Here is a 288358-nt window from a genome sequence, read left to right as displayed (position 1 = left end):
CGTTGAGCTCCGTGCTCCGCACTGAGTGTGGAGCCTGCTTGGGATTCTCTCTCTCTTCTGCTGTCTCTGTGCCCCAACCCAGCACGTGTAGGCATAGTCCTTCGCCTTCTTTCTTTCTCCCTTTCTCAAAATAAATAAACATTTTTAAAAAATGTTCCCAGGGCTCCTGGGTGGCTCAGTCAGTTAAGTGACTGACTTCGGCTCACGTCATGATCCCAGAGTTCGTAGGTTCCAGCCTTGTGTTGGGCTCTGTGCTGACAGTATGGAGCTTGCTTGGGATTCTTTTCTGGTTCTCCCCCACTCAAGCTCTCTCTCTCTCTCAAGACAAATAAATACAGTTAAAAAAAAATTTTTTTAATAAAAATAAAAAAATGTTCTCTGAGAATATTATACTGAACTAGTTGAGGGGGTTCACTCATGAATCCATGACACCTTGATGCATGCCTGGCCAACTTTGGCCAAAAAAAAAAAAGACTTGCATAGGCTGCCGTCCGCATCAGTTGCTGTGGTTCTTGCCAAGTGAATCGAGTGGCACAATCCAGATGACCTCACCGCACATGATGGGTGCATGGGTCAACTGAATATAAGGAAGGCTAAATGCTGTGGGGCGGGTTGGCATGAATCACTTTTCAGTAGAGGCACTTCATCTGGATGGTGGCCATCTGACTCAGTCAAATTTTCTATTTTAGGAAGTATAAATGCCAGGGCAGATCTCTCCAGCTAAGGTTGTAGCCCAAACAACACTGGGCTTTTGTTCTGCTTCCCCATTCTCATTCTGAGCAGCACCGGGATCCAGATGCCCAGGCTGCCAGGGAGATGGCTTCCCTTGTTGCTTCACCAGTCCCCATACCAACGGGAATCTTTGCAATCGCATAAAAACCTGACGGTTACAGAAATTAGTATTGAGAATGGAGTTGCAAGATGCCCTCAGTGCCATGGACCTGATTAAAATGCCACCGGGCAGAGGAAAGTAAGAATACCCACATCTTACGGAGGAAGGCTGGCAGGTCTGTGATTTACAGCAGTGAAGCGGTTGATTACGCTCTCACATTTTGGTCTCAGGGTGCAGGTGAGGTGCCCACTAAAGGTGAGGCTCCGAGGCAATGACAGATGTCATTTCACGGGCTGGGGAGAAGTTTGTAGGCAAGGACAGGTAGGTGGTTTCTAATGGCTCAGAGTAACCTCATTTGGGAAAGGAATTGACTCTGGCTCCGGACTGTACTGCTCTAGGCAGATAAAGAAGCTGACCCCACTCAGGAAGAACTGTTTCCTTGTGATTTGTCTTCTTGCTGTAAAATGAGATCAGAAGCTGATTCGATTCAGGGGCGCCTGGGTGGCTCAGTCGGCTCAGGTCATGATCTCGCCGCTCGTGAGTTCGAGCCCTGTATCCGGGACACTGCTCTCAGTGCAGAGGCTACTTCGGATCCTCTGTCTCCCTCCCTCTCTCCCCCTCCCCCGCTCTCTCTCTCCCTCAAAAATAAGTGAACATTAAAAGAAAAAAAAAAAAAAGAAACTGATTAGATTCAGAACTTGAGAAGCTGGATTCCTAGACACAAGTGTCTGTGTCAGTGTTGTGGCCCTCATTCTCAAAAACAGGAATTGTGAAAAACAGGGGGATATCTGGGAAGTCTTGGGTGACTGAAGAATTAGACTATTCCCAACATAAGTGGGATTACTTCAGATAATTTGCCACCATTACTCCCGTTTCCACTGGATGTAACAGTCCTCCCCAGCAGGAGGCGTACCTTGTGACCATAATGTAAGTTCAGATTCAACCTCAATGCTTTGTAAATTCCACCATGGAAGAGAAAAATTAATTCCGAATTCAGGTCAGGCCAGGGATAGTGCACACTAGATCCCAGGAGAAATACGCAGAGCTGGGCATTAAGATCAAGACAGAGCGACTGCATAGTAGGATTGAACTGATTTTAAAGGTCTAACACTGCCAGCAAATGTTGACCTTGATGCTTGTTTGCCCGGCCAGAGTCTTTGTTTATGTGGGTTATATCTATTAATATTTCCCATATTAGAAACTATTATAAATATGGTTTCAACCTGAGGACCCCAGTAACACGTCTCAGGGACCTCGAGGGATCTGCAGACCGTATTTTGAGAACCACTCAGCTAAGGGCATTTGGGGGGTTTCCTGAGATACCCCTGAAGCTTCAGAAATTTTGTGCATTCATTTTTATGATAAACTATGTATGCAAACCCATAGAGGACCACAGTTGAAACAGAGCCATGGACGTTGGGGCCCACACTGATATTGTGTCCAGTTACGTTGGGATCTCCTTTTGAAGTAGGGTACACAGGTAGCTGTGACTGCAAAGTGCACAGAAGCCCGGGAGCCTGAACTAAAGAGAGAACTTGGGCCATGGCAATCAACGCCATATTCACGGCAGAGGGGATTTACTGTGCGAAACTTAATTTATGAGCAAGCGTATTTGAAGGTAGTCAAAGAAAGAAATTTTCATTTCCAAGTCCAGAAATCTAATGGAATTAGCTGCCCACTTCGGATATCAATAATGCTATAATGCAGCCCCCTTTACCTAGATATAACCAGACAGCTAATGGAGTTAGCAAGGAGCACCTCATTAAAACTGGTGCTCAAGGGCAAGGCTTTGGTTAAATGTGAGTCCCAATTAAAAAAAAAAATGTTGAGTCCCAATTCTCCTAAACTAAGAAGTAAAGTTTGTTCTTAATATGATTTTGCATGGGGCATTCCCTGTATTATTAAATTTAAAGTACAGAAACATAATAAGCAAACAACTGACAGCAAGATAATAACTTTTGACTGTTAAACTCAGCATTGGCAACCTAGCTTCCATAACACATTATCACATTAAATTAATGTTGCGGGGTTTATCTTTATTGACTGTGCAGTTTTGCGAAAGCCTATTTGAGCTTTCTAGTTGAATAAGTACTATAGGCATAAAGAGTTTATGCCCTTTTACTTGTACATTTCTATGTGAGATTATAATAAAAATGATGCTGGGGGTCCATGAGAACTTTTCACCCTCTAGAATGGGTGCACACATTACTCAGGTGAGGAGTGGAGAGAATGAGCAGGTTGCTAGAGAAAGGCATAGTGGCTGGTAGCTATTTTGTGGGTCAGACTTCTCCCGGACAGCACAGCACAGCAAATACTGGGTAGATGGGATTGGGAAGGGCCCCTACAGGATCTGAAATGCATCTCTCAGTTGACTGTGAACTTCTGGGCAGCTGGAGCTAGGCGGGCTGGGGAGTGGGGGTTGGGGTGGGTGGGTAGGAACGTGTTACCAGCAGAGGCCAAGTGGGGTGGTACTCCAGGGGCTTGAGAGCAGTGACCAGTGAAGGGGTGCTGACTCCTCCCTTTGCAGGTGGATGACTTAGGGCGGACAGGCCCAGCCCTGACATTTGTGAGAGCTAGGGGCAAGTGTTCCAATGGTGGCTTCCGTTTTCATAAGCCGACACTTAAAAGTTATAAATCACAAACAGTTAACATACTTTCCACACTCCCTTCTTGACAAATATATCTTCATAATGATTAGACAGAAAATACATGGGGGTTCCTGGGTGGCTCAGTCAGTTAAACATCTGACTCTTGATCTCAGGGTTGTGAGTTCAAGCTCTGCGTTGGGCACCTACTTAAAAAAAAAAATGAGTAAAGCTGAAGGTTTCTATGTTGGCAAAACATCAAAGATGACTGGACATAATTATTATTGCATATTCTGGGAGTTCTGTTCATGGGCCTGTGGTGTTTGGATAAGGAATAGATATTTATAAACTGTAAATTATTATTTTTAAAATAACATTTATTTTTTGCCTTTATTCTAGCAAACTCACTAATTACGTAGTTATACTGAACACTTTCATGTAATTTCTACTCTAGGGATAGTAGGGTTTAAAACTGCATTTTCCAGGAAGAGAGCCACCAGCTAAATGTGGCTATTTAAATTTAAATTGATTAAAATTACATAAAATTAAAAATTAAGTTCCTTGGTTGTACCAGTCACATTTCAGGTACTCAGTAGCCACATGGGACTAGTGGTTAAACAGCATGGATATAGAACATTCCATCATTGCATAAAGTTCTATTAGACTACACTGATCTAAATTATTAAAACATAAAATATAATCATACAGGGGCTCCTGGGTGGCCCAGTCAGTTAAGTGTCCAACTCTTGATTTTGGCTCAGGTCATGATCTCATGGTTCGTGAGTTTGAGCCCCACTTCGGGCTCTTTGCTTACAGCATGGAACCTGCTTGGGATTCTCTCTCTCTTTCTCTCTCTGTCCTCCCCTGCTCACATGTGCTCTCTCTCAAAAATAAATAAACATTTAAAAATAAATAAATAAAATGTAACCATACTGAAATTATTCAAAATGGAGTACGTTTAATAAAATTATAAAGTAAATGTAAAGGATAAAAAGCTAAAATTACTCTCCATAAGTTTTTAATGTTATATTTTCTAAAACATTCAAAATTATTTAAATTAAAAGACAACATACAAATAATAATAAACAGAATATCAGGGTTTTAATAAAATACATTTTCATTATTTAATAAAATTTTTAAATAAAGTTGAACTATAACTTATTGAATTTAAAATTTTTAATTAAGTAGTGTTAAATTTTTATACAAATAAAACTACTTGCAATTCTAATGTTCAATGTCCATTTTGTTGCCAATGTAAAGAATAATTATCAATCTTCATACATATTATGTAAGAGACATATGCACACACAGTGATATGATAATACTGTAAAATGTTCCTCAGGCATCTTGTGCAATTGTTTTGAAGAGACTGCTAACTTGTGGGAAACTTTGAAACTATGAATTGGAACACAAAAAGCAGAAAGAAATAGATACTTCCTTATGCAAGGTGCTCCAGAGGAAAATTGTCACAATGTGTCTTTTCCTCTTATATGAACGCTTGTACCATGCAAATGTTTTGCACATTTCAAATCAGTGTCCATCATAGTGATAGCAGCAACCCACCTACATAGCTTTCCAAGGTTTGAACAAAGTTGCTTTTTGTTTCAAGAACATAGGCAAGAGAAGTAAAGACAAGCTTCCCTGTGTTGGTCCTTGGAACAGATGTTAAGGTTGTGGGTTACACTGGCGGTGCTGGTAACAGAGGCTCTCACATATTTCTTTATGCTTGTGATATATGGGGCCCACTAACCCAGGGGACCAGGGTAGAAGCCGTTTTCCCCAGGGCCAATGGCCAGGGAACTGGGATGTAGGGTTGGGGTTTTTCCTCTCACAATATGCTATTAACCACTTTCAGTGATTTTTCTTCTGGTTCACCACCCTCAGTGCCTGTTGGTCTGGAAAGCTTAGTACCTAAAGAATGGAAATTGGTTGGGATATGTAGAGTTTCAAAGCTTATTGATTTGACTATTTAAAAAAGTACTTACATAAGACTTATAGCCAGGCACTGTACTTTATATGTACTCATTTACCTAATTCTCATAATAATTTATAATAATTCTATTATTATCCTAATTTTATGTATGAGGAAACTGAGGCACCGAAAGATTAAGCACCTTGTCCAGGATCAATCAGCTAGTTTGTGGAGAAGCCAGGATTCAAACCCAAGCAGTCCTGCTTCAGAGTTCATGATCTTAACCGCATTGTCAATTTGCTCCTCTTTCTGCGTGGATTATATCTTTCTCATTTTAAAAGCTATTTAATTTTTGATAGGTAATATATTCCTAGACTTTTAAGAAAGCAAAATGATATTAAAAGATCTGCATTGGGTGCTAGGACAACCATATATGCAAGTGCCCACATGCAAAAGAATGGACTTGGACCCCCTACTTCATACTATGTACAAAAATTAACCCAAAATGGATTAATGAACATAAAACTCCAAAACTCTTAGAAATAAACAGAGGAAAATCTTCATGCCCTTGGAATTGGCAATAGAGTCTTAGATACGACACAAAAGCATGGGCCACAAAAGAAAAAGAGACAAATTGAACTTCATCAAAATTAAAAACTTTTATGCATCGAAAAGTATTCTCAAGAAAGTGAAGAGTTCCAGTTTCTGGTGCAGCATGTAAGAAGCTTGGAGGTCACCACTCTGTCTTACCGAGTAAAAAGCTGAATGAACTGAAAAATCAACAACTCTTCATATAGGCAAAAGAGAAGTGACGTCACAGGGCAAACGTACAAAGAATCACAACTTACCAGGGCAGGAGCCCACAAACAGAAACCTTTATGGAGACCCTTGTGGAAGTAGGAAAACTAGAACTGAGATTGAAAAATTGCTGGAGGCTCAATGAGGACCATTCTGAGGGTCAAAAACTCCAGAGGAACCTTAGTCATGCAGGGGGGTCCCCACAGTTTTGTGAGTTGTACCTCCAGGAGATTGACCAGGTCCTCACAGTGAATATTGGAGGAAAAATTCCCGCATGCTTCTGGCAGGAGGAAGGGAAAGGAACCATTTTACAATACACAGGTGCATTCTGTTCTTAACAAGATTCTGTTTTAAGAAGATGCTCACTAATCTCTTCCTGGCATCAAAGAAGACTACATTTCCCAGTCTCCTTTGCAGGTAGGCGGGACCATGTGACTAATCTGGCTGATCAAATGGGGTGGATGCGATGAACACCAATTTCAGGCCTGGCCCTAAAGCTCCAGTGGGATCCTCCTTGTTCTGGCTCTCCCTGGTCACGTGACTAGAAGTGAAGGCTTCCCAGCTAATAGAGCCACATTATGGAAGCCGCCTGGATCTCTGAGTCACCACCTGGAGGACAATTGCTCTGGAAAGCCTCTTGCTTCACAGTGGACTGTGACATGCGCAAGAACTAAACCTTAATTGTGTAATGTCACTGAGACTTTGGGCCTATTTATTACAGCATAACAATTAACTTCCCTTACAGGGCTGGCCTTATGGTCGTTTATGGTGTATCTATCTTGTGGGTCAGATTCCTGTGTCTAGAAGGGAGTCTAGCTCATAATAGGTGCTCCTATGATAGTGATTACTACTTCTACCGGCTTCCATGAGAGCTACGTCCTTTTCCCCAACCTGCTGCTGCTGCCTTCCTAAGAGCCTGCCATGTCCCAGCATTACAGGTATTCTGACTACTTAAACCTTTTTTTACATCACTTAGGAACATAAATCTCAAAATGAAAAGAATGGAGATACGACCTAAGATATAGATGATTTTTACACAGCCTCAAATGAACAGATAAATGTATGACAGTACAAGTTGGGAAGTGCCTGTAGTCACTTAGAAATTTCTCCTTAATAGCCTGTAACCTCTTTTCCCCTCTACAGCAAGTTTTGCTGTAAGCAGTTCAAAATATTTTTGCTGCGAAGCATCCAGCCTTGACATAAAGGAAAACTATTGCCCTCGGCTGTTATAATTAAGACATCTGATTTCTAAATGGGATGACCATAAATCCCAACTTTCCTGGGACAGTTCCAGTTTATTTATGCCTGTAGTCCCAGGACCCTATCCCGTTAGTACACCCCCTCACTCTCCAGAATGTCCTGCTTTGAATGATAAGTTTTATGGCTACCCTGTTTCTAAATTAAAAATGTGTATTATTGCATGGAATATTATTTTCCTTAAATTATTTACTTTAAGTTGATGAACTGTTCTTGACATACCTTTTGAACCATCTGTCTTACTCTATAGCATGTTTTCCCCTTTGACTAAAGATAGAATCATCAGAGGAAGAGAAGTTTAAAGGAGCAGAGTTTATTATCAAGGATAAATAGGCACTAATGAAAGTAAAGAGTAGATGGGTAGGTATTCTCAGTCCACACCACACATATCTCTAGAAGCTTCCATCTCTGTATTTATTGGTAGCTTATCTAAACCTATAGTGTAAATAGGATGAAGATTCTGTATTTGAATGGTTGGCATATTTTTCTTAATTCTCTTTTCCCCCAGTTTTTATTGAGAAATGTATGTTTCTGACATACACTACTGTGTAAGTTTAAAGTGGTCTTATTTACATATATTGTGGTCATGATTATGATGTGGTCATGATTTACATGATTACAATATATGTGAAATGATTGTGAAATGATTATCACAATAGGTTCAACTAACATCTATCATCTCAAATAGGTCCAAAAAAAAAGAGAGAAAAAAATTTTCTCCTTGTGATGAGAACTCTTAGGATTTATCCTCTAAACTTTCCTGTACATTGTACAGTGCTAGCTGTAGTTATCATGTTGTACATTCCATCCCTAGGACTTATATAAAGTACCGATTAGTATAAGACACAAGTATATTAGTATATATACTTGTAAGTGTATATATATAAGATATATAATATATAAGTCTATATCTTACAAGTTTGTACCTGTTGACCATTTTTCTCCTACTTTCCCTCTCCCCACCCTCTGTCCCTTGTATCACATGTCTGATCTCTTTTTCTATGAATTGTTTGTTTGGTTTTGATTCCACATGTAAGTGAGGTCAGACAGTATTTGTCTTTCTATCTGGCTTATTTCACTTAGCATAATGCCCTCAAGGTCCATTCATGTTGTCACAAATGATAGGCATCCTCATTTTTGAAGACTGAACAATATTATCTCATATATATATATATACATATCTCATATATATATATATCTCATATATATATATATCTCATATATATATCTATATCTATATCTATATCTATATCTATATATATCTCACAACTTCTTTATCCATTTATCTGTTGAAGGGCACTTAGGTTGTCTCCATATCTTGGCTATCATAAATAATGCTGCTAATGACCATGTGGTGGGGAGGACAGATATCTTTTCAAGTTATTGTTTCAAGGATGTGAGGGCGATCTGGCTGCGACATCTGTCACCCCAATGATCGCCAGGGTTGATTCGGCTGATCTGGCTGGCTAGGCGGGTGTCCCCTTCCTCACTGCTCCATGTGCGTCCCTCGCCAAGCTGCGGGCTAGATGGAAGAGAACGACCTTCCGCGATAGAAGAAGATCGTTCTTGGTCAAGGGTATACGAGTAGCTGCGCTCCCCTGCTAGAACCTCCAAAGAAGCTCTCAAGTTAGTGTTTCAATTCCATTGGACATATTTCCCAAAATGGATTGCTGACTCATATAGTAAATCTATTTTTAATTTTTTGAGCCTTTAATTGTTTTCCCTTGTGGCTGTACTGATTTACAGTCTATGCTAGCATTTGTTATCTTGTCTTTTTGATGATGGTCTAACAGGTGTGAGGTGATGTCTCATTGTGGTTTAATTTGCATTTCCCTAATGACTAGTGATGTTGAGCATCTTTTTCACATACCTGTTGGCCTTCTGTAGATCTTCTTTGGAAAAATGTCTGTTCAGGTTCCTTTACCCATTTTTAAATTGAATTATTTGGGTTTGTTTTTGTTTTGCTACTGAGTTATATGAATTCTTTATATATTTTGGATGTTACCGCCTTATCAGATATATGGTTTGCAAGCAGTTTTTCCCATTCCATAGGCTGTGTTTTCTCTTTGCTGGTCATTTCTTTTGCTATACAGAGTTTTTCGTTTGATGGGGTCCCACTTGTTTCTTTTTGATTCTGTTGCTTGTGCTTTAGGTGTCATATCCAAAAAGTCATTACCACGACCCATGTCTAGGACTTTATTCCTACCTTTTCTTTTAGGAGTTTCATGGCTTCAGGTCTTACATTTAAGTTTTTAATCCATTTCTACTTAATTTTGTTAGTGGTGTAAGATAGGTGTTTATTTTCATTCTTTTCTATGTGTATATCCAATTATCCCAGCACCATTTATGCAAGAGCCTATCCTTTCTCCACCTGGTGTTCTTGGCTCCTTTGTCAAATATTAGTTGTCCATATATGCTTTGGTTTATTTCTGCGCTCTCAATTATGTTCTGTTGGTCTATGTGTCTGTTTTTTATGCCAATACCACACTGTTTCGAATACTATAGCTTTATAGTATTGCTTGAAATCAGGAGTGTGATGCCTCCCGCTTCATTCTTCTTTTTTAGAATTTCTTTGGCTATTTAGAGTCTTCTATGGTTCCATATACATTTTAGGAGTGTTTTTTCCTACTTCTGTAAAAAAAATGCCATTGGAATTTTGATAGGGATTGCATTGAATCTATAGATGGCTTTTGGTAGTGTTGGTATTTTAACAATATTAATTCTTCCAATCCATAGACCCAGGATACCTTTCCATTTATTTGTGTCTTTGATTTCTTTCTTCACTGTCTTGTAGTTTTCAGAGTAGAGCTCTTTCAACTCCTTGGTTAAATTTATTCCTAAGTATTTTTATTGTTTTTGATGCTGTTGATTATTTCTTTTTCAGAAAATTCATTGTTAGGATATAGAAACACTACTGGTTTTTGCGTGTTAATTTTGTATCCTGCAACTTTACTGAAGCCGTTGATTAGATCTAATGGTGTTTGGGTTGAGGTTTCAGGGTTTTCTGTGTATAAAATCATGTCATCTGAAAACAGAGACCATTTTACTTCTTCCCTTCCAATTCTGATAACTTTTATTTCTTTTTCTTGCCTGATTGTTCTAGCTAGCTAGTACTGCCTGTACTATGTTGAATAGGAGTGGCAAGAGTGGGCACCTTTTTCTTGTTCCTGTTCTTAGAGGAAAAGCTTTCAACCTTTCATCACTGGGTATGATATTAGCTGTGGGCTTGTCAGGAAACATATGCTCTTGTGTTTTCAACGGAGTGTTTGTTGGGGGGAGCCTAGAATCCCATTTCTGTCTCCATGGAGATTACTGACAAGTTCTCTCCTAAGTGAGAAGTTGGGCTAAGCTAAACCTCCTTTGCCATAGGCTGAGGAACTCTCAGGGCTGGGAATAAGGCTGCATGGAAGGAGGGCCAGTGGTAGCCAGAGGCTTACTCTTAGGAACAAGTCCTTTTGCCTTCACAGGAACGGAGAGAGGTTCAGGCAGGACCACAGTAAAACTCCAAATCTAGGGGTTTGTTGACTTTGTCTGCAAAACCTTTCATTTTAGGTAGCTAGAAACAATATAACAACTGCATTCAACAGACATTTATTGAAGACTCCATAAGGTTTTAGTGAGCTAAGCTTTGTTTAGGGTATGAAGGTGATCCTTGTCCCCAGGTGGCTTTTATTATATCGGAAATTGGAAACTCAGATGCTTACAAGGGTCAGACAAGGTAGCATGAATAAGTGAAGAAGACTTGATGTAAGAAAGATTATGATGGGGGCGCCTGGGTGGCTCAGTCGGTTGAGCGTCCGACTTCGGCTCAGGTCACGATCTCGCAGTCTGTGAGCTTGAGCCCCGCGTCGGGCTCTGGGCTGATGGCTCAGAGCCTGGAGCCTGCTTCCGATTCTGTGTCTCCCTCTCTCTCTGCCCCTCCCCCATTCATGCTCTGTCTCTCTCTGTCTCAAAAATAAATAAAAACGTTAAAAAAAAATTTAAAAAGAAAGATTATGATGGCAACTGCCATTCAGCCCAAGTCCAAGAAGAGATGGTAGGAAATTATGGGGACTGTGAGCACCTGGAAAGATCGTGTCCTTTTCAGAAGGGACAGCCACCACTCAGATCCAGCAGGTTATTGCCAGGAGGACCCAGTGCTGCCAGATTTTATGATTTTCTAAGATAATCCAGAAATACAGGTTTTTATTCCAAATGTGCCTATTTTTAAATATTAGTAAGTGGGTGTTTTGTTTTTTTTTTTTAAATTATTTGCCTTTATAACACTGTGAGCCAAACAAACCATCTCTGCAGGTTGGATACAGTCCTTGGGCCTCGAGTGTGTGCTTGGGTCCTAGATTTGTAGTTGATACGAACGAGGTCAAAGATTGCAAAGGACGAATGGGGTCTGGGCACATCCAAACACTCGAGAAGCAATTGTTTACCTGCAAGCCAAGAGCCAGAAGGAGGCTTAGAGTTCATCAAGTCTATTCTTCATTTTATAGGAAAAGGAGCTGAAGTCTAAGCATGGCAAGTAGGCACTAAGGCCCAGCCCAAGGTGAGATTTTGTCAGCCTGATCAGAGTCACCATGTACAGTCAGAAGACACATCAGACAACGAAGGCATTCCAATGGCCGTCCACCTGGTGAGGCCTCAGCAGTCCCATGCCCCCGTGCCCTGGGATTCAGTGTCTGTGTCTGGGCTGCTGGTAGGGGGATGCCTGGCTGTGGGGCCCTTCTTCAACCCTGAGCCCACTAGGGATGTTTTGCAGGCCAGTATGGAGGGATTTAGTTTAAATGTGAGGAAGTACATTTTGATCAATGACAGGGCCAGATCATAGAAAAGGTTGTGAATAGCTCCCTCTGGAAAGTTTTTGGCAAGTCGCCATTCAGTAGTGATTTGAATTTAGGAGGTAGGAAGTTCATCGAGTTCATCCCTCTGCCTCCAAGGTGTTGCCTTTGCTCTACATTCTCTGGGAGTTTCCTAAGGCAAGGGAAGGCCACTTCTGCCACCAGGCCACTATTCTGTCTTCTTATGGCTGTATCTAAGGGAAGAGCACACTACTTTTTCACCTTGGTAACAGGGAACTTTTAAAAATCACATCAGGGGGCGCCTGGGTGGCGCAGTCGGTTAGGCGTCCGACTTCAGCCAGGTCACGATCTCGCCGTCTGTGAGTTCGAGCCCCGCGTCAGGCTCTGGGCTGATGGCTCGGAGCCTGGAGCCTGTTTCCGATTCTGTGTCTCCCTCTCTCTCTGCCCCTCCCCGGTTCATGCTCTGTCTCTCTCTGTCCCAAAAATAAAAAAATTAAAAAAAAACATTAAAAATCACATCAGGATTTATTTTTGAGAGAGAGAGAGAGAGAGAGAGAGCACAAGTGAGCAAGGGACACAGAAAGAGAGAGAATCCCAGGAGGGGCAGAGGGAGAGAGAGAGAGAGAGAAAGAGAGAGGGAGGGAGGGAGAGAGAGAGAAAGCAGCCAGGCTCACCTGAAGCGGGGCTCATGCTCACAAACCATGAGATCGTGACCTGAGTTGAAGTCAGATGCTTAATGATTGAGTCACCCGGGCTCCCACATTAGGATTTTTTTAATGCTCCTTGTAGAAAATATAAAATAAGAAAAGCATAAAGAACAAAAAAATTAATATAATTGAACTACCCAGAAAAAATCTGATATCATATTTGTATTTTTATATACATATATAATCATATATGTACATATGGTTATATTATATGCGTAATACATGAAGATATAATACTTGTATACATATATCTCATAATTAAAAAAATTGAGATTTACATGCTCTTTGGTAACCTGTGTGTTACTTTATTGTGAACGTTTTTACATGTTTTTAATTATTCTTTTATGATTTTTTATAGCTTTACAATATTCCATGAGATGGAGTACCATAACTCATTTTGATGGCATTTCAGAGGGGACAAAAACTGCGTAACAAGGAAGTTTCTCACGTAGTTCAATGCAAGGGTCTTGAATCTTTTCCTGAAAAAATAACTGCTTTTGATTTAATCCCAAAGCCTGGTAATGATGACATACAGCCTCTTACATGGAGAAGGGAGAACCGGAGAAAGATCTAAGCCACAGCAGCTTTCTGGGACACCCACCGAGTAATTTTCAAAATCAGCCGGCCAGTTTATTGGGACCCTCGGCCTCAAACCCTCACACAGAACGGGAAAAGGTTCGTAAAGTTAGTGTGGCATCCGCCTGGGGGTCAGGCTGGTATTACCACACGCGGGGCACCGGCCCGCTTCTGTTGACACAAAAATAGGAATATTCCTGGCGTGAAGAGGTGGTGAGGAGGTCACTGGCCTCGAGCTCAGCAGAGTCCCATGTTCCTCCCCCTGCACAAGGGCCCCTTCCTGATGGAACTACTGCAGCCACAAAGCCTGGTCTGCCAAAGCTTCCCTCCTTGTGTAGGCAGAACGGTTGTCTGAACTTGAACCTGGAGGGTTTCTTCTGCAGACTCCCAGGGTCCTCCTGGCCGCTGGCCCAAGGAGTAAACAGGGCCTTCTCCAGATGCAGCTGGGTCCTTCCCAGAAAGAGCTCACAGGAAACCATGTGCAGAAAGTTTGTCCTCCAGGCACGAAGCACAGTAAACTCAAGAGACCCTCTCAGTCCAGATCAAGTAAGTATAGTCAGGATTCCCGGCCTGCAGTTTTCCTGCAAAAGGCCACTTATCTTCATTCTTTCCCTGCCCCACCCCCTTCTTTGGCAGCAGAAGCTATTTTTAAATCGCCCTGGCAACGAGAGGACACAGGCAGGGCCTCGCGTGATGCTGTAGTCACCACAGACTGATGGGGAAGGTGGTACAAGAGCCTGTTTCTTTCTCCTCCTGCCAGAAGTGATGCCCTGAGAGTCTACCAAGTTCCCTGCCCCACCTCTGCCTCTGTTCCTAGCTTAGCCCTCGTCAATTTCTTCTGCGAAAACTTCTCAGACTTTAGCTCTCGGGATGATTGTGATCGGTGTTCAGAAACTTGACCTAGAACTGTACCCTCTGGTGCTGGCGTGAGCTGGAACGAGTGCTGGCGGTGGCCAGCTACGGGCGTGGCCCGACCCGTGCAGTAAATAAAGGCCCAGGTCTGCAGAGAACGCAGAATCGATAATGAAGCCAATTTAAAGCTGCTCTGCTTTTTACTATCGTCATGGGCCAGCAATTGTTTCGTCAGTGATAAATGCTCCTCGATGGTCCCCCTCCCTTTCAAACCCTGCTGCTGTGCTGCCTTTCCTGCCCCGGTGCTCCCCCTCTACTCATGTCCCGTGATGACCCAGATCATGGTGCCACTGCCTGGGAAACCAAGGCATTGCTCGGCTCACATTCCAAGTCCTGCTCTGGATTGAACGTTTGTGTGCCCCCAAACTTCATACGTTGAAGGCCTAATCCTCAAAGTGATGGCATTTGGAGGTGTGGCTTTGGGGAAATAATATGTTCAGATGAGGTAATGTATCATGATGAGATTAGTGCCCTGATAAGAAACCAGAGCTTGCTCACCCTTATGCGCACACACACACACACACTCTCTCTCTCCCCCAAAATCCATGTGAGGACTCAGCCGAAAGACACCTAAACCAGTAAGATGATTCTCAAAAGAACCCAATCAAGCTGCAGCCTGATCTCAGACTGCCAGCCTCCAGCACTGTGAGAAGTAAATGTTTGTCACGGAAGCCACCTGCCTATGTTATTTTTGTTATAACACCCCAACTTGATTAAGACAAATCCCTCACGCTTGGCTATGAGAAACACAGACTTCCTGGCTGCATGAACAGCCACAAGTACGTCCCCGAAATGTGAAGTGCCCACTGGCTCAGCGACCTTTCCTGCCAAGCTCAGGGAAAATGAATTACAGCGAGCTGAACACACAAAAGGCCCTCTCCCACCCCCCATGACGGTGACCCAAAGCCTGCTGGTAGAGGTTCGCTCCCCTGGACCTTGAATGGGATGTGAACTTCCTAATTCCTCTGTGAAAGGGATTACCATTTAAGCAAAGAGCACTTGTCCCCCAGAGGGCTTCGAGGGATCACAGGAGAGAAAACAGTGATAAAGGTGGAGATGGAAGAAAAGATCACAAAAAATAAGCCATTTGCTTGAAAGTTTGGGGAGGAGGGCGGGGCTCACTCCTGCGTTTTTCAGTTCTGAGACCCAATTTGTAACCACAATAAATATATACAGAGTGAAATCTTTTTACGTGGCCAAATTTCATACCCGACTCCAAAGGGACATTTTTTAAGTGCAGGGAGCTCTGAGAGCACTCATGTGTGTGCTGAATTGGGGCCTTTGGTAGCATTTACTCTTTAAAGGAATTCTATGTTCTTTCTGCATTTTTTTACTACCCCATCTGGCACTGTTCCCTTAACCTCCCTTATATGTCCCTCAGTTGAGCTAAATTCCCTCTTGCTTTGCTAAGCACACCATTCACATCGAGGTGCGTAAGAAACAGGCGTTCAGGACCTTGGCAGTCTGAAGATACACTTGTGGTTTGGATTAATTTTCTCTTTCTATTTTTAATCCTCTTGCATATTTACATAGGACTTCCCTTCTCTGGGGCTCCTATTGCTTCTCAACAATGATTTGTTCTTCTTCCCAGCATCTCCTAGAGGCAGCAAATGGGTACTGCTGTAGCATTCTGGACCAAGGAGAATCCTCCTTCGGACAGTCTGCCCAAGAGCCCTCAGGACCAAAGAGGCCCTCGCTCCTCCTCCCCAGGCAACCCTGGGGGTAGTAGCCTCTTCTTCTGTATCTACCCATCTCCCTTGTCATCCTGCACTAGGTTACTTTTTAATAACTTCCTGGTTGGGTAATCGGTGTCACTAATGACCATCATCTGAGGACAGACAGGACAAGTGAAATCGGTAACACCCGGTAGGGAATGGGTGTTGTAGTGCTAGAGCAAAGCCCTTTGGAGCCAAGTGCTCACCCTTTAGATGATGCAGGGGGCAGAAGTCTGGGTCCCAGTGGAGGAGCCAGGACGAATGGGGTAGCTGGTAGCACCCAAGACAGTTCAGGCAGTAGTTCTATGCCTAAGGAGTGCAGAAATATTTTCAACACTTCCAACAACTGGGACTTTGCTTGTGTATGTTGGCTGAATATCAGCCGTACCAAAGAATAAAGCCTGGAATTCTTAGTAGATATCCCTTGAGGGAGAACAAAGGTAATTTAATCAGTTGGTTTGCTGTTTCATGCGGGTCGTGAGCAAATTAGAAGGAATCTGACGGAAATTTCCCCTTCAAAGAGGATCACGGCAGCCTTTCTCGCTCTCTGCAGTTGGCCCCAAAGTCACGTCGATCCTCCCGTGTGTCCTTTAGTTGAGCTCAGATTGGATCTGCTTCCCCTGTCTTTCTCTTTCCTGGGAACACAAGTAACCAACTGAGGGTTAGAAGTAGACGTGGAACGGATAGTGCAGGAAGACTACATACATGCCCTGAGCACATGTCAAGGACGGAGAGGCACTGGAGAAACGTACTTTGCTTTCGGAAACTTCATTTTTGGAGAAGGAGACAGCTCTCAGGACAGCTGTGTGTCCAGGTGTCACTTTACAGAAAACCAGCTGAGTGGAGCCACAGAGACATGGCCGCCACTGACTGTGTTCTGCCCCCTCCTTGGCAACCACTCCCACGACATACCAAGCGCGGCCCACCCACCCATCCCGCCAGCCCTTCTGGGACCCTTTCTTCAACTTTTTTTTTTTTTTTTTTTTTGGGACAGAGAGAGACAGAGCATGAACGGGGGAGGGGCAGAGAGAGAGGGAGACACAGAATCGGAAACAGGCTCCAGGCTCTGAGCCATCAGCCCAGAGCCTGACGCGGGGCTCGAACTCCCGGACCGCGAGATCGTGACCTGGCTGAAGTCGGACACTTAACCGACTGCGCCACCCAGGCGCCCCTCTGGGACCCTTTCTTAAAGGGATTCCAAAGAAGGATCCTTTTGAAGACTTAACTCATTCAGTGAATCTAATCACACTAATCACAACAACCTTGCAATAGCTTAAATACGCCGTGGGTGCCTTCGTTGTTTCAAGTGGTTACACCACCAGAGTGTCTGCATCTGGCGTCTTCTCTTTATGTAGCTTCATCATTCTCTCACAGGGTTTTTAAAAAGTGAAATTTCAGGGCGCCTGGGTGGCTCAGTCAGCTAAGCGTCTGGCTCTTGATTTTGTCTCAGATCGTGATCTCACGGTTTGAAGGACTGAGCCCTGCCTTGGGCTTTGCGCCAACAGTGAGGAGCATACATGGGATTCTCTCACCCTCTCTCTGCCCTTCCCTCATGCACATGTGCGTGCGTGCTCTTCCTCAAAAATAAACATCTTTTTTTTTTTAAAAGATGAAATCCCAGATTTTACTTTTTTGTTAGTTGCCCGAAGTATGATATTCTTTCAGAACCTGAGTGAGACCACAATAATTCACTTGGGTGCTCATTATAACTATATAAATATTTCAGTGGGGTCAAGGGAATGATTAACACAGGAGTGTCCAGCTAATGAGCAGGACAGTTAAGATTTCCTTTCTCTGGATAGACAACCAAAACCACCACTGCGAGGGTAGGGTATCATCTTGGGAGCTGACTGCTCACTGTTAGGAGATTGGCATGGGAAAAGTAAATCTGCAAGAAGTTGTTTCCTCCAAATGTAAATTTTAGACTTGACAGACTGTAGCTGCTTTGATAGTATGAGCTTCCTCAGAACTCCACATAAAAGTCAGTACTTTTTATGATCTGGTAGAATGTGAAAGAAAATATGTTTGGCTCTTGGCTTCCGAGACCAAGATGACAAACAGCACCTTCCAGGATTTCATCTCAGAAGTTTTTGAGTCCTTTAAATCAGTGGATGATTGAGCCCAAAACTTATTGGCTAATACCTCAAATTGTTGAAATTTTCATTCTTAATCTCTTCTTGGGGTAATGAGAGTCATAGCATTAGGATCTATTGTGTATGTACTTTGAAGCTTCCTTGGTCTTCCTCTACATTCTGGCATTTTGCAAAAAGTACCAGCGCATTCTCTCTAGAATGTTAATGCTTCTTCTTCTTCTTCTTCTTCGGAGAGACAGAGAAAGAGAGAGAGAGAGAGAGAGAGAGAGAGAGTGTTTAAGGGAGAGGGACTGAGAGGAAGAGAGAGAGAGAATCCCAAGCAGGCTCCATGCTGTCAGTCCTGAGCTCGAGGCAGGGCGTGAACTCACCAACAGTGAAATCATGACCTGAGTTGAAATCAAGACACGGACGCTTAACCAAGTGAGCCACCCAGGTGCCCCAGAATGTTAATACGTCTCTATCATATACTGTGTGACACCTTTTTATGTCTAGATTGAGTCTCCTTTTTTCTTTTTTTAACTTTTATTCATTTTTTGAGAGATAGAGACAGAGTGTGAGCGGGGGAGGGGGAGAGAGAGAGGGAGACACAGAATCCAAAGCAGGATCCAGGCTCTGAACTGAGAGCACAGAGCCCGACACGGGGCTCGAACTCACCGACCACGAGGCCATGACCTGAGCCAAAGTCGGACACTCAACCAACTGAGCCACCCAGGCATCCCTGGTTTTTTTGTTTTGTTTTTTTCAATTAGGCCTCCTGTGGCAGCATTTCTATCCTCTACATAATCCTTCAGCTCATTTATATCTTCTTTAATATCCAGCAGCTAGGATTTGCAGTTTTCTAGCCTGGAGACCCCCATGGTTTTGTAATGGCAGGATAATGTTTCTTAACCACACTCCTTTCAGAGCTAATCCACACCCCATCAGGGTTAAGGGATGTTACCGGCCTGTCACATCCTTTTTGACTGTACAAACTCTTAGAGTCTAAACATCACTAATTTGTGGGACTACAAAAGTCACTGTCCTTGGTGTTAACTTGTCCTTTGGTTGCCCATCACTTTATAAATATAATTTTACTTACCTAAAACATCCAGCTTTGTAAGTTTACCCGATTTGTTCCATTTGGATCAGCCCTCACAAATCAGAGATGTTTCATATCATTTTCATTCTTTTCCACGTGACACATAAAAATGTTAACTAAGGCTAATCCCTGACTTGGATACCTGTTCTTTCTAATTCATCATCCAGAGAAGTGTCCTTTTTACATATCTTTTACGTCCTATGTCTTAGGCATGTCCTTGGACATAATCAGGGGAACCTGAGTTATCACTGATATGGGAAAAATCCTTTTCATAATAAACTTTTCACAGAATCTTATTACAAGGTTATTGAAAATCTCAATAATGTCTACTAATTCATTTTCTCACTATTGCTCTTTACGCCTCTAAAAAAATACGGTGTAGAAGTCTGTCTTAATTTTTTGAGAAATATCCATGTATTCCTTTACTACCCTATATTGTATTTGCCTCTGGGTTCAGTATTTATCTATTTATTTATGTATAAAGTTTATTTATTTATGTTGAGAGAGAGCATGCATGCAGGAGGAGCAGAGAGTGGGGGAGAGGGAGAATCCCAAGCAGACTCTGCACTGTCAGCGTAAAGCCTGATACAGGGCTTGATCTCAGGAACTGTGAGATCATGACCAAAGCTGAAATCAAGTCAGACACCTAGCCGACCGAGCCACTCAGGCAGGTAATTAATCTTTTAGCCTAGCACCAGCCAACTTACCTGACGTGACAATAACCTTCAACGTTTCAGTGCTGCAAAACCAAATTTGCAAATTCTTGCATTTTTTTTTTCCTAAAAGGAACACACAGAGAACCTGGTCCAAGTAGCTCATTCTAAGGATGTGGAAACTGAGGCCCAGAAAGCTGAAGTGGCTCGATTAAAGTTGCAGAATGAGCTGTCACTAAGATCAGGTTTCTCACTAGCTCTCCAGCACTTCGATCTGCCCATTTGGATTTCAGGGGCCTGTCGTTTACAAGGAAGCATTGTAGCATTCCGACTTGGCATTTCTGCCATGTCCCCCATAGGCCAGTTGTCCAGAGAGATGGGTCAGGTATTCGGTCATGTCCAAACTTAGCCTGTCATATAGCTTCTTCCTGATATTCTAGTAGGCCCTAGAATGGTGACATGACTTGGATTCTATGTTTGGACAGATGATACATAGCTGTTTCTTTATGCATCGAATCATAGTTCTTTATTGACATGTGTTTCTCCTACATTAGATAATAAACACCTTAAGGGCAGTGGTTATTCATGGTGAGTATCTTGGATTACAGGTATTTGGCAAACACTTGAATGACTGAATAATTAAGGGACTTACTGGGGACACAGAGGTAAACAAATTGTAATTATGTGTGTCCTTAACTGTCCAGTAGCCTATTAGGTATAGGCCACTCAGAAGTGGTATTGGCAATCAGACAGCCAAATGTGAGAAACTTGATCCATGCCTGGCATCATATAGGGGGGGGAACCCTCCAAATAGATGATAGACCTAAATATAAAGCCTAAAACTATAGCTACCAGAAAAAAAAACTTTTGTGGCCTTAGGTTACATGAAGATTTCTTAAGTATGACAGCAAAAGTAGCATAAGAGAAAATGATGATTAAATTGGACCTTATCAAAATTAAAATATCTGCTCTTCAAAGATTGAGAGAAAAAGGCAAGCCACAGGATGGGAGAACAATATCTGCAAAGCACATTTCTGATAAAGTCCTTGACTCTAGGATATATAAAGAACTCTCCAAACAATAATTAGAAAGCAAACAACCCAATTTTTTAACTGTCAGAAGATTTAGCAGACTGTTCAGCAAAGAAGAATGTGGATAGGAGATAAAGACACGAAACCATGCCCAGCATCATTAGGTATGAGGGAAATACAAATGACATGCCACAAGCCTGGTATATATAGAATGGTCTGTTAGAATGAATAAAAACAAAACAAAACAAAACAAAACGAAAAACCACCACCAACAAATTCTTCTACATCCCGGGTTAGATTGCAAAATGGTACAGCCACTTTGGAAAACATTTGGGTCTTTTATTTACTTATTTAAAAAAAAATTTTTTTTTAACGTTTATTCGTTTTTGAGAGACAGAGAGTGAGTGGGGGAGGGGCAGAGAGAGAGCGAGACATAGAATCCGAAGCATGCACCAGGCTCTGAGCTATCAGCACAGAGCCCGACGCAGGGCTCGAACTCACAAACCATGAGATCAGGACCTGAGCTGAAGTCGGACGCTCAACCGACTGAGCCACCCAGGCGCCCCCATTTGAGGTTTTTAAATAAAGCTGAATGTATACCAACCATATGCTCCAGCAATCCCAATCCTGAGTGTAAAAAAAGAGGGAGACAGAAAGCCTATGTTCACACAATAACCTGTACTGGAACGTTTATAGTAGCTTTATTCATAATTGCCCCAAACCGGAAACAATCTTCTGCCAAGTGTTCTTCAACCAGTGATTCGATACACACACTGGTTCATGCACTCAAGGCAGTACTGATCAGCAACACCAAAGGGCTGATACATGCAACCAAGTGGCTGGATCTCAAATGGATTCTGTAAGTGAAAGCATCCAGACTCAAACGGCTACATACTAAGTGATATAGGACGTTAAGGAAAAGGTGAAACAATAGAAAACTGATCAGTGGTGGTTGACAAGGGCTGAGAATGGAGGGAGAGGCAGATTACAAAAAGGCACAAAAGCATGTTGGGGGTGACAGAACTGGTTTGTAGGCTGAACCGTGAAGGTAGTTACATGCTGGATGCATGTGTTAAAATTCACGAGGAACTTTCCCCCCAAAAGATGAATTTTACTCTACATTGTATCATCATAAACCTGACTTCAAAAACGGTATTTGGAGGTCTTCCTTTGTTCCCAGCTTCCTAGATTTTGGGAAGTTCACTTATGTGCTATTAAAATAGGAACACAAGAACCGGATGGATGTGGATGTCCCTCCATATACCGCTGACTACCTATTTCAGACTTTGGCAAGAGTCTTCGCCAGGCTCGTAGTTATTCAAATATCTGTTAAATAATCACTACAGAAACTGTTTATGGTTTGAATAAGGCCAGGTAGTCCACACTTTACCAGAAATATAAATTCTTGTAACACGTGTCTATTTTTGGTGGCACAAGACCCTAAAATGATTTATACCACCCATTATCCTTAGCTTACAAAGACAAACCTTTAAAGCTACTGATACAGGCTGTAAACAAAAAATGTAGCAAAGATACAGATATCCCTTATATGTCTGATAAGCTTTTTGAATATAGAATGAATGTATGTTGATAAAGGGGTAGGAACAATAATGTAAGAACATTAAAAATGTTAGTGTTTATGTCAAAGTGATGAAATTATAGATGATATTTTAAATTTATAAAAACGATAAACATACATGAAAGAAAACTGTATAGTGCAACAGTTTGTCTTTTGGTTTCTTTCGTTACTTTTAATTTCTAAAAGTATAAATGTTTTGAATCTATTTCCAAAAATAATACACATTGTCCGTGGAGAATATTTTAAAATACTGTAAAACTTGTGCGGGCACCCACATACACGAGTCAATCAGTATCGCCACCTTACACATTTATTGCACCAAGTTCCACTTTAAAAAAAATATGCAGAGTGGGGTGCCCAGGTGGCTCAGTTGCTTAAGCGTCAGACTCTTGGTTTTGGCTCAGGTCATGATTTCACGGTTCGTCAGATAGAGAGCCCGGATCTGGCTCTGCGCTGACAATGGAGAGCATGCTTGGGATCTTCTCTCTCTCTCCCTCGCTCTCTGCCCCTCCCCTACTTGCACTGTCTCTCTCTCTCAAAATAAATAAATGAACTTCAAAAATGCATGGTATATAAGTATTTTTCACATTCTTCTACAAACATGGACTCATCCAACTTTACAACAGGCTCTTTTCCAGTTAATGATATTTATTATCCCAGATTCCTCCTGGTCTGCAACCGCTGATATGGACCCGGCAGCAGGAGACGAATGGTCACTGCTGCAGCCTGATTTGATAAGGGGCCTACAACTAAGCAGACTGGCTTTTTCCAGTGAAAGTTTTCTAGGCTAATGCAGGAAAAATGTGTAATTGAGATAAATGCTGCCTAATGTTTTCCCAGAGTGTCATCAAGCTTCTCAAAGGCGTTGTGTGTGTGTGTGTGTGTGTGTGTGTGTGTGTGTGTGCACGCACGCTGGGGGGGAGGGAAGAGGCTCTTTGCAGTCCCATACTTACTACCACTGCTTTGCTTCTTATGGAAACCCAGCAGCTGAAAGGTGTCAAGGCATTTGTGAACCTCCTGGGGAAGCTCCCTTCATTAAGTGCCCTGAGGCTGTTCTATCCATACCCATCACTCACTGCGGGGGCTCTGAGGCCACCCCCCCCCCCCCCCCCCCGACCAAAGGGAGCTATTCACAAAGCTGCCACCCAGCAAGGACATCCCAGGCCACCTTGCTCCTTGGTTCTCAGAGCCAGCAAGGTATCGGGCGGTGAGTATGGAAACCACCCAGCATCACACATCTGACTTTCAGGGTTCCTAACCTCTCCCACCTGAGTAGTCTGAGCACTCTGCCCAGCAAGGCGGCCCTGGAGAGGACCTGCCTGGGAAGGAGCTAGCCTGAGCAGTGACATGCTCAGATGGTCCTTTAAGCAGGTGCATGGTCTGAGCTACGCTTTAACCTAACAGCTGCGTGCAGGACACATTGGAGCCAAAAGGGCTTTGAGGAAGGGGACCCTGGGTGGGCCCTGGAACAATCCAGTCATAGGTTTAGGGCAGATTACTTCAGAAGAGAATAATGACATGATGAACAGAGGTGGGACCCTGGCTCTCTCTAGGACTTGGACGTCTGGCAGAGGCAGGAGGGGCCACAGAGGACACTGCGAAGCCACAGCCAGAAACGTGAGGAGGAAGTCAGGGGAGTGTGGGGATTCAAGGAATCACCTCTACTTTAAGAAGGAGGCCATGGCCATCCAATGCTACTGCGTGATTCATTTAAAAGGTTTTTCTGGAGGGTTCACCTCGAGGAGTCCCATAACCGTTGAGCTTTCCAGGACATTTAGGACATGATTCAACCTACAAAAATATAAAAATTCAATTTACCCACAACTTCTTGGTAACAAATCAACTCAACACATATTGAGTTGCTACCATGACTCACTTGTTTAGAAATCACTGGAACAAAGGCAGTTTGTAACGTGTCTCAAAGTCAGCGGCCTATGTTTAGGAGAGGGGGAAAGCCAGCCAACGGTTTTCCCTTACTTCCAGAACTGCAGAGGTGGGGGTGGGGAGGAAGCCAGTTTTTGATGATCTGTGCCAATCAGAAACACACAGGGGAGGGATAATAGAACCCCTCAGTAATTGCAAAATCCACAGATGATTTCTTTTCTGGGCAATGGTTTTCATCTCTTCCACCATTTAGATTTGAAATCAGAGATTATAAGAAAACTGCCTTAAATTCCGCTGATTCTCCTTTTTTTCCTTACTGCTCTTAGGAAGGGGAGATAATAGGAAATAAAATGACCTCAGGCACAGGGAAAGGAAGGAGAGCAGCGGCCTTCTAGAGGGTCAGCAGCTGGGTTCTCCTGAACTACAGGATGGGAGGTCTCCTACTGAGTCCTGCAGGGCTGGGAAGGCACCCACAGGGCTGCTTGCACCTGGCCCTGCTAAGGCAACTATTCACATTTCCTGATCTGCATTCAAAAGACCGCTCTTTTTGACCTAGTTTGGCCCTTGGCAGAGGCTTCACTGCCTCCAGCCACATCTCAGCTTCCCTTTCTTGTTTTAATCTCCTGCCTTCCCAGACAGAGTCTCTCCTTCTAGCCCTGTGAAAAGAAGTTAGGCCTCCAGAGGCCCGTAGGTGCAATGGTGCAGGGGGTACCTGCTCCAGGGGAAGAATGCTAAAGCTGTCCCCAGCTTTTGCCTCCAACAGTGAGCCCGGTAAGGCCCCCCAGGGATCAATGAGCTAAAAATAGCCTGAGGCTTGTAAATGAACTGGAATTGTTTCTGCTGCCTTCTTAGTCCTTCACAGTCCTGGGGACACAGGGGAGGCACGCAACTCAAGTGCTGTTTATTTTCCCTGCCGCGCCTGGTGGAGGCCAGCACCCTCCCCCCGCACTGTTTGTGGATTAATGATGGCATTTCCACGCTCCAGCTTATCCCCATCTCCCGTGAAGGTACAACTTGTGCTGTTCTGGGAACCACTTTGGCATCCCTTCTGGAGGAAGTGGATTTTGAGTTGCATTTCACAAGAAATGTAATGCCACATGGATGTGCTGTAAATTAGCCGTCCTACCCGGCTGTCAGGCTAAGTCCCATTACCCGCAGCCCTGGCTCTTCTCCCTGAGGGCTCCTCTTGTCTGGCCTCGCGCGCACCCAGGAGACAGGGTTCCATCTATCCTCTGATATTTTTTGAATACCTGCTAGGTGCTATGTACTATGCAAAATAATGCTGGGTACTAAGCCAGATGCTCGAAATGCACAGGTGAATAAATCCACTTTATTGCTAACTCCTCATTTGCCCTGGGAAATACGGAGCGGGAAGCGTGTACCCAGGGTCTTTCAGTCTAGCTTAAGAGCAGGCAAGGTCAAAGCTACCTCCAGGGGCTAGGGAAAGGGAGAATATTTTCCTGGGGCGTCGGAAGGACTAGGCATGGCCTTGGCTGCTGTATTTATAGGATGGTCTAATGGTCTGTTTTGGCATCTAGTAGGCACTTAGCAAACAGTGAGAGAGTATAGTGGTCAAGAGTATGGGTTCCACGGATCAGACAGACCTGTACTCACACTCTGCCTTACGACACTTAACAGGGGATGTTTCCCTCTCCAGGCCTCAGTTTTCTCACCTGCAAAACAGGGTTAACAATGAAATCTTCCTCTTAGGGTGGTTATGAGGCTTGAATGAGACAATGTGTCTAAGTTAGTTATCTGCCTTGGCGGGCATAGAGGAAATAAACAATAGTATTGTTTTAGAATATAGTGTATTTATAGAAAAGTTGAGGTACAGTAAGGCCAACAAGCCAGGAGATGATTGCCATAGAAAAGATAGTTTGTTCCTTGATGTGGGGAAAAAAGGCAGAAGAAAAATTTTAATTTCCTTACTACTTACAGCCCACTGAGAAGTCCTTGAAACAGGCAGATTGACCTTCCTCTAGGAACTCAGCTGCCTCCTTGTTGATACTTTGCTGAGGGCAAAAGGCAACCTTAGCTTAACATTATCCCGACTTCCTGGATCCTGGAAGTCTCCTTTAACATCTAAAAATTCCTTTGGAAGTTTCTTTTATCTCTACCCCGCAAGATATATGGCCTCCAAGCATATGGCCACTGATACACAGTTGAAGGGTCTCATGACTAAGGTTTTGTTAGACAGTAACAAATGACCTTTTCCTAACAACAGCTTGCCCCTCAAGGTCCTGGAAACCTTGTTTCCAAAATTCCTTAGAGACTTAGGCTGTTCCTAACCCCCTCCCAACTTGAAAGTATATGCTCAGCCACTTCTTACAACCCCAGTGCAGCTCTTTCTGATCATGGGTCCTATCCTCATGCTTTAATAAAGCCACCTATTTGCACAAAAGACATCTCAAGAATTCTTTCTTGGTCGTGCATTCTGAACCCCAACATTTCCACACCATTTTGGCATCTGAACATGGGGTTCAAGTCTTCTCATCTGGACTCCAAGCCTCGGTGCAAACTTGGTAAGTAATTCCTCTTCTCTTCCTTTATTTTGATTTCAGGGGCTTTTTCAATGAGTATGGTCTTATTGGAACACTTTCATGTGGATTGCTCAGGCTGCAATCCTCTAGCCCGGGGCTATTCTACCGGGAGGAGAAAGCCTGTCTTTTGTCTGGAAGTTAGTACTATGCATGGCCAGAATGGTAATAAGACCCAGAAACTTGATACCCTCCCTTTATTCTTGTCCTTATATAAAGTTGTCTGTCTTGGGCACAGGACAGCCACCTAAGTGACGAGCATGGCTGCCAATCTTAAGACTCCCATGTGAGGTTTCCTCCTCATTGGTCTCATGTGATCCCCTCCACATCTCTGGTCTAGCTGCTTCTGGCCTCGGGACCTCCACTTGGAGCCAGCCGAAACCAGTGCCCAATTGAATTAAAACCCAACCCAATTGAATAAAAACCAACCCAACCCAATTAGGGGTTTCCTAGGGAAGTTGGCTGATAAAGACTATATATGTTAGAATGTTGCTTAGAACGATGATGGATTTCTATCTTTACTGTTTTCCATCAGTGTCCTCTACTAACCACTTAAACTACAGAATTGGGTAATTTCTCCTTGCAAAATTTTTCTAGTGTTTTCCCTGGGTTAAAAACTGGCAAGTTCTTCCCAGCACAGCACAGCCTTCATGGCAAGACCAGGCACAGCAAAGTATCTCGGTCCATACACGGCACCTATTAATAGTCTAGAATGTGATGGGGAAGGGGTTGGGGGGATGCTAGCATCTCTCCTACAGGGCCTTTATGGCAAGATGGTGATCATAGCAATTTCATCCAAGGGACCCCTTGGATCACTTTGACACCAGGAACCTGTAACATATCCTATGTGGGACACCGCCCAGGAGTCGATAGTGGGGAGTGGATTTTGTTGGTAATGGACCTTCTTTCTTCTTCAGTTTCCAAGGACTCTCCCTTGGAATGTCTTTTAATCCACTGGAAGCCATTGAGAGTGTAAAACTTAAGAAAGGACCGATCTTCTGTAACACTGTATGCCTTAATGTGATCTGTCATTTGGATCACTTCTGCAAGAAACAGGGCAAATGGATAGAGGTACCCTAGGTCCAGGCCTTCAGGGCTCTAAATCAGGACCTGGGCGTAAGGGGCTCTTGCAGAACATGTCTGGCCACTTAACCAGTCCAGTAGATTTTCTCATGATAGATTGGATGGTAATTACCAAAGTAGGCCACTTCCTGATAGAACCCATGGTGCTGGAGTAAACACAGGCTATCCCTAATGAAGGGGATGCTGACTCTCTCACTGTTCCTCCTCCTGATAGACCCAGGTTACTCTTGCTGTATGTGGAGAGCTTCTCCTCATTATTTTCTCGAGTTCATGGCTACAATTGGAGCCAACTGTAGTTAGTTTACCTCAGAACAGGCACTTTAAGGAATATTGCCAAGCAGCTGCAACTGCTTTTGTTTCAGGGAAGTTCCCTTTCTTCTCCAGCCCAACATGGACTGCACTTTTCCACATTGGTGGAAGAAATGGAGTCTGCTCATTTGTCGGAGGTGACAAGTTCAGAACTGGGAACACTCTTTCTCTGCCTTCTGGTGTCACTTCACCTCTTCTGCTTCTCCCTCCCCCTTCTCCTGTTTCTACACCACCTTGGCTACTGCCTGCATAACTGGTTCCTATAACCATCCTCTGTCCTTCTGGACCATTGGCTCCCCCTCCTCCCCCGCTGTCAAGGTGTGAAGAACACCCCCTTGGAGCACCCAATTCACCCACCAGTAAAAACAGTCAACGGAGAACAAAATTTATTGACTTTTAAGTGAACCCAAGTGGAACACAATTTAGTAGTTAAACTTAAGTTTAAGTTACATTTAAGTTTGTTGAATTAAGATATACACATCGTTAGAGTTCTCAATATTAAATATGAAACTTTTATTCTACCAAGGTTTACTAATGGTGACATAAGCTTGTGTTATCTCTGTTGCAATTTGTCAGCAAAAAGTTGACTTAAAAAGATGGTTAATTTTGTCTGTCTCAGTTTTCATGAGTAATTGTTATGGTAGTCTTTGGAAACCTGAAACTTGAAAGTTTTGCTTAGATGATAAATTGGGTTGAATTCATGGGACAACTGGGGCTTTTCCAAATAAGATAAAATACTAAAGTATTGGTTTTAATACTAAAGTATAAGGTTTATCTGCTTTTGACTTCTTTTTTTTTTTTTTTTTTTTTTTTTTTTAACGTTTATTTATTTTTGGGACAGAGAGAGACAGAGCATGAACGGGGGAGGGGCAGAGAGAGAGGGAGACACAGAATCGGAAGCAGGCTCCAGGCTCTGAGCCATCAGCCCAGAGCCCGACGTGGGGCTCGAACTCACAGACCGCGAGATCGTGACCTAGCTGAAGTCGGACGCTCAACCGACTGCGCCACCCAGGCGCCCCTGCTTTTGACTTCTTATTGCAAAGAAACTAAGGATATTTGAATCTGTTAGACAACATGCTTTGTGCTTAACTGATTCATAAATTTGCCACCTAGGAAATTCTGGTGTGACAGTTCACAATTGGTTACTACTTAGTTGTCACAGAAGACTAAGGTTTCTAAGAGTTAAAATTCTGCTAAATGTAATTAAGACTGGAAATAAAGGGAAGCAGCTCTGTATGTGTAAGAAAGATATAAGGAATGGGAATACGTTTTTGTTGAAGGTAAAAGAAGGTAATTTTGTCTTTTTTTTTTTAATTTTTTTTTTTTATTTAAAAAAAAATTTTTTTTTCAACGTTTATTTATTTTTGGGACAGAGAGAGACAGAGCATGAACGGGGGAGGGGCAGAGAGAGAGGGAGACACAGAATCGGAAACAGGCTCCAGGCTCTGAGCCATCAGCCCAGAGCCCGACGCGGGGCTCGAACTCACGGACCGCGAGATCGTGACCTGGCTGAAGTCGGACGCTTAACCAACTGCGCCACCCAGGCGCCCCAAAAGAAGGTAATTTTGTCTTAAATAAGACTGGCTGTTTAGAGAGAAATGGCTTGGGACAAAATCTGAATGCAAAAGAAAGTTGTAGAAGGTTTGTGAAGGGTAATTTTTGGAAGGGAATTTTATGTGTGGTCAGGATGGACTAAGGTTGAAATGAATGGATTTTTAAAATACACTGGTATAATATTGAAATTCTGCTTTCTCTCTGTTACAAAGACAAGTTTTTTTGGATTGTTGGTCTGCTCATGATAAGAAAATATAAACAATTTTTTTTCTCTTTTCTTTGCTCATAAAAACCAGTTCCTATGTTTTGTCTTTATCAGGTCTTTGATGAGTTGAAATCCTATATAGGCAAACTTCCCTGAGTTTTAAAATTGTAGACGAAATCTTTTTGACTAATTAGGCTTGTTTATTTGGTATGTTACATTCTGGTATAAGGTTATCACTCAATATGCTGACTACTGAAGTGGTATTAGCTAATCATACAATAGCCCTCTTGGTAGAAAAACCTCAATACTTACTATGGGATAGTCCTAAATTCCAGTCTTAACTCCAATAAAGTCCCATAACTCCAGCCTATTCAGACCAGGAAATTCACATAGCCCAGGAACACGGATATTCAAAAAATGCATAGGACTGGTTTGTCCTTGTAACACATTGGAAACATTGGTTATTTTATCAAGGTCTTTGTAGACTTGGTCATATTTGAGAGGGACATGCAGACTCAGATATTACCAGACAGCTCAAGGAATTGAAGTTGACTTTATGAAACATGGAGTCATAAAGGGAATGCATCAGGTATAAAATCTTTATACCAGAAACAAAAAAGCAAACAATAAAAAAACAAACAAACAAACAATGGAAGGTAATACAGGGTTTACACCAGGCTGCTCATTTGGGTAAAAAGGCCACTGAGATGACAAAAACTTTGCTGAGAGAAATTGTCCCTAGATTTGGACTCCCTTCATCCCTACAAAGTGACAATGGACCATCTTTTATTGCACAAGTAACTCAATAAATAGTTCAGGCCTTAAAAATTAGTTACTATTTGTGTTCAACATGGCATCCACAATCTTCTGGAAAGGTGGCCCTCCAAAACAAATAGCCCTTGATATCCTGACTGCAGTTCAAGGAGGCCCAGAATTAGATGGTTGGCTCCCAACAGTACCCAATGGCTACGTGGCTCTAACTTGTGGCCATGGCTTCCCTCAGGATGGATAGGCCACTGTATTCTGTGTGTCCCGGATGCATGGACTCGTTGTTAAAACCAGTATCAACCCAGCCAACCTTCCAAATTTAAAACAACGGTGGACACTTCCTGTGTTTCGTTGGTATGACCACCTACCATTCATCTTTATTCCCTCTTTGGGACTAGAGGATATTCTCTGGCACATGGAAACTCTTAATAAGTGTACGGTCAAAGCCCTAAATGACAGTCACAATAGCACTACCTTATTAAATACTGAAGTAACACAAATGCCTAAAGCAGTTTTACAAAATAGAACGGCATTAGGTGTTTTAACTGCTGCACAAGGTGGAACTTGTGCTATCATAGACACAGAAGGCCATGTATAACATTCCAGATTACCACAGAAATATTTCTGGGTTTCTAACTGACATGAATCCTCAAACTGGCACTTGAAACAATCCCTCTCTTTCCTTTAATGATTAGTGAAAGTCTGGACTTCCTGGACTGGAAGAGGATTTTTGTCAACTACCAAAGGACTCTTATTTGGGCTTCCTTTTCGTTTTGTTATTCTAATTGTGATTTGGTGTTTTCTCCCACCTCTCCCCACCTGGTGCCAAAACTGTTGTGCTGCCATAACTTTAAGCCAACAGATGATCCTTTCCACTCGGGAAGATCCATGCATGCAGTCTCCCTTGGAGACAAAAGGCTGGCTCTGCCTTTTGTAACTCATATATATGAGGCCCCAACTGACCAATATTGACCAATAGGTATGGACATCTCTACACCCCTATTCAGCAGGAAGAAGCTACAGAAGATAACACCTTCCACCTGCAACAACCTTAACAATTTGAGGGTCAAAATTGTTCAGGGGGGATTGATGTGGGGAACAAAGGCAAAATAAAAATTCATATTTCCTTACTACTTACAGCCCAGTGACAAGTCCTGGAAACAGGCAGAGTGACCTTCCTCTAGGAACTCATTTGCCTTGATGTTAATACTTTGCTGAGGGCAAAAGATCATCTTAGCTTAACATTATCCCAACCTACAGGATTCTGTAAGTTCCCTTATCACATAAAAATTCCTTTGGAAACTTCTTTAATCTCTACCCCCCCCCCCCCAGATATATGTTAGCAATCATCCTCCAAGCATATGACCCACTGATATACATTTGAAGGGTCTCAAGACTAAGGTTTTATTAGATGGTAACAAATGACCTTTTCCTAACAACAGCTAGTCCCTCAAGGTCCTGGAAACCTTGCTTCCAAAATTCCTTAGAGACTTAGGCTATTCCTAACCCCCTCCCAACTTGAAAGTATATAATCAGTCACTTCTCACAACCCCAGTGCAGCTCTTTCTGCCCCCAGGTCCTGTCCCCATGATTTAATAAAGCCACCTATTTGCACAAAAGACATCTCAAGAATTCTTCCTTGGTTGTGCGCTCTGAACCCCAACATTTTCACATCATTACAGTTCCTAAGAGCAGAGGGTATGCTATGCCGTGAGGGCCACACAGGGAAGCACCAGGGAGGGTCGGGAGACAGAGGGAGTGAGGGGAAATGTAGACAAGAGCCCTTACTGTGGTTTCCACAGTTAGAAACAGGCAAGGCAGAGTTTAGGATTGGCAAGTTTGAGTAATTCAGTGCTTCTGGGGTATAGGCGATGTTCCTAATTGTCTGGCACCTGTCCCTGAGGTGGTTAGGGCAGGTGGGTGGTGGCCTAGAGTATGAGGACCAGGTGAAGGAGGTGGTTGGGGTTGTGGGCTCTGACTGGTTGGTTTGCATTTGAAAGGTGCACTCTTGGGCAAGTCGTGGACTCTCTAGGAAATGACTAACCCTGGGACAGGCAGGTGCTCTGGTTCAACAAGGCCCTAGATTCATGTCAAACGTGCGAATATAGAAAATAAAAGACATGGTTGATACAGGTATCTAGCATTTTCCTATACATATGTAGAGGGTGTGAAGCTTAGTCCACAGAATTGGGAAAGTCATGTTACTTTTCTTCTAATTATGTTAAGTCTTAGGATGCCTGACTGGCTTAGCCAGTAGAGCATGTGATTCCATCTCAGGATTATAAATTCAAGCCCCACATTGCGCATGGAGCCTACTCGAAAGAAAGAAAGAAAGAAAGAAAGAAAGAAAGAAAGAAAGAAAGAAAGTCGGACTTAGGGACTTGATTCTGACGGGTTACAGTAATCCATTCTGTTTTTATTAGGGCTCTCCTCTCACAGCCCAACCCTCCCTCCTGGAGATACAGCAGAAGAACCCTTTGGATTCTTCAGCAGAGCAAAAAGTTTTTAGGAGGTCTCCCTGGCCATCAACAAGCCACTGTGGTTCCTGCTAAAGTCCAGGAAGTCCAACGGGACAGCTACTTTCATGCCACTTGGGCATGAGTGCCATTGCAGAGGCCAGGAGCTTCCCAAACATACCATATGGTCATGATTCCAAGGCCAGGGAAATACGGGCAACTGACTGATAGAAGCTCCCTAGAAGCAGAACTTGGATGTGGGTTTGGGTCAGATGCACACGTGGCCTGGCCCTGCCTCCGCCGGCTGTGTCTTAACAGCTCACGGAGCGGCTCCTCGTCCTTGCCACCCTCAACCCCTTTTACCTCTCTGCGTGGGCAACAATGATTTAGCCCTCTTTGCTGTTCTCTTTGCCTAGAATTCATTTTTCTCTTCGTTGTCCCTTTATTTGTGTTCACGTGTAGCTAGCATTTTTTTTAATGTCTATTTACTTTTGAGAGTGAGAACATGAGTGGGGGAGGTGCAGAGAGAGAGGGGGACAGAGGATCTGAAGTGGGCTCCACGCTGACAGCAGAGAGCCTGTTGTGGGGCTTGAACTCACACACCATGAGACCATGACTGGAGCTGAAATTGGAGGCTTAATCGAGGGCCACCCAGGTGCCCCTTAGCTAATATTTATTCAGACCCTGCTATGACTCATTTTATCTGTATTGTATAAACTCTCACAATGATCCTATAAGATAGATAGGTACTCTTACTGATACCCATTTTACAGATGAAGAAACAAGGCTCAGAAAGGTTAAGTGATTTGATTTATAGTCATACAGCAAAACCCAGCTCTATCTGACCGGAAAACTGTTGTTCTCAAAAAACATGCCACCCTGCCTCTTGCCAGTGTTACCTCCTCCAGGAGCCCTTCCCAGATCTCTCCCTCGGCTTTGAATTAAGAGCCAAAGGCCCTTTGGGAAAGGCCAGATACCTGTTCGCCAATCTGCCTCCTCTCTTATTTGTGCACGAAGCTAAACAACATTTCCCGGCCTCCTTTGCAGTTAGGTATGGTCACACGACTGGGTTCTGGTTGATGGAATATGAGAATGTTAGTGGAAATGGTAAGGGTCACTCCCAGGCCTGCTCATAAAAAGCTCCCATGTGTATTCCATGTGGGCTGGCTGGTTGCTCCCTGCCCAGAGCAACCTTAAAGTCCACACGTTAAAGATAGCAGAGCTTCTGGCCACTAGGGTGGCAAGCTGGTTGGATCAGATTGCCCTTTCTCCAACACCCACCCCCAACAGTGAACTATATTGTGTGTGAGAGAAAGCAACTCCTGTTGTGTTCAGCCCCAGAGTTTATGTTCCTTTCTTACCGGAGCTGGTGTTACCTTAACCAATAACTTCCTTTGAAGCTCTCTTTTACCCAAATGCTTCATAATGATCAATTTACGTAGGATTTCATAGGAGTGAACGGGATTAAGTTCCATTGAATACCAAAGGCAGTTTTGAAAGGGAAAACACTACAAAAGGCAGCTTTCAGGATACAGTATGGGCAAAAAGGAGATAAAGAGGAGCGTTTATAGATGGATCAGATTTGTCCATTTCAGACCTTTGGCTTGTTGATGGCCTGGTGGCTCTGCCAGCCGTAGCCCAGCCCCCCTCCCTTACCCACACCCTGGCTGCTCTCTCTGGGGGCCACCAAGCCACTACAGCAAATGGGCTTCAAATTCTAGAATGCATACAAATTACCCGGTGACCTTGTTGTAACACAGATTCCTGAGACCCCCTATCTCCAGATTCTAAATTATCAGGTTGCACAGGGAGGCTAGACATCTACATTTCCTTTTTTTTTTTTTTTAATGTTTATTTATTTTTGAGACAGAGAGAGACAGAGCATGAACGGGGGAGGGTCAGAGAGAGAGGGAGACACAGAACCGGAAGCAGGCTCCAGGCTCTGAGCTGTCAGCACAGAGCCCGACACGGGGCTCGAACTCACGGACCATGAGATCGTGACCTGAGCCGAAGTCAGACGCTTAACCGACTGAGCCACCCAGGCGCCCCTAGACATCTACATTTCTAACGCTCTTGCCCATGACACAGTGGCTCACACACAGACCAGACATTTGAATAAATGCTCCTCTAAGGCTGCCTCAGAGCCCCAGCTCTCTGCCTCCTGCCAGCAAGCCTGGGGTGGCAGTCAGGGCTCACAGGCAGGACTCATGAGGCCAAGGGCTTAGACTACAATTTTGGTTCTGGGCAGCTACTTTGTGGGTGATGTAGCATTCTGCATACTAGTCTGGAATTTAATTATCTTATATCTAAACGTTTCTATAGGAAAATGAGCTCCAGTGTATCTACAAACTAACCGTGGAAATAAAATCCACCTCTACAGAGAAACTGTTCGCACTGATGGACAATGTGTAGTTGTTGGGACCTGGGCTTTCCTCAAGAAGCTGAAATAAGAGAGTCCTCAGAGGGGTCACTCTAGAATCAGCACATGACAGATAATCTGATGGGCAACAGGAAAATCCACCCTGAAGAGACAGTGGAGCACTGGAGCCTGGGAGATTTAACTGGTACCCAACTCGGTGTATCCATTCACTGTTCCCCAACCTTCTACCCTTGTCTCATCTTCTCAGTTCTTGACGTATCTGCCCACCCTCTGTACTGTCATTATGAAATATTTCCCTTTACATGGACAACCACCCCGTGGCATCCTTTTTTTAAAATTAAGAATATTGAACCTCCTGTTTCAGTGGGAAAATAAGTATATGAAAATTAGGCATGGGTGGGGAGCTAAGATTTCACAGGCTCAGGGTTTGTAGGGAGAAGATAAGGTGCAGTACGGGGGCAAGCCGAGGCCCAAGATGGGATGCTGGGGAGGTGTTAAGGAAAGGGAGGCTGAGGTGGGGGGGGGGGATGCAGGGGTGAGAGAGCCAAGGAGGCCACAGCGGGGTCATGTGCACAGAAGTATTGGGGAGCTGGTAGCAGGGTGCATCCCCAAAACACTGGGCTACGGGTGTTCTATTCCTGGGACTGGACAGGGGCAAGGTGATGCTGCCCTCAGCCAGGGGCCTGGATTTGACTTTTCTGTCGAGAATTTGCTGACTATGTAGTCTTGAGAAAATCCCTCTTCTATGAGGCTCATTGATTCAAGTGTAAAATGCTTGTAGCAACAGTTGCTTGATGCATGACTAGATCTTCCACCTCAGCCCCGTTGCAGAAGTTAAAGAAATGGAACACACAGTGTAGACGGCAACACTTTACAAAATATAGGACACTGCGGTATTCATAGGATTATAGTTGTGTCATAGTTATATGGCCTCACATGGCTGTTGAGATTGTTGTTGAGACTGTTTGGGCTGTAAGGGCCTCCTCCTTCTGGTGCTCTGAGCCCTGACTCAGGGCTTGTCTTTCAAACAAGTCCCCAAGGGCAGTGGCCCTGTCTCAGTGAGGACTCCACCAGGGATCCAAGCCAGGCCTCACAGACAGGGAGGGACAGGCCAGGGCCAGGGCGTCAAGGAAGGAGGAGTCATCCATTCCCCAGCTAAGGCAAGAGTGGAGAAATTGAAAACCTTCCAGGGAAGGGAATCCTCCAAGTACTTCGGGGGGGTGGGAGGCCTGTCTCTCACCTGACCTTAGCTTCAGGTAAACCCACTTCCCTGCGTGAGGGCCCTTTCTGCTAATGGCATGGGCCATCCTGACTCTTTTTGGCTACAGCTACCAGCTGAATAAGAGACCCAGGCTGCTGCTTCCCCGACGTGTCAGAACTGTCTTCGTTCCATGATATGCTAGGCTCAGGGCTGGATCTCAGTTGCTGACAACTTTTCCCAGGCTGGAAGCCTGCTCCGCTGGAAGCCTCTGCTCAGCCCCTCAGGGCCACAGGAGTCTGTGCTGCTCCTTGAAAATCCCCAGGTCCCGACCCTTCTCTTTAGGGAGGCAGCCTCCACACAGGAGTGGACAAGGTCACCACCACAGAGTGACATCTCGTGGGTTTGGGCAAAAACGTCAGGCTTCTTAGAAGCTTTACTTTAGCCAGTGACCTCTCTGTTTTTGTTTTTCCACTTAAAGGGCAAAAAAAATCTATTGCCAGGCTATTTTAGGTGAACTTACTGAAAAAAAAAAAAAGGAAAGAAGAAAATCAGCGTTGGGACGTCACAGCTATTTTTAGCTGGATCTTCTCTCCCTCCAGGACTCAGGCTCTATTTGGGAACCTTGTGTCTTGGTGGCCAGCCAACCTTATGCTTTTTCACAGAGTAATCCCCTGGCATATGGCAAAGGCTCCTGGTCCTTGTCACTGTTTTTATGGAGAGGAGTTCATGGGGGACAACTTCCCCTCTTTCTGGCTCCTTGCTCACAGGCCCCACCCCCAGCACTTCAGCATCTTTTACACCATGCACAGCACTTTGCAGTCAGGACCATTGTTCTGCCTTGGCCGGCTTCAGACATATCAGAACAGGGCAACTTTTAGTAAATTAATGAGTCTGCATCATTATCTGCTAGCCTAAGAATCCTTATTAACCTAAGAACTAAAGTCATGTGGAAACGTTGTCTGATCTGGGATCCTTGCTCCTAAATAAGAATGCAAAGAGCCACATGTACCTTTAATTCAAGTAGAAGAAGCTACTTTGGTTTTGAGACGGGTCACCATGACCCGTCTCCGTGCATACTGGTCCTACCTTGGGGGAGCAAATGTAAACAAATGGGACTGAAACCCCAGGCCAGGGGCCAGACCTAGGACTGCTGACACCTAGGTCCAGGGAGGTCTAGCAGTGGCTGGGATGAGGTTCAGTACTGGGGAGCCATCAGGCATGACACAGAGTCCCAAAAATGGATCACAGAGGGACCTGATACCTGGTTTCTTATCACCTAATATCACTCCCAGAAAGAACCATCAAGGATGAGGAAACCTTGGTTCCCAGTTTCTAGTTAGGAAGTTGCTGCTGGAGTTAGAAACGCAGGAGAATCGGATCTCCTCCCGTAGCAGATGTGGGGGGCACAGGGCCAGTACTCACAAGTGCTGGGTATCTGGCCAGAGGGGACAATATTTTTCGGGATACATGGACAGTTTATTTTTCTTTTCCAAAACAGGAGCGGCTTTAGGCTGTACGTATAAAAATAATTTACTTGCATTGTGAAAGTGAAAAGCATCCCAAACTCCACCACCCAGAAATAATCACAGTTAGTATTTCAGGGAATAACACCCAGGCATGCATTTAGATACACATGGATTCAATAGCATCTAAACAGTTTCCTGCAATCGTTGAGGAATGGCCTTGTTTGGGCTGTAGGAGACCCAGTTATCTGCTTTTAACTAAAATAGATAGAGGGACCTATTTTACCAGCAAGGGGCAGGGGGACCAGTTGCCTTTTCCATATGCCATATACCATAGTGCAGTCCATGGCAAACAAGACTGTTGATCTGCAGGGGGTCACTTTCCTTTGGAAACACACGATTTATTCCCAACTTGAGCCCTCCCTTGGCCCCACACTCTTCAGCAGGGTAGGAGGTGGAACTTTTGTCTAACATTTTCCAGTGGTGGCTAAGAATCCTTCCCTCACTCAGATGCTACAACATAAGGCGGGTGCCGCCCCAGAACTGGCCTGAGGGGGCAAAGACTTTAAAGCTAAGGAACAGGGGCAGGGGGAAGGCGAGGGGGGCAGCCATGATTTAAGGGGCCTATTTACCTTTTACCCTACTGGCCTTCGTGGTGGAGTAGAGTCCCTGCGCTTCATCACTGTTACGCTGACTGCCTCAACAGGGATAGAAATTGTTGTATACACAAGCAAATGCTTTGGGTTGACAGGAGTTGTATGCCTAATGATGCCACCGTGCTTCCTCTGTGATCACGTCACCTTGCCTGAGCTGTGGGCTCCTGGGACAGGAGTCCTCTGATTTTAACTCGAGCTGCTCTCACACACAGGCTCCTTTCTCCCATGTATTTACCGCCATTGGGTAAATAAATGAATTCCCTCTTTGCCTTAAAATGAGGCTCTTAAATGAGTATAACTTTACATTTTGTTTTGTTTGAACTAGGATCCAAATAAAGTTCATACATGACAATGAATCCCTATTGTCTCTTACGTTCCTTTTAATTTATAGATTTTTCCCCCTCACCCTCTTCTTACCTTGTTTGTTTGTTTTCTGTCAGTTTATTTGTTGAAGAATCTGGTAGTGTTTCTACAGTTTGGGATTTTCTCACTGTCTGCCTGTGGTGCTATATTTCAATCTTTTGCAGTTAGTATCTTGTTGATGCTCAAATTGGTTTTATCTTTTGTCCATGAGAGTTTCTTCAGTTTGGCTCCTGAACCCTTTGGTACAAGCTCAGGAGTCTTTATTACCTTCCTTGTTCTCTGTATGGTAAGATATCCTAGGCTTATTGTATAAACTCCCTTCCATAGACCCATAATCCGTTATTTCTCCAAGGATCCCTGGTCCTTGTCATTGGAAGTAGAATTTAGGGACCACAGTTGGGTATTAGGGATGCTCATTGTTACTGATTAGTCATTGTCTCTAGTCCTTTTGGGTAGACTAGGAAATATGCACTTATACTATGATAAAAAACCATAATGAATTCATACAGGTACTTCAATTCAAATTCAAGGTTTTTACTTAGTATCATTGTTTTTAAATATGTGCTTCTACTCCCGTGTCAAAATTCCCAGTTCTGAATGATATCTACATAAATACTCGTTTTATCTTACTTACAATAATCTCAAAATACTACCATCAGTACCACTAGCAATATGATTACTGAGAACAATTTGAGGTGTGTGTGTGTGTGTGTGTGTGTGTGTGTGTGTGTGTAGAGTCTATGTAAATTCTATCTCTGTTCCTTCCTTCACACTATAGGTAACCTTTATTACTTTAATGGATTATCTGTGCATATTTTTAATATAACCAAGTATGTATAAGTTGAGTTGAGCTATATGCTTGTAACATTTTCGTTAATGAAAAATAATCCACTATGGGTAGTTTCATTTGGTTCTACCTAATACTATCACCTTCCTCTTCTTTTAAAAAATTTTTTAATATGTTTATTTATTCATTTTGAGAGAGAGAGAGAGAGAGAGAGGGAGTGGGGAAGGGCAGAGAGAACCCCAGGCAGGCCTCCCACCATCAGCATGGAACTTGACATGGGGCTCAAGCCCACAAACCATGAGATCATGCCCTGAGCCGAAACCAAGAGTTGGCCGATTAGCTGGCTGAGCCACCCTGGTGACCCATTTAAAAAATTTTTTTTCTTTATTTTAGAGAGAGAGTGAGCAAGCATGAGCAGGGGAGGGGCAGAGGGAGAGACAGAGACAGACACAGAGAGAGACAGAGAATCTTAAGCAGGCTCTAGGTTCAGCATAGAGCCTGATGTGGGGCTCAACCCCAAGACCCTGGGATCATGAGCTGAGCCACAATCAAGAGTCTGACACTCAAACAACTGAGCCACCCAGGCACCCCCACATTCATCTTCTTAGATAAGTAATGGTATATAATATATACTTTTTTCCACCTTGCTTTTTCCATTTAATGTATCCTAGAGATTCTTCTATAATGTCAATACCATTTCTTGATTTAAAACACTCAAGGGGCACCTGGCTGACTCCGTCAGTGGAGCACGCGACCCTTAATCTTGGGGTTGTGAGTTCGAGCCCCATGTTGGGTGTAGAGATTCCTTTAAAAGAAAATCTTTAAAAAGAGAAACAAATAATAAAACACTCAGTAAAGTTTAGTTACTGGATACTTCCCTGATGTGATAAAATACATCTATGTGAGCCCAAGACCCTACTGCATGCTTAGATGGCATTAGCCATTTCCTGTAAAGTTGCGAAGAAGACAAGTCCGTGTTCACTACTAGTTTTCTTTAAATATTGTACTAGCCTAGTAGTGAAAAAATACAAAGAAGTTAAAGCTATGGAAATTGGAAAGGATGAAAAAAAAAAACGTAAAATTTTCATTCTTTGTTCTGAGATGGAAAAGTATTCAAAATGTATGAGGTGGAAACAACAAGGTCAGAACTGTAAGTGTACTCTAAAACCTTGTGTGTAAAAATGGGGTGGGCAATAGAATATATATTTGAGGGTGTGCAGGTATGCTGAGGAAACTGTAAAGTCATCCAAGAAATTGGCAGTGGTTACCTGGAGCGTGGATGGGAACTGTGTGGATGAGGGATGGGGTAGGTGAGTGACTTTGTGCTGCGTATACTGATATATTTTAAAATTTTTAAACTGTGTGAGTGTGTTACATATTCAAAAATAATTTTGTTGGGGCGCCTGGGTGGCGCAGTCGGTTAAGCGTCCGACTTCAGCCAGGTCACGATCTCGCGGTCCGGGAGTTCGAGCCCCGCGTCAGGCTCTGGGCTGATGGCTCGGAGCCTGGAGCCTGTTTCCGATTCTGTGTCTCCCTCTCTCTCTGCCCCTCCCCCGTTCATGCTCTGTCTCTCTCTGTCCCAAAAATAAATAAAAAACGTTGAAAAAAAAATTAAAAAAAAAATAATTATGTTAAAAAGGGTAAATTAAGAAATTAAAAAAAATAGAAGCCCCATCCCCACTCCATTCCTGCGGCCCCATCATCATTGCCAGTCTCCAGTGGCAGTCTCGTGAACGAAGCACTGAGCTCCGCAAACACCGGGCAATGAGCCACGTCATACCTAACAGAAATAAATTTAGCTTGTGGAAAATAATAATGTAATTAGGAATTTGGAGAACCTGAGGCAGGTTTTTCCAAGGGAAAATTATAAGCTCATTAGGTTTTGCAAGTTATTAGAGTGTCAATTAAATATCCTGTTTACGGAAATAAAGTTTATTTTTCGAAAGAAAATGGACAGGGGCAAGAGGAGAATGAGAATCGTGTTAGGTCACCATTTTTCTCACTGTGAGAATCCTTTTTCTCTTTTGACATTCTACCTTTTGATGAGCTCCAGGTAAGTGTCCAGACCTTTCTGCATGGCATCAGACTCAGCAAACAGCATGCTGGACCCCTCCCCCACCCCCAGCATCCGATGGGCACCTCAGATCAACCTGTCCAGAGCTGCACTCAACACCCGTCTCCAAAGCCTGTTCCGCTTTGCCGTATGTGGGTGGGACTGCCATCCACCCAGTGCCCTAGTCAGGAACCTGAGTGGGAGTCATTCATTCTTCCCTCTTCCCTTTCTTCACCAGTCATAAAATCCTGACACTCTTACCTCCTCAGATTGCTTTCATTCCTTGAAAAATAGCCTTCTTCTTTTTACTTTTCACCCCTGCCATCACCTCTAACCCATTCCCACTCTGGCTTATGCCAGTCCAACAACTTCCTAAGTGGTCCTCTGCCAGCCTGGTCCCCTCCAATCCATCCTTCCTTATCTATGCCCGAATGGCCCTTAAAGAAAGTAAGTCTGATTTTGCCACCTCCCTATTAAAACCCTCAGTGTTTCCTCCTTGTGCATAGGCTGAGATCCAAATTCCTCAGTGTGGGCTCCGGGTGAGAATGACTATACACCCCAGGGGCCCCAGGACAGTTATAGCTTATTCCTCTTGTCTTGAGGTCCCAGCGGGCTAGCGCCCTCCCTCATGCTGAGAGTATCCTGGTTTGGACAGCACATCACTGGGTCTTCCTCGCTGCAGGGTCTCCCACAGTCCAACTCTTCCCAAACTCCCTGGAACGCGTCACGACCTCTCCTCTCCTACGTACTCCCTCTTGTTCACTCCTGCTTACTCTTTGCTTAGCATCAGCTTTCCATAAAGTCTTTCCTGGCTGTCCTCGTCCATCACACACGTACACAGTTGGTTTCACTTCCCTGTATTTCTGTACGTAAAGACATACGTTAAGGAGCCCTATTAATGTATTTAGTCAGGCCGTGTTATAATCATCTGTCTGTGATTGTGCTGCCCATCACTAGATTGCAGATTTCTTCTGAAAAATTTTTAAATATTTATTTTTGAGAGGGGGGAAGAGGCAGAGAGAGAGGGAGACACAAAATCCAAAGAAGGTTCCAGGCTCTGAGCTGTCAGACAAAGCCTGATGTGGGACTCGAACTCACGAGCCATGAGATCGTGACCTGAACCGAAGTCCAACGTTTAACTGACTGAGCCACCCAGGCACCCTAGGATTGCAGATTCTTAAGGGCAGGGACTGTGCCTTAAATATCCGCACCCCCAGAACTAGCAAAGTTCTTACATTCCAGATACAGCAGACCACAAGAGCAAAAGCACATTGGCAGGAACAATCTGGGTGCATTTGAGGAACAGAAAGGAGGTCTGTGTGGTTGGCGCATAGTGAGGGGGAGAGTTAAAGTACAGAATAAGGTCATGTGGGAGGTAGCAGCCGGAACATAGCAGTGCCTCAGAGCACTGTTAGGTGCCTTGACCACCAACCCTGTCAAGCAGGGAAGATGGGATTTGAAGCCCAACAGACTTGAGTTTCCCAATTGGCTTTCTTACTAGCTGGATTGGCGTGGATAATTTTTTTAAATATCCAAGCCTCAGTTTCCTTGTTTGTAAAATGGTCAAAATAAATTTGTGGTGAAGAGTGAATGAGATAAGGGAGGTTAACCACTTACCACAGTGTGAGGCATGTCAGAGTGATTCATTGCATGGGAGATATTAGGTTTATTTCCCAGCAGAAATGGAAGGAAGGAAGCCAGTTTCCAGAAGTCCTGAGTGCAGAGTCAATATCTTCAGGGACTAGAGAACTCTCTATGTTCTGAGAAGGGCTGAGAGGTGGCAGCAGCTGGGTAACTCCCAAGGTCGGTAAAGTGTTGCAAGTTCACAAAGTCCTACAAAAGCAATCTCATATTCCAACAGCCAGCATGTTCAGACATGGCCGGTCCATCTCAAGCTCTGCCTGAGCAGAACTGTGTCCTTCTATCTGTCAATAATGAGCTAACTATTTGAGTGTAATTTTGATTTTTCTCATGAGAATCAATAAGACAATAGGACTCATTTGAAGACTCTTATCGCTTGTCTACTTTTGCAGGCGCACATCTTCTCTGGATCGTGAGGGGTCCTCGAGCAAACCTTCACTGGTGCTCAGGACCTGTCACTCTGGTCCCGAGTTACCAAGCTCTGAACACAGGATGCTCTCTTAGGCCAGAATCCAACTAAGCATTTCAGATATGCTGGGCATCCAAGAGCCTCCCTACATGGCTCTCATTAGGTCAGGCAGGAGTGATACTAAAATTGAGAACAACTGGTACAACGTGGGCACAGATGGCCAGAGTGGACAGTGACCACAGCACTGGGGTGACCATGGTGCTAAGGCCCTGGGGCTCGAGCAATAACCCTCTAGCTGCTGGATTGTGAGGAAGTCTTGAGGGACCAGCAAGGGTGACTGGGGTGCTGCAACATCATCCGGGTGGCAATCTCCTAACTGGTCAACATTTCAGTGGTCAGCTCAGCCTTTCTGGTGTTTCTCTGCACTAGGCACAGGTGAGTTTGTTTGCTTACAGGAACTGTATTCAGTGGTTATCGTTGCTTCGTTTCCCATACATCTATGACCTCTCCATCCAGAGTGGGCAAAATGAGCTCCCAAAGCAATATAGTGTGGTCGAAAGGTGTCTGGAATGGGTGGCAGGACCTGGGGTCCCGATCTGGGCTTTGCTTATCACCACCTGTCTGATACTGGGCAAGTTAACCTCCTTACCCATAAAATGGGATGATCGTGCTCCCTTAGAGACAGTGTGAGAATTAAGTAAAATAATGCATATAAAGCACCAAACACAAGGCCTGGCACACGGTAGGTGCTCAATAATGGCATCAGTCCTCCAAAGGGAAGTGGAGACATAGAAGCGGCCCTCGGTGACTTTTATTCCGGAAGGTCCAATGCCATCTGTTCTGAAGTTGATTGCTGGGGAGGTGATTCTGGGAAGGGGCGATGGGTCAGGGCAGCTACTAGGATCTGGCTACCGCCATCTCCTGCACCCGGCCCTCCCAGCCCCCTGAGGGAGGTGCCTGTAAAATCCAGCCTTTGTGTCCATCTTAAAAGACAGATTGCAGAGCAGGGGTGTCGAAGGAAGGAGAGCACTGTGTGATGACTCATGAGGGGACCACAGGCGCCAGGGAGACAGGGGAGGGAGTTGGCACCCGCCTTTCTCCATCCTGGTTTTCTTTCCTTCCTGCTCAGCACTGTTTGGGCAGTTTAATAGGGTTACCATGGGAACAACCTGCGTGGTGGAAAGAACAGAAACCCTCAGTCTGAAGACGTGGGTTTGAATCCCGGCTCTGGCGTTTTCTGGCCATATGACCTTGCCCGTGTTATTTCATGCCCACTACCCACCCTCCACACCCTTTGTTTCCTAAAAAATACGGATCCTGTGCCCTCCCACCCACCCCACAGAGTTGTTTTGAGCTTTGCGAAATATGTAGGTGAAAGCAATTTGTGTAATGTACTCTCCAAACACTGTGTTCTGTAATGTGATTGTGTTTGCTTAATGTAACCTGAATTTCCCCAGGCCTACCAGCCGGGGAGGTGCTGTTAGCAATGACTACCCCTGCTCTACCGGCTGATACCCACGCAGTGTAAGCTACGCCCTGGTGCCTGTAAAAAGCCCTGTAAGGACTTGTCACACTCGCCAGGGACATCCATCAGGCATTCCATACAATGCGATTCCACGGGCACAGTTTCTGTACCACAGTTTCAGCTGGCCATGCCTTGTCCCTCTCCTGCCCTGGGGCTGCCCCTGTGGGCATGCTGCCAGTGTCCAAGGGCCCCCTCCTCACTCCCACCCCATGTCACATACAGTTCCTTCGCAAAAATGAGTTTCACCAAAAGTTACTTCACAAAAATGAAGTCTTCCGGGGACAGTCTACCGTCTAAACAGACAGGCTCAGAGAAATCTGGATCTCATTTTGGGCTGAAGGTGGTAATGCTTGCTACAATATTTATGACGGATCACTATTTTTATGACAGCAAGGAGCAACACCCCCACCTGTGGTTCTCGAATTTGGTTGCAACGGTCCTGGGGTTGCGCTCACCACGTATTCCCACGGTCGTGACTCAAGAGAATCCAGGCAGATGAACTCTGGCCAAAACAATAATGGAGAAGGACATTCGCGTCTGAAAGGTCACCGCAAGGGGTTTAAACTGAAATTTAAAGGGAGTGAGATAAAAGCTCTAGAGAAGTTCGGGTACCGGAAGGGTCTTTTCTTGTGTCAGTCATGGTTTTTCAGACCACAGGTCACATCTCCTTAGTGTATCATGAAATCAGCATAGTGGGTTGTGACTTGCATTTTATTTTATTATTTTTTTTATATTAAAAAATTTTTTTTTAACGTTTATTTATTTTTGAGACAGGGAGAGACAGCATGAATGGGGGAGGGTCAGAGAGAGGGAGACACAGAATCTGAAACAGGCTCCAGGCTCTGAGCTGTCAGCACAGAGCCTGGCGCGGGGCTTGAACTCACGGACCGCGAGATCATGACCTGAGCCGAAGTCGGCCGCTTAACCGACTGAGCCACCCAGGCACCCCGTGACTTGCATTTTAGAAGATGGGGGAGGACAGAATGGGATTAGTGCATTGTACGTACATAAAGGACGAGCATTATTTTCTGATACCTTTGTTTCTGTTACATCATACACAGAGATTGAACTATAGGAAACTGCCGTTGTTAGGTCACAGAAGTCAAACCTCTGCAGTGTCATATCGTTCACCCTAACAGGATACATACGTCTTTGGCCATATGTAAAAATTTCCTCGTGTGAATCACAATTTTAAAAATTTGAGAAAGGGGATTGGATTTGGAGTTAGAAAATTTGCACTTAGATTCCAGCAGAAGCCTTCACCAACTGTGCGTTCTCGCAGCTTCGTTTCCTTTCTGTGATCCGCCTCGTCGGTGGGACTGATGTCAAGAACTGTGGGAGAGAATGCATGTACTGGCACATAGTAGGTACTCGCTTAGTGTCAGGTAAATTTGGGGAGAACGGGAGATACCAGCTGTGTGTTGTTCAGGACTCTTGCTGCACACGTGAAAGCCAACACAGAGCGCCTAAGGCAAAAAACAAAATGGAAGTCCAGAAGTGGGGTGGCCATAGGCATAACTGGATAGAGGGACTCAAACGATGTCACTGGATTTTTTAATCTCTCCCTGCCTCCCTCAGTTCTACTCCCCTTTAAGAACGGGGCTCTCGGGGCGCCTGGGTGGCTCAGTGGGTTAAGCGTCCGACTTTGGCTCAGGGCATGATCTCGCAGTTTGTGGCTTTGAGCCCCACGTTGGGCTCTGTGCTGACAGCTCAGAGCCTGGAGCCTGCTTCAGATGCTGTGTCTCTCTCCCTCTCTCTCCCCTTCTCCCACTCACTCTCTGTCTCTGTCTCTCTCTCTGTCTCTCTCAAAAATAAACAAACATTAAAAAAAAGAATGGGGCTCTCTTAGCAGGAGGAGAGAAAGCACTGTTGCCCACAGTTCAGACCTATATCACCCCACTAAGGATGTCATAGACGCTCCCAGGGGAAGACTGACCCAGACTGGTACATGTGCTGTGTCTGTGTCCGTGATGGGGAGATGGGATGAAAGCACAAGCTCTCCCTGCGGCCAGAGGTGGGATGTTGCAATTGATAATTGATGGTCCCTGCAGTCAGGAGGGGACCTGAGGACTGGGGACGGGAGTGGGTCTGCAGTTAACGAAAGCAAGAGGAAGTTGTTCTCTCTAGGAGAAGGAAAGGAAGCCTGAGCAGACTCCCATGATGACAAAATGAGAAAGACAATCCGAGGTGCCTGCATCAGGCACCTGAAATCATATTTCTCCTTGCAGGGGTCCAAAGTGTCTCTCCACACAACATAGAGGGGGGTGCTGAACAAAGTGAAGCACGTCATCCACAGGGCAGCCCACGTGCTCTTGCCTGACTCTCTGGGTCACAGCAATACGGGCCTCAAGGCTGAAACGGAACAACTGAAGGATGGGAGTCATTCATAAAGAACATACCCATTACCAGGAGGCTAGAGAAGTAATGGGAGCCAAGCAGATTTAGTGCTGCCTGGAAATACACAATGCTCCAGGGAGTAGCACCAGGCAAAGGAGCAAGTGGGAAAACTCAAGAGAGGAACCCACACAGTAGCACCTGGTTAGAGGAAAGGGAGGTTGCCTTTCTGATACAGATCCGAAAACTGGCCCCAGGGAAAACACGCTCAGCTGGGAACTCCGCTTATTCACATCTGTGGAAACATCATTTGGCTAAAAGCGGGGCATCTGACACCCTCAAAATTTGCCTTGCTGACTATTTTATCTCCCAGAAAGTAGAGGAAGTAGCAGAGGAACGTTCCTAAACCCAATTCCAACCAATTAGGAAGCTGTGATGGTGACAGCTCGGGGGGGGGGGGGGGGGGGGGGGGTGTCCTGGGGAGGAACTTCAGGAGAAAACTTCCAAGGGGGTGTCACAGTTCATGATGACGTGGGAGGAGGCGGCTGGACACAGTTGAAGATCCACCGTGGACCCGGGTCAGGCAGCTGCCAGGGCCTTCACAGAATAGGTGTGATTTCACGGCGAGAGCGAGGCTGGAGAGATTTGGTGAGTTCGCCTAAAACTCACCCGCTGCCGTGAGTGATTTGCACAAGTGCCGGAAAATTTACATAAATGACTAGTTTTCTGTTTGCAGTGGAACCAAGTGTTTTAAAAAGTCATTTTTATCTTCCTGTGAGCTCCCCAAGTATTTGTCTTCAACCAGTGACCTTGCCAACAGTTTCACATCTTTCCCTCCCTCCCTTCCTCTCCCTCAGGGCAGGCGTGCGCGCATGCGCACACGCCCATGCTCAACAACTCAACATCTGGAGTTGCCTAGGTCCCTAACTTCTTCTTTTTCTACTATTGACGGAAAACTTGGGCACTTACTCGTTTTGTCATCTTAGGCTTGCCATGCAATATTCGGAACATAGCTACAGCAAAAAAAAAAAAAAAATGTATTTATCTGAAATTCAAATTTAACTGGGCGTCCTGGCTTTTGGCGTTGTTGTTTTTCGGGGAAGTGCTAAATCTGCAACCCTATCACCCTTTCACCCCATCCTCTCCCTCTGGGAGCCTCGGGTATGGGGAGGACACTTAGTGGGCGGGGCAAGGGGCAGGGGCCTGCCTCCAGTTCGTGGGTTCCCCAGACCCCAAGGAGGGAGTGCCCCAGCTTCTGCCCTCTCCTGCCCTCCTGACAGTTCTTCCCACACTAAGTACAGACACCTGGGGAGGGGCTGCTCCTCAGTGTGGCCTTTTAGCTGTCCCCACCCCCAACAGAGTGGCTTATTTTTGGGTTCACAAACAAATGAAAGCAGTGCTTTTGCTCAGCTCACTGAGCAGAGCGCCCCTCCCCTCCCACTCGGAGCTGTCTTCTCTGGGACCTCCTGCCTCTGTCATTGCCTAGGGTCTCTTGGATTGCCTCTGTCTTTGCCTGGCTGTGAGTGGGTATCACCCCACTCCTACTGCCTCCAGCGGCTTACCTTGGAGCCACTCTCCCCTTCTTTCAGGCTTTTCTTATAGCCCTTCAAATGGTTGTTGTAGCTTCCCTTTGAACGCACCCCAATTTTCCATGGTTTTCTGGAAATGAGCTGTGTTCTTCTGCACCAGCGTTCTGGGCAACACTCTTGCAGAGGGGGCCTCCAGGCTTCCAGGGGCAAAGACTACAGTTAAAGGTGAAGGGCCCTTCCTAGAGGATGAAATACACTTCCTGGCCTTGCTTTTAGGCTGCTGCTCCCATGCAACCCTTTCTTTCACCGAGTGTATCTACAGACTGAAATTATTTTATTTAAATTATATCGCCTCCTTCCTTCCCCCAATCAAATACTCCTTGATTAGAGTTGGTGGGTATGATCGTTTTCTGGGTATATATGGAATTCTCATACACAAGTTCCATATTTGCATCGTCAGTTTTCCATTTCTTTCTTTTTAAAAAAAATGTTTATGTATTTATTTTGAGAGAGACAGAAAGAGATCAGGGGAGGGGCAGAGAGAGAGGTGAGACAGAATCCCAAGCAGGCTCTGCATTATCAGCGTGGAGCCCAACATGGGGCTCGAACTCATAAACCTTGAGATCATGACCTGAGCCCAAATCAAAAGTCGGATGCTTAACCAACTGAGCCACCCAGGACCCCTCTATTTCCTTCTTAAAACAAGTTTTTCTTGGGGTGCTTGGGTGGCTCAGTCAGCTAAGCATCCGACTTTGGCTCAGGTCATGATCTCGCGGTCCGTGAGTTCGAGCCCCGCGTCGGGCTCTGTGCTGACAGCTCAGAGCCTGGAGCCTGCTTCAGATTCTGTGTCTCCCTCTCTCTGCCCTTCCCCTGCTCATAGGTCTCTCTCTAAAAAATAAATAAACATTAAAAAAAAATTGTAAACAAGTTTTTCTTATCCAGACCTAAATAAGAGAGAATTGATCCCATGGGGGAAAAAAAAATCAAGCAGATTTTATTATATGCCAGTTAGTGACATTGAGAAAGTCATTGATTCTTAAGGAAAGAATTTTATATGTCTGGGAGAAATACATTGATGATGATAGGTGAGGGTGGTGGGAGTAGGGGGGATGAACTGGTTTAAGGCCTAGTCAAGTATCAAATGATGTCACTAAGTTGGCTTCTATAGAAGGTAGGTGGGTCCAGGTGTTCAGAGACCCTTTGCTTCCCCAAGTCCCAGAATGAATGTGACAGTGCCAACAGTTTAACATTGGTTGTTAAGAAATATGAGGGGGGTGGGGCGCCTGGGTGGCTCAGTCGGTTAAGCGTCTGGCTTCGGCTCAGGTCATGATCTCACAGTTCATGAGTTCGAGTCCCGCATCGGGCTCTGTGCTGACAGCTCAGAGCCTGGAGCCTGCTTCACATTCTGTGTCTCCCTCTCTCTCTGCCCCTTCCCTGCTCATGCTGTGTCTCTCTCTGTCTCAAAAATAAATAAACATTAAAAAAAAAAGAAGAAATATGAGGGGGTTGGGGGAGTGGTATCTAGGAAGAGGGAAAGAAGAACCAGGAAAAAACAAAAACAAGAAAACTCCTGCTGGTGCTCTAGCCATATAGGGGCTTAATATAAACCAGAAGTGTTTCAGGGATGTGTTTATTAAAGTCGTTTGCTATAGGATATACAATATAAAATCTTCTATCTTCCCTGTGAAATCTTCAGTGAAAGTCTACATTGCTCGCTGTGGCTGTGGAATGAACTAATCCTTCTTAGAGAGCTCAAAGAGATGCTTCTGAGTTCTGCACATGGATTGTCCAAAGAACAAAGGAAATGGGACGGAGTTAAAGCACCAAGGGAAAGCCAACTCTGGATGACGCCTGGAAGTCATTAATATTGGACTGAAGAATGTTTTGCAGCCATGAAAAATGATATTTATGGAGCATTTTTGGTGATTTGAAAAATGGTTTATGCTAAATATTACATTTAGAAAGCAAGATTTAGTATATGAAGCGAGCACAGAAAGCAAGGTTTAAATTGCATATATTCTATGATCGAAATCACATAAGAATTATAGAAGAATGACTAGATAGAAATGTACCAGAATGTTAATTATGATTGACCCTACATAGTGGAATTATGATGACTTTTTTCTAATGCTTTGTGCTTTCATGTACTTTCCAAGTTCTATACAATGGGCATGGACCCCCTATAATAACCAATATAAAAGAAAAACATCAGCCTTGTCAGATTCCGTTTGAGCGGTAGAAGTCTTTGGCCGTCCTTCTTCTTCCAAGTATATTTGCATTGGAATCTGGGGGAACCATGATGGGACCTTAGCAACCCAGGTGAAAGAGGTAAGACCTGGAGGGAGAGGAGTTGGGAGACTCTAATGCTGTGCTGCTGCTGGTCCAAGGTGCAGATGGGTAGTCTAACAGGATATAGGACAGAGAGGTAGGACCAGGCCTGGCTGCTGCTATACCTGTAGGGCCCCATGCAGTGGTTGGAAACCCATCACAGGTAAGCAGTAGATTCAAGGGAGCACCATAGACAGTGCTTGTTTATATTGGATGAGACTCTGTGTTGGACACTTGCGAGAATTTGTCTTAGCCAAGCTCGGAACAGAGATCCAGAGTGACGATGTGAGACAGTGGAACTGGTGTTAAAACCCAATCATATAGACAGGGATAGTATTAAAGGACATGAGAAGTTTGTGACTTAGAGGTTTTGTGGACATTTCCTTTCATTCATGCATGCATATATTCATGAATATATCAGTCCATTCCTTCATTCACCCAACAAACATTCACTGGGTCTTCCATGCTAGGCACTGGAAACACAAAGCAAATAAGACATTGTCCACAAGTTATCAGACTCATGCCGGGTCCTTCCACCTTGGTGGTACAGAGGTCATGAACACACCTAGGATTTTTAAGGTCTTGACCGATCTGTGGATAAAGCGCATCAGTGTCTCTAGATTAGGTGAGCTGGGGAAGAGTTTACATCCATAAACCTTCCTTAGGATCGTTCACACCTTCTCCTGCTCCTCCCCATCACACAGAATCAGAGAGAACAAGCCTTGGGAAATGTCTGAGCTAGCAAGGGCCATAGAAGATTCTACCAACCTCTTACTTGAATTTCCCTTTTTTTTTCTTTTTTGTACATTTTTATTGAAATTCCAGTTAGTTAACATACAGTGTATGTTAGTTTCAGGTGTACAATATACAGCGATTCAACACTTCCATACAGCCCTCTGCGCCCATGACAAGTGGCCTCTTTAATCCCCATCATGTGTTCAACCCATAACCCCACCCACCTCCCCTCTGGTAACCATCAGTTTGGTCTCTGTAATTGACAGTCTGCTTCTAGGTTTGCCTCTATTTTTTTTTTTTAAATCTTTGCTTCTTTGTTTCTTTGTTTCTTTTTTGGTCACAAGTTTTTATTTAAGTTCAAGTCAGTCAGAGAAAGACAAATACCGTATGATTTCACTCATATATGGACTTTAAGACACAAAACAGATGAACATAGGGGAAGGGCAGGGAGAGAGGGAAGCAAACCATAAGAGACTCTTAACTATAGAGAATAAACTGAGGGTTGATGGGGGGAGGTAGGTGGGGGATGGGCTGGGTGGGCATTAAGGAAGGCACTTGGTATGCGTTATATGTAAGTGGTGAATCACTAAATTCTACTCCTGAAACCAACATTACACTATATGTTACTTGCATTTCCTAAGGATTGTGAGTTGATAGTGCTAGGGATCTTCCCAGGATTTTGCCCAGGAAACAAGATTTAATGAAAAATAGTAAGGATACATGGAGCTTTAAAGATGACAAACTGCCTTTCAATCCATTCTGTCATGTGGTCCTAACATGATGGAAGTGACTAGTCAGGGCTTACGATTTGAATTTTACAGATAAGAAACCAGGCTCAGAGAGGTGAAGTCCTCTCCTATCACAAACAAGTAACCAACTAGGTCTCCATTTCAGGTTCTCTCTGTATCTCCAAGTCTATGGCTTTTTCGTTACAGCTCACCCAGAGTACAGATGGCTCTATCACTCTGAGGGGACAGCAGGCCTGTGGCACACCCAAACCACAGGATATACATGCAGAACATGTAGCTGTTGGGGATGAGGCTGGGTGCATTTGCTTTCTATGGTTGATATAATAAATCACCCAAACTTAGTGCTTTAAAACACAACAGAAATTTATTCTCCCACAGTTTTGGAGGCTGGAAGTCCACAGTCAGTGTTACTGGGCAGAAATCAAGGTACTGAAGGGCTGCACTCCTCTGGAGGCTCTAGGGGAGAATCTGTTCCTTGCCCCATTCAGCTTCTGGCGGCTGCTGGCACCCCTTAGCTGGTGGCTGTATCACTCACTTCAGTCTTCAAGGCCAGCATCTTCAAATGGACTTCTCTGGGTCAAATCTCCCCCACCTCTCACTTATAAGGATACATCTGACTGCATTTAGAGCCCATCTGGATAATCCAGGATAATTGCCTCAATGCAAAAGCCTTAATTTAATCATACCTGCAAAGCCCCTGTTTCTAAATATAACTTTTCAGGTTCCAGTGTTCTGGGCCTGATATCTTTGAAGGATAATATTCAGCCTACAATCCTTGGTTAGGGCTTTACATGTTAGTAACCTCTTCTGCCTGTGAGTTATTGCTCAGTAAAAGCTGAATCTACTTGGGGAAAAGGAAACACAGTATGGTGACGGAATAATTTTGAGCAAACTATCTGGCTGAGGGTAGGACTAAGATTGCCTTCCTGATGTAGCAGTTTGTTTATTGACTCTGTCTTAAATCTGCTGCCTCTTCCCATGCTCCTGCAGAGTTGGCTCAAGTCCCGAGGCTCTTAGCTTCCTCTCTCTCCAACCAAGTTCAGAGAAGATGGGCTGGCCCTGAAATCCTGGAATGTCAGAGCTGAAAAGATCACCTCGCTGATCCCTGCTCCCTCCTTTACTGAGGGAGAGCCCGAGGTCTGAGTGGAATCAGGTCTGCTGAGTTTCTTCCCCCAGAAACCAGTACTTTTTAAGTGAGTCTATATTTTTAAGGAGCCAGCACAGTATCCCCCAAATAGGCTGGTACACAAGGATCAAGGCAGGGGAAACTAGGATTGACTGTCTATTTGGACATCATGCTTTTGTGCCCTTTTGAACCTGGGTATCGTTCTTATTGTCCATCCTTTCTGGATCTCTCAACCATCTCCTTTTCCCTCTCTGTATCTTCTTGTCCCCATTTGATACTCTCTGCCTCCACTCACCCTCTCTGCTTATTTGTTCGGCCTGGGTCCTCACAGCCCCAGCAGGACTTCCCAGATACTCCTTCTTCCTCAGCCCACCCTATTCCCTTCTCCTTGGTAGGAGGCTCTTTGCCACTTTCAAGTCCGACATGATGAAATAGAGAAGCACGGTGGTTTCTGGAGGCATAGTCAAGTTTAAGACTTCTAAAACTGAGATAATGAAGAAGGAAGTGGGAATATGAAGGAGGAGGGTTTACCTTAGCTTCTCTATTTGTGGGTTTTACTTGCATGAATTTTCCTGTCCCCCAGAATGATGAGTAGATATCTGGGCATCTACTTATATAATTGCTGAGTGGAAGTTTATATGCATGAATAAAATAGATCCTCAAAGATAGGACATCCAATACCTGGGTGATCAGACTGTTGGAACTGTACCAAAGTTCCAAAGTCATTTATTAGCATGTGGCCTTTGGACTTATGTTTCCTCATCTTTGAAAATGACAGGGACGATACTATCTACTTCACAGGGGTTTTGTAATGCATAAATGAGATAATGCCTCTAGCACAGAAATTAGTGCCAGTTGATAGTCATAAATATTTGAAGAACTGATACCCGGGTCACTTCCTCTGTAAAGACTTTTCTGACCTCCTACTCCAAGGAGGACTGACCCTTCCTTTTAGAGTATGCCTTTTACACCCTATTTATACCCATGTCTTAGAACCTATAATACTTTATTATCCTACTCAGCCCCCACTGGGCCCCCTTTCACCTCTCTTTCCAGCTCTAAGCCTCTTCAAGATAATAAGAGATACCCCTTACTCATCTTTGTAATCCCAGTGCCTAGTGCAGTGGCCGGCTCATGGGAGATACCCTGGAAATATTGATTGAATCGATTTGAAATGGTGAGGGTTTCTGAACATAAGCCTTTCAGGCCGGGATTGTTTTGGATTTATCATGCCAGTTGCTGCCTCCTTGTATTTATTAAGATTGATGGCAAAACCCATTGAAAGACATCTGGCTTTAGTAGCCCCAGGAGATTCTGTCGGCTCTGGTCCACCCCAGGCAGATGGGCCTTATTAAGAGAGATCAGACTGTTTACTATGCTGGCAGTGCCCAGACTTGCTTCCCTCCCAAGCTGGTATGTTTTGCCATTCAACGCCATCATATCATCGAAATGGCGAAGGCTCAGTGAGAGTCTTGCACCTCTCCAACATTTCCAAGAGAACTGCGTCATGTGTTCATCTTCCTGGGGACAGTCTTCTCTGGCTATATCTAGAGTCTTTCAAAAGCTTCGGTGTTGGACCTGTTTAGATGTGATGGATGGGAGTACAACCCAGGGAGACACGTGGAGACAAGAAGGGTCCTGGGCCTGGTGGTGCCAGAGTCCATTCTTCAAGAATGACTGTGGGACAGGGGAGCCTGGGTGGCTCAGTGGGTTAAGCGTCCGACTTCGGCTCAGGTCATGATCTCACTGTTCATGAGTTTGAGCTCCGCGTCAGGCTCTGTGCTGACAGCTCAGAGCCTGGAGCCTGCTTCAGATTCTGTGTCTCCCTCTCTCTCTGACCCTCCCCCGTTCATGCTCTGTCTCTCTCTGTCTCAAAAATAAATAAAAACATTTAAAAAAAAATTAAAGAATGACTGTGGGACATTGTCAGGATGGAGTAACTCAGGAAAGAAAAAGCTGTGTGCCAAATCTGAGGGTGACTTGGAAGCCAGCAGAAGAAAGAGCTGTAAAGACATAGGTAGGAGTCGAAAATAGACAGGTCACAGAAGGAAGTGGGAAACTGGCTGAATGGTTACTCATAACTAAAACTACCATGCATTGGGAAACTACTAATATGCCAGGCACATTATATACTTTAGCCTTTGAATCACCATGACAACCTATGTAGTAGGCTCGTACAAAAGGAAACTGAGGCTCAAAGGACTAAGTGACTTACTTTAGGTCACACAGTCAGCAAGTGACAGAAATGGGGCCAAACCCAGACAGTGGGTCCCAGTCTTCTGCTCCTACTGTGCTCCACTGCCAACATGGGAATGGAGGGTATGTGCTGAGATGTCTCTTCTATGTTGTACTCAGCATGGACTGAAGAGGCATGGGGCCAGCTGACCTGGGGATCCATGCTAGGTGAGGAGGCATGATCCAATGCATATCTTATAAAGAAGTAATCCCTGTGTCCCCCTTCTGGCTGATTTCTGGCTCTTGTATCAATGCTTTTATCAATGCATCCTGCTGGGGTGGAATTTCCTTCTCATTCATTATTCAGGAACATTATTCATTGTCACTATTGTGGCCTCAAGTAGGTCTCTTCTTAGAGTTGAGAAATGTGGCCTTTTCTGAGTCAATCACTCTAACAAGAGGCAGGATCTGATACAGAAAACTAAAAGGGTAGGAGAGAGGATTCCCTTTTCTTGTTGGGGTCTTTCCTTTGCCCCAAGATTAGACATCAGAAAGCATGGATTTCTAAGGCGTGATTTTGGGATGCTAGATGGTGCCCAGCAAGTGAACACTGACTGAGTGAACCCAGCAAGTGAACACACCTAAAGCCACAGTCTGAAGAAGACTAAACCATATCTGGGAACCAGACTATCTAACTACAAATTACTCTCTTTGCTTATTTTCCTGCTACGATCTCTAAAGATTGCGTGAAAGATTGTTTAAATACCCTACCCTGACCTCTGCTCTACAGAGGAATTTTTAAGAGAAAGGTTGTGGTTAAGGCATTAAAAGGTGCCCTCTGAGGTTACCATGGAAGGTGAATCTTCGGAAACAAAAATTGGCCTGCATTGTTTTTCTGCCTCTCTCCACATGGAGGGTCTTCTTCCCTGGCCAGTCTTGCAGTGACTATCACTTAGGATCCTTTGGGTTGCAAGGAACAGAGCATGTCGAATCAAGCTGATATAAACAATAAAGCAATGTCTTTTTGTTAATATATATATATATATATATATGTTTTTAATGTCTACCTATTTATTTTTGAGAGAGAGAGAGAGAGAGAGAGAGAGAGACAGCATGTGCATACAAGCAGAGGAGGGGCAGAGAGAGTGTGAGACAGAGAATTCCAAGCAGTCTCTGTGCAGAGCCTGATGCGGGGCTTGATCTCACAACCTGTGAGATCATGACCTGAGCTAAAATCAAGAGTCAGATGCTTAACCAACTGAGCCACACAGATGCCCCAATAAGACAATGTCTTATTGGCCAAGATAGAGCGGCCGTAGGCATGATGTAATCTGTGTATCATTGATGGCACCAAATACACAGGCTCTTTCTGATGTTCCACCTGGCTGCCCTCAGTGTCAGAATCTACCGGGAGATGGCTTCCGTTGTGGTTTTAAGATAACCGCTAATGGCTGTCAGGGCTACGTGTGTTTTGTGCATATCAAGAAGTAGGATGTTTTCTCAAGCATGGGCTATAATTCCTTAGCCTGGATGAAACATTTTCCTCATGCAACACCTGGACCAGTAATAGATTCCAGTGGAATACCACAAGCTGCTAATAGGTGGATGCCTGAATAAAATCAGGTCGCAGCTGGGAAGTTCTATCGGCAACCAATACAATCTGTTGCAGAGAGGCTCGGTACTATTTTGTCAAGGAAAGTGACCATTTTCTTAAAACTGGCCTTTGCTTCCTTAGTTGGCTAGAATTTGGGGGCCAATCCTTGCATCTGGGCTAGGAGCCAGCTGGGGTGGCAGGGACATTGCTGCCAGGTACACACAGTGCCTAAGCCTATGCCCACGGATGAATTGTTGTTTATGGCTAATCTCTGAGTCACTGTCCGGAGTTTCAAGGGGCTGTAGCTGCTGAGGGCTGACCCTGTCCTCAAGGAGGTAACCAGGAAACAGAAGAAACCCTTAAAATTGGGTCTCTGGAGAATGACCAGGTATCGATGCGTGCCATTGTCTTGTGCAAACCTGTCCAGGCAGAGATTTTGCCTGCTGGCTGTCTTTACAGCCTGTGGTCCTAGGAAGTCCTAGGAAGCTGGATTTGTGGTCTGGTGATGCCGAGTTGGGCCCTCTGCTTCCTAAAGGCTGTTGAAGCTTTGAGCTGGCTCCCTGCACTACAGTTACCATGGCCTTGAAAAAAACTGAAGAGCTTCCACATCTGTGCCCCCCAGCCCTGCTTCTCATCAGTGAATGCTCATTTTCTAAGCACCTCCCACGAACGAGGCACCAAGAAGGAATGGTATTTGCACATTCTCCCACCTCCTTTGCCCTCGCAATTATTACTCACCCATGTGAGGAAATAAGGGATCATATTAAAGGAGGCATTTTAGGGAGTCTGATCTGAGTGGTACTGTGGGGGAGAACAGGGGTGATGGACGAGGAGTGCATGGAGTATGAACCGCACATGCTTTTGTGGGGAAGGGGTGCTGTGGCGCACAGGAACGGCAGGAGTCATCGTGGGTCGAGGCCATGCTGAACCAACCTTGAAAATATTTACTCGCCAAGGGAAGCCAATAAATCACACCAGTTAAGATAAACGATACAGAGTGGGGGCTTTCTCTGTCAAGTACCCCATGTGTCACTCCTGACAGGTGAGAGAGAGGCTAAAACTCAACAAGAGGCAATTTGGGGACCACAGATAGCTGTTGTCAGGGCCACCCTTTGTGACTCTTCATCTGGTGTGCCCTCACTTCACAGAGGCAAACGACATATTGATTTTCTTCGCTAGTAGTGTCTCAGTGACTAAGCCAGTAGCATAGCTTCCAGCGCTGTGTCACCAGCCCCGAGCAGGACGGCGGAGGTGGGCATGGGGCATGCCAAGCACACGCTCCATTCTGCATCTCCCAGCTTTAAAGACAACTAGCACGAGCTTCGCAGAGACTGTGTATCAGTGTGAGGGTGTGTGAGTATGTGTGTTGGGTACAGATGTGTGTGTTCTTACCAGAGGGCCCAACGATGTCTCCATCATAAGCATTTCCACAGAAGCCTTGAAGAGTCTGCCAGTCCTCAGGGCTCTGTCGTGTGGCTACCTGGGAATGGAGGACATTGGCTGCACCTGGGCAGCCAGCAGAGCCGTATGGCATCCTGAACCGGATGGGCCCGATGAGACCTATGGACTTCTCATTGTCCTCACAGCAGCGAGCTACTTTGCAACAATCGGGGCAGTCGTTTGGTGTCCTAGAAAGGAGCTGGCCCTCCGCCAATACTGGGCCTGGGGCTCCCCCTGTGCGCGCTGGCTCCTTACGCTTCCCAGAACTCAACTCATCCTAAGTCGTAGAGGGTAGAACCCTGTTCCCTCCAAGACCACTACCACAAGCACTTCCACCTGTATCCTTACCTCCTCCTCTAGCGACACCTCACCTCCGTGTCTAACCGCCATCACTGCCTCTACCACCATCCTATCGCCTCCACCCCTTCTCCACCATCACCTTCGGCTCCAACACATTCCACCACTTCCACCATCACTGGCTGCCATCACCTCTCTGCCACCAGCACCACTGCCCCCTCCGCCTCTGTCACCAGTGCCACCACCACCTCCATCACGACCTCCATAACTGCCACCACTGTTACCGATACCACACCACCTCATTACCATCACATAATCACGGGGTAAGCCTGTGCATTGTTGGGGCTACCCGTCTCTTGTTACGATGTCTTACCACAATTTCTCCTTTTGTAAAAACGCTTAGTCCATAAACCTCCGAGCACAGAGTAGAAAACTGCTCAGTTGTACTCCTGAAACTTTAATCTATGAATCAGGGATTTGCATGAAATGACCTACAACTTCTCTCCCAGCTCCAAGATCCTTTGGTAGGTGTGTGTGTGTCTATGTCTGATTATGACCACCCCTGTCCATGCCCATGTGCATGGAGGCTGCCAATTCGGTCTGGCATTCATCTGACTTTCCATGAGAATTTCTCATAGAGTCTAGATTCAGAATGCCTAGAAGGAGACAAGGCACAATGACCCACTGTGCATGTGTAAGCCCCTCCAAGCTCACACCATTCATTATTGCCTTATGGTGGTGGTGACCAGTGATGCTACCCAGAAATCCTGGCTTGTGGCAAAGATTGGAAGGTGTGTGACATAAGGAAGAGTTATCACAGTGTTAGAAGACTGGTATTAAGGATCTTTTAGGGCTCTTGCTCACTGAGTGACGTTAGGTGAGTCACTTTGATATCCCTTACTTTCAATTTCCTCTCCCCATAAGTGGAACAATTTTACCTACTTGCTAGTATTCCTGAGGGGACGAAAAGAAAAGACTATTGTCACATATTTGTGACAATACCTGATGCCAGCCTGGAACACAAGGGGCATTGGTTCCTTCCTCTCCCCCACTGCTCTGAGATCCTGCAGCCTTCAGTTAGTTGCTTGGGGAGCATCATTCTTGAACCAGTCCTCTGAGACAGTGGGCTTCCTGTTCCCAGTTCTATGTCAAATGGCTCTGAAGAAAGAACACAGTGATCCTATAAAATGTCACTGAATCAGAAGCTCAGCAGCTCTGCCAACAATCTGGGGGAGAGGACTCCAGAGCAGCTACAGGGAGAGTGAGAGGACACCGTCTCTTACGGTGTCCTCTAGGCTTGAGCTCCCCGATGAGGATGGACCTTAGGGCTTTCATCTCTTCTGCCTCTTTAATATGGAAATGCAACACACACACACACACACACACACACACACACCCCAATCCCATTACTGGGGCAGAAGACAAGGACAAGCAGGGAGTGGGATGTCAGAGCCCCCAGAAGCCCAGACTTTGAGCTTTGGTTGATTCGCGGCCCACATATAAATGACTACGCAGATAGTGTCTTCCACTACAGCCCCCAGAGCATACAGATGAGCGGGCTGGTGGCTGCCCTGCCAGCCCCTCTTAGCAGATTTCCTTGCTCCACTCCTCTCCCTTGTGATTGTGTGAGTCCCTTGCCAGCTGTTAGCCCGAGTCTCTTTCTCCATACCACTGGCCTCAGCAAGGCTGACAGGGTCTCTGGAGGGGTCTGGCAAGGGGGCCATGGAACTGTAGGCTGGGGAATCACAGAGAGAGAGAGACTTGGTGACAATAACTCATCTCTGTCCCAGCTGTTTGCACTGTTCTTGAAAGCCCAGGGTCAGCTCTGGAATCAGAGCCAGAAGGCCATGGGGGTCTGCCTCTTTAGCAGTCATAGTGCCTCCTGGAAGATGCCTTCTTATTTCCACTTTGGCTCACAACATTCTGCATGGGAATAAATTCCAACAGAACTTGGGCTTCAGATGTTGGCATCCACTGGGGGTGGAGACTTCACTAAGCCCTGAGCCCTGGATTTGATCCCTATTATTCCACATACTAGTTAGATGACTTTGGACAAGTGATTTACTCTCTTTCTGTATGCCTTGCTATCTTAATCTGTAAAAAAAACGGAAGTAAATAATGGTATCTATTTAAGAGGCTTGTTGTGAATTTAAATGAGATTATTTAAATGAGGGTTATTTCTGGCATTTGAAGACTTCCCAGTTCTATGTTAGCTAATGCTGCTCTTACTACCACTACCTCCACTGCTACAACAATCACTGTCACTATCAACAAAGCCCATTGGAAGAGGTAATCTCAAACCTCAAATTTACAATCAGCCTTAGCTGCCATTTAATTAGCACCTACTATGTGAACACTCTGCTGAGTACCTTTGCTGACGTTGACTAGTCTAGCTCTCACAATTAGCTTATGGAGTAAGTCAAGTAATTTCCCAACTATTTATAGTTTAAAAACGGGGGGGGGGGGGCTTTCTGCACGTCCCAAGGAAAATGGGGGTAAGCAAGGGAACTTTGCATATTCTTGATTTGGCATCTAACTAGTTATTTATGCTTTGCTTGACTCAAAAAGAGTTGAGGGCACCTGCACGCCATTCATGTGCCCGGTAGCAAAATGCCCCAGAAAATATGAACAACAAAGTTGATGAGCCCTGGGCTGGAACCCCAACCCCATCTCTTATTAGCCAAGTGACTTGGGAATGTTACATAAAATTTCTGTGAGCTCCAGTTTCCAACCACCCGTGGATTAACTATGCAAACTGAAAAATACTCATCATTGTCCCCATTTTTCTGCTGAGTAGATGAAGAGTCTGAGATATTGCAACTTTGCAAGTTTACAAAGCTATTGGGTTAAGTAAGTAACAGAGCCAGATACTGGTCCCAGGTCGATCTGCTTTCAAATTCCAGAGCTCTTCCCACTATTCTGAGCTATCTCAGTGGTGCCTTTCCCAAGTGCAAAGCTGGGAAACAGTACGGTGCTTCCTGTTCATGTAGTGGTGCTGTCATTTTTCTAGGGGCACTGAACCTAAGGGGGAGAAACAGATGTACTGATTCCCCCATTTGCACTTGTCCCCTCCCAAGTGACTAAGTATCTCAACCGCTTCTTTCAAGAGTAATTAAAAAGAATAGTGCCTTCAAGGTGAGGAGGAAGAGGTTGGGCTGGTGGAAAGTGAGACAGCGCAGACTGCAGCTTGAGTTACTGGTTTGTTTTAACTTCATTCCCTATTCTGTGTGCCCCTGCAGTCTGACGTCTGCCCCAACACACCATGGGAAGATGCTCTCCTAAGGTCCTCGGGGATCTCCTTGTGGTCAAACCATGGGCCTTTAGAGTTTTTTTCAGGGGCACCAGAGTGGCTCAGTCAGTTAAGGATCTGACTCTAGGTCTTGGCTCAGGTCATGATCCCTCGGTTTGTGGGTTCTGGTCCCACATCAGGCTCCATGCTGTCAGTGCAGAGTCTGCTTGGGGTTCTCTGTCTCCCTCTCTTTGCCCCTCCCCTGCTCCCACTCTCTTTCTCTCAAAAGAAATAAACCTAAAAAATTCTTCCATCATTTAGTATCAAACATATCCTGACAATTCTGCTACACAAAGGCACTGTGGTAGGTGATTCAACATTTACAAAGGTGCCAGGCCTCCAACGGACTACAGTCTGCAGTGGAGAAGCAAGACGAAATACCACAATACAAGGCAGAGTATGAGACACAGAAGCATGGGCATCTCTGAGTGCCATCCTCACCGACCATCTCTCCTTCCTTCTCCTCACCTTACCCCTCTTCTCTGTGTGGTCTCTCCATTCCCATGAGTGAAGCTACCTTCCCTGCAGCGTCCCCAGCCCAGCCCTCTCTCCCTAATCAAGTCCTAATCATTCAGCTGCCATTTTGATGGCCTTGGAGACCAACACGTTCAAAGCTACCCTTGCCATCTTCCTGCCACCGGCATATCCTTCCAAGTGAAAGGCTCACCCTTAACATCTTTCTCTCCCTCATCCCCCCAGTGTAACCAATCTCCAGATCCTTTCAGAGCTGCCTCCTGCACGGTCTTTGAAGACACCTGCTTTTCCATCCTCTACAGTCACCTGGTTTAATGCAGGGCAGGCCTCTCTTGTCCCGGCTGTTCAATCAGCCTCCCAGCCGATCTCCCTGCCTCCACTTCAGCCCACCTCTCGTCCACTGGCCACACTTTATCAGAGCTATCTTGTAAAAAAAAACACCTTTGCTTTCAGCATAAAATCAAACTCTCCAGCCCAACGCATGGGCTCTTCAAGGCCGGACCCCAGTCTTCTCTCTCCTCCCTTCCCTTTCCCTACTCCACATCCCATTATGATCCGTAATTAAAGTGACTGAATATTTTTGTTCATCCAAACCAGAATACTTATGCAAGTGAAAGAAGGCCCTAGTCATAATTATACTGGGACAAACTGGGGCTCCCCAGGGCAAACTCAAATGTATGGTCGTCCAATTCATAATGGCCATCCCAGAGCCAAATGTACATGAGTTTTTCTCTCTCTCTTGTCCAGAGCTAGCCGGCAACTTCTCTATCTCTTGGTTCAGGTTTTCAGAGATTGAGAATTGGAGAATTTGTTTGTCCCAGGTCATCCTGGCCCCTGGCCAGCCTCCAGATTGGTTGGCTGTCCTATGTCAGGTGACCAGGCTGGGCTAGTCAGGAGTGCCAATATGACTGCCCCATGGTCCAGTACATGGCCACTCACTGAAGCAAGGCCTGTGGGTGGGGACTCCCTTGGTGGGGGAGGGGGACTTTGGCCTCTAAGTCAGCTGGAGCTGTCTTCATCAAAACTTTAAAAATTTCCTCCCTTCCTTGGGATCATCTGCTAGGAGGTGATAGGTTGGGCCTGGACCCCACCAACATCTCTGCCAGTTCGTCCTCCATACCCCAGCTACCCTGCCGTATCTCCCCCAGTACAGCCGACTCTTCAGCTGGCTAACTTGGAGGATGTCCTTTTCCCCCAACTGAATCTTCTTCTCTCTCCCTTTCAAATCCTGCTGTGCTGTTACCCAGTAATGGAAACAGCAGAAATCACTTTAGAAAGGAAGCCAGCTGGTTCATTAGTCTGATTAAACTCAAGCAGGGGAATCTGAACACAGTTCACATGATGAATGGTGTGCCTTCTCCTTGGCACAGTGAATTTTGCAGTGATTTTTAATTGTGGGGCTCAGTCACCCCCTCACATCTGCAAAATCATGTGAGGCAGAGAGAAAGGACAGGGTCATGGTGAGAAAATGCCAGGGCTTTCTGGGTAGAAGTGGTCCAGTCTCCCCTCTCTCCCTCACTGCAGGCCTGGTGGACTCCACAAAGTATGCCAGACTTCCTGAGTCTGTCAGGAAAACCCAGGGCTCCAGAGATGGCAAGATTCATCTTCGAAGTCATATTTTGCCACTTATCAGCTGTATGCTTCGAGGCTCACACTTTTCACCTAAAGGAGTGTCTACAAATACATACTTTAGAGTATCGTAAGGACTAATAAGTACTTAAAGCTCCAAATGCAGTGGGTCGAAATGTCTGGAGTATAGGCAGGAGTGGGCAGAGGTGAGAAATGAGTCAGAACAAGTAAACAGGGCCAAATCACAAAAGATTTTATAGGCTGGGCAAACTTTTAATTTTTGATTGGATATTGAAGGTATGGGGCAGCCTGTAAAAAGACAAACTTGCAGAAGGGTGCTAAGATCTGCGTTTGGGGAAGCTCACTCTGGCCACAGGGCAGAAGGCGTGGACTGGACGACACTGGACTGGGGAGGGAGAATGACCTGGGCGGTTACCCCAGGAGACACGATAGGAGTCTAAATGAGGCAGGAAGGGGAGTAATGAGACATTTGCCTCAGATTTGGAAATCAGCAAGAAAGCAAAGCAAGCTGTTGCTGCCGAGGGACTGAAAAGCAACACAAGGAGTCAGGTTGAGTGTGGGACCTGTTGAATTCAAGGTAATGTTACAAATGTTTCTTTCCATGGCTTAGAATCCAGCCACGAGGGTATACAATTAGACCCTGTCTGAAGAGGTCGCCTCCCCAGGCCCTATTTTCAGGAAGATGAACCAAGGGACGACCTAACACCAATCTGAAAGTTTCCCTGGGAAGTCCTTTTGGAAGCTGTAAGCAGCCATGGCTGGGTCTGGAAATGCAGAACACCTAAACCTACCGTTCCTATTTTGCCCTTACCCTCATTGTGAATATTCCCTTTCTCTGCTCACCCTGGGTGTGGGAGAGGAGGACAGCAGCTTCAGCTGGAGGACATTAGCAACAGAGAAACTGGTCAAAGACACTCAGAGTCAGGTGGTTGCTGCTACCTCCAGAAAGTCACAATGGTGGGGTGACTGTCAGGGCAAAACAGAAGGGTGGGTGATAAGCAGGAACAATGACACAGGACAAAAGGTGGCAAACAACCTATAGACAAAGGAAGCCCCAGGGTGATCTGCAATGAGAGAGGAAAAGAAACTAGAGCTCAGAGTTGGCTGCAGAGGATGCCTTGGCATTAATAAAAAGAGCATGGGTTTTAGAGCTCTAAGGGCTCAAATTTTAGCCTGGCTGTGTGACAGTGGCCAACTCATGGAAGCTTTCCTAGATTCAGTTTCTTTTCTTTTTAACTTTTTAAATATATTTTTAATGTGTATTTACTTTTGCGAGAGAGAGGGAGAATGCGAGCGGGGAAGGGACAGAGAGGGCAGAAGACCGTGGATCAATGTGGGCTCTGTGCTGACAGCAGACAGCCCGATGTAGGGCTCTAAATCATGAACCATAGGATCACGACCTGATCCACAGTCGGATGCTTAACCATCTGAGCCACCCAGGCACCCCCTAGGCTTGGCTTCTTAATCTGCAGAATATTCAGGACGATACCTTCCTTGCAGGGTCAGGGTGAGAATTGGCCCAACAAAGAGACCAGGGCCGGGGAGGTGCTCTGCTTTAACTTCGCTAGTTGTTACGCATCGCTGTCACTGATCCATGTGACCTTAGGCAACACACCTCATTCCCCTGAATTTCAGGATCCTTGTCCCTCCTTGTCGCTCCCTCGACGGTTATTATAAGAACGAAATGACGTAATCTCAAAGAGAGTGAGGGCCTACTGTTCTACTTCTTTCCATTCTCTTCTTCTCAAGATCTTTGAGATCCCGGAGATTAGAAATTAAGTATAAAACTGCACTGGGCTAAATGATACAAATCAATCTCTTAAATGACTATTAAATGTAATTGTCAGCAGAAGAGAACAGAAAAACAAGCATCCAGAATCCAACAAAATAAGCTGACTCTGATTTTGTAGATTGATGGCAAACTGGCCCAGTTCCTGGTCCTCCCTTTTTCTGATGCTGCAGAGATGAGGTAACACCAATGCCCAAGCTGCAGGAGGAAATGTCTCCGTGTATTTATGTTTTCAGTGTAATCTTTTCAAATACGAGAAACAGACAAGTCATCTAGAACTCAGTAGCCCAGTGATGCTTTGCACTTATACAACAGCTCAGCTTCTGGAGCTCAGCTTGGGGACTCTTCCCTATTCCCCCTAACCACTCAAAAGTAAGGGGATAAGCACATTTCTGCTGCTTATTTCTGTATAAACAATCACGAAAAGATCGTGGAGTTGAAGTCCAAATTCATATCCATTTTAATGACCAAACATGGGGCAGTAATCTAAAGCTTGCAGTGATGCATTTCAAGCTTTGTCTCAAGACCTGAGGAGGAAGACACAAGTTTACGTTCCAAAAGCGGTGATATTTCTAGGGGAAATGTTTGACAATAGTTGCGTGGCCAACAGTCTCTACCTTCTTACCTTCATCTTTAGACTCACCTTTAGACCCACCATCAGAAACCAGCTCGTGAATTCATGTTACAGTGGCACACACTCCATGACTCCCAGAGACTTGCTAGGGCTTCCGTTGAAGGAACCAGTGAAGGGCAGGGGTCACTGTGAGGGTCCCCAGGAAGTGTTTGTCCAGGAGCCAGGGAGAGGTTGCAGTAGGCAGGTAGGCAGACCACTCACATTAGAACCAGAAGCTAAATTATATCTTTTCATTGTTCTTGTGATAGTTTCTACCACGGCATGAGGTATGGGGTGGTGTGGTAGGACCAGTGTTGTGCTAGTAAATATTTGACAACCAGCTCTGGTGGGAGTGGCGCTGGGAGACCTGATTTACAGCATTTGCAGAGTGCAGTGGTGTAAACGTTCCCCCCATGGCTGATTTCAAACTACCAACATGATGTCATATAAGGCAAAATTGGGAAGAGCACATTGTGTCCAGGGTAGGGCTCTGGGACCACCACTGCCTACACTCATCAATAGGTCTTATGTGGACGGCCCTGACTAGCCTTCAAGACACAGATGAGGGATTGTCACCTGCCTCTGAGATGTCTCCCAGTAGCCCCCCTCCACCCACCCACCCCAGCTGGATCCCCTGTGCCTCTTTCTCTCCCAGATCACTTGTAAAGCCCTGGTGTTATCTTTTGTCCACACACCAGGCCTCCCATTAAACACAGGGCCCCATATTCATCTCCATATCCCCAGCGCCCAGCAGAGTGCCCGAGACAAGTAGGTTCCTAAAGAACATTTGGTAAGTCATTGTTTATTGGATGGCCACCAGAATGAATGGGTGAATGTTCTGGGGAGGAGAGGAGGAAGAATATAGGAGCTGCCATTAGGCAGCTGCAGAGATGTGTAATTAAAAAAAGAGAGAGAGATGTACTCTAATCTTATGGATACTAGTGGGCAAAGCCAGAACCAACAAGAGCAAGTGGCAGAAAAACAGGTTTAGGGTCTCTTTGAAAAAATAAATAGAGCTCCTAGTCCCGACAAAGTGATAGCATGCGGGGCTCATCCCGTCTTCCACCTCTCAGTTGGCATCTCCTGGCCCTCACCCCCTTGAAAAATAGCTCCAGTCTATTCCCCCGGTTTCTAGACCTGCCCCACACCCCAGCACAGGGAAAGGAGTTTCAGGTACTGCCACAAGTATTGAGGGAACATGGCCAGCTGGGTGTGTGTGCCTAGCCCAGCAGAGGCTGGAGATTACTCAAAGTAACAAAGTCACAGTCCTGAGTATCTCCTCCCAGTATACAAATGAGTAAAAAGAACTCCTGGTGGGTGTTCTGGATTTGTCTCTCCCCTTCCTCCACTGACTGCCTTGACTCTCTCTCCCTTTAGAGTTTAACTCCACAGCACCCTTCTTACCACCAACTCCTTTCCCTGCATGGTCTGTAATGTTTGCTCCACCTACTAGACTCTGAGTCTCTCGGGAATGAGACTACTGTGTCTGCATCCCCAGCACAGCATCTGGTACATTGGAGGTGCCCAAGAAGCATTTGTTAAATGAACAAATTCACAAATGAGAAAAAAAATATCTACTTCCTACACCTTCAGTGTACATGTCCCAAATTGGCAAAACTCCCAGAAACACACAGAAACAATTTACAGATCAAATAAACTCCCAAGCTACAGTCAGAGCTCTGTGAGAAGTCGATTTGGAAAAACTCAGAGTCCCCCAACCCACATCCTTCTAGGGCCAATTGTAAAAAACCTTTTTTCTCAGAGACAAATAACTACAAAAACTTTAAAATACAGACAGTTCCCTACTTAGGAACATGTTGTGTTCCAAAAGTCTATTTATGAAATTGTTGTCTGAAATTCAGAATACATACTCTCTCTCATAGAACCGTGTTAAGAAGAGTAACTGACAATGTGGCTCTAACTTGAGACATTTGCACAGGAAAATAATAGGAAACAATAAAGCCATACCGGGAAGGCAGCTTTTCTTTTAAACATCATAAAATACACATATGGAATATATGGAATGTACCAAACTACACAGTAGCTTTTGGACAGGAGGTAACACTGGGAAGCAATCAAGTGAAATTTTAAATGGTTTCTTTTTACTCGTTATGGATGCTGATACTTGAGAAAAAGTCAATTTTGTGAGGGACAGTTCTGGAGGTTACAAGGGATCCTTCAGGGGAGCAGCACGGGCTGTGGTGCTCAGCCTTTAGGGTCCCCGTGAGTCACCTGCAGGGCTTTTTGGAAATGCAAGCTTCTGGCCTCTGCCCCCAGGGAGGCAGGTTCAGTGAGTCCTAGGGAGGGATAACCCAGGGGTGTGCGTTTTTTTAAAATATGTTTTTAATGTTTATTTATTTTTGAGTAGGGGGCGGGGAAGAACAGAGAAGGGGGCGGGAACAGAGGATCCGAAGCGGGCTCCATGCTGAGAGCAGGGAGCGCTATGCGGGGCTTGAACTCATGAACCGTGAGACCACCACCTGAGCCAGTCAGGAGCTCAAGCTCAACCGACTGAGCCCCCCAGGTGCCCCCCAGGGATGTCTTTTTAAACAAGCACTCAGTAGAGTCTGACCCAGGGGATATAAAAGGACCACAGCTTTGCCTTCCTGGAGGGGACATCACATCACCTCCACGGGACTGAGGTGTCACCAGCTGAGCCTTTCTCTGCTTGGTGCAGCACCATGGCCCTCCTTCCTTCACCCATTTTCTTTCAGTGGTGGGAGAAGGCAGCAGTGACTATCTGTCACTCCACAGGATATGTCTGCATGGGGGATTTAGGGTTAAGAGTGTAGGTTGGAGACATGAAAGAAGCCCCATCACTCATTCATCAGACATTCAGGGCTGAGATTCAGCTGGTATGCTGGTGATTAAAATAGCAACAAACAGGGGCGCCTGGGTGGCGCAGTCGGTTAAGCGTCCGACCTCAGCCAGGTCACGATCTCGCGGTCCGGGAGTTCGAGCCCCGCGTCAGGCTCTGGGCTGATGGCTCGGAGCCTGGAGCCTGTTTCCGATTCTGTGTCTCCCTCTCTCTCTGCCCCTCCCCCGTTCATGCTCTGTCTCTCTCTGTCCCAAAAATAAATAAACGTTGAAAAAAAATTTTAAAAAAATAGCAACAAACAACATAAAACCACTTTATACCTCTTGGAAAATAGCCTCTACCCTGAGTATTCCATACCCCTAGCCCTCCCCTGCCAGCAGCTGCCTCGATTAAACTCTCTGTAGAATGAGATTAATAACATCTTCTTTGCAGAAATAATGTGTGTGTGTGTGTATAAAGTGCTAAACTCATATGCGCTTAATAAATGGTTATTTATTTATGATTATATTGCTGTACAACCACTTGGAGAATCAAAACAAAAATATCCAAAAATACAGCCAGGCAGTATTTAGGGTTATATAAACCAGTTTTATATAATACAGTCCAATTTGTTCACAATGCGATAGAACGAGAATTAAGGCAGGTTCAGAGTGGGAGAAGCTCTCTTAGAGAAAGTAGAGACAGCACGCTGAGGCTTCTGGTTTCTAATACGGGCTCCCCCGCTTACTGGCCGGGAGACCTTGAGCGATCGTCCGTGTAAAGTGAGGCTGATCTGGTGGCTGGCACATGGGAGGTTCTCAGTGAGTGGTAGCTCTTTAGAAGATTTCGAAGCCAGAACAAACCTTCCCTCGGTGGTAGAATCTCAGGGCCAACAGGGACATTTAATTGCCTTCTTTAAATCCAATCCAATATTATTGATCCCTTATTATGTACAATACCCTGTGGGTGATAGGAAGATGATGAAGATGTAGTCTAAGGATGATCTGAGCCCAGGAATAGGGAGGGATAGCCTGTTGTAAGGGCCAGAACAGATTATAAACAAATTTCAATGGATAGGAAACAGGACAATCAACTTCTGTGGGGTGGGTGTAAGACGGTGCACTATAGAAAGAGCCAGAAAGAAAAAAGGCAGTTCTCTTGGCCATGGGAGCAGCCTGTGTAGAATGCACAGAGGGGTGAGTGCAAGGTAGGTTTGGATGATGAAGCCAGTCAGTTGGTATACTGGGTCCTTGTAGGGCTTGTCGGATGTGTGAGTAGGTGGAAAAGCTGGGACCACATCACGGAAGGCCTTGAATGCCATTGTAGGTAATATCAATTTTATTCTAAAGCAATAATAACAGTAATTCCATTTATTGAGAGCTTACTAGGTGACTGACACTCTACTCAGTTTCTTATACATGTTTCTTCTAAACCCCACAAAAACATACGCATGACAAGTATCATTAGTACATTTTAGGGATGAAGAATCTGAAGCCTTAAAGGCTTTTCAGTGAAGGGAGGGCTGTGGGGTTTATATTCTCAGAAAGTAATTCTGGCAGCAGCAAATGGGAAGAATGGATGAGATAGATGCCAGCACTTAGGGGCCTCCCTTCATTTCTAACATCTTGTGACATTTTGTCCCCCCAAACTGGTTAACAGAGATAAAGAAGTGACCAATACTTCTATAAATGGACTGATGCTCTCAAAAGTTTTGTGAGTGGGGCATGCTTTGCAGCATATGGTCATTTATGGAATGAGAACCTTCTCCTCCCTGAGGTTTTTCCCAGGGGCCCCCAGAAAGCTTCCCCTCCAGGGAACACAGTGAAGAATTCTCCAGCAGTGTCTCCTGACTGGGAATAGAGGAAAACAGACCCAGAGTAATGTGTGTGAACCAAAATTAGCCTCTTTACAAGCTCATTAAGGCATAAAGTTTAGCATCCAGTGCCCAAAATATAACAGGAAGGAGAAAGGCTCTTCTCTTTCTTTTTCTCTCTGCTTATTCACACTTCCTTTCCCTTCTTCCCACCATCTCTCTCCTGACAGGCAATAATGAAAGCGGGATTTTGGATGGGTGAGTATCTTTTTTATATTCAGGTAAATCCAGTCAAAAGTCCTGAGAAATCCACCTGAGCGCCTCAAGTGACAGTGTGGAATTCTTAGGTAGGGGGCAGACTCACCACCGCCTTGTTAACTCAGCCCTGAAGTCCTCCAGCAGCTTTTTTTTTTTTTAAGTTTATTTATTTTGAGAGAGAGAAAGACACCATGAGTGGGATAGGGCAGAGTGAGAGGGAGAGAGAATTCCAGGCAGGCTCCGCTCTGTTAACGCAGAGCCTGACACAGAACTTGAACTCACAGACTGTGAGATCGTGACCTGAACCAGATCAGAAGTCCGAGGCTAAACTGACTGAGCCACCTAGGCGCCCCTCCCAGCAGCTTTCTTACGTTTTAATGTTAAAATAATACTATCCTTAGGAGCATAGAGACAGCTGCTGACCCAAATTATTGCTTCCTAGGAGTCAGACAAGTGCGTAAGTGATAGAACTAGGCTTTTTTTTTTTTTAAACGACTGTCTTAGGGGAACAGACTATATTAACTATACATTTTCTGCAGAGCACTTCTAAATATATAATGCATTTTCACACGTGCTTCTTCATTTCATCAATACCCCACTCAGTGGTGCAAGTCTTAATAACCCCACTTTATAGAAGAGGGGCCTGAGGCTTAGAGACACAGACCCAGGTTTTCCAGCTCCATCTAAATGGTCTATTCATTACTCTTCACCTAGTGGGTTATTGCCTCTGCTTTTCCCCAAACTTGTCAGTTCGCATCATGGGAATTTTCCCAGCTTGCCTTGTGAAGGGGTTCCCAGCCTGGGGATGGGGCAGGATTTCAAGGTTGTTCAGGTGACAGTACTTAGGATATCAGAGTCAGAGGGGGTTGTAGAGACCGTTTCCAACCTCCGTATTTTACCAGTAAGGAAGCTGAGGCCCACAGAGGGGCCTGACCCGCCTACATTCCCAGGGCTGGATCCACGAATCCCATACATAATAAACTGTGACCAGGAACAGAGCCTCCTGGCTCCTCCATCCCCATCCTTCCCACAGTCTCTCTCCAGCACAGCCCTTACAGTCAAAGAGGAAAGCTAAGGTCAGGACTTGGCTAATACCTGTTCCCACCCATGTCTCCGAGGCCCCAGTTACGGACCCCACCTCCACAGCCTCAGCTGTGTGTAGTGTCATGTGCTGTTCACTCAGCTTGTCAGAGACAGTCCAGCTTAAACATTTCCAGACACAGGTACCCGACTCGGCCCTGGCTTTGCCTTGGCAATGGAGATCAGGCGTCAGCTGACGGCTTGAATGATGTGTTCCCCGAGCAACACGGCAAGTGTGAACTGCCAACATTGAAGTCTCAGGGAACGTTAAGTGTTGAGCCAGTTAAACATCCAAAAATGCCCTGTCTCTCAGAAATGAGGGTGACTCATCTGAGTGCTTGGGCTATGACTGGGAATGGCATTACAGTGGCCACAGGAGCTAAAAACCCACGCTCATAAGCCTCCGGCTTTCCTGCCCCTGGCCCCTCGCTCACAGCTCCACCAGGAAGCCTAGACCCCCTCCTCCCTGAAGACTTGACTGTTCCAGCCTAGAGAAGGTCTCCTTTCTCAAGCCCTGAGAATCTGCTCTGTGTAACTTAGCACTTGATTTTATACTGTCTTTTGTTCCTTCTTAATCATTTTCAGTGTTTGTTTTATAGCTGCACGGATTGCAGATGCTCTAAGGGGAAGAAGCAACCTTCCTCCTCTATCCTGTGGCACATCTTGGAGTGTCACTGCAGAGCAGAGACATGATCTGGCTCGTGGCTACTCCTGCCTTCAAGACTCTTTCCACTTTACCTTGCATTTGCACACACAGCAAATACTCAAAAAATCCTCCCTTGTTTCCCTGTGGCTTCAGCCTTTGCAAAGACAGTTCAGCAACCAGGGCCTCTGTCAGCCCACGCCAAGCCTCTGTGCAAATGAGGGAGAAGGCATCCCTTTCTCCAGGCAGACACAGCCCTGCCAGGGTGTAAGGCTGGGCCAGTGGAGCATGGCTGGACTTTAGCCCCTCGTCTGGGTGTCCTGTGCTGTGAGCCCCGGGTACCACCCGGGCTCTGGTTCCTCATGAGGGCAACAATGGGATCTCCCTTGCCCAGGCCCTCCCCTACTCTCTATTTTGACGGGGAAGGCCCTTCTTGGGAAAGCTGGCATCAGAGGCTTCCCAGCTTACTTCCCAGCCCCTTCCCTATCAAAACCAAACAAGGACAACAAAAAATGTCGCCCTTTGAGAGCTCCTCATTACTCATGGCCTGAAGTCTACCTCACGGGCAGGGCACTTGGGGGCCCTCTACAATAGGGTCCCAACTTTCCTTTCCTGTACTGAAGGCCCAGAACTCCCCATGGATTGTCCTTCTCCTATGCTTTTGCTTGCCCTCGGCCTAGGATGCCCTTGTCCTGCTGATCTTTGTGTCAGATTCCCACTACCCCTTCAAACACAAATCTTACCTTCTTCCTGATGTCTCAATGAAGATAACCATTCTTCTTGGTGCTTCTTCCTACCCCCAGCCCTCCCTGCCTTCCACATTGCTTTGACCTGTGTTACAACCCTTCCCCCACATTGTATTAGTGTGCAGCCTAGTGGCCAGCTGCCTTCAAGCCTTCTGTCCAACACAGGCTTCTCTGTGCTCACCCTGCATCAACCCAGATGCTGAACTCAGCTCCACCCTGAGTTCCCCAAAGGGGCCCACTCACAAACAAATTGTGGAACAATATTGCCTTTACAAATGATTTGTGTTATGAGAAGGGTGCACAGCAGAGACTTCATAGCGCCCCCCCCCCCACCCGACTATCCCCCTCTCTCAGCAAACTATTTACCAATCTCTGTAAGCATAAGCACTTCTGTTCTCCAAATCTTTGTTCAGGGAGTTCTTCCCCTGAGTCTTCCTCAGTGAGCTCCCAGATCAAGTCAGGCCTCCATACTATCTCTTCATGTCTTCTCCATTCCCTTCCTGCTCTAATAGGCAAACCCTCTACCTGAAAGAATGCATCCCCAAATTCATCATGATGCTCGGCCAAATATAAGCTCTCCCTCAGTTGTGCCTTCTTTAGAAGGAGTCAGGAATAGACAGAGCAAGAATATTTTTATTTGTGACATGCATGTGTTTTCCTCCACAAATCATGCAGTTCAGAAGGCAAGGATCGTGTCTTTCACATCCCTCCAACCTAGCACTGTGAAAATATACACAGCAAGCCTGTGACCAGCCTTCTCCTCTACCAGGGACAGGGACAGTTCTAAGCCGTTTCTGTCTTTAGGTTCTTCTTTCTTCCAAAGGAAAGCCCAGGATTAGAGTCAAGGGAAAGTGCCCGAAGTCACAGCAGGAGCTTAATACATAGTTGTGAAATGAATGAGTCAGTGAGTGAAAGGGAAACAAGAAAAGATAAAAGAAAAACTCCAAGAGCACCCTCACTAGGATTAGATCAGTCTAGCTAAAAGGGAGCATTGAGAACCAAACACGGTGATAGAATGAAGTCTGACTGGTGAATGATAGGATGAACATGGGGTTCTGGTATTGGCTCTGCCGTCACTGCCCCGTGGAACCTTGTGGGGAAATCTCTGAACCTCACTTCCTCATCTGTCCCATCAGCCTGCCTGCAGATGGTCTAATATGGACACTGATCATCAGGGTCCTCAGAGCTGTTTGACGTTCATGTCTGAGGCTTCTACCCCAAATGCCCAGACACCCAAGGCCCCTTGGCGCCTCTGCATCTGCAGAAAGCTTTTCTTGGCTGCAGTCCTGACCCCAGGACCTTCACTGCCTGCTGGCGGAAAAGAATTCTCAGCTGTGGAAAATGGTAAACTCTACATATTTTACAAATGAGAGTCCAACCTCCCGATGACTCTAAATGTGGTGTGAAATGGACAGAAGTCATCCTGCTGGCGTGACATGCCTAAGATAGTGTCACTACCACCACCACCACCCCATGCGGACATGCACGTCATGGAAAAAGAAGCAAGAACTCGGGGTGCCGTGGCCAGTGCTGGCCGTTATCCCTTACCCCTCACCCCCTGCCCCTTTTCTGTACTTTCCTACATTTGTAAAAGGAGAAGTAGTCTGGTGTGCGGGAGTCGCACAGTCCGCAGTCGACCAAAAGCAAAGGAGAAAGGGAATTAACAACTCTGAGTCCTGAAACCTGATCTGGCCATCGGAGATCAGCGCTGGCGGGCTGCGGTGGTCCCCACAATAGTCGCAGAGGGGGAAATCTTTTCAGATTGAACAGACACCGATCAATCTCCTGCCACCAACGGCCAGAGCTGTCGGAAAACGTGCTCCGGCCCGGGGCAGGGATTTGCAGGTTAGAGACACGGAGTTCCCAGGAAACGGACAGAACTTGTTGACTTTTAATTTGCATTTCCCCCCTCTCTGATTTGGTCGGATATTAAGGCAGCCTAGACTTTGGTTGGGATGTGGAAATGCCCAGTGGGTATTCGATTTGTCGAACGGTTGTCCTCGGTGCCCGGAGTCAGCTGGCCTCTGGCGCCCCGCGCAGCCCACCTCTGCTGCATCCTCCCGGAACCCCTAAGCTTCTAACTGGTCTTCCCGATCTAAGCCCTCTCGGAAAGAAGTGCCCCAACGGCGCGCGCGCCCAGGTCGCGCCAAAGGGACTCGGGGTCGCAGCGAGCAGATCCGCATTCACGTGTGTGCGTGGCGCGCGCGTGCGCGCGTGTTTGTGTGTGGCGCGTGTGTGCGCGCGCGCGCGCGGGGGTGCGGGGCGGGCTCTGCGCCCGGGGGCAGGGCTCCGCGGGAGAGTGGCAGCCGGACTCGCGGAGCGGCTAGGGGCGGGGCGCCGCAGTGCCGTAGTAGCGGGCAGCTGGGACGCACTGCTTTGGAGTCGCGGATACGCGAGCAGGCGCAGGACCCGGCGCTGCCTAGCCCCCGTCCCGCCGCCCCAGCCCCGCGGCGCCCGCTCGGGCCGTCCCCCTCCCCGAGAGGGCTGCGCTGGCGGGAAGGCGCCCAGACCACAGCCCCGGCCCCCCTTCCTGCCTCTCGGTTCCTCTTTCCTCCCAAGTAAGGGAATAAGCCCCGAGGAAGGAGCGCCCCGGGGAACCGCGCAACCAAGTGTTGCATGGTGAGGTAAGACGGCGGCCGGCGCGGCAGAGGGGGCTCGGGCTCGCGGGCGCGGGCGGCCACAACTTGGAAAAGGAGCGCGGAGCGGGCGCCGGTCGCGCGGCCCGGGAAGGGAGCGGCGGGGGAGGCCACTGCGCCCACCCTGGCGGTGCCACCTGCAGCAAAGCCCCTGCAGGAGGAGATGCACCCCTGGGAGGCTGAGGGCGCGGGAGCGGCACGGGGGCATCGGCTCTCGCTTCGACTGGGAAGAGCTTGCACGCCCCAAAGGTGTGCGGGCGGGAGGCAGCGTTGCTCCGGGCACTTGGCTCCAGCAGCTGGCCAGATTCCCCCCTTCTAGGTGTACTTTGCTTCGTTGGTAGCCACTTCGCGCGCCAGGGTGCCCAAGGGCGGCGAGGAGCGGGGATACTTTTACTGACGTCTGGTCGCCAAAGCCTCTGGCCGTCCCGCGGGGTTCCAGGACTTTGGGACAGTCCGCAGAGCCTCTGGGCTAGGGGAGCTTGAAGGGAGGCTGGAGAGCGCGCGGACACCTTGACAAATACAAGCTAGGGAGGGAGAGGAGGGATGGGAGAGAATATAAAGCCGACCTGTTTAGTCACCACATGTGTGTCCGTGTGTGTGTTTGCGTCCTGAAGGGCGCGCATCTCGTAGCACCTGTGGGGCTTTGCAGAACTCCACTGGTGCATCTCACCTTGCATATTCTGACATTTTCTTTCTCTGGACGGTTGAACTAGAATTTGCGGAGGGGGCGGCGGAGTTCCGAAAAGCCCTACAGGTGACTCTGAGGCGCCGCCCCCACCCCCGCCATCACTGCAGTGGAAAGCCTGCGAAGGGAGCGAGGAGGCGTCCCCAGATGTGAGTGATCCAGCTGCGGCACTCACAGTGGCGGGCACGACGCCCCCTCCCCGCGGCCGAGGGTCTGCGGCAGCGGCAGCGCGCGGTGATTTGTGGCTGCGCCGCAGTGGCGCGCGGGAGAGCTGAGAACCCGCCGACGCGACGCGCTCCCGGGCAGGCGCGGCCCGCTCCTCTGGCTTCATTAGCATACGATGACCTCGCTGTCCCGGGAGGGCCGGGGAGTGCTGTTGGTCATTCTTTGATTTCGGGGTCTGGGGGCCGCGCGCCTTGGGTCTGGAGATGTGGACCGGGGTAGTCACTGATGAGGGACAGCGGTCAGGACCTAGGGCTGGGAACTGCCCCTCAGGTTCCAATGGGGAATACGAATTCGCGATTTCGGTGCCTGAGATGCTTTGTGTAGAATACGGCCCATTTGCTGGAGCACAGGGCACCCTCGTTGTCAGTGAAGGACGTTAGATCGAAGGGGCAGATGTCATCGCAGTTTGGTCACGTACACACACACACACACACACACACACACACACACACACATACCCTCTCACACCCCTACTTTGTGCTTCATAACCTACCCCCTCGTTCCAGGGATATGTCCGAACGTGGGAGGGATTTTGCCGTTTGTCTTGTTGAAAGGGCTGTATTTGGCAGAGATTCCGTTCTGAATATAAATTATACTCATTAAATAAAGCAGCAGGAACTAAGCTAACTTCCCTGTTGTATCTCTGATCTAAGTCTTTCCTTTGCCACCCTTAGTTTATGTGTAGCACGGTAGGCATTATTTCAGGTATTTTTCTAGGACGGGTCTGGGGATGGGATGCAAGTAGATGAGTCTTTCCCACCTTACACTTTCAGTTCAGTGTTTGGTTCAGATCAATCAAGACATGGGACGAAAATGATAAATATCAGAGCATCTTGGAATCTAGACTCTCAGAAATAGGAGGAACTACTAAGGACACCAGTTCCAACTCTCCCCCCTTCCCCCCCACTACATGGAGCACTTTCAACAGGTGCCACTCAGAGGTCCCAGCTGTGCACGCCTGAGGCTCTGTGGGAGGAAGAACCCACACACCAGCAGGCCTTCCCTCTCCTGCTAATCCCTGGGAGAGGAGGCTGCCCCCAGCTCCTGCCTTGGAAGGGGTGGGTAGGAAGAGAGAAGTACAATTTTGTTGTGATAAATTCTTTTGAAAAAATCTTACTGTATTACATCTTTTATGATATACCCTTTCAGTGTAAAAGTAATTCATGTTGGATGCAGAAAGTTTGGGAAGTTGGAAAGTGTGCAAAGGGTCAAACCACTCATGATTCCACCACCCATTTCCACACTGTTACTATATTGGCATATTTCTTTACTAGCCATTTTTATGCCTTGAAATCATATAATCTATAGTGAGGCAACATTGAGTATCTAGTAACTGTATATTTTAGGTGCTGAGTGTTTTAAATTTTTTTTTTCAACGTTTATTTATTTTTGGGACAGAGAGAGACAGAGCATGAACGGGGGAGGGGCAGAGAGAGAGGGAGACACAGAATCTGAAACAGGCTCCAGGCTCTGAGCCATCAGCCCAGAGCCTGACGCGGGGCTCGAACTCACGGACCGCGAGATTGTGACCTGGCTGAAGTCGGACGCTTTAACCGACTGCGCCACCCAGGCGCCCCAGTGCTGAGTGTTTTATATTCATTGTGTCATTTAATCCTCAGAAGACTTTCTGAGGCAAGTATTATAATCAGCCCCATAGAGTTCAGGAGACTTGCCCACACCACATCACTAGTAAGAGGCTGACCCAAGATTTAAATCCAGGCTGTCTGGGTCCTGGGTGGTTGCTTAACCTCTGTAACTATTGCTTCTCTACACACACACACCCCCATTAGTGTTATAGCAAAAGTCCTTCATGAACATCATTTTCATGGCTGTATATTATTACACTGTTAGTCATTTAGCAACTACAAATAACTCTGCACAACATCCCTGCTGCACACATTTCCAAATACTTTCTTTGGATAGATTCCCAGAAGCAGAATCACTGGGCCAAAGGGCATGAATGTTTCGAGACTCCTGATATACAGGACAAGCTGCTTTTTGGAAAGGCTACACTAATGTACACTTTCATCCATCAGAGGCAACTCAGCCACAGTCAAAGCAGGTGACCTCTAGAGACTCAAACAGACCAAGGGCCTCACATGACCAAACCACCCCACACGAGCATCCCCCTGGCCTCCTGGGAGAAGGAATCACGGGTATCATCCAGCCTTATACACACACGTGATTATGGAAACCATACAGTATAAAGCTCTACCTGCTTTTTTTTAAAATTTTTTTAACGTGTATTCATTTTTGAGACAGAGAGACAGACCATGAATGGGGGAAGGTCAGAGAGAGAGGGAGACACAGAATCTGAAACAGGCTCCAGGCTCTGAGCTGTCAACACAGAGCCCGACGCAGGGCTCGAACTCACGGACTGCGAGATCATGACCTGAGCCGAAGTTGGACGCTTAACCGACCAAGCCACCCAGGCGCCCCAATGCTCTACCTGCTTTTATGTGAGCAGCTGTCAGTTGCAGAATTCTCTGGCTAGAGGTCATATATTAGACTTGGGCAAATCAAATATTGTATAAAATGTGGAAATGTGCAAAAGATTCTACTTCTCTGTAGAAGTAATTAGAATAACTCTTACTTCTGTTAATGTGTGTCACTGTCACAGCCAGATTCAGCCAGTCCAACCAATCTGTAACAGTTTCTTCACATACTGGCCATGTTCACAGAGCCATTTGTTTGTACCAAGTATCAGAATTCCAGAACAAAACCACAGTAGGAGTTGATGTTATCTTATATGTAACAGAGTGCATCTGCCCCCCTGCCCCCACCAAATCAGTTATGGTTAGCGACTACAAATAAAGCAATAAAAAATAAGGTTATATTCATCATCTGAAAAAAATGTCCTCAGGTGAAGAAGCTATGGCTGCAGAAGAGAAACAGAATTAGACAATACAAAAAGACACAAAGGGGACATTTTTGAAGACAACAAGTTGGCCCTAGGTATGAGTTTCCCATAAGACAATGTTTGCCTCATAGCCACCACCTCCAGCACTGGGTTTCATAGCCCTGGAATATAGTCTGTTGTTGTAAATTGCATAAATATTAATTGAGTCCCCACTATGAAATCTACATAAGACTGCTCAGATCTTAAACCATCCTTCTGGGAAGGCTCCCCTGACTGCTCATCTGAGGTAGAGACCTGTCCCCACTTCACCCATAGCACCTGTGCACACACTTGCCTCGCTATGGCAAAATCACTTACCTGCATACCCCCCTTTAAATTGTGAGCTCTTTGAAGGTACAGCTCTCACCGTACCGCCAGCACCTGAGGTAGAACTTATGCACTATAGACAATTAAATGTGGTAAATGAAGAAATAAGAGAGATTTCCAGGGACTGTACTGGGTGCTTTATGTGCATTTCTTGTTCCATGCATCTTTATTTGCTCTGGCCAGGCAGTCTCAGAAACATACCAGCAAGGTGTCTTGAGCTGTGCTATTTCCACATGGGAGTATTTCCATTTGCGGTTAATTCATTAAAATTAAACAAAACTTAAAATTCCATTTTTCAATCACATGAGTCATATTCGTAGTGCGTACATATATCTTCTGGCTGCCATACTAGAAAATGCATGTATGGGGCACCTGGGTGGTCAGTCATTTAAGCAACTGACTAGGTATCAGCTCAGGTCATGATCTTATAGTTCATGGGATCGAGCCCCGCATTAGGCTCTGTGCTGACAGAGTGGAACCTGCTTGGGATTCTCTTTCCGCCTCTCCGCCCCTCCCTCGCTCGTGTAGCATGCTCTGTCTCAAAATAAAGAAACATTTTTTTTAAATTTTTTTTTCAACGTTTTTATTTATTTTTGGGACAGAGAGAGACAGAGCATGAACGGGGGAGGGGCAGAGAGAGAGGGAGACACAGAATCGGAAACAGGCTCCAGGCTCCGAGCCATCAGCCCAGAGCCTGATGCGGGGCTCGAACTCACCGCGAGATCGTGACCTGGCTGAAGTCGGACACCCAACCGACTGCGCCACCCAGGCGCCCCAAGAAACATTTTTAAAAAAGGAAAGAAAATGCTCATATGGAACATTTCCTATAGAATGTTCATCTGGAAATTCCTGGCTTCCAAAGGAGAATGGGAGTAGGGAGAAAGAAAGAGGAGGGATAGTGGTAGTAAATGTAGTAGTAATATTGGAATACTATTTATTGGGCACCTACTCTGTGCTCTACATTGTGCTATATTTTGTGCATGTGTTGTCTCACTTAATCTTCATATCATTATGAGCCTGGTATTAACCCTGTTCTACAGACAGGAAAACTAAGTCTCAGGAAGTCTAGGTAAGCACTCACGAAGCTAATAGGAGAGGCTGAGTTTTAACTCAACTCAAGGTCCTGTGATTTCAGAGCCTTTTGCCTTACTACCTCAGTAAATGTTGTGTGGGGTAACGTAGATGTGAACTGCCATCAGCTTGACTTCCCTGGAAGCCAAAGGGAGGGTATTTTTTAAAATACTTTTTAATGTTTATTTATTTTAGGGGGGAGGAGGGGCAGAGAGAGAGGGAGACACAGAATCTGAAGCAGGCTCCAGGGTCTGAGCTGTCAGCACAGAGCCCCACGCAGGGCTCAAACTCATAAACCGTGAGATCATGACCGGAGCCGAAGTCAGACGCTTAACCAACTGAGCCACCCAGGTGCCCCCAAAGAGGGGTATTTTTGAAAGCTTCCCAAGGGAAGAAATTGGTATAATTTACAAATGTTAATAGAATACTAAGTGTAAAATTTTGGGGTTGGGGGCTCAAGGGTCTTGTCCCTGGATGAGTGAGAAAGGAACCCACCGATAGCACAATCTGACCAGAGGGCAAAACCGAGGAGAGCAGATGAGCCCACCACCAGCATCCATGCTTCTCCCTAAGGAGTTCTCTCACCAGCTCTGAGGGAAATATTGGCTTGGCTAGGATCTCACAGCCAATTCATGGCACGATCCGGCCCCAGCCTCCCTGTGCCCTTTGCACAGCCCCACCTGCCTCATAGGCCATTGGCTTCAGTGTCTTAACTATAGTTACCATCTTTGCTCCAGTTTTTCTGTCTTTGTTCTTAAGGAATAAAATACAAAATTTCAAGGGAGGCTTAATTAATACCAAATAGAGATGATTACCTCCTTCATTTTACATTTCATATTTCTGTTAAAACTTTGTAAGGTTGAATTATGGATCTATATCCATAATAACCTGTTGGGCTTAGTACCAACTGAAAAAAAACAACTCTCTTTTAAACTTCCTCTTGAAGTGTATCACCTGCCCCACACCCCCATGCTTGTGCAGAGGCTCCCTGGGACCTGAAGCTGGAGCCCTTGCATTTATTACTCATTTTATCTTGTTCAATTTTGTCTTCCGTGCCAACTAGCCCAAATATTTCCGGCTTTGAATCTGTTACCCAGTGTATTTGCTGTTCCTTCCAGCTGGCTTCCTGTCATCCCCAAATCTGATGAGCATGACCTCTTCAACTAAGTCATCGATAAAAATGATGAATATTATAGGATCTGAGGCATTCTACTATATGCTCCCTAAAGATAGATGTTAATTCAATAAGTAACCAGCACTCTTTCAGAAAGTTTATGCAACTTTTTATACTATTACTCAGCCCATATTTCTTCATCTTTTTCAAGAAATTATCAAAGGAATCTTACAAGGTTTTGATAAAGTCCAGATACTCCTTATCACTGGTATTTCCCTGATCTGCCTGCCAATAACTTTGTCAAAGAAGTTATTTTATTATTCTGACATAACCTAAATTTCAGTTAACCCTTGTTAGTTCTTAGAGATCACACTTCAGTCCTAAAATATAATTACACATCCTATTCTAGAATATTCCCTGGGGTTTAACATCAGCCCCTCAAATTAAGAAATACATTGTATTTCGTATTTAAAAAATAGAACTTTCTTTGCTCTGGAGGTAATGGTGGTGGTGGTGATAGTGGCTAACTTTATGATTCTGAATAGGTTAAGGAGAGTGGTCCAGTGGTCTCAATTGCATGTTGTCTTAGAACCCTAGGATATTATTCAATTAGGCCAAAAGACTTGTATTCGTTTGTGGCAGATCTAAGAGTCTCTAGTATCATAGAAGATGAACCCAGGGAAGGAGACTAGAGAGAACCTGATCCCAGGCTTTCATCTTAAAGTGAGGAATCCTGCATCGAGACAGGAAGTATCCTGCTTGGGGTCACACATCCAAGACAGGACATGAGCTGAGATCTCCCACTCTTCCCCAGTGCTTTCCCCAGGGCACAGCTTCTCCTCATCTTCATTTCTGAAGAAGCACACAGCCTTTGTTTTTGATAGGAAGTGTCCACTTTGCTCTTGGAATTAACCTTGGAAGTCATTGATACCTCAGTGAAAATCTCTTTCCTGGCATTGTGATTTAAAAGGAGAAAGTAAGGGAGAGCTTAAGGGCTCTTGTTTTCCAAGTTGTACAAGGTCTTCAAGGCAGAACAGGGGCACAGAGAGAAAAGTTCATGTAAGAAAAGACTTTTTAAAAGAAATAATAAAAATCATAATAATAGTAACCGTTCTTTGCATGTGTACCATGGAGAAAACACTGTGCTCTCCCGATTCCAATCCAAATCCACGAGCTCTCCTGATTCCAATCACAAGTGTGAGACAATCAGCACAGACATCACCCGCCATATTTCAGTAGTATGATTTTGTCAAAGCAGAGGCCATGGGATGGATCTCGAAGAGTGTACTATGGCAAGAAAAGGGAGGACAGGTAAAACTCAATGGCACACAGCTGACAAACCCCAGACCCATCTGTGCAGCTGGCCATTTGGGCCCACCTTGCTTTTCTGGGTGGTCTGCATGGACAGTTCTCTCCTCACTTAAGGCATAAACAGTGTCATCTACACAGAAACTGAGTTGTTGCTTCCCTCATGGCTGATCTGGTATGAAAGTTCCAAGTAGCCAGAGGTCAGCAAGGCCACTTTGACCCTTAGATGCTGACATGCTTGAAATGTTTGGCCCAGATGTTTTCATTCCTTGCTGTATTTCTCCACTTCTCTGCTCTTGTATGGTGGCCCACAGCATTTTACTAGCTGCCTCAGTGTCCCTGTATTTCAGTTAAAGTAGAGCTACAGAAAGCTGTTTTAGTCTCTGCAAGGACTAGAAGATTCCTTCCAGAATCCTTGAGGTCTATGCAAAGTGGGGTGGGTGTTCTCATCCAGTTTGCCACTTTTGTCAACCCAAAGTTTCATCAACAAATATGTCCATGATCTTCAGAATCTGACCCCAGGACACCCACTGTGGAAGTTGGTCCCCTCCTTTTTCTCATGCCAGGATGTCCAGCAGCCTTTGGCTGATCACAGAGTGATTTTGATCAATCATTAGGAAGCTAATAGTTACATGTTCCTGTAGCTGGGGAAGTTCCCTCTCTACCCCAAAGCTTCCATTGTTCCTGATTCTTAAATCATGCAAATTATTGGCAAATGCATTCCTGAGGAAATTCGCCCAATCACTTGACTAACATTAGATCAGCAAATATATACTGAACATCCCCTCTGTGCTAGGCATAGGACTAGTTTCTGGGGATAAGACCAACCAGTTTTCTGGGAACTGGATGGAACAGAGCCAGAAATTGTGTACCATTATCTTTAGATGAGATTCTAGAGGAGGGGTCACCTCCCAAGCCTAGGAAAGTATTAGACCAAGGAGGTCAGGCGTTACTCTCTGGAGTAGATGAGCTTCACTTGAAATTCAAAGGATGGGTAGAAGTGAAGAAGTGAATGTGGATAATAGAGGAAACTGTAAGCAATGGCTCAGAGGCAGTTCTTGTCTGCAGCTCCGTGTTGCTGGAGCACACTGTGATTCAAGAAGTGATGGGAGGTGAGACTGGAAATGTGGGCATGTGGGTCTTGTCTGTCAACCAAGAGAATGTAGATCTTTTCTCATAGAAAGTGGAGGGCCACTGGGAAAATTTAAGTGGGAACTGACGTGCTCAGATTTTAACATTAGAGCAATCCTTCTAGCTGCAGTGTTGGGAGGGGAGAAGACAGGAAGCAGGGCTGCCCATTGGGAGGCTTCCATGGGAATTTAGGTAATATGAGGACTGAACAAGGTGGGACAGATGGAAGGAAGGAATCAAGAAAGAACTTGTAATTAAGTGGATGTGGAGGGAGTGAGGGAGGCACATGAGTCAAGCATAGCTCTCAGGCTTCTACCTTGTGTGCCTGGAAGGGTAGTGGTTCCAGTGACCATGAGAACCAAGGAACAGGGGAAAAGACAGGGTTAATAATGATTCAGTTTGGGGCATGTTCCATTTTAAGAGTCAGTGAGAGATCCAGGTGGAGATGTAGTTGACAGATGAGCTATGTGGCTAGAGACCCAGATTAGGGAATCATCAGTATAAGTGGCAAGTGAAACCACAAGAGCTGATGAGATCATGGGAGTCGGTTTTCATTTATCTTGATATACGTATTGCCAATATCTGAAAGATTCCTGTCAAAGAGATCCATGCCTCTTCAATAAGGGAAGGAAGTTTCTCACAGCACTAAGAGTCTGGGCTTGGTAGGTGAGCTATGCCAGTAGCCATTTGCTGACTCATCTAGACTCTCAGTGTCACTTCTGCCAGGTGAATTATCAAGCATGGATTTTTTTTTTTTTTGTCTTCCTCTTCCACATTGGAGCTTCACAAATTTGTAATCAAGGTCCTTTTCTCTAGATCAGTGGTTCTCAACTTCGGTTGAACATTAAAATCAACTGGAGAGAATTGCAGACCTGTCAGTTCTGGGTTCTACTCCTGGAGATGTTAATTTAATTGGTCTGGGGTTAGGACCTGGGCCTGAGTATTTTTAAGGACCCTCAAGTGACACGAGTGTTCAATGGGGTTAGGAATCATTGCTAAACCATAAGTTCTCTCAGTGATTCTTCTATAGGGTTTTTAACTCCTTAACTTCTCTGGCAAACCTCCTGTGGTACATTACACTTTCTCTAAAAACCTACTTTGGCATGTCAGAACCCAAGGTGGACACTGCACTCCAGTCATGATCTCGCATGCACATTACCCCTGTCTTTGCATTCAACAGTTTCTCCTTCATGCCTGCAAGGCTCATGGGAAGCTTTGTCAAATCTCCTGTGTTTGAGTTGCATAACTAATATACCTGTCAAAAAGACGTAAGAATCACCTGCTATGACTTCTGAGTGAACTTTGGTTTGTTCCAGGGAATCATTGCTTTCTCTTCCAAGTGCTCACATGGCAGCCGTCAACCTAGCAGTTCTTGAATTTTTATTTTTGCCTGGAGACTATCCATCAGAGATTCTGATTCAGAGATGTGGAGTAGGGGCCCAGAACCAGCAATTTTTTTTTTTTTTTTTACCAATGCTCAGAGTGATTCTGGTGCAGGTATACTACCTTTGAGAAATACTGCCTTGAAAATAAGAAATGAAGAATACCCATTTAACTCACACCTACTCCCATAATTGTTTATTGAAATGACCAAATTAATATATAAGTACTTGAGGATATTTATTATAGTACCGACAGCCAAAAAAGGATACCATGTAACCCACATGTCAAAAATTTTGACAACAGAAAATTTTGGCACCTGGGTAGCTCAGTCAGTTGAGAGTCCGACTCTTGATTTCTGCTCAGGTCGTGATCTCACATTTCATGAGACTGAGCCCCACGTCGGGCTCTGTGACAATAGTGCAGAGACTTCTTGGGATTCTCTCTTTCCCTCGCTTTCTGCCCCTCCCTTGTGCTTGCTCTCTCCTTCTCAAAATAAATAAGTATACTTAAAAAAAATGTGACAATAGTCCATTATAAAGAGTATATGTGAGAGTGAATCAAGGGAAAGCTCAACCAACCCATAAGTCACCAGGGTGGAAGGAAAAGTTGGCCTGGAGATGAAAAAGAGGAAACTAGTAGAAGAATTTCAATAGCAACTCTTGAGGGTAAAGTGACGGGGACTATAAACAATGGGAGAAAATTATTTGCAAATCACATATCTGAAAGTGGGTTGATATTCAGAATATATAGAGAACTCCCCAAACTCAACACAAACTCAAATAATCCAATTAAAAAATGCGCTTCAAAAAGGATTTGAAAAGCATTTCTCCAAGGGAGACACACAGATGGCCAGTAAGTACATGAAAAGATGCTCGACATCACCAATCATTAAGAAAATGCAAATCAAACCATAATGAGATATTACTTCATATCCATTGGGATAGCTATTGTCAAAAAAAGAAGAAAAGAAAAGAATATAGCAAATGTTGATGAAGATGTGAGAATTGGAACCCTTGTGCACTATTGGTGAGATTGTAAAATGGTGAAACCACTATGGAAAACAGTACGATGATTCTTCAAAAAATTAAAAATAGGAATACCATTTAGCTATCATTTCCACTTCTGGATATATACCTAAAAGAATTGAAAGCAAGGGCATGAAGAGTTATTTGCACACCTAAATTTATAGCAGCATTGTTCACACGAGCCAAAAGGTGGAAGCAACCAAGTGTTTATCAGTGAACAAATGGATAAGCAAAGTGTTGTATGTGTCTACAATGGAATGTTGTTCATCCTTAAAGAGGAATGGAATATTCATGTATGCTACAACATGGATGAACCTTGAAGACATTATGCTAAGTGAAATAAACCAGTCACAAAAGGACAAATACTGTACTTTTCCACTCATAGGAGGTACTTAGTATAGTCAAAAGTACAGAGAATGGTAGTTTCCATGGGCTGCGGAGGGGAGAATGAGGCGTTATCATGTAGCGGTACAGAGTTTCAGTTTTGTAAGATGAAAAAAGTTCTGTGAATGGATGGTGGAGGTAGTTGCACAAAAGTGTGAATGTACTTAATGCCCCTGAACTGTATACCTGAAAATAGTTAAATGGTAAATTTTATGTCACGTGTATTTTACTACCAGAAATAAACATAAATTGTATGTTATGTATATTTTACCACCATTTAAAAAGATATGTATATGGGGGTGCCTGGGTGGCTCAGTCGGTTAAGCATCTGACTTTTGATTTCGGCTCAGGTCATGATCTCACGGTTTGTGGGTTCAAGCCCCATGTTGGGCTCTGTGCTGACAGCTTGGAGCCTGCTTGGGATTGTCTCTCCATCTCTCTCTGTCTCTCTCTGCCTCTCACTCTCTCAAAATAAATAAACTTAAAAAAATAAAAAGATATATAATAATATGTTATATACATAATACATATACAATGTATATAATATATATTAATATATACTATATCTCAATATAGTTAAACATATATATTTAAGTGGCGGGGGACTATACTAATACTAGGCAGGTTGGTGATGGGAAACACCACCTCAGCATCTCAATCATGTCTGTGCCTCCTCAGACACACTTTGGCCAGCACACATGGCTATGGGCTGTGGGACTCACTCGGCAGCCAACAGATGGTCAAAGCTCATGAAAACAGTATTTAGCAGTTCAGAATAAGGAAAACCTCTGAGAATGTAAAACTAATTTCTCTATGTAAAATAGACACTATTGAAAAAATAGGAGAAAACGTTTTTAAAATAGTTCCAAGTTCTATTTAGAGATTGAAAAGAATGTAACAGGAGCTATCAAAAGAGAGCAATCTGAGATTAGGAAACTTTTCCTCCTTTAAAATGAAAAATGTGAGGCACCTGGGTGGCTCAGTTGGGTGGGCAGCCGACTTCGGCTCAGGTCATGGTCTCACGGTCCCTGAGTTTGTGAGTTCCAGCCTCATGTCGGGCTCTGTGCTGACAGCTAGGAGCCTGGAGCCTGCTTCGAGTTCTGTGTCTCCCTCTCTCTCTGCACCTCCCCCACTCGTACTCTGTCTGTCTCTCTCTCTCAAAAATAAAATAAATATTAAAAAAATAAAAATAAAATGAAAAATGTTTTGCAGAATTAAACTGGAAGCAGACCACTAAAGATGACTGTAAATTCTTCTCCTTCTGATAGAAAACATATAAACGAACTAATGAGTGAAAAAAATGGAAGCTATAATTCAACAGATTACACATTAAAATATAGAATTTTTCAGGAGAAGAGAAAATGGAAGATGAGTTATAAAAAGTATAGAAGACTATTTTTATGATTTCAATCAAAATATTCATTGTGTACTGGGGAAAATTAAACATATATTCTGGTAGAAGTTGCTAACTTATAAGATAAAAAAATCTATTGGTATGCAATCAGAAAAAAAAACAGTATTTAAAAAAATAAGCGTGTGTCAAACATTTTGTAACACTAAATGTCAGAAGGAAGTTGATGTGTAGGTACAGAGTTTTGAGGTAATAAGATTGTGACCCAGAACTGTGTCAGTATTATGTGAGGGGAAAAAAGATATTGTCAGACAAAAGAAGTTCACAGAAAGTAGACCACTGAAATCCTTTAGGGAAAACATTTATTCAAAATATTCTGATCAACAGGGAAATTAATGAATATTAATATTTGGGGATGGATTTGATGTGATATAAAAGATAGGAGGTGAATAATGAAACCAGTTGAGCAAATTTAATGTTTAAATGTTATGAATATGGTTATGAAACATGCAAAATACAAAATAATTCTTAATTAAAAAATAGATGAAAAATTTAATGGTAATAATCTGGGTCTAAAAACTGAGATTACTCCAGGGGGAAAAAAACACTTGAAATACTAAAGTTCTCATTTTGTGCTGTGAGAGGTATCAATTACTAAATACATTTTTAAGTAAGAGAGTAGATGAATATAGGACTACAAATGGGGTGTTTAACTTTAAAATTAGGAGAAAGATTTGGAATGGTATGGCCAAGATGACAACTAATAAAGAAAATAGCAAGGGTATATAAAAAAAGAAAGTACAAAATAAGATGATGGAAGTGAGGTCAAATATGTTATCACATTAAGTGTGAATGGCTTAATCATTTCTATTAAAAGACAAAGAGACATGGATCGGGCAAAAACTGATTCTAAATATATGCTGTTTAAGACAAAGTGGGACAGAAAGGATTAAAAAAAAAAAGGAAAGAGTATAAATATACCAGGAAAATGCAAACCAAAGAAAGAAAGGAGAGCAATATTAAGATTAGACAAAATAGAATTTAATGCAGGAAACATTAAATGATGCATTAACTGTCGCTAAGAGATATAATTTGTTAGAAGGCATATCACCCATGAATATTTTTATTCTAAAACATAAATATTAAAATAAATAAAAATTGTCAAAACAACTGCAGTGGCAAATGTATCTCTATCAATCTTCAACAACAAGTGAGTATGTCACTTGTTGAGTGACACGTAAAGAATTTTAAGGATATAAGGAATTGATGCAATGGATATATATTGGATTTCACATTCATGAATAAAGAATATAGATCTATTAAGATGCTTATGAAATGTTGAGAAGTTTTGATCATTTTGTGAAGTATTGTGATAATTCCAAAAAGTAGAAATTGTCTTAGCACTAAGAGGAAAATAAAATTCAAGTAGAGTTACCCTAGGATAATGTATTCTGGAAACCTGATGTCACCTGAGACATGTGCATATCTACCTGCCACTGTTAATTTAGCATTCGGTGAGAATAAGATCCAGGACCTGTTATTTGACAAGCATCAAATCTGTAGAATGCTTCCTTCTCTAAGAATGAGTAAAGAGTAAAACAGAAAGGAACTAAGGAAAATGCAAGAGAAGGGTGCAAAGAATAGCATACAGAATGAAAATAAATGAACTCTTCCAGCTGGATCTAAAAGAATATTTTAGGAGACTGGAATGCTCTTAAGAGGGCAGGGTACCATGGCTTTTACAAATCAGAAGAGAATGAGAACAGGCAGAGATGAAAATGAAATATGGTATGCAAAAATGCAAATGAAATATGGAGGGATTGCAAGGAAACTAAAACCCAATAAGGTTAAAACCTACTAGGTGCAACCAATGAGCACAGTTTGTTTTACTGAAAATCAAGTCAAGTATTTGGAGAAAGTAATGTTATAAAAGATAGGCAATTAGCACTGAAGCCAATTTAAAAAGAGATGTCTAAATTATTGTTGTGAATCCAGTTTTAAAATTGTACGCAGGGGCGCCTGCGTGACTCAGTGAGTTAAGCCTCCAACTCTAGATTTTGGTGTAGGTCATGATCTCATGGTCATGAGATCGAGCCCAAGTTGTGGAGCCTGCTTAATATTCTCTTTCTCCTCCCTCTGCTTCTCACCCGCTCAAATGCGTGCATGTGCTGTCTCTCAAAAAAGAAAAAATAAAACTTTATGCAAAAGTAAAATATATTCAAAGAGAAGGTATGCATTGTCACAAAAATTTATGAGACAACAAGTTGGGATTTAAAGCCCCAGATGATAACTTTAAAAGCCTGAAAAGACTGGTGTTTGTCTGGAGTCTATGGAAAAGGATGGGACAATGACAATAAAATGTTCTGAAATCCTTGGTTCAACTATGAGAGTCATTCTGTTCTAGACATTTAATTTTATTTTTTTTCAACTTTTTTTTTTTTTTCGGGACAGAGGGAGACAGAGCATGAACGGGGGAGGGGCAGAGAGAGAGGGAGACACAGAATCGGAAACAGGCTCCAGGCTCTGAGCCATCAGCCCAGAGCCTGATGCGGGGCTCGAACTCACGGACCGTGAGATCGTGACCTGGCTGAAGTCGGACGCTTAACTGACTGCGCCACCCAGGCGCCCCTAGACATTTAATTTTAAAAAGTAATAGTTCTAGAATTTCTTTTTCCACTAATCTGTCTTCCAAACCCAGGGGTCTAAGAAAACATAGTGCATATGAAACAAGACAGAAAATAAAGGAGATGGCAAGGAAGCATTGAAAATTAAAAGGGCCATGAAAATGATGAACTTCAATACCTATTTACAACAGCTTACAAGTGGTTGCTTTAAAATATATTTTTAAAAATTTCTTAGAGAAAGAGAGTGTGAACTGGGGAGAGGGAGATAGAGAATCTTAAGCAGGCTCAGTGTGGAGTCCAATGGGGATGGGGGAGCTTGATCCTATGACCCTGGGAAAATGACCTGAGCTGAAATCAAGAGTCAGACGCCCAACTGACTGAGCCACCCAGGTGCCCCTAAATAACCCATTTTTAATAAATGTCTTCATCTTGTATCAGAAAATAAAGTTCAACCATATTTTATTTACCATGTTCATCCCCGAAATACAATGATGTGCAAAGATTAAAAATAAAATGCTGAGACAGGGTAGCAGGCAGATGCAACAAACATGAAAGCAGAAGCCATGACATTGATAGAAGACAAAATGCAGCTAAGACAAGGATCATTAAATAAGGCAATGAGGGTTGTTTTATCTAAACAAAGAGTCCAATTCGCAGTGCAGATATACTGTCATGGAAATATATGCATTAATAAATGTTGATTGCATTAACTGATGTTGCACCCAAACTATGCTAGTGGTGAAAGATTTTAAAATGCCACGCTCAGGCTTTCATATACCAACCAACCAAACAAGAAATAATATAAATACAGGAATTGTGTAATATAATGAATACCGAATGAAGATTGAATAATTACAGGGTGCCTGGGTGGCTCAGTGGGTTAAGCGTCCGACTTCGGCTCAGGTCATAATCTTGCAGTTTGTAGGTTCAAGAACCATGTTGGGCTCTGTGCTGACAGCTTAGAGTCTGGAGCCTGCTTCAGATTATGTGTCTCCCTTTCTCTCTACCCTTCCCCTGCTTGTGTTCTGTCTCTCTCTCTCAAAAAAAAAATAATAATAATAAGAAAACATGTAAAAAAAAAAAGAGATTGAGGGGTGCCTGGGTGGCTCAGTCGGTTAAGCGTCTGACTTTGGCTTAGGTTATGATCTTGCAGTCCTTCAGTTCAAGGCTGGCATTGGGCTCTGTGCTGACAGCTCAGAGCCTGGAGCCTGCTTCAGATTCTGTGTCTCCCTCTCTCTGACCCTCCCCTGCTTATGCTCTGTTTTTCTCTGTCTCTCAAAGATACACATTAAAAAAATTAAGGAGAAAAAAATGTTGAATATATGCTGCATAATATCCAAAATACAGAGAATGAAAATTTTTTTCAGGGTTCAAAGAACATTTACAAAAGTCAGTTGTATATTAGGTTACAGATAAAACCTCAGGAAATTCCTCAAAGCAGAAATAATAACGGTCATAGTATCTAAATATTAGAAATGAGTAATAAAAATAAAATGGGGGACAATTCATAAATTATGGTTCATTTATATAATGAAATATGTATGTGTAGAATGTACTATGTAGCCATGGAAAATGATATTATATGTAAGAGAATGTTTAGTAACACCAAATAATAGTCACCATATTCTGTTAAGTGAAAGGAGTAAAAAAGAGATAAAAAGGTCAAAACCTAAAAACAAAAGAAGGGCATGCATCTATTCACGGGGAAATTCTAGAAAGAATTTACAGCAAAATGTTAATTCTGGTTGTAGTTGGTAGTGGAATTATTTGTGATTTTTATTTTAAAATCATTTTAAAATATGATTTGGATTCTTGGCTAAGATTAATATTATGGTCACACTATTTGTAGTTTGTAGAATCTGTATTCTTCCACTTTTTTGCTAATGAAAATAAGATTAAATAAGCTTGTTTTTAGACCTTTGGCTTCTTATTATTGCTGTTGTTGTTCTCCAAAATTCTTCAGAGATCAATAAAAGTGGTTCAGTAACCACTGAAAGTTCTCCTGGTCATCCTTGTTCCTAAGCAATAGACCAAACTGTTCTTTGCTCTTATCGTTCAGAAATTAACCAGTCCACTCAGTCCACTTCCCAAACTTCATCCAAAAATTTTTTTTTTTTGCCAATATAGTGGTTTTTGTTGTTGCTGTTTGTATTAGTAATTTCAGATCATTCTGAGCTATTTTTTCATGATGTAATTTGTATAAATTTGTGCCATCTTTCTATATATTGCATGATTTTTAATATATTTTATTGTTTATTATTTTTAATTTAATTTATTGTCAAGTTAACTAACATACAGTGTATACAGTGTGCTCTTGGCTTCAGGAGTAGTTTCCCATGATTCATCGCTTACATGCAACACCCAGTGCTCATACCAACAAGTGCCTTCCTCAATGCCCATCACCCATTTTCCCCTCTTCCCCACCCTCCCTGCCGCCCCATCAACCCTCAGTTTGTTCTCTATATTTAAGAGTCTTATGGTTTGCCTTCCACTCTGTTTGAAACTATTTTTTCCCCTTCCCTTCCCCCATGATCTTCTGTTTGTGGGGGAAATAGGTTCTACTTACATAAATGAGTTGGAAAAAAGCTTAGGGTGGAAAGCTGCCACCATGGGGCAAAAACGCCCGAGGTTAGCTAGCGAGATATTGTAATGGGATCACAAGTACTTTCCATCTGATGCCAGTATACTATTGTACTTTGATCACAAACTCCACTTGTCCCCCCCGACCTTTTGCTTTTTATACAAGTTAATGATTACTCTGATTGTTGTCTCCACGTTCACGTATGTAAGGTCTTGTTTTCTTTACATTCACCATGTGGGCAATATCTTTTGAGCTCAATAAAGAGACGAAACCCCTGTTCAGGGCTCTTGTCTCCTCCTGGACATTAGCTCTCTCATATTCAATTCTGTGTCCGCTCTCTTGCTGGACAAGAGAGAACTCCAGACTCATAGTCTGCGACACTGTTAAGTTTCTCAAATTCCACATTTGAGTGAAAACATATGATATCTGTCTTTCTCTGACTTACTTCACTTAGCATAATACCTTCCAGCTCCATCCACATTGTTGCAAATGGCAAGATTTCATTCTGTCTCATTGCCAAGTAGTATTCCATTGTATATATAAACCACATCTTCTTTATTCGTTAGTTGATGGACATTTGGGCTATTTCCATAATTTGGCTATCATTGAAAGCACTGCTATAAACATTGGGGTACATGTGCCCCTATAAATCAGTATTCCTGTATCCTTTGGATAAATTTCTAATAGTGCTATTGCTGGGTCATAGGGTAATTCTATTTTTAATTTTTTGAGGAACCTCCACACTGTTCTCCAGAGTGGCTGCACCAGTTTGCATTCCCACCAACGGTGCAAGAGGGTTGCTGTTTCTCCACATCCTCGCCAACATCTCGTTTCCTGAGTTGTCAATTTTAGCCATTCTGAAAGGTGTGAGGTGGTATTTCATTGTGGTTTTGATTTGTATTTCCCTGATGATGAGTGATGTTGAGCATCTTCTCATGTGTCTGTTGGCCATCTGGGTATCTTCTTCTGAAAAGTGTCTATGCATGTCTTCTGCCCATTTCTTCACTGGATTATTTGTTTTTTGGGTGTTGAGTTTGGTAAGTTCTTTATAGATTTTGGATACTAACCCTTTATCCAATATGTCATTTGCAAATATCTTCTCCCATTCCATTGGTTGTTTTTATTTTTGTTGATTGTTTCCTTTGCTTTTTATCTTGACAAGGTTCCAATAGTTCACTTTTGCTTTTATTTCCCTTGCCTTTGGAGACATGTCAAATAAGAAGTTGCTGTGGCTGAGGTCAAAGAGGTTGTTGCCTGTTTTCTCCTCTAGGGTTTGGTTTACTGTCTCATATTTAGGTCTTTTATCCATTTTGAGTTTACTTTTGTGTATGGTGTAAGAAAGTGGTCCAGTTTCATTCTTCTTCATGTTGCTGTCCAGTTTTCCCAGCACCATTTGCTAAAGAGATTGTCTTTTTTCCATTGGATACTCTTTCCTGCTTTGTCAAAGATTAGTTGGCTATACATTTGTGAGTCCAGTTGTGAGTTCTGTACTCATTCCATTGGTTTATGTGTCTGTTTTTGTGCCAATACCATACTGCCTTGATGATTACAGCTTTGTCGTAGAGGCTAAAGGCTGGGATTGTGATGCCTCCCATTTTGGTTTTCTTTTTCAACATTACATTGCCTATTCGGGGTCTTTTGTGATTCCATACAAATTTTAGGCTTGTTTGTTCTAGGTCTCAGAAAAATGCCAGTGCAATTTTGATTGGGATTGTGTTGAATGTGTAGATTGCTTTGGGTAGCATTGACATTTTAACAATATTTGTTCTTCCAATCCATGAGCATGGAATGTTTTTCTATTTCTTTGTGTCTTCTTCAATTCCTTTCATAAGTTTTCTACAGTTTTCGGTATACAGATATTTTACATCTTTGGTTAGGTTTATTCCTAGGTAGTTTATGGTTCTCGGTGCAATTGTAAATGGGATCAATTTCATGATTTCTCTTTCTGTTGCTTCATTTTTGATGTATAGAAATGCAACTGATTTCTGTGCATTGATTTTGTATCCTGTGACTTTGCTGAATTCATCTATCAGTTCTAGCAGCTTTTTGATGGAGTCTTTCGGGTTTTCCATGTAAAGTATCATGTCATCTGCAAAAAGTGGAAGGTTGATTTCTTCTTTGCCAATTTGGATGCCTTTTATTTCATTTTGTTGTCTGATTGCCAAGATTAGGAGTTCCAACACTATGTTAAACAACAGTGGTGATAGTAGACATCCCTGTCATGTTCCTGATCTCAGGGCGAAAGCTCTCAGTTTTTCCTCATTGAAGATCGTATTACCTATGGGGTTTTCATATATGGTTTTTATGATGTTAAGGTATGTTCCTTCTATCCCAACTTTCTTGAGGGTTTTTATTAAGAAAGGATGTTGTATTTTGTCAAATGCTTTTTCTGCATCTATTGACAGGATCATATGGTTCTTACCCTTTCTTCTATTAATGTGATGTATCACATTGATTGATTTGCAAATGTTGAACCAGCCCTGCACCTCAGGAATGAATCCCACTTGATCATGGTGAGTAATTCTTTTAATATACTGTTGAATTCGATTTGCTAGTATCTTGTTGAGAATTTTTGCATCCATGTTCATCAGGGATATTGGCCTATAATTCTCCTTTTTTTATGGGGTCTCTGTCTGGTTTGGGAATCAAGGTAATATTGGCTTCATAGAATGAGTCTGGAAGCTTTCCTTCTGTTTCTATTTTTTGGAATAGCTTGAGAAGGGGGGGGGGTATGAACTCTGCTTTAAATGTCTGGTAGAATTCCCCTGGGAAGCCATCTGGCCCAGAACTCATTTGTTGGGAGATTTTTGATAACTGATTCAATTTCTTCACTAGTTATGGGTCTGTTAAAATTTCCTATTTCTTCTCATTTGAGTTTTGGTAGTGTGTAGGTGTCTAAGAATTTTTCCAGTTTGTTGTCATTTAATTTTTCATAGTATTCTCTGATTATTGTATTTCTGAGGGAATGGTTGTGATAAGTCCATTTTCATTTGTGATTTTATCTGTTTGCATCCTCTCTCTTTTCTTTTTGAGAGGTCTGGCTAGGAGTTTATCAATTTTGTTTATTTTTTCAAAAAACCAGCTCTTGGTTTCATTGATCTGTTCTACTGTGGGGGTTTTTATAGATTCTATATTGTTTGTTTCTGCTCTTATCTTTATTATTTCTCTTCTTCTGCTGGCCTTGGGGTTTCTTTGCTGTTCTTCATCTAGTTCCTTTAGGTGTGCTGTTAAGTTTTGGGGTTTTTCTTGTTTCTTGAGATAGGCCTAGATTGCAATGTATTTTCCTCTTAGGATTGCCTTTGCTGCATTCCAAAGGGGTTGGATTGTCATGTTTTCATTTTCATTTGCTTCCATATATTTATTAATTTCTTCTTTAATTGCCTGGTGGCCCATTCATTCTTTAGTAGGATGTTCTTTAACCTCCATGCATTTGGAGGCTTTCCAAATTTTTACTTGTGGTTGATTTAAAGTTCATTGCATTGTGATCTGAAAATATGCACGGCATGATCTCAATTCTTTTATATTTATTGAGGGCTGTTTTGTGACCCAGTATGTGATCTGTGTTGGACAGTGTTCCATGTCACTCAAGAAGGATGTGTATTCTGCTGCTTTTGGATGAAAAGTTCTGAATATATCTGTCAAGTCCATCTGGTCCAGTGTATCATTCAAGGCCATTGTTTCTTTATTGATTTTCTGCCTAGGTGATCTGTACATTGCTGTAAATGGAGTCCCCTGCAGTTACCATATTCTTATTAATAAGATTGCTGATGTTTGTGATTAATTGATTTATACATTTGGATGCTTCCTTCCACATTGGGGTCCTCAACATTTACAATTGTTAGCTCTTCTTGGGGGATAGACCCCTTAATTATGATATAATGCCCTTCTTCATCTCTGGTTACAGTATTTATTTTAAAATCTAGTTTGTCTGATATAAAAATGGCTACTCCAACTTTCTCTTGACTTCCAGTAACATGATAAATGGTTCTCTATCCCCTCGCTTTCAATCTGAAGTTGTCGTCAGGTCTAAAGTAAGTCTATTGTAGACAGCATATAGTTGGATCTTGTTTTTTAATCCATTCTAATACCTTATGTCTTTTGGTTGGGGCATTTAGTCCATTTATATTCAGAGTTATTATTGAAAGATAAGGATTTAGTATCATTGTGTTATCTGTACGTTTCATGTTTGTGGTGATGTCTCTGGACCTTTGTAGTCTTTGCAGCATTTCACTCACAGAGTCTCCCTTAGGGTCCCTTGCATGGCTGGTTTAGTGGTCATGAACTGCTTCAGTTTTTGTTTGTCTGGGAAAGCTTTTATCTCTCCTTCTATTCTGAATGACGGGCTTGCTGGCTAAAGGATTCTTGGCTGCATATTTTTCCTATTCAACACGTTGGAGATTTCCTGCCACTCCTTTCTGGCCTGCCAAGTTTCAGTGGACAGTTCTGCTACTACCCTTATGTGTCTGCCCTTGTAGGTTAAGGCCCATTTGTCCCTAGCTGCTTTCAGAATTTTCTCTTTATCTTTGTCTTTTGCCAGTTTCACCATGATATGCCATGGAGAAGACCTATTTTTGTTGAATCTGAAGGGAGTTCTCTGTGCCTCCCAGATTTGGATGTCTGCTTCCTTCCTCAGATTAGGGAAGTTCTCAGCTATAATTTGTTCAAGTAAACCTTCTGCCTCTTTCTCTCTCTTCTTCTTCTTCTGAAACTCCTATGATACAGATATTATTACATTTTATTGAATCACTTAGTTCTATAATTTTCTTCTTGTGGTCTAGTATTTTCTTATCTTTTTCTCAACTTCATCATTTTCCATAATTTTATCTTCTATTTCACTTATTCCCCCCCTGCTTCCTCCATCTTTGCTGTCACTGCATCTAGTTTATTTTACACCTCATTTACAGCATTCTTAATTTGTTGTGACTATTTCTTAGTTCCTTGATCTCTGCAGCAATAGATTCTATGTTGTCTTCTATGCTTTTTTCAATCCCAGTTATTAATCATATGACCATTATTCTAAATTCTTGATCAGATATATTGTTTATATCTGTTTTGGTCAACTCTCTAGCTGTCGTTTCTTCCTGGAATTTCTTTTGAGGAGAATTCTTCCCTTTTGTTATTTTGGCTAATTTTCTGTCCTTTATGTGTTTTAATAGCTTGTTATGTGTCTTGCACCTGTGAGCACTACTATATTAAAAAGGGGTCATACACTGTCCAGGGCCTGGCCCTTCAGGAGGTGTTTTGGAATGTGTTGTGTGCTCTCTGTTGTGACTCTGGTTGCTTTATCTCCCTAGTCTTAATGGTGGTTTGGACCTTCCACCAGATGTGCTTTGATTTGCTCATTGAAGTAACCCTGGAAAAAATATAAGAAGGAGGGGGTGGTGGAAGAAGCCTTATCCCATACAAAGGGAAAAATGACAGGAGTGGAAAAAAAGAAAAGAAGAAAAAAAATTGACCAGGCAGAGAATCAGAGAAACTATACTGCTTAATCCAGAGAGAGGGAGAGAGGAAAATAAAGAAGAAAGAGATACAGAAAAAGGGTAAAAAGAATAGATTAAAAAATGTCTGCTTAAACAAACCAAACAACCAGAATAGAGAAGGGAAGAAATGAGAGGAAAAAAGGGAAGGAATACACACACACACACACACACACACAGACACACACACACACACACCAAATAAGAATGGACCAAGAACCAAATCAGAAAAATGCAAAACTGCTTTACTGATATTTGATGGTGCCTAGGAACCAGTGGCTGCTCTGGTCTGGAGGAGGGACTGTCTGGTTCGGGCAGTGTCAGTCTCATTCTGGTAGATAGCAGTTACCAGGCATGGAGGGGTGTGGTTTGGTGTAGACAGGTTCTGCCTCCACTGTGGACCATTGTCCTGTCCCCTGAAGCCCCACCTGGTTGGTGATGGGAAGAAAACTGGCAACACCCCAGTCTCTCCTACCCGGATCGAGTGTCCCATACCACTGTCTTCAGACCATCCTCACAGTGCTGCGCAGGCGCGAGTGGGCCAGTTTTACCTGGTCCACAGTCTCCCGCACCTCCCAGGCGCTCTGATGGATTCAAAACCGGATGTCTTAAAGGATCCCACTCTGAGCACCCCAATTCTGGAGTAGTGTCACTTCACCCAGCCAGCTGACAAAGGGCCTCTGGCTGGCGGGCACCTGCAGGGTCTTTTGTCCTTGGAGCGGCTATATGCCTTCTTCCCACCACACTCAAAGGAGGGGACTGCTCTCTGACTGCACCTCTGAGCTCGCTGCTTGAGCCCTGGGCTGGCTCACCTCCTCCCCAGGCACGCAAACAGGGTGGCTGGCCCCAGTCCTGAGAAAGCCTCGTAAGCCTAAAATGAGGTAGAAATTGGTTCTTTCTCCGTTTTTTCCATTCCCCAGTCCATGATTTTTCTCTTGTCCAAATATAATCCTACCCTTCCACAGCCTCTCTTTCTCTTCCTTTTGTCTCTCCACAGAAGAGGATCCCTCCCTGCCATGCCTAGGCTTCCCGTTTTATCTCTCCCAGTTTGCAGTCATGTACCTGTGGCCCCCCAAGTTGTCCCCGTGGGCTCCTAGAGATGTTTCTGTCACTCTGTAGCCCAGATTCCTAGAATTCCAAGTCTTCTGGCCTCAATACTGCTGTGTTCGAGGGATGAGGGAACTTTGGGTCCCCCTGTTTCTCCCCCATGTTGACTCCTACCCCCTATATATTCCATGATTGTATGCATTTTCTTTATTTCTAAGTGTCCTTTTCAGATATGAACCCATGCATTAGTCTTACAGGCACTTTTATTTATTTAAGAATCATTCCTTTTTCCTCTTGTGTAAATTTAGCATTCTTGGCTTTTTTTTTTTTAATTTTTTTGCAACCAGATTTCTCTTTGACAATCATGACCTCTGAGTTAGGAGTATTTCTTTCTCTCAAGAAGTCTCTTATGCCTACTTCACCTAGCAAGTTCGTTTCTGATTTGGTATTGAAATTTTGGGAGGAGAAAGGAGGTCAAAGGTAAATAATACCAATTATCAAGCCCCCTGAATGTGGTGAATGACATTTCTGTTGAAAACGCAAGGAAAATCTGTTGGTCAGAATGAGGTCCAGAGGACATTATTCAATTAAATTTCTTTACTCCATGTCAACAAGGGAAATAAAAAAACACCAGTCTGATTCTCTGCTTTTAGCCAAATGAGCCTTTCCGCAGACATTCAGCTAGTACAGGTTCCCTTTCTGTGCTCCAGCTTCCCTTGTGCCAGAACAGTGGTGGCTAGGAATGCACCCTCCATTTCCTTCTTGTGGCCAAGTGGCCTGTCGAAAATCCTCACAATGATATAACATATGTTCCTCATCCTTTTCTGCTCAGTCATGAGATATCCTAGGTGCTCTGTCTTCAGAGACATGAATCCCCATTATAAACCAATTTTGGATCCAAAGCCATGTGACCATGGATACATGTCAGTGCATAAATACAGCTTCTAGTACTCTTTGTAACCACATGTGCCTGTGTTGTATACAACACAGGTGTACAAGTACACCAAGTACAACACTTGGTGTATTTGTCACCAAGCATGTCCCCTCTCCTGCTTGTTTTTGTTTTACCAGTAGTTCCACACTTTGGACATATTCATGGTATTATCCTGGTTCTTCAATCCCCTTCCCCATCAGCCTGTAGGGAGATCCATGCCCCCCGCACTGAGGAGGTAGAAGATTGAGCATATGGTGAATCGTAGCCCAGAAAGTGATAGCCAGTATTGACACTGTTTGCTTCCTTTTTGTCCCAGAATCCCGACTGTTAGCAGAAAGAGTGGATGACATCATCATCTCTATTCCCAGGTTTTTCACTGTCTGCCTAAAACTAGTGGGAGATCAGTTCAGATTAGATGAGAAAGGACTTTGGATGCTTGGAAAAAGCAGTTGAACACAAACTGGTAGTCAGTAAGAGGCAAGTATTGGTTCTTGATAAAGTAGATAATTGAAACTGGTGGGTTTTGTAGGGTAAAGGACTCAAGCACAGAGAGGGCTGAAATAGAGGGAGGCAATTATAAAGATCAAAGATGGAGACAATTAGTCAGAAATTGGGGGTACCATCACAAGAAAGGAACAGAGCTGAGAAATAATATAAAAGAATTGCTAAGTTGGTTTCTGATTTGGTATTGAAATTTTGGGAGGAGGAAGGAGGTCGAAGGTAAATAATACCCATTATCAAGCCCACTGAATGTGGAGAATGACATTTCCATTGAAAAAGTGAAGAAAGTCTGTGTTATTTCATTTTGGAGGTGGAGGTAGGAGGAAGATAAGTTTGAGAGTAGATCTATTTATATATTTAAAAGTCACACCTAGGAAATGGTTGGAGGACTGAATAAATGCATGTGATTTCATCAGCAACAGGATGTCTTTCTGACCAAACTAAGCTCAGCGTGTTATTTCACGCTCTGTTCAAAACAATGTCAATCAAATCAAATGATTTTTTTCTTTCTTCTTCTTCTTCTTTAGTGGGGGCTGATTTCTGTCGGGTATTTTTGTCTAGTTGAGTGATTCACCCAGGGAGGCCAGCCTCTCCAATTGGGCGATGATTTATTAAATACATTCAGCCAAAAGACTAATTCTGTGCTCTCTCCAAACCCCCCCAGTGTCCCAATCCAGCTCATGTATCCAGTCACTCCTAATCATTGCAAGCAAAAGTTGCCACAAAATGCCTATGTCATAGTCTTCTGCTTTATTGACTAATTGCTTTTAGTGGTGAAGGTAAAATTTATAATGTTTTATCTTTTTGTTAAGTTTATTTATTTTGAGAGAGGGAGAGAGAGAGAGAGAGAGAGAGAGAGAGAGAGAGAGAGCAAGTGAGCATACACAAGTCGGGGAGAGGCAGAGAGAGAGGGAGAGAGAATCCCAAGCAACACTCACTAACTGCATTAACAGTGCAGAGCCTGATGTGGGGCTCAGTCTCACAAACTGTGAGATCATGACCTGAGCCAGAATCAAGAGTTGGACACTTAACCAACTGAGCCACCCAGACGCCCCATAATGTTTCATCTTTTAAAACAGCTAGCTCTGAAAGCATCATCTTTCCCTTCCATCCCTAAATTCATACCTTCTCTCATCTTAAACCCCTTTCTCCACTATATGAGGGCACTTATTTTAAGATATCAGGGAATGTTGGCACAATTGCCTGCATTTGATAAAGAAGGGAAGGCAGTTGGCATCCATCAAGCATTATGTGCCAGGCAGTGTGCTAGGAAGTCTCTATTCATGATGTCTAATCGTACTCTATAAGGTGATACCACTATTTCCATTTTCCAGCTGGGAAAACTTGGGCTCAGAGAGATTAAGGAGGAGTAACTAATGTGCTCAAGACCACAGATCCAGGAAATGTCATGGGTGAGGTATGGACTTGGGTTTGTTGGACTCCAGGGTGATAGTCTTTTCTGTTTTCTGACGGATGTAGATTTCCAGGTGTAGGATACTGTTGGCACGTTGTTTTCCTCATCAGAAACCAGTATTGTGAAAAAACAGGAGGAGAAGCCCTTTACAGCCCACAGGCCTTGCCCCTTGACATCTCACCCACTGCCAACCCATACACACACACAAATGAAGAGAACTCATGAGTTTGGAAGATATGGGGGAAATGAAATGGTACACTCCTAATTAGTTTGAGCTAAGGCATCCATTAACTGTAATTTTTATTGAAATTGAAAATGTAAGAAATAATCTCATAGCATGAAGAAACTCTTAAATTAGACCTAGTTTAGGAGTCTTGACATTTTGCGGTGCCTGGGTGGCTCAGTTGGCTAAGCATCCAGCTTCAGCACAGGTCATGATCTTGCAGTTTGTGATTATGAGCCCCACATTGGGCTCTGGGCTGTCAGTGAAGAGCCTGCTTCAGATCCTCTGTTCCCCTCTCCCTCTACCTCTCTCTCTCTCTCTCTCTTCCTCTCAAAAATAAGCAAATGAGCAAAAAGGAGTCTTGACGTTTTGATTTCAGCCATTCCTGTCCCCAATCTAAGCATGACAGATGTGTTTAGTAAATGAGAGTCTTTTCCTCCATTCATTCTTCCTAATCAACCATATGAGCATCATTGTACCCTGAGCTCTTCTGTCTCTGAACTCCACAGCCCTTAGCTCATACAGCCTGGTACTATACCTTTTATGGCAGCTTTGTGGCATCCCCCTTGGACCGTCAGTTCACTGAAGACTGAGATCACTCCTTATTCATCTCTGAAGCCCCCACAGCTCCTAGCAGAGTATTTTACACATACTAAAAGATGGGTGAATGTACAAGTATAATTGCCTTTTGAACATCATTATTTTAACCAAACTTTATAAGAAAGATAAATACAAGATAGAACAGGACTTCAAATTGAAAAACAATACACTATGATGTACAGAATAACAGTTCTGGTGTAGGAAAATTTCAGGGGTATTTAACTGTGGTATATACATCTATGAATAGTTCACAAACACTGAAATTCACATATATACATACAGTACTCATAAAGTACAAAAAGACATACAATGCACATTGTTCATACTATAAGCCCACACACAATACACGTCCATATGTAGTATGAATGAATACCTTCAAGTACATCTATCTTCAAGTCAATGTTCTTCAATCTCTAACCAATGTAAGAAAACTTTGAGAAGATTGATTTGGGTTATGCCAGAGAAAAGAGAAAGAAGACGACCAAAATAGTGGGGAAAAGAGGAATCTCCTTTATATTTTAAAAATTATACAAATAATATATCCCCCTTTTTAAAATAATTACAACATTACAGATACTGGAAACTCAACTTCTAATTTTTATATATTCCTTGGAGGTATTAATTATGATATTTTGTGTGCATCCTTTCATATGGCTTTTTTGAGATTGCATACATATATTTGACTATTAAAAATGTTGCAGAAGATTCTGAGTTTTTTAAAATTCTATTTACTCCTATTGTTACTTCTGATAGTCACAATAACTATAAGGGAGATTCCATTATTCTCATTTTACACATGCGGACTCTAGGGCTCAGATAGATTAAGATTTAAAAATTTTTCCAAGGTCACATACATAGTAAGTACCAGATCTAACTTGAACCTTCCTTTCTACGAATAATAGATTTCTCCATTTATTCAGATTTTCCTTTATGTCCTTCAGTAAATTTTTATAGATTTTTTCATAAAGGTCTTGCACATTTCTTATTAATTTCTGAGAACATTCCACTTTTCATTAAAATTTTGAAAGAGATCTTTTTCTATTATGCTATATTTTCTAAATGGCTATTGCTTGTGTGACGGAAAGCAATTCATTTTTTAAATATTGATTTTATATACAATTACTTTGTTGAAATTCCTTAATAGTTTGTTTCATTCTCTTGGTTTTTATACTATCCTGTCATTTAAAAATTATGAATTAAAAATTTATACTATCCTGTCATTTAAAAATTTATACTATCCTGTCATTTAAAAATTATGTCATTAAAAAAATTTATAAAAAAAATTAGCTTCCTCTTTTCTGTTCTAATATGTACACCTCTTATTTCTTATTTAATTGCATTGACTAGGACCTCTAGTAGTTTGTTGAATAGTAGACATCATAATGTGCATCCTTATCTTGTCCTTGATTTTAATGGCAGTGCTTCTAATACTTTGCCATTTAAGTATGATGTTTGCTGTGGGGTTTTGGTAGTAGCTATTGTGAAGTAAAGGATGTTCCATTTACCTTCTCATGCACTTAGAGATGTCTTTTTTTCTTTTCCTTTCCTTTCCTTTCCTTTCCTTTCCTTTCCTTTCCTTTCCTTTCCTTCCTTTCCTTTCTTTCCTTTCCTTTCCTTTCCTTTCCTTTCCTTTCCTTTCCTTTTCTTTGTTTTTTTTAGAGGCAGGGGCAGAGGGAGGGGTTGAGAGAGAGAGAGAGAGAGAGAGAATCTCAAACAGGGCTCAGTCTCATGACCCTGAGATCATAACCTGAGCTGAAATTAAGAGTCAGACGCTTAACTGAGTGAGCAACCCAGGTGCCTCCTGTGTGTGTGTGTGTGTGTGTGTGTGTGTGTGTGTGTGTGTGTGTGTGTTTGCTTTTCCATCATACTTAGGTAATGAATTTTATCAAATATTTTTTCTGAATTTATTAAGATGTTCATATGAATTTCTCTTTCATTGTGTTAATATAGTGAATTATATAGGCTTTATAATTTGGATCTATCTCGTTGCTTTCCTGAAATAAACTCCATGTATTGTCCTTTTAATAGTATACCAAATCTGGGGGGTTTATGGTGGGAGTTGCTTAATTTAGTAAGGAGGTTGGTCTATAATTTATTTTTTATTTGTGCTCTCCTTATTCCATTTTTGTAACTGGGTTATACTGGCCTCATAAAATAAACTGTAACTTAACATCTGGAACAACTTATGTAAGATAATTAATTATCTGTTCCTTGATGATTCTTAGAACTTGCCTGTAATATTGTCTAGACCAGGAGAGTGGGGCAAGTAGACTTTTGAATATTGATTCAGTTTCATCTGTTATTGACTAGTCGGGATTTTGTACCTCTTTTTTTAAAAAAATTTTTAAATGTTTATTTATTTTTGAGGGGGGGAAGGGAGAGAGTGAGGGAGACACAGAATCTGAAGCAGGCTCCAGGCTCTGAGCTGTCAGCACAGAGCCCGACACAGGCTCGAACTCACAAACCGCGAGATCATGACCTGAGCCAAAGTCAGAGGCTTAACCGACTAGAGCCACCCAGGCGCCCCAGGCTTTTCTACTTTTTGAGTCACTTTTGATAATTTATGTTTTCTCAGAATTTTCTCATCTTGTTTTTCACATGTAGTGCTATAAAGTTGCTGTCTTATTTTTTCATAATTTAATAAAATCTCTTTAACTTACAGTTATGCCCCCTTTTGCATTCCTAATATTGCCAGTTTTTCTCCTTCTTCTCCACCCTTTCTTCCTTCCCCTCTCCTTCCCCATCCTCTACCTCAGTCTTTCTCTCTCTACCTCTCTCTTTCTCTCCCCCTAAAGAATTATTTATTTTATTGGGTTTTTTTCAAAACAATAAAAGAGCTTTTTTAAAAATTTTTTTAACGTTTATTTATTTTTGAGATAGAGAGAGACAGAGCATGAACAGGGGAGGGTCAGAGAGAGGGAGACACAAAATCTGAAACAGGCTCCAGGCTCTGAGCTGTCAGCACAGAGCCTGATGCGGGGCTTGAACTCACTGACCGCAAGATCATGACCTGAGCCAAAGTCAGGTGCTTAACCGACTGAGCCGCCCAGGGGCCCCCAAAGAACTCTTGATCTTATTTACGAACTGTCCAGTTGTCTTGTTTTGGGTACAAGCCCATTACTTTCAGCCTTTAGTACTTCCCTCCTCAGCTTTATTTAGATTTCTTTTCTTCCTTTTCTGGCTTCTTGGGCTGAGGTTTAGTTCACCTTTTTCCATCTTTCTGGTTTTATAAGAAATCCATTTAAGGCCACACATGTCCTTTAGGCATTGTTATAACCAAATGGCATATTTCCTAAATTGACATGTAATACTTCCATGTTTTCATTTTCTTTTTAAGCAAGAAGTTACTTAATATGTAGGCTTTTTCCCCTTAATTTCCATGTTGTTGTGGATCCAATTTCCTGGGGAACAGATTCTGAGATGCAGCTTGCAGTGCAGGAGGGTTATTAGTTTCAAAGGGAGTGCTCTTGGGATCACCACTTGAGGAAGGGAAGGGACAGAGCAGTATTTGGCAAAGGAAGAAATTGGACTGGGAAGGCCCTGATGGGTTGTTTTCTTTGGCTGAGAAGACTGGGCCTTTATACCCCTCCCCTTCATATCATTCAGGAATTGGATGTGGGTTGTCCAGAGAGGGGGCATGACCTCAGGCAAGGCAACTCTTTCCAGCTAAGGCAATTCCTAAAAAGGTTTGACAGCTAAGAGCTGTGTGCCAGCAGCACTCTCAAATAGCTGGGGCAATAAATCCTTCTTCCCGAAAGAAGATCTGGTTGGCACAGCTCAGCATCTATTACAAATAGTTATAGTTTTAATAGTTTAACTAAATTTTGGCTGTTGATATTTAATCTGTATGAGACATTTCTCCATGGATTTGATTTTTTTAAATTTTTTACTGCATTTCAGTGATTTCAGAGTATTTAATTAGATGCATGTACCAAAATGTATATAGCAGTCCCATACTGTGAGACATTTAAATTGTTTGGAATTTCTGTTATTATGAACAGTTCGGCCACAAATAAAATTACAGGGAAATGTATATTTTGAGGCTATTGATACATAGGGCTATATTGGCTAATTTACTTCCATACCAACCCTGCTGGAGAGTTTCCATTTTCTTGCTTTCTCACCAACAAGGATATTACCTGGTTTTGATACTGTGGCAGTAGTATCTTACTATTGTGTCTATCCAATGAAGTATAATTTAAATGGATATAAAAACAAGTGACATCTCCCAGCCTAAAATGATGGCAACAGATGCTGTCATGGCAAAGAGTTGGTGTCTAACATTTCTGGAAGGAAAATGGAGTTACTCTTGGAAGGAACCCTAAGTATTACGACTCCACTATCTGCAATTGCTAGATGAGGAACTTGAGGTCTAGAGAGTAGAAGTCAGTTGACCAAAGTCACCTGGCTACTAAATGTCAGAACCAGCGGTAGACCCAAGGGCTCCAGGCTATACCACTCCACCTTCTCTGATTTTCTTGGGAAATTAATGTGTCTTTCTTCCTAGTTTCCAAAACTCCATCAAACTGTGGTATTTCTGAAACTGGAATTCATGAGTCCCCTATGAAATGTTTTAGATTGTGTGCTTTATTCAAATAAGACTATTTATATTTTAAAATATATTTGTTATAGATGTATTTGTATTTTCTTGATGACTCTCTGACAGCAAGTACTGCTGTGTGATTTTAGTGCCCCTGTTATCTTGTGTCACGTGGCATACTGGTGAAGAACAACCTCCAGCATCAAATTACCTGGATTTGAGTCGTGCATCCATCAGTTAATAACCACATGACCTAGGATAAGCTACTTAAAACTCTGTGCTTCAGTTTCCTCATCTTTAAAATAGGCAAGATATTTGTATCTTCCTCATAGGGTTGTTATGAGTAGTCAACCAGATAATTCACATAAATTAATTGCAACAGTCTGGCATGTTGTAAAGGTTAGCTATTATATATGAGGTATTTCTTAAACTGGGGCCTAGATACCTCTGGGATGAAGAGGGCCACGCAGGGACATGTAGTCTGGAGTCAGAATGAGGTGTAAGCACCCCGGGTGCCGTTGTCCATGGTGCTTAATTATTATTGCATGATTATCCATGCATTTATTGTTATTCTATGAAGTTGGTAGAGGAAGACCCTTCCACAAACAAAATCCTGGCCTTCTCAGATGAGCCAGAAATTGATCCTCAGGCAGTTTACAATCTAGAAATGGTTTTAATTATCTTCCTACATCTGAAAACCAGAAGTATGTGCTTTGCATTCAGGCCGACTTGGGTTTGAATGGTGGCTCAGCTGCCTGCAAGGAGTCTGATCCTACATATGGTGGCAATACTAATTCTTCCTCTGAAAGATTATTTTGATGATTATGTTCATGTAGAACAGGCAGTAGATTCTCAATAAATAGTAGCTGTTGTTCAGCTGTTGTTTAGCTGTTGTTTCTTGCTTCTTGGGGAGCAAGAAGTGGGAGGAAAGAAACAGAAAGGAGAATTAGAGAATGGGAGGCGGTAAGCAGCAGAGGAGGGAGAGGAGAATGAAATAGAGGATGCTCATGGCCCAGCTCACCACAAGTTCCTCCTGGTCTGCTGGGCCTTTCCAAGCTAAATGTGGTTTCACACACTGTTCCAAATACAAATGTTGTCTCTTTGGTGTGGTTTTGTCCGTGGTTATTGTTAACACACACCAACACAAGCATGCAGCACACCATAGTGTGTTTTTACAGGCTGTCTTTTTCTAGACTTGCCAAGTTGCATACTCATGTCTTGTGGTGTCCCAGCTCTTGACAGTTTCCTTTCTGACACAGCAGTGAACTGCACCATGAAATAGAGTTGTCATATTCTCACCCTCTCAGGATTTTCTGTTTGTTGGGTTTTGCCCTTCACTTTATGGTAGGGAACGCCTGTTATCTGTTCTGTGCCCTCTCCAGATGATACATTTGGCACAAAATGGAGGAATATGAAACATAGATCCAGATTGCAAAGAAGGGAAAATTCTGCAGGGAATATAAATCATAACATGAGAATTTTAGTAACTAAGGCAGGATAACAGGCATCTGGCAATCATGGGGCTCTGGCTTCCCTATGATGTTTTCCTATCTCAGGAAAGTAGAACCGAGAGATCTGACTGCTTTACTTTAGGGCCCTCTTAAGAAGGAATAGCTCCTGGTATCCCAAGCTTCTCCTCTCAGTCCTGTCCATTACATTAAAGTAAAGCAGTGGTTACAAAACACTGGCATGTGTCGGAATCTCCAGGGTTCTGTAAAACACAGATTACGGGGCCACCCTAAATTTCTGTAGGTCTATGGTATGTGCGAATAATTTTCTTTTCTTACATGTTCCCAGCAGTGCCAGTAACTGCTTGTGTGAGGATCATGCCTGAAGAACCACTATTAGGAAATTGTACTTGCTATGACTCTCGTAAACATTATACAAATAATTCTCATACCAACCCCCTGTGAAACATGTGTTACTATTACTATTATTTTCTTTCTTTAAAATGTTTGTTTATTTTTGAGAGAGAGAGAGGGAGAGAGAGAGGCAGAGTGTGAGTGGGGGAGGGGCAGAGAGAGAGGGAGACAGAATCCAAAGCAGACTCCAGGCTCTGAGCTGTCAGCACAGAGCCCAACGTGGTACTCAAACTCACAAGCCATGAAATTGTGACCTGAGCTGAAGTTGGATGCTTAACCAATTGAGCCACCCAGGCGCCCCTATTATTTTCATTTAGAAATGAAGAACAACTTGTTTAATGTCACATAATTGCAAGTGGTAGAGCCAGGATTTAAATTCTGGTCTAATTTCAATGCCATACTTGTGTTTAATGCTTTGGGAAGAAGGCCCCCTGAGACCGGATAGGAGTCATTTTCCCTAAGTAGTAATTTCCCCTCATGATCCTTTCCCTGCGTCACCCCAGCATCCCTCACATCCCTTAGCTCTGGAGCTACATCAGGTCTTGGTGTTGCTATTTGCGAGGCCATTTCTTCAGCATTTCCCCAGCAGCAAAGCCAAGACTACATTCTCCTATGTGGAAAGAACAGAGATGACCCAAGTGCCAGAGCAAGTTTTTTTGAAGTCTCATGTTTTACTTCAAGCTTCCTGCATAGTTTACATTCTGTTCTATTCTGTGTTCATGTTTAATATAATGTAGTTATTTTCCTCAAATACTATTTATTGGCTTCCCAGGAGCAGGCCAAGGTTTTTCCTCTGGCTTCCAGTTTACCTTCCAATTTGAGGATGAGGGTTTATGTCCTCCATAGTCGGCTTATTGATGGTATCAGCACCTAACACAGGGCCCGGCACTTACTTGTTTTATTGTCTCATAATGAAAGGAAAGACCATGGGCTTCGGGACCAAACAGACTTGGGTACAAATAATAGTTCTGGCACTTACTGATGGATGAACTTGGGAGAATCACTCTGGGACTGTTGTTAGGGCTGTAAAATGGGCATAAAAAATAGCTCCCTCACGGGGTTTGGTGGCTATTGCGGATGAAGCATGCAAAGCACCAGACGTGTGGTAGTCTATAAATGGAGGTTGCTGCTATGGCATACTATTGGAGTGAGGTGTGGAATGGGTGGACAATTAAATGAACGAGTGTCCCACACACAAGCTATGATACCCCTGGGCTGTAAATGCCTCCCAGCCTGACACTGCCTGCTTGTGCTAAAGGCAGCCCCCCTTGAGTATCAGGTCTCAGCTTCTCCCAGGACCCTGCACGGCAGCCCCCCCCCCCCGGCCCCCACCACCTGGACAGCTTTGTCCAGCTTGACATTTTCACACTGCCCCCAGAGCAGGGATTCTTATGTGTAGTCTGAGGGTGCAGATGAGATGCAAAGTCCTTAAATGCAAGTCCTCTCTAAGTTGTTACAGGTAGCACACAATCCCAAGACTTCTATTTTTATGTTTGTACAAGGAATATACACTGGTAATTTATTAAATGAGTTATTGGGGATTACTCATATTTGCTGTTCATAAACTCAAATTAGCCCCTTACTATGTTCCCCAGGGAGCTCTAATTCAGTTATCTGTGGAGTCTGGCTGCTTCTAAATACTCAGCGACTTACTGCCTCCTCACTCAGCTTGATGGTTAGAACCCTGTGACCTACGGGAAAGTGACATTGCTTTCCTGCAGTGTCAGACTTGCGTTGAGTTGGTTGTGGTGTTCGGCTACTGCTATTCTTGCCTTTTAATTAGAAATTAGGGTTCATTTAACTTCATCATTATCATATTAGCTTTTGGAGGATATTTGGTTAACCTCACAGCATGTAGTGACATACACTTGCCTCAAAAATATTTTAGGCCTATAATTTCCCAATTACTAGATTTTAAGACATGAACAGGTTGCAGTTCAAGCTTGAATCATGCGTATTCTCTTGCTAAACAGGTACATATGTACTCTGCACCCAAAAGTGCTTCTGTAGTTGCCCTGGTTATCTGTGACCACATAACTAACTGCCTCCAAATCTAATGGCTCAAGAGTCATTTTACTGTTCTGAATGATTCTGTGCATCAGGAATTCAGACAGAGCTCATCAGGGACAGCTTATCTCTGCTCCACATCATGTCTATTAAGGCAGTAAAATCCAAAACAGCTTCTTGTCTTCCATGTCCGGCAGCACAGCAAGGACAGCGTAAGTGACTGCATGCTGGCTGGAATGGCTTCAATGGGATCGCCCAGAGGGGGCTTTAGTTTTTACCATCAGCTAGGTGGCTCACTTCTCCTCCAGGTAATGTGAAGCCTTCCACTGTGCTCCCAAGCACAGTGTTCAATGCTCCCAAGCACACAAAAGCGGAAGCTTCTTGGGCCTTCTTCAGGCTTGGACCTGACTCTGGCACAATGTCGCTTCTGCATTCCTTCGGTTAGAGCAAATCGTAGGCACAGCCCAGACTCAAGGAGAAGGGACCAAAATGGGCATGAGTTTTGGAGGGACCCCCATGTGATAAACTATACTGTGAAAGTGGCAATTCATTAATGAATTCAAACAACTTTAAAAGCTTCCTAACATGGGTGACTCAGTCCATCAAGCATCTGACTGCGACTCAGGTCATGATCTCATAGTTTGTGATTTCGAACCCTATGTCGGGCTCTGTGCTGACAGCTCAGAGCCCGGAACCTGCTTCGGATTCTGTGCCTCCTTCTCTTTCTGCCCCTCCTCTGCTCTCTCTCTCTCTCTCTCTCTCTCTCCACCATCCTCTCTCTCTCTCAAAAATAAATAAATGTTAAAAAAAAAACCTCCTAAATTGGCTAGGCTGAATAAAGTGACTATTGTAAGTTTATAGATTATAGTTACAAATTTACAGGTCATTATTTTAAGATTAAAATTGCATGCATTATTTAGTATTAAAATTAGAATTTTAATATTGAATTTTGAATTTTAATATTAAAATTAGAATTTCAATATTGAATTTAGAATTTTAATATTGAAATTAGAATTTTAATATTGAATTTAGAGTTTAATATTGAAATTGCGATTTCAATATTAAAATTAGAATTTCAATATTAAAATTATTTTCCCATTGGGAATGCAAACAGGTATGGTAGGATCTTTTGCTCTGTGCAAATGGTCTCAGTCAAAAAAGGTTGAGAATATCTTTTCTACTGGTCAAGAAATGAGCCCCAAGAAATCTTATAGTAGCTAGAGCCACAAAGCTGGCAGGCAGACACTGTTTATGCCCTGATGGAACTCAGAGTCTCACAGGGAAGGGTTGGCAAGTCTACTGCAGTGTGACAAGTGCCATCATGGAGAAAAGCCCGAGGAGCTACTGAAGGGCAGAGAAGACATGCCAAGCCCAGGCCAGGCAGTTAAAGGGAGCTTCTTAGAGCAGGTGACACTAGAACTGAACTCCAGAGGCAGCATAGGAGTCACAGAGTTTAAGAAGGATCCGTAGGGGCGCCTGGGTGGCACAGTTGGTTAAGCGTCCGACTTCAGCCAGGTCACGATCTCGCGGTCCGTGAGTTCGAGCCCCGCGTCGGGCTCTGGGCTGATGGCTCAGAGCCTGGAGCCTGTTTCCAATTCTGTGTCTCCCTCTCTCTCTCCCCCTCCCCCGTTCATGCTCTGTCTCTCTCTGTCCCCAAAATAAATAAACGTTGGAAAAAACAAAACAAAAAAACAAAACAAAAAAAAACAAAACAAAAAAAGAAAAAAAAAAACAAAAAAAGAAAAAAAAAGAAGGATCCGCAGGCGCACAAGCCCAGACATAGGACAGTTATCAAAATGTGACTCGTCACAAGTCTGGGAAGAGAGAGGAGTTCTTATCTTTCTAGCTTTTAGTCATTCTTCCCTTAGAAAAAAGTACTCATTATGGTTTTGTTATAACTCATCGTGTGCACATAAATAAGCTCCCCCAATCTGATGCCATATTCATGAATTAATGCTTTTATGAGAGCAGGGAGGAGATGAAGAGGTGTTTGTTCTGGGTAATTGGCTATGGCTGATTCATTCTGATGAATAGAGAGACCTGGGGTGCAAGTCAACACCCATTGAATGTGCGGTCTTCCTTCTGACTTGTGATTTCCATGCTGACATCTGTACAGAACAAATAGAATTTGATCCGGGATCTGACATTGCAGAGCTAGAAGGTGTGTTATCCCCACCCCCTCATTTTACAGACAAGGTAACTGAGGCCCGGGGAGCCGAAGCAAGCGCTCAGAGTGGCATAGCCACCGGGACATAAAACACACTCCTCTCCCATCCAAGGCTGACAACATCCAATCTGAGCATTATTTAGAAAACCCTAGTACCTTTTCTTTTCCTGTCAGGAAGGATATTCAGGGTGGTAATAAGAAGACTGTGCATACTGTAAAGAGCCTCTGAGAGGGGCGTGTTGAGTGGGCTGCTGAAAGGGAAATGCTGAGCGATGTGAGCTGGAGCAAACCTCACGTGAGGGAGCGGCCATCTCTGCCAAAGGCAGAAAGCCAGAGGGGGGCCGTCCTGAGCGAATGTGGTGGTCAGCAGTGACCGTCTGGGGAGTCAGGCCACGTGCCAGGCCCCTGACTTCTCCTGGTGGAGGTAAATGGTACAGCTTCTTCCACCACGAAGCCAAGCGCTGAGCTACGGTGGAACAGCAGTGATAATGAGTATTTGTGGAATTGTTGCAAAATACACCTTTGTCTCGTTGCTCCTCCTCAGCTCCTTCAGGAGTCTCTTCCACCCCCACCTGGCATGCCTACTACCAGATGGCCCCCCGGTTCCTTGTACATGTCCGTACCACTACACTTCCCATCATGTGTGTTAATTATCTGTTTGAGTGTCTGTCTCCTGCACGGGCCCACCAGCCACCACAACAGAGAAGTTAGAGGACCTGCGTCTTCTAAGGGAACACAGCTGGAAGAACAGCGGAGTTTGCTCAAAGAGTCAGAAAAAGCTATAGAAGAGAAGGGAACTTTTAATCTAGAACCGGGTATGGGTAGTAGTTTGTTATGGGAAGGAAAGAGGGTCATTCCAGGTAGATTAAAGGCATGGTGTGTTTGTCAGTCCATTAACTAATATTTATGAGATGCTGCCACGTGCCGGGTACTTTGCTAGGTGCTAGGAGGACACAGGCTGATTTTGCTGGAAGGAACATGGAGCATGTGGGACAGGAGAGAATTCGAGTGAAGATGAGGAGGTGAGCTGTACCACAGATAAAGGTTTTTCTGGAGCTGGCTGAAAAGCCTACCCAAAAGGGCCCAAGAGAAGCCACCAAAGGTTTTCAGGCAAGTGAAGTGTTGGGATCAAATTTGGTTCTAAATGAGGAAACTCTCTATGACCAGATATGGGATGATTCATGGGATATATTGTTAAGTGAAAAAAAAAAAAAGTGTGCAAAAGGCAATTGTTAATATGCTACCTTTTGTGTAATAAAGAAGGGGCAATAAAAAATATCCACGTATCTGCTCACCGGTGCAAAAATAAACAGGAAGGATGAACTAGAAACTGTAAGGGGTTGAGTGGGAATAAGAGGGAAAGGAGAGGGATGGATACAGTAAAAGAAATGGGGGAAGCAAGGCTTCTCTGAAGATACCTTTTATGTAATTCTGACTTTGGAAACAAAGAATCAATTGGGAATGGAGGAAAAAAACCTTAGAGTGAAATACAAACAAAAACGAATAGGAGTGTGTAAGAACTAATCTAAGTAACTTTTGAAAATAGTATTTTGAGGACGTGCTCTGTTGGCTGAAAAGAACTGTCAAGAAATCTTGAATTCTTTTTTGTTTTTCACAGTGTTGTAGCCAACATTCTGAAACCACTTTCTGTGTATTTTTAGAGTGAGCAAATAAATATATTGTAGATAACGGAAACAAAGTTTGTTGGAGAAGGGAGCTCAAAAATACAGAATGAGAGGGAGGCTACAGTTGATAATGTAAAATTGGACTATAGTTGGAGGTCTGAGGATCAACTTGGATTTTTTAATATGGATGGCCAGCCAGCCAGCCGGCCGGCCTGAGATGAGATATGTATATATACCTGCATATATTTCTTGGCCCTGGCCCTGATAAAGCCTAAAAGCAAAGACACCCCAGTAGCAATGAGCACACTTAGTGCCCAAAATTTGGCTTCAAATTCCATTCTCCTTTGAAAGGAATCCGTACTTTGGAGAAGTACGTACTTTGGAGACTGATTTCAGGACGAGAACTCAGTTAGTACAGGGTGAGACTGAAACATTTTGTAGTAACAGAAAATAAAGATGTGCTCAAAGAATGATGGGACTATGTCTAAAGAAGAGGGAATCAACTTGAATGAGTCTCTACTGGCCAAATCTGGGACAATTTGAATCAAAACAAATAAGGATTGTAATGGATTATAACCCTCTGAATAAAATAAGAATCCATTAATATAAACAAGTTTGTATTATATGTAAATATAACATACATTTAAAGTTATTTATATAAATATTTACATATTTATATTATATATATTTATATTGTTTGTATTATAAATAAATATCTATAAGTAAACTGGTATGAAGAAATAGAGAAGAGAAAGCTCTTCTTTATAGTAGAATCCAAACTAATAAATATAGAAGGAATGATAGAATTAGAAGTTTTCTATCATAATAATAATTAATTCAGGCAGGAATCATCAGTGGATGCTCAAACTAGTGGGTAAAAGTTTGATGAGTTATTACAAAATTACAACAGCTTCAAGCAGGAGAAGATCAGAAGCCAAGCTCAGAAATCTATGGCACAACACAAAGACTTTGTACCCAACTACTATCAGCTGATTGTTTAAATCATATTACTAAGTGTTGTATTTGCAACAGGATAATGCTAACCAAATATTGAGAGTTCACTGTGTGTTAGGCATTGTGTTAGGTGAGGTTTTGGGATGTTCTGTTTGTTTGGTTTTTGCATATATCAACTCAGTCCTAACACTAGCTCAGTGAGATTTTTATTAGTACCCCCATTTTTGAGGTGAAGGAACGAGGGGTCAAGAAACACAAAATTTGTCTAATGTCAAATAGCTGATAGGAGGAGGAGCAAGATTCAAAGCCCTGCCTTCTGACTTGGAGTTCCACGGTGTTCTATCGGGCAGCGTGTCTCTTGATCCTCTTAGAGCTAACTCTGTGCTTCTAGAAGTGTGCAGAATGGTACGGCCAGAGAGGCATTCTTAAAAGCCTTGGGGGTTCCTTCTTTCTTCTCACCATATTTATTACTGAACACCTGGTCTCATTTTTCCCCCTCTAAAAATAGGGAAGGCAATGCTTAATTTACATGGTTGTTAGGAGGGCTAAATGGGCAAATACATGTAAAGCATATAGCGTGGAGTAAGCGTCCACTAAATGACAACCGCAGCAGTAGTAACACCAGTTGTAACACTGAACTCCCTGGTGTTATGGAAAATGTTTCTAAAGGTCACCCTTCACGTTTGGACTGAACTGATAATCAGAGGGCAGATCATAAAAAGCTTTGTGTATCATAAAAAGAAGATCATGTTTTATTCTATAGGCAATAGAAAGCCACTGAAGAATTCTATTACTGGGAGAGATGTGATCTGGTTGACAATTTAGCACGTACCAAGGGCAGGAGAGTAAAACCCAAACCACGGCGTCCATCAGGAGGCTGTTGGTAGAGACTGGGCCAGAGAAAATGAGGGTCTGAGTTAATGAAGCTGGCCTGACAGAGGGGAGGGGACACACAATGGACAGTCACACTTGAGCGTGGCACCTGGATTTGGCAGGAGAGGATGGGGAAGAAGCTTAGGCTGAGCCCCAGGCTTCTGGCCTGTGTTCTGGCTCCTCTCAGGGCATGACCAGAATATAGAGGAAGGGCAAGTTGGGGGCATGGGAAAGTGCTGATTTGGGGTGGTTTGGGACACATGAGGGAGTCACAGTGGACAGCTGGATATTCAGATCTGGATTGCGGGGAGAGTGTAGGGCTGGAGCAGCATGCCTGTGGTCACTGAAGCCACAGCAATGGGTACCTCCTGGAAGGGGTACAGAACAAGGAGACGGCTGAGGTTGGGATTTTGGAAATGCCAGTATTTAACAACGGCAAGAGAAGTGGAAGGAGACTGAGGAGGAAGACTCAGAAAGATAAGATTGTTTCCAGGGGGCTGTTTCCTGCCATGGCGAAGGCTGCAAAGAGAAGCGGATGAAGCAAGGAAGGCCTGAAAAATGACTGGTGGATTTAACAATTGTGTTACTAGGGACCCTAGCAAGAGCAGGTGCCAAGGAGCAGAATCTAGTTGAGCAGTGGATTAATTAAGGAGAGAATTGGATGTTTTAAGGAGTGAAGCTAGAACTTGGATGCTCCTGGGGATGCAGGCATCTTACTTCCTTGCCATGCCTGCCGACCTACTGGCGGAGAGCTCTGATTGGTGGAAGGTCATCCTTCCAGAGCCACAATCTCCTTCCGGTGTCTTCCCTTAGTTCCTGGCTAGCCCTCCAGTCCACACCAACCCAGTCTATAAGTTTCTCCAGAGAGGTGCACAAACCCACCTCCTCACTGGGTCATCTCATCCAGACCCTCCACCATCCCTCATAGGCTCCAGGCTTCCAGACTTGCCTCAATGTCCAGTCCTTCACCATGGATCCAGTTTTATTAAAACTGAGCTTCTGGGGCGCCTGGGTGGCGCAGTCGGTTAAGCGTCCGACTTCAGCCAGGTCACGATCTCGCGGTCCGTGAGTTCGAGCCCCGCGTCAGGCTCTGGGCTGATGGCTCGGAGCCTGGAGCCTGTTTCTGATTCTGTGTCTCCCTCTCTCTCTGCCCCTCCCCCGTTCATGCTCTGTCTCTCTCTGTCCCCAAAATAAATAAAAAACGTTGAAAAAAAAAAAAAAACTGAGCTTCTTCTTTGGTAGCATCAATCTGTATTTCTCCTCCTATTAGGTTGGTGGCTTTCCAACATTTTTTAAACCTCAATATACGTGTACATATAACTGAAAGGAGACACTCCTGTTTTCAGCTCCATCTCCTGCCATTCTACTCTATCCTATTCTATTTTGTGTTTTTAAATGCTGGCCTTCGCCCATCGTAATAATTTCACAACCTGCTGAACTGACTTAGAGGCTGGTGTTATGACTGCCAGAGCAACCGTGCTAGGAGGGGCCCAAAGGAAAACATGTTAAGTGTCTGCCTGAACCCATCCCTTTTCCCTCCTTCAGGCTCCCCTGCACAGGGGCCAGTGGCAGGTCTTCTCTCTAATCACTTTTGTATGGTTCTGAGAGGAAAGAAAACCACTTTAGTTACTAGGATGTTAGCCAGCCGTGGGGATATTTGAATGTCCACAGTAATGGTGGAGAGGCTAGTTACCTTTCAAATCATGCACGTATGTACTGTCCCTACTTGCTCATGAGGCATCTGACAGCCTGAGGCGTTTTCATGCCTTGAGGATGCCCTCAGGGGGTCCTACTATTGCCTCTCTTGGGAGACATTTAAAATTTCCTGAGTTGAGGGTATGGCCATCTGTCCACACGGACCACCCAACTGGAGTTATGCTGGTCTGGTCTGTAAGCCCTCTTCAGACTTCCCTGAGGAGACATCCACCCCCACCCCACCGTGGGAACCACTGCCTCTCATAGGTCTTTCCCCAGAGAACAACTGGGGATTTCTTTTATAAGAAAGGGCAACTTACGTATTCCCTCCCATTCACGATGTCTTTTCTACTTCTGCCCAGGAGGAGCAAGGATTTCTGAAGATCTTGACTACGGATAGAAGCATGCTGTTGGAAGAGTAGCACAGGCCTTCTCTCATCTGCTCCAACGTGCCCACTACTGCCATAGACACGTGCATCCTCCGTGGCTCCTGAAGGGCCTGTCCACCGTGTACCTGCAGTGAACCAGGCCCTGGGCTGGGCCTCAGCTTCACCCTGGTGAACAAAACTCCATCCCTGGCCTCAAGCACTCAGGTTAAAGATGGGTGAAGAACGGTGGGTCTCCCTTACTCCAGAAGAATTCGACCAACTCCAGAAATACTCAGAATGTGAGTAAATGGATGGACCCACTCGGGGCAGGATTTCCTCTTGGTTGGGGAGACCATTTCTGGAGGGCAGAGTGGTGTAATCATTGCAAAGCCACAGAGAATGAGAGTGGGCCTGACAGATTATATTTCCTTATAAACACAGGATCGGTGTCTTTAAACATAAAAACAATTATCTTTACACTCTATAAATGATACACACTCGCCATAGAAATTTGGAATATACAGGGGAAAAAATAAAGAGTAGGTTAAAAATCACAGCCAAACTCTATGAACATTTTGGAACAATCCCCTCCTGTGCATATTGCTTTACGTGGTTGAGTTCCTGAGTGTACAGTAACTTTTTTTTTTTTTACCCTACATTTTCTGCGTAACATAATACTGTATTTTCTCAAGTGATTAAAACCTGGTTGTAGCATAATTTTTGAAAGGCCGCAGGCTGTATGGTTACAGTGTTACTTGATCACTGGCCCTAACGTGCTCTTGTGTTTGGACCCAGTGCCTTTTTCCAGTAAGATGCAGAACTCCAACGTGTGTCTCTTTCCTGACTTTGTTCTGCATAAGCCTAGCCTTGCAACTAACTGGGGTTCTTGGTTTCTCATTAGTTACACCCAGGAACAATTGGAATGCATCAAGATACATTGGTAGTGAGACTCATGCTCACGTGTGGGCTGTGCCCTCCAGAGGCCACTCCTAATCCTGACATGACAGGGATTTGCCGAGGCTGGAGCATCAACTGACCACTATGCTCTGTACACACATGACCACCATGGTGATTATGCAGTGGCACCAGCTTTGTACAGGACCCTTTGCTTTGCAGAACTCTCGGCTGTGCTACCTGCCCTGCCCCTTTGTTCCAGTCACCTCTCCCTTCACATTTATTAATTGGCTGCTTTTGTAAATCACTAGGCCAATGGCAGGTTGACCTGCCCTACAGGATTTTCCCGGGTAGCCCTTGTATGTCCTTTGGCAGCCTGCCCTCCCCCCCCCCGCCCAACAGGGCAAGCAGCCCTGGCCCACAGCACTGGTCTGGGAGTCTACAAGTTGGGCTCAAGTGCCAGCTCTGTCTCTTGCTCTCTCTGATGTGACAGCCCTTAACCCCCAGAGCCTGTATCTTCTTCGTTAAAATCAGAGGGTTGGACTAGACGATCTCTTCCTGTTGTTCCTCCTACGCCTAACACCCATGACTCTATGTGTTCCCCACGGCCAACAGGGGCCCCGTAGGACTGCTGGTCAGTCTCCCACCTGGCTCCCTGGAGGCCCTGCTGGCCTCTTGTCTGACCTTGGTGGATTTAGAGAAACTCTGTAATGTATTGACAAGGAGCAAGGAATCACCTTCCAGAGTACATTCCATTTAATTCAGCATGTTCTGTAGGTCAGCAAAGTACCAGCCCTGTCAGGAATGAAAAAGAAGCGCAAAGAAAAGGCTTGCTTTTGAGGAATCAGAATCTTGTTAGAGAATCAGAAATGTGCTCATAACACAAACAGAGAGCAGGTTTAGGGCAGCAGGCAAATACCTCTGGTGCAGAGCTGGCTGAACTGAGTGTATAAATGAAAAGGGAATTTAAAGCTAGGGGAAATTGGTATGGGGAGCGTATTAGTTTGCTAGGCTACTGTGACAGAGTACCACAATCTGGGTGGCTTAGGACAATGGAAAGTGCCTAATGGTTCTGGAGGCTGCAAGTGCAAAATCAAGATATCAGCAGGGTTGATTCCTCCTGAGGGCTGTGAGGGAAGAATGTGTTCTAGGCTTCTTTCCTTGGCTTGCAGAAAGCTGTCTTCTCTCTGTCTTTCCATGATGTTCTCCCTGTGTGTGTGTCTCCATATCCAAATTTCCTTTTTTTATGGACATAGTCATCTTGGATTGGACCTGCCCCATTCCAGTATGACTTCATTTTAACTAACTACATCTGTAGTTATTTTCAGATAAGGTCACATTTTGAGGTGCTGGGGGTCAAGACTTCAACATATAAATCTGGGGGGGGGGATACAATTTAACCCACACAGAGGATTTAGCTGGGTGGACTCTGTGGAGGACAGAAGTTTTAAAATGTGAGTAGTAGGGGCGCCTGGGTGGCTCAGTCGGTTGTGCACCTGACTTTGGCTCAGGTCATGATCTCACCATCCGTGAGTTCAAGCCCCACATCAGGCTCTGTGCTGACAGCTCAGAGCCTGGAGCCTGCCTCGGATTCTGTGTCTCCCTCTCTCTCTGGCCCTCCCCTGTTCATGCTCCGTCTCTCTCTGTCTCAAAAATAAATAAACATTAAAAAAATAAAATAAAATGTGAGTAGTAGATGGTGAGGGAGGATGTAGAAACAATGGAAACAGAAGGGGAGAGGCACAAAGAGAGAAAGTGTGTGTGGGTGGTAAGGAGAACTTTTGGACCACATGGAAAGAAGGAGAGGAAGGTGGGGAGGAGGCCATAGGAAGGATGGGGATAGCAGGAGGCCTTGGGTCAGAGTGTGGGTTTTGATCCAAGGTGGCAACATTTAGAGCATGAATCTGGTGGCTGTGTGAGGGGTAGCCTGAATATAGAATCTGCCAGATCAGGGAGATAGGGGAGGGTCCTCTGGAGGAAATCTTGTCTGAGCTAAGGAGTGGGGCTCAGATAGTGAATGTGGCAACGAACAAATGCTGATCTGTAGAAAACTGTGGTAGAAGGTATCACCAAAATTTACAGAATGAAAGGAAGCCAGAAAAGATACCCCTGAAGACTGTGAATCTGTGGAAAATACCAGAATTCATATTCAAGGCTAGTGGGGACAGTTGGGGAGTGTGATTTGGGGATGGTGATGACGCATCCACTTTTGTATTCATACATGCTAGGCTGCAGGGAACCAGCAAATGAGTGAGACACAATCCTGGCCCTCAAAGAGCTCCCAGCCTAGGAGGGAAAGATAGGTAGGCCTGAAACAATGATATTCAGTATGACAGGTGCTAAGCAGGGGGGAGCACAGAGGAGTAGACCTAGCCTAGCCTGGTGGGAGGCTTCCCGATGCAGGTGCTGTTTCCCAACACCAGAAACACTAGCAGGAGAGAGGAAGGGGAGGGCATTGCAGGCAGGGGAAGTGGCTTGGGAGAAGGCAGGGAGGAGAGAGAGTCATCATGGGAGCTTCACAGAACGGCAAGCAAGTTCCCACAGTGGGAACCTAGAGCACATGGTGGTGGTGGTGGTGGTGAGAGAGGATTCGGGGCAAGAACTGGAATGGTAAATAAGACCCCATCATGGAGGACAGTGCTTTCCAAGTGCAGTGTCCCGTGGGCCTGGGAGGGGAGGTAGTGGGAAGCGAGTGGGAAGGAGGGCTGGGCTACAGCTCTGACTTGGAGTCATCGTGTGGAGGCAGCAACAGGAGTGAAGGCACTTCAGAGAGCAAGAACATGAGGAGAGAGGTGAGAAGGTGGGAAACAGGGCCTTGGGTCTGCCTACAACCAGGGGTCAGAGAAGGGAAAGGAGTCAGAAGAAGGCAGAAGAACTGGAAAGATGACTAGATGAAAAGAGTAGTGGGTGGAGGGAGTTGAGGGACAGAGGAGTCCACATGTGGCAAAGCAGTAGGGGAGGCAGGGGGTAAAAAGACACCAGAGTGTTTAGTAGGAAGGGGTTCCTTTGTGGTTTGGGTCTTTTTTTCCCAACCATCGCTTTGTCCTTCTTTGACCCTTCCTCCTTTTGTTCCTGTGCCAGGACCGGACAAGGTGCTCTGGCACTGTTGTTCTAACAGGAGAGGGGAAAAAAGCCACAGTTCTTGGAAAATGATTAATCCTCAGAGGAAACCCTGAAAAAGGCACTTCTACCAATTTTAGATACATGCTGGTGTTCAGTCAGATCACATCGCCATAGCAACTGCTCTTCCATAACTACATAAACAGGAGCTTTGCAGTGGTGGAATATCTGAAGTGCATAGCCTGAGAATTCAGAACTTTCCCCAGTGGGGTTACCAGGTACGAGAGGCCAAGGATTTCAGGAGGAGAGGCTCCTGTATATTCTGTTTATACAACGTAAACCCTGTACCTTCCCTGGTGGCCTTCTTCTGGGGTGAAGCCAGGTTACAACTGCCCTTGAATATGTATATATTTATTTTATATGTGCACAGGCACACACATACATAGTTGAAACATATCTATAGTAAGATTAATGTGAGTCAATAGTGTAAAGTGCTTGTAAAAAAACAATGTGATAAGACTATTTTTGTTATGAAATAAGAACAAGCATAAAAATGAAAAACAAAACGATGAAATTTAAAGCTACCCATGATTCTGTCTCCCAATGATAACCACTACTCGTGTGTGTGTGTGTGTGTGTGTGTGTGTGTGTGTGTAAAACAGACATGGTAGCCTATTTCATATGCTGTTCTCTTCACCCTAACAATGATCTATCCAGTGCTGTTATCTACTGCTATATCAAAACAACCTCAAAACTTGGTGGGTTGAAGCAGCCAATTTATTTTTCCCATTCTGTGACTCAGGAATCTGGACAGGGCACAGCTGGGATAACTGGTCCCTGCTCCCTGATGTTTGGGGCTTCAGGTGGGATGCCTCACATGATCCAGCATGGCGTATTCACTCCCATACTGTGACCTCAGTGTTCCCCCATGCGATTTCTTCCTCCAAGTGCTTTGTCCTCTCCCAGGGCCTCTCCATGTGGCCTCTTTTTCCAGCAGGCTGGCCTGAACTTCTTACATGTGGCCCAGGACTCCAAGAGCATAAAAGCACTCCAAGGTCTTCTTAACACCTGGACTCCGAGGTCCTAGAACAGAGCTGTCTCCACATTCCATTGGTCAGAGCAGTCCCAGGCCTGTCCCAGATGCAATAGGGCCGGGAAATGGACTGCATGCCTCATGGGAGAGTGGTTCACACGGGAGCAGGGAGATTGTTGGACACTAGCCAGCACACAGTATGCCATGGGGTGTTCCCGTATTGTTCAGTACTTTTCAGAAGCAAGGTTTTCAGGGGTTGCAGAGATTTCTTTTGACACATTATTTTATTTAACCAAACCACTGATAGTGAATTTAAAATGTACTAATAGACTCACAGTTTCTAGTAAGGCAAACTGATACCCACATTCTATCCTACCCTGATCAGACCTCTTTGAGAGCTGAATTTATGCCTGGGCATCACAGTTTACAATGGATATATGGACGAACCGGAACTTATTTGAGAAGTGGCGCCAGCATGGTGAGGGGCCTCCCAGCAGGGTTATGAAGAAATGTCTGAAGGTACTATGCCTATTTGCAGGAGAAGGGAAGAAATAAAATAAATAAAAAGTGCTGTTGTGGGGAGGAGGTGTTTAGTCTTGAATGGCTTCCAAAAGTAGCCCTAGGACTAATGGAAAGAAATTTATCAAAGAAAGACTTAAAGCAAGGAATTTATTGATGGCTAATGGTCAAACCTGCCCAAAATGGAATAAAGCAATTGGGTTTCCTTTCCCTGGATGTCCACTTGATTAAATGACCATCATTAGCCCTTCTAATACTTAGTCTCTGTTGAAACAGGTTTCTTCTCAACCTCAGAGGGCATGAGCATGTGGGGAGGCCTCCTACTGACCCCTAACAACTTCAGCTAGAGATAATAATGGGCTTATTGTCCTCTTAATCTGATATTTGGGGAGAGGCAATTATTTTTCCATGATTTGTCAAGGACAGAAGCTGTCAGCTTTTTCAGAAAGGGAAAAAAGGAAAAAAAATTAAACTATCAATTTTAACTTTTAATTCTTCAAGAAATCATACCAAAAACTTTAGACATCAGCCCGTGGTTGTTAGATGTTGTAGACTTTTTATACCTGGGAGAAATTTTAAGCCATTCTCAAATGCAACTCCTACCCATTTTATGAATGAGCACACTGAGTCCAGAAGAGCTCAGTGACTTGCCCAAGGTATATAATTTTAAAGTACATTTAAAGAAAAAATAAGTACATTTAAAGAGAATGAATCAGTAAATTGTGCTCTTCAGAAATATATTTTATTAGAATCAGATCAACTCAAAGTTTCTGACTTTAAGATGTAGGTAAATTATAGCTCAAAATTCAAATCTGTCAGTGTTAATGTGGGAGTCAGAGAAAATGTTTAGGGCTGGTTTATAGAACAATGTAAGGCTCTAAGTAAGCTTCATTGAAACCTTACTATTTACATGGGCTGCAGGAGTGAAAGTTAATCAAATGTTCATGGAGTCCTGGGCCCGTAGAGGGTCATGTCTCATTGCTTCCATCTTGGAAGGAAAACCACAGCTATTTCTTACCCACATCTCTTGCAGCATAACTGGCCTTCTTTTCCTCATGATGACTGAGATTCTACCCACAAGCAGTCACAGAATTATGGATAGGGAGAGACTTCTGTGGAACAATGGCTCTCAGATTCAAATATGCACCTGAATCTCCTGGGGATCTTCTTAAAATGCCAATTCTGACTCAGCCGGTCTAGGGTAGTTCAGACATGCTGGGTTTCTGACAAGTTTTCAGGTGATGCTGATGCTGCTGGTCCAGGGACCACACTTCTAGTACCTTTAGTTAAGAAGGTACAGGCTGTCTGATCCATTCCTCCACCTTCATTTGGGCTATGACTTATGAGGCCAAATTACTTAGAGAAAAAATGGTAAGTTTTGCTAGCAATACCAACTTTACTTATACAACTAAGCCATACCAGTCATTCAGATCATTTATGATGTCAGAAAATCTCCGTATCCTAAAGCTGGTTTTCTGATATCACCCAAATTCCCTCTGCTTCAATGTAAAGTCTGTTTCTCTTATTCTGTATGTAGCACTGTAGCAGAGTTATCACTTCCACTGGTTCCCCTCAGTAGTTGGCTTGGTGGGCCTCAGGGGTCCTCAGCCTGGGTTGCACAATGGAAATACTTGGGAGACTTTGAACTCTTCCAGTTCCCTGTCCACCTATACCCCATCCCAGGATCTGGGCATCAGTAGTGTTTAAAGCTCCCCAGGTGATTCCACCATGCAGCCAGGGCTGACAACCACTGGTCTAGCTTTTCTCCATATTCCCCTAGAAATATGGGATGTATGGGACAAGCACAATAACCCTAATCCCTTTCCTAGTCTTCCTTTATTCAATGAATCTGTATTGAACATTGATTTTATGCCAGGCAGTGGGCTATATGCTGGGCAGAAACAGTGCACAGGAGAAGAAGTATAGCCGGGAGATTGTCAATGTTTAGGAAGCTGGGCTTCTTACGCATGCTTCTCACATTCTATTTTGGGGCCTGGTTCCTCTTGTCTAAAAATGGGGGCCTTTTGATACAATGCTCCTGGATCTGACATATCTGTTCTGATATCATCCTCCGTCTTTCCAGAACGCTTGGGAAACTCCGCTCTTGCTTTTGTTCATCTCACTGTATTCTTGACTCCTTGAAATACTTAGAAAACTTACTCATACATCTCTGCCTTCTTCGAAAGAAGGAAAATTCAGGTTGTTGGGGTTTTTTTTTCCTTTTCATTTGCCAACTTTCCCTTTTCCCCTCTCTGTGTCTTTCCTTCCCTGGGTTGAGTCATGTAGGTCTTCTGAATCTATGGAATATATTCCTCTAGGTTCAGCATCATGTTTTTGTCTATGTTGTGACAGGCAAGCCTGACCAGTTAGCCACAAATATACAAGAATGTTGCTTAAGGCCTGCTCTTCAAAAGTGAGGTCCGTGCATCTGCATAATTGGTGTCACTTAGAGTATTATTTGAAATGTATAATTTTGGGCCCTGACTCAGACCTACTGAATCAGATCCCCAGGCAGTTCCTATGCATTTTCAGTCTGAGATGCTCTTAGGGAACTTTGAGGAATGGAAAGTTATTATGCACCTCAGAATTTCACTCTCATCTATGGGTTTTCAGATTCACAGTTGAAAATGTTGATTCATAGTTATTTCAAAGTTTAATAGCCTGACTAGTTTTCAAATACTCAGTGTTCTTAAAGAGAAGATGGTCCATAAACTTTGGGTTCTGGTTCAGGCAGCACAGCTGACGTCCTGCTGTAAACACTAAAGCTCCTAATTTGTCTGCTTGTTCTGTTGGAGGGCATCCCTCTCCCACACAAATGTGGCAGTGAAGGTGCCTGTGAGTTGGGCCAAATTTTCTCCTTAAAAAGACTTCGAATGTGCTCAAACACTAGGAACAAGTGTTTGGTTATGGTCCCAGAACTTCTGGCACATAAAGCATGAAGAGACAATTTTGGATTGAAACTTTTTAGGGTAGTTGTTACTACTAACGACCTTGATCACAGAAAAGAGCCTTCTTAACCCCTGACTTGGGGTAAAACTGCATGCTGATGGTTCTGCCAGTGTGGGTTAATGCAAAAGGCATCCCTACCTTGCCATGAAGCTGAAGAACTTGACCTGTTGGGTAAAGTTCTTTAGCATTGTCCACTTGAACAATGGAGAATGTCTGCCAAGTGTGGTGATTTCAGATTTAGCAGAGTTACAAACTTTTTTCCTTTTGCAATAATTATCCAATGAGTTTAGCTGCGTCTTAAGGTAATCTTCATTTCTAACAATAGAATTACGTTCATGGAACAGTAGTTCTTAACCTTGACTGTACATTTGAACCCCCAGGAAGCTTTAAAATGTATTGATTTCTCAGTTTCCAAAGAGATACTGATTTAATTGGTTTGAGGTGAGGCCTGTGTTTCAATGTATATAGGGCTCCTCAGGTGATTCTGACATGTAGCCAGGTTTGATAATCATTGTCATGGAGGGCCTTATCTTCTGATTTACCAGTGTTCATGTAGCCAGTGAATCTAATAGCTGTGTCACATTATCAGATATGCTAAATATCAGAGTCACTCACTCACTAGCTGTGTGCCCTTCAAAGAATCTTTAAAATTTTTTAAGACTCAGTTTTTTCTTCTCTAAAATAAGGACCATTACTACGTTTGAGGATAGTTGTGGAGATTTAAATAAAACACATAAGATGACTACAGCAGTGCCTAACATGCAGTCAGCACTCAACAAAATAGGAGTTCTTGCAAAGAATTGTGGACATGGCCCTATTAAAGACACTAGGAACAGAACTGGATCTCCTCTGAGTCAGGTGGTAGTGTTACCATACAGGCTTTGACAGGGAGCTCTCTCCTGAGGCTGTGCAGTTGGACCCACAGATGGTGCCTAAAGTAAGATCAAGGAATGCCCTGAAGAGGTCTGTCATTGTTCTTAGCTGTCTTAAGATGAAACAGAATGGAGCAGTAGCCTTTTGGTCCTCAGGCAAATAGAAACCCAGCCCAGAAGCCTGTAGAGAATAAGACTAATAAAATATCAAAGGACATCCCAGGAGAAAGTAATGGGTCTCAACTTTGAGAATTAGATTGTGTCCCTTTTTAAAACAGGACAGGTGTTGACACTATGAGCTCATTAAAGCCCATGGAAAAATTGAAGTAAATGTGTGGTAAAGAACACTTGCCATGGAAATCTAAGAACCAGTAATCTCTTGGATTGTTTTTTTCTATTTAATTTTAGGCTATTAATCAGAGATTTTAAAATAAATGCTTTCTCTGTTTTTCTTTTTAAAACCTGTCTATTTGAATGTGAACATATGATGAAAATACATGTATATATACGTGTGTGTGTGTGTGTATAGCATTCATTTAAATATAAATCAGGGTTTGCTAAATAGATCCATAACACTTTAGAACCAAAGGATTTCTGTTAGGGTGAACTGTGGAATCTCCAAAATGTGACAATAATACCAAGAGTATACATTCAAGTGAAATCATCCCCCTGATTCTCAATCAAAATGCTGGCTCTACTACTCTTGCATAAGCCACACCAGGGATACCCACGCTTCCCAATTTGCACTTTGAAGTGCAACCCAGATTTGGCCACTCTAGCTGACCTGAAAATCTACCATTAAAATAGATTCTAAAATGTAGTATTTTCTAAATAATTGAGCTGCCCATAGGATGTTTGAATATAATTTATGGATAATGTTAACTGAGCTCTGGCTTAACTCTAAGCTCTCTTCCATTCTGTTGCCAGAGTGGCCTTTAGGAAAACAGAGACTTGGTTATGTTACTCCACTATTCAGAAAATCTTCAACAATTTCAAATCAATGTCTTTAGCTTGGCACTCAAGATTCCCACAAATCTGGCCCCAAACTACTCTCTGGTTCTGACTTTTCCTGCATGTCTTGTGATGCCCATCTCTGCATCTTTGTTCACCCTGTCCCTTCTTAAAATATCCTTTTCATTTCATGTCTGCCTTTCAAAACCTCACTCATTCTTTACACCACAGATTAGATGCTGCCTTCTGTATGGGACATCCCTGGTCCCCACCCAAACTTACTGTTATCCTAATTTTGCTTTTTTCCTGCTCATTCTACTTCTCTTCTCTCTGCCTTCTAGAGCTTCGTATTACTGCTACAGCATTAATTACACGTTTCCTTGTGTTAGCAAGTGTTTGGGGAGTAATAGTAAATAGTGCTTAAGGGAAAGTAATATAGACTTTGGACCAAACTAGACCTGAATTAAAACCCTCTTAGGCAAGTCACTTAATTTTTCTGAATTTCAGCTTCTTTATGTGTAAACTGAAGAAAATTTAACCAAATGTGCATGGATTGGCAGGGGAGAATATGAGAATGTGCAGTAAAGGCTTCTAATAAGAAGTAGCTATCATTACCACAATTATTCAGATCATCTCCCCAGCTAGTTCATCTGCAGTACCTTGCAACATCTCACCCTCCACAGCATTTTCTGAATTGAATGGAAACAGCCCAAATTGATGACATCTGCTGCCTGGATCTCACTGAGCTATTAGTTTTTCAACATCTGTTTTGAATTTCAGGAAGAAATGTCCATTTTTAGGCAGCATCAACATTTTCCTGTGGAATTTCAGTGTTTCTCAGTCCTGAAATGATTATGACTTGTGCTTGATTGAATCCAAGTCAGCAGAGCCACGGAGAACAGCCCAGCGCATGAGCATATCTACTTTACATAGGCCTATGAGAGTGTAGCCCTCTGTACCTAGAGTCTGAACACCGCGGAACATTATGTCAGTTTTTAATGACATTGCCCTTTGCTCATATGTTCAAATTGTGGCAGTAATGGAGCTTGGGAAGCTCTTCATTATCCACAATACTGCAAGACGAGGAGAGCACAGAGACCCTAGTTTCTCTGATGTCTTGACTTCTGGTAACTACACAGGATACACTCAGAATGTGTTTATAATGACAGTTATTGACTACATTCTCTAGACTCCCAATTTCCTAATAAAGCCCAAAAGAATAAGAAGAAGCCAAAATTTTCTTTGGGAGTTTATTGTTTCCTATGGAAAGCAGAATTTTCTAAATCACCGTGCTTCATGAATCCCGAGTCTCTGTTTCAGCACCAAGGACAGAGCATCACTGGGCTTCATGCCCATCTCACCCTCTATAATCAACAAAATTTTAAATGTTTTAAAATTTCTGCTCAGATTTTATGCAATCATCTAGTATATTGGTTTTCTGGACACTAGTTATGTGTAATACATTGTGTGATTTAGAAAGACTCACTAGCCAAATACAGCTCTCAAGGCAGAACTGAGGCAGGAGATGTATAAGAAAGGCAAGTTAATAAATAATAGAACAGTATATGACAAGTACTATTACAGAATTATGTATAAGTCATGTGGGAGCCTGGAGAGGGAATAATCAATTCTAACTGATAAAGGAGGACTTTACAGAGGATCTGACATTTCAGCTGGGTACCAAGAAGTTTACAGTATAGAGAAAAGACTCCAAGAATGAATGAGTGAGTACATAGTGTATTCAAGGATTTCTGGAAATGTGGTTTTGTGTTTGAAAATTGGGGTGAGTGGAAGGTTAAAGTAAGAGATAAAGAATAGACTAAGACAGATCCCTACATACTTGTATACCAAGCTAAGGGAGTTAAGCTTAATCCTGGGAAAATTGAGAGTCACTGAAGTATGTTGAACAGGAACATGATCTGATCACATTTGTGTTTTAGAAAGATAATTCATACAGCAGGAGAGAGACTATACTGAAAAAAAGAAGTAAGAGGGCAGAAAGACAGATAAGGGTGACATTTTTCCGTATAGTCCTGGGAATGAGGGATTACTCCATCATAACCAAGGTTAGACAGAGAGAATTTACTTGGCCCAGCTCCCAATATTTCACATGTGGATTATGTCTCTCCAGATTCTTCCAAGAAGATAAAGGATGTCTTGGCTGAGTTTAATGAGGGTGGGAGCCTCAAACAATATGATCCACATGAGGTAAGAATGTTTGCATTTCAAGCCTTTAGCTCTATTTTCCAGCCTTTCCATAATTTGTTCCCCTCTTAGAAGTTTAGCTCATCTTGAAGAACTTGCTTCTCAACATATTTTATCTTAAATCTTAAAAGTGAGGTATTGGTGCTCCCTGGAATTATATGTTTGCCAAGTTTAATCACCCTCTCATTGTCCTAGAAGACTACCTCATACTTTCTCCTCTCTCTTCAAATCTTTCCACTTTCCTGTCTTCATTGTCAGTTATCAACCATGCTTTCTCCTTCACTGAGAAAATAGAAACAATCAGAAGAGATCTTCCATGAGACCCTCACCTACCTCTGTATCTTTTTTCCTGAAACTACGGATGAATTCTCCATGCTCTTAGTTAAGTTCAGCTCCTCCATGTGTACACTAATTCCCATCCTTTTCTGGTCTATTGACAGGCATTGCTTTCTCTGTTTATATATCTTGTTCACATCAACTTTCCACTATTCGTTAGGTTTTTCTCATCAACATATAAACATACTGTTATTTGTGCAATATAAAAAATACTCTTCCGACTCCAGTTCTCTCTCTAACTGGAGACATTTGTCTATAGTCACTGCCTCCAATTTCTCTTCTTCCCACTTTTTGAGAGCCCTTCAATCAGAGTGTAACCCCCACTTCTCCACTAAAACCACTACTGAAGATAGCGAAGGATCTCCATGTGGCTAAAACTCAATAGTCATTTTACCTAACAGCATTTGGACACAGTTGGTCATATCCTCCTCCACTTTCTTCACTTGGATTTCAGGACACTGGTTCTCCCTTTACTCCTCTGACTTGACATTTCCACTTAACAATCAAATCGGTATCTCAGAATAACATGAGCTAAACTGAGCCTGTTGATCTTACCCTGTAAAGCTGATTTTGCCAGCAGTCTTCCCCATTTCAGCAAATAACTCCATTCTTCAAGTTCTTCAGTCTAAAACTATGGAGTCATCATTGACATTTCCTCTCACATCCCACATCCAGTTTATCAGCAAACCCTAACTTCTACCTTCAAAATATATCCAAAATCTAGTCACATCTCACCACTTACCTGAGAGACCACCATATTTTGCCCAGATTATTGTAATAGTCACCTAACTAGGCTCCCTGCTTCTGCTCTTGACCTTTAAAGTCTATTCTTTGCACACATCCTGAGCAATCTGTTAGCACTTAAGTCAGATCATCTCACTGCTCTGCTCTACAATCCCTCATGGTCCCTCTACCCCCTACTCAGAGTTAAAATCAAGGTCATTACCATCTAACCTCATCTCTTGCTATTCTCCTCCTCATTGGTTTCCAGCCATATTAGCCTCTTTGATGCTGTCAAACAAGCCAAGGTTGCTGTAACCTCAGTACTTTTGCATTTGCCTTTGCCTTTTCCTGGAATGTTTCTCCCTCAGTATCCGCGTTATTTCCTCACCTCCTTCAAGTGTTTGCTCAAGTCACCTTCTTAATGAATGTCACCTACTGTATTTAAAATTTAAGCCCTCTTTCCTTTCTTATCTTTCCATTCTATGTTATTGTCTTTCTTAGTATTTCTCGCCATCTGTCATGCTATATAACTTTTTAATTGTCTGTTTCTCCCATTAGAGCACTTTTGTTCATTTCAGTATCCCCAGTGCCCAGAAGAATATCTGGCTCATAGCAGGCACTGAAGAAATATTTGTTGAATGAGCAAATGAATGGAAGACATCCCCAACTTTCAAATTCAACTCATCTAATGTTTCTTGAGCATCCAGGCACTGTGTTGGGCACTATAGAAGATACAAAGATGAGAAAGCATGATTACTGCCCTCCAGAACTTACTTCCTATTGGCAGGCTCAAGTTTAAGAGCCATGACCCTGGAGTTACATGGTCTTAGGTTAGATGTCTACCTTTGCTGCCAACCAGTAATGTGGCCTGAAATAATATTTCACGTTTCTGAACCTTAGTTTCCTTTTCTGTGACCTGAAGATAACAACAACCAAACAAAAATGTTGAAGTTTACAGAAGAGTGGATTGAATGAGATAATTTTTGTGAAATATCTAATACTTTATGGGACACTTAAAAAAGGGTACTTACTATTATTTCCTTTCTGGCTCCTTTCCCCAGAATGTTTTAAACTCAACTTCCTTTTCCCTGCTCCTGGGTCCTTTTATGAAGGCTAATTGCATAAAAATGACTGATCAGCAGGACAAACTTGGGATGATGCTGGCCACTTACTTATTTGTATTGTCATCCTTTCAACAAACCTTGAGTCAACCCCTTCTCTGCTGGGCACTGGCAGTGAATCAACAAAGTACATGTCCTCAAAGTATACCAGAGCAGGGGCTTTGGATAAAATGCACCAATCATTAGGAGAATGAAGCAGGAAGAAGGTTGCCAGCACAGGGGCTAGACTGAGAATGAGCCCTTTCAAAGAACATTCCTGAGGAGAAGATGGTGGAGCCAGCAAAAAACTCCTTACCCCTCCCACCCGCCTCCCCAGCCCCCAGCTCCAAAACACAGGAACAAAGAAGGGTGGGGGCTGCTAATCAGCCCGTCAGCCACGTGGCTGAAGAGTGGGAGGGGAACAATTTGGTCAGGGCCACAGAGGGTGTGAAGGCCACAGGGAGCTTTCAGAAGCAGAGAGCTGTTTGGCTGTTAGGAGTCTGCTGCCACCCCCGCCTCCATCATGCTGGCCCCCACTCTTTGTATGCCGGGCACTGCTGTGTCCCAGGGAAGTTCTGTCATTCTGATTTTATTCTCCCTCACAGTACGGCTGGCTTCTAGTAGGTGTAATGTCCCGGCACGGGGTTGGGGAAACAAAAAGAATTTAATTTCTCTTGAGCTTGATGGCCTGCTGCTGCCAAAATGTCTCAAGGAGGAATGAGTTAGTTGTGGGAAGGGGCAGGTGGCTAGGAAAGCAAGGCGAGGTATAAAAGTTTGCAGAGTTGGGGGGTGGGGGCACCTGGCTGGCTCAGTCGGTTAAGCATCGTACTCTTGATTTCGGCTCAGGTCATGATCTCACGGTTTGTGGGATTGAGCCCCAAGTCAGCACAGAGGCTGCTTGGGATTCTTTCCCTCCCTCTTTCTCTGCCCCTCCTCTGCTCTCTCTCTCTCAAATAAACATTTTTTTAAAAAAAGTTTGCAGAGTGGAGCACTGCATCTGGCCATGCCCTTGCCCATCAGCACTGAGTGATTCTCTGGAGAACTGAGTATAGCAGAAGACAGCCAGAAAGTGGACAAGAACAGTGTAACAGAAGGGGCAAGGTGGCTTGGTGGCCCTATGATCTTAGACTCAAGACACATCTAAGCACAAAACCCAGCTCTATCACTTGCTTTATGACTTTGAACAAGTTATTTATCTTTTCAGAATTTTTTTCATCCACAAAATGGCAGTAATAGTCCCACCTCACACTGTTATTTTAAGACTTGAGATCATGTACGTAAACTGCCCAATGCAGAGTAAGCTGTCCATCTAGTTCCCCTCCCTTCTTAACCTGTATAGGAATTAACACTTTAAACGGATTACAGAAACAGCAATTGTCCAGCTATCTCCTACATGAAAGTTGCAGTTTCTGGGGGGAAAAAACCCAGGCCTGTGCCATGACAGTGCCTAGCATGTTATTCCAGAGCTCAGAGAATTGCTAACCTCCCTCATAGTGTTTGTTTATCTGGTTTTGACATAGAACACCACTTTCTACCTATCACACATTCACTAGCAACTACGAGCCTGGCTTATGCTCATAAAGAACTTAATCATAACCCAGATATAACTTTAAGAGTGGCACACAGTCACATTTCTTTGCCTACTGTACTTGAGGTTCCCGGAGAGGGTGGCAGGGAGCCGTATGTTAACACTGGGACCCAGAACAGATATGGTAACAGGAGCTCTAGACTGGGAGTCAGAAGATTGGGTTTCTGGTTTTCCTTTACTGCTAGGTGGCTGGGGCAAGTCCCTGAACTTTCAGAGCCTCAGTGACATGAGGACATCTAGGCTGTTCTGGTATGAATGACCTTTGTTTCTGGGCTTATTCTGTGCCATCCTGTTGCCCAGAATATGATCATGAATGGTTGGACATGTGTTCAATCATTATTTTCTAAGCTCTCATAACAGTTTTTTCTTTTCCTATGGCACTCACCACTATTGATTCTGTACTAGAATTATTTTAATACCTGAGTCTCTTTGAAGGTATGGACCCATGTGTGTTTCTTTGGTGTGTTCCCCAAGGTGTTTCTTGTATCTAAAAGGCATATATATATATATATAATTACTGAATAGAACCCACAATAATTGGTGACAGCCAAGTGTACCAATGAGAAACCCAACATCCACTAAAATACCTCTCAGGCAACACTATTGTAGATGGTGTGGCGGATACTTAGATGAAATAAGATATTTTACTACCTTTCTAGAGCTCCAGATCTAGTTGAGGGACTAAGGATATGTATGTTACAAACAACTATATATTAATAGAGGGCAGCAGATATAAGTGTGATAGGATAGGAACCAAAGTGGAAAAGTACAGAAATTCAGGTATAGGAGATCATACTAGGCTTCCTAGAGGAGGTGACATGTGGGCAGGACCTTAAAGGGTAGCTAGAATGTTAACCTCTTAAAGGGTAGAGAAGGAAGCAGTTTATGTGTTATGCATGGATGCTTGATCAGGAAAGAACATGGAGATCAGTGTGGACAGAATGTGGAGGTACACGTAGGGAATTATAGGAGAACATACCAGAATGGTCTCAGTATTTAAGTAGCTACATATCTAGGTTGGAGTGGAATTATGGGAGGGCTGTGAATCCCAGAGGACTCAAGGAGTATACAGGATGATCCACTGGAATGTGGGAACACTACAAATTATATTTTCTATTTGCATTGATTTTTATCTCATCTAGCTTCTATTTTCTAATTTCTTCTTTTGTGTATGTTTTATAATGTATTAGAGGAACACAATAGTACATGTATATAATTTATAAGTAAAGATAAATGGGAATGCATGTTTAAATGTTATAGAAGGGCACATGATTTTAAAACTGATCTAACCTCTCCTGTGGTGATAAGAAGCCATGGAAAGTTTTTGAATAGAGAAGCAATCTGATCAGAACTGTGCTTTGGTAAGATCAGTTTGGCAAGGATGGATAAGATGAGAGGACTGACAGATGGGGTGGAAGCAAGGAAGCCTTCGAGAAGTATTACAGTGGTCCAGGCAGGATGCAGAAAACAGAAGTCTGAAACCAGGAACATTGGGCCTTCAATGGCCTTCTTGTCAGAGTGGTGGCAGATGGGCAGTGGACACACAGAAAAGACTGAATGTGACCAATATTACAGAAGAACTGTGAACAGAAGTAAGGTACAAGACCTAATCTCAGATGACTGGGGGTTCAAAGCTGAGCCTGGAATATCAGGAGAATGATGGTATTGTTGACATTAACAAACAGCAGGGTTAGGAAGAGGAGCTGGTTCAGAGAGGAATATAATAAAAGTTTAGAACTTGAGACCTTTTAGTTCATCCCTCACAATTTGCTGTCAAAGAAACTGAGGTTCACAAAGCAGAGGAAATGTGGTAGAGCTGAGACCAGTCACGAAGTCTCCTAAATCCCACTCTGATCTTGTTTGATGACCTTTCAGCTTTGGTTTTTTAATAGCATTATGTTAGACTTTGTTTAGTTAAACTTTCTCTTCTTAAAAATCATTTAGGATAGTCTGTTTTCCAGAAATATTTTATGTTGATAATTCTCAGTTTGATGCTAACCAAAAAAGATTAACAGGATACTTTGGAGCTCAAAACTACAGTTAACCCTTGAGTAATGTGGGGGTTAGGGTCACTGACCCCCCCCACACACACAGTTGAAAATCCATGTATAACTTTTGACTCCCTGAAAGCTTAACTATAAATAGCCTCCTGTTGACTGGAAGCCCTACTTTTAACATAAACATTGATTAACACACATTTTCTATGTTATTTGTATTGTATATAGTGTATTATATTGTACAATAAAGGAAGCTAAAGAATGGAAGATGTCATTAAGGAAATCATAAGGAAGAGAAAATACATTTACAGTATTGTTCTGTATTTATTGAAAAAATTCTGCATGTAAGTGGGCTTGCACAGTTCAAACCTGTGTTGCTCAAGGGTCAACTGGATGTTGGAAACAGTACTTGTCAATTAAAATAGTATGAAGGAAAAGACAGTGCAAAAAGAGCCTTTTAAAATAAGGACAGTAACATCAGCAAATACTCAAATCAAAGCAGAGAATGAGGAGAACCAAAATAGCACAACACTACAGAAAACAGAAAGTTTTAAGAAGAGGATGGAATGCTACAGAGAAGCCAAAGATGAGCAAGTCTGAAAAGAGACAATTGAACCTATGACCTTCAAGAGAGTGGGTTCAGAGGTGATGGGCTAGAGCCCAGAGCAAATGGGACTAAGGAGGTGATGAGGCTAGTGTGGTCTGGCTGGAGAACGGTGAAGGGGAAAGGAAGAAGGACAGGATAGTAACTCGAGTAACCAACCATTTCTTTGGAGCAGTGCCCTTGAACGTGCTTGCAGGTAGAGAAGCAGATGCTGGGAGATGCCTTCAGATGCAGGGAGGCTGGAATCAAGGGTCATAGTGGGTGGGCTCCACTTGGAAAGTAGGAGGAAAAGATTTTGCTGTCACAGACTGGTAAAAAAGAGGAGGATGTGTGAGGAAGAGACATTCTGAGGTGATGCTGTGGAGACAGAGAGGGACCAAAAAAGTATAAAAGAGAGGCCCAGAGACTCAGGGGCAGAAAAGACAGAGAGATAGAGACTGATTGGTAGTTGTCACAAGAAATGTGAGTTCACCATTTGATTTGAGATCCCTTAACTTGCTAAGAGCCTGCGTTTTCCTCTGTCCGGCCAAATCAGGCTTCCTCCACTCTGTAAAGAAGATGTGTAGAACAGCCCCACCTGGGACAAGTAGAAACTGCTGTGTGAGCTCCCTCCCATTGGGACCAGGAGAGCATCCCCTGTTTTTAGGGCCAAAACTTTGTATCCCAAACCTAATTGTGTATATTCAAGGTGGCTCGTAGTTCTGGGAAGGCTCTCAGATTTTCTAGAAGAGACAAAGGGTTAAATGCTATCAACATTTTGAAAGGAGAACCAAATAGGCTCCCAGAAAGGGATTTTATTCTCATGGCTGTTGTTATTTACAAAAGCCTGCACAGCAGATCTTAGAGTAGAGCTTCCTCAGTGATTTCCAGGAGCATCTGCCGATTTGATGAAGAATCTGATGCCATCAGGGCACAAGCCAGTGATGATTCACTGCAAACTGTCTTTGTTGAGTGTTTGCTGAGCACAGCAGCCCTTTCTGGCATGGTTGCTTCCAGCCTGGGACCATAAGCCAGGCAGTAGTGGGAGAGATACAGCAGGGAGAGCTTCTAGTTTTTGGCACATTTCTTGATTCTACCTTCTGTCCTTGGCTTCCTGCTCTTTTCCTAGTGCCTAAAACCTTCGCAAGGACATGTTTAGAGAGCAGTTGAGCCAGACACATACCCTCTCCTGTTAATCTTGAGGTTCATCCAGGGAAGGTCAGTTATGAAACTAATGAAGGATGGAGCCTGTCTTTTCCTGTTTTCTGAGACTCAAATACTCAGGAATCCCATCCCTCACAACACAAACAGAAATGGAAATACCACAGAAGACCCATCTTTCTACCGTGTTTTCAGCTACATCCTTCATCTTAACTAGGATTCCAGGGCACTGACCAAGTCCGGCTTGGGGGAAGAACCCTCCACACCCAGTGCTTGCTCCCCATCACCCCCTTTCTACTTAGTTTTAGACACGTCTTGTTATAGAAGCCTCCTGTGAGCACCAACATGCAACCATCAGTGTTTTCTCTTTCTTGTATCCTGTTCCCTGCTCCCTGTGCCTGTCATCCTCCATCACCTACTGACCTTTTCATTCCAGCATTTACCCATCACTGCACTTCTTTCTGCTTTCCTTTCATTTCTTTCACCTGCCAGCACCCCCCCCCCCACACACGCCCCAAGTTTCTCTTCTCTCCTTCTTCTCTGTCCCTTTGCTTCTCTGCACTGACTTTTTCCCTCTTTGTTCTTCCTCAGCCAATTAGCTATGATGTCTTCAAGCTGTTCATGAGGGCATACCTGGAGGTGGACCTTCCTCAGCCACTGAGTACGCACCTCTTCCTGGCCTTCAGCCAGAAGCCCAGACAGGAGACCCCTGACCACCCAACGGAGGGGGCCAGCAATGAGGCCAGTGGCCCAGGTACACAGACCAACATTCCCTAAGATGGAAGGGAGATGCTGCAGCTGTAATGCACTTGCCACAGCCACAGGCTGAACTCCTAGGGGGTACCCTGTGCAGAGTAACTTCCTTACGGGGTGGAAATGAGAACCAGGGGACCAGGACTCCTTTCCCCATGGGGTCTCACAGGAAGTGCTGTCTGATGGCTCTCTCAGAGGAATAAAGAAGAGCAGAATTCCTGCACCCAGGCTCAAAACAGAGGGTGGAGGCGGGGAGAGGAGGCATAAAATAATGTGTGGCAGGGGGTAGAGAGTCTTCTGCAAAGGCTGCAAGAAGCCTTTGGATGGAGCATATTCAGCTCATGTACCCAGGCTGGAAGAACCCAGGAGTGTCAGAGACCAGAGGAAGGTAAATTGTGGTCACTGTCTTCTTGGAGTTTGGGCTATAGTGAGGGAGACACAGTCAGCCCCAACAAATCAGCATGAACCCAGCTGATACTCAAAGAGACACACAAGTCTAGTGATCCAGGCCCCATGGGAAGGTCCCCTGCCTGCCTCTGTAAGAAGCTGGAGAACGTAGGCTGGTCCTTAAATCTTGTTTTTACTCCCCAGATGCCAACATACAGAATGTGGATAATGGTGCCAAAGCAGATGAGGCGTGTGCCCCTGATACAGGTAAGTCTCTGTAATACATGATTTGCAGCGTTGAGGGGGAGTGGGGAATACCTCATCCTTGGGAGGAGGGAGAGATATACCCAGCAGCATGTCTCCATGTCATTGTATGTCCTTTGAGCAGATCTTGTCTGCCTCCATCTCGGGGGCCCCCACCACTCAACTGTGCTGGGATTCTGAGTCTTGATGCGGGTTCATGCTTCACTAGCCCTGAAACAGGAAAGCTCATTCAATATTTACTTCTGATGGGTCTGCCTGGCCAGAAGGGGGAGAAGGGGAGCCTTCTCAGGAGAAAGTATATGATGAGGGTTTGAGAGAGAGAGAGAGAGAGAGAGAGAGAGAGAGAGAGAGTGTGTGTATGTATATATAAAGAGGCAGCTGTAGGGCTGAGGTACAGATGACTCTACCAGTGGATGGTAAGGGTGTGCCCAGATGCACTATAAGAAATGGCAAAGAACATCTTTTTAGTAGAATTATTCCAGATGGAAACCTGGGTTTACACATGAGAATGAAGAGAAACTGGTAACCACATGGGTAAATGTAAAGAATATGTGTCTTCTTAGTTAAATCTCCTTAAAAGGTAATTAACTATTGAAGCAAAAAAAACTAAATGACATTGTGTTGTGCAGTTTATAATATAACTTATGTAGAAATCAAATGTATAACTGTAGCACAAAGGCCTGGATGGGAGAATTGGAGGTATTTGTGCACACCGGCTTAAGGAAGTCAGGAGGAGGAGCAAGGGGAAGCCGGCTAAAATTAGTTTGATTTATTTCCCAGGGACTTCGTTCGATGAGAGAATTTCAAAAGTAGTTTGAGAGAATTAGATGTAGTTCTAATCTTTTTTCCAGTCATGGCAAGAAGGGCAACTAGAAGGATTAAGGATTTTTCAGTGTGTAACTGAAGGACTGGTGAGATCAAAAATTTACTGTGGATAAAAAGCAGAACGTGGTTGGGAAAGGAGAGTTGCCGTTGGACCATAAGTTCAGCAAATTCCAGTCTTCCCAGAACTGCACAAAGCAAGGATGACAAGCGTCGGTGCCTTCCTGAGGCCTTCAGGGGCAGCATCAGGGCAAGACTCTGCAAAGTATGGCTCACCCACCCTCCCTCCCCAGCATCTCACCCAGCCATGCTAGGTTCATGGCCCCTTGGTAAAATGGGTTTAAGTTATAAATAAGTCTTAAATCTTATGTGGAATAGCAGGGGCATGTTATGACATAGCTTATTCTCATGACGGGAAAAGAAGGGGGAAACCTTGGGATTCTAAACTCTGAGCAGCAAAAACAACCATGAAAAGCGTTTGGACCCAAACTGTTTACCCAGAGGCTTTCTTAGTCTGAGTATCTGGAACTTCAAGATGAACCTGAGAGAAGCTATATATACTTCATTTTCTGAGGTTCCAAATTGTCTGGACGGGATTTGTTTTAGTGGCTGAGGTTTCTGAGGCCCCAAGGAAGGATGTATTAAGAGCTACTGTCATTATATGATATTTGAGAAAAGGTGGTAATAATGGAACTTGGCTGTCTTATTTGACCACCATGTTTATTTGCAACATTCGTATCATTCTGGGTCTGAGAGCAACTTCCAGAGATTTATGCCTGGAGAAGTGATTTATGATGTACCACTTTCCTTGTTTATGGAGAGTATCAGTTTCCTATGGTCAAATAATGAAAGGGTAATGATCTGACTGCTGGCCCAAGGAGGTATATAGCATCTTTTCATCTTTTTTAGTGACTTGATATTTAAAGTAGAAAATCCGTTTCCTATGGGACTACTTTGTGTGGATGTCTTAATTAGATGCCCCTGTTCATGAGAAACAGGAATGTAGGGACAGACAGATACCACAGAGAGAAGCCTCTGCCAGTAAGGAAGAGCCAAGTTCTGGCATCACCTTAGATCAGGCCATCTGTTGAAAATCCCAGCCTTTTCCTGTTGCCCAGGCAGAAGCCAGAGGAAACTAAATTCTGATTTGATATGGCCTATTTAGGCTTATCAGAGCAATATCCAAGCTTGGATCTCGAACAGCCCACTTCAAGTTATTCATTTCCATATCCAGGTGGATTAATGGTTGGGTCTATAAACACAGCAGAGAGGGGCTTTCACTGAGTCCAGATATGGACTCAGAACCTTGAGCAATCTGTCTGTCATTGTCAGGACGTCAGCTAGGAAGGCCTGAATGCACCTTTCCATGAATGGCCAGGACTAAATGGGATAAACAACGTGAACTTTAGTCTCCTGGTTTTAATTTAGTTCCTCAGGCTCCTAAGATGTTTCAGCAACTCAGAATATTGTCCTTCAATTTTTTTCTTAGTTTTTCCCGTTTATAAAAGTAACACATTCATATTGTAAAAAAAAAAAAAAATTGAAGAATACAAAAAAAAGAAGGAAACAACAAAACCATCCATAACTTACCAGTGCAATTACACACATGCATACACACACATGTATTTTTTTCTATAATTTTTTACAGAATTGGAATGAGACTATATATATAATTTTGGAACCAGCTTTGTTTTTTACTTACCATTATACTCACAAACATTTTTCATGTCATTCAAGACTTTTGGTAAACACCCATTTTAATACAAGTCCCTCTTTCAACAGATGAAAATCTGAGGTTGGATGTGGGGAGTAAGCCCACTTGTGCAAGGTTACACACCCATTAACACAAACCCAGAGCGAGAAACCTAGTCCTCTAGGTTGGTGTTCTTTCCACTATGCCCAACTGGAAGGCAAGAAGTAATACAGAGACTAAGGCAAAAGGTGGAATAAGTCAGGTCTGCCTAAGAACACTCAAGCAAAAGGGTTTATGCCATGGCACCTAGACAGAACCTATGTAATCCGGAAGAGGGTGTTAGTCTTTGACTACTGATGGCCCTTGAGGGATGTACTTAGATGACTGTGGGTTAGGGGTATTTCATATAAGGTAGCTTGAGGAGGAAAACATTAGTAGGACTATGTGCCTCTCGGTCGTTCTGCTCCCCAGCATTTCCATGACTGGAATGAACAGTACAGCTCATAGACTAGAACAGTGGCTCAAGATCCAGTCACAGTCCTAGTAACCCAAAGATCTTTGTAAAAGGCTGTAATAATGTTTTAAAACAGCTTTGGTGAGGTATAATGGGCATAAAATTAATTGCACATGTTTCAAGTGTATAATTAGTAAGTTTTTGCATATGTATACATCTATAAAACCAGTACCACGTCAATATAATGAAGACACCCATCATCCCCAGAAGTTTCTTTATAGTCTCTTTCTCCCACCCTCCCTAGCCACCCACCCCTAGATCCATACAATATGATCTGCTTGCTGTCACCATAGATCAGACTGCATTTTCCATATTTTATATACATAGAATCATACAGTGTGTACACTTTTTGGTGTGGCTTCTTTCACTCAGCGTAATAATTTTTAAATGTATCCATGTTGTCATGTGCATCAACAATTAACACATTTTTAATGCTGATTAGTATTTTAGTATATAAGTAGATATTCCACAATTTGTTTATCCATTCATCTATTGATGGACATTTGGGTTGATTCCAGTTTGAGACTATTTCATATACAACATGAATATTCTTGTACAAGTCTTTGTGTGGGCAGCTTTCATTCCTTTTAGGTAAAGATCTAGGAGTGGAATGTTTAGGATTGTTATGTTCTCATCATAATTTGACTTCTGCATTATGAAATGATTCTCTTTATTCCTGGTAATACTCTTTACTTTGAAATCTACTTTATTCGAATTATGTTCATAATTGACGTAGCAACTCTAGTTAACTAGAGTTAAAATGGTATCTTTCTCCATTCTTTTCATGTATTTGTGTCTTTATACTTAAAATTTTTTTAATGTTTATTTATTTTTGAGAGAGAGACAGAGCATGAGTGGGGAAGGGTCAGAGAGAGAAAGGGAGACACAGAATCCAAAACAGGCTCCAGGCTCTAAGCTGTCAGCACAGAGCCTGACACCAGGCTTAAACTCACAAGCCATAAGATCATGACCTGAGCTGAAGTCGGATGCTTTACCCACTGAGCCACCCAGGTGCCCCTGGCTTTATATTGAAACTGCCTTTCTTATTGGAAGCATGTAGTTGGGTCTTGTTGTTGTTCTTCTTGTTGTTGTTGTTTATCTAATCTGACAATCTCTGCCTTTTAGTTAGAGTTTTAGAATGTTTACATTTACTGTGATAATTGATATGGTTAGGTTTAAAGGGACCATCTTGCTATCTGTTTTCTTTTTTTCCTGTCCTTTCTTCCCCTTTTGTTCTTTTTCTGTTTTCTTTTAATTAATTGAATTATTTATGATTTCATTTTGCCTCCTTTTCGATCTTATTAGCTATAACTTTGTTATATTATTTTAGTGACTGTTTTAACTATCATAGTCTACATTCAAATAATATTATTCCACTTTGTGTATACTATAAGAAATGTACTGCAGTATATGTCCTTTTCTTATCTAGGCCTTTGTGCTATTGTTGTCATGCATTTTACTTCTACATATGTTAAATTATAAACTGCACAACACATTGTTATTATTTTTGCTTTAGTAGTTAATTATCTTTAAGGAGATTTAACTAATAAGAAAAATATTTTTTTATATTTTCCCATGCGGTTACCAGTTTCAGTGCTCTTTATTCTTGTGTGTTTCTGTATGATATAATTCTACAAAAAAGATGTTCTTTACCACTTCTTGTAGTGCAGCTCTATACAGTTTTGTACATATGAAAAAATTTTATTTTGCCTTTTTTTTCTAAAGATATTTCACTGAGTAAGGAATTTTAGGTTGACAATTTTTTTTCCTTTAGTATTTTAAAGATGTTGTTCCACTGACTTTCAGCTTACTTTCTTTTCAATGAGAAAATTACTGTCATTCTTATCTTTGTTTCTCTCTACATAATGTGCCTTTTTTCCTCTGGCTTCCTTTATGATTTTTTTTTATCATTGATCTTAATCAGTTTGATTATGATGTTTTTGGTGTAGCTTTGGGGGTTTTTGTTGTTGTTGTTTTTAAAGTAGGCTTTATGCTCAGTGCAGAGCTCAACACAGGGCTTGAACTCACGACCATGAGATCAAGACCTAAGCTAAGTTCAAGAGTCAGACATTTAACCAACTGGGCCACCTAGGCACCCCACCTTCATGTAGTTTTATTTATATTTATTGTGTTTGGGGTTCATTGAGAATCTTGGATCTGAGGTTCTATTGCTTTTATCAAATATCGACACATTTGGAAAAATTTCAGCTATTATTTCTTCAATTTTTTCCTACTTCTTTCTTTCCTCTTTAGGTATTCCAACTACATGTTTATTTGACTACTTGAAGTTGTCCCACAGCTCACAATATGATGCTCTTTTTCTTTCTTTTTTTAGTCTTTTTGGATGGTTTCTTTTGCTGTGCTTCAAATTGACTAATCTTTTCTTCTGCAATGTCTAATCCACTCTAAGTCCTATTCAGTGCATTTTTTTTTTTCATTTCACGCATCATATCTAGACACTTGATATAGACAGGCATTTTTAAATATCTTTTATATTCCTACTTAAAGTGTACTATCTTTCCTCTAGCCTCTTGGACATATGGAATACAGTTGTAATAATTATTTTAAAGCTTTTGTCTGTTATATCATCTGTGTCATTTCTGGGTCATTTCAATTGCTTTTTCTCATTATTATTGTTTATATTTCCTTTCTTCTCTGCATACCTGTCAGTTTTTTATTAAATGCCAGCCATTGAAAATGTTACATCATTGGGTATTGGATATTTTGATATTCCTATAAAAATTCTTGAGCTTTGTTTTGGGGCACAGTTAGGCTACTTGGAAATAGTTTGACCTTTTTCAGGTCAAGCTTTTAAAGGTTTGTTAGCCAGGACCAGAAAGGCATTTGCTAATTTTACCCAACAATCAAAACAAAACTCTTCTGAGTACTGTACTCAATGATTCATGAATTATGGGGGTTTCTACCTTAGTTGGTGAGAATAGACACTATTCCTGGCTCTCTGTGCATTCCAGGGACTGTTCCCTCTAATACTGATTCTTTCCCCAGCCTCCAGTAGTCTCCTCACCCACCTGTACTCATTGTTACTCAGCTGAATAATGGAACGGAACTCTCCACTGATTATTCACAGAGTACCCTTTGTAGACCTCTGGAGTTCTCTCTGTGCAGCTTCCTCCTCTTTGGTGCTCTGCTCTGTGAACTCTAGCCACCTTGGGCTCCCCAGGCTTCAAGCTCTATCTCTTCAGCTCAGAGAGACTTCCAGAATCTTCCTGGGGTCCACCTACCAGTGCTACAGCCTAGAAACTCTTTCTGAACAGTATGATGTGGCAATTATGGGCATCATCTCATTTGTATTCTGTCTCTTGGGATCACCATTTGGTGCTACCACATTCAGTGTCCATTGTTTCATATCTTTTGTCCAGTTTTTTGTTTCAGTAGAAGGATAAATCTGGTCGTGTTACTCCAATTTAGTCAAAACAGAAGTCATTATAATAGTGTTTTCATGGATGGATAATCTGAGGATGTAACAGTAACTTGAGGTATAATGGGCTACCTAGTGCAAAGGATTTCTCACAGTTGTCTTATAGATTATGTTTTTTCATAACTTTTCCTCCAGTGCTGATTTTAATACTTGTGTTGCATATGTAATTTTATTGCAGTTTCCCCCATCTTACTATCCTTATTTTTATTTCACCCTATTGTATTTTTATCCCAACTTGCTCACCCCTGAGGCTCTCTGCTCCAATTTAACATATCTTCTCTCAACCTCCTGAGGGTCTTGTCCAGTAGGAAATTATTTCCAAAGATCTGGTTTTCTGAGGCTTCAGGATGGAGCTTCCTGTCCTTGTTTTATAGCTCTGTTTCATAAGGTAGGCTTTCATGTTGCACAGCTCTACTGGACAGATAGGATAGGAACTGTTTGCCTTTGCTTGGCACTTTGGCTTTCTGAATAAAAAGTATACCAGTTGCACTGCCTTCCATTACTGGAAGCAGCCATTACGTCAGGGCTGTCTCTCCCTCTGTCTATATCTTCAGACCTCCACCACTTAGTGGTAGAACACCTAAGTGGATTTTTCACTACCAGTCTTCCTCTTACTTTTACCTGTGTTTTCTGCAAATTTACCCTCGTTCTGGAAATTATTAAGAGATCATTTCTTATGGGCATGGATCTAGAGAGGCTGGGGGGAAGAGAGATATCCCTTAAAGTGCCTCAAGAAAAGTATAATTCACACAGTAAAATATAGGTGCCCAGTTTTCTCATTAGCAATAACCTCATATTTCTGGATTAGAAGACAAGAAAGACGGAGTTTTCCAACCTAAAAGAAGGAAAACTCCAGAGGGATAACTTACCGTATTCCTGTGGTACGATAAACCACTTTCTGCATTTTCTTAATCCAATAGATTAGGTTTGTGGCTAGTCAGAATTCTTACGAGTGCCTGGAAATTTGTTGATTGTTGATCCCAGTTTTCTCTTTTGAATGTTCATCTTTTTCTTTATCTTTGAATGTATTTGAGAAGAAAATTGAAAAAAGGTATACTGGTACATGACCAATTGTCTGGATTTTGGAATCCCAGCCAAAAGTAACTTTATAAATTGAGTAAGTGTTTCCAAAAAATTAGGCAAAATGACATTTACCTGTTGGGTATTGATATTACTAAAAACCATTCTCATCTTTTCTGAAAATTCACAGGGTATAGGTGAATTTCTTACAATGATAGAGATTCTTAAAAGTGTCAGAATGGGCTCCATTCAGAGAATATGAATGCTACAAACTGGATTTCTAGGACCACTGATTTGATCATATTTAAGTAACCAACACTCTCTACCAAGAAAATGATGGAGCAACAAACAAGGTTTAATATTTACTAAACGTTAAGTGCCGTTGGATGGTTTCCTTTTGCCTTTTGCAGAATCAAAGATCACCGAGAAGCAGGTGCCAGCAAAAGACCAAGTGGCTGCAACCCTCCTGGGAAATCCTGTTGTTCCATCTCCAGGCTCAGAATCCCCTATAGTGTACCTGAAGGATGTCGTGTGTTACCTGTCCCTTCTAGAGATGGGGAGACCTCAGGATAAGCTGGAATGTAAGTGTCCACCCTGTCAAGGGGCTTCAAGTTTTTCCTAGAGGAAGATGTAGTGTCTTGTTCTTCCTTCTAAACATGTCAGACGGAGATTGATCTGGGATCATGGGTACTGGTGATGCCTGCTTGGGGAAGGTGTTTCTGTCCTGTCACCAACAGTGATCTGAACATTTCCTGGAATCCACGTTGGGACCAGAACCAGTTGTATGGAGAGTGGGAAGCGCATCTGAGACCTTGGTATTGAGAACCAGGGTTTGGAAAGGGGAGAAGTCTCTACAAGGGGTCAAGACTCCCCTTCTTTGCTGAAGGAACTTCCTGAAAGCCTCCAACCAAAAAGCTGCCACCTTCTCTTATTTTTCAAGGGAGGATATTCAGTATTTGTCTTCCTTCTCCTGTTCTGTGCCCAAACAACTCTTTATGAGGGAATCTTTTTTTTTTTTTCTTGAGAATTAATCAGTCTCTATCTCATTAAAACTTATTTTCATTTCTTCACCCACCCCTACGCCACATTTTTTGGCCTCTAGAGAGAAACAGCTAGTTAGGTAAGGGAGTTGATCTTGGTTTCACAATGCTCCTTAAAGTTGGTTTCAGGGAGGGAATAATATCTGGTGGCAGAAAGGAAAGCCCACAGCAGCTGAAACAGCCTGCGGGCTCCTAGTAAGACTCACTGCAGGGTTGGGCTCACTGGCCTCCATCAGCCTACAGGCAGACTTTTAAAAACAGAAGACAATAGGACCTCGTTAAAAAAGATGTATTGTTTTGGCTCTTTTTGGGACTTTAGTAGACATTAAAGGGAAAAACATAACACATCGTAGCAAAAGTCAAAATTCCAGTTAATAATAAGATGAGTCAACAAAACTCAAACATTAGCAAGGAAGTATCTGGCAAAGGTTAACCCTCGCTCAAACCAAAGTGAAACAGTTCACTAACCACCCACAGTTTTGAGGTGTTAACAATTGCAAGCCTTAAGTGCCAATTTGGTATCAAATATAGCAGATTTATGTCTCTTTTGGCTAGTGTTTAAAGTGAAATGTCAAATTATTTCTGAGATTCAGCTGGACTTTGAGTTTGAGGCCTTATATTTGTTCATAATTACCAGAGAGGATGTGAAAGATGTTTTCATATTAGTGGCTCTCAGACTGGATCTTTGTAATGGCAATAGAAAGAAACTGCATTTTATTTTATTTTTTTATTTTATTTTATTTTATTTTATTTTATTTTATTTTATTTTATTTAATATTTACTTATTTTTGAGTGCGATAGAGACAGAGCATGAGTGTAGGAGGGGCAGAGAGAGAGGGAGACACAGGATCCAAAGCAGGCTCCAGGCTCTGAGCTGTCAGCACAGAGCCCATTGCAAGGCTGGAACTATGAAACAGTGAGATCATGACCTGAGCCGAAGTCAGACGCTTAACCAACTGAGCCACCCAGGCACCCCAAGAAACTGCATTTTAAAAAACTTTTTATTATAGAAAATTTCCAACGTAGATAAAAGTATAAAGTACAGTGAACTTCCATATACCCATCAGCCACCTTCAGTAATTACTGACTTATAATCAATCATGCTTTATTTATACCTCCCATGCATTCCCTCTGCCCCAGGATATGTTGAAGCAGATTTCAGACATCATGTAATTTCACCTATAAATATTTCAGTATTCAAAAAATACGACTTTTTCTTAAATATAACCACAGCACCATTATCACATTGAAAGACGATGACTCCTTACTATTGTCTGTTCAGAGAGAAAAGAGGCAGAGCCAATATAAGAGCAAAAGCACTTATTTAGGGCCTCAGAATAGCAGTTCAGGGAACACAGATTTGGGCAGCAATCCAAATAGTGCCCTTCCGAGGGAACAGAAGTTAAGGGTTTTTAAAGACAAAAGGGAATGCTTGTATATGTTGTTTACAGAGAATTTTTTTATTGGTGTTGATGGCAGAAGACGAATCTTGACTGAATATAATTGGTTACTAAGGCTGTCGCTAAGCAGACACTTACTGTAGCAAGTTACAGGTATTAGAATTGAGTCCTTGGAATATTTGAAGTTTGGCCCAAGTCAGAGTTCACAGCTCCACCCAGTTAGGATGTGGGTAAGGCCCATCTACTTGATAAGCTCCCAACTCCATTTTAAAACCCCTTGACATAAGTGACTTGATTTCATTTCACCGTTTATATATCAAATATTGCCAGTGTTCACATTTTCCCAGTTATCTTATATATTTTTAGTTGTTTGACTCAGGATCCAAACTTGGTCTATACATTGCCATTGCTTCTTATGTTTCTTCTATTTTAATCTTCTGCTTATTTTTTTCCTTGTAATTTTTTGTTGCAGATCATTTGGCCTGTTGAGTTTTTAATCTTACTTGTGTTTTTTAATGAAACCAAATAAATTCAAATCTTCCCCTGATTTTAATGACTGAAAACAACTTACACTTTCCTTTTTAATAACCAAACATGTATCTTTTTGGAAATTATAGCCTGAACTCATACCTTTTATCAATACATTAACAATAATAATTCTCATTGTTGAACACCTTATATCTGTTAATCACTTTATTTTTTTTTAATTTTTTTAACATTTATTTATTTTTGAGACACAGAGAGAGAGAGAGAGACAACATGAGTGGGAGAGGGGCAGAGAGGGAGACACAGAATTGGAAGCAGGCTCCAGGCTCTGAGCTGTCAGCACTGAGCCTGAGACACGGGGCTCAAACCCACCAACCATGATATCATGACCTGAGTTGAAGTCAGACGCTTAACTGACTGAGCCGCTCAGGCACCCCTCTGCTAATCACTTTAAATACATGATCTCATTTTAACCTCACAATAACCCTAGAAGGTCAGTGTGATTGTTTTCATTTGACGTGTCAGAAAGCGCAGAAAGTGTAAATGACTTGCCCAAGGCCATGCTGCTGAAAAACTGAGTGCTTACACTTTCTAGTTCTATCAGTGCATATTTAGGACCAAGAGAGCTCTGTGTTAAGAGTTGCCCTGGCCCAGGGTCTGGGAGCAACAGTCGCGGGAAGATCTGTCTGTCCTTCTTTATCTGCTTGGTGAGTCAGCCTCATATGCCGAGTTCCTCTGACCAGGACATTCTGAAGTTTCACGGAGAATCCCACGGCCACAATCCTACTTTTAAAGAACCTCAGCTCCTACCAGGATCACACAGCTGAACAAGCACAAGGTGCAGGGATATTAAAACATACAGAAAGATGTAGCAACACACGGGCAACTTAGCAGGAGTGTTGTCACCTTTGGGTACATGCTAAGAGGTCCAGAGTGGGTATGTGGGGGAAGGGGCAGTTAGGGGAGGCTCCACAGAGAAAGCAGGCCTGATGAAGTTAGAACTGGAGGAAAATGAAGACGTGTTCAGCTGTGCTCCCCACTCTGCTTACTTCTGAGATCACAGACAGGATCCCTACCTTTTAGATGACCAAAATGCAAGTTCCCAGGTCCCAGAAATGAAAATGTAGTACTTTGCCCAAATTTCTCTCTCAGATTTTCCTTATCCTGCATCACCTCCCTACAGCTAGAACATGATAGAGGATGTTTCTGAATAACATGTTGATGTTTCAGAAAAATAAATACAGTAGCTTCTGTAGTGGTGGTAATGAGGATTAAATGAGTAGTAATGATAAATTGCATAGGAGAGTACATCGTACTTATTAAATGCCATATATAAATGTTCATTATTGAAAGAAAAATGAATAATATCTGTTGAGTGCTTTCTACATTCCAAGCACTGTGAGACTTAGGAATAGGGCACAGGAATAGAAGTCTGTATTATATAAGCTCAATCTTTCTAAAATCTTTAATGAGGTCAAAAACATTTAGATGTCATAATATCGATTTTTGGAGTAATCATAGCTGGCCTGAAATCATGAGGTTAATGAAATAATGTTGAACTTCTCTGCTTGCTATGGGGGTGTTAAGAGAAAGAACACATCAATTTAAACTTCTCTGGGTATCTTTTTAAGGAGAGCTAGGTTGTCAAAAATCTTATCCTAAAGCCTTTCTAAGTATTGAAAAGGCCAGCAAAAATATTTACTTTATGTATGTAGTCCTACTTGGCATGTTTCTTTTATGAACATTTTAAAGGTTTTAAGATATTTATTGTTTTATACATATCTTTACACTTTATGTTTATATCTTATTTAGAAAAACTAAAAATTATTATGGAGACAAAAAATTGGCCTATCATTTACATGTTAATCCTCATTTAAAAAAAAAAAAAAAACCACCTAGGAGAAAGAAAACATCACAGTCTCCATCTTACAGATAAAGAAACATGGCCAAACAAAGTTAAATGACTTGTTTGATGCCCGGGATGGTAGGACAAGGCCAAGATGTGAGTCTGCCCAAACCCACACCCTTTCCGTGTGCAACGGAAGCAGTATCCCATTTATAATTTGGGTGCCTCTACCCACCATCAGCTGGGCATTTGCTTTGAGTCATGTTCCAGTGATACTGCGAGATACGCATGCTCGACCAGGAATCATACCGTGACCTGGATCTCATCAGCCACAGTTATTGGTGAGACAGGTCCGGAAGCCAGATGGCTTGGTTCTCCACCCTCTTCCCACCCTGTCTGTAAGAAGTCAAACTATGCGCCTGGGAGGGTGGGTAACGTGGCTGCAATAGCCTTCGCCTCAGTGACGGAACTCATCTAAAGACTGACAGCATCAGAGTCTCAGCTCGTCCCTGGTGCCCAGAGGACACCTCGAGCCTCACCTCTGTGTCTCTTGCAGTCATGTTTCGTCTCTATGATTCAGATGAGAACGGTCTCCTGGACCAGGCGGTAAGTTCTCCCTCCAAATGTCCCTCCTGAAACCAAGAAAATCTCGGGGAGAGGGGAGCGAGTAGAGGAAGAGTAAAAATTCCCAGTTCCATATTTATGGAAATAGCAGTGTGTCAATATGGGCTACAGAAGTCATGGTAGAACTCCTCCCCCCCACACACTACCACTTCGAATAGCACCAGCCTGAGGGGGAGTGAACTCTACCTAGCCTTTTCACCTTAGAAGCCCAGGATCACAAAATCTCAAAATGGGGAGATGCTTTAGTGTCTTATCTAGTTTAACTTCCTAGTCTTCCTCTTGTGCTCGGGGTATTAGCTCAACGAGTCTGGTTCTTCCTGCTCGGAGCACATGGTCCCATCCCATTGAACTTGGGAAAGCCTGAGGCCCGCCCCCACTCTCCCTCGGGAATAGGCAGGGATAGGACAGGATCATGGGGTGAAAGGAAGGATGGGGAAGGAAGAAAGCAGAGAGGGGAGAAGGCAAAAAGAATCAGACAGGCCTCGTGCTTACGGCCAGCAGTGTCAGAGACAGGACTCCTTAACAGAAAGGCTGTGAGGGCGAGGGGCATGGGGCTGAGTCAGACCAGTCCCGCGGGGAAGGAAGGAAACAAGTCCGTTAGACCACCTAAATCATCCTAACGTCCTCTAAACCCCAGGGTGCCTTTAAGACATTCCTGCAGCCACATCGCAATGCTGTGGGTTGTGTCCTGCCAGGGAACAGCCAGAGAATCACAGACACTCAGGCATTGGATCGACACATGTTTGTTGAGTGTCTGCCACACGTCGAGCACCGGGGATACATCAGTGAAGGCAATGGACGGAAATCCATGCCCTCGTGAACCTTTCATCATCGTGCAAGCACATGCACTACAAAGCATAGCAAGATACGTGTTAGAGAGATATGTGTACTGGAAGACAGATAAAGGAGGGAAGGAAGTGCTGGGGGGGAAGGGGCTGCAGGTTTAGCTTGAGGAGCCAAGGAAGGTCTCCACCAGGGGGCATTTGAACAGGGACTGGTAGGAGGTGAGGAAGTAAGTCCTGGGGATATCCAGATGAAGCACCTTCCAGGCAGAGGGAGCCTCAGTGCAGGGGTCCTCGGGCGGGGGGGGGGGGGGGGGCTTGGAATGTGGGTGGGTTAATGAGGAGGCCAGAGTGATGGAGCAGAAGAGTGAGGAGGTCAAAGTGAGAAGTAGTAGGGGGTGAGATCAGACAAGTGATGGCCAGGGGTGCTTGCGGGGAGAGTCTGTAAAACATACCAAGCCATATAGGTGACTGGGAAAGTTTGTCTTTTACTCTGGAGAAGTGGAGAACCACTGGAGATTTTGAGCAGAGGGGTGACATGACTTCAGTTTTACCAGGTCACTCCAGCTGCTCTGTTGAGACCAGACTGTATGGACTCAAGCAGAGATATCAGTGAGGAGGCTGTTGGAATAGACAAGACAAGAAATGATGGTAGCTTGCACCAGGGTAGAAGCATTGCAGCTGGTAAGAAGTGGTGAAGTTCCAGATCTATTTAGAAGGCAGCATCGGTAGATGGAAGTGAGTCCCAATAGAAATATCTGATTCAACTTCCCACGGAGGATCCTTGGAAGATGGATCCTCAGGCTGTGTGTGAAAGCTCAGAGGAATGGCGAGTTCACCTTCTCCCTTGGGACAGCCATTGCACTGCTGGGGGCACTGTTAGAGAGGGCGTCCTTTCTGCACAAAAGGCACCTCTAGTCTGCCAGAGAAATTTTCTACACAAAACGGGATTCTTTGCTCCGTTCCCCTTCCCCCAACCCAGCAGGGAGGTCAAAACAGGCCAGCCTTCAACTCCTTCCCTACAGCCCTCTGCTTACTTCTGCCCTGGGTAGCTGACCAAGACAGCTGACCAGTGGAATACCAGTCCTATACAATAGGCCTTTCAGTTTCTGAAGATACTGTCACATCTACCCGAAGATCTTCTCTAAGCTCAAATTCCACAATTTCCACACTGTTTCTCATAAGGCAGGCTTAAATAACCACTCTGACCAAGCTCTGGTTTGTCAGTGCTATTCATTTTTTTTTTTTTAATTTTTTTTTCAACGTTTATTTATTTTTGGGACAGAGAGAGACAGAGCATGAACGGGTGAGGGGCAGAGAGAGAGGGAGACACAGAATCGGAAACAGGCTCCAGGCTCCGAGCCATCAGCCCAGAGCCTGATGCGGGGCTCGAACTCACAGACCACGAGATCGTGACCTGGCTGAAGTCGGACGCTTAACCGACTGCGCCACCCAGGCGCCCCTTTAATGTTTATTTATCTTTGAGAGAGAAAGAGAGAGAGCGGACAGGTGGGGGAGGGGGAAAGAGAGAGGGGAACAACGAATCCAAAGCAGGCTCCAGGCTCTGAGCTGTAAGCACGGAGCCTGACACGGGGCTCAAACTTGTGAATTGCAAGATCATGACCTAAGCCAAAGTCAGATGCCCAACTGACTGAGCCACCCAGGTGCCTCTGTCAGTGCCTTTCTTAAAATGTGGCACAGAACTTAACCCACTCCTCCATGACTCTTTAAGTATCCACATGTGGCCTGACCAGGGTAGACATCAGGGGAACAAGGTCTTCCTAAAATCTACCTACTATGCTTCCTGAAAATGCCCACCCATTCACACAGGCCGAGACTGAATCTAATTCTCTGTTCCTGAATCACATTGTTTTATTAATCAATGAATCTTGGAGCCAGCTAGATCTGCAAGCTCTTTTTCTTTGGAAATTTTGCTGAGCCCTGTCTCCACTGTTCTGCCCACTTTCTTATCCCAATTTACTGCCTCATCTGCAGTTTTGTGATGGATTTTTTTTTTAATTTAAATAAAATACAATTTTTAAAAACCCTGCTGGGCTTTAGATGGCTTATTTTGACCCAGCATTCTACCTGGTGGAGGTAGCACTTTTATTTTTTTTTTTTTTATGTTTATTTGTGTGAGAGAGAGAGAGAGAGAGAGAACGAGTAGGGGAGGGGCAAAGAGAGAGGGAGACACAGAATCTGAAGCAGGCTCCAGGCTCTGAGCTGTCAGCCCAGAGCCTGAAGTGGGGCTCAAACTCAAGAACCATGAGATCATGACCTGAGCTGAAGTCAGACACTTAAATGACTGAGCCACCCAGGCGCCCCTAGAGGTAACACTTGTGAACTTTGCTTCGGTTCACCAATGTGTCTCCCCAGATCAATCTTACTTTGAACATCTTCGATGGTGCCCAAGAGATGCAAACCCCTCCTCAGTCCACTGTGTTTCTGTGCAACACTGGGTGTACTGATTCATTAGCGTCCAACAATTCTGTGAGGTTTTAAATAAAGCCTGGTCTTGGTACTAAACAAAAGGCTCACTCACCAGGCAAATGTAGCCCTTATAAATTTCCTATTCACAGAGCCCTGGGCTTAGGACTGGATGTGATGCAAAGGAAACAGAGATGCCCCAAGTGACCTAAATCATAGCGCCTGAGCTACAACCAACATAGTGGCCCTGTATCCAACTGAAACCGACCCTTGAGGGGTATAGATGGATCCCAAGTTGCTAAAGCTATGGGATGGGCGCCTGGGTGGCTTGGTCAGTTAAGCGTCTGACTTCGGCTCAGGTCATGATCTCATGGTCCGTGAGTTCGAGCCCCGCGTCGGGCTCTGTGCTGACAGCTCAGAGCCTGGAGCCTGCTTCAGATTCTGTGTCTCCCTTTCTCTCTGTCCCTCCCCTGTTCATGCTCTGTCTCTCTCTGTCTCAAAAATAAATAAACGTTAAAAAAATTTTTTTTAAAGCTATGGGAATGAGGAGGGATAAAATAGACAGGAGAGAATGGTGTTGGCTTATAAATATTTAGGGAGCTACAGTCACAAAGAAGGGGAAAACATGGGTACCCTCTATGCTGGGTCAAAGCGCAGGATTGGGGAAAAAGGTGAGTCCAGGTGGGTCCAGGAGGAGGTTGGTGTTCAGTGAGCTGTCTCCATACCTCTGACTTATCCATGTTCTGTGCTTCTTTGAGCATCTACTCTCCATAGACCTTTGTAGTCAAGGCATAAAGAGCAGAACAGTTTCACTGTTGCTTCTTGTGCTCCGCCCCTGCCCAGGAGCTTCACTGGGGGTTGGATTTTGAGAATTGCTCTTGAAAACACATCTTCAGTGGTTCTCTCCTCTTGATGTTTTCCAGGAGATGGATCGTATTGTCAACCAGATGCTTCACGTTGCCCAGTATCTGGAGTGGGATCCCACGGAGCTGAGGCCTGTGAGTTTCCAGAAGTAAGGGGTGACATCCACGTGAGCCTCCAAAATGAAAAGCAGGATTCAGGACTTGGATACAAGTGTTTACTGTGCATGCTCTCCCAGACTTAGTTTCTTATAGGCAACTTCTCTAGGGTCCTATACCTTGACCTTCCACTTCTCTGACAGGAAAAATTGAAGACATAATTCAAATAGTAATACCTAATAATACTCCGTAACCTTTCCACCGGAGTTAAATTTTTATAACAGGAGTTCAAGGAATTTAGAGCTAGAAAGAATTTTAAAGATTTTCTCAATCACTAGGTAATATTAATAATAATAATTACACTGGGGGGGGTTCCTATGAGTCAGTTATTAGATTAGACATTTTATATTCATTTTCTCTTGCCCTCACTACAGTGCTCCAAGCATAGCAATGCTATTTTCATTTTACAGATGAGCAAAGCAGAACCCAGAGAGGAGTGGCTTGCCCAAGGCCACACAGTCAGGGCAGGGCAGGGCCAGGCACTGAACACTGGCCTCCTCACCCCTCTTTGCCCCCTCACTGCTCTGCTCACTGTGAATTAGAGGGCAAAGATAAGGCAGAGCAAAAGAGGAAGAAGGAGACAGAGGGAGGCAGGGAAGTGTAGGATGAAAGTGGACAATTGTTGCTCTCTGGGTTCTGCAGATACTGAAGGAGATGTTGCAAGGAATGGACTACGACCGGGACGGCTTTGTGTCTCTAGAGGAATGGGTCCACGGAGGGATGACCACCATCCCACTGCTGGTCCTGCTGGGCATGGATGACTCTGTAAGTCAGCAAGCCTGAGCTCAAAGAGCTCTTGCCTTTCAGAAGCATCAGGCTCCACGTGGAAGTTAACATCTGTATACGGCCTTGGCTTCTGCCCCAGACTTCCCAATGGACGCACCAGATACTCTAGGCCAGCCCAAAAGTCCTCTCTTTTTACTGATTAGTGTCTGGCATATAATTCATTCATTTCACAGAGGGCATTTTCTAAATTATAACTAAGTAAAGATACTGTTCTGAGTGCTGGGAGGGGACACACAGTATTCATCCACCAGAAGCTTATACCCAACCGGGAAGAGGGGGGAAAAAAAATCAAGGGATAATACCGTCTTTTCCACAAGTTAGGTTAAAACATGCTAAGAGAGTTGAGGAAGGAAGAAAGGGAGAAGGAAGGGAAGGAAAACTACCGATCTGTCAGAAGGTGGAGGACATTCAGTGATGGTATCTTATTCAACCACCAAATCAACCAGATAAGATAGATATTTTCCCCCAATTTATGTAGATGGAAAAGTGAGATTTGGGGCCTAAAGAGCAAAGGAGGAGGCAGAATTTATTTGCACTTGACTCCAAAGATCCCACGCTTGCTAAACCTCCCACACTTAGAAGTGAGAAAGAGGGAGAAGCCTTGGAGGTTGTTTGCCCTGGCCGGAAGTACATGTGGGATTCTGGTATCTCATCCTTGAGTGTAAAGATCAGGTAGAAAGACTTTAGAGGATGTTGGATCTGGTTCTCAAGGATGGATATGATTTGACAGACGAAAGATGATAGAAGAGAGAGTTTATGGCTGGGAGAAAAGCTTGGTCAAAGACCTAAATGACAAAGTTCAGAGTGTATTCGAGAAACCTCCCAGTTTGATCTGAGTAGGGGATACATACAGAGGCATAATGTATGCCTGCATCTGACCTAGTCTGCTTATTTTGCAAGGGAAATGCAAAAGGTAGGAAGGATACCCATACACAAGGTAGGAAGGATAAAAACCAGAAGTACACATCGTGACATTGAGCATTTACCAGGACCATCGCATCAGTTGTGGACAACACTTCTTGGAGGTTATTGAAATGTCAGAGATAAGAATGGCCCATTCAGCTGGGTCAGCCTATAGCTGGCTGCCACTACCTATAATGTCTCCAGGTGACAGTTCTGCAATTCAGGACTGCAGTTCAGAACCCGAGCCTCTGTTCCCAACACTCAAGGACAAAGAATCCTGCAGTCATCTTGGCACGTCCAGGTCTTTCCAAGTGCTAACTAGAAATCAAGGACCCAGGAGCTACGCAACTCCCTTCTTATTCCTTAGGACCCAAAAAGTCAGAGCTGGAGAAGATCCTGGTGATCCGTGGTCTAATCCCTTCAATTTACAAACTGAGGGCCAGAGAGGTAAAGGGATTTTGCCAAGGACACACACCTAGTTAATATCAGAGGCTAACCTCCGTATTTCGGAGGAGCACACGTCATTCAGTGACTCTTTACCAAGAACATTCCATGGGCAAGAACTCACGTGAGCTAGGACATGAGGTGCTCAGATAAGGAAGACATACTTTCTAATATCAATACTTGGATCAAAGTAGAAGTCCCGCTTGGGTGTCGTTCCAGCATACCTGGGTTTTTCTCTGAAATGTGGGAGTGAAAATGAAACACTTTAATCACAAGGAAGCAATTTCTGTTCTCTATTCTGTTTTGGACTTGGTAAGTCCAAGGCACCACACGACTCTTTGCATGGAGCCGCTGTCTTATGGCTGGAAGAGGGAGAGACAGACTATTTCTTCAACACTCTCCCCAGTATCTCCCCCAAATGCCAAAAACAGCCAGGTAGAAGACCATAATTTACATCAATAAAGTGACAGACAAAAGCAAATGCCAATGTGGTTTTTATTGATCAAAAGTTTTATGCATTTCATTCTAAACATGCACTAAATTGTAAGTTTTTGCATCTAATACTCAGGACTCTGAAGAAAGCATCCCTCAGTGTCTTAAAAATCACATTGCTCCTTTGGCTCTTTCCAAACCCACTTGTGGACACTGAAAATGTCCAAATGGCACACATGCATATGAGAAAGAGGCTGTGTCCGGGGGAAGTTGCAGCCGCACCCTCGCCCCTGGTTCACCGCGGGGAGGTTACTCCCACAGCCTGTAGAAATGAAGAGGCCACATGATGGTGCTATAACCCAAGCAAAAATGTTGCTTTAGCCTTCCTCTGCGTCCTTTCGCTTCTAACCCTGTATCTAGGAAAATAGTATCTAAGAAAAGGAAAGTCAGCTGGCTTAGTTAATGAAGGTATTTTCAGGTAAAATGACCATCATTCAGGCTACAGGAAGGCACAGTGGGGTCTGCTGAAGAGTGCTGTAATCTCCTTTCTGTCCAGGAAAGAAAACCCTGGATTGTAGAGGCAGGGGAGAGGGATTAAAGGGCTCAGGCCAGCAAGACCTCCAGTTATTAAATCAGTTGCTTGTTATTTTATGGTCTTGGATTATTTATATAACTTCTCCAAGGCCCTCTTTCTTTCTTTTCTTTCTTTTCTTTTTCTTTCTTTTCTTTCTTGTATAGGTAGAAGTCTACCTCCTGACAGGTAAACGGATACTTCACTTGTTTTGTGTTCCCTAGTGTCTAACACTGAGAGAAACTTAATAAAAGGGTTTTTTAAATTTTTTTAACGTTTATTTATTATTGAGAGACAGAGAGAGACAGAGCATGAGCATGGGAGGGGCAGAGAGAGGAGGAGACATAGAATCCGAAGCAGGCTCTGGGCTCTGAGCTGTTAGCACAGAGCCCGACACAGGGTTTGAACCCACAGACTGCGAGATCATGACCTGAGCCGAAGTCGGACACTTAACCAGCTGAGCCACCCAGGCACCCCTTAATAAAAGTTTTAATTCACACTGTGGTAAGCACTGGATTAGTAGCTTTACTTACATTATTTCATTTAATTCTTACAAAAATTCTCTGAATTAGATGTTTATCAAATGAGCGGATGAATCAATCTTTTTATGAAACATTTAATCAATTAGTAAAACTGTTTACTAAAAGTGGAAATCATTAGATAAAAAGACTGTAATTCTGTAAAACTCAGATCTTGAAACAAGCAGGATTTTGAGGTGGTGAGATGAAAAATGCTTAGCCTTCCCCCAGGAGGAGACCAGCATTTGGAAAGGCAGATGGGCTTTTCTAGGGACCATAAGGAGCACAATCTGGGCACAGGAATGAATCTGGCTGCTGTGACCAGCCCAAACCAGAGGTGCCCGGAAGTAGGAACTGGGGTATGAGTCTGGCACCCTGACTGCCAGTCCTCCCGACCTTATAACAGTAGTTCTGACTGCCCCTTAAGACCAGCCCAGGGGTGTTAGTCTTTTGATGGAGCCCATGAAAAAAGTTTAGGGACAGCATACATGGAGGCATACTCCTGAAGCCACGGCCTCCAATGAGACTGTGCTCCTAGAGCTAGAAGCTGGAAGAACTGGTGTCTCAGGGAAGGTGTGTGATTGTGTGAGGCTCGGCTTATCTAGTGGATAAGGATGGATTTGTCCGTTCAGGAAGAAGTGGTTTAACCCTCTCTATTTCTGTCTCTTTACTATTTTATCTGTGTACAGAAAGTTGAGAGAAGTATGTTGTTTTCACTAAGCTACTTTTGCCTGATTATAAAACTGGTGCATGCTCATGGTAGAAAATGTGAAAAATGCAGAAGAGAGGAGAAATTAGAGATTAAAATAAACCTGTAGTACTAACAGTGGCTAACCTCTGTTGACAGCCCAGTGACATTTCTTCCCATCAAAGATCTTGTTGTATAGGGGTGCCTGGGTGGCGCAGTCGGTTAAGCGTCCGACTTCAGCCAGGTCACGATCTCCTGGTCCGGGAGTTCAAGCCCCGCGTCAGGCTCTGGGCTGATGGCTCAGAGCCTGGAGCCTGTTTCCGATTCTGTGTGTCCCTCTCTCTCTGCCCCTCCCCCATTCATGCTCTGTCTCTCTCTGTCCCAAAAATAAATAAACGTTGAAAAAAAAAAAAAATTTAAAAAAAAATAAAAAAAGATCTTGTTGTATAAAACTGAGATTATATTGTCCAATTTGCATTCTAGTTTCTTCATTTAGCATTGTATCATGAGCGCATTCCCATGCCATTAGATACTCTTACTAGTATCTTTTTGATGGCTGATAAATGGTATGGATGTACAACTAACCTCCAGATAATTTTGAGACCTTCAGGATATTTCCGATTTTTCATTAAAGATTTTTTTTAATGCTTATTTATTTATTTTGAGAGAGAGAGAGAAGGAGAGAGGGAATCCCAAGCAGGCTCCAACACTGTCAGCACAGAGCCCGACATGGGGCCCAATCTCATGAACCGTGAGATCACGACATGAGTTGAAATCAGGAGTTGGACGCTTAACGGACTGAGCTCCCCAGCCGCCCCCAATTTCCAATAATGCTGGATTAAACATCTGGCAGAGCACAAAAATGTTCATCTGACTTTCAAAAATTATTTCTTTAGGATAAAACTCAAGAAGGGGAATTTTTAAGTCAAAAGTTACAAACATTTAAAGGATGATGATGGATGGATGGATGGATGGATGGATGGATAGAGAGGGAGAGATAGAAGACAGATAAAAAGTCTCTTCTGACTTACACTTCTGCCAACCATGTAGGAGAGGTCTTATTTTATCCCCCATACATGCACTCCTAGTCACACATTCCTAATGTGTAATATTTGCTCATTTTAAAAACAAAGGACTTTGTTTTGATTTGTGCTTCTTTTGAAAGAGTCCCTAAAACAGTTAAACAAGTGAATAGCTTGTTTCCCATACAGGAGAAGAGTCTTAGAAAAAAGAAAAACCTACAGGAGCCACTCCCTGGCTTCCATTCGCACGGAGCTGCCTGCTCAGCATCTCATTCCTCGTATCCCTGCAGGGCTCCAAGGGGGACGGGAGACATGCCTGGACCATGAAACACTTCAAGAAACCCACCTACTGCAACTTCTGCCACATCATGCTGATGGGCGTTCGGAAGCAAGGCCTGTGCTGTGTTTGTGAGTAAACTTCCTTCAAGCCCCTTTCCCCAGGAAGCGTCTTGAGCCATTCCAGGCAGAGTCTAGGTGCTTCTGCCTCCCGGCTTGAGGGACCACCACAGAGCAAGAGCTCTGTGTCCTATTTCCATCTTACCCAAGTCAAATGAACAAATAATGTACTGTTAGTGGAGTCCTGTCATGGGCCACTGAGCCCTAGAAAAAAATCATTAATGTTCACGCACAATTTTAAAACATCTCATAGTGATTTTAATTGGGTTTTGCTAGTGAATGTTTATTTTGCTGAAGCTAGGGGGTGGTCATTAGTAAACAGCATAAGACTGTTGTTGTGTAAACGCATGGAACTTACGACTCTCCTTCGGTTTGTCTTTATAATCCATTTAGTAAAGTCAGGAGAGGAGAAAAAAACAAAGGCGAAAAAAGAGGGGAGGGGACTGGAGAGAAGAAGTGGAGAAAGATGGAGGGGAAGGAGGGAGAAGGGGTGATGGAGGAAGGAGAAGGGAGACAGGGAGTAGGGGAGCAGAGGGAGAGGGGAAGAGGCTACAGTACAAAGGCTTTTTGGGGCCAGGGCCTGTGGGTGCAGCCACCTTACCATACAGGTAGCGAACACTCCTCCTGGACCCACAAGAGCCTGGTGAGCTGCCGCTTGGGTGCTGTTCAGGCCACCAAACTGTTTCATCTAAACATGCACACATGAGCTAGGCAGCAAGTGACCCAGCCACAAAAGTCACCTTAGCAAAGCAGGGCCCTGTGCCAACTGAGAGCCAGCATCAGTGGGCTAGTGGAGGGGCTCCCAGGCCTTCCAGCTCTGACACTCTTCTTACAGAAGAACCCCATCTTATTCCTGGTGGGTTCGGGGCCTCTGGGCCTCTACGGTTTGCATAGTAGTAAAGAGTAGTAACAACCACAATAATAATGTGTGGAATAGCTATTCTGACCAAGACACGTAGTGCTTTACACACCTTATCTCAGTTAATGCTGTAAAAGCCTTGCAAAGAGAAAGGCAGTTTTGTCCCCCAAACCCTGAATTTCAGACACGTGTTGAAAGTTACCCAAGATTATGTGTGTGGTTGTCAATGGCAGAGCCAGAGTTCAGGCCCAGGCCTGCCTAACTCCAAATCTCCAAAATTAGAACACCCCAGCCTTTCTCTTTCCTCTCCAGCACCCCCAACATACATGGCATTGGCATACTGAGAAGGTGGACTCCTCATGTTCTCCTTAGCAGAAAATGCCTTTCTGAGAATGTTTTCTTGCTGCGTTCACTCTCTGCAGTGGAAAGCAGTGTGTTGGAATAGAGGGTATAGAAACACGTCTGGGAGAGAAATGTGGACTCTCTTCTCAATAAGCAACTGGAACTATTCCAGATTTCCATGAGGAAGGCCAACTCCATATGTCCCCTGCCTCTGACTGGCCACTCAGAGGGAGGCATGGGCCTGGGCTGGAGTGGAGGTGGGCAGACGGCTAGACCTCCCTAAAGTGGACACTCACAAGCACTTTCCTTTTTGTTTTTTTTGTTTTCAGATTGTAAATACACTGTCCACGAACGCTGTGTATCCAAAAACATTCCTGGATGTGTCAAAACATACTCAAAAACCAAAAAGGGCGGTGAGGTTAGTGATACCCGTTGTTCTACTGCATGCTGCATCCTGGCCAACACGTCCATCACCACAGATTCCTGAGCAGGAAGCTTTATCAAGTCCCTTCTCTGACTCAAGGACCACCCTTACATCATCCCATTCATCCATCAATCCATCAGCATCTCCGCAGTGCCCACCATGTTCCAAGCACTGTGCTAGGGGGTTCGCAGGTTACAAGATGGTCCCCAGCCTGTTCCAGAACTGTGGAGGCTAGTGGGAGAGGGACAGACATGTAAGCAAAGTACAAAGAAGTGAGCTATATGATAACGGTAGGTCCATATGGGACATACAGTGGAGGCACCAAGGAGGAGGCCAGGGGAGTTTCCACAAAGGAAGTGGCATTTGAGTTGTGTCTTGAGCCCACATCAGGAGGACTTCACAAGGCATCAAGGAGTTCAAGGCACCCTAGGCAGAAGAAGCCTCGAGTGCAAGGCATGGAGACATGGGATATTCCAGACCCTGTAGTCGGTTTGGTGGGACTGGGACAGAGGATGCTTGTAGGGACGTGGTAGGAGATGGGCTCTGAAAGTGGTAGGTCCAGCCTGGGCAAGTTCTTATGAGGCCAACCGAGGAGTTGGAAAGGGGTCTCTTACACAATGAAGGGGCCACTGAAGTGCTTTAAGCACATGAAGAAATGATTGGGTTTGCGAATTAGGTTAACTGCTCTGACCATGGTGCAAGAGAGACATCAGAGGAGGGAAAAGAGCTCCTCCAACAGTTCAGGCAAGAGGCAGTGCCTCGCTGAGGGCCTGACAGGGTGTGGGGGGCACTCCGTACTCACTACACTCAGTACATTCGCAGTCGCACCGTGGTGGCTCTCTCTACTGAGTATCCCCTGGTTATGCCGATTATTGGATATTTTGACTGTCTCCCTGGCTAAGGTAGAGGAGATGAAGGGAGAGTTTGAGACATAATTTTGGGGTACCACCACCAGGACTTGGTGATGGGGATGTAGGGGATGAGAGGGAGAGAAGAAGAGGTCAGAAGTGGCTTCCCAGTTTTGAGCTTGGCCATTGGGTGATGCCATTCACAGAGTGTAGAAATACACTCCCCTTAGTATTAGTAGGGGAAGGACACTCTAAGTTCCTGTAGAGGAAAGAGACCATTGAACCTGAGTCAGGAGATGATTAGCAGCAGGGAGTGGCATCCAGCCCTCCACAAAAGGACTCAGGAGAGAGAAGGGCACCTCTAGGATACACATGCATGCCCCATGAGACACCGCATGGTCTCTTGTCTACTCCATACACCACTCCCTTTTCATGTTCATACCTTTCACCAGGATGCACTGTGTACCTCCTGGGCTCATGCCCTACGCCTACACTCTGGCCACTTGCCACATACGAAACAGAGGGAGGGCCCTGACGGGCCAGTAGGGCATAGTCACAAACTCCTGAGTCTCCAGGGCAACCCAAATTGCTAACTCTTATGATCCCAGCAGAGGATGGAGAAGGCAGCGTAGTGATGGGACACAGCCGTGGGCTTGGAGTCAGAAGACCTGGCCGTGAGTCCCTACTTGGCCACTTACCAGCCTTGGAACCTAAGGCCGGTCCCTTAACCTCTCTGAAGCCTCATATGTTTCTCTCCAAAATGGAGATCATAGGACTCTTAGAGCAAATTCAGTGTGACCAGATAGATGACAAATTGATTAGCAAACTGGGTTCTTTATACCTTTCAGGGCTACACAGTGGCAGGTGAGAGGCTATAGAATAAACATGACATAGCTTCTAGAGCAACAATTTTACCAAAAACCTTTTTTGGGGGGGAGGATATAGTAACTTAATTGATAAGGAATTTAAAACTTTTATTTAGTGCAGATATGGATGGTATCATGCAGATACGCCATGTGTTTTTAATATTGTTTGTAGTTGGCACTTCAGGCTGTGCCCTCACATTCCTCCAGAGGCCACATCTGCTGTTTGGAGTGCCCTCGAGGACAATTTTGAGAAGCTCTGTAGAAATGCTGGACAGAGATAACTGAGGGCTTAGGCTCCCAGAATCTGGTGTCATAGGCCACTGTGGCTCCACTTACATCCACACACAAACGTGTATTTTCCCCACCTGCTTCCCACGTTCCTGGGTTGCCCTAGTGGCATTTCCTGGTCAGCGTGCAGGTACAGCCAGCTGTCCAGGAAACAGATGTGCAAGCCGCTGGCTGCTGAACCACACTAATTTCTTTGGACTTTTCTCTAACTTCCTTCTAGAGTGCTTCTCAACCTTAGCTGCACATTATTCATAATCATTCAGGGTGCTTTAAAATAAACTGATGAATCCGGTCTTCAGAGACTCTGATTGATCTGGTCTGGAGTGAGGGCGGGTAAGTAGGACTTCTAGAAACTCCCAGGTGGTTCTAATGAGCTGAGAGCCACTGGCTTATAGAAGACTGGAGGGGGGAGGGAGTCTTATCCTTCACTGAACACCTCCAAAGGGCCAGAATTGTGCCAGAGAGGCTCTTCCAAGTGTGCTATCTTTTTAAATGCTCCCAGCAAACCCAGAGGTGGGCTTATCATGCCAAATTCTACAGATGAGGGTCCTGAGACTCAGAGAGGTGCAGGAACTGGCCCAAGGTCACCTGGCTACAAAGTGGAAGATCGGTGACTCCAACCAGTTCTGTCTGCAGCCCAAGCCCTTTCACGAGTCCCTGCATCACACTGCCTTCCAGAAGAGGGCGCGCACAAGCACATCACACTTGCAGACCATTCTGCAAGACAGACAGATGGACTGCCAGACAGGATGCTGCTCAGAGGCTAGCCTACCAGGGTGAATGAGCTATTCAAAGTGCAGGCCAAGTGCTTTTTGTCTACTTTGATTAAGATGATGGTGGTTAGGCAGGGAGGGACCACGTCAGTGCACTTCAGCAGAGCAGCCCCATATCCACTAAGTGCATCCACTGAAGGGAAAGCAACCCCTCCGCCCTGTCCCCACTCCTCCCAGACCCTTCTCCTCAGGCTCAGGGCCCAGGGATGTGGCTCTGCAGCCTTCCCTGGTATCCTTCCCTTCCCTCCTGCAGGTGATGCAGCACGCGTGGGTGGAAGGGAACTCTTCTGTCAAGTGTGACCGGTGCCACAAAAGTATCAAGTGCTACCAGAGCGTCACCGCGCGGCACTGCGTGTGGTGCCGGATGACGGTGGGTTGGTGAGCAGGGTGGCCCTGTTTCTTTCCAGTGTGTTTTTGCTCAAGCCGCGGCCAGGGAGCAGTGGGCATCCCGCCAGAGGGCATGAGCAGAGCTAGGGGAGCAAGACTGGGGGGCCCAGAGCCCCCGTTCAATGCTCTAGCAGTGCCTCCAGTGAATCACCAAGCTTCCCAGAGAGAGGCCAACCCCAGAACCAGGGAAGCGAAAGCTGCTTAGGAAGAAGCAGGCAGCTGTGAGCAGCAAGCCAGACCATTAACATTTTCCTCTGGGTGTCATCTGGGGCTGGGAGCACAGAGTAGGGGTGGAATGAGACAGCAGAGCCCCTGCTCCTCAAGACATCAGAGAATGGCACACTCCTTACAGCAGCCCCACTGCTGGGGCCACGGTCCTGCACCTGCTTCTGCCGGTCACAGTTGTCCGCAAACTTCTGGACACCTGGAGCTGCCCAAGCTGCCTGACCTGCCCGCCAAAGCAAACTCTGTGCCATGTCTTGTCCCCTTGACCAGGTATCAGCCCCAAAAAGGATGTGCCTCCAAACCAGACTGCAGATCTCTTACAATACACAGGTTGAATCTTGGGTTTTACTTCCAGGCTCCTGGGAGTTTGTTCAGTAAGATCTCCTTCCTTACAGAGTCTCAGAGCCTGGGGAGCAAATGTCCAAGGGGGGTTCTGAAATCCACACAGTGGTGCCCTGCTGAAGGGTCACAGGCCTGCCCATGACCATTTCACTCCAGCAGTCGTGGATAACACTTGGTCTTCTTTCTCTGCCTGTAGCCAGCTTGGCACCCCTGGCCACACACCACACACACACACACACACACACACACACACACACACACACACACACACACCTATACTGCCAAAGCCAGCAGTGCATAAGGATTTGGGGGAGTGTTGCATAACTGCCTCCCCAGCAAACCTCTGAACCCTCACCCTTGACATTTCCTTGATCACTTTCATTCACTCTCATCTTCATTGTCCCCTCTAGTTTCACCGCAAATGTGAATTATCAACGTTGTGTGATGGTGGGGAACTGAGAGACCATATTTTGCTGCCCACTTCAATATGCCCTGTCACCCGGGTAAGTGTTGCTGCCCCGGCAGGTTTCTCTGGGTTCACATTTCAGATGTAGGTGGCATTCAGGCGGGTCGCATCCCTCCGAGGGCTTCCTTGCAACTCCTAGGGTTTGTGTTTTCACTACAAGTTTGAAAGGTCATTGCCACACTCATCAGATTGTGAGAGAAAACTCCTCTGACTGGTTCCAAGCAACTTGGCCACCTAGAATGCTCTGAAATGGCCCATCAAGGGAAGCCCATGCATTCTAAGCACCTTTCCAGCAGAGCACAGTTACAGGACTTTCTGCCACCACCTGCACATGGCGAGGCCTCCTGGGTCCCCCTGTCAGCCTGTCTCTTATGTCTAAACATGGAAATTCCTCTGCCTTGAGGATTCCTACTTGGGGGGCCCAACCCTGTTTGGAGATGAAAGCAGGAAAATTCAAGTCCATTTATCTCCATCTGAAACTTTGTCTCTTATGTTGAAGACTCCTCTTTCCAAACCAAATCCCAAAAACCGTAACTGTCCCCTTCTGTCTTGAAGATGTTGCCGAGGCTCACCGATCCCTCATATTTCATCCTTGACTTGACTTGCTACTCCTTTTTCATTAAAAGGCTGAAGGAAAAACACCACTTTGGAAAACCAGTTGGCAGTATCTTGTAGGTTGGAAATACACAAACTCTGTGACCCAACACGTCCTCCTGTGTATCTGCCTGAGAAATGTGCGCATTTAGGGGCACCTAGGTGGCTCAGTCGGTTAAGCGTCCAACTCTTGATTTTGGCTCAGGTCATGATCTCATGGTCATGAGATCAAGCCCCTGGTCAGGCTCAGTGCTGGTTGTAGAGCCTGCCCGGGATTCTCTCTCCCTCTTCTGCCCTTCCTCCACCCAATTGCACCACTTGCTCGAAGAAAGGGAGGGAGGAAGAACGGAAGATGAGCATTTATTCCACCAAAAGACCTGCACAAGAATGTTCATATTGGTTTTGTTCGTAACAGTCAAAAACTAGAAACCATCTAAATGACTGCTGACAGAGGGGTTTGAGGCATATCGGTGTAATGGAATACTGCATTGCAGTGGGGAAGAGCTCTGCTGAGGTGCAAAAACATGGATAATCTCAAAGATACAATGCTGAACAAAAGAGGCTAGACTCAAAAAAAGACACTCCCTAGGATTTCATTTATGAAATTTAAAAGGCAGGAGTGATGCCTGAAGAGGCAGTAGTTATCAAGGCATGTAAGGATGCAGAAATTCATCAAGCCGGAGATTTAGGTTGGAACATTTTACTATATCATACGAAATAAACCTCCATAAAATAAATAATAAACACTGAAGAAAACAAAAAAAACCAGGATATACAAAACTAAGCAAAACAACTTACTTCAGTATCACATCAGTTAGATAGTGCTGAGCAGAGAAGCCAGATCTAAGACCTTGCTTCCCAGAGCTCAAGCATCTAAATCAACAAAGCAGATTTCTGCCAATTTCAGCGTTTCTTCTCCCTAGGTCTGTTCCAGTGTTTTGAAGTTAAAGTCAGAACAAACGATGATAGAGGCCTGGGGAGTCTTAGAGAATCCCGTAGGGAAGCATTTCTTTTTTTTCGATCCAAAGCCCTGTTTTGAAAAACTCCTCCCTACTCTATACTGGTTTTGTATTCTCTCTTTATATTAACTATTTGTTTTTCTTCTGATCACTTTTTTTTTATATTTGACTTTTTTTTTTCAAAATGTGTTTGTCTTTCCTCTCATCACAGGACAGGCAAGGTGGGAAGTCTGATGGCAGCGTGTCAGCCAAGGGTGAACTTGTGATGCAGGTACCTCCACAAGCCTCAAGTCCCATCTCTCATTCTGAGTGGGTTCAAGGCTGTTGGGGAGATGGGGGAGGACAGGGTTTGCATTCTAGAGAAATATATCTCAACATTTTCTTTCTCATCTGATCTATTACATCACACAGGAGGACACTTTATTTCCAGCTTCTGTAAATATCTTTGAGTACCATACTGTTGGCAAGTGGTGAAAAGGGGAGGTTGGTTGATCCTACTGCTGGTCAAATAAATTTTATCACCCTTTTAGGAAAAAGTTATATAAAACTTCAATATGCACACCTCAATACTAACAGCAGTGTGGACCAAGAAATATACAGTGGGTTTTCCAAGACTTTCAAGCTGTGTCTAGAATGTGATCTGCCAAGACAAAGTTAACCAGATTCAGAAGATCTTCTTTATCCTTGAAAAGGGAGGGGCGTAGCAATCCCTGCACTGCCCACCTCCTAGAGATTCTCTAAGATTAAATGAGAACATGCAGATTCATGTGTCTTGAAAATTAAAAGATAAACAATAATGATGGAGAAACTTTAATAAATGGGAGAGCTGTAGATGCCTAGAAAGGCAGCTGGAGTGCACGCACACGCGCGCGCACACACACACACAATGCAGGTGAGCCAGTTGTTTACAGCTGGCGTCCATCTCGTTACACTGCATCTGCTTTGATTGGGAATGCCCATGCTGTACAAGTTGTTAAGTATTTTGAATATCATCCCCGGAGGTAAAGAATTACTCCTCAGGCTCCAAGATGCTTCTGGGTATCATACAGTCACCTGGGCAGATGATAAGATTCTTAAAAATCCTAAGAATGCTACTGTCCATTTGAAACAACATGGTGCTGTGTTTGCTGAAATTTTAGCTTGAGATCTGGAAAAGTAGATATCACACATTGAATATGGAATATGGCTACATCTCCATATCAGTCTGTCCTTCAGCTGAATCCACAAACGTTTATTAAGTACCCATTCCCATATCTGATGTCATGGGGAGCTTGGTGGGAGGGTTATACACACACACACCCTGCTCCTGAGACATTTCAAATCCAGTTGATATTTTGAGACATTTATCTAAGAAAACATGAAACAAAACCCATGTGAATGGGCAACAAGAGAAGCCCAGATGATACTACATACTTCAAGTGCAATGGTTTCAGTTGCAATGATCGAGGAAAGCTTCATAGAGGAAGTAGCTCTTGAATTGGGCCCCGAGAATGAAAAGTTCTTTTTAAGAAGGAAGTGGGCTCTTCGGGACACCAAGGAGGAGGAGAAACCAGAGTGAGCAGCCCCACAGAGTGGGAAGTCAGGAGATACACTCACTCGAGGATAAAAGCCAGGCTTGGCTGGGACACAGCTGAGGGTTATAGGGGGCAACGGTAGATTGGGGCTATGCTGAAATGTCTTGGATGCCGGGTTGGGAAATTTGGATTATATCCTCTGGGAAACAAGGTGTCATTAAAGGTTTCTGAGCAGGAGTGGCATGACTGATGCCCCAGGAAGGAAACCACGTATGGGACTTACCTGAGATGGGAAAGGTCTGGGCTGGGTGGGTACCATGGCAGCTGCCAGAGATAAAAGGACAGCCAGGGAAATAATTGGCAGGGCAGGGTCTTCCCTAGATGACTAGATTAATGATAATAGTATGTTTAAGAGAAACAGTGAGCCAGGAGAGAGGACTAGTTCTGTGGGGAAGGAAGATAGGTCAGGTTCCGGCATGTGAGTTTGCAGTGATGGTGAGACATTTGGTTGAAGGTACCCATTGGACAGTAGGAAATGTAGAACTAGGGCTCAAGAGGAAAACTGGGGCTGGAAATGTGGATTTGGAAGGTGCTGGTGGAAATGATGGTTAACTTCATGAGTGTTATTTGATTGATGTATAGGACCAGAGGACCACAACTTCTAAAATTATATTCAGTTGTATCCATCACAAAATATAATCTTGTGCTTGTAGGGCGCCTGGCTGGCTCAGTCAGTGAAGTGTGAGACTCTTGATCTCAGGGTTGTGATTTCAAGCCCCACATTAGGCATAGAGCCTATTTAAAAAATAAATTAAAAACTATATATCATCTTGTGTTTATAGCCACAATACCATATCATCGTTCAGTGATCTGAAGTTACAGTGCCATTGCCACATCTCTGATCCGAGCCTCAAACTCTTGTCGCCATTAACACTACTCAAGGCCACTCGAGTCAAAGACACTTAACTGCTTCACCCCTCAGAAAACTCAGCCAGTGGACAAAGACCTACCTCCCAACTACCTCTCCTCCATGCTGGAAGAGCTTCCCATCCACCTTTCCTGGAAGCCATCTTAGCGTCAACTCTCCTCTCATTCATCCTGCTGGCTGAAAAAGAGCTAATTTCTTTTTCTTTTACCTTTTAAGTATAAGATCATCCCCACCCCGGGTACCCACCCCCTGCTGGTCTTGGTGAACCCCAAGAGTGGAGGGAGACAAGGAGAAAGGTATGTTCTCTTCTTTTTCAAAATGGAGAGGCTGAGACCACCTCACTCAGGGTTTTTCTTCCCCTCAACAGGGTGGACTGCAGAGACCGCCAGATCTCGGTTTCAGTCCCAGCCCTACCACTTACCACTTTATGACCTGGTTCAACTGACTGCTTAACATCCCTGTGCCTTGGTTCCCTCCTCTGTAACTGGAGATAATAATTTCTCCTGTCACAGCTGCGTTGTGAGGATTAAAGTAGACATATGCTTGGCCGAGGGCCCATCACAGCCATTCCCATGGGTCCCAGGGTCGGACCAAGTTCTGAGACGCCTGTTTCCTTCTCAGCCTCCCAGGTCCTTTCTTGATTTAAGAGGTGTGGCGGGACTCCCTTGACTGGGACCTCCTGGCCTGTCCATCTCCTGAGAAAACAGGGCACCACCTCATCAGTGAAGAAAATGCCCAGTCTCCCGGAAGCACTAAGGGAGTGAGAGGAGAGAGGGAAAAGGGGCGAGGCAGCTCTGCCGCCCTGTCCTGTTCAGCTCAAGATGATGGACAGACCATGCAGTGATCTGGAATCCAGGTTTACAAAAACAATAAGTAGGGTTGAAGCAAGAACTGCGAGAACCTCTACCTAGTCCAAGGAGCAAGGCATCTGCTGAGCTGACCTGATTCGCTGCAGCCTTGACACCCAGCCCAGAGGTGGTCACTGCCCCTGCCCCCAGCCTTTCCCTGCCCAGCCCCACCTCCTGCATGTCCTCCTGATCCGAAGATTTGGGGGAGCTTTCCATAGAGAGCTCCTTGATACCCCTGTGTAGTCCACAAAGAGCAGAATCACACTACCTAGAACATCCAGAATGTTTGGGAGAAGGATAAAGCTTTAAGAAGAATAGAGGTTTTATTCTCGGCAAGAGGTCTGGGGTTGAATGCTACGATCTTGCGTGGTGGGGAGGCCTTGAGCCAAGGCGTGAGAGTGTGGATGATGCTGGCTGGACCTGGGACTTCAGGGTCTGCAGGGCCTGTATGCAGTCTTCTCCCCTCTTGGGTTTAAGTGGACCCAGATTCCCACCACGGGTGGGCTCCAGAGGTGTTTGCCCTACTGTGACTTCTCACAATGACATTCTTCTTCTCTGTTTCTCTTTCTCTCCCTCTTTCTTTTTTTTTCCCATAGAATCCTTCGGAAATTCCACTATCTGCTCAACCCCAAACAAGTTTTCAACCTGGACAATGGGGGGCCCACTCCAGGGTATGGAGAAGCAATCTTCTTATCTCTCCTCCTCCACCCTTCATTTCTGAAGAAGATACCTATCTTTGGTCACCCTTCGTGTCTCTCTCATCTGTGGACTTATCCTTCCTGCCATTTTACCCTTTTCCTCTTTTCCTCCCATCTACTCTTACTTGCTCCTGGAGATACTCAGGAACACCCCTTATGGCTAAGTCTGGGAAGTCGCCTCCTTTTACTCCACCCCGGGAGAAGTTGTTTCTGTAAACGAGAAAAAGGCACATATGCCATTCATTTGATTGACAGAAAGAGCGGGCTGGTGAATTATGTTAACTTATCTGCAAGGCTGTGTTAGCTGGTGTCTTCATACTGAGTCATCAGGGAGGGGGAAAGAGTTTTCCTGTCACTGTCAGCAGCTCAGAAATCCATACTGCTGACTCAGAGTTCTGCTGCAAGTTCTGTTGGGGGAGCATTTTAGGATCAGGGCAATTAGTTATTCAGTGAAATCACTTTTTTCCAGGATTATCCAGTTTAGAGGTTGTTAAGCTGCCCCTGGCCCTTCTCCCGCAATGTGTCTCTTGGCTGTTTCACTGCCCAGCAGAGCGGGAGAGTGATAAGAGGAGGCAGGCAGCCTGAGTGCAGCTCTGGTGGGAGGAGCTGGGCCTAGTGTCAGCACGGATGTGATGGCTGCGGTCCCTGTAATCAGAGGCCCCTCCGGCCTGGGGCTGGAAAGCACCCAGACAGGGCTTCTTCCCAGACAGAGCTGGTGCGCTAGAGACATCTGCTGGCCAGCCCGAGCCTGTCTCCATGCCAGGTGCTCAGATCTGTACAGGCCGGGCTGGGCTTCCCAGAAGACAGCTGCTTTGCCCAGCCTCCTAACCTGCGTTTCCACTCACAGTTCGGCAAGACCCTCAGTGGGTGGGGGCGGGGAGGGACTATAAAAAGGGACTGTGTCCCTGTCTTCAGTTGTTTGCCACAAAGCTGTTATTTATATGGCTGTGATGGGGCAATACCCAGTTAAAAGAGGGAAAGTAACATGAATGCGAGTGCAGCACGTCAGCCATGACTTACCTGCAAAACTAATTGCAAAACAGGGCCCACCTATGCTGCCCTGGGTGCCATCATAGTCACTGCGATTGCAGTTACTGACCTGGGACTGAAGGGCAGCCTGCAAGTACCTTTACCAGCCCCCTCTCTTTTAGGGCATTGTGATGCTTGAATGCAGTACTCTAGCTTCACCTCATCCACCCTAAATTGCTTTTGCCCCTCATGACAAACCTGGTGGCTACTTCCAGGGCTGCTGTGCCCTGAGTGTCTTTGCTGGGTCAGTCGGTCACCAGGCAGGCTGTTTAACTGCAAGGAGCCTCCGTCCAGAATTCGCTTCCTAAAGGAGAGCAGAGTTCTGCAAGGGATGGGGAGGGGAGGAAATGTTGATTCGCCCACAGACGCATCAGTGACTCAGAAAGCCAGGGGTCTTTTCAGACCGCCAGGCCGGGCAAAAGGGGAACCTCTGAGCTTCAGTTCCCGAGTCCCACCCCGGTGTGTTCACAGGTGGCACTTGTTCTAAAGCAAAGGTTTTGTGCCTTTTTGTGCCAGAAACCCATCTGGCAGTTTGATGAAGCCAATGGACCTCTTCTCCGAATCCTTGTTAGGGTATAAAATGAAACGTAGAGGATTGCCAGGGACACTAATGCTACTGAAAAGACAGTCATCAAAATTATTAAAAACACAAGTATGTGACATGGGAACATATGTGATCTACTAACACATTTTTGGCAAGATCCAGAGACCGGTCTAATAACTATTATTAATTAAAAGCAGAGATGAGCATAAGTGATAGGAGGGGGCAGCTGCCACAACTGTGATAAAACATTAAAATACCTGTGGTTTTGACTTTCTAACAAAGTCGCAGGTAGTGTTAATACCTCTGTGATTTGTGGCCCACTTTCATAATTGAAGGAGAGGCTAAATCTCAGGGCTTAGGAAAGGTAAGAGTGTAACATCTTCTCCTCCATGTGCGTGGCACTCTGGTTTCTATCTACAGACCTCTGGGCCCCAGGTAAAGAGCCCTGCTCTAGGGGCGCCCGGGTGGCTCAGTCGGTTAAGCGTCCAACTTTGGCTCAGGTCATGATCTCATGGTTTGTGAGTGCAAGCCCCATATCGGGCTCTGCTGACAGCACAGGGCCCTCTTTGGATCCTCTGGTTCCTTCTCTCTCTGCCCCTCCCTTGCACTTTCCCTCTCTCTCAAAAATAAACTAACATAAAAAAAAAAGAGCCCTACTCTAAAAGGCGAAGGCCTCGGAGGGATGGTGCTCACTCCCCTTGGGTCTGGGCCCTCAGGACAGTGGGCTGAATATCCACTAGTTCAGGGCACCTGAATTAGAGGACAGTTTGTGAGGACAGAACAGGCAGGAAAGCCAGAGAGGAGTCCAGACGTTGCGGGTCGGTTGTATTGGTGCCCAAATAAGCAAACTATGGCTGCCTCTGCACAAATAGTAAAGAATTTGTTTGTGTTGAATGTTGAGTCACATTCTCCTTATACAAGGACGGCTCCCCAGGATTCTTCTCTCTACTCTAGTGGTACTGCTTCCCTTGTTAAGTTCTGGTTTTAGAATGCTAAGTGACCCTTTCAACCCCAAAAGGAATCAGGGCCGTAACGTACTCCCAGGGAACAGGGGAGACCCTGACTCAAGCAGTGTCAAATGTCCACCACAACCTAGTAAATAAGACCACTTTGGCCTTTTACTTCCCAGGTTGAACTTTTTCCGTGATACTCCAGACTTCCGTGTTTTAGCCTGCGGAGGAGATGGGACAGTTGGCTGGATTCTGGATTGCATTGGTAAGAAGGGGCTGGGAGGAGCTTTAGAGTTTATTTATTGTAGGCATGTTTAAAGTCAGAGGAAGGTAATACACAGGAAAGAGAAATGGAGCCATGTCCGGTTCATCCTTGTTTCCACTCTTGGGCCATTGCTTGACTACAGTGCTTGGCCATTGTATCTACCTTGGGTGAAAAAAAGAAATGGAAGGACAGGTACAGATTAACTGTTTAGTTTCAGGTCTTGCCTCATAAACATGGCTGGGGTTTGGACGGTGGTAGGACAGGCCAAATTGGGGAGCTGGTAGGGGGAGTGGGAGGGCAGGACTAGGTCTCCAAGCAGACCCGGGTTAGTGGATAAAGGCCAGAGAATTAAGCATAGGTGGGTAGCCTGGCCAAATCACCTTGAGCTGAGCACGTGCAGCCTGAGTCCAGAAAGCACGTCTAGAAAGTGCAGATCAGTACAAGCAAAGAAAGGTCATGCTGGGCTGTGCCCAATATGCTTAGATTAGAAGGGCAGTGGGGAGGGCCCTCCCAGTGGGCTGGGAATCAGGAGGCCTGGGTTTCAGTCCAGCTCTGCCTGGATCTGTGGGTCTGTGGACATCTCATCCTCTGCAGATGATGGGGGCTAACTCTGGAATTGTCTGTCACTCCTTCCACAAATACTGCCTATGCACCTCCATGTACCATGCTCTGTCCAGGCCCTGGAGATGCAACAGTGAACAAACAGATGAAAATCCCACCCTTGCGGAGCTTCCTTTCTAGACGGAGGAGACAGGCAATAAACAAACAAACAAACAAAAACCAAAACACAAGAGAAACATACAGCATGCGGAAGGTGATAAAAACACAGCAGGGATGGGGCAAGGAGCCCAGCAGGGGTAAGGTTGGGGGTGGTCTACGATCTAAGACTGAGTGTTTGGGGAAGACATCACATAGCAGATGATGTTTGCATGGAAACCTGGAGGAGAGGTGAGCCATGCGGATACTTGAGGAAATAGCAGTCTGTGCAGGAGGAACAGCAAATACAAAGGCCCTGAGGTAGGAGCAAAGCCAGGCTGCTGAAGGCAGCAGGACTGCAGAGCGTGCTTGGAACGGAGCGTGTGAGGGAAGAATGGCAGAGGATGAAGCTGGGATAGCACAGGGCCAGATCACTAGGACGTGTAGGGCAGTAAACAGAATATGGCTTTCATACCAGAAATGTCCCAAGATGCTGGACGGTTTCGAGCAAAAGTACACAGTGGGTCGTGAGAAAAGGGCAGAAGCAGGGAGACCTGCAGGAGGCACCTGCAGTGAGAAGTGACCAAGGCTTGGACAACAGGAGACACAGAGGAAGTTGTGAGGAGTGGTCGGCTGGCTTCTGGATAGCTTTGGAAGATGGAGCCATCAGGATGAGAGGAAGAGAGGAGTCAGGGATGGGCATGGGTAGACCCTGACTGGGGCAGGGAAGGCTGTGCCTCTGGGGGTCGTAAGCAGACCACCAGGAAGGGTGGGACCACACCCGGCTCCCCACAGGCACTTCAGTTACCATGGACACAACCCTGCCAAACAGGCACCCACGCTCTCCTGTCACCTCCGGCTCTGGAGTTGTTTGTGGGAGTGGGGAGGCATCCTCCCTTCCTCTGGGAGCCGAGGAAGGAAAAGCTGATCAGCAAAGGGTGGATGGCCACAGTCCTGGGAGCCGCTCACACGGTTCCCTCTCCATCACGAAGGAGAACGTAGGCTTTGGTGACTTTATAAAATTCATCTCACTTCACCGTCTCTTCACCATCTCATCACCGTCTCTTGTAGCTATTCCTATGAGATAGCTATTCCAGAGAACACGGGGGAAAGTCTATGCCCAAAACTGGAAGAAGAAAGGTCATGTAACAGGCTGGCAACCTGAAGAGAAGAAACAGTCATGGAAGGAATAACTGCATGATGCACATTCATTCATTCATTCATTCAGGAATGTTAAATTACTTATTTAGTGCCTTCTGCCACCCTGTGTTGGTCCTCCCATTGATCTGTTTATACTCACTCTATAGCCAGAGTGGTCTTTCCTGAATGTCCGTGGGTTCATGATGTGTGTAAAGCACATCAGTGTCTTCCCAGTACTCTTAGGATAAGGACAAAAACCTTTCAAATGGTCTATAAGGTCCTCGTGCTGCAGCAGCTGCTTACTTCCAGCCTTACTTCCTACCACCATTCTTCTCTCTCTGGACTCCAGCCACCCAGTCCCTCTCTCGGACCCTTGAATATACCAGTCTCCCTTCTACCACAGGGCCTTTGCACAAGTGGTTCCTCCTGTCTGGTATGCTCCCTGGCCATTCCTTGGTCAACTTCTACTTCAGATCTCAGCCAAAGTGTAGCTTCCTCAGAGGATCCAACCTCAGTCACCTTATTATATGATCATACTTTTTCCCTTTCCAGTATGAATGTGAAATTATGCCTCATTTATATGAAGACCTCATTAATATCTGTCTCTCAACTGTAAGCATCATGAGAGCCTGTGTCTTGGCACTTTGACCCACTATTAGAGTCATAGCACCCAACACAGCACCAGTACATAGTAGGCCTTCTGTAATGTATGCAGAGATACTGTGGTGGATGAGATATAGTTCCCCCAGGGAGGATACAGCACATTGAGGCAACAAGTGAGTAGTCAATTACAAGAGTCAATTGGGAGATTGTTCCTGGTGCTGAAGAAACACTCTGGAGAGGCACCTAGCCCAGACTAGGGCAAGCAGGGAGGGTCCCCCAGAGGCAGCACCTAAGCAACAGAGAGCTTATGACTTAAGGCACTGAAGATACTTAAGCATGGTTGACAGGTCAAGCAGGAGGAGGCTAGAGTGGAAGGCAGACCCCAGTACCATGTTGGAGATGATGGGAGTAGCCACGACAGAGGGAAAGCAGAGAGCAGGGGACTGCAGTGCTCAGGCTCCAGCTCAGGGACAGCCTGCCTTGAAGGTGTGGAGAGCCACTGGGGGAACTGAGGCTGAGAAGGCAGAGAGGAGGCAGTTGCTTCAAGACCAGGAGGAAGGAATCACGTCGGGGAGCTCAGGCATCGCCATAGGAATAGCTAGAAGAGACGGTGGACAGATCTATTAAGGAAAGAGCATGTGGAAACTGAGCAGGGTGAGGAAGAGGGAAAAACCTAGGATGACATCTGGGTTTCTAGCCTCAAAGCATGAAGATGGGGACCACAGAAGGAGCAGACATAAGGAAACAAGGGCCTTCCAAGTAAAAGGCACAGCTTGTACAAAGGCAAGGAGGCATAAATGCAGACCCTGTGTTCTGAGAACCATGGCAGAGTCCATCACTTTGCTCTGTCCCCCAACTTACACCTCCTGGTGATGATCTCAGCCCCAGGTCTTGCCTGAGCTCTGCCATTTCCGGCATAAGTCAGAGAACCCCGGGGGACCTATGAACTCCCCTTTTGCTGGGACAGCCCTAGCATTAGCCTCACTTGCTGATTCCTGTATCACCCCTCCCCCCACCCACACTCCTCAATCAGCGTTACTCACATCCCCAGGCCCCAAAGCGTGCTGCAGTTTATGTCAGTGGCGCCCCCTGGAGCCCAGTGGGTGCCCGTGCCTGCTCCAGCTTTCTCAGGGTGGCCAACGTGTTGCTGTAGACCCGCAGCCAGATTAGACCACACGTGTTCTGCTGTGTTTTCTCTGATGTTTCAGTCTGATGCTCCCTCACAACCAGCATGGGAGATAAGGTTAGGAATTGTGTATTTGCAAGTCTGGGGTAGGGGTGGGCGGAAGTGACAAACTGGTACCTGGGTGCCAAATGACACCTTGAGGTTTTGTTTGTCAGACGCAATATTATTTTTAAACTTTGAACCTGCGTGACTTTACCTGAGGCAGCTTCAGTTTTCCAAAAGGCCCCACTATTCCCTGATTTCTCAGACTCAGCTGTTCTACTGCCCACGCACCTGCCTAGCCCCTGAAGCTAGGAGGGGACTGGGCTTGGGAGCACAGAGATCTGGATTTGGATCCTGACTCTGGACTTACTTTCCCCCTCTGAACCTCAGCTTCTTCATCTATGAGGAGAATAATAATACCTTGCAGAGTTGGTCTGAGGGATAAATGGAGAAAGTGTTCGTTATGATTACGGAACTACTGTTTTCAAGGTGTATGCTGTCACCCCAAAGGACAGAATTTGGATGAAATGAGGATAAGCAGGTGCAAGTTACACGGAGACCGTCAGCTCAATATGAAAGAATCCTTAGTAGTGGTTCACATGCTGCAGGTGGAAGAGACAGCTTTAGGAGGTAGTGTGTTCTCTCTCCATCATGGAGCTATTCAAGCAAAGAATGCTATGGAAGGGTTGAGGCATAAGATCAAGGACAGATAACCCAAAGTTTCTGTAATCCAGTGGCATATAATTTTCTCTTCCTCTGCATGGGCTGCAGATAAGGCCAACTTTGCAAAGCATCCACCGGTGGCTGTCCTGCCTCTTGGAACAGGAAATGACCTGGCCCGCTGTCTCCGCTGGGGAGGAGGTGAGTGTGCATGCAGGTGGCACTACCCTGGGGACAAGCACTCCAATTTCAAGGGATGCTCTGCAGAGCTAGGCTCAACTTCCCTTTTAATAATTACATTCCACAGTGTCATATCTACTCCATGACCATTCCCTTGCCTTCCGCATCCTGCCGAGGTCTGCATTTACCCCTCAATATGTCTACTATCTCCCTGAAACTATCAGCGAAGAGCCTGCCTACCCTGGCAGGACATACTTGGCTTTAGGGTAGTGTCATCTATCTCCCCCCACAGTACTTGCTTGAGTAGGGGCACACTTAGGCATTTTCTGAATGAAATTCCCTCCTCTGCAAATTATTGCTATTCTTCTGAACTAGGATTCAGAATGCAAACTGAAAAGCTACATTGCCAGCTACCAGGGGCATCCAGATCATCGTAGGCTCCACGTCCATTGGCGCTCCTTTTGAAATCCCGCTGTGGGGGATCTCAAACTAGTGACCAGCTTATGGGACAAGAGGCAAGAGCTACAGAGAACTCTGTAAACTGCAACAGAACCCATGGATCTGGGAATGCTCCAGAGAACAGAGGAGGCCAGGGCAGCACATGGAAGGGACCGAGCAGTCTGGCAGGCAGAACTGGGGTGGGATTCCAGATGGCTGATGCGTTCAGAGAGAATTCAAGGCCAGGCCAGGCAGTGGTCAGTGTTCGGAGCTGGGTATATGCCTGGTGGCAGGGGTAGATCAAGCAGGAGCCAGCCCAAAAGGAAGTCGGCAGGAACTGATGTCTTCAGCCACACATTGAGGCTAGGGAAGAGCCCTCTGTTCCAGGGGAGGAAGCAGAATATAGCCCCATGCTCTGTGCATCTAGGCAGCATAGCTCAGCACAAATTTCATGCAGTAAGCACAGCCCTGTGCTCCCAGAGAGCCCCCAGGCCCTTAACTACATGGTGACTACCATTGCTATCTTGTGAGGCATCCCTAGGGAGCTGACCAAACTAGCAACGTGGAAATACTCTTCAAGGTTGCCCTGAAGGTAAGCAGGAACACGGAAGTGTTATCTGAAAGGAAAGACTGACTCTCCCACTAACCTCTCATGACTTACAATTCTCTTTCTATACGACTTTTCTGTTGCATAAAAATTATCATAAATATAGAGGCTTAAAACAGCCATTTGTCAGCTCATGGTCCTGTCAGTCAGAAGGCCTGTGACAGCGTGACTGGGTTCTCTGCTCAGGGCCTCCCAGCCTGAAATGAGGGTGTTGGACAGGCTGTGCTCTTCTCTGGAATTTCTGGACAGAGAGTTTGCTAAGCTCATTCAGGTTGTTGGCAGAATTGAGTCTTTTGGCTGTAGGACTGAAGTCCCTATTTCCTTGCTGGTTGTTAGCTGGGACCACTATCACATCCCTGAGGCTTCCTTTTTCCTTGACAGATGAATTGCTCCATTTTCAAAGCCATCATCGGAGAATTCTCCCTTGAGAATCCCTCTCAAGCTTTGAATCTATTTCTTAAGGAACAGCCCAGTCCTTTCTAAGGACTCAGCTGATTAGGTCAGGTCCACTCAGGTAATCTCCCTTGCTTAAAGTCAACTGTGCCATATAAGATCCCTAGTCATGGCAGTGACTGTCCTATCTTATTTATAAGTCCTGGGAGTTTTGCAGGGTATATACCTAGGGGCTGGGGTAGGCAGGGATAATGGGGTCCATCTTAAAACTCTATCATACTGTCCATCTGCAACATGACAAAGTCCTGGAATGAACCCTTTGTTGTCCTGTGTTCTCCCACCCAGCCCAATAATTCTCTAGGGTTTCTTTTAACTACATAAGCCTGTCCAACTTTGGCCAGCTCCCACCACTACCCTGACTACTTTGGCTTCCAAATCTCCCATTTTCTTTCTATGCCCTATTGTTCTGTCCTTTTCCATGGCTCAGGGAACATAACTCTCTCTGGCCCCCAGACACACTGGTTGGTGGGGGAGGGTCTCCTGATCACAGATGCCCACAGGGTTCCCTGCCCTGACAGCTGCCTGTACATCAACAACAACTTAGCCTTTTTGCTCTGGAGACAAATGTAATGCCATGCTCCACAGGTTATGAAGGGGGCAGCTTGACAAAAATCCTGAAGGACATCGAGCAGAGCCCCTTGGTGATGCTAGACCGCTGGCATCTGGAAGTCAGCCCCAGAGAAGAGGTGGAGAATGGGGACCAGGTCCCGTACAACATCATGAACAACTATTTCTCCATTGGTGTGGTGAGTTGGTCAAGGATTGCCTTTCTGCATGGAAGAGAAATGTTTGGGTGGGCAGAAAGGTTCTGGTCTTCTGTTGTCCCCCTCTGAGTCTCTGCTCTTTACCTCTGTCAGCTGCCCCCAGTCTTAACTTGGGTCCAAGCATCCTTGCATCTGGCCTAGGCATGGACACCTTGAAGGTCCCAAACCCTAGGTTATGGAGAAAATTCTTTCCCCTATAATTTTAACTAACAAAATAAGAAATTTTTTGAAAAACAAACTTACCCTTAGGATGATTTGAAACAGTTTTAAAAAAGCAACACCAGGAAATAACCAAGGGGCAAGGTCAGGAGAAGACTCTCATGCAAGCTTCCAGAATTGAGAATTCTGATCCTCCAAGGAGAACCATGTGGTCCCAAGCTGGCTTGGCTGGCTTAGCTGTCAGAATTCCTTCTCTTCTGTTCTCTCGCCTGGGCTCAACTGAATTCCTACACTCCAGGTGCTCATGAACCTCTGGGGGTGTCTCCTCCCAGCTGACCTCTCAGCTGAGCTCCATGCTCCTCCTTGGTGCTTCCACAGCCTTTTGCATTCACCCCATCAGTGCAGTCTCTGCACTAAGTTGAAGGGATTGGTTTACTGTGCCCTAACACACACCCCCCAACACATACACACACAACCAACACACAGACACCCCCCCCACACACCCAATACACACACATACACACACTGCCCTAACACCCCCAACACACAGACACCCCCCACAAACACACACCCACACACACACCCAATACACACACACACTGCCCTAACACACACTCCCAACACAAACACACCCCAACATAATACACCCAACACACCCCCCTAACACACACCCCAACCCCCCCCACACACCCAACACACATATACGCAATATACCCCACTAACACACACGCCCAACACATACACCTAGTATACTCCCAACACACATCCCCAACACACACACACACACACACACACACACACACAACACACACACACAACACACACACAACACACATACACCCAACATACTCCCTAAGACACACCTGCAAGGTACATACACACACACACCATACATACACACACATAGCACACATACACCTAACACACACCCCTAACACACCCCCAACACACATACACACCCCCCAACACACCCAACACACATACTCCCAGCATACACCCCTAACACACACTCCCGATACACTTACACCAAACACACTCCTCTAACACATACCCCCAAAACACACACACACAACACACATATACCTAACACCCCCCCCACACACACATCCAACACACATTACATGCAAAACATGCCCCTAACACACACACCCAATACACATATACACAACACACACACAACACACATACACCCAACACACACCCCTAACACCCCGACACACATACACCCAACACACCCCTCTAACACAACCCCCAGCACACACACACACACAACACACACACACAGAGCACAAGAACAGTGCCACACTCCTCTTTCTTCCTCCAGCCCCCAGCACATCTAGCACAACTCAGTTAGTTTGTTTTACTGAACTCAGCTTCTGGGCATAAGAGGACTGGTGTGGACAGTTTCCCAAACTGTTGAGAATGGGATCGGGGAGAAAAGAGAACCATCTATGCCATAGATAGAGCTAGGGTTTCGGAGGGGGATGCAACAAAGACACTAGCATTTATTGAGCACCTATTATGTGCTCTCCTCTACGCTAGACCTTATATATTGCAATCCTCATCACAGTCTTGTGGGTATCATTGTCCCCACAGTCCCCATTTTACAGGTGGGGCCTCAGGACACTTGACTAGTGAGGGCTGGGAATGACACAGGCACCCCGTGCCTTACAGTCTTTCCTCTGTTTCCCCACCTTTGCAGTTACGCTGCCCACTTTCATATGCAAATGAGTCCCTCCAAACCAACCACCTAGGCCCAGATTGTGTGATACCTTCGCTTGTCAGCCATCCTCACCTGTGCCTCCTTTGAAATTGTTGGTGGCTTTAAAAGAAAAAGGAAGTAGAAGGGGAAAATAATAGGTAGCTTGGGGGAAGAGCAGGTTTAAGGAAAGGATTTTTTTTTACTTTATTTTTTATTTTTTTTTAATGCTTTTTTTTTTTAAATGTTTATTTATTTTTGAGACAGAGAGAGACAGAGCATGAACGGGGGAGGAGCAGAGAGAGAGAGAGGGAGACACAGAATCCGAAGCAGGCTCCAGGCTCTGAGCTGTCAGCACAAAGCCCGACGCGGGGCTCGGACCCACGGACCATGAGATCGTGACCTGAGCCGAAGTCGGACGCTTAACCGACTGAGCCACCCAGGAGTCCCAGGATTTTGTTTTTTAATAAGAAGACTAAGAGAAGGGCACCTGGGTGGCTCAGTAGGTTGAGTGTCTGACTTCGGCTCAGGTCACGATCTCATGGTTTATGGGTTCAAGCCCCACGTCTGTGCTGACAGCTCAGAGCCTGGAGCCTCCTTCGGATTCTGTCTCCCTCACTCTCTGCCCCTCCCCTGCTATCACTTTGTCTCACTCTATCTCTCAAAAATAAATAAATGTAAAAAAATTAAAAAAAAAAAGACTAAGAGAGGAGCCACAGAAGAGGGAAGGATGTTTTAAAATATGTTGTATTTACTGGATTTCAAATTTACCATATTTATAGATTTTTTTTTATTCTTACAACTACACTGAAGGGCAGTATTCTCTCCATTTTGTGGGTGAGGAAACAGAGAGTCAAATGGAGGAGTTTGCTTTCATCTTCTGACTCCTAAGTCAGCACTGGTTTTCTGTGACTACAACCGAAGACAGAGGTATCGCTGTACCCATGGTCAGGGTCTGAGAGGATGGATGATTGGACTGGCAGCATATTAAGGGGGCTCTGTGCTCCAATCGGGTTTATCTCCGCAGTTCTCCTGGCATCAGGTGGGGGAGACACCTTTCCCTAGGCCTCTTCCAGCTGTCCCCTCAGTGACCTAGGCGGACCCCTCGCTCCTTTTCTTGGCTTAAAGTCTTCTCTCCTTTGTGGACCACCAGCTCAGGTGCCACTTCCCCCAGTGGGAACACGCAGCCTTCAGCTGTTGCCAGTGGGACCTGCCTGACAGATCTGGTGTTCGGGAGCCTTCTGGAGCGTGGGCTTCCCATCATTACAGTTTCACCAACACTTGTGTCTTTTTCCTGTAGTAACCAGGGTATAGCTTGCTAACAGGTATTGAGTGCCTACTGCATGGCAGGTACAGCTCCCTGTTGGTAGGTATAGGCATTATTTGGCATTTTGTCAGGAGGAACTGTAGCTTAGAACAATAAGGAGACAGGTAGCAGCTGGTGAGTGGAGCTGGAACCATGAGTGAGTGTCGAGCACCAGAGCTCACTGAGCTGTGGACCACGAGCCATGGGGCCTCTGCACAGCCCCCTCTGTCCTCAAATGCTTCCCCTCACAGCAACACCGTGGGGGGAGTCTCAACATCCAATGTGTGAGGGCTCACCAGTGCCCTTTGTCAGAAATGTAAATTCCGCCCCCATGACAGATCCTAGTTTGTATTCTGATTTGGTTGGTTTGAGCCAGGTCTTCGAGTTGGCCTTTTTAACAGGCCTCTGAGAGAATTCTGATGTGGATGGTCCCGACAAAGTCTTCAGTGGGTGGAGACACCCCATCAGAACAGAGAAGAATGGCCAAAGGAAGTGGACCTACACAGGAGCAGAAACCGGAACTGAGCTAGATGAAGGGGAAAAATGATAGAAAGGAGGGGACCCAGCCTCTATAAGCAGCCAGACAAACGGGAGAGCTGAGTAGCAGGGCTGGGTGCCCTGCCTAGAAACTTCTAGATGGCAGCTTACAGCCATGGCTGCCTTCCGAGTCTTTAGCCCCACATCTTCTCTTTCTTAACACACTCAACTCTGGCTGCCAAAACATGATTCCTGATACCTCTTGGTCTGTCTCTACACGGTGCCATATGCAAGAAATTTCACTCACTTAGTATTTCCTGACCAGATGGATAAACACACCAAAAAGGAATAAACAGCCTCACATTAACTAGATAACCTAGCCATAATCCCAAGAGCCATGATGATGATGGTTTTAATTCATTCTTACAAATAAGTAGGAAGGAAGGAAGTGGAGGGACAGGAGGAAGGAAAAGAAGACCATCTCATTGTCCCCCAAGGAAATGCATACAAACAGATTCCCCATCACACTCAGTGGGCAGGGTATTTATTTGCCTGGGGCTGACTTATAATAATCCAATCCGTTCATCTTTCAAGTTATAAAGAACTTCACAGTATCTTTCTCATGATTGTTTTCATACACCTTTAGCCTGTGCGTATTTAACATTCTATTGCGAAGCAGTGAGGAACCAGGACTGTTTTTTATCTCCTTGGTATACCCTTAGGCTTCTCTCAATAAAATGTTTGCTGGGTTTGTATGCTCGCTCTTTAAAAGTTGGAAAGGGAAATTCTTGAGAAAACAAGTAGCCAACACGCAACCCTAACAGAATCTGGAGCTGACATTTGCAGAAGCTCTTCCTCCCTGTTTGACTTCCCAAACTTTGTAAGAGGAGAAGTAGGTATGTAAACCAACCCACAATTTACTTCCTTGTGATAATTAGAGTCAGATTCCTTTGGCAAAGAGAGCCTTGCAAAGTCTTTGCCTCTTTTGAAGGACCTGGAATATCTTAACTGATAACAGATGTCTGTTGCCTTCTGTGTAGGAAGGCAATGACAATGACTGCTGCTGTGGTGGCCCCAGGTGGTAAAGATTTTGCCCTGACAAGTTCACCTGGTCCCCTTGGTGCCAACAGAATCCATGTAATACATGGAGGGATAAACAAGACACACACTCTCCTGGCCCATCTAGAGAGTGACTGTGACCTCAGTGCCACCACATTTCTATTACCTACTTACATGCCGGCCCACTCCCAGTGAAGAACTGGGATAGTTGGCCCTCTCAGTCCCCCTAACTGATAACATCCATTGGCAGGAGATTTTAAACATAGTCATTCAGGCTGCTACTTCCTCTGGCTTCTCTGGCTTCCTCGTCCCTGGTCTTTATTTTTGGATTTGCAGAAATGTCAGGATGGCCAGGTATCAGTGACAGGAAGTTGGGGACTGTGAAATAATGCCTGGGGTATGTGTAACTCCAAATACCTCAAAGGCTCTGCTTTCACTGGGCCTTAACAGGAGGAGTGAACAGCTAATCCCTTGATTCAATGAAATCTATTTCTGATGCTAGGGGAACCCAGGGGCCAAGGAGAGGCCACAGGCATCACGCTAACCCACACACCATCTTCCCCCTTCCAGATTGTATTTCTCAGGCTTCACCAGCTAAGTCTCCACCATGATGAGCCTCCTCCCCATTGGGGAATTTACCAAGAAGTTATCATTTTCCCTGCAACTTTTTGGGTTTCCTCAGTGTCATGTTCTTGTCTGTCACCTGTGAGAGCCATGCAGGTACTAAGACAACGGGACTCACTGAGAGATGTCTTGGACAAGGGGTCTGCACTCTTTTTCATCCTCCAACCTGCCGTAAGTTTTCAGAACAAGCCAGGTTCCAAATGATGTGGTTTATTACCTTCTTTGTCTTTTCATCAACGTAAGCTGCCAAAGTGACTTAGACCTGCATTTGTCCAGTATGGTAGCCGTCAGCCACATGAGGCAATGGTGTGCTTGCAATGGTCCTAGTCTAAATTGAGAGATGCTATAAGTACAAAACATACACCAAATTTCAAAAATGTAGTAGGAAAGAATTTTAAATATCTCCATTTTTTAAGGTTTTATTTATTTATTTTGAGAGACAGAGTACAGGCAGGGGAAGGGCAGAGAGACAGGAAGAATCCCAAGCAGGATCTGCGCTGTCGGCACAGAGCCTGATGTGGGGCTCGAACTCACGCACTGTGAGATCCTGATCTGAGCTGAAATCAAGAGTCAGACACTTAACCGACTGAGCCACCCGAGTGTCCCAATATCTCAATAATTTTTATATTAACTACATGTTGCAGTGATAATATTTGTTAATGAAATATATCATTAAAATTAATTTCACCCTTTTCTTTTCACTTTTTTAAGGTGGCTACTGGGAAATTTTCTATTTATTTCTTGTGGACAGCACTGGCCCAGACATCCAAATGTCTCAGAGTCCAAATGACTGCTGCTTATATTTGGAAGGGGCACAAAAATCTTTTGGATTTTTAGTTTTAGCTCAGGAAAGCACCACCCATCTTCTTTTCTGTACCCAAAACCTCATAGAAAGGCCCCCAGAGCGTGTGGCCTTCAGAAATGCCATCATTGCAGTGCTGGTCCCCTTGTCCCTTCAGAACAGAAGTCTCATTTTGCTGTCATTATTACCAAGAAAGGGTTTGACTCATTGTAGCACTGGCTTCCAAAATTTAAAAGAAATCACGATTGAATGTAAATACACCCAGCTCAGTGCCCGGCACAGAACTCAACAGAAGGCGCAGGTAAATCTCCAGGTAGAGACACATGGTCAGAGTCAGAGTCTTTATTAGCATGGCCTTTTCAAGACTGAACAGGAAAGGAACTGCTCAGCTCTCCCCTGCTACTCTGTGTATTTGTCAAGCGATTATATTGGAACCACATGCTTAACTAATAATATGGTAAAGGCCGGTCTCTGTGAAAAGCAGCTTTGCAAAACATAGTTTAAAAAAAAAACAACAAAAAAAAACAACTCCGAATAATCAGAACTATGCAGAGAGTAGGAAGCCTGTGCACAGATTCTGGAGAATAAGAAAATCAGGAGCCAGTCACAACAGTCCTGGCGGAGGGTGGGGGGGGGCGGGGTGTGCGGGGGTCGTGAAGTACAAATCATGCCAGGCAACATGTGATGGCTTTTTTCTTTCGTTTTCCTTCTTTCTTTTCTTTTTTCCTGACAGAAGAAAATTAGTGCTTCAAAGGAACACAAGTAGATGAAATGTTTTCTTGAATCCCAGAGAAGCATTTGACAGATGTCACATGAATCTTATTCAGGGTGTTCACAAACTTGCTCAGAGCGCGGGAGGGAGAGCCAAGGCCTTGCTGCCTGGGGGAGCAGCACAGGCCGCCCCCACCCCCCACCCCGGGGATAGACGCTTCAGGGCCTTTGTGCATCACCCACCTCGTGTCCACAGTAGGTGCCTAACCAGGACCTGCAACCCTCCATGGGACTTAAAGGAAAAACGAAACCATAACTAGAGCTTGAATGTTAAATTCCCAGAACATTATTTCAGCAGGCAGTGTTTGCCAAACACAAACCAAGCCCGTATCTTCAACTTGCCTCTGTAGTGGGCTCCTAGCTGGCTGGGCTCCTCTGCTAAGTATTACAGAAGCCCCTCTTTGCCCCCTAACTTGCTTCTGGACTTTCTGTCTTCACCATTAGCCTGTAGTTTCTTCACCACACACAGCGCATGCTCCAAAAAAGCTTCTTCACTGAACTCTACCTCCTGATGTGAAAAGAATAATGACAACAGTCAGAAATTATCTTTTGTGAGTCTGCATCAAGAAACGGAATTAATACGCATCCACTGAAATGGAATTTCAGTTCTGTTTTAGCCATGCGGTCCAGTAAATGAGTTTCCGTAGCGTTTTTCCTGCACGTGTCTGAGTCAGCTCCCTTGTTTCTGTGTCACTCCCCACCCCAACCCAATTCGCCTGTTTATTTCTAAAGCCCACCGCCCGCACCCAGCGTGTTCACACGAGGACTGAGTGGCGAAGGGGCGGAACACATTCTCCTGCGGGAAGATGAGACTCTTAATGAGGGCGAAAGACCACGTGTGAAGTGGAAAGATGAGCTCAATTTTAGGTCTGAAGCTCAGGGTTGGTTCTAGGGATCAGAGATGCTAGAAACAAGCATGAGAACTCGAGATGGCCCATGAATGTAGGCTGCAGATGGACTCAGGGTTGAGAAGTTCTGGTCAGGGGATGGAGAGCCTGGAGGCATGGCATCATGGGAGTCTTCCTAACTGAGCTCTGAGGTGCAGGTGGCCAGTAGCACAGCAAAGGCGTGTGCAAATAGGAAGACAGCAAAGTGTCCATCGAGTGTGGTAGTGAGACTCCTCTTGACCTTGGGGAAAGTCCTTTCTGTGGAGATCAAGAAACAGAAGCCAGAAGTTTAAACATATTTTTATTATCCACGAAGCCTGTTATTCAATGCCACTAATTATTTCTACTGATATGGATGATTAGAGTTAATATATAACAGCACCTACCAACGTCAGTTTTCTGGTTTTGACAATGTACTGTAGTTACATAAGATGTTATTGGGGGAAGCTGGGTGAAAGGGATACAGGAACTCTCTGTACTATTTTTGCAACTTCTTGTGAGTCTTAAAATATTCCAAAATAAAAAGTATTTTTTTAAGAGTTAATATGGCAAGGCATTTCCAGAAATTCACACTCAGCTCCACACGCGGGCTTCTGCACTGCAGCTGCCCCCACACCCAGACACCCTCTCTCTCCTCAAAGGGCAGCGGCTGTCCCCTTCATTCACCCTGAACTGTGGCAGAGAGGGGAAGCTGCAAGGAGTCGGCTGACATAGGCTCTATAAGCATTGGTGGCCTTAGCCCCTAACCTTGGACCTGGCGTTCACCCTTTGTGGGAGCCACGTGTTCTGCTCTCTGACATGGACTCTCAGGTTTGGGGGATTTCAGTGAGAGCCTGTGTGCTTCCTTTCCTTTCCGCATTGCAGGGTCATGACCACTAACCAGGTGTCTGCTTTCCTCTCTTTCCCTTTCAGGATGCTTCCATTGCACACAGATTCCACGTGATGAGAGAGAAGCACCCTGAAAAATTCAACAGCAGGTAAGAGTGCCCTAAGGCTGCATCCCCGGCTGCACTGCCCGCTGGCCCCTCCCGCCCCTGGAGGCGCTGGCCAGACAGAGGCCTCCACCTGCTCTCACCCAAACGTTCTTGGCCCGGCCGCCCAAGGACTTTGCTTTCCTGCCACGTTGCCGTCGCCGGAAGGAGGGTTTCCATTTCCAAGCAGAAAACACTGTCAGAAACCTGCCCTCCCCTCCCAGAGGATGCTGTGCAGAGGGAGGGATTGCAGGGCTGGCAAGGAGGGCGTGGCGTGCCCGCCTTGAGGGGTGGGGATCTGCTCTTGGCTAACTGGAACCCTCTTCGGGGGCTTGGCCGCTTTCTCTAGACGGAAAGCTCCTGCAGCCCCAGCCCCCTGGAATTTCTCTGGGGAGGGACAAGCAGAAGGGCAGGGGCCTCAGCTTCTCTCGGTCTCAAAGGGAGGGAGACCGGAGGGCCGGGAGGGCGGCGCCTCTGCGTCCCCTGACAGCAGGGGGCAGCAGAGGGAGGCCCCTGCTGGCGCTGTGAGACCTGGAGCCCAGCACATTCCAGCCTCAGCCTGTGCACCCTGTGTGTAGCCTGGATGTTAGGTCCAAAAGTACAAGAAGAGAGAAAACCAGATCTTTTGTAAACAAAACTAAGCCCTTCTTGCTGGCAGGAGCGAATTTGCAAGAAGTGAGTTTGACTGGCATATAGCTACCCCTGGGATTGTTGCAATACCTTTCTCCATTCTTCCTTCTTTATTTCTTCTCTTTGGTTCTCCATCTTTTTTCCTCTTTGTTGTGCCATTTCAAGATGACCATTGGATTCCATCCCACCCTCAAGCAGGTGGGTAGGAAGAATGCAGACTGAGCCTGAAGGGAGTGACTTAGTTAGCAGATAGGATCCTCTTCACAGCAGAGGCCCAGCCTTGTCTGAAGACATCTATTTAAAGCCTCACACTCCCAAAGAGCGCCACCATTTTCATCCCTACTCCTTTCCCCTGACCTCAATGCCTGGGAGGTTAACTGGGAAAAAGAAAGTCTTTAATGTAACATACTTCAGCTTCAGGAAAAGTGATCTGTGGGATCTAAGAGCTGAACTCATCGTCTCCTTAGGGTGGGCATTCTGTCCCAGGAATATTCCATCTGGCTGTCTCACACAGCTTGTGCCCAACTCACAAATCACTATTAACAGGTGATTGTTAAGAGTGGGTCCAGCCCCACTCTTATTGCAAACACAGACTCACAGATCAACTGACCTTCTGTGTCACTCTCACATCCACACTAAATCTTCTTTCTCTTCTGTCCACTGTAGACTTTTTGGGTCCTCTTTTCACAGGGGTATCCTTATGCATAGCCATACACATGTACTTGTTAAGATGCCATATGCTTGTGAAATCCATAAGGGCTCTGTTCGTGCATCCATTCAACACTAGCTTTTGAAAATATACTCTATGCCAGGCACTGTTCTGTAGGTGTGTTGGAGAGCCATGTGTAGGGACTGACCATCCAGTGCTGCAGACATGCATAGTGATTTGTGTTAAGTGATATGAATCGAGGTAACCTATGGGAAGGAACACAAAGCAAGGGCACGGAATTTGGTGCGGTGGGGCTTCCAACCATACAGATGCCAAGACCAGAAAACAAGGATGTATTTTCCAGGTGGACAAAAAAGAGAAGGGCTGCCCAGGCCAAAAGAACCAAATGTACAAAAAGATAACAAGGAGTGAGAGAAGGCAGAATGCTTGGGGTAGAGCAAGTTGTGCTGGTCTCTTGGCAGGGAAGAAGCAAAGCCCCTATAGTTTGTAGAGAGTGAGGAAGCAGAGGGAGGGAGAAGTTTCTCCATATTCCAGAAATCAATAGGTCAACGTATGACATAAATAGAGTCATCTTCAATTATTCACATGATTAACACAATTAGGAAGATACTTCTATCAGGGGAGAAAAAACAGTTGTAATTGCACGTTTCCTGGTGATCTGGTGACTATTTTTCCTTCCCACTCCCCCAATTCCATTAATAAGACTACTCTGTAGTGAGGTGCACACCCTTGCCCTGGTCGAGGTCAAGGTGGTGTGGTGGCCTGGGATGCCAGGCACCCAGATTTGTGTGTAAATCTATGTATCTGCAAGTAAGCGGAAACATAGTGGCATAGAGGTGGGCCCTGTTTCACAGGTCCTAGAACCCTTCCCGGTAAGAACTTTGAGTCCGTGCTGCTTCTCCTGTGCCTGCTTGCTCATGTTGAAAATACTCAGGAGTGCCTAGTTTGTCCACTGAGAGGCAGGCGAGCAGCCATTTTCCCCAGGCTTCCTTATTTAGCTTTGGAGATGGTTTTAAATAGGCAGGTGGTTGTTGCCATGGTTACCCCATTACACCAGCGGCTAAACTTAGGAAGGGCCACAAGGGATAGGAAGAAAGCTTGATACCCGGGATTTGGAAATGTAAACGATATTATCAAACAAGGCTTCATTTTACTCGGCTGAACTTAGGTTTTCCAGAGAGTAGTCACTGCTTGGCTGGATGCCCTTACCATTAAGGTGCAGGCTTGGGCCCTCAGGGATAACCCTGAGGTTCAATCTAGGGTGTTGTAACTTGTTTTGTTTTGCTTTGTTTTGTTTTGAACTTGGCAGTGTGTTTTGAACAGGGCTAGCATTTATCAGGAAGGTCGAATTTTTCACATTGCTCATTCAGTTTTCTTCTCACAAGAATTTTTAACCTGAGGTACAAAGGCTGCAGGAGCTCTGAAAACACTTTGAAATTATATGTAAGACATTGAGTACAATTTTCAGGAGAGAAAGTCCATAACAATGAGAAGGCTCTCACAGGGACCTATAGCCTTCAAATGGCTAAAAGTCACCATTCTGAGGCTTCTTTGAATCTTAAAGGGGGGTTGAGTTTTGGTTGGGGTTTTAGGAAATTCTTCCTCCAGTGGCTTCTCCCCACAGGTTGTTGCCAGAGAAGGTAGCTGGTTGTACAAAACGGAGTTATGTCCCTCTTGGAAATAGCTTTGTTAACGGAGCAAGAACCAGACCCAAGGATGCAGGAACGTGAGCCATGTGTGATGGGCAAGGAAAAGAAAAGCCTTTAACGGCAGAGATGGGGCTATATTTGGTACCCTGTACATCCTAATCATCGACAGGCTAATAATTCATTGTTAACTTAGGAATATTATGAAAATTATCATCTTGTAGTTGGCATACACATACAGAAGACAGATTTGATTTAAATGAGGACTCTAACATGTGTTAGAAGGTGTTCTAGGCTACAAGGGTATATAAGACCCGGTTCTTGCCTTCAGGGAATTCACAGTCTAGCAAAGAAGGAAGAATAATCTTCAAATATTTTTTACAAAGTGATTTTCACATACAAGGAGGTCCCATTTTGTAGGTCACATAGCATAAAAGAATTTGGATAGTATAAGACACTAATTAATGGTTGTATCCCTACATCTCCTGTAAATGAATTTAGAGTACAGAAATGGTGTTATAAGGGAACCAAACCAACTATTTTTTGAGCTCTTACCAGGTGCCAGGTGATAAACTAGGCTCTTTAAATACATTAGATTACTGAAATCCCATGATCACCCTACAAGGCAAATATTAGATTAAGGCATTTTACAGATAAAGACACTGAGGCTGGGAGAAGCCAAGTCACCCACCTGAAGTCACATCTTTTTTTTTTTTTTATAAATGTTTATTATTTAAAAAAAATTTTTTTTTACATTTACTTACTTTTGAGAGATGGAGAGAGGCAGAACACAAGTGGGGGAGGGGCAGAGAGAGAATGAGACACAGAATCTGAAGCAGGCTCCAGGCTCTGAGCCGTCAGCACAGAGCCTGACGCGATGTGGGGCTCGAACTCACAAACCGTAAGATCGTGACCTGAGCCGAAGTTGGACACTTAACCGACTGAGCCACCCAGGTGCCCCAATGTTTATTTATTTTTGAGAAGGGGAGGGGCAGAGAGAGGGAGACAGAGGATCCAAAGCCAGCTGTGTGCTGACAGCAGAGAGCCCACTGTGGGGCTTGAACTCACAAACCATGAAATCATGACCTGAGCCAAAGTCAGACACTTAACTAACTGAGCCACCCAGGCGCTCCAAGTCATGCATCTTTTTAAGCGCCAGAGCTGATGCAATTCTAAGTTAGCTCCTCCAGAGTTCAAACTCTGTTTTCTGTACCTGATATCTTCCATGGATTTCATTTATTAAATATCAAACACTCTGATGGGTACTATATGCATGATCCCACTCAACAGAATAACATGCAAATTAAGTGCTGCTATCCCCATTTTAGAGATGAAAATATCAGGGTAAGGAGGGTAGAGCTTTTATCAACTCTATCCACCTGAGGATTGCCTCTCATGGGAAAATGCCTGCTGAGTCCCAAAGGGGACAACAGGTACACCATCCAGTCTTAACTTATGTGGTATGACTCTTCTCCCTATCTCAATGTCCACAGCACAGAGCAGGACCAATTATGTGATTTGTGTGACCCAGTGCAATGTTAAATACAGGATCCCTTGTTCAAAATTATTAAGAATTCCAAGTCAGTGACAGCAGAGCATTAATTAAAACAAGTACAGAGCCCTTCTAAGTGTGGGGCTCCTTGCAGCTATGCAGATTTCACTCCCATGAGCTGGCCCTGGCAAGGAGAGAAGAATTTATTTTTTCAGTAAACCTCACATTTGCTAGGACTCACAGGGATGGGGAAGTTTGCAATAAAGGTAAAAGAATGGGGGAAAGAGGGCTTCAACTAGGGAGTAGGAAAGGGATTATCAGTACCTCAATCAGGCAGTAGTCAGTATTAGCAGATGAGCTGATGATACCACTAAAGTCTTCCTGATATCCAAGAACCAGTCCTCCATGAAGTTTCTGGATTAGCTCTCTGTGAGGCATTTTATATGTGTGTACATATGATATATACATGAAAGCTACCAAATTGCGATGTCACTGTGGTTGAGTATCCAGAAAGAGAAGTCTAACTGTGGAATTTTTTCGTTGTTGGTCAGAAACTCAGAGCACTTGAGGAATGTGTTATTCCAAACCTGTTGAGTGCCATCCACTTGAATATGTCCCTCAGCAGTTTAGGCTGAAGCAAGATATTTCCTGTTAGGCCCTTCAAAGGGACCGAAACAGTGCTTCATTCCTACCAAAAGCTGACCACCTTTCCCAAAAGCCCTCGGGTAATTAATAGATTCTGGAGTGTTAGCTTTCTTGGAACCAGGCCCATGGAGTAGTTGATGAGGGGTTCCCTCAGAAGCCCTAATGTAGCCTGAGACCTTAAGAGGTTGGAAATACATCTTGCAAATAACTAAGCACTTAACAGATATTTATAGAATGAGGCAGCAGGGTATAGTCTACATTGGCATCAAAACTTGGCCCTGGCACTTACTAGCTGTGTGACCTTGGGCAAGTTACTTAATCTCTTTAATCCTTTGCTTCCTCTCCTGAAAATCTTGCAAGTTTGCTGTAAGCATAATGAGATCATGTGTAAGTTCATGGCACACAGTAGGTAATCAATAAACATGTTATTGAAAATTGTTCAATGACAAGCATGAGGAAAGCATCGCCATAAATTGCCAATAAAAGGCTTTTCTGATACAGTGGCTAGTGGGATTCGATCAGTGGTCTTTGCTTTATTGGAATGGCCCTTGAACTCAAAAGTTGGAGGCCAACTAAAAGTTGGAGGAGACCCCATCTGTGATACATTGAATCTGTCCAAATCCCTCTCCCAGGGGATGGGAGGATGGCATCAATTGGCCAGGATTGATTTGGGTTCTATAGGATTGGATCTGTAGAGAAAATTCCCTTTATAGGCTCCATGAGTGTTCAAGAGGCAGAGGTGTGGGGTCTGAATACCAGAGATTCCAAGTTCAAGCTAGAGACAGGATCAAGACCGGGGTCACAGACCCCAGCTGACATGGTAACAGGAGAAACAGGGTGGGAGTGAGTAAGGGGAAGTTGCAGGTGCCATGGACTCCATGGATACCTAGGGCTTACCAGCTGGAACCATGGAGTGCACCATTGGTGGGTAGGGGGTTGGCCAAGGGCAGTCAGACACTGGAGACGTGATGATCCTCCATTCATGCTGACTCTTGCCTCACCCACTGAGCACCTCTTCTCCTACTTTGGATTTAACAGAGATATTCTGTGGGAGGGAAACTAGAGGCCGGCAAAGCTCAAATCATACAATTCTGGAAATGAAAGGGCCTCCTCTCTTGAATACCTGTAGTATGCTCTGTAGTCACAAGCATAGACTGTATCACCATTTACATAAGATTTTCTTTTTTAGCTGAAAAATGAAACCATTCTAAGTTATTCTTTCCAGGAGCCCTGTGAGGTAGCCCAGTGTTACAGCCCAGATGTTTGACTTTCCCAAAGCATAAAGGTACAACAGCAGTGACACAGCAGCGTGGAAAATCCTCACCATTGGCAGCTTCATTCTGTGCCCTGAATTTGGTTTTGTTCCTCCTTGTCTACTACTTGGCACCCCAAGAGACACCTGCCCTAAGTACCTGGAGGTTCAAACTGTCTGCACCTGTTTCCCTCAATATATCACACGATTTTTTCAAACATTTGGAATTCAGAAAAGCCCCAAATGAAGTTGATTGTGGCATTTCTATTTTTATTCTTACTCCCGTAAGTATTTATAAAGGAAATGCAAACCTTGTGTCTTGTGTTCAAGTGCCTTTGACTCTTCAAGTCAGTTCTGACAGAGCAGCGTACTTAATTACTGGAATGTTTATATACTAGCCCACAAAAATGTTTTATTCCCCACCCTCCCCACACCCTTCCTTGGAAGAGACGCAGGGAGTGAAATGAGTGAAATATGGGTTCATGTTTTTTTCACCAAGCATTCGTCATTATGCAGTTGCGTAAGTTCAGGGTTTTGATTTGGTTTGGTTTTGGGGTTTTTGTTTGTTTGTTTGTTTGTTTTTTGGCTGTCTTATTTGTTTACAGTCAGCCCTTGATTCTTTGCAGAAACAAGGGAATAGCAACATGGGTCATTTAGAGCTGTGAATGGTCAAAGATTTGAGGAGGCTATTATGAATATTTGTGAGCAGGTCTCTCTGCCCTAAAAAAATTCACAGTATTTTAAATAATCTGATGAAATCACATTGAATCTTCACATTTCCTTCATTTTCCTCCTGTCTCCCCCGTGCATTGGAACAGATAGCACAACTTCTCAGACTGATACACAGGAGCAGCCTATGATATCTCGAGGCTCCTTACAAAGTTGCTGGTTTGCCAGAACAGTTCCTTATTATAGCTTAACAGGCATTTTCTTCTAGCCCTTGCGAGGCTAAAACAAGAAAGGTATGATTCATGTCAACAAAGAGTGGAATCAGTTTGTGATAATATCAAAAGGAACTTGAAAGCAGGCTATGTTTTCAAGTCTTTAGGCCAGATAATCCGAAAATTATCAGTATTGATTGATTGATTGATTTTTAGAAATATTTCCATCAAAGAGCTCAAGATGTAATATATACTCAAGTTCAGAAGGGTTAAGGTCAGAGTGATAACCTCATGGAAGAAAATCAAAGCACACAAATTCAAAGCAAGGTAAGAACTGGCTAGGTCCTCAAATGGGTGTTGAAAGTCTGGATGCTTTCCAGAGGGAAGAGGTCAGGAAAGTGCTGGAATTTAATGTCTTATAAGGAAAGGCTGAATCTGGGATTATTTCATCCAAAGAAGAGATGACTTGGGGAGAAGTGATTATTGACCTCAAATATTTAAAAAGTATTTCTCATGAAGGAGGAATTAGGTTATTTTGCATGATAGATCAGTGGGGGAAATAACTAGAAAGACCACTTTAAGCACCAAACATAGGACATCAGTTCTACCAGTTAGAACCATCCTCAAGTGCAGAGGACCACCAGGGAGTGCCTTTCCAGGTATTAAATGTTCAGGCAGGTGCTGGACAAACATCTGGGGCTCCAGTGGGGCCAAGTGCCGAAGCGTGCAGGTGCTATTGTCAAACAATCTGGATATAAATGCTGGAATTACATGTGACTTCAATCAAGTTGCTCGTCTAAGCCTCAGTCTACTCACCTGTAAAATTGGAATGTAATACTATATTTGTTTCCTATGGATGCTGTAGCAAATTGCCACAATTTTTGTGGCTTAAAACAACATATTATATTAAGTGCTGGAGGTCAGAAATCTGAAGTAGGTCTCACTGGGCTAAACTCAAGGCATCATCAGGGCTACATTCCTTCCTGGAGGCTCTAAGGGGAGAATCCATTTCCTTACCTTTTCTTGTATCTAGAAGTTGCCTGCATTCCTTAGCTGTGGTCCCCTTGCATCTTTTTTTTTTTAATTTTTTAATGCTTATTGATTTTTAAGAGACAGAGTGTGAGTGGGGGAGGGGCAGAGAGAGGGCGACGCAGAATCCAAAGTAGGGTCCAGGCTCTGAGCTGTCAGCACAAAGCCCGATGCGGGGCTTGAACCCACAAACTGTGAGATCATGACCTGAGCTGAAGGTGGACGCTTAACCGACTAAGCCACTCAGGCACCGCCTCCCTTTCCATCTTTAAAGCCAGCAGTGGCCAGTCCAATTGTTCTCGACATGGCATCCTTCTCATAGTCTCCTTCTGCCTCCCTCTTCCACTTAAAATGATCCTTGTGATGATACTGAACGTACTCAGATAAATCCATCTCAACGTCAGCTGACCACCAATTTCAATTCCGCCTGTAACTTTGATTGCCTTTTGCCATACAAACTAACATACTCATATTCACAGCTTCCAGGCATTAGAACATAGGCATTTTCAGGACATCATTTTGCCTACTACAAGTACCTTACCTAAGTACCATAGTATTATTTTGAAGTTTCAATGAAGCAGTTCATTTAAAGTGCTTATTACAGAGGCTTGGCACATTGATGCTAGATTATTATTAATATTCTCATTATTACAAAGACAGAGCCTACATCAAACAATAGTCATTTTAGATGACTCAGAAACCCTTAAAATTCTGCGATTTAATGACTCCCTGAGAGGGACAGATAAATATCTGTTGGTCATAGGATATGAATCATCACTGTAGCAATATATGACATGCTTTTTTTCTCTTCACTTATCTCGATAAAATTTTTTGCATGCATTTAGCATTATGGAGTTTAATACTATATCATAAAGTATCATTACATAATACATTGAAATCGCATTGTAAGTAATTTGTAAAATTTAGAAAAGTTGAAGAAAAACCAATCACTCGTAGCACCATCACTGAGAAACAGTATTATCATTTTGGCGCATTTCAGCAGTTGACTTGATAAACATATTTTTAAATATTTGTGATAACAGGTTTTTATAAAGTTGCACGTACCATTCCTTAAGCAGTTTTTCTTTATACAAGTAATTAAGGCTTAGTGTGGAAAAACAAATAATATTGTCCCCCAGGAAATAAACACTGTTAGCATTGTAACATATTTCTTTCTGCTCCCACTGCACAATTTTGCTTACTTGAGAACACACCGTATACACTGGTTGAAAACACTGTTAACACAGTAGCATGTACAGGTTATGGAGGGAGGCGGATAGAAAGGAGCTGATTAGAGGGAGTTTATCTGCAGGGAGAGTCTTCTCTGATTAGAAAAAAAAATCCCGATGATTTTGTTCAGTCAGTATGAGAGTTTTAAAGCTATCACTACTCAAGTCCCTTTGCAGGTGAAGGAACCACTTGATCTGTTCTGCAGCTCTACTTTTGTGGAAGGGAAATATGAAAATGCAAATCTCTTAGCACAGTTCCTCCTCCTGTGCTCCGTTTTCCTGTGCTAGAGTAAGACCAGTTTGTGTTTTCCGTGACCAGCAGAGGTAGTAGGCGTGGCCGTCCGAACTATGTAATGGTGGAGTTGTTGTTTAAGCGCACATACTATCAGTGTGTTTATTAACATCCTTGAAGGGTGGTTTTTCCCGATGTTATCAGGATGGCTCCAGCCTACACCGACGGTGGGAGCCATCGTTTATTGAATGTTTTCAGGCATTTCATGTACACTTTACTTTTAACTGGCACGGCTCTCCAAGTATAAGGTGAATATTATGGATCCCTTGTACAGATGAGAAAATGGAGGCTCAGGGAGGTGATGCAGCTTGCTCAAGAACATACAACTAGGTAACAGGGGAGCTGCTGTTAAAACCTCCGTCTGACTCTGAAGGCCTCCATTTATACTGCTGCTCTTCCCTGCATCTCTGCATGCCCAGGTTGGTGCCCGTGACCAAGGAAGCACCCAAGCAAGAGACTAGAGAAGGACCACGGAGACAATGAGCGGCCCCATGAGAAAACCTTCAATAAGCCAAAATATATTTTGTTTTGTTTTGTTTTGTTTTTTGGAGAGGAGGAGCAGAGAATGTGTTGGGACTTGGCCTCAAGTGTGTGAAGGACTCACAACAGGAAATACTGACCACACCTTCTTACTTTTCATCTCAGCTCAGAAAAGAATGAGAGGGGGGGAAATGTGCTTCTCAAGTGAGGAATTGCTATTTTGGATGAAAGGAAGAATCTCCTGGCCTGGAGACCCATTAAAGGCTAAAATGAGTTATTGAGAGAAGTTATGGAGTATCTTGCAAAGGGTTTCTAAAAACAGAAGCCAGACTCATTCATCTGGGATGACAAACGCACCATCTTCTCTGAGCCCCAGGGGTGAGCGTATTGTACCCACCAAACGAGAGTCCTCTGCTTCCTGCCCAACAAGCAACTGGGGTGTCCCCTAGGAGACCTTTGCCTCCTATTGTTCCTCAGCTCCCAGCTGGTTCCCATGATGCCCCCGCTAAGGATTGCCTCAGCAGCCCCCTGGCCATCTCGATGCTCTTTCTTCTCAGGCCCCCAGTTTGGTAGCTGCCCATGTGTCTATCCTGTTTCTGTTGCACAAGCACCTGCTGTCACAATCCATGCCCCATTTTATAGAATTTAAAGTCGCCTGCTTTGCCTTTGGGACCCTTTATAAACATCTCCCAAACACCAGTCCAGCCTTATCGTTCGCTTGCTCCACTGCTCTCCCCTAGCCCACTCTGCCCTTAACTCCTCAGTCTAGTATGGCATCTCCTTCTGGGGCCTAATCATCACCTATTGCTTGTTTCCAAATACAGTCCAAAATATTCGAAACACTCCCTCCCTGACCAACCCCAGTCCTGGCCTCCACTTTCTCTTACAATCCACCTACAAGGTTTTTGATACATTTTTTACCACTTTGATTTTTTCCTCCTTGTCTTCTATCCGTCATTGTTCTGAGGCTACACTGTTCTTTCTCCACCTCATTCCTAAGCTTGCTCACTCAGAGAAGGGAACCGTTTTTTGGGGATCCACTGACCTAAAAAGCAGAAGAATGCTGCTGCGCATGTTCCCTCATTTGGCCCAAACGTGTTGAGCATCTATTTGGTGTCAGTATTGTGCAGGGACTGAGGAAATATGGATTACCACAGCCCCTATTTCCAGCAGCCCATGGGCTAGTTGGGAAGATGAGCTTGTACAGAAGCTATCACCAACTGTATTCGTTTCCTAAGGCTGCCATGACATATGACCACAAACTGGGTGGCTTCCAACAACAGAAATTGATTCTTCCACAATTCTGGAGGCTAAAAGTCTGAAATCAAGGCGTCAGCAGGATTGGTTCCTTCCCAGGCTTTGAGGGAGAATCTGTTCCATACCTCTCTTCTTGCTTCTGGTGGTTGCCAGGAATTCTTGGCATTCCTTGGCTTGTAGCTGCAAAACTCCAGTCTCTGCCTTCGTCTTCACATGCATCCTCCTTCTGTATCTCTGTGTCTCTGTCAGATTCCTCTCTTCTTATAAGGACACCAGTCATTGGATTGGGCCCACCCTAATCTAGTATGACATCATCTTAACTTGATTACATCTGCAAAGACCCTATTTTCAAATACAGTCACATTCACCAGTGCTGGGGTTAGGACTTCAACAAAGCTTCTTGGAGAAGACAGTTTAACCAACCATACTAACCCTCCCCCAAGCCCTCACAAAAGAAGGAAATCTAATATGGCGGGCTTTGTTTTAACATGGAGACAAGAATAATGAGTGTTGTGAAAGCACCTAAGTGAGGAAGTGGGATTAGACTTCAGAAGGAAGGTTCTATTTGAGTGTGAGATTGAGAGAGAAATGGGAATGCCCTGAGTAAAGAAGGAGCTGGGTGCATGCTAGGAGGAGAGATGCAGGCTGGGCAAAGGGGTGAGAGGACCCTGGATGTGAGGAGAGGGGCTGATGGTTCTGAGGTGAGGTGAAAAGGCAGGTGGGAGAGCGCTGTGTCAGGATCTCAACATTCTGCACAGGAGTTTGCACTTTATCCTACAGGTGAGTGAGTGGATGGGAAGGGAGTCAGTCAGCAAATACTTTTTGAATAGGTCAGTGAGGGAGTGAATTATCTTTTGAAGTATTTCCAGAGCCAAAATTTCAGGGCTCCTAAAAACAGGGGGAACTTTATACTGAAATGTATGGGTGTACAGGGTGTTAGGTCAGAGAGAGACCCAGAGACAGAGAAGGTAACCCTCAGGGAGACAGAAGGAAGAGGGCTGTCAGGAGAGAGGGAACAAGAATCAGTCCTGCTAATCTGAGGGAGTTCGTACGTCAAAGGGCCCGAAAAACTGTGGAAACCAACCACGGAGCTTTGTGTCACAAGCCCTGAATGGTGAAGCACGCTGTTAGGTTGTGGAAGTAGAAATCCATATTGACAAAAATTCCAGATGTCATTCTCTGTTCCTCAGATTCTCTCATGCAGACGTTGGCTCGGGTGGCCTTTAAATTTAGCATAGGTGGCTCAGTCGGTTAAGTGTCAGACTTAGGCTCAGGTCATGATCTCATGGTTTGTGGGTTCGAGCCCTGCGTCAGCTCTGTGCTAACAGCTTGGAGCCTGGAGCCTGCTACAGATTCTTTGTCTCCCTCTCTCTCTGCCCTTCCCCTGCTTGTGCGCTCGCTTGCTCGCTCTCTCTCTCTCTCTCTCTCAAAAATAAATAAACATTAAAAATTTTTTTTAATTTAGCTTGGAATGCTTTTTGTTTTTATCTCCAAAGAAAAAAATATCAGAGTTTATTATCCCTCTGTTATACTGACTAATTAGAACTTTGGAGAATTATCGTCCTTTTGCATTAGGGGCATCTCTGTGATAAACCAGCATCCATCTTTATATGTAGAGCTGGTGTGATTAGCATATTCAGTCTGATATATTTTCCTTAAACTTTTCATATTTGCACCTGTTTTATTAAAAAGCCATTGGAAAAACAATAGGTATTCTCAAGAAATATTTGAGTGATTAATTTTAATCCTTCATTTAAATCAACATTTACTAAAGACAATTCTAATGCATCTGTTACTTGGCCAGATGAAATTGTGAAAGCAGCCTTTTTCTGTACTCCTCAGGAAACTCAGTAACTCTCTGATGAAATAAGTATATTATCTCTTCAGAAACCCTGGGCAAATGGCTTTACAACTCCATATGTTAGGCTGCGTTCCCCTTCCATGAAATGTAGATACTAATAACTAGGCTTCTTTCGGAAGGACTGAGTTTTAGCTCCCACCCTTTCTCTTACTTATTCTCTGTCCTTGGGAAGGTCACTCACTTCTCTGATTCTTTAACTTCCCGTTGTGTAAAATGGAAATAACAATTATCTCCGGTGATGCTTTTGAGAATTAGAGTAGATAAATGAATGGATTTGAAATCTTCAAGGTATTGGTGTCATGCTGTTGATTATGATGGGAATTTTTAAGAACATGCAGCAGTACATAAGCAAGTACACTGTAGACTCTCTCATTCCAGTGTAAAGTGATAAAGACTCTTATCTGTAATAATAACTTACAGACTCCAAGCTTTGGACAGGACTTGAGGTTTTACCCTCTTCCCAGCGTAAGCATCCTTCTGTAAACACCCCTGCGAGAGGGATCATCACATCTCTGCTTTGAAGATTATAGATCTCTACTTTGAAGATTGTAGGAGTGTTTAATTTCCTTTTTCTTTTGGCTTTACCACTTCACCTTTCACTAAGAAAGTATTTTCCCTAGCTTCTAATGCTCTTCAATGAAAGAGAGGCTCTCCTCATTCCAAGAAGGCACTTATACCCTCAGATTGCTAAAGCATCAGGGACTTAAATAATTGCTAAATAGTCATGTTTATTGAACCTACACTTAGATTGAAATTCCTCATTGTCTAGTAACGAGATGTCTTCTATTCTGTCGAATGAAGAGTCCCTTTAATCTCGAAAGTGGACCTTTTTGGAGAGCATTCCAAAGTGCCAATCAAGCCAAGTGCCTTACCTTGCCTTTGAACTCAATGGGCTGAAAGTGTGTCTGTAATCTCTAGCTTGGGATTACCACTGGGCAAAAGGTGGTAAGAACACTGTGGGTGAATTAAAACCCCAAACTGTTAAGCCTTAGTGAAACCTTTATTGGAGCTATCAAAACAGTCCTATTAATTAGCATTCTAAGTAATCAGGTTGTCCCTTTCCTCTTCTATATCACCTTGTCCCTGGACATGAGCAGGGAGGAGAATAGAGGTTGCTCATCATCAGACTTTCTGCAGACATGTGCAGGGTTGAGGTAAAGATAATACAACAGGACACCCTCTGATTTGAGCTAATGGCCTGGTTCATGATTTGTACTTACAATCTTGCTCTCCACCAAACTAGCGATAACTACACTAAAGAAAAATGAAGCAGTTAACAATAAGCCAATGAGTTAGAAAAAAAGAGATTTGAGGACTAGGTAATTTGTCCCTTAATAATCAAGACTTGATAGAATGGTAGCATTCATAATAACCATCATTTGTGCAAAGTGTAAAATTAAGGGGAAAGGTAAACATGAGCTTAAGCTCCTTCTTCAGTAGTTAAAGGACAAGTTCATTACCTGGTGTTCTGTGATTTTCAAATAGTTGATAAATCTACCATGTTGTGCCTGACCTATAAACACAAAACAACTGAAAATAGTTTTTCTCCAGAAGAGGTGGACTTGGGGTGATATTTTATTTCTGCGTACATGATCAGTGCAAATACCAAGCCTCAGTCCTTGGCATTAGATACATATTAGGACTCATAACCAAAGGCACGAGCAGCTCAGATGTGAAGAATCAGGTGGGGAAGGAAGTGGGGAAGACAGATTTGAGGCAGCTCTTAGGAAAATGTCCAGGAGGAAACTACAAAGGTCTCTGTGAGGGGTCACAAATCCAAATGGCAGCAGAGGCCAGACAGTTAATGTAGGTGAGGGAATTGAGAGAGCGTGAGGCTGTCAGGAGTGGTGGGGACTCTGGCAAACTGGAGAGTATGTGCCCTGTATAATGGAAGCAGCCAGCACTCAGCTCCAGCCAATTGCTGCTAGGTTGGAAAGCTACCCAAGTATTAATAAATCTGATTTCTCAAGAGAAGCTGCTCCAGGTGTGTGTATAATCTTTAAAGCTTCCAATTTTAAAAACCACAGTGCAAGTCAAATGAACACCTTTCCTGGCCTCATAAGATCCATGGGCCTCCAAGTTGTCACACTGATGCTCAAGAAATATACCTAGCGATGTGGTGGAGGACAATTATTATTTATTTTTCTTGCTTGACCTTGGTCACAAATTACTGGTACTGCACATATAAATTGGTCTCCTACCACAGGAGCAAATGAATGGGCTTCAGGAAGCTTAAGAGATCAGTGTCTTTGCATTGATGAAGGGTTTCTATATGCCCTAAAAGAAATGATCCAGAAAGAAAAGGGACTCAGAAGGTCAAAGAGAACATAAAGCAAAGTCAGAGTCTGACCAATAGATAGATATGACATGGAAATAAAGAGGAAATGCCCCATCCCTATTTGGGAGAAAAAATTAAAGTATGAGACTGTACCCAAGGAGAATAGACTTGGACCTTACGGAGAAGGGAAAGCAGGACAGCCAACAGACTCATCATGAGGTTTCACAAGAGCCGATAAAGTAGCTTCTCAGGTTGTCTGCTTCAAGCGTGTATCAAAGTAGCATTGGTTAACGTGCATTCCATGGGATGTGAAAAGGAAACTCACGGGAGGACGATCGTCAAATACACTTGGGAAATTCCAGGTTTATTGTATTTCTTTTCTGTATGATATCACAGAGCCTTTAATATAGATTCTAACCTACTGAGACCCTGCAAAAGCAAGATATTTAGTTTCCCAAATTTACGTGACCGTAGAACTCCCCTACCCCAGAGCATCATCTGAAATCAGTATTTTGCTGAATTCACTTCGGTGAAACCCCTGCATTAGAGACCAAAAGGAGTGCACATACTCACATAACCCATAGACTATTTCTCCCTCATGCCTCTGGGTGTGGGAAGCAAATAACACATCCAGAAGAATCCTGGTCAGTATTGCTAGTGACTTTGGTGTCTCAGGTAGGAAACTAAGGGACATGGGTCAGAGGTGATGCTGAAGTCTCTTCCTCAGCCATGAGTCATAATTTTAGAAGAAACAGGCATGTATGGGGAACACAGAGCTGCTCTGTAGCCGATCTGAGAATGACTGTTCTCCTGGACCATGGATCTCGATGCTGGAATGACAGGCCCCTGGCCAGGAATCAGGAGCTCGTCACATAAACCAAGAGGAATATTTTTGGCCAGAGACTTGAGGACCAAACAGGAGCGCTTTCAAATGCGATTTAAAGGGGATAAAGTAGAATGTTCAAATGAAACTCTAAAATCACAGCCCACGGAGGGGCAGCAGGTGTGAGCTAGAAATAAGAAGCCTGGCAGAGGAGGTGCCAAGCAGTTCTCCCGAGGAACTGGCAGGGAGGAGCAGCGGGGTCACATCCACAGTGGGGACACATTTGCCAATTGCACAGTGAGGGGGCAGAGCAAGCAGGTTGGGTTTCTCAGGGGAGCGGTCATGATCTCCGAGACCATGGAGATTCGTTAGGATCGAACATGCAAGCAGAATGCTATGCTTGTGAGGGTGACAGGTTCACATGATCACAGCCACTGCAGTGGGTGTTAGGAGTGCATACACAAGTATCAGAAGTCACAAACATCAGAGTGGAAGCAAAGCCGAGAGCATATGGATGAGCTTTTCTAAAGGGCAAAATAGAAAGGATTTTGCTGGCAGTGTATATACTACAGTCTTCTCAGGCAGAGTGAGGCTCTGGCTGATGCTTTCCTAGTTAAGATTTTGAAAACTGGCACAGGAAGAAGAAGAAATAGGGATGGGAAGGGGGTATTTATCCAGGCATCTGCCCCATCTAATGAATCGTTGGCTTGCCTTGCTAACAATTTCATGACTTAAAAGGTAGAGGAAGCCAGGAGGGAACTAGTTAGTCCGTATTTAACTCTGACCAGGAGGTGTCCAGCTGGTTGGTGGTATGGAAGGCACAGGAAACTTAGGAAGAAGTAACCAGATCATCATGTAGTTTTATAACAGAAGGAAGAAATACGATGCATACTTACGCTGTGCCCCGACTCACCTCCCTACCTCTGCTATTTCCCACTTCCCTCTGGCACCTCCAGCCCCATTCCGATAAGCACTCTAGGGTGGTCACCAGGGATTTGAGGGCACAAGAGTCACCATGTCCCTTTCCCAGGAAAGGGTCCTCCAATCCAAATTTGACAAGAAAGGTGCACCACTTATATTTCAAGTTGGAACTCCGAACTCACGAGGCCACAAAGCCAGTTTTATACGTGGCCATGGAGTTCAGTTGTGCCATTATTCGATGGCGTGTCATATGACCCGTTCTCAGTTAATATTCCCAACAGCCCTGCAAGGTAGATAATATCATCCCGATGCAAGATGAAGCAACGATGGCACAGAGACTAAATGACTTGCCCCAGACTACATGGCAAGTAAGTGACTGACCTGTGGCTTGAACTCAGGCCTTTCTGGCTTCTAACCAAAGCTGCGTCTGTTCTGCCAAGCTGTCTCCCAAAACTAGATACATAATGGGTTAATTGGCTCTTGTAGCTTAGCCTGGGAACCCAGTCTCAACATAACATTGTTTCTATGGGGAAATGTGCTCAGAGTGACAAACAACTGGCTTAACCAAGGAACTTTTGTAACCTGACCTATCAGAAATCTGGCACGGCCTCATGTTCAGAAAGGCTGGTTGTGGGAGAGAGGGGCGAGCAGGCGCATTCATCGCTTCAGATACTAGGATGCCATTCCAGTGTAGCTTTGTATTTTCAAGGAACTACAGTCTCAAACGCATCTACAGAACAACCACCAGAGTACCCACCACAGAGGGTAGATGGGAGGACCACATGAGGGACCCTTTGGTTTGTAAAACAGCAAGCGCAGTTCCAGCACACGATAAACACTGGGAAAGTGGAGACAGAGATGATTCTCAACAGATGGAGATGATTCTCAAGGCAGAGTTCTGCTGTCTCTCTCAGGGACCCACCTGGCAATCATAGTAGGGTGCGGGGGTGGACCTGTTTCTGGGGCCTTCCTCTGCTCACCCGGATGGTTTCTAGTTTCTGGCCTTAGTTGGTGGGGACCCAGGAAGTGGCCTTCCTCAGCACGAGCTCAGAGGCACAGTGGCCTGCCTTTTCTAGGTGTTGGGGGCTTATGTTGTAACCAGCCATCCTCGCCCACCTGGGCCTTAACTGTCCTCACCCGGCCTTCAAAGACCAGCTTCCCTTGCTGATGGATGTGTGAATGCTAGTAAAGCATAGTTTGGAGCCAAAAAGGCACACAACAGCTAAGCAATCATTATAGAACCTTAGACACACACATCCCCACCTGCCTTTGCCCCTTTCCCTCCGGGTGCATGATTTCTTTTTGTCCAGGTATTTGACTTTGCTTTCTGAGAGGGCAAGCTTATTTAGAGCCCTCTAGCACCAGCCAAATCAGCCTGAGGGGGATTTTCATTCCACGAATAAATCTTCAAAGGAAGAAAGGATTGCTAAAAGCAGCCAAACTCTGTGCGATTTTTAATATTTTATTTTATTTTTTGGAGGGGGGAAGGGAGCAATGTTCTCTTGGCAAGGACAGATACTGATTGGAAAAACACTCCAGAGACTCAGGCCCCTCAGGAGAGAAAAACCCTAGCTGCCTCACCAGCTGTCGCTCCTGAGGGTCACCCCCAAAGTGGCAGGACCACATGGTGGCATTCACATCACTGTGGCAGATATCAAGTAGGGCTCTGGGGATTCTAGAGACCCCGCTGCGTCAGAGAGGCCATACCTGTGAGCGTGCTCAGTAACAGTATCAGAGAAGCCTCCCTGTCTTGGCCTGGGTGTATGCCTGCACATGCACACACACACACACACACACACACACACACACACACGTGTCCTTGGGTCTGCGCTGGGGGAGGATCAGATCCCAGACTTTGTCAGGCTTCGTGCTGGAGTCCTGCCCTTAGGCAGAGACTTTGTCAGGTGCCAGACAGAAATGGGGAGAGCTTACCAAAGGAAAATATGTCCATACTCCATGGAAACACAATGTCTTGTGTGAAAGAGAAGGGTCTCCGTACAGAAGGGGTAGATGCTCTGGACCCCAGACTCCATTGAAATGGTGGAGAGGCTGCCCAGTGGGTTTGGCCCTTTGTTATGCTAGGACAAGAATGGAGAGAGGAGGCCAATAAGGAGGCCCAGACCAGAGACTCTGTGGAGAAGAATGCCACAGGGCTCTGAGAAACCAGAGAGTTGCAGTCTCTTGGCTGTGCCAGATGTGAATAAAGCCAGCCCACAAACACAACGGAGAATGGTCAGCAGCTTTGCAGTCGTGAGCCCCTGTGCCTCTGGCTGACTTTTCCACTTCTCTCAGATGTATCCGGGGCATAGCAACAGAAGCCAGGGCAGGTGGAAAGGTAAGGGACAAACAAGGACTAGAAGTTGGGAGCTGGGCCTTGGATTCCAGCCAGTGGATTACCAAGGACTGGTCTCAGCTTCCTAATCTGTACCATGAGAAGGCTGCTCTGGCTTAGAAGAGAACCGCCATCCAGAGCTGGTATGGGCTAGCAGTTCTGCATGTACCCTTTTACCATCACATAGTGCACTATTCTTATTCATTCCTCATCACTCTCCACCATGGGTGCCATATTGAATAAGATTTCTGTCAGCCATAAAGCTGTTTCAAGTAATAATTTGTTTTCCCATTTTTATTATTTGGCAACATCCATTTACTATTCAATCAGTGCCTCTGGTTACCAAGAGGTGACCAATGTAATTGGTTTATTTCCATTCCATGGCAAAAATTTTTAACGCACTGGTGAGCCTGTGCAGTCTTTATTATGAGTAAATGCACAAATACTATTTCACATTAAGAAATGTTGACAGCAACTCATGGACTCCTTTCATACTTTGGAAGATTCCTTGGAACCTGTGATCTTCTGGCTGGGAATCCCCGGACCCCAAAGACCCCTTAAGTGCAAACGATCTGTCATCTGTGATTTTACAGGTAATTTTTTACACATGAAAATGAGTTAAGTGTCTTCAGAGGTTATTAAGAGGATTCCATATTTGTATTATAAAATACATTCCAAGCAAGTTCTTCCTCCTTTGTTGGCCTTTCTGTTTTCTTTAGCTCCTTTCTTGAGCTCTTCCCTCTTTTTTGTTCCCCACATTTCTGCCCACCCCCTCCTGGTCTCCAGTCACCAGTGCTCCAATCTGTTCACCACCCTAGATTTTTCTGAGTGCCATGATCCCCAGTGTGGAAAATAGCCAGCAAATACCTTGCCCCTTGAAGCTGAAATACACTGAGCCAAGACAAATCTGTTGGCAGGAACAGTGGGCACAAGAGTCACACTCAGAGAACAAAAACAGCTATTTATAAAGCCTCCTTCCTGATTGCTGGGGGCTCACTTTCCCTTATACTAGAGGGGCCACTGCCCCCTCTTGGAAAAGATTCTTCCATCCACAGCTCCGTGCCTGAGGGTCATGGAGTACCCATTCCAGTGAGCAGTGAGAACAGGGGACAGCATGCAGGCTGGATTAGATGTGGTGACAAGCTTTCTGATGGGCCAGGGCAGCTGGGTGTGCGGGTGACACAGATGGCCTCTGCAGCACCTGTGAGGTAACGGTCACGGGCCCCTTATAGGACTTAATATCCTGGCCTTAGAACCAAGCCCACCTGCCTCGGCTCCTTTTTTTTTTTTTTTTTTAAACCTTCCTTTGATCTAAACTGTAGTTAACACCATTACTAAACTTGGAATTCAAATAGTGTAAAATGTTAACAGATAAAGTATTCTCGCTATTATTACTAACCTTCATCATTCAATTATAATTCAACTCAAATTGCATTTGCTCTTTCTGTGTGGCTATCCCATCTGCTTGATTTTGCTAGATTATCATTTGCCTTAGTCACCTGACACTAGTCTACTGTCTTCAGTAGTGGTAGCAATAGTGCCACCAGTAACTCAACAGACCCATAAGGGTAAATTAACTGAAATTATTTGCTTTGTGTTGTAGTTGAGCTGAACCTTATGAAAATTTATAATGAATGTAGTAAAGTAGCCTGTTGACATGGCATAGTTTTCCCCAGGTGTGTTTTTGGCCTTTTGAAAAATTGAACTCATTGCCACCTCTAATAATCAGATTTTACATAAAAACGCGTATTTCTGGCTTCTCTTTAAAAGATGGCAGTTCTGGCAATACTTGGGTCCACACCCCTGCATGGTGACAGTGTGGAGCACCTGGGTTCTCTCACCCTATCCCGTGTTGTGTCATCTTTCATTGTTCAGGGAGCTTGGAGAAACCTTAGAAATCAGCCCTTCGTTATAATGAGGAAACTGAGGCCAGGGCATCCTGAGTAAGCCATGGTGTCACGTGCCAGTGTGTATGAGAACTAGGGCGGCAAGGCAGACCTCCTGCCTACTGGCCCAGCACGCCCTCAACCACATCAGTCCACCCCCCTCCACACAACACAGAACACCATCTTGTGGGTAGCATCTGTTTCACAAGACTGACAAAGAAGGCCTGACTGACTGTTTGAGTCATGACCCACTCAGGGAACCTGATTATCAAAGTCCAAACCACAAAGAGGAATACCATCACTTCAAGGGCTCCTATTTCTAGAAATAGCTGTAGTGTCCTCTTTGTAGCCTTCTAAGCCCAAAGAAATGTTTTCATGTTTTCATGACTTCAAAAGTCTATTGCCCTTAAAACTTCCTAGATGATCAGAAAAGGGCCGTCAGAAGCTCATTGCCTTTGCTGGTAAAAATGCCCAGCAGCTAGCTTGGTTTTACTTGTGGATATCCTTGAAAACAGGCTATTCATAGGCTGTCAGGATCATGACTGAATCTAGCTCAAAATTGCTGACAAATACTAAAGAACGTTTTTTAATTAGTCTCATTTCACCCTTATCTGTCAAATGAAAAGACTCAACTTACCAGTGTGCAATTGATGTTATTTTCTTATAAAATGGGGGGGTGGGGGGGATTAAGAAAACCCCAAAATAGAATCAACCCACGGTGTCACTGCTGCTGTTTGCCTCTCCTCTATGTGACTGAGAGGCCCCTGAAGCCCAGACAAGGGTTCTTCTGCCTCAAGCAGGGGCTCAGCTGGGTAGTTTAGAGCCTGACAGTGAACCCAGGAATTTCTTGGACATGGAAACCAGCCTCAGGATAACTGGTTAAGGATTAGTCATCTCCAGCTAAAAGGTGATTATGAGAAGGAAAGACATGATGAGCCAAAAAAAAAAAAAAAAGCTCAGGAAGAGAGATGCAGAAAAAACATTCCAGAAGTCATTAAAAACACGGTTAGCTTCATTTTCTTCAAATATAGTGGCTGCCTGGGGTAGACCCCCACCCCCCACCCTACTCCTGCCCCTACTCTTGCAGCAGTAGGGGAATGAGTCTCCCGGTGATTGCATCTCCTAGCAACAAGAAAGAACAGTTAGTGAGTACTTACCATGCATTAAACACTGCTTGGTGCTCTATATTTGCCACATGAGCTTCACAACTTTGTTGGGTAGAAAACAATATTCCCATTTCATACAAGAAACGAAGCTTCAAAGAACTTAAGTCACTCACCTAGCCAGTAAGTGGCAGAACACCAAATGCATGTTCTTGTACAACTGAAGGTGAAACAGACAGAAACTGGTGCCATAACCATCCAACTGACAGTAAGGTGTCTGGGGAGACATCTTCAAAAGAGAAGGCGGCACACTGGCATTCAGACTCTGGTTGGCAAGGTGGGATAGGGGCTACAAATTGTAGAGTATCACATGCCTACAGGGTTTTACCAAAGGCTTTGGGAAAGTGCTGGTGCTGATCAAGGAAAAGGAGAAAAGGGAAGACGAGGCAAAGGAGAATGCATACATCGATCTGTGAAATTTTTATTGGGAGCAACAGTACCTCTTCATAGAGTTCTCCTGAGACCAAAAAGAGATAATATATGTGAAATGCTTAGCAGAGTACAAAATCAAAAGGCCAAAGCCTGGTTCCAGATCAACAAGAAACCCGTCAGCCCTCCATGCTACACAGATCTGCTCTGACAGTGTAGACAGAACCTAAGAATCCTGGTTACTGCTCACCTGGTGTCTTGGTATGCAATGAAAATAGGCTGGGAGTTTGGTTTCCTTCCTGATCTTATGAAGGTGGAGAAAAGGGGCAACCAGGAACCTGCAGGGAACCCTGCCTCAGATAAGCCTACCAGTGAAATTCTCGGCAACAACACGCCAACATATATAAAGAAAAGTTTTGTGTTATGTCACCTGGCTTGAAGCCAAGCTCCACCTCAGGGCACGCCATTAATGGTTGACCTCAATTAGGCAGGGTTCTGGGAGGCACCTTTACCGTTGTCCCAGTAGCAGGCTCTTCCTTTCTCCATCTCTACCCCCATGGCCTCTGCCTTCGTACTTTTAACCATTTTGGTGGCTAGGATTGAAACAACCAAAATAATTTCCCTTTAGATGATCTCAAATGAAGGCTAGTGTCTATTTTTCTGATTAACCAGATAAGTGAGCTTCATTATGAAGAGAGTGTTTTGATTACTGAGAGGACATTGGCAACATTCAGTCAACAAACTTAATGTGGTTAGGGGAGGAGGGCCTTCCATAGACCAAGACCTGTTCTAGATGATATTACATGTCTCCTAAACTGGTTTGCCTTCTAACATTCCCTGTTCCACTCTGCTGGGGATGGTTCAAGGGCACTGCCCCTGCCCCATTTCCGGGTGAGCTGAGAGAAGGAAATGTACAGGGTGTCCAAGGAGCTTGTGGCTTTACTAGGGTCAGTTCTGGTCTCCCTGACTCTCTGTGTAGATTCAAAACCAGGAGCTTCCTATGACAGATTCAATTCAAACTCCTCTAGAACTCCCCTGGCCACTGGGAGCTGTGAGGGCCTGACACTCTGCATCAGGGAGTATCTCCTAGGATGGAATGTAACCACTAACACCCCAGGTCCCCAAGTACACGCATTTAACAAGCTGGTGAAGGAGAACCACAGCAATCTAGTAAGGGCAACAGGAACACACACCACCACACCACAGAGTTTGCAAAAGCATGCTATGATACAGGGGCAGGGTAGCGGGGCACAGACAGGGTTGGGTGCCGCTCTGCACTAACTCACTTTGCAACCGTAGACAAGTTATTTATCTTCCCCAGATCTTAATTTCCTTACTTGTAGCAATAGTATCTACCCCACAGGGTTCTTCAGAGACTTGAAAGAGATGGCATATGTAAAATGTTTAGTGGCCATGGGTATAGGCCATGGGAATGGAATGTATTCACTTCTAACTAAACCATGCCTGAGTTAAAAAAGAAGTAAAAGCTTTTAAATTTTGGACACATAGTCTTCTGTGTTTAAATGTTCAAATGTTAGTGTCTCGGTGAAGCTATTCAAAGAATGTAAGCTCTGTGAGGCCAGAGACCCTTATTCATCACTTACCTCCAAAGCTTACACAGTGCCTCACCCATAGTATGGCTCAATAGATGTTCTATGGATGGATGCATGGATAGATAGGCCAAAACACAAAAGTGCTGTCCTTCAATTGCAAAGGGGGCTGCCACCGGAGAATTGATTTCCTCCGTCCCTCTCTCAGTGAATGGCACCTGCCATCTCATGCTAAGGTAAAAATCTGGACTTCACTGTGACCATTCTTTCTCATTCACTCTTCACAACCAATCAGCTCTGTCAGTTCTACCTCCTAAATTTTAGCTGGTGAATGCACTCTCTTCTCCATAACTCTACTGTCACTGCCTTTGTTCCTTGGCCTTCCCAATTCTGTTCTGTTCTACACCACCTGAAAACTACTCTCTGGGCCTCCAGTCTGTACCCAGCCCTTCTAAGCCGCTCTCCACACTTGGGACTGAGTGATTTTTAAAAAGCACAGATTTGATCAGGTCATTACTGCCACCCCGCACCCCCAAACCCTCGCCAGCAGCCTCACTTAAGGATGTTCCATGACACACTGTAGACTTAAAGATAAAGCCCGAACACCTAAGCATGGCATTCTCAGCCTTCACAAATGTGCTCCTGTCTGCCTCTCTAGCCTTACCTGGCCAATCACCAACCCACCCACCTTGGGCTCCAGGGCATCTGTAGCAAGTTTATGTTCTCTCTTGCCCTGTGCCATTGCCTGGGCTTCTTCCTCTTCCTGGAGTGCTCTTCCTCCACCTTCCCTGTTCTCTTCCACATTCTTCAGAACTCAACCTTGCCATCACGCCCCTGGATTGCTTTCTCTGATTGCCCCTGGCCCAAGAATTGGATGTCCTTCTTCCTAGGTACTCCCAGTGCTTAGGGCTTAGCCCACAACTGTGTGAGCTTTTTCCCTGTCTGTCCTTCCCAGGTGCCTGGCTCACCTAAAACACTCATAGTGCAGTGTTTTATCTTCAGTGTACCTACTACACCCCCATCTAGTTCTGGCATAATGACTTTCTTTTTTTTTTTTTTTTAATCCCTGCTTTCATGAAGCTTATATTCTCTTTCTCTCTCTGTTTTTTTTTTAATGTTTATCTGTTTTGAGAGAGAGCGAGAGTCAGTGGGGGAGGGGAAGAAAGGGAGGGAGACAGAGAATCCCAAGCAGGCTACACACCATCGGCACAGAGCCTGATCCAGGGCTCAAACTCACGAACGATGAGATCATGACCTGAGCAGAAATCAAGAGTTGGATGCTTACCCAACTGAGCCACCCAGGTGCCCCGGCACAATGAATTTCTCGAATTGATAAATATTTTGTCACACCATTCACTTTCTCAGAAGCATATTCATAATCAACATCACGTCTTTGGATGTTGTGGGACCAGGCAAGATAAGTAGCCAAGGATTAGAGTATGGTCTATAACTCCAGAAAAATCTATCAGAATAAACATGTGGAGAACATGTTTATAACTAAACGTCAAGACATGATCCAACAAATATGATCACACATTTTTTTGTCCTGGAAAAATTTGCACATATAATATCTACAGCCACCCAATCTGATCGGTCATTTTTGCCCTACTATGGTATCCAAACATGCCAACTCAAGACACTGAATTAATAGCCAGTATGTAAGTGACTAACGTTCTTGGTGAGCTTGCTATGCAGTAAGCATTATGTGAAGTGCTTTGCAATCACTTGCAAAGTGATTTAATCTTCTCACCCTCTGAAGCACATCTTTTTATTATCGCCATCTTACAGATGAGGAAACTAAGGCGTAACACTTGCCAAAGATTACACAGGCAGCAATGGACATCTTACCAGCAGGAGATGAGTAGTCTGTTTGATCCTCTCAGTCATTCTGCTACACTGACCTAACCATGACCTCTTAACCTTATTAGATTATCAGAAGAGCCACTTCTGGGCAAAAATAGCTGGTGGCTTCCGGAAATTTTTATTAAAACTCTAAATCTCCTGGCAATAACTTTCAAAAGCCATGATTCAGACCAGAAGTGATATTTGAAAATGGAATCACAATGCAGGTCTCTTGGCTACAGAGATGCTTTCGCTGCTGGAGAGGAATGCTCAACCTTGACATTTATGACAATCTGTGTTTTTCCTGTCATGGGGCTTTCGCCATCATTGTCTATTGAAAGGCACTGGCCCTCATTTAATCCTCCCTGAAGAATCCTGTCAGGCTTAATCCGTCTGTCCTGTTCCTTGATTGCCATTTCATTGAGATCTAGAGGAATGTGTCTTAAAGTCCTGACAGCTGACTACCTACATAATGATCCCCTGGCCACTCATAAAAATGCATATTCCTGGGCCCCATATCTATCGCATAGAGTCTCTACAGATAGAAGCCCAAGAAGCAGCATTTTAATTGCATTCTCCAGGCAATTCTTACGAATACCAATGTTTCAGAACCACAAATGTGGTCTCCGCATCCTCACAGCTCCAAGTGTGCTCCCTGGACCAGCACCAGCAGCTTGCTAGAAAACACAAAATTCTTAGGCCCCAGTCCTGAACAACTGAATCAGAAGTTGCATTTTAATGAAGGTGATTTGTATTCACATTACTGTGCATACAGAGAACCAGCGATCTAGAACAGTGTTTCCCAATATTTTTCATTTCGTGGCACGCGTGGAAAACAAAAGCACTTGGTTAGCATACAGATGAGAATGCCCAGTACGACAGTGGGGGCTCAGCTCCAACTTGGCCACCCCGAAGACTGAGGGGATCGATACTCCAGGCATGCCTGATGACAGCACACTAGTTGAGTAGCACTGGTCTACCTACAAGTATACCCAAATCTGTTGACTTTCTACATTAGGCGTAACTCCCTAAATCTTGCCTATTCTTATTTCCCTCATTACTTATCATTTCTTTTCAAGCACAGGTAGAGTCAGAAAGGCTCTGTCAACTAGGTCTTAGGAATCATCACACAATGGAAGAACACAGTCGCATCTTCACATTCCAGGCAGACTCTTCGAGAAATGCAGAGATAAAAAGTTGTCCGTTATTCTGAAGAGTCATCTGCTATGCCCCAAGGAATACAAGGAAGAAATAAGAGCCTTCTGCCCTTCAAAGAATGCTCTTTTCCTCTTAGTTCACAAATCTGAGGATAGAGGATCACCAGCACACAAGGTGGCTTCCTCTCTCCAGAAGAATGTGCCAAGAAAAATGTGATTTTGTTTAATCCTTCCCTGGCCATATCTGCCATCTTATAAACTGGACAGGTGTCCCTTCTCTTAGCTAGCCCCTGATAATGGGGCGACAGTTGGGAGGGAGGGAATGGAAATAGAATACCTTCAGACACACTACTTGCTGAGACGATCTGATCAAAATGATCAAGTGTCCGGACACACCATCTGACTTCGCAAAGCCCCCAGCTACGTAGGAATCCCTTTCTTTCCCCCACTAAAGAAGATGTTGAAAAACTGTAAAGCTCTAAATGTTGAGCTCTTACTTTGAAGCAAATGACAAGATCTACCCCTAAATGAAATATTGTCCTAACCTAAGCAAATACAATTGAGGAAGAGGTGGTGGGGGGAGAACTCTTGCTCCCAAACGACTCCGTTTTTTTCTTCTCTTCTTGCTTTATCTGCAAATCTGTGTCTAATTCTCTCCATTCTGCTTCCCTCAGTCAGAGCATGGACAAAGTAGCACATGTGTTGGTGGGTTTAGTGTGGGACTATCTCTTCTCTGTGCCAAGACTGAATATACCTCAAGTCTCAAAAGTCTGTCTGATCTTCCCTTCCTACCCCAGCTATACCCAAGAGAGGGCTCTACCTGAAGTCCCTCTGCACTAGCAGTAGAGAGGACCATGATCAGAGAATGGTGTCACTTGTCGCCTCTGGTTGATTTTCATAGAACCTTCCCTTGATCCAGATCCAGAGGCAAACACACCTTTCTCCTGCTCTGACCAGGAAGTTCAAAGCAGTTGGTAGTTCAGCCGAGTAGCCATGATGTCTATGAAATGAACGGGTTTTTCTCTAAGTTATTTGCTGGACGGTTGGTGAAAAATCTCTACCCCTATCATCTGATCAACAAGTGCTAAAAACACAGGAGTGGGGAAAGCTGAGGGCTTGGGCCTCCCAGCCCCAGCAGCATAGCCGTGTTGCATGACCGCTTCAAACACATGATACTGAGTCAGCTCTCTGCTTCGTGGCGCAGGATGAAGAACAAACTGTGGTACTTTGAATTTGGCACCTCTGAGACCTTTGCGGCCACCTGCAAGAAGCTGCATGACCACATAGAGTTGGAGGTGAGTCCTCAGGTGGGAATAAGCCTTCTCCGGACCTTAGTTCTGCTCCTGAACTGTCACACACACCCTCAGGACATATCCCCTGGGTCCTGAACAGGTGACCCAGAGTGGAGTCCACTTGTCATATCTCCATCCTATTCCCAAACACTGCTACACCCTCGCTCAGGGTTCCAACCACCGGACCTGCCCTTTTGGGCCCATCCAGAGAACCTTGGGGCTCTGGGGCCTAGAGGTCCATTCCCATCCTCAGCCCTGCCCCCACTGTGGCCTTGCAGTTGCCCCTTCACAGAGAGGCGAACACTCAGTTGTCGCCAGCACAGAAAGGCAAGCTGCTGGTGGGGAGAGGCAATGTCCCAAAGCTGGTCAAAGCCTGGGAGCAGACACCCCCCAGCTCGCTCCGCCCCCACTGTCACAGCTGCTTCAAGGAGCCGACTTCAGAGGTACCCCGGGTCGGCTTCGTGGGCATGCAAACTGTGCAGCTGCTCAGAAGAGCCCTCAGCTCAATGCTCTTCTGTCACCATCTTGAAATTCTTGAAAACTTTTTAACAAAGGGCCCTGCCTTTTCATTTTGAACTGGGCCCCTCAAATTACGTAGCTGATCCTGCTGCTAACTCTTCTGGCACTTTTAGCAGCCTGCCTCACACAGTTTGCCTGAGGTTTCCCCCCCCGCCCTGGTTGATAAGCTGCCCGCCTCCCACCTGCTCACCCTACTCCTGCTGGGTTCCCCTCAGAAGTCTCTTCACCACTGTGAGAGGGCTTCGTTGGTCTCCGGCCACCTGAAAGGCCAAAGGTCTATGCACAGCAGCTTGCCTCTGCTCTGCGGGTCATCGGGCCGTTGGTTCCCTTGCCCATGGTTCTCAGCTACCACACCATCTTCCCGTGGGATTCATGCCTGTCGCCTTGTTTTCACTTGAGAAAAACAAATGAAAGAGGCAGCCAAAGAGTTCAGCCAGGGTGGGCTCGCCCTGGCCCACCAGCTTTGTCCCTAAGCCTGAATTAGCAGTCAAGTTGGGCCTGGGCACCGCTTTGAGGAGGAGCATTTGGCCTAAAGCAGTGTGGGAAAGCCCCACCATTCCCTGCAGAAGGCAGCCTGTGCGCGCAGGGAGTTTTCACAAACAAAACACAAAGCCAGAGATTCTGTGCTTCTATTTGACTCATCTGCCTGCCTCTCCCCTCCGTTGCCGGGTTACCAATCCCAGAGTGGGAGGATCTGGTCAGGGCTAATCCCTAGAACTTTTGGCCAGCTCAGGGCTCAGTTGGAGGGCAGAAAGGCCCAGGAGCCAGGGCTCTGTGTCCCCAGGTGGGACCAGCTACACCTGGGAGAGGCTGAGGAGCTAGCCCACCTCTCTGAATCCACTGCCTGGGAGAGAGCTGCAGAGAAGGAGGGCAGGGCTGGGCTCGGAGCCTGAGCCCGGCCAACAGAAATGTGTGTGCATTTCTCCCATTGGCATGATCGCCTGGTGGGGTCTCTTTAAATATACCCCGAGTGAGGGACAGCCCCAGCCTAACCACTGCCAGCTGCAGGCACACAGCAACTGCTTGTTCTCCCTGCAGCTGGCCTTGAAACTGTGCCCAGAATAGAGCAGCTCGGCTCCCCTGCCTGTGCAGCTCGCCCTCCCGGCTGCTGGTTCCCTCTGGGGCCAAGACACAACAAGGGCTCCTCCTCAACCACATGGGGGGCTAGTGGCCTCCCTGCAAAAGATGCTGGTGACCTCTGGAGGGGGTGGGATAGTTCATGCTGTGGGTTGTTGGGGACTTTGGGGAGCATTTCCTGTTTTCCTTATCTACCCATAATGAGTCTTTTTAGTATTTATTCATGAGGGGAATGGGGGGGGAGGGGTCTTGTGACAGGCGGCTTCTAACACCCGCAGGATTGGGGCCGGCACCTTTTTTTGCATCCAGAGAGCAGTGGGTAGACTTGTGATCCAGAGGGGGACAGAGAGACAGAAGGGAGCAAGGCATGTGAGTGACAGGGGTTGCAGGGCACCAGAGGTAGCTATGAGAGCATCAGGAGCCTCGGGCAGAGCAGTAAGAGAAGCTGGTTAAGTGACCTGCTAAATGTGGCCGCTACACACAACAGCCCGGGCCCACGAGGACCAGCACACTCATCAGTTCAAGGTCAGTGGTCCCAAGAATAACTCCACACAGGTGTTTATACTACACGTCACCACTTTCAAACCCCTAGCTCAGCTTTTATTGCATTGTCCCACAGCAACCCTATGAGCTGCGTAGGTCGGGTATTATTATCCCCATTTCATGGAAAAGCAAGTTGAGGCCCGGAAGTTTAGGAGGGTAAAAAGAAAGAAGAGAAAAGTGCAAAGGGGAGAGGAAAAGGTCACATGCTTCCGCTGCCTACCGTAATGTGTCCTCGTTTGACACAATAACCCAGTGAGGCAAATATCATATTTTTTTAAATGTTTATATATTTATTTTTGAGGGAGAGCACAAGAAGGGAAGGGCCAGACAGTGGGAGACACAGAATCTGAAGCAGGCTTCAGGCTCTGAGCTGTCAGCACAGAGCTCAACACGGGGCTCAAACTCAACAAACTGTGAGATCGTGACCTGAGCCAAAGTCGAACACTTAACCAATTGAGCCACCCAGGTGCCCCTCGTCACATTTTTTTAAATAAAGAAACCGAGGCTCAGATACATCAAGTAACTTGACTAAGATTCTATTGCTGGAAACTTGTGAGAGCGAAGATTCGAGGTCTCCTGGAATGAGTTTTGTTTGAACCCAATAGAGATTTACCTTAAAAGTGCTAGAAACTCAGTGAATGCTTCAGCACGGATACACAGGTTTTTCCTCCTTTGTTGAATGTGGGCCCATTTGGTTCTGTCTCTGCTGAGGCAGCCAGGTGGGTCTGCTGAGAAATGCTTTAAAAGAACGGAAGACACAGTCCTAACCTCATTTGAGAAAGGAATCAGTTCATGCTGGACCATAGGAGTCAGAGTTATGCCTTAAAGTTTGCAGAACGCTTTCCCATGTGGCATCTCATTTTATTTTGATCCATCAAACATTGAGGGCAAATATTCACATCTTTACTTTATGGGTCAGGAAGCTGAGGCTGAGAGGGTCAGTAACTTGAGAGCAGAAACTAAGGGGTTGAGGGGAACAGATAGTAAAGTCTATGTAGTTGCTGTGTGTGTGTGTGTGTGTGTGTGTGTGTGTGTGTGTGTGTGTGTGTGTGTGTGTGTGTGTGTGACAGAGAGAAAGAGAGAGAGAGAGAGACACGCTGGTAAAAATCAGGGTGGTAAAACTCGAAAGCTAACCTGAGATTACACAGGAAAGGTCTCCATTAAAAGTCTCTCACAGGAAACACCACCTGTTTCTCTGAGGCTAATGGCTTGTTGAGAAGGACTAGGAGGCTTGGTTGCTTCTCGGAAAGCTTACAGCCCAGTCGACAGAACACACAACAGCTGGTTAATATAGTATACTCACTTGACTAGTGCTAAGGAAATTAGACCCAGGGGTCCTGGGGAACCGCATGAGGCAGATCACTCTAGATGCTGTTTTGAGCCGCTCAGAGACTCAGGGGAGAAGGTAATGCTAGATCTCCTGCTCAGCCTCGGACACTCGGCCGGGGCGGGTGCAGTGAAAGGCGCCTGGCCCAGACAAGACCAGGAGGTTAGCCCAGCTCTGTAATTAGGTCGAGTAACTTGCTGAACAGTGTGTCTGGGCCTCAGTATTCTTATCTATAAAATGGGGGGGAAGGGGTTAGGCTACTTCCCAAGGCTGTTACCCAGATTAAAGTTTTCATGATTGTTGTTGTTGTTGTTTTTTTAAACTAGCAGTGGAACTAACTGCCTCACAGAATCTGCAAAGCAGCCCTAAGTCGCAGGTGTCATCACCTTTCCAGAGTAGGGGATTGAAGCTGAGAGAAGGCAAGGAGCTCCCTTGAGGTCTACAGCTTATGTGTGGTCAGATCAGGCTTCAAATCCAGATTTGCCCAAGACTCAGGACTGTCAAGGCAGTCCTGGCACTTCAGTTTAGAACCCAGATTCTCAACTAGGTATGGGGCATGTGTGATCTCTTTTTATTTATACGCTTTTATTTATTTTAACAGTTCAGATAGCCTTTAAAGTAGGCATGAGATTTTTACCTTTATGAAAAAAAGAAGATAACAAATATTGCAAATGCTCGCTCTAAATGCTTCCTTTCTGGCAACTATGAGCGCTAGTGTTGTTCCTGGAAAATGGGTGCTCCGCAAATTGTGGTTGACGCTAATTAAGAAGCCAGCGTGTCACCCACATGACTGTCATCATCCCTGGTCTCAGGCTGCTCTCGGGGTCTCTTAGTCTCTGACTTCTCCTCCCTCCCAAGGCTGCCATTAAGGTTCATTTTCACCTGATTTCACCTGAATAAACAGATAGGGGCTGGGGTGAGGGAGGGACCCAGTGAGTCACCTCCCCCACCCCAGGCCCAGAATAGCTTTGGAAAAAGGTTCTTAGACGTGATCATAGCTAGGTGGAGCCAACCAGGCAGAGGCTTCAGCTCGAGCACTTAGTTTACATGCTGTGGAAATTTTTCATTTTCCTGGCTAAAAATAAGAACTTCCAAAATTCCTTGATATTTTATCTACTTTAAAACAATGTTCACAAGGGAAGGCTAGCTGGCTCCACTAATATGAATTTCTGCATGGGGAAAAGTGAATCCAAATTTGGAAGCTGCTCAAAAAAAATGTTATCCAGTATATTTTGGGAATCCGCACATCAGGTTCCCCCTCCTCCCCTCCGCCACAACGTTTAATTGAGGATTTTTTTTAATGCAACAAAGTCTTGGGAACGATATATCAAATACTCCCATTCCCCCCCACTTTGAAATATTTGTCAGTATTTTGTTTTATTCCCTTCAAGTATGTTTTAATCAAAGGAATAAAATATTACAGATAGAACTCCGTTCCCCTGCAATCCTTTTGTGCCCCACAACTTGCCTTTTTCATGCACCATGATGTTCCTGAGATCTCTCCATGCTGATGCTGATAGAGCTAGTTTGCTACTTTTACCTGTTCTGTGGCATCCATACCCCATCCCACCCCACCCCCTCATCGCCCCTGCCCCCAGATATGGGGAGGAGGGGCAGAAATGGGAACCGTAGCCGCTGCCATGGAAATGCAAGTGGTGACCATTTGACAGAGGGGTTTAGCAATATACACTCAACTGAAAGCACATTTGTAGATCGCGTGACCCAGGAACCCAGACCTAGAGAATTTCCTGCACGTGAGCTCACAAGAGGCTAAGCAAGCACGGAGGCGCAGTGCAGCATTTCGTTATTACAACAAAATGGAACCCACCCAAGTGACTGTTCTTCTAACACTTTGAAAAGACAGTGTGAGTGGAAGTACTAAATGCCACTGAATTATACACTTCAAAATGGTTAATTCTGTCTTATGCGAATTTCATCTCAAGTTTTGAACATTTAATTTTACAAAAGGGAGTGTGCTGGGCACTGTGGTAGGGATAGCTGATCCTCATCATGGTATGGGCTTTGTCTATGAGAATCCTAAATTCTAAAACTAACATTTGGCAAGCCATGTACACGTAAAGGAGTTAATAAATGATGCATCAGGTTATTTTAGGATGGGGCAGATACCTTTAGCTACTCCAATCCATTCAAGGGCCATTATTTTTCAAAAGAGTGAAATCAAGAACTTTATAGGTTAAGTAGCTTGGCCAAGCTCACCCGGGCCAGTTAGGTGGCACAAGTTTCGACTGGGGGCATTCTTACTCTGCCTCAGGATCCACCTACAATATCGCACGCTCTTAAATGAGAGGGAAGAAATCCACAAGCACTGTGGCCTCTTCTGGCATTGAAACCTTCTCAGTCTGGGCAAGTAGAGCCCTTCAGAGCTTGGAGTAGTGAAGGTGGGAACTGGCCAAACGCTCAGCCCATCGACCCAGCTGTAAATCCAAGGGAGATGAAATGAAAACATGCTCCCAGGGAAAGGAGAGGTGAGAAGAGCATTCAAATGGATTTCGAATTCCTGGAAAATAAAAAGGTGGCGACCTGATTACGCATTAAGCCTTAGAGTCAAAGGACGGCTGCAGTGGGCCTTAGGGAGACATCCTTCTAGTCTGTTCCCTTCCTTGGTCAAGGCCAGTGGCTCCATCACTCCAGCAACCATCCTCACAGTGAGACCATCCAAGGCAGCTCTGACCACCTCGCATTGCTTCCTGACCATCACCCTGTCCTCAACACTGCTGGTGTCCCTACCTCAGTTCCTTCCTGCTCTCTCCTGCTACAGGGGCAACTCTTCTCCTGATTGTAAAAGCAACCCAAATTCACGGTAGAACTTTAAACTATAGAGGGGCAGAAAAGAAAAGCAGCCCACAATCTCAGCAGTCAGTTCAGCACTGTTATACTGCAGGCCATGTTTTAACCCTGTAGTAATATTAGCTCTCGTTTCTTTAAAATCAGGATTCTAGGGGCACTTGAGTGGCTCAGTCGGTTAAGCGTCCGACTTCGGCTCAGGTCATGATCTTGCAGTTCTTGGGTTTGAGCCCCATGTCAGGCTGTGTGCTGACAGCTCAGAGCCTGGAGCCTGCTTGGGATTCTGTGTCTTCCTCTCTCTGCCCCTCCTCCTCTTGCGCACTCTCTCTCAAAAATAAGTAAACATTAAAAAGATTTTTTTAAATCGGGATTCTAGAACGACCTCTATGTTTCTTTGATTCCTTACATCTTTACCCATTTTTCAACACAGCTCCATCCTCCCTCTCCGCCTCTTTCAGCCATGTGCTGGCCACAGGTTTCCTTCACTGATCCTTAAAATCTCTCAGCCGAATAAGAAGAAATGATTTCTGTCAATTTTCTCTTACAGAATCCCACTGTTTGCTTGCAGTTTCAGCCACATAACTTTTTCCCTCTCTTAAACAACCCCTCTTTTTCATCTCCCACAAATGTGTACCCTATATTTCACTCCAAGCCTCCATTCATCCATATGCTTTTATTCTCTTGTTCTTTTCCATTTCCTTTGTTCTTTTTGAATTGCTTTGATTTTCTTTGTCTGCAGACTCCTGGCTACACATACTTTGTGTCTTCCAAGGACCTTGGGATAACTTTTAAGGATGAATTCTCATGTGCGTATTTTCACAAAGCAGTGGGAGATACAAGGCACGGTGGCTAGATGAGGCCCTCAGCAGTCTCAGATGACCCGGGTTGGGGTCAGGTGGCAGTATGTCAGGTCAGGAGGCACCCCCGCGACAGGTTCCTGGAAGATGGCTGCGCTAACCTCTGTCCCGGTGAGCTTAATTTTTCCACCACCAAGGTCCCTTAGTGAAAGAATAACTTCCCTAAGCCATATCTACAAACAAATGCATCATCTAAGTAATGATCAACTGTGAGCTTCTATCAGTGGGATATGTGTCATTTCTCTTAAACTTTTTAGAAATATTGAAAAGAATCATCATCTTCTCCACACTCAGGAGATTCAACAACCTCGGGGAACAGAAGCATTCCAGTCTTTTCCTGCTTCTACAACTGGGTTATGTGACAGGGACTATTACAGAGAATATCGCAACAGAGAATATACAAGTATGACTTGTTGGCCCTTATCTGTCTTAGGGAGGTCATAAATTGGCTGATCCTGGTCTTCTACAGAAGAGGAATTAAGAGGGTAGAAGAAGTGACTCTTTCTGGAAGGGTATATAATCTAACAAAGGATCAGATACATATCATGTGCACACATACATGTTATATCTCAAGTCCATTAGGATCAACAATCATTTACCCTTGCAACGAGCTCCATCCTGGCATCTTCATACATACCTTATTTAATCCTTAAAACAACTCGGCACGTTGTATATAATTGCCATTATTTATGCAAGGAAACTGAGTCTCCTAAAGATAACTAAGAACTCTAGGATTAGACGAGTTTCCAGCCCACGTGCCCCCACAGTGCCGCAGCACTCCCCGGAAGAAATGACCTCTGTATTACACTCTGCTTTCCGCCTAATACACATGCCTGGATAGTGGAGCTCCCATTCGGGATCTGGCATATCTATTAGGCAGTCAGCTGTCTGAAGCAAGGACTCTGTCTTACCCATTCTGTATCCCCAGGCCTAGCCCAGTGCCTGAAATTAAGTCATTGCTCTGTAGTTATTAATCATAAAATTGAACCAAAGAGTGAAAAGTCCCATAATTAGCGTAAACACTAATGGAAATGACCACTGGGCCAGCCTCCAGCGATACCCTCTTGTTGAAAGCCACCAAAATAAAAGGGACCCACCTTGCTGCATTTGAAACACAAAGAGGGAGGTGGCTGAGCGTGCTGCCTGGCACTTGGGCCTTCTAACTGCCTTGAGTGGGAAGTCCTCCCACACCCATCCCTGAGCGGTTGCTGGGACCTCTGAAAGTAGCAGAGGGTCTGAGACAACTGTCAACCCAGGGCAGGAAATGCCAGAGTTCTCCCACTTCTTTCCCACCGAAGAGAGTTAAGACAGTGAGTGGGCAGAGCCCATGCGGGAGTCATGGTGCCAGGCAGCTGTGGCATCAGAGGAAGTGACCCTGAAAGGCAGAAGAAGGGGTCTCCATTGAGAGCCCTCTCTTACGGCCCAGAAGCCTACCTGCCCCTGAGCCCTGCCTGTCTCCATGGCAGTCAGCCCTGCCCTGTCTGCCAGAAAGCTGGACCCTTCAGAAAGCTCTATTCACCCCAAGTTGGCCTGAGCAACACAGACAGACAGCGAAACCTGTTAATCTGCATCCAGAGCAGAATGCCTCAATACACCGGTTTTGGGGTTTTTTGTTTTGTTTTGTTTTTTAACTCGGGGAGGGTGGAGCAGCGTATAGGAAATGGCTTTGCCTTCTGTCCAACTCTGAGGCAACCCACCACCATGGGCTCTGAGAAACAGCAGTTTTGTTTTGGAAACTGGCACCCAGTGCAGGCTCGCTCCTGGAAATGAATTTGGTACCCCCCCCCCCCAGCTGCAATGTTCTACTTCCAGCCTCCCTGCCAACACCCCCTTCCAGCTGCCCCTCTCAAAGGCACCATTGTGCCCGCCTGGCACAGCAACAGAGGAGGGCTGAAGAGGAAGAAAACATTTTCTGCCCATGGGATGTTCTTAAGCAGGTTGTGTGTACATGGCTTCAATGCTGCATTCCTGGAGCCCACACAAACCCGCCAAAACTCCATCATCCCTGTCACAGTTGGAAGCCACTTTCCAGTCTATCTGGCCCACCACAGCTCACTGTCAGAGAACACAGAGCATGCAGCTGGGTGGGTGAAGCTGGTGGGAGGGGGGGTCACGATGACACATTTTCAGTACAGCGCTCCAGCCTGCCAAAGCAAGGCTGAACGTAGACTCCAAACTGGAAGGGGATTTAGTCCTATTTACCACTCGACAAAAAGATTCATTCTGGCACATTCTGATACGTGCACATCCAGCCTCTTCCTGGGTACTCCAAGGGTAGGAAGCTCACTACTTTTCCTGAAAACCCTGTTCCATTGCTGGACAGCTCGGACTTTCAGAAAGTTCTTCCCAGTGTTGAACAAGGATGTGTGTCCTGTTCATCGCCATATCCTTCCCCTGTCAGCGCTTAGCGCAGTGCTTGGAACAAAACAGGTGCACAATAAGTGTTTGAGGGATGCATGACTGAGTTCCTCACCCATCCACTGGGCGTATTTATGCCCTCTGGTGGCACATAGAACATTCCTTCTTGCTCCAGCTACAGAACATGTAACTGCCCCTCATAGGGCTAAAGATCTATCTTCCACATCATCTATTATTTTCACTGAGCTAAACATCCCCCGCTCCTCATGTGACTCAGTATACAGACCCATGACTATACTGACCACTCTTGTCTCCATTGACTCCATTTTTTTTCAATGGCCTCCTTAAAATGAAGGCTCCACTCCCTTGTATCTAGAATACTCAAAAAGTGGTCTCATAGGTAACAAAGCACAAGGTTAACAGGCATCAGGTACATGGTGTCTAAGTTGGACTGTCTTCTTGAGCTGATTATTTGCATTTCACGCAGGAATCTTCAGGCTCATGAAGGCTACCATGAACCTGGATAAATTCGGAAAAGAAGGACCTTCCTTAGTTTCACTAAGTCCATGTTTCCTCATCTGTAAAAATGAGGCTACAAATACCAACACTGCAGGGTTGTAAGGATTAGACATAAGATATATGAAGTGCCTGGCTCATAACAGTTACTCAATAAATGAGATACCTTAATATTACATAACACTGCCCCTCTGAGTGCAGGGAAAGCCATATCTTGTAAGATTTACCCATATGCCAGGCTATTTTTTTTTTTCAACATAGATAGTTCTGGACAACGTTTCCAATAATGCCATCACCGCTCATTAACACCACTCAATTTATCACCTTCTCTTCCCTCGGGATACACATAAGCTTATTGACACTAAAAATATTCTCTTTAGTTCTTCTCTGGGGAAAACAGACATCATTGTTTGCCCTGGCTGCTTTTCTTTCACTCCCAATAAATGTCTCTGTTCTGGCCATAGGCCCTGCAGATCTGTAGATATCTACTTCCTTCTCAGCTTGCTTGCTGGTGCGTCAGTTCCAACCCTACTTTCAGTGATGTCACGTTGGGAGCTTGAAACTGGCCATAGTGGGAGTATTTATACCATGAACACCACAATCAGAGCTGCTGCCGCTTTTTTTTTTTTTTCTCCTGGAGATCCTGCTGTTAAGCACTTAGCAGCACACTACTGCCTCTAGCATTGACCTGCTGTGAGCACCTTGAAGATGAGGACTGTGTCCCATTTCTGCTCCATCCCCCAGGGTCTAGCACAGAGTAAGTAGGTTTTCATCATTCTTGATAGATGAGCAAATGCTTTTGTCTTCTGTTTCTTAATGTCTCATGTAAATCAGGCCCCATGTGCCCTATTCTTGTTACAAGCTGTTCAGCTATAGATTTCCCTTGGCTGTGATCAGAGGACTACTTCTTTCACACTTGGATTAACCTTCCTTCTCTCTCCCTAACCTGGACATTCAGGTGTCTACTTTATTCGGTCCATATATTCATCCTTGGAAGTTGTGGAAATTCATCTAGAAGGAAAGAAACCTTGTCAGGTTTCTTTAAAGAACACCTTTCCATTTTGGGATTTCTCCACGCATTCTTTCTTTCAATTAACAAACAGTTATATTGGGCATCTAATGTGGATAAGGCATCCCAGGTACTATGGAAAACATAGAGCTGTGTAACATATGGGCCCTATCCTCTGGGAGCTGAAAGTCTCCTAGGGACAGGCGAATAATACATAGCAGAATGTGCATTCCACATTTGAGAGAAAAACAAAGCAATGAAAATTCAGAGAAGGAAAAGATCAGTTTCTACCGAGAGCATTGGGAAAAGCCTTATAGAAGAGATAGGTTTTGAGCTGGAAAGGTAGGATTTTAACATGCTTAAAAGAGGTGGCTGGCAGTTTAGGGAATGAGTCCAGAAATAAAAGCAGGTAGGCCCAACTCTGTGGCCTATGTGCAGACCGGTTTCAGCTACCATGACAGGCCTTTTCTAGGATCCAGCTCACCCTCTTCCTCAGCAGCTTTCCTCTTTTCAAACCAAAGGACACCTTGGACCTGTGCCTAGCCTTCCCCATAGTATAACTTACATTCCAACTTGCCAAGGCAATTCACAGAGAACACCCTCCCTGCCTACCAATGCAGTAATGTTCCCACTGTAAGTGAGCACCACCCCCATTCTCACCTGGGCCCTATAGGAGGCCGGGGCTGTACAGGGTGGTACAGATGCTTTCTTTTTGCCTAATACCTCAGCATCCTGTTCCCTCAAAAAAGGGGGTGGAGGATCTCGGTCAGGTCTTTATGTCAGCCAACCCTTGAGTGTATATCTGAGGCTCTGACATAGAGCCCCAGCGTCAGGTGAGGCCACCCTCTCCTCCTGCTCATCCTCCTCTCAGCCCTTCAGAACCTATTCAAGTGTGTCTGGATATCATCCACCTCTTCCTCAGCCCTCACTCTTCCTCCCCACTGTAATTGAAATATCGTTTTCCCTAGACATTGCCCGGTACTTCCCTACTTCACTCTTCAAAAGACACCCCTGCCCTCATTTCTCACTCAGTAGAGTAGGAAAGGACTCCAGTATCCTCCTCAGACCAATGTCCACCACTTCCTTTCCACTCCATTTACTTCCACCCTGGGTACTCCCAACGTCCTCCTCCCTCTGTGCATTTATCCAACATGTATTCATTCATTGAGTATCTTCTCTGCCTCAAACATCCATGAAAACCCTTCTCCTCAATCATATTACCCTTTAGATTCCATCTTCTCTCTCCAGCCCCATTTGCCCTCAAACCACATGGCTGTTCTGACTCTGTTTCCTCACTACTATGCCTACCCACCCTGCAGTCCCCAGTTAAACCCTAGCTCTTACAAGAGTTAGCTGTGTAATCTAGGAAGGTCACTTACCAACTGTATGACTCATTGTTCTCATTTTGGTAATTAGAGGTTACCAGATCTAATATCCATCTGGTTTTACCATGCTAAGATTATATGCTTAGGCCCTCATCCAGCTGCCAAAATCACTCTTTACAAAATCACTCATGACCTGTTGGTTGCCAATCCAAATGACCAAAAGTCTAATGTCAGATCTGCTGATTCTGATTAGCTATGTGACATTGGGCCATTCCAATTTAACTTCCATTTTTCTCATCTATAAAATGAAGTGGTTGGACTGAATGACCCTTTAAAACTTTGATTCCATGAAAACACAGATTCGGAAGAGAGAGAGATCCTTTTTTTGAGAGTGGACAGTGAAGAATTCATGGAGAAAATGACATTTCTAGAGATCCCAAAGAAAAGCACAGAAGGGGTACTAGGGTGTCCTCAAGGGTATCCTTCCACTAAGGGACTATAATAATGGGTCTAGACAAAGAGCATCATCCAGTAATTAAGAGTTCTATAATGGAGGATTCAGGTTGACCACACTGGAACCCACTAAAAATCTGAACATCACAAAAAAAAAAAAGAGACAAGCAAACTATAACCTCCTAATGAGATGCACTAGGAAATACCCCCACTGATAAAGTAGTCTTGATAAAAAGTCAACTCAAGTGTCAACTGTACTCAAATTTTAGACATTTAACTGATTGATTACATTTGATGTCAAATGTCAGCCTTGAATCTGATCAAGCCTCTGAACCTAGAAGTACCAATATAACAGACATACAGGAGATAAACTGAGAATATGTTTAAAAGACATCTCAGATATGCAATCAGCAAAATCCAGAGTCTGGGAAACATTACAGCCTTACTTCTCAAAGTGTGGTCCCTCACACCAGCATCAGGGTCACCCCGGAGCACACACAGATGCAGTCTCAGGCCTTACCTCAGATCTCCAGAATCAGAATCTACATTTCAATAATCCTGAAGTGACTTGTATGCACAATTGACCCATTTCGTTCAATAAATATTAAAATATAAGGAAAAAGGGACAGGGAATTTATAGATCAAAAGACAGCTAAGAGACATATCAAACAAATCTATAGACCTTTTAGACAAACCAATTATTTTTAACAATGAGATTATCAAGGAAATTTGAACAACTACCGGATATTTATTGATATTAAGGAATTGTTACTTTTTAAGAGTGATGATAATATTGGGGTAATTCTTTTTTTTTAAGACTCGTCATTAAACATAATACAGAAGTATGTATAGATGAAATGAGAGACTATCAAGAATTTCGTATAAAATAATTCAGTATGGAGATGGGGAAATGAACTGGGGAAATTAACTGTGAGTTGCTAATTGCTGAAGGTGACATTTGGGGTACATGGGATTTCTCATTCTACTTTCCTAAGTACTTAAAAATACCCATAATAAAAAAAGATTTAAAAAGAAAGACTAAGAAGGAGTCCTCAAAGATGGGAGGAACAAATCAAGATAAGGCAGTGGCAGGGAACGCAAGAAAGAGAATGTCAAGTCTAACGGGGACATAACGCCCCAGAGCCGTTGGGGCCTGGGTTACCTCTCCAATCTGGCCTGGGAGGGGTCATTCCAGAGAGCAGACAGACACAGCCCAACCGCAAGAGGATGAAACAAAAACAATCTGCGTTCTAAAGCAGAAAAATTCGACGTAATCCGTGGCACCGTGAATCGAGGTTAGAAGAAGGGAGAATTTCCTAGCTGCTAAAAACTGAAACAGGTCATCAAGTAAATTATGGGATCTCCTTCTCTGAGGACCTTCAGAAATAGGATCGACAGGGCTGAAATGGAGGCGGCCTCGCTCAGCAGGGAGGAGGTTCAGATCCACCGCCTTTTTCAGGTCAACGAGGCCGGCAGGCACTGGGGCGCGGAAAAGCCCTCAGCCAGGGCAGGGAAGCATCAATGCCTCCCTCATCTCCTCGGCTCTCTGCCCCTCTGGGGGCGCACGGAGATCCTGGCGGGTGCTGGTTCTGCCCAGAATGATGGGGATTTTAGGGATCCAAGAGATCAAGGCCGGGGGGTGGGGTGGGGGAAGTGGGGCATAGCGCGGTTGGGAGGGACAGATGAATACGTATTCGCAGTGCCTTGCATTTGCACGGAAGCGTGCGCTTCGGCTTCCTAACCCAGTCTTCTGGTTGCTTACGCACTAGCCAGCCCCCCGCCAAACCAACCAACCCCGGCTCACAAAGAAACCAGAACTGTGGGTATTGTCTTCGCAAGGGAGGCAGTGTTGAACGTCGCCGACAGCTGCGGGACGGCGCAGTCCGGCCTGGGAGGAGGCGGGCGCGGGCGCGGACCGCTCCGGGCCGGGGCTCCGGCAGATTCCTGAACCGCTTCCAAGGGCGCAGGAGCCGAGCTGGACTCGAAGCTCCCCGCCCCACCCCGTGCCTGCAGCGCCGCCTCGGACCCAGGCGGCCCGCCGTCGCAGTGTGACTGTGCGCACGACTTCGGGCGTGTGTGCGCTCGCTGCCGGGGACAAGAGCTCTCTGTTTCGGCCCCAGAGCAGGCTATAAATACCTGGGTTCAGCGAAGCCTCGGCTTGGAGGGGAGCCTGGTAGCCCAGTCCTAGGTTAGGGAAGGCTAAAGTGCGCGCAGGGACCGCCGCCCTCCTTGCGCTCTCCCCTGGAGCCCCTGGGCCGGAGCAGGGGGAGGGGGCCCAATGACGTCATGGAACTGGTTGGAGGATTTAGCTCAGGAACCCGCCCGGGAGCAGCCCCAGGCCGATGTTCTATTTAAGCCGACAGTGTACCACCCTTGGCTCCACTTTCCCAAATCCGGCACCGCAGCTTTACACTTTCCCGAGACCTACATGGGCTTGGGATTCTGAAAGAAATCAATGTGTGATGTCTAGGCCAAGAACCCCGGAGAACGGACATGCAGGTATGGGCTGACAAGGCCCTCACAAGCTTGGGTTGGGCCATGAGGCCATTAAAATTCTTCTAGCAAGGCCTCAGGTAGGGGGACAATGATTTCAGGCTGAAATATGCCTCGTGGCACAGTTAATATTGTTATTAACTGTAATAACAACGTAGACAGTTATGGAATGCTACTGCCTTCCAGAGACCAACCAAACCCTTAAAGTGAGAGTTACTCCACCACCCCACCCCCATTTTACAGATGACAGACTAAAGCTCCAAGAGGTTAAGGAACCATCGCGAGATCACACAGCCGCCAGAGTCAGAGCCAAGATTTAAATCCATTATCTCTTTGTCTTCAAGGCCAGGCGAGCTCTTTCCAAGACACTGCATTGCCTCTCACTTTTCAAATAGGTGCATTCCAAAGGTGGGGGGCACCTACTGTCCAACAGCCCCTAGGCTCCTCCCATCTCTTCTATTTGCCCCGGTCTGCCCATGACCCAAGACATAATGGGGGAAGGGGGCAATCTATCAGAAAGCAGAGGGAGGACTGTTTGCTCTCCTGGAGAGAGGTTAGCAACTTACCAAGTTAATAGCTAACCTTTCTAGCTGGTTATGACTGGCGATGGAGGGGACAGGGTACACTTAGAACTGCAGTAGGGAAAAAAAGATGACTCTGGAATATGATGTGCCAAGGGCTGTGCTGTGCTAGTGGTATACTTTTTTTTTTTTTTTTAACAAAATTGGCACAGAGGCAAGAACTAATACTGGTATCCAACATCGATGTGCCGGGCACTGCTCTAAGTACTCTGCAAGACTTAGTGGTGGGAAGATTTCAATTATTCAGACAACAGCTGGAGTTTAATTTTGCTATAAGTCTAGCATCAGCAAAAGTCCCGATTTGCCTCATTGACTCTTTCGTCTCCAGAGTGGGATATAGCATCTGACTGCCTGGGTTTGCATCCTAGCTCTGCCAGCTTATAGAGGGGCAAGTTGTGTAAGCACCTTGAGCAAGCACCTTAGCTCCTTTAAGGCCCTGGCATTTGGGGGTAGCAGTGGTGCCCCTGAGGGTCTCGAGAGAGACTGCAGGGGAGGGACCAGCACAGTGCACAAGGAAGCTCTTGCCAAACATAAGCTGCTAATACTATTATTATCACCTCTGGAAGGGAAGGGACATTTTAACCAACAAAAACTAGATTGAGATGATGTGGAAGTAACTATAGCCAAGAAGGAAAGTGGCCGTTTTGTCTCAGAGGTGTTATGGATACAGGAAGACACAGTTGGGTGCAGAGTATGTATGTATATATATATATATATATATATATATATATATATATATATGCTTTTTAACATCCATATATATATATACGTGTGTGTGTGTGTGTGTGTGTGTGTGTGTGTAAAGGATGGAAGGGATAGAAGATATTCCAAAAGAAATTTTGAACAATTCATTAATTCTATTGGGAAGAAAAAGGAAAAGAGTTTTAAAAATAACCACGACAGTCACAGGGAGCACTGGGTTGAGCCGATGCTTTCAGGGGACTGTACGCATACGTGCAAAAGCAAAGTGTGGGCATGCAGCCAGGTGTGAATGCACAAAAGCAACTCAACTTGAAGTTGGAGGCCAAGCAGAATGTTAGATGATGTTTGAAGCAAAAAAGAACATGGAAAGGATAGCTCATTAGGACTTTGCCTCCAAAAGAGTTTTTATCTTTTTCAAGAGAGAGTAGCCCTAACAAAAAATGGAAGGCCAAATGCTAAAGGTGGATACCACAGCCCAACACAGAGCAGTAGAGAACTAACTGGCCTTGGAAAATACATACACTGGAATCCAAGTTGCTGGACAAACCTACATACACGTCATTCAGGGGCCACTTTGACAAAGCTAGAAAACAGAGTGGGATTGATCCAATGAGAGGCAAATGGACAGATGTCCCAGTTTTCAGAAAAGTAGAAAAGGAGACATTCCAGTCCCTGGCAAGTTTCTGGAATAAATTATTAACCAACTCTTTGTCCTTTGCACACAGGTATTAGTGATTTAATATGTGTCCTCTTATTCCTTTTCTGGTAGAGGTTGTAGGGTGGTCATTTAGGAAATGCCTTTGGATCTCAGCACAGTCTTATGCTTTCATGGAGAAAATACAGGATTGAGGTCTGGAGACCTAGATACTAATCTGGCTCCACCATTAGTAAGTTGAGTGACCACAGGCAAGTTCCTAAATTTCTCTGGCCCTCATTTATGAAAGATGGGACATGTTCTTTTAAGGCACTCTCATTTTTAATACCCATGATTCTACATTGTAATGAAAATTAGACTGACAGTCCAGAGGATGTAGCCCCGGTAGGGCAGCCACACCTTGTGTGCTGTTTAAGCAGTGTCTGCTGTCTTAAACTGACCAGAGACAGGGCTTGGTCCCTGCTTTTGCCCTTTGCATACATATTTTAATGACTTAACCCCCAAATGATATGAAGCCTATGGCAAGGGGTCATAGAATAAGGATTTAAAATAAACCAGATGGACAGAGGGGGCTTAGGCTAAGAACCAGATGAAATTGATTGACATCAATATAAAGCCCTATGTCTAAGTTATTTTTAAAAATACCTACATGGGGCCCAGGGTGCCTCAGTTGGTTAAGCATCTGACTCTTGATTTCAGCTCAGGTCATGATCTCACAGTTCATGAGACTGAGCCCTGCATCGGGCTCTGCACAGACAGCATGGAGACTGCTTGGATTCTCTCTCTCTCTCCCTCTCTCTTCCCGCCGCCTCCCCCCGCAACTATTTCCCAAAATAAATAAATAAACTTACCAAAAAATACCTATACACGTTCACAATAGGGAAGAGCTGGTTGAGAAGTAGATAATGGGATGAGGGTCCGAGTGTCTGAGACAACCACCATTCGAGCTGAAGTGATTCAGCTGTCATCTAGCTGCTAACAAAAGAGCTAGTGCAACTGTGGTCATATTTAACCATAAGGATAATGATAAAGAGGGACACATGTTGCACCCTTACCTGGGCTTCCCACATTATCTCATTTCTGGGAAATGACAGTGTTAGAGGAACCCAGCCCCAGGAAGTGATCCTGCCATGGCCTCCTGTGGCATCAGATCTTGTGGTTGGTGTTATTTTTCAGTGTTGGAGGACATACAGAATAGGAGGGTGGCAAACAACAGTCTGTGCAGAATGGGGCAACCAGGATGGGGAGAGTCTGAAAACCAAGGCCCACAGGAGGGGCTGAGAGAGTTGACAGTGTTCAGCCCAGAGGATGCATAACTTAATGGTGGAGCCCTTAGGACTTAGCCTCTGACTGCCTGCCATCAAATCTATATGCTTACATTTGTACGTTGTGTGACTTTGGGCAAGTTACTTAACCACTTGTTTGTCTCCATTTCCACACATATAAACAGGGGATAGTCAAGATTATTAAGGTAATACGTGAGATGTGTACGAAAGCTTAACCTGGCATATGGCAGTGCTTAGTACGTGTGAACAGTGATGGTGATGATTGTCATCTTGTATTTGGTGGGCTGTCCCCATGGAGGAGAAAGGAGGGTCAATCTGTCTGGCTTTAGCAGGGAGAATAGGACCAATAGGTAGAAGCAGGAAGAGAATCTGGTTCAACATAACAAAGCAACCTTTCAAATAATCAGAATTTCCCAGCGAAGAAGTGAGTTTCTGATTACCAAAGAAGCTCACTGCATTCCATTTCATAGTTGGGGGACAAGCCATGGAGATGATAGGGTGCCATAAATTAGAGTTTTGAAGAAATCAGGAGGTAAGCAAATGTAAATGGCAACAAGCCAAGCCTTCCTGTTCCTCCTCTGTTGAGAAATCTCTGGAAGTTTAGATTTGTAGGTAACCTCAAAGACAATGGATTTTTATTGCATACTTTGCATTTTTCCTGCCTCACAATAAGTAAGATAAAGACCTTGGGCTTTACAGTCAAATTCCCTAACTTTGAAGCCCTGCTTTTTTATATCATCAGCTGTACAACCTTGAATAACTTAGCTCTCCTCTCTGGGTCTAGTTTTTTTTCCTTCTGTAAACGAAGTAAACTACCTCCAATCCTGAGGAACAAAGATCAGAGCTAATATATTTCTTGCTGCATTGGTAAACAGTATGCCAAAAGTAGACTGATTATAGATATGTGAGACAGGCAGATTCAAGCCTTCTGGCCTTTTGTACCTGGCGGGGGATGCGGGTGGTGCAGATTGGATAGAGAAACTCTGCTGCGTCAGCAAGCACATATGCCAAAATTGCACTTAAAATGCAGATACGGGAGACAGGCGAATTCTGAAAGGCTTCCAGATCTTTTTTCCTTTGTTATTGAAGTATGGTTGACACACAGTGTTACATTAGTTTCAGGTGTACAACATAGTGATTCAACAACTCTGTACCTTACGCTGTGTTCACCACAAACATAGCTACCATCTGTCACCATACAGTGCTATTACAATACCATTGACTGTATTCCCCATGCTGTATCTGAAAGCCTTCCAAGTCTAAAAGTCTTGTGCTTCTCACAGGGGGGATAAAAAGGGAGGGGGTGAGGTGAACTTCTCTGTCCTTTGTTGAAAATCTACTATGCATTAAGGTTCTGGGCTCAGCGTCCCACCATATCTTCACAGTGGTTATGCAGAGACAGAATTGATGATAATGAGATGATAATGAGAACAGGTTTGCAGTTGTCTTGTGAATCATCCCTGAAGCCCCCCTAGATCTATGGAGGACCTCTGGGCCCTTCTAGTCCTCAGAGCCGACCAGGATCGCAACTCCCCCAGTCCACTACAGTGGCCAAAGCATTAGGGCTCGTCAGCTTTGCCCAGGATTCAGCATCTGACAGAAGCAGGCAGGTAGCTGAGGGCCTGTCACACCCTTCACGAGAGCCCCCACCATACATGCGCATGTGCATACACACACACACACACACACACACACACACACACACAGACACACACACACACACAGCCTTGGGTTGGGATACACTGAGAACACTAACAAGTGACCTTTTCTCTCTGTCCCTCAGTGTGACGGGGTTGGGGTAGACCTGAGCAACATCTTCCTTGAAGGCATTGCCATTCTCAACATTCCCAGCATGTACGGAGGCACCAATCTCTGGGGAGAAACCAAGAAGAACCGGGCTGTGATACGGGAAAGCAGGAAAGTCGTCACTGACCCCAAGGAACTGAAATTCTGCATCCAAGGTAAGCAAGGCATGAGGAAAATTGCTCTAGGTCAGTGTCCCAGTGAAAGGAATATTCAGGTGGGCCTATTAGCAAACTGTATCAGGGCCAACAGCAGGCTCTAGAAGGTCCTACAGCCCAACAAGGACCCATTTGGGGCCATGCTGACTTATCCCTGTTGTTGCAAAATCTACCACCTAATTGAGAAGAGAAGATAACAATAAGGGATCCCTAAATGACAGTAAGTGATCAAACTGGGGATCTGTGAGGTCAGGAGTCAAATGCTGCTCTCTAGGTTACCCGTGTCCTCGCATAACTAAACCCAATGGTCACTTCTCAAACTTGATCTTACTTCACTCATCAGCAGCATTTGACCCAATCTCTCCTTGTTCCTGATAATACTGTTCACTTGGCTTCCAGGATTCCACACCTTCCTGTTTTCCAGCTACCCCACTGGTTACCCCTTTTCAGTCTCTTTCTCTGATTCCCCATCTCTCTAACCTCTTGGTGCTGGCAGTCCACAGGCAAGGGACTCAACCCTCTTTTCTGTCTGTACTCAGTCTCTTGATGACCTCATCCAGGCGTGAGACTTTATTTAAATACCACGTGAGTGTCAGTGACTCAGCATATCTAAAACTGAACTCCTGATGTCCCTCCCACAAAACTTCTCCACCCAGAGACTTCTCCATTTCTGTTGATGTTAACTCCAGCCTGCCCATTGCTCGAGCGGAAACACTCGGCACCCTTTTATCTCACATCTCATATCTAGTCTATCAGAAAACCTGTTAGCTCTACTTTTAAAAAACATCCAGGGTCCCGTCGCTTCTCACCACTGCATTTCTGCCACCTTGATCTGAGCCACCATCCGCTGTCCCCTGGATCACTACAAATCCCCCTAACTGGATTCCTTGTTTCTACCCCATCCCTGCAGAGTCTGTTCTCACTATTGCATCAGAGTACCCCTGGGAAAATATGTCAGATTATGCCATTCTCTGGCTCAAAATCCTGCAGTGGCTCAGACCAAAAGCCAAAGATCTATATATGGCCTAAAGGGCCCTAGATGGTCTGGCCTCATGTTACCTCAGCGACTTCATCTGCCACTACTCTCCCCCATCAGCCCAGCCCCCCTGGCTCCTCTGACACAGCAGGTTGCTTCTATGGACTGACTATTCTTTCTGACCAGAGCAACGGGATAGTATGCCTTAGAAGCCATCAGCTGGACCTTCCCCTATTAACCCACCAGGATATAGAACACACCTTTATCCCTACCCCTTACCAGCCATTTCCACCAATGAACCAGGTAGGAACTCAATCAGAGTACCTTGGGCAGCTTTGAATCGTCTATGGATTGGATGAATGGCCACCCTGATCCTCAGGGGTTCTCAATGGACTGGTGAGCTGAGGGAGGAAAGCCATGTGTGAAGGTGTTGACAGAGATACCACATCAAGAGCCAGGAGACTGGGTTCCAGTCCAAGTACTGGCACTAACCTATTTTTGGCATCTCAGCTTTCTTTGCTGTAAAACCAGCATCTCATGTAAAATTTTGGTAGCTAAATGAATGGGGTTGAACCAGATCATTGGTTCTTAGACCAGGCCTGCTTGTTGAAAATGAAGATGCCTGGGCCCTAGCCCAGATCTACCCAATAGTCTCTTGTGTTGATTCCTGGGAATCTAAATTTGTAATGAGCACCCCAGACAACTCTGATGGGCTGCCAGATTTGAGAACCACTAACATAGACAAAGTATCCGTGGATCTGGGTCTGTGTTCTTTGATGTCCCAGGCTGCAAATGCTCAGATTGGATGTGATCTTACCATAGGAGACAAAACTTGGCTGACCAACAAAGGGAGGAGTTACTTGCTTATTTGGGACCCATCTGTTACACAATCAGATTGTTATATTCCAGGTCAAGGTCGTCAAGGGGTATCATCTTCACACCTCCACCCTTTTTTTTTTTTTTAATTTTTTTTTTCAATGTTTATTTTTGGGACAGAGAGAGACAGAGCATGAACGGGGGAGGGGCAGAGAGAGAGGGAGACACAGAATCGGGAACAGGTTCCAGGCTCTGAGCCATCAGCCCAGAGCCTGACGCGGGGCTCGAACTCACGGACCGCGAGATCGTGACCTGGCTGAAGTCGGACGCGTAACCGACTGCACCACCCAGGCGCCCCGTCACACCTCCACCCTTTGAGAGAGGACTCAGGAATTTTAATTTCTCCGTTGCTCTCCTAAGTCCCCTTTATTTTACCCAGTAAACTTTTCAATTTGTATAAATTATTAAACTGAATAATGTGTTCCTCCTTCCTCCCTTGGCAGGGGAAGTTGTGGGTGCTGGCAGAGGGTGGGGGAAGCACTGGAGGTTATAGAAAGTTTATGCAGACTTTCCCACCCTGGTGCTCATACCCTAACTCCCACCCTGACAACCCGTTCCATTAGAACAGAATCGTGGGAGAATCCTCCCCTTACCCCCATCCACGGCATGGGGAAGCTCTTGCTGAGGATGTATTCTGCTTAGGACTCAAAGATAAACCCTTATCTTCTCCTTACATATATGATCGTGTATCTTCCCCTTTAAGCAAGGGTAATGTGTCTGCTGATTGCTCTTGACCATCATCTACAGGAACTCTCTTCCCCAAATCCCCTTTTCCCACCCCCAGAATGTGCTATCAGAGCTAAAACTGAAGCTACTTCCTGTTCTTTAGATGAAGACATAAGCTGATCAGAGCAGAGTCCAAAGGGGGGCCTGCCTTCTGGGCTTTACAGAGACAGCAGCATTGAGCTTCCTTTTGAAAGGGCCATGATCTCATTTATGTTGAGATGTTAAATGGGGGGAGGGGGCAGGAAGCTAAAGAGACAACCTATTTTAGTAGAAAAGCATCGGCCTGAGAGTCAAGAGACCTGGGTTCCAATCCATACTCTGCCTCTCACTAGTGTGTGACGTTGGGCAGGTCTTTCACTCTTGTGGGTTTCAGTTTGTTATCTGTAAAGTAGGCAAGTGTGACAAGCACATAGACTCCTATAGATCATGGGTTCTTCACGGCTTTGCAAAATTAAGGAATGGACAGGTTGTGGTCTAGGTGGGCTCTTTGAGCAAAATTGTATGGCAGGTTCCTTTCATCTTTCAGTGTGTTTTATTTCACATTTTATAGGCCAGCCACTGAGAAGGCAAGTATCTCTCTCTATAGGCTCTTCATTTGCTGGGATTCTTTACTCCTTGGCAATTTCATTGGGATTGGAGGTGAAGAAAAAGTCAGGAAAGTGCAATCAGAGGGAAGCAACTTATCTTAGGAGGTGTAAGAGGAAATGACAGTAGAAGAGGTTACTGTCAAACCTCTGTCATCACAGATCAGTCTTTCTCCTTAGAAAAGTAATCCAAGAAATAAGGTCATTCAAGATGAGCATGGGATGAGTTCTATGAAAACATTGCATAGTTTAGAACACAATGAGTCCTGGGAAAATCACCAAGCTTGCAATTGAATGACTTGGGTTTACATTTAGGCTTTACGCTTTCTGGTTTTATAAACCCAACTTCCTTGAGTCTCAGCTTCCTCATCTGTAAAATGGGCATAAAAATACCTAACTTGTCATGAGGATAATAGATGTGAAAGTGTCTGGAACATAGTAGAAGCTCTTAAAAAGAAATTCCCTCACCCTTAGTCCTAGTTTATTCTGGAGCATACCAGTTGAATTTCTGATTTTGAAGTTCTTATCTTTACCATTGCCATCTACCTTTACTATCACTAAAAAGGAGCAGAGCTCCTGCCAAAGTCCAGCCCAGCCTTTGTCCTAGCACATTAAACTTATACCATCAACTGTTCCGGCATCTCCTAGACCTTTCATGTTCCAAGCATGGAGGCTGGCTGTTATTTCCTCTTTGTATCCCCACTGCTTGACCCAGTGTAGTTAGTCCAAAAAAAAAAAAAAAAAAAAGTTGTTGGATAATAAGCAGTACATGGACATTGGTTCTTTTTAGTTTTTTTGTTTTTTTTTTTTTTAACGTTTTATTTTTGAGACAGAGAGAGACACAGCATGAACAGGGGAGGGGCAGAGAGAGAGGGAGACACAGAATTGGAAGCAGGCTCCAGGCTCTGAGCCATCAGCCCAGAGCCCAACGCGGGGCTCGAACTTGCGGACCACGAGATGGTGACCTGAGCTGAAGTGGGATGCTTAACCGACTGAGCCACCCAGGCGCCCCTAGTTTTTATAACACCAATAAGAATAGTGACAGAGAGTCTCCTCCATTTGTCACATCTTTCATTTTGGCTTGCAAATAGTCTTGCATATATTAGCTTATTGTGATCCTAACCAGAACCCATGAGTAAGGTTATACCCACTCCCCTCCACATCCCTATTTCATAGCTGGGGAAAAACAAGAGACCCAGAGAAGGGGTAGGACTTATACAATTTATGTTCAGTGGTAGCATCAGAACCAAGACCATGATTCCTAGCTAGCCCCAAATGGCTAGTGTCCAACCAGAAAATTTATCTGAGGTCCTACTGTGTGTATTGTACAAGCCAGGCACTGAGAAAACAGGAAATGTTTATCTGCCAGTCCAAGGAAAAGTTCCACATATACTTGTGGAAATTCTGCTCCTCCTTTAAGGCCTGTGTCAAAGGCTGCCTCTTCTCTGGTGGCACCTCTGGAAGTGAATCCAGCCTCTGAATTCCTAGAGCACTTAAGCTTCCTGTCTTGACAGTACACTGATTATGGGTTGCCTTGTCATTTCTTTCTCTTGCCAGTGCCTGGAAAATGGTGAGCATGTGGTCTTCATCTTTATGTTCCCTTCAAAGCCTAACATCCTACCTACCTGGCTCACATTGTTCTACAGACATGCTTTTTGGAGGGAGGGAGTAGGGAAGAAGGGGAAGGAATCTTGCCTTTGGTCTGCCAGCACAGCGGGCAGTAGATTCTGGAGCTGGACAGGAACAGACACTTAGTAGACAATCTTGGAGGGGAAAAAAAAGGAATGTATTTTAAAGTGTTATATGTGAGTATTTGTGAAGCTGAGAGTTTCATCTCATGATACCATTAGAAACTCAATTGATAAGTAAGATGCGCAAGCGATCTGCAAATAAGTAATTCAGATATATCTTGAGGACTTGGAGTCAGTGTAGGTAGGACAAGGGACTAAGCACTGAACTAGAAGTTGAAAGACCCAGGCCTTCCCACCATCAGCCATGTGACATTGGTTAAGTCATTTAACCTCTCCAAGCCTCCATTTCAATCCATACAAAGTGGAAACAATTACAGTCTCTCTCCCTCAGCATTGTTTTGAGAGTTAAATGAGATCATCCACGTAGAGCATTTAGGAGAGTGCCTGGAACATGGTGAGCATTTGATCAATAGTAATCAGAATTATTGTTAAGTGATAAATGGAGGGTGATAAATATTTAGTATGTGGTAAGAAAGGGGCCAGATTTAGAGCTTCACTCTATTAACCTCTGCTTCAGAAATGAGGTCTAGATTATCTTTCAATTACCTATGGCCCTGACAACCTGTAACTCTAGGGTTATTTGTTGGCACTGTGCTTGAGTTCATATGGCTATTACTTCCAGTGTGGAAGTCACCCCTGAGTTGGCTCTCCAGTGAATCAAGATAAAGACAAGGGTGCCAAGTCTTGAATCCAGGTGAAGCACCAAGGGCATGACACAAAGCTGGATCAGTCCGTGCAAAGCCCTGGGGAGCTCCGCCATTGTTTCCCTCTAGCCCCACCCTATATATGAATGAGGGGACTTCCTACACATTTTCTCCCAATTCTTCACTGAGCTTCACGTCTGCCCAATCCAACCTTTAGCCTTAAACCAGCAATAGCCTTCAGGCTGTATCACCCACACCTACACTCCTCTGTCTATCTGATATTAAAACAACATTTTTCTCAGTGATTTCTTAGTGCATCCCACTTGAAATGCACACAGGGTATCCTAGACAAGGTTCCAAACGGAGAGGGCAAATCTCCCCAGACTTTCACGTCAGTTTTCCAGCAGTGGAGACAGGCTTTCTGTCATTTATTCAGCACACACTTACGAAGTACCTATCAAGTGCCAGGCACCAGGGAACAATGATGAGCAAAAACAGACACAGTTCCTATAGCCCTTAGGGAGTATGGGAGCCAGGCCTCAATAAAATAATCCACAGGCACATGATTAGGATCCGAGATAAATGCCAAGAAGGAGAGTCACATGTCTACCCTGAACCCCAGGGAGACCAGCCAGCCAGTGTAGCTCACGGATATGCCTCATTCAAACCAACTGAGCAGGCAACACACAGGCCCCCTCCTGGCAAATGCCTCATCATAGATCTGCCCAGATGCAGAGGTCTTGCCTGGGAAGGGTCACTTTGGTTGACCTACTACTTTACAGGCACACATCGTTCTCTCTGCCTCCACGCTGTGCCCTTGTAGATTTTCACTGATGTGTGGACCATCCCCTAAGTCTCAAAGCGATGGCATGGGCCGCCAGCCAGCCATCTCAGACTCACATTCCCAGGTGAGGAGCCAGAGCTCAAATGAGCCAAGAAAATAATTGTGAGCTTGTGAGTTCTTTGTTTCTCAGCACGTCCTTTTCACTTGTATGAAACCATGACAGAAAGTGGCCTGTGGGGTTCAGGAGCTGTCCAGAGTTGGAGGTTCCCAATTTTCCAATTTGGTGGAGCTCTGACCAGAAAGATAGTCATAACGAGCAGTAGCCAGCCACTTACCGCTCACTGGGGTTAAGAGAAAGTAGAAATGTTTCCAGCAAGTGTGCATTTCACAGAGGTCTTTCTGGCTAAGGTCTCTCCTGGGGGCTGAGGTAGAGCAAGGCGAGTTATCCCTAAAGAGCCGGGGGTACTTGGGTGTGTAGTGGGACTCCCCTCGGCGCTGGGAAGTAACCATGGCAACATACATGTCATTCCTCTTAACCCGTTGCAGGCCTACAGAGAAACTCTGCTTTGCCTTTCACAGGAAACTACAGCATTGTCCTTCAGTCCTTCAGGTGCCCACATTGGAATCAATATGCGCCAAATGAGGCGTTATCTTCTCCCTCTTTATACACCCTTCCATCTCTCTGAAAGCCTGCTGCCCCCTGTCCATGTTCCTTGCCTTGTTAATGGCATCACCCGTGGCCCAGGCTGGAGACCCAGAGTCACGCATTTCTCTTCACGGCTGACCGTGGAACTCTCCTACAATTCTCTCCTTACATGGTGTCTGCCACCCGACCGTGAGCTCTTCAGCTCCAGATGTCGCAATTCCTTCTACATCCTTGTGCCTGACACAGTCTCTGAGACCTCAAAAGGTCTTAGTTAATATTAGTTGACCGGAAGCACCCAGGGTCAGGGGCACCTGGAGTGGTGAGTTAGTGTTTGAGTTGATCTCTCAGCAAAGTGGAATTTGTGTGTGTGGTGGGTGCTAGGGCACGATGTTCCAGGGCCCCTGTGCCAGCATCAGCCTGTACTGGAGGCTGGGGGGGGGGGGGGGGTCCACCTCCCAATCCTCGCTCTTCCCTTCTCCAGGCCCCTGTCTGTTCCCTGCTGCCCCTACATGAGGTGTGGCTCTCAGGGCACCTGGCAGGGCTGTCTGGGGGATCTGCGGGGTGGACCAGGTATGCTTTTTTGCAGCTTCCAAATGAAGGCCACACAGCCTAGTTCTCAGAAGCCCGTTTCTATAGAAACTAGAATGTTTTCTATGTAGCATTGAAATCCCAGAATCCCAGGTCTCTTAGAAATCTAGAGATCATTGTGTCCTCTAGATAAGGAAAGTGAGGACCAGCAAGGTAAAGTGGCTTGCCCTTGGCCAAACCCATACTGAAGTGCAGGTCCTTTAGCTCACACGGGCCAGTTCCCAGTACACTAGAGCAGGGATTGGCAAACTTTTCCTGTAAAGGGTCACATAGTAACTATTAAAATAGTTAGGCTTTGTGGGCCGTAAGGTCTCTGATGCAACTATCTGACTCTGTCCACTTAGTGTGAAAGCAGCCATGGACAATACACAGATGAATGGACGTGGCCGTGCTGCAATACAACTTTATTTTACACAAACAAGAAGCGGGCTAGATTTGCCCAATTTCTGCACTAGAACCTCACATGGTCCACAACCAGCAGCAAGGGCATCATCCGACAGTGTCAGAAATGTAGACTCTCGGGTCCTAGGCCAGACCTGCTGGAGCCGAATCTGGGTTTCCACAAGAACCTTTGGTGATCATGTGTGTATCGAAGTTTGAGAAGCACTGCACTGGTGAGCCTGGCGGCTCCCCCCTAAGAATGCCAAGAAGAAACCTTATGGATTAGGAAAATGAGACCCAGAGAGATTAATGGACCCGCCCAATGGGTCACACAAATTGGTGGATCTGGAACTAGAGCCCAAGTCCTAGTCTTTCAAGGTGGAATTCTTTCTGCACACACCAGAGTACCTGCCCCAGCCCCCTCATTTCTGGCTGTCCCTGACCCAACTAAATTCACTGGAAATTAAACAAAACCAACCCTTTATTCTTCTTCAGCTGACTTCTGAATCAAGAGGGCTCTGACTCCAGCTGTGTCTCCTCCTCTTCCCCACCCCACCCCCAACCAAGACCTGGGAGGGGTTGGCAAGATAGAATGTGCCTCTGGAGGCTGCCTCATCATCTCTAGGATGGGGGAAACTTGTTCACACAGGGTCAAGCTGCAGTCAAACTTCTACTTAATTCCTGCCTTAGGAAGTTTGCTGCTCAAAACAGAACCACAGAGCCATTGAACCTTTCATTTTTCACATGCAGAGGAAACTTCTAGACTAGAAGGCCTAGACTACCTTAGATTTTTTCCTCTTCTGTTTGCCCCATCTTGGCCCACACACCAGACCCTGTTTCTCTGTAGCAGCTTTTTAGCCATTTAATATCAGGTGTCTCCTAAGACCCAGCCTACAGCAGAACTCCATGCTGGCCACACATTCCACACAGCCTGAACATGGGTGCCCTTGATCCGTTCCTAATTTGGGTATGAAGTGTTTCATGTCCTCAATTTATCGACAAATACGTACTGAGGTGTTATTTACTGAGCACTTCTGGGGTTGCATATTTAATTACAGATCTTCCCGGACTTACGACAGGGTTTCATCCCAGTAATCCCATTGTAAACTGAAAATACTGTAAATTCAAAATGCGTTTACGACACCTAACTACCTAACCCACATCGCAGCATAGCCTACGTTAAACGTGCTTAGAACACTTACACTACCCTACAGCTGGGCAAAACCATCTCACACAAAGCCTATTTTATAATGAAGTGTGAACTATCTCTTGTAATGTAATGAATCCGGTACTGAAACTGAAAACCAGAATGGCTCTTTGGGTATGGAAGGGTTGTCATGTATCAGTTGTGTGCCCTGTGATCGTGTGGCTGGCTGGGAGCTGTGGTTTGCTGCCCCTGCCCGGCATCATGAGACAGTATGGTACCTCATATCACTGGCCTGGGATTCAAAATTTGAGGTATGGTTTCTAAAAATTGCAAGTCAGACATCATCTGTATTTAATCCACTTTACGGCTGAGGACACTGAGGTTAATGGGGATAAGCGGCCCAAGAAAGGTGTACATGATAGAGCCTGGATTCAAACCTGCCTTCAAGTACTGTCAGTGTTCCAGGTGCTGTGGAAGATGCAACCAAGAGTGGGATGTGTCCTGACCTCCAGTAGTTCACAGTCTACCTACAGGAGATCTATGCAGAACAGTAGTGTTAGCACTGGTATGATAGGCAAGCGCCATGGAGTGGCAGAAACAGTATCATACGAGTGTGGGAGGCAAGAAAAAAAAAGGCTTTCCTTAGGAACTTGATCCCCAGCTGCCAGTACTGTGCCATGCATCTAGGAGGTGATCGGGAAATATCTGATGTAAGAATAAGTGGATGCATGAATGAATGAATGAATGAATGAATGAGCAAGGTGCGATGTGTGTGTGCTGATACTTGAAGCTGGCAAGGATTTGAAAAGACGGTGAGGGAGAAGAGGGGAAGGCGGGCTGGAGCACTAGCGTGTAGAGGTAGCACAAGGGAAGGCCAGAGAGATAGAGACCCTGGAGTAATGTGCCACAGAATTGGTTCATGATCCTCGAATAATAGGAAGAGAGGAAGAGGTGACGGGGTGTAAGCCCGGAGCAATAGGATGGGAGAGTAGTGTGCAGTTTGGGTTAGGGGACAGGAAAGGGGACTGGTGGCAGGAGACCTGTTCAGAGGCTAATGCATGATGCAGGCTTACAGCTCTCAGGTCCGGAACCGGGAGGCTGTGGCCCAAAGAAAGAAGGAACAAAAGCCAACAGGAGTAGGGGTCAGACAGAAGGGGCGCTGCCACGTGTGTGGTTCCTCCCTCCCCACAAATCAGCCAACAGGATCCCAGCTTCTGCCCACACACCCCGCCCTCTCCCGTCAGCCTCCACAGCAGACCGCCGCCCCCCCCCCCAACACATTCACAGAATGGACGCCTGACACTGGAACCTGTGTCTTTTCCACCTCCCGCACACTCGATCCGTTTTCAGGCCGATTTGCCCCATACTTGTTAAGCATCTATTTGAATTTAACACTAGATATGAGAAATACTTTATACTCCTCATCTCATCTTAATCCCTTACAACACTCTTGAGAAACACTTTATAATTAGAAAAATGAGGCTCAGGGAGGTCAATTGACCTGTCCAAGGCCACACTGATTGATGGATCTGGGACTGGAGCCAAGTCCTAGTATTCCAAACATGGCATCCCACCCCACCCCCACCCCCACCCCCCGTTTCTGGCCAATCCTGACCCAACAACCAGAAAAAGTCTCTCTGATCACAACTCTCTGCTTTTGCCTTTCTGGGGCAGGTGGGTGGTGTGCTTATCTCTCTGAGCTGTGATTAGCCTGGTGGGTGTAGATGTCTGCAACGTACCTTGTATGTGTCATGCGTGAGAATCAGGTTTGAGTTGAACTGGAAAATCTCACCACTAATTGATTGATTTCATTACATCCACTGTACCTGGAGCTTCTCAAGCTCCATGAGCAAAGTAAAGCCAGACAATACACCAACAATTACCAACAACATACCAACAATAGCATTTGACATTCAAGCCGAGAAAGTCATCATTCCATTTAATAAGATTGTGCAGCCAAGAAGTCTTCCCTGAGAGGAGCCAAGAAGAGGCTCACCCCCTCCATGCTCACTTCCCTGCCCTCAGACACCCTGTCACTCTAAGGTATTTTGTCTCTGCCTTGAGTTCTTTATTCAGAGCTTATTTTTGGAGTCAAACAAGCCTTGGTTTGAATTCCAGCTGTACCACATGCCAGCTTTGTGACGTTAGGCAAGCTTCTCAACCCCACTGAGCCTCAGGAGTTTTTTATGTCGAGGTAATAGTTGCTATCTAACAGAGTTGCCGTGAGGGTTAAAAGCATAACCTTTGTAAAGCTCTAGGCCTGCCTGGCCTAGAGTCTGTGCTCAGTAATGGTCATTTTCTTCATGACTTCATTGGGACCACCAGGTCAAGATTCCCTGTACCTCCACTGCCTCCCAGACCTTAAAAGACCTTCTCACTCTTGGTTTTTCTTAGAGGCATGATGATGTCAGAGGCTCGCTTCAGAGCCATTTCTAGGAGATCATTTCTTCCTGAGGAATTCTCCAGCACACTGCCTCTCCCCTTCTGAAGCACCTGACCCTTATGCATAGAGAGGATTAGATGCCCCCCCTTCCAGAAAATACAGAGCTTTCTTCAGAGCCCTGCCTAACCCAGAAAGAGAAAGCCACACAGAATGGAGGCCCCACTCTTCCCTCCCCACCCCACCACACAGCAGGCTTTCAGGAACCAACAACAATGGCCATTGTGAGCCCGCGCTTACTCTTTCTCTCACCTCAGTGTAGGGTTGCACAGAATGTTCTGACTTTTGCACAGTGTAAGGAGTGGTAAAGATTGCTGCCAATCTGTTCTTGACCCAGACAGTCAGGAAATCCAGACTCTACTTTTGTTGGAACAGCTCCAACAGACTTGAAGGGTAGAATGCCCCTATGCCAAATCAGGGAAAATAGAGGCCCTGAGGAGGAAAGTGACTTGCCCAGGGCCACACAACTAGACAGCCAGAGCAGAGACAGAAATCCCAGGGCCTGCCTGCTAGATCAACACATTCCTTTTCCCTCCGAGCCTACAGCCTCTCCTCTTTAGAAAGCAGAGGCTCTAGGCTGCTTCTCCTTCCGATTTGCTTCCATCTGGATTTTCCAGAGGCAAAGACCACTCAACACTCTCTGGACACTTTTATTGGGCTTTAAACAGACCCCTGGGAATAGAAGAAACCTGCAAGCCAGTATGACAACAGCAGGACACAAAGGACACTCCCCTCAAAGGAGGTGCTTCACGAGCAGGGGTATCAACACTATGCCTGAAGTATCTCCAGATCCAACCCTACTCTTCCTTGCTCAGGCCAGGAATAGTGGATCACTATGAGGTTGTATCTTTCTCTTTCTCTCTCTCTCTCTCTTTCTCCCCCTCCCTCCATCTCTCTCTCTCTCTCTCTCTCTCTCTCTCTCTCTCTCACACACACACACACACACACACACACACACACACACACACACGCAGGTGAAGAAAAGGAACTAAAGGAACTCATTTGCAAATAAAATGCTGAATCTCCTGCTTTAGAGTCACAGAGTGGTAATAGAGATGCTTCATTTGCCAGGAAGGACAGTCATCCTAAAAGTTCAAGGTCACAGTACCTCTGGCCTTCACGGTATATCTGCTTTTCTCCTCCTCAGCACTTCATTCTCCCCCTACCTTCTCCTCTCTTACCCACCTTCCATATCTTCCTCTCCCTCTTTCTTTTGCCTCCTGCAATACCTTCTCTGGGTCATGTCAGTTACCATCCACAGAAGGCCACTCACCATGTAGCAAAGACAGGATATTCTGAGGTCGCCCCTTTCTAAGGAAACATAAAATCCCCATAACAGCCGCTGTTTCTTAAGGGCTTTCTGTGTGCTCTCTGTGAAGGGCCTCTGATTGCATCACTTCTACACCTCACCACAACCCTGCCAGTGGGTTACTGTATCTACATTTTCCAGATAAAAGACAGACTCAGAAAAGCTAAGTGACTTCTCCTGAGGTAATGACACTTGTGGGTGCCCAGCAGTAGTATTCGATGTAGGTCTCTGCCCCACAGCTAGTCTCAGGAGCACATTCTTCATGTTGGGTTTACAGAATGCCAGGGAATGAGCCCTCCTGCCTGCTTATTTTTCTGGCAAAGGTCCTTCTGCCTCTACCCCATGTCTGAGCTAGGATCGTGAGGAAAAGCATGGTCCTAGATTATTCTTCAGGTCAGGTATGGTTGGGATCCCTAAGGGCCTGGTGCTTTGAGAGGCCAGGTGGGAATGTGTCCAGGTGAAGATCCTATAAGTCACTTAAAGCCTCTTTCCTTACCCACCCTTTGGTGCCCAAGGAAACCCCAGAGCCCCTCCCTTCCCCAAAATCAAGAAACAGTCTTGTGGGGCTCTCCATCTCCCCGCCCCCGGGCTATTTTCAGGTTGCCAGGCTTCTAAGTTGGCTTTGAAGCTCTTTCGCCAGGAGCAGTCCTTCATCTGCACAGACCAGACCCAGTGGGAGGCTGAGGCAATCTGCTCAGTGCTTAGCCTTTAAGGCTCTGGGTGCCTGAACCACCAAGGGCACGTGGCCCATTTCCATGGAAATTTGGAGGCAGGAGAGGAGTCCAAGGTGACACGTGACACGCCTTGGCAGGCCGAGTTTGAGAGAGGCCTACCAGCTACCACTCACCTGTCTGGACTGTGGGGACTGAACCTGGCCCCACCACAAGGCAGAGCCCCACTTGTGTCCTCTCCTTCTGAAGAGAGTAAGAAAGTCCCACATCCCCGCCCCACCTCCACTGCATGTCAACTTCTCCCTAACAGAGTGAGGAGGGACATTTCTTCCTGCTGTTGGCAGAGCTCCTTCACATCCTGTACCTCTTCTGTCTGCAAAATACCTCATGAAGTAGGTTTTATTATTGTGTCTGTTATGGGCAGGGACCTGGGGGGAATTTTGCCTCCCCCCGGATTCCTATGTTGAAACCCTAATCCTCTACCTCAGAAGGTGACTGCATTCAGAGACAGGACCTTTAAAGAGGTGACTAAGATGGACTGAGGCAGTTAGGGCAGCCCTAACCTAATCTGACTGGTGTCCTTGAAAGAAGAGGAGGTCTAGACACACAGACAGACATACCAGGGATGCGCGTGCTTAGAAGAGAGGCCCCAGGGGAAACCCACCCTGCCAGCACCTTGATGGTAGCTGTCCAGCCAACACAACTGTGAGAAAATAAATGTGTGTTGTTTTAAGCCACCCAGCCCGATGGGCTTGTGTTATGGCAGGCTTAGCAAACAGACTCAGAAAAGACAAATAACCTGCCCTATGTGGACACAGAGATTAAGCTGAAGCTGTTAGCCCCAAACTCAAGACCCTGTAGTGTTTCTCACCATTTCCCTTGAACCCTGGGACTCCTTAGTTGTCTATCAGAAGCCATTTATTAAGTAGTGACAAACTCCTTTTTGCATTTCTTTTTTTTTTTTTTTTTTTTTTTTCAATTTTTTTGATGTTTATGTTTTATGAGAGAGAGAGAGAGACAGGGTGTGAGTGGGGGAGGGGCAGAGAAGGAGACACAGAATCTGAAGCAGACTCCAAGTTCTCAGCACAGAGCCTGACGCGGGGCTCGAACTCATGGAACACGAGATCATGACCTGAGCCGAAGTCGGATGCCCAACCGACTGAGCCACCCAGGTGCCCCTCCTTTTTGCATTTCTAATTAGTCAGACACAGAGCCCTGCCAGGAAGAGCTTCAGATGGGCATTAGCTAACCAGTGTTACCCCACCAAGTGGATAGGAATCCAGCCCAAAGAAATGATGCCTAACATCCTAGTTCACCTGTGCTACTATAACCCAGGTAAAGGGACGGCACCCACAGGCTTTATTAGATTATACAGGTACCCCAGGATGTGGGGCAGGCTTCCTTGCCCATATGACAGGATGGTTCAGAAACTCTCTGGGTACCATCATGTAGGATTTCAGCACATCCACTGGGGGTTGCTTGGCTCCCTGGGCTCCCCATTGCAGCTCTCAGACCCGAACCCTGGAGTACTGACTGAAGGGGAAACAAGGTAGGAGTGGGGTTGAGGGTAGCAAGGCATCCCATTAGGCTGAGGATCTCCCATGCTTCCCTAAGGCACAGCAAGCTAGAAGTCTGAATCATGCCACACACGTATATATATCCTGAGCTTCCCTTGCATTTTAAACGACTGAACTTTCATTAATGTGAGCCAGCAGCCAAGAGGAGAATGATCATAAAAATTATGCATTAAGAAAGAGAGGGGAAGGCCTCCTGGGTGACTTCGTCAATTAAGCATCCTACTCTTGATTTCAGCTCAGGTCATGATCTCACAGTCAGATTGAGCCCCGAGTCAGGCTTTGCACCGGGCATGCATGGAACCTGCTCGGGATTCTCTCTCTCCCTCTGTCCCTCCCCAACTCGTTCTTTCTCTCTCTCTCCTCTCTCAAAATATTTAAAAGAGAGAGAGAGAAAGAGAGAGAGAGGCAAAAACCAGACTGGGTCAGCATTACCTGATATATGCAGATGAAATAAATTAATTCGTGGAAAGCCTGTTACCCAGTTCAGTCTAGACAGGTAGTTACTATTATTATTAATCACTATCTTTTTCTTCTTTCAGGTCAAACTGTCAAGGTCTTTGGCACTAAAGCATGTATCTTATTCAGTCTGTTCAACAAACATTTAATTGGGAACCTTCTATATGCCAAGGGCTGGGCCAGTTGCTAGGGTTACAAAGATAAACAAAACAGGAAAACATCCTGGCTTTCAACTCTCAGTGGAGTTGGGAGAGTAATATGTTCAGAAACAGTTGTCATTGGGTGAGATCCACTGTCTGAGCATAGGGGAAGGAAGAAGCATGGTGCCTGGCGCATCCCCAGAGGGCAAATAGGAGTTCTCCACGCAGAGAGACACCTGTGTATGACACAGGGCCAACCAGTAAATGACCTTGCACACCTGACTAAGGAGCCAAGACACCGTTCCTTGGGCTTCCAGAGCCATTGATGCATCTGAAGAAGGGAGTGGACAGATCAGATGTGGCCCTTAGTTCTGAATGCTCTGCCAGCTTTACCTGTCAGTGTTGAGCTCCAGCCCCTCCTCCCAAAAGTGGGCAGGACTAAGGAAAGAAAAGCAAAATGTTGCTGTTGAGATCAAAGAAGTAGGGAAAGGAGCAGAGTGAGGGAAGAGATTGGAGGGAAAAACAGACCGAGTGGGTCGCCCACTTAATCTGAAGTTCACCTGGATTTGAGGTCTCTGTGTGGAGGTGTGAAACTAGAGGACCATTGAAGGTTTTTTAAATGTTTTAGCCTGAATGTGAGGGTTTGGGGACACTTGTACACAGCTCTAAGAGGGTAGATAAACAGACGATTGGGAGTCGTTAGGCTGAATCTGGCAGAAAAGGAAAGTGAAACTAATAGATTTTAGTGCCCACTCTAAAGGGCCCAGCACTTTAACGTTCAACTCTGCCATTTAATCTCATAACCACACTTGAGGTCACTATTATTGTTCCTAACTCCTAATTTTCAAGTGAAAAAAGCTCTAGATCAAAGTAGTCAGGAAGTAACTTGTTGATATCCTTTTTCACTCTAATTCTTGCATATATTTTGGGCACTTTTATTGCCTAAGGCTCAGGTTCTCAGTCTTGAGCGTGCCTCAGAATCTTCCAGAGGGCTTGTTAGAACACAGACCACTGGGCCTAATCCCCGGAGTTTCTGATTCAGTAGGTCTGGGGTGGGGCCTGAGGATTTGTGTTTCTGACAAGTTCCTGGTTGACTCGGATGCTGCTGCTGCTGCTACAAGACCACACTTTGAGAACCACCCAACAACCTAGCCCGGTGGTTCCCAAACTGTGCTACCTTTTGGAATCACCTGGGAATCTTTAAAAACAAACATTGATGCCTGCCTCCCAGGCCCACACATTCTGATTGAACTGGAATAGATGCAATCAGGCCATCATTGTTGATAAAAACTCTCCAGGCAATGTTAACATGCGACAAAGTATGGGAACCATTGACCTAGCCTCACTTCGCCGTGACCCTAATGCCCATCTTCTTCGGCTGCCCAGCTGGGGCCACAGGAGGGACTTGTCATCTACTAGCATGGCTCAGAGCACTTCTTTCCATCCCTCCGTCTCCCGCTGTCTCAGAACACCTGCTCCTAGAACTCCTCGTGCCTCTCACCCCATTTCTCCCTTTTCCTCCAGTCCTTTGTCTCTAGTCCTGTTCAGACTAGACCCGATGCTACAGTCAGTATTACAACCATCTCTTACCCACTGCCAATACATCCACCTCCTTGTTCTTTCTTTGACCACAACTAGCTGGGAAAGTTTGAGGAGAAGGATCTAAACCAAACTTCAGGCATGGGAGTGAAGGGAGGCTTCTTGAAGTTGATGACACTTGAGCTGAGTTTCGATGAACAAGCAGGAGTGGAAGAGGGCATTTCAGGCAGGGGTACGACATGTGTAGAGGCACAAAGGAGGGGAACAGGAGGATTTACCTGGAGAACTACATGTTGTGTATGTCTGAAGCAGGTACTAGCCCACAGGGTCAGGAAATAAAACTGCAGAGGCAGCCTCTTGCCAGAAGGGGATAGGCCTGGGGCATGAAGCCACGGAGTTTACATCACATTTGCAAGTAGGAAGAGCAGTCAGCTGATACTTTTTTTAATGACTTTTAAATTATAACATTAATACACACTTAGAGAAGATATGAAAAATGTAGAAAAGCATCAAGTAGAAAATAACAATGACCTTTAATCTAATTATCCAGAACTCACCACTGTTAAGATTTTAGGGGCATTTGTCCTTTTCTCCTATGCACATTCTTACATAACTGAAAGCATGCTGTGCATAAATACGTTTATATGTCACCTTCACACTTAACATTATATGCGTATTTAATGTTTTTGAGATGTTGTAAATATCTTAATGGTGGCATAAGTCTATTGTCATGGATACCATAGACTTTATTTAACTAGTCTCATACAGATGGAAATAGTAAAGGGTGAGATTTCACTGTTATAAATGATGCCACAATGTTCATATTTGTATGAACTTGGATTCTGTCAATGATTTCTTGTGATCAATACCAAAAATGAATTTAATGAATCAACAGTATGAAAATTGTAGACTCTTATTGTCAAATTTCTTTCTGAAAAGCTTTTGCCAATTTACACTTTCATTATAGGTGTGAAAGAATGCACATTTCATCTTCTCTTGCCAGCACTTGGTGTTATGATTGGTGGCACTGAAGGATTTTTGGTATGGGGATGACATGAGCAGATCTGCGTTTATAAAATCACATACTGGAGGCTGAGTCTAGTGGGCCAGATTGGAGCTGCTGTTGTTGTCCTTGCTGTGCCTCCTTTGCTTCCACATTCTCCTTTTTCCATTTCCCCATTCTCCATCTTTTTTCTCCTTCTCAGAGAGTGTATGACAAGGCTTTGTTACCAAGAGCGAAGCTGAAAAGCCCAGCTCTGTGGCTGCAACAAACTTGTGCCCAGACCAGTGACCCTCTGTTTACAGTTCTGTCATCTAGATAGATAGATAGATAGATAGATAGATAGATAGATAGATAGTAATTCTCCTTAGGTAGAAATATTTTTTTATACTTTTCAGTGAAATTGCCAAATGGATTTATTGCTAAATTAATTTCTTTCTGCATTCTGTGACTGTCCAACCCTACATGTGTTCCTCTGTCCCTGGAATATCTTTGCTCCTTCTCCTTCTCAACCCAGCAAATTGCCTGGCATTCATCCTTCAAGACGTGCCTTAAATGTCTGTGACACCTTCCTCCCACGCTTAGCCCAGTCAGAATAGGTTACTCGGGCCTCCCTGTCCCTATAGTTCAATTACAACATTTTCTACACCTAACACATTTTCTCCCTCTTGGCCAAGAGTCCTTTAGGAGTAGAACATTTTGTATTCCTGGTGTTTCTCTGGCATTCAGCTGCTACTCAGTAGCTTATGAGTGAGTGAGTGAGTGAGTGAGTGAGTGAGTGAGTGAGTGAGTGAGTGAATGAATGAATTCCTGTTTTACTAAGGTGCATGGACATTTCATCTTAAATACTAATGAGTTAAAAGTGTAAAGACAATGTGAAGATGATATGAATTGCCAAAACCACACTCAGAATCATGGGTATCAGGTAAAACAGACACCTGGTATACCAGATGTCCTGATCCTGGATTCTAAGTTCTGAACATTAATTGTTCTATGTGCTTAGATGTTGACTTACACTCTATTCTGTTTCATTTTAACTCCAAATTTAATTTGCGCATAAGTATCTCTGTGCTAAAGGAAGTAAAAGGAATTAAGCGATGCCAAAATATCCCAAAGTGTATTCCAAAGAAAACTACCAGAGACTGTTTATAGATATCACACAAAAGAAGAGCCTCATGGTCCCATAAGTTTGGGAAACAACGTTAAATAGATTTCTTTATCTCAGAACGTCCTAGTAGGCATTGTAGGAAGTTTAAAGGAAGATCAGCCAGGCAATGGCAGAGAAATAGAAAAGCAATCAAGGCTTTCTTCAGTAGTAGACAGGAGTCATCCTAGCCTCTTTATGCCAGGGAAGATTCAGAGTACAAATTCAAAATCAGAATGGCAAAGTGTATACCGAGATCCTAGCCCCTTACCCTGCATTTATCTCCTTAGTCCCACGTGTGTGTAAGCCTCTGCCCGCCCCCCCACCCACCCACCATGTGGATGAGATCAGCCTTCATTACTTCTCTTCTAGAGCCAGGAAGCAAGGTAATGTGTGGGAAGTGATAGCTGCAAGGTAATGTGTGGGAAGTGATAACAACTTAAAGCCATTCAACAGGAAAATTTGTTAAAAGACCAAGACATTGTAAAAGCTGAAACACTTGAGTCTATTAAGTCCCCTGCTTCTTAGAACATTTTGTTACCAGGGAATGTTTCAAGGAGGGAAAACATTGAACTATAACAGCACTGTCAGATACCAAAGTCTGGTACAAAGAGCAACATTTTACAAGACATCTGTCTTTCTGCCACTAGAGAAACCTCTGAAAAGTTCTGCTGCTTTTTTCTCCTACCCCAGTATAATTCCCCACCCTCCTCACCCCTAGACACACTCCTTGGTTTCTCTCTTCCCTCCTCCTCCTCCTCCTCCTCCTCCTCCTCCTCCTCCTCCTCCTCCCCCTCTCACATTCATAGCCCATGCTGATTTTGCAGACACTGTGTTAAAATGACACAGTAAGCTAAGACTATCCAATGGTTATTTAATGCTCTTTGGTAAGAAGGGAACTAATTACGTGGCTAGAGGTTTAGATACTTGTTTATTGGATCCAAACTCCTTAAGAGAGCCTGCAGCGTTCTCCTAAACAAACACTGCCCTTTCATGGCTTCTTGTTCCAAGCCCACATGAGATGGAGAGTTTAAGGAGACAGTATCTCCACAGATAAGAAAAAAAGGGATAGCAGAGAAGGAGAATAGGAGTATGGACTGAAGTAGAGGGGAAAGCTTACGTGCCTGTGACAGAAAGATGAACCGTCTGTGTATCTGTTGGCAGCTAATGTCCATTGGTGATAATCAGTAGGTTAGACTGTAACAGTGTTGACACATTTGTGGTCAGCTCAGTGGTTTGCTTAACTGTCTTCATTAGCAAAACGTCCATCAAGGGAATGTTTTTAAACAATACCTCCTAAACAAAAAAGTATAGACAAACCTAAACATCTCTTTGGCAATCTTAACAAACACTATTACACGATACCGGCAGGGACTTTAGACAAAAGCCATCTATGAAATAAATAAAAGTGCTGACTTTCTAGTTTGTGGATATTAGTAGGATATTGGTAATTAGCTACAATCTATGAGAAAAGTACCTTCGCCCCGGTAGGGAAAAGAATGGAAGGTTTTAAAGAATCTGCCTTTTTATTTTGCTTCTGTTTTAAATACATAAAAATTGTGTTGTAAAAGTGAGGCTTGTTCCCAACGTCAAGCCTTGATCCTGCCATTGCTTTCACAAGAAATCGGGCAGGCACTGCCCAAACCTCAGGAACCCTGAAAAAGACCTCTTCCAGGTGCTGGATCAGAAGTAACTGCCACTGTGGGAGGCCATCAATCCTATGTGACTCTGAGCCTGAGACACATATTTTCTGTCCCACTTTTTCTACCATGGACTCAGAATAATTTGGTTTAGGTGAAATATTCTTTTCCTTGGCATAGCTTAGGCACCTGGTGTCCTGAAGGAGGTCACTGATTTCCCCCAAGGATGTCCAAGAAGGTTGGCTCACCACTGGCTTACCACAGGCCAAATCTGAGGTTAATTAATCCTCAGTCATCATCAGTAGGGCCATGATGTTATTCAGACATTCAGAGAAAAGAAACTTGAACCAGTTATGGATAAGGACTTTCATCAACATTCCTTCCTATCCTAATCCCAAACCAGTGTGTCTTTAGCTGCACTGGGGGGTTGAAAATCATTTCAGCAATAGCTGGTTCGTCATTTATATTACCCTCCATTTGAAGAGGCTTCTTGAAATGCCAGCTTCTTCATCGGATGCATATTAATGTCCTGAATCCAAACCTTTTTTCACTAGAACTGGGTTTCTGCTCATGAAATGGTACATTTATTGACCTTTGGGGAAATTCCCTGTTCAGAATGAGTACGAAAATGCTATTTGGTGGGAGAGGAAGGGTTATTGGCAGATGTGAGTTGGTCATCTAAGGTGCAGACATTCTGACCACAACCATCCTGAGGAACAGAGAGATATGTATGCCCTGCTTCTGCTTTTCTCACTCTGCAGACCTCAGTGACCAGCTCCTCGAAGTGGTGGGGCTAGAGGGAGCCATGGAGATGGGGCAGATCTACACTGGCCTGAAGAGTGCGGGCAGGAGGCTGGCCCAGTGCTCCTCTGTCACCATCAGGTACGCTTCCTCATTACCCAGCAGCCTCCGAGTCTTCCCACCTCCCTCCGTATTCTTACAACGACAAGGAAGCCATCTTTGGGTTTCAGTGCGGGGAGAGTGACGGACAGAAGCTCGATAACATTTATAAAGAATGTCTTTAGAGACCATTTCCCAAACTAGGTACAATACAACCATGCAGGACATCAATTAAAGGGTCCACCTCGACCAGTTTGCCATTCTCTTATAATGAATTGGTGAAATTCTCTAAATGGTAATAGAGGATTATGAGGCCCAGAGAACCAGAGGTCCAACTCCTTGCCTTTCTTATCTTCACTAATTCAGATACTAGATATATGGCAGAGGGCACACTGTGACAAAAACCAGGTTCTCTGCTTGCCTTTTCTTGGATAGTGGCCTTAGAAATACTATTTCCTGGGGCGCCTGGGTGGCTCAGTCGGTTAAGCGGCCGACTTCGGCTCAGATCATGATCTCGCGGTCCATGAGTTCGAGCCCCGCGTCAGGCTCTGTGCTGACAGCTCAGAGCCTGAAGCCTGTTTCAGATTCTGTGTCTCCCTCTCTCTGACCCTACCCCATTCATGCTCTGTCTCTCTCTGTCTCAAAAATAAATAAACGTTAAAAAAAATTTTTTTTAATTAGGAATACTATTTCCTGTATACCTTTGTGGAGCCAAACCATCAACATCAGCAAATCTGTCCTAATTGCCTAAGAGGGTGATGCTTCTGTGGGGTATGGACCCCACAGGTCAGTCACTGCCGGCTCCTGGAAGAAATGGAGTCTAAGAGAGGGGATCCTCGGTTTCAGTTACTTCTGTTTAATCAATAAAATTCGTCAGATTCTTCCCCACCTGATTATTTCAGAAGTCTTTATTCCCTTCCTTTTCCCATCCAGTTTTTCCAGTTCAAATCCTTTAGTGTGCCTTAGGGATCTCCTGGAAAGGCCACAGTATGCAGGCTTCCCAAAGTTATTGGACCACAGACCCCTTTTGTCCCAAAACCTCTTGGGCAAGTACCCTCAGCACACTTTTAGGCATCCTTCAAAAAAGACCCCGAGAGCTGGTTCCCTGACATCCTTAGCTCTAAACTCTTTTCTTCATTCCCTCCCTGTGTCTTCTTTGTCTTTTCTATTATTCTCCAAAGCTTTGTTTGTTTTTTCTCTGGGCTGTTGCTGTGCTGGGGCCCTGTTTTCCACACGAATCCCCATACTTCCTTCCCTGTCCACCGTCCATGACTCCAGCACTGAGTAGGTCTAGTCTGTTAGCACATCTAAGACATAACTGACGTAGGCCACAGAGAATGTAACATCTTAGTCCCAGAGGAATCAAAAACGCCATGTCTAAGAGGGAGGATCTTTTCTTCATATTCAATAGGCCTATTTCTAGATGGAACAGATGGGGTGAGCCAGGATCCCCATCCTCCTGGGCATTTCCCAGACACCTTCCTCAGCCCCAAGAACCAAAATGCCACTCCCTCCTCTCGTGATTTGTTTTATTATTAGGTTTCTTATTTTTTTATTATTATTAAATATTCTCAGGATCAGTGAGAGAATCGTCTACATCAAAACATAGCCTATATCCCTCATTTTGTAACTTCAAAAACAGGGCCGATCCAAACCCAGGTGAGAGCTTCCTGGCCAGTGGGTGGCAACTGTTGCCTGCTCGCCCAGACCAGAGGCTTCCAAAAGGACTTGCCTTTTCTCCTCGAGGTGATGTAGTACGAATTTACAACTCTTATACAGAAGGAAGTCAAAAGACCTCATCTCTCCCCTCTTAAGAATCCATATGCCAGAGAAGCTTTGCCCCACGCAAGAAAGCAACACTGTCTTGTCTTCTTCCCTCCTACCCATGGGGACAGTATTCCTGATGACCCCATTTCCCAGGTAAGCCACGTTCATAGTCCGAGCCAGCACAGAGTGTGCTGCTGTTCAAGACATACAAGAGAGGATGGTTAAGAGCAGGGGCAAGGCAAGAACACTCAGACCTGAGCTGTACCTTGTATAGGTTGGAGACGTTACCTCATTGACATGACGCAACTTCTCACTCAACATAGAGACCAGGCCCTTTCCCATTTCACTTCACTGTGGAGTTTCTGGCACAATCTGCAGGCCCTCCGGCTGGTTGTTGACGGAGGGTCTGCTCAGCAGTGGTGCTGCCATACTTGTTGGCCACTGTTTCCCAGACTTCCGTGGACTTCACTGCTCACCCACGACAGTGTTTCTCAAACTGGAGTCTGAACACCAAAGCAACAGAATCGCCCACGATGCTTATTAAAATGCAGGCCCCTGAGCCTGACCCCAGACATGCCTAGTCGGAATTCCTGAAGTGGGCTCAGCAATCCGTTTTTAACCAGCCCTCCAACAGAGTCTTAGCGAACCACTCCTAGGTGGGCAGATAAGGTCTTCCCACATCTGTTGCCTTTGTGGGGACCACCCTAATTCTTCACTCCCAGAAGAGGCAAAGCTCACTGTGTTCTCTCGGTTCTCGGTTTTCCAGGACAAACAAGTTGCTGCCAATGCAAGTGGATGGAGAGCCCTGGATGCAGCCACCTTGCACAGTGAGTTCTGCCAATCATTGAACTAAGGGGGAGAAGTGTTATCCTGGGCCCCTTTTGGGTACCGACAGTATGAAATCGCTCACTCTCAGAGTTGCAGGGGCTTTGGGATAGTATAGCCTGTCTTCCACTTTATTCATCCACCCATTCAGGTACCTGCTAAGCCTTTATTGAACACCCAAAGCAGTTCCAAAACAGAACAAGACACTGTTGGTGTCTTCAGAGAGCTCACACTTGTAGTTGGTGAATTCTAAGACGTCATCTACTGTATCCTTGAGCGTCTTCTCTTGTGTCATTGCAATGGCAGAGAACTTGCCTTGCCACCCCAAAAGGAGACCTGCTTTGTTGATGAAGAAGCGAAATTGTTACAAAGGGCTTCCTTGTGTAGAAGCGAAATCTGCACCCTTGTGCTGGAACTTCTGCCCAGCCGCTGTGACCACTGGAGGCCCTGGGAGAAGATTCCTACAGGGCACACACTTCACTACAGGTGCACCTACCTGGAAACCCCACTGCAAGCAGAGACAGCGAGTTCTCACTCACAATAATAATGGCCCCACAGGGACCATGTGCCCTTCTTTCCTAGCTAAAAACCCAGCTAAAAACTCTATGGTGAGGGGAAACCACCATCCTGGTGTTCAGGGCCAGGGCATTCACTGGGATATTACATTAATATCACCTTCAGTACTATTACTGAATGCTCCAACCTCAAGAGACGAAAGCAGTGTTTCTAAGCTCCTCACTTGTGGAGTATTCAGACATCTCAAAAACCTGCTATTCTGAGCCCTCAAAACATCTAGTTTTCTTCTACTAGAGAAAGGGTTGCATGAGATTCCTACCAGGCCTGAATTGTAGATGTGTTTCCATCACTCTTTCTTCCATGTGACTTCTACAGATTATAAAACTGGCCCCTGGAGACAGACTCTAGGGAAGGCAAACTTCTATAAAAGGGTATCAAAAGGAGAAATTTTTCTGCAGAACCTTACCTCAGTCTTCTGGCTTCTATGAAGACTAAGAAAAAGATGAAAACACACTACAGCAAAAACTAATAATAGCTTGCCACTTTGTTAGAATTAGAAAGGATGGAGGAAATTTCTACTACTTATAATTTTGATGGAGCTAAATTGAGAAAAATCTATCCAAACTCCTCTTGTCTTCTAAAAAAAGGCTGGAAGAAATCAAACCCCCTCCCACCTAACTCAGCAATATCTGAAAACCGGACTGCCATTTCTCTTACCGCAAGGACTTGTTTTTGAAATAGCCAGATGCTTCCCCTGTCCCCACCCCCACCCCCTCTCCATGCCACCCTTCAGAGATTTCAACTCATGTGAAAAAAACTGTGACCCAGTGATCTTAAGGTGTACGGTCCATGGACATCCACACATAAAGATGTATCCGTCTGCTCAGGCTGCCGTCACACAATACCACAGACTGGCAGCTTCGACGACAGAAATGTATTGTCTCGTGGCTCTGGAGCTGGAGGTCTAAGACCAAGGTTCTTTCAGGTGGTTCTCTAAGACCAGGTTGCTTTCTGGTGTGACTTTTCTTCCTTACTTGCAGACAGCCTCATATGACATATGTCTATGGCTTTTTCTCTGTGCGTGCACACTTCTGGTGTCTCTTTTTCATATCATAAGGATGCCAGGGACACCTGGGTGCTCAGTCAGTTGAGCGTCCAACTCTCGATTTCTGCTCAGGCCAAGATCCCCGGGTCATGGGATCGAGCCCCATGTCCGACTCCACACTGAGCATGGAGCCTGCTTAAGATTCTCTCTCCCCCGTCTCCTTTCCCTCTGCCCTTCGCGCTCTCTCTCTCTCTCTCTCTCTCTCAAACAAAAAGGACATATATATCTTCTGACTTTATCCTTTATCAAGCATAGAGAAAATAAAAGTAAGGAAATGATATTATTACAGTAAAACCTCGGATTGTAACTCGTTCCGTGAGTGTTCTGCAAGACAAGCAAACATTTCTAATAAATTTTAACATGATAAACAAGTGATGTCTTGCAATACGAGTGGTACATGACACCGAACATCACATGATCACAACTGAGCCAGTGGTTCTTGAAATTCGCTTTGATACATGAGTGCTTTGGATTCTAAGAATGTTTTCAGAACAAATTATGCTCACAAACCAATGTATTACTTGTATATTAATTTTAGAAAAACTAACCTTCCAACATGCCAAAAGCATGAAGTGGAATAAAGAAAGTCACGTTTTATTTGATAAAAGGTACACTCATTTCTGAGATATAATAGTCATAAAAGTTTAGGTGTATAATAACAGAATCAAAATATATACTGTGAAAAACAGTATAAATGTATATTCTGAGAAAAATAGATGAATAAGAAGTTGACAGAGAGACAAGTATTGAGAGTCTTTAAAATATTTGTTTCGAGGGATACAGGAGTACTGATGCATAGGAGCACTTGTACCCCAATGTTTATAGCAGCACTCTCAACAATAGCCAAATGGTGGAAAAAGCCTAAATGGCCACCAACTGATGAATGGATAAAGAAATTGTGGTTTGTATACACAATGGAGTACTACGTGGCAATGAGAAAGAATGAAATATGACCCTTTGTAGCAATGTGGATGGAACTGGAGAGTGTTATGCTAAGTGAAATAAGCCATACAGAGAAAGACAGATACCATATGTTTTCACTCTTAGGTGGATCCTGAGAAACTTAACAGAAACCCATGGGGGAGGGGAAGAAAAAAAAGAAAAAAAAAGAGATTAGAGTGGGAGAGAGAGCCAAAGCATAAGAGACTCTTAAAAACTGAGAACAAACTGAGGGTTGATGGGGGGTGGGAGGGAGGGGAGGGTAGGTGATGGGCATGGAAGAGGGCATCTTTTGGGATGAGCACTGGGTGTTGTATGGAAACTAATTTGACAATAAATTTCATATAATAAAAAAATTAAAATAAAATAAAATAAAATATTTATTTCGGCTTGCCCTTTGAGGTCAAGAAGCAAAAATAAACAAATGTCACAACTCTTGGATGAAATAACTCTGTAGCCTATAAACAAATTAAATACCTCATTTTTCCCCCCAGGATCCAGTGAGTATTTAGTTCACAAAGAAAAAAAATCTGTGTAAAATCCAGAAGGAAAAATCATAAAACTTATTCTATTTGACCACAAGGCAACAAAACCAGATATTAGTAATAGAAGCAAACTAATTATTAGTAAACAAGTGAAATCAAATCACTCAGAGATTTTTTTAAATTCTCCTAAAGAATAATAGATTCAAAAGGAGACCAAAACCACCATTATAGGCTGTTTCAAAAATAATAAAAATCAGAAGGTTCTATTCAAAAATTGTACAGTGTGGCCTGAACTATATTTAGAAGTAAATTCAAAGTGTCATATACTTCCATCATTTAAAAAGGAAAGACATGTAATGAATAATTACAATATTAGAAGAACAACAGTAACACAAACTGAGGAGAAGCAGAAGGAAGAAAATAATAAAGATAAAAGTAGAAATGACATATTTAAAAAGCAGGAAAATTGAGAACTAGTTCTTTAAACATGCCAAATGTTTGAAAGCCTGATTTTAAAGAGAAAAACAGAGATCAGAGTTATTAAAATATAAAAATATATAAAATATAAATATAAATGTGATGGTTTATTTTAATTATAAGACATGACTTATTTAATATATAATCATCTTGATTCTAATAAACTTGAATGTCTCATGAAAATTCTAGGTAACCACTAATAAAAGAGAAAATGTCTTCAAAGAATTACATCCAAAATGATCTTAAAACATGGTCTTAACTGGTGAGTTCTTCCATACTATTAGGAAATAAATATTCGTGTAAACTGTTCCATAGTATAAACAAGACAGAAAGTCACCCAGTCCATTTTGTGAAATTAGGACAGATACAAAAACTGAACAAAAACTTTTATTTGGGTTTTTTTTTTTAATGTTTATGTTTGAGAGAGACAGAGCACGAGTCGGGGAGGGGCAGAAAGAGAGGGAGACAACAGAATCTGAAGCAGGCTCCAGGCTCTGAGCTGTCAGCACAGCTGATACGGGGCTCAAACTCACAGGGGCTCAAACCCACAGACTGCAAGATCATGACCTTAGCTGAAGTCAGACACCCAACAGACTGAGCCACCCAGGCGCCCCAAAATTTCGATTTTTAAAGAAAAAAAAACCCTTAGAAAGCTAAAATCAGAAAAATAATCCCTCAAAATAATAAAAAATATTTATCTTAAACTAATAATGAACATTATACTTACATGTTTACTTAGCCCTTAGTAAGACATCAGAGAATCCTGGGCAAGACATGTGTGCTAATATTGTTTGGAAGTTTTTGTCAATGCAATATAAATGCCACAGAAAAGAAATGTAACTATTTGGAAAAGAGTCAAAACTGTCATTATTTGCATATAATATGATTATTCATATGATAATATGAATATGATACTATGCAGATAATATAGAAAGATAATAGAATCAACTGAAAACCCCAAAGATTAAATTATTTCAATGAAGCCACAAGGAAGGATAGACAAAAAGTTAATAGCTTTTATATATTCCAGCAATAACTAATCACAAGAATAGAGTAGAAAAAAATTAAGATATCATAATAGCAACAACCAAAACAAAATATTAAATTGAATTGTAAAGAAAAAGATGAATACTACTATGACTTAATATAAAAAATATATACTTAAATTTAAAAACATCCCGTGTTTCTAAACAGGGATCCCAAACAAGATCCCAGTGCAATTATTTTTTTAACTTGACCAAACAATGCAATAGCTAACGTGTTTTATGAAAGAGCTATAAGGAAGGACTTCCCACAAGGTATTAAAATAGTTACAGAGCCACAATAATTGGCATGATATTAGACAGATAAATCAGTAATGCCAAGGAGAGCCCTAAGAAACCCCAGTACACATAAAATCTATTAAAAAAAGAAGAAAGATCATAAATTAATTTGAAAGGAATGGACTGTTTAACATAACGGTATCCAAAAAATTGCCTGTTTGGGAAAATGTCATTATTTATATACTGAAACCTCTCACCTCAAACTATACTCCAAAAACAAAAACAGAAAAATTCCAATTAAAAATTACGACTACCTAGGGGGCACATAAATGACTATAATGACACTGTGAGCATAGACTTTAACAAATTTAAAATTCTACAAGTCAAGAATCAACGTAGAAATTTTATTATTTTTAATTTTTATTTTAGAGAGAGAGAGCATGCAGTGAGGGAGAGGTACGAAGAGAGAGAGAGAATCTGAAGCAGGCTCCACACTCAGTGCAGAGCCCAACCCAGGGCTCAATCCCACGATGCTGGGATCATGACCCAAGCTGAAATCAAGGGTCGGACGCTCAACCAACTAAGCTATCCAGACGCCTCTTCGTGTAGAAATGTTAAAGGCTAAGGACAAGATCTTTTTTAAATGGCTACCTCAGAGAGCAGGTGAATTCCCATAATGTCTAAAGAGCTCTTAGAAACCAGGAGGAAATGCTAACAATGCAATAGTGAACAGACAGCTCACAGAAGTAATACCATGGGCAAACAAAGCTGTGAAATAATATTTAGTATCGTTGGGTGCCTGGGTGGCTCAGTGGGTTGAGCGTCCGACTTCGGCTCAGGTCTTGATCTCGTGGTCTGTGAGTTCGAGCCCCACGTCCATCTCTGTGCTGACTGCTCAGAGCCTGGAGACTGCTTCAGATTCTGTGTCTCCGTCTCTCTCTGCCCCTCCCCCACTCATGCTGGCTCGCTCTCTCTCTCTCTCTCTCTCTCTCCCTCTCTCTCTCTCTGTGTCAAAAATAAACGTTAAAAAGATGTTTTTAAAAATTTAGTATCATAAGTTAAGAAAAAAGGAGGAAAGAATTTCACCTTGAAACAGTGAGAAAACCATGCCATGTTTCACTTGTCAAAGGAGCACAATTTGTTGTTGTTGTTTTTTTTAAGATAATATTCATTGCTGTCGAGATGTGGTGTGGCCAGCACACTCAAGGAGTAAGATAAGAGTATAAACTGGAAAGCATTCTGGAAAGCGTTTGGTCCAGTTCATTTCCTTTGACCCTTTTTTCCCCCAATTACTCTTTTAGGAATATGTTTTAAGTAAAATACAGGTTATCAGTAAAAAAAACAAAAACCAAAAACAAAAAAAACAGGGGTGGGGGGTGGGGAAGCCCAACATTTAAGGAAAACATTAAAACTAGGTGAGTGAGATTCATCAAATAGAATAATTTTCAACCACTGAAAACCATATTTAATGAATATTTAATGATATCAGAAATGCTTGTAAAATAATGATAAATGAAAACAGATTAAGAAACTGATTTCAATTTGCTAAAAACATACAAGCATACAAACAAATTGAAAAAAAATACACCCCAAAATTAACAGCAGTTTCCCCTAGGTGATTTTTAAATTTTTCATATTTCCTGAATTCTCCAAAATGAGCATATGTTTGTTCATGCATATAAATATATGTCTATAAAATATGTATTATTAAGAAAACTTGCCTTGTGCTTGCAGTACTGTAAGATGACCTCTCATTCTTTACCATCATAGTTAGACACCATAATTTGAACCTTAAAGCTAAGAATATTCCCCCACAGTTAGGATCTCAAGGTGGAAAGGGATTCTAGTTATCTAGTCCGGTGATTCCCAAACTTGAGTGTGCATCCAAATAACCTAGAAGGTGTTTAAAATGCAGATTGCTGGGTTTCTGATACAGTAAGTCTGGATACCTGAGAGTTGGCATTTCTGGCAAATTCCCAGGGGATGCTGATGCTGCCGGCATAGGGACTCCACTCGGGGTCAATAATAATCTAGTCGAACTTCCTGACTTACCAATAAATCCCAGATTTCTCCTCCACCACTAGCAAAACCTAGGTTTTTCCAGCTACATCTGGAAGCCTCTGATGGCAGGAAACATTCTTGTGAAGCCAGGCATCCTAAGAACTTAGAGAACCATTAACAGCTAAGACCTGAAAGATTGTGCAAGCCCCCACCCATCTCCCCTAGCCTCTCTTTAGGCAGGAGTGTTTCCCAAATGATTTGGGGTGAGTCCTTACGGTTATTGTCCATTTTGTGGGACATCATATGAACCATCTGCCCTGATGGAAGGAGTCCCTCAGTTTATTGCTTCTCTTGAAGTAACAAAAATGTGCTGGCTTGTGGGAAATGGCCCCCAAAACAAAGTCAACACCCGGCACTGTAACATTTTTAAATTTACCGCATTTTAAGGGAGAAATTACATACTGCAGTGGTTTTGTGAATTTTGAGCTATCACACAAGTGCCTACTGTATCAGTTCTCTCCCTAATAGACCAGAAAACTAAGAAAATGGGGCTGCTGTTCCTTGTGCTTGTCAGATGTTGTAAATCTCATAAAAGGTCTTTAAGAAAATCATGAAGACTTCAGTTAATTGCCTGACCAGCCCAATTAGCAGAGAAAATTGGGTTCTAACTACAGGGATATGGGATACTGTCTTTCTATCATGGGTTGAAAAGGCAAGCTTCACCACATCCAACTACCTACAGTGGACTCTGAACAAGTTAACTCACTAGCTTCTCCTAAATGGGGGAGAAGGGGATAAAAACTGACATCTCTTGAACTCAAAATGAGAATATGATCTCCTACTTCTTGCCTTTGGTTCATGTACATACAGTGAATTCTCAGTTACATATAGCACTAGAATCCGCAAGCCACATCAAAATCTCATGTTAGCCAGGATCTCCATGTTGATGATCTACCCCATCAAGACCTTTGTCAAAACTGCTGAAAAAACAAATGGGAGGGATCTGAGTTTCACTTCCTCCTCTTTGCCCTGGAGGTGCTAACAAGCAAATAAATTGCTCAGCTAGAGAAAGGAAAAGGAGAAGTAAGGGTCTTCCATTATCTAAAAAAAAAAAAAAAAATGGGCTCTATCAGCGGGAAATGTAGGCAGTGCATCAGCTGTCACTGTCTGCCCCAAGCATAGCCATCTCCACTGCCAGTACAGTCTCCCCTGGTGCTCATCCATCACCGCTTCCATGGCATGTGCTGTGCTTCCCAGGGCAGTGCACTGGTTCAGGGAGTACCATGGTGATAGGGTTCTTCCCCATAGGGGGCTCTGGTGCTCTGGAATGAGAAAAGGCTTCCCGCAGCACAAGGACATGTGCCCCAAGTCACCATGATCGGCTAGGGCTAAATTACATGCCACAGACAAGTTCTGTGAGAGTCCTTCGTCTGTGCCTCACTTTCATGAATTCTGGAATAAACATAGCGCCCGTAACAAAGCCCATAACACAAAATGGTACTTGATGTATTCTTGGTCTAGGAACTGCCACAAAACATAAAGATATCCTCCCCTTCTGGAGCTCCTGGGTGGTAAAAACCAGCCTAAGAGTCGTTTTCAGCTTCTGTCACCCAGGTTATGCTAATTATCCACAATGTCTTTTGGTTTCATCCTTGTCTTTCCATATCCTGGGGACTTATAAATTTAAACCTGGCTTGCAGTAGTACCCTTTTAGCCAGAGTCTCCCCCACTCCAACTTGCCCTGACAACAGCTGTAGAATAATTTCCCTGGAACTCTTTTCTTCCTCATGTTATTCTCCAGCTTAAAAGTTATCATGGTTCCCTGTTACCTCACATTACACCCAACCTCTGCCCCCTCCCCTTTAAAGCCCTGGAGTAACTGCCCCACCTGTGTCCCTGACCTCCCTTCTCATCCTTTGCCCCACACTCAGCGAGGTCATACATTCATCCAGTGCCTTCCCTTTCTCTTTTCACCAACACATTTTCCTTCCCTTCCTTTCAAATCTTAAAATTCCTTCTCAGTTGCTCCCTTCAGACTCTTCTCAGTCCTTACCTAACTTCTTTTTGACACCACTTGGTCTGTCCTACATTAATTTAAACTTATTGATGGGTCTCTGTCTGCAAGAATTCTTCTCTGGTTATCTGTGGTCACACCGTCAGTTCCAATGATGTAGACACGACGAGAATGAGCTCCTAGATTGCTTCTTTTGATATACATCTTTCTCCTCCAGTGTAAGATAACAATTATTTAAGCATTACATTCCATTTTACAGCTTAAAATGGGATTTCGTTGACAGTCCCCCATTTGATCTTCACAGCAACTTTGCGAGGAAAATGGGACAAACATTACTACCCTCATTGTATAGTTCAGCAAGCCTGGCTTTGAAGGTTAAACGATTCGTCCAGAGTCTCACAGCAAAGAAAGAAGCAGGAGATCTGGGACCCAAACCCAGGTCGTTGAATCCTAAGTGCCTCTTGTTCCCATATCATCTTCCCACCCTGGACATGTGTCACACATGATAAATGCTGATGGACTGATAATGCAGATCAGTAATGTGCAGCATCATCAGGCCACATTCAAATAGGGATTTAACGTTCTGAAGCCATGCCCTGAGGATAAGGTTGGGAAGAAAGGCAAAAATGAGAATTCACCAGTGTCTGTCTTTCACTTCCCATTGACTTAAAGTTTGCAGGAGGGAAAAAAAAGAAAAAAGAAACCTAAAATTAAAAAAAAAAAAAAAGCTTTTAAAATGAAAGTTGGTTTTTTCCTGGAAAGCTGAGAAAAGAGGAAGCACCTAAGGGACTCACTTGAAACTTTCCACATGATGTTGCTTGGGTCAGATGTCGGAATGAAGCCTCTAGGCTATGAGTTACCAGTTGACATTTCTGCAGTGCCTAGACTGGAAGGGCCAGGAGCAGAGGAAGCTAGGAATCTGAAGAACTGGGCTCTAGCTGTTCTGCCCTCTCTGTGTGACCCCAGGCTAATCCAAGGCTCAAGGGAGCCTCAGGCCTCCATTCCTTTGTCTGTCCTGCAGAAAGGTTGAATGAGATGGACCATGAGGTCTCCTCCGGCTGTGACATTTTGAGAGTCTATGAATAGCAAGGACACAAGACAGGTGCGAGATGATCACCACGTGGGAAGCTCACACCTGTCTCTCCCCAGTGTTTCCGCCCCTCACTTCCAGCAGTGCCAAACTCCAGGCCCAGTGAGGGTCCAGTTGCCAATTTTGAAGCTGTTCAAGGACAGTCGTCCTTTCTGCATGGGGCTCCTTCCAACCCAAAGCTGGCCTTCCTTCCTCCCTCTGCGACTCACTCTCTCATAGGCTACTGGGATTTGCATGTCACTAATTCATTTATGCCTCTTTGCTTTTAGATTAAAATTACTCACAAGAATCAAGCGCCTATGATGATGGGGCCTCCCCAGAAGAGCAGCTTCTTTTCACTGAGAAGGAAAAGCCGTTCAAAAGACTAAACAACGTGGCAAATGCCAGTTAAACCAAGAGAGAAAATAAGAAACTGTAACACATACACACACACACACATGCACACACACGCACACGCACATGCACACACGCACACTCATCTCTAACCAGTGGAAGCAAAGCCACCCTTCAGGAAGAAATCTTCATCTTCCCGTACGTTCATTCTCTCTTCTTCAACAAAGGACACACCCCAACAGAGCCAGGACCCCCAGAAAATTTTGAATGGACCCAGGGCCCACCAGGGTGGTGTTGGCTCTTGCAGCAACCTCCACATTCCCAGAAGGCCTTGAGTGGGACTTTCTGAGACTGAAGGAGAAGTCCCCCTTTCTTCCCACCAGTCTTGCAAGGTCCCTCACGGACGCTCACAAGGAAGCAGGCTGCAGGTTTCCTGCCTATGGTGAGATCGGATGTGGCCAAGGGAAAGCGCTCCCATTCCAGAGAACTTACACAAAGGTCCCTCTGTACAGAGACAAACGGCCTCCAACTCTCAAAGCATAACCCTTGGCAGGGCTCAGCAAGCGCACGTTGGTTTCTTAGTTGTCCTTCAAGCAGCAACTTCTGCCTGAACTTGCTGAGGAGGCAGAAAGGCTGTGGAAAGCTGTGTTTCCATTCTTGGTTCTCCACACTGTCAGTGGGCACTTGTTATTTTCCCAAAGCCTTCTCCTGGTGGCTGTGTGTTTGTTTGGAGACGGCTCCAAGAGCCCCCAGAGCTGCCTGTACAGCACACCTTAGATGTGGTATTTATTTTCTTAGTTCTGTGAACACCTGGGAGGGAAAGCAGAGAAACTGGGATTTATTTTTCAAATTGGTGTCATAATATTGTGTAAAAAGGGAAGAAAAAAAACCACCCCCAGCTTCTTTCTTTTTCAAGCCAAAGCGTGTTTCCTGTTTGAGTTCCAAGCCCTGGTGGCAGACTATTTCCTGAAGGCAGAGAAGATGAGAAGGAAGGACCCTTTGCTGAGAAGACCAGGAGACAAACCATCAGGTGGCTCCCACCTTCCTCTTTGCACCTACCACTCCCAGAGTGCGAGCTAAAGGCCCTTCTGATGATCTAATGTGTGTGTACATATATGTAGCATATATATTTATATATATATATATATATATATATATAAATATTTATTTACTGATGGACTTCTCCTGACTGAAAAAAAAATATGTAGAATAGGAACAGAAAAGTGGGAAGGAAAAAGAAAGTTTTCACTCCCCCATTCCACCATTTCATGGTCAAGACACATTTCCCCATGGTGATCATGAGATTTAAGGGAAGTGAAAGTAGCTTCTTATTGTAAAGAGACTGAGAATTCCTATTCTGGATTCTCAAAACAACCATGAAAGATACGCTGGACAGAATTTACTCTCCCATTTGTCAGATAAAGGCACCGAGTCTCTGAAAAGTTAAGAGACTTGTCTGTGGCATCTTAGCTGATGTGGTTTGAGAATAAGTGCCACTAAGAGGATATTTATTAGGGAAAAGAACCCACACGTCTTAGAATAGGGTCATTTCTGGTCACTGGGAAATGATTCTATTCGAGTCCAGGTTGCCAGGGAAGAATGAACATGTAGCCCATGTGAGGACGGGACAGGCCCACATGAGAAAATAGAGGCCTCGTGATGCTTCCCGGAGATTCTATCTGGCCTGAACTGGTAAGAAGTTGGTCTGGGTTGAAGGCACTAGACAGATCATCAAATTAAACTCTATCACGTGTCAACTCATCATGGTCCTCATGGCCTCCTAGTCTGGAAACACCTCTGGCTGCAGGGATGACCTCAGTGGAGACTCACAAGATGGACTGAGGCACCTTCTTCAAGGTGCTCCCAGCCAGTACCCAGAGGGGTCTTGGCAGAGGCCAATGGGCTTCCTGCAGCTGGTGCCGGCATCACACTCCTTTCCTGAGGGCAAGTCTGTGTAGAACTTCATTACTAGACAGAAACATTTGCCTTGGCGCCTTCACTCCACTGGACCGCCATCCCCTCTGAGATTTCTTAAGAGGAAACGTGGGCCCACTAGACATTGCTCCACTGAGCTCTCTCTAATCTTGCACTGGGTCAGGAGCTTTGCACAAGGAAGGGAAATTAAGACTGTGTGTACACACTGATCCTAACTGTGAAGGAAGCAGTCATCTAGGACCATCCTGCTGGACCTAATAGTGCAAAACAGTGGGTGAGGGGAAAACCAGGCCGTCTGGAGAATGTCTTGAATGATGGGATCCTTGGTGATGGGATGGACCAGCAAGCTCCAGAATAACAACAGGTACTATCTTGGAAGCCACTTGATTTTGAAACAAAGGCAGGTGTGGGCTCACTAATTCTGAGACATTTACAGACATTTTTGCATGTCTGATCCCCCAAGATTGAGGCTGTCGAAACATAGCACTGTCAACAGGTGGAACTGAGTCTCAGTGATTCACAAATCAGAGTGGCCGTGGCCTGCTCTAGTCCAGTGCATAAGACTTGCAGTGTTGCTTGAGAGACATGTCCCAAGGCCTCCTTAGAACCACACAGTATAATACACCAGTGGAATTGCACTTCCAGCTTGGTAAGTCCAGTGTTGTTTAATGTGCTGTTGCAATTCATTCCTTAACTACTGTGACCATGGCTTTTTCCTGTAGAGTACCTCATCTTAGTGATCTTCCCAGCAACCTCAGAGGCTGACAGGGAATGTGTTACCCTCCCGATCTTAATAATGAGAAAAATTAAGCTTAATGAGGGTTCAGTGACTTCTCAAAGTCACACAGTTAGGCAAGCAGGGCAAAATCCAGTCCTTTAGTCTTCATCTTATTCTAATTGTGACCATGCCACAGACATGTTCTCACCTGCCCCCACAGTTCTACCCTACCAGCAATAAAAATAATGAAACAGAAAATCTTCAATACATTGTGTTGTCCCTGGACTGTTGAGCTAAGAGTTGCATCTCATTATGGCTTGGTCTTTGTGGATTTCCTCCAGTGAGTTGAGAATGGAGATAGACTTAGTAGAATGATTATATTTCAGGTCAGAGACCAGCTCCTCTCAAGATAGTTCTTTCCACAGATGGAAAAGATATGTTAAAATTGCCAAATAAATTAGGAAATACTTGGCAGAATCTGGAAGAGCCTCCAGACTGGCGTTACATAACATGCATATACATTATACATATGCACATTATATAAGGTGACATAGTACTTAATGTGCTGTATATATTATGCAAATTACATATTTGTGAGTAATCATGATAAATATAGAGACCCACTAATCACTTTTTTACACATACTCAGTGACAGATTAGGAAGTTACTTTGCCAGAGAGTCTTAAAACTTACTCTCTCCTGCTGCTTTGGTTCCAATTCCTGACAAAAATAATTGCATCAACTTTTCCCATCTCTATCCCCCTCTCCTCTTAGCCAAAACCCTCAGTTACCTCCTGTCCCAGCTAGGCTGTACCTTCCGTGGAACACACCACAATTGGATCCATAAAAATAGAATCATGGGGATGGGAAGGATCTAGACTTCCAGATTCCCTATGTCCCAGGCCTACATCTCAACACTCCCAGGCAAGTGGGTGCCTAATGCTAATATCAAAAGTAGAGAGGAGGGGAGAGGGGAGGGAGGAAGGGTGGAAGAGTCTACCAAACCTCCAAGGAAGGAAACTTCATAGTGTTCCCTGGCCACCAGTTCCAGGATCTAACAATAACCAATCAGGAAGTTATTTCAAACATCTAAGTCCCCACAGCATATCTGAGACCATAATTTCCTAAGATGTGTTTCGCAAAATGCTAGTAGCCATAAAATGCTCCATGAAAACAGAGTTCCGTGATCAAGTACTAGCTCCCTTTCTGGGAGAGACATAGAGAGGCCTAACGCTAAGAACTCACCATGAAGAACCATAGAGTCCTTTATTTGTCTGTCAACATCAACAGATTAGAAACACTGCCTTATGCCCACAATTTCTTCTTTTTGTCCTCAGTGGGGATAGGAACATGGAAGTAACCATCCTCAGCAATAATATTCCCAAAAGTACTTCTCTAGGAGAAGTAGTCTCCATTCTTAAGACACTGTTTAGTTTTTGCTCTGTGATTGTTCCCGTCTACATTCTTCAAGTAAGAATCAAGGATCTGGACTCTTTGTCCCATGGGTGAGGAAGGGATTGGGGGAAACATGATAGCTTCCAGGGGTCAGACTTTATCTGTGTAGCTCCAGAGAAAAGAATCAGGTCTAAACAATGCAGTTATAGAGAGGTTGATTTTTATTCAATTGAATGACTGCTCTTGGAACTGGCCTAATATGGAAAGGGCTTTTTCTGGGGGGAAGAAGAGTTACCTGCTCTTATAGGATAGGCCTTGACTTGGTTGGGTGGGGAACTAGCAGTGATTGATCTACCTTGTCCAAAAAGCAATCAGAACTGTTTTTGTAAGCATCAATGTTAAAACAGTATCTATTACTTCCTTTTGAACAGCATGCCTCAGTGTCCCTTGTTTTCTGAAAGAATGAAAATGACTCCTAGAGAGATTTCTGGATCAGTGGGTACTGATCAGTTAGACCACACTTAATACATGGCAAAATTGACCAGAATCATTGACATCCTCGAGGATAGCTAGTGGTAGTTATCTCTTCTCAGTAGCTTGGAGTGTTAAAGGAATGGGGTTCAGTATTCAAATCAAAAGAGATTTTGCTTTTCTGTTGGGTTCCATAGTAGCAGTGTGGAACTCTTCTAGTCACAAATCTCGGGCCTGCATCTGACTTGCAATAACAAGGAAAAAGAAACTATCCCACATGTGAAATAGCAATCAAGTTTTACATAAAACAACAGAGCAGAATTGTATAGAATTTCACATGGAGCCATTGTTTATAGCTCACCTTGATGTCCCATCATACTGGAGTGTATCTTTCAACTTTTTTACTGTAGAAGGAAAGCAGGAAATGGAGACAGGAAAGGGAATGCCCACTTATTGCTTACTGGATACAAGGCATCACGTTGAGGCCTCCATGTGCTGTCCCATTTAATCCTCAGAACAGCCTACGATAGGAGCATTGTACTTATTTCACAGATAAAGGTATTAGTGCGTAGAAAGGTAAACCACCTTGTCCAAGTTCAAACAGTAAGTGGTAACAGCTAAGACTTGACATGAATCTGTCTCACGAAAATGTATGTTTTTTCTACTATACTTTAGTGCTTTTAACATTCTTATCTGTTTCCAATCCCACTATCATTCTGGGTGAGATTACACAGTGTTGGCAAATTGATCTATCAGGTCCACCTCTGTGTAGCCCTCTAATCATGTTCCTACTGAAGAACTCTCAGTGCTTGTTCACATTTAAGCTCAACAGCCTCTGTGGACAGCTGGAACCTCAAACCTCAACTTTGCAATCAAATTGACAGCCAAAACTTGGTCTTCAATGTTTCCAATTCTAGGTGAATGGGATGCACTTCCCGGGACTACCTAATAGATTTTCTACCCAACTCTGTGAGTGGGAGAGCAGCAAGCTGTCTTCTCAGACATAAATGCCATGGTCAACGGTGACTGGCCTGCACAAGGAAGGAGGGCTGGGGTTGTTGAAGGGAGCCTCCAGCAAGAAGGCTCTGCATGTGATCCTCATTAGTGATAGGCGTGGGCTGGGCCATCTGTATTCCACAGGAGAACAGAATGGCAGGCTGCCTTTCAGATGCCAAGAGAAGCTATCTAATGGGAAGATCCAGAGAGCTCAAAAAGCAGACAGGCATCTTTCCTCAAGGGGATCTCTGTAGGAATCCAGGGACATAGAAAACCAAGGGTTTTTGGAAATAAGCTGCTTAACTTGCTGGGTACCTACCCTGGCTACCACTTTATTCTTCATGTCCATGGTGCAGAATGGCAAGCCAAGCCCTGCAGCCTCATCCGCTAGCTAAACTCCCTTCGATGGAGCCCATGATGAACCTACGTTATCCTAAAATCTGTGGATGCTGTGGCAGGTGCATCATAGCAAGGCACCAGGGTTTGCAGTTAAGCCTTCAAGTCTCCCAAGGGTCAGGAAACACTGTAACCAGGAGAGACCATATGATTGGATGTTCCATGCAGATCCTAGAGAGATAATCAGAAAACATGAGGACAACTGTAAATTGGTCAAGTTAGGAAAATGCAATTTGGAAGCAAAGAAGAGAACATATAACACAGTGTCAAGCACGTAGTAGGTAATGAGTAAATATTTGTTAAATGAATGAATAGCTAAAGTGGGTATCTGTCCCTGTATCCTGGAATGGATAGGGGAAGGGGGGGTAGAGGTGATGAAAGCTTTTTAACTAACAGCTCAGGAACTTGAAACCACAGGATGTAGAGGGAGCTCATGGGGGCCTCTAACTACCCAGACATCTGTTGAATGATGGACACAGCTAAATATGGATCATCAAAGGGCTTTCTAGGTCACATGGAGGGCAGTTTCATGATTCAGAAAATATGAAATTCAACTTGGACAGAAAGACAGAAATATTTGCAATCTACTTCTTAGCCATCAGGTCAGAATGGACAAAGAATAAAAAGGCAGCACAGAAGCGGAGTTACAACACAGTGAGAGATCAGCATAATAAGGTACAGATTCAGAAGATGAAAAGACATGGAGAACTGGGTTTTTTAGCAGATATTTGGGCAAGGAAGCTGAGCACTATAGTTCAAAATGAAAGAAAGGACTGACAAATCCTTTTTTAAAAAAAAAAGCAGCTTAAAGTTGAGTTAATGGTAATATGTGGGACATGTCCAGGCATTAATGAAACTCTTATTAAATAACTATCATTTATTGTGCAGTCCAAAGCCTATTACTTTTATGACCACTGCTAAACTTCACAGGAACTCTCCTGAAGTGGGTGGTATATAGTTCCCTACTTGACAAACAAGGACTGAGACACAGAGCAGATCTCATAGCAGCAGATCCAGGATTCAGATCTGTCAGTATCTGCCTTCAAAGCCATGTTTGCACCTCACTGCCACTGCTGATGACTCTGAGCTTCAAGCGTAGTGGCAGGGATTTACCACCCCAAACCAATCCCTTGTGCACGATTCAGCGGACTTCCTTCTCAACCTGGAAATCTGAGCCCACGAAGCTGGGGTGGGAAACAGCACTCACTTCGCCAGCCACAGAGGCTCATTGAGCAGGAGTAGACCTGGGCTGTGGAAGGTGTGTGCATACTTCACCCTCCCTTCTTCTTAGGCCCTCTCTCCAACGCGCCAGCTGGGCCGTGTCCTAGGACCTTACTCAGACAGCATCTAGCCAACAATGAACAGCTGGTAAAGAACTCACCAGATCAGGGTGTTCACATAATATGAAAGATCATCTGAAAAGATACACAGAGACCATATTAAAGATCAGGAGCAAGTGAAATGAGGTCAGGTGGTCAAGCCTCAGAATTTAGCAACTGATACCTAAAGGTGGAACAGAGATCCAAAATGTCCTTTTAAAAATCTGTTGGATGAATCATAATTTGGAGTAAAAAGACTGCTTCTGGAATGATGCAAAAAAAAATGTTGAACTTTTTCCTTTCCAAAAAAAACAAAAAAAATTGTTTTTAAAAATGGAACGTTAGCAAGAACTACGAGGTGAGGGATGATAAAATGGTCATTTCTTTTTACCTTAGATGAGACAAAAGGAAGTGCACTTCTAAACCTCACAATATAAATGGCAATCCAGAAAAAGATTCCAGGAAGTGTGCATTTTCTGCTGAGGGATTAAACATCAGTACTTTCAAAGTAATTAATGAAGTGACTTTTTTGTCTTTTTTATTTTTTATTTTTTAAATAAAACTGGTACTAATAGGTCACCAGGAAATGGCACGATCTTCAAGAAAAGAAAAATTTTCCTGATGAATATTTCCTCTCTCCCCAACATCTTTGAGGTGAAAGGATTGAGAACTAACTAGATCTTTTAACTCAGAGCAACATACATCATGGAAGGTGTTAAGAACAGAGGATATCATTAAAATTGCTGTTTGGGGTTTGCTGTCATCACTCTCTGCTCCCACCAGGCATTAAGGTAATGATAATAAACCTAAGAAGAGTAAGTAATCCCCACCTCCCACCATCTCCATGTCAGCCTCCTAAAGCTCCCACCACCTGCCCAGGTTAAACATACTTCCTTGAATTAGAGTATCTGGGAGTAATTTCTCTTTAT

General features: G+C 44.6%; 1 protein-coding gene across 1 annotated transcript; it reads left to right on the top strand.

Moving 5' to 3' along the window:
• The first annotated feature begins 77553 nt into the window (after window positions 1-77553).
• Window positions 77554-283099, top strand: DGKG (diacylglycerol kinase gamma). The gene is made up of 25 exons (XM_047876465.1): window positions 77554-77815; window positions 122217-122521; window positions 134632-134708; window positions 142785-142947; window positions 143538-143600; window positions 151496-151666; window positions 156414-156463; window positions 160614-160688; window positions 161352-161474; window positions 166364-166481; window positions 168000-168088; window positions 171123-171239; window positions 172234-172326; window positions 174054-174113; window positions 176501-176580; window positions 177729-177803; window positions 180533-180618; window positions 184997-185086; window positions 187149-187309; window positions 196024-196088; window positions 224972-225062; window positions 245349-245526; window positions 267307-267427; window positions 269919-269979; window positions 280136-283099. The coding sequence occupies exons 2-25, from the start codon at window positions 122455-122457 to the stop codon at window positions 280232-280234; spliced, it is 2373 nt and encodes a 790-aa protein (XP_047732421.1). The 5' UTR covers window positions 77554-77815; window positions 122217-122454; the 3' UTR covers window positions 280235-283099.
• The last annotated feature ends 5259 nt before the right edge of the window (window positions 283100-288358 follow it).

The sequence above is a fragment of the Prionailurus viverrinus genome, chromosome C2, assembly GCF_022837055.1.
Source record: "Prionailurus viverrinus isolate Anna chromosome C2, UM_Priviv_1.0, whole genome shotgun sequence".
NCBI classification, from domain to species: Eukaryota; Metazoa; Chordata; class Mammalia; order Carnivora; family Felidae; genus Prionailurus; species Prionailurus viverrinus.
The sequence above is the reverse complement of the archived record's forward strand: the minus strand, read 5'-3'. Positions and strand labels throughout refer to the sequence as shown.

Excerpts from the sequence above, each read along its gene's own strand:
- DGKG (XM_047876465.1), top strand. The coding sequence starts at position 122,455 with ATGGGTGAAGAACGGTGGGTCTCCCTTACTCCAGAAGAATTCGACCAA. Across the intron at positions 174,114-176,500 it reads AGGGTGAACTTGTGATGCAG|TATAAGATCATCCCCACCCC; the intron begins GTACCTCCACAA and ends TTACCTTTTAAG. Across the intron at positions 245,527-267,306 it reads ACTGAAATTCTGCATCCAAG|ACCTCAGTGACCAGCTCCTC; the intron begins GTAAGCAAGGCA and ends CTCACTCTGCAG.